The sequence below is a fragment of the Epinephelus fuscoguttatus genome, linkage group LG13 (genome assembly GCF_011397635.1).
Source record: "Epinephelus fuscoguttatus linkage group LG13, E.fuscoguttatus.final_Chr_v1".
In the NCBI taxonomy this organism is placed as follows: domain Eukaryota; kingdom Metazoa; phylum Chordata; class Actinopteri; order Perciformes; family Serranidae; genus Epinephelus; species Epinephelus fuscoguttatus.
In genome coordinates this window covers 22,503,138-22,791,495 of record NC_064764.1, presented here as the reverse complement: position 1 = coordinate 22,791,495, position 288,358 = coordinate 22,503,138, and the positions used below count along the sequence as shown (strand labels likewise).

Here is a 288,358-nt window from a genome sequence, read left to right as displayed (position 1 = left end):
GCTTCGCTTTCGCTGTTTCATTAGCTGATTAGTCGTAATAATGTATTCCTCTGTTTAACAGAACATGCTGTGTTAGCTAATAGCTAGAGATTATACAGCAGCACACAGTGTAAAGGTAACTGAAATATTTTGGATATTCATGATGGAAGTGCTGCTGCAGCTGTGCCCTCCAAAAATCTTCTGAGATCCAGATTTGAAATCCCCAAGCTCCACATCACCCAATGTTTTCTCCCCTTTTTATTTAATTAGTCAAATGAGATACAGAATTGCCTTTCTCATTGTGGTATGTAGCTTCTGTGCCAGCTCTGTACGAACACAGGCATGTTTAATATCAAGCGGAGGATCTGTCTTTGATTCTGGCTGATGGGAGGGCGAGCTTCACCTAAAGGTACTGAAGCAAAGAAATAATGGTATACTACACTGCTTGTGAAAAGCAATAGGAGAACGGAGGGGGGGCTCACATTAAAAGTGTCTCTCTAGGTAGCTGACATGACGCGACTAGTCAGACGTAAATAATGACAGACGGAAACTATCATGAGGTCTGTGAAGCATCCGTGTGCTGCCATCATTTTCTGTCTAACCTTGCATTGCCAGCAGCTCACCAGCTCTGGAGATCATTTAAAAAGCAGACTAACGATGCTGCCAGCCCTAACACCAGTCGCAAGGATTTGCATGAGTTTAGATCAGCTAAATACATTTTTATTTCAGCCATAGGTGATGATTCCCGCATAGTGGCTCCTGCATTGATTTGCCATCGTTTAAATTTGTGTATCATTTTCAATAATTCATGTAAAATCTAGTTTTTAATCACATAATTTTAAAAGGGTTTTCCTACACTGTTTTAAAGAGGAGTGTGTGTGCTGCTCTTCTATTACATGCATGTTTGCAGGACTACTGCTGATGAGGAAAATAGGGTTCATTTTTCTCTTTAAGTGGATATGTCACTTTTTGAGTGAGGGTAAAATGATGATACAAGAGGACTAAAAGTTAATATCAATTCATTGAATGACCCGGTGCTTCCATGGGTTGGCTTTTTAATTATATTCTGCTCATATGACATACAGTTGTGTTACTACCTGTAAATCAAATTTAAATCAGGTATCACGAAGGACACAATTGAGAAAGATGGGCCTAATTCTAAAATGTTTATTTTTGCATTGCATTGCAAGAGATGAGCAAAGTCATTTAGTCTGGGCAGAAGGCTCTTCTTCACACTGATGCGCCGACCCACGACATGTCTAAAATAACATTCCTATAATTGCTCTGTGGCTGTAATACCTTTATAGTGTTTTTATATTTCTGATTAGGTCGTTCATTTTTAGCTTCAAGCAGGAACAACATGACCGTATATCATGCAGAGAGTATGTAGGAGATATGTTGCATTTAAGTGATGTGAAAAATAATTTGAATATCTGCATAGACTCTCATTTATTGTCTCAGCTCACCGGTTCCTTACTAGAGGACAATAACAATGCAAAACAAGAGCCCATTCTGCTATATAATTAAAATCATCTTTGGGGACATGTTTTGCTCTGCACACAGAATTTGAAACTTAAAAAATGGCATGGCAATGCATTTGCATAATATAACAATGAGTCCCACTCAACAAATTTATTAGTCTAGATTCTGAAAAAGCCATGGCAAAGCAACTTGCATACTATAATTGGCATCTTGTGGTTTGCTTTCCTGAGGAGAAAGTGAATTTTATATGCTTTTATAATAAATAGCATATTTAAGCACCCAGGAAATCACTGCAAGACATCCATCCTACATCGTTTCATTTATTCTAGTGTGTTTAATTAAAGCTCGGAAACTACATGCAATTTGTGTCTGAACAGTGTCTAATGTCTGAGACTGGTTATTAGATATTAAATTGATGCATAATTCAGGCAATTAAGAAAGTAATCACACAAAGTAATGTAATGGAAGTTAATTATTACTGCATAAGCAAACAGTTCATCAATGCTAGTTAACGCTGTGACTGCATCCCTAATATGCTCACCAAGCACGGAAATTCCTCTCCCTCAATGTTTTGATGTGCTGATTAAACATTGTAGAGGCAGATTAGGGAAGAAAAGAAGCAGGGCCCTCTCACCTCTGCTGTTCCTGAGCGACAGGGTTCAGTGTGTTGTCGCAACAGGGGTAGGGGTAGGGGGGTGGGGGGGACTTCTTGCCCGGAGCCTCTCCATGTGCCAAAAATGACGAGGAAGGTTGTTTCAGTGCAGTCATGTCCATTTCACACTCATGTCACAGGTAGCGTGACGGACTGCCACGTCCCCTTTTTTGCCCCCACCTCCCATTTTCAACATTTTTACAGAGTTTTTATGTCTTTCTTTCTTTCTTTCTTTCTTTCTTTCTTTCTTACATTCTTATTTTGCACACTAAATATTATATGTATCTATAGGATCAGATGACATACCTTGCATAAGAACCAGATGAGCTCATGTTTTATTGGCTCTGGCTGATGCCTCATGTCCACTTCCTATTCAGAAAGATTTCCCAGCCTGGGCGGGCCAGTCACAACTCTTACTCTAACATAAGGCATGATTGACACGATGACTGACAACTTGCAAAATCTTTGCACTTTACGCAACATATGTGTTAGCCATGACTTAATATTTGGCTTGCATGTCAGAGTATAAACCTAGCTTAGTAAGGAGGAGCGCCATTGAGGCATTTTCGACAACCAAGATGGCTGCAGCTGATGTGAAACTTCCTGCTGAAGTTCTTTATTCAAACTTTGATAGCAAAAACGTCAACTCCCATTTTGAGATTTGCTGATACTTCACCATTAAGGGCGGGGCGATAAATGATAACTATCTAAATACAGTTTTTTTCGATAGATAGTATAATAAATCTTAAACAGATGTTAAATATAATTCAATAACTCGTACACTGGGGGGCGCTAATACACGTAAAATGGTAGGTTGCCACCCACCTTTAAACAAGAGAAGAACAGGATGACAAGACCAGCCACCAAGCTAATGCGCACAGTAACATTATAACATTACAACAACATTTAACGCGCTCATTTAACTATTTTTAGTATGATTTTTTTACCAAGGCTAACAGCGTCAGACTACCCCGTGACTGATTTGCCACATAATGTTAGCCACAGTAGCTAGCTGTATGGTTAGCCGGCTCATCTAAAGCTGACATGCTCCTGACCAGTATTAAGATTTTTGTCTATGTATTGTTTTATTTATTGACATTATCATTTTGGTTATAACTGTTTTGAATCTTGTGAATTGTTTCGCTGTTTGGCTAATATTTGTCATGTTCTGACAATAAATAATAGCCTAGATTAAACCACAGCTAACCATCTGGTTTATTCAACTTTCACTCAGAGGTAAACAACAGCCTTTAAATCTGACTGAAATAATGATTCAACATTTATTGTGATTAGTATAAATATCGACTGATATGAACATTATTGTGATATCGCAATAACACCATCTGAGCTCTACTCTGCACACAACAGTCTATTTACATTTGTCCAGCGCTCAGTGCTACATCACGCTTTGTTGCTCTGATTCATTGTTGGTCTATCTAATTGCATCCAGAGGCATTTTGGTCTATGGCTGCTGTTATTGCTCTTGGACATTTCAGACTACCTCACATTTACAATTTGGTCTGGCAATGTAAGGCTACAAAATAACAGCAACACTTTACAAAATAATGCTACACCAACACCTCAAACATTACAGGAGCATTAGATTAAGTGTCTTGTTTTATCTTAGAGAAATTTTGATTCATTACTGAAGACATTTTTCAATCAAAAATGCCAAACATTCCCAAGTTCCAGCTCCTTAAGGGTGAGGATTTTATGATTTTCTTTGTTTTATTCAGTAGTACACTGAATATTTACAGTGCTGATTGGAGGAAAGTTTGATGGGTGTTTTCTGATATTGACTAAACAATCAGGTTCTTGCGAAAATTATCTGTTGCCTACCTACCTTTCTATCTAAATACTTGTATACCTACCTGCCTACCTATTGTTCCTCGGCTTGAGAAATACACAGTGTAACCTTGTGTATTTGTCATTTTCCTTGTGCAGAAAAAAAGCTCAGTGACAACACAGAGCTTTCCTGTGCGGGTTCAAAGACCCAAAATCACGTAAAACCAACAACTGAGCAGCCAGACACTCTCTCTCTCTCTTTTGAAGACATCCGATAAAACAAGACCTTCCAGCCTCGGGTTGTTTTCCCGAGTAAACATGCGTGTCACAGTTGACCTTTCCCGGGGTCAGGCTGCTTTTATATTGGCTGACATGTTTCCAACTTAATAGAACTGTTTAGCAGAGATCCCCTGGGCCCCTATATTTATTAAGCTGCAATGAGTTGCATCTGTCTGGTTAAATCAAGAGGACCAATCAGCTGAGGTCAGACACATAGTAACAGAGAAATATAGACATGCAGTTACACACGAACACATGCCTAATATTGGCACGCGTACACACAGAGGCGCAGACTTGTGCAGGAAACTGTTGTGCCCAGATCCTCCAATTTGCAGCTAATTATATTAGCTAATTTTTCCTCTGAAATGATTATTATGTTCATTTCATTTCCTTGCAGTGTCAGTATGTGAAGCATCGAGAGGTTTATGTAGCAGTATACTCTGTGTGAGGGATTGCTCAGGGCAGAACAGCATGTGGTTTAGTGTGACACTCTTTTGTCTTGTTTTCTAAGCAGTTTTCTGAGGTGTATTGATTTATCTTTGTTCAGCCATTGTACAACATCCCATAATGCCGGTCATTTTCTTAGACTGATTTTAAGCCCCTGTCTGGTAATCAGGGATAATTGTCAATTATCACAAGGAACCATCAGATCAATTACTGCAAGATCAATGCAGCCACTTGGCTCGTACTGCCTCCTTTCTTCCAGCAGAACTACCACCTGGAATGGTTTAAAAAAAGCTTGTAAATCTAAAGATGCATATAAAACATCTAAAATATTAAGTTTTTAGGGCTGTTTTGTGTTGCCGGAGAATCATTGCAGGGTTGTGCTTTACAGCCATGTTTCTGAAATAGCGAGGCACCAGATGCACATCTCGTCGCTGTTGTTTTATAACACCTAATGGAGACAAAACTATTGTTACCTCTTAAACTGAAGGTTGTGTATCATATCTTTTCCTTTTTATGAGCGAGCTGGAGAGAGCCTCTATTCCTGGTGGGTGAGATGACTTTTGTGATGAAAGTTAATGTCAGGGAGTCCTGATGTCCTTATTTTCCTCTCAGAGGCAAGATTCCACTTTCACCTCATGAAGGAAAGACGCCATCCGCTGAATGGCTTCCTCCGTGTATGGAAACAAATGTGCTGCTGTAATGGAATAGCCCGGTCAGCAGCCTAATGTATTATCTCCTCCTCAACGTATTTATTTACACTCAACTACTCCACAAATTGTCTTGTCATCTTAATGGGTGAGGATTAATCTGTTGCCATGCAGCCTTAGGTGCATGAAAGAGATTGACTTTTTACAAACTTTGTTTGTGGCCCCAAAGGGCAAGCGAACACTTTAAAGTCCACGCTTTGAGATGCTGCACACTTGGATTTGTTCTGCTGTTTTTTGTCTGTCTCATTCAAATATAAAGTAAATCTCACTGAGACGATCATAAATATGCTATTTATGTATTCAGTTATAATTAACACATAATAACAAGTGGATGGCTTGCACCATATGGACTTTATAGTTTGCCTTTTTCATTATAACCAGAGAGTGTCTCGTTCAAGGACATACCTTACGTATCACCACCGCGGAAGGACAAGCTATATCAAGACAAATGGTAAGGTCATCATTAAATCTATCGCAGTATCTGTAATGTTTAATACACAGTATATTGTGTCTACATATTAGATATTGAATCCTTGTTTAAGACGGGCGGCAGAATCATGTTGTCCATTTCGATATATGTCAATTGTGCTATAATCATTTTCAGTGAATCTTGCAGAGATTGTCATTTACCCAGTGTCCAAACTGCTCATATTTCATCCCCACCTGAAAGAGACTGCCATTGAATATAATCACATACACACCTACTGCATCAGACCAAGAGAAAACAGAGTGTGCACTTTGTGCACAGCTATTTATATCAATAAGTCCCGTGCTGAGAGGCACAAAATGAGCGTTTAAGCTGCAGGGCCCAGAGAGCTCAGTAGCAGGTGGGCAGGCTGCTTTGAGGTGCCTGGGCTGAGGGGGTAGTCGCTCTTTTACAGGTGTTGCCCATCTCGCTGTGCATCCACGGCTCTGGGAAGGTTTAGGTTTGGGAGGGAGTGGGACAGCTGGAGCAGCAGGCATTGGGGAGACAGAGAAAGAGCCTCCTCTCACTGTCGGGGCCTCCGCAGGTCAGTGCCTCTACCCAAAGGGACGGCGGAGCGAAACGCCATCAATTCACAAACAAAGGAGCCACTTCACCCGCCACAAAGGAAACATATGTGATAGAGCTGACTCCCGAGCCGCAGCTCACTTTAACATGTCAGCCTCTCCTAATTAGCTTTGTTAACTCCCTCTGCTGTCTGCCCAACTGAGGCCTCTCCCAGTCACATGTGGGCTTTGTGTTTACAAGGGCAAATGTTTGGACTCGCTCCCAAAACAGACATTTTCCTTTAACTTGATACGCTGGCTTGTTTAATTGTTCCTAGAATGAGAATCATCTACACTTAAAGACCATCCCCCAAACAATTGCCATATTATAAATGGATTCCATTGACACAGTATTGACATATTGATTCTTGTAGTGCAAACAACCTAAACCATACAGCCCTTTTTAAGGTTTTGCTGCAGAGCTTTACACGGCCTGTTATCCATTTTGTCTACATGTGTGTGTCTGAGACAAGTTGTTTTAGATGAAAACAGCTGCCCTTCAATCTTTATCGGGATGTTTTGGAGTCATTACTGGCCAGCCTTCAGACTGTGGTCTGCCATGCGTTACATGTTGCAGTCCACACTGAGCCTCATGTGACCCCTGCTGCTTACCCACTGGCAGTGCAATTTAACCAGGCTGATGACATGCAGCATGACATCCCTCGGAGAAGCGTCCCGCTCGCAGCCTCATTGGGGAATTCAGTCAGGGGGGGATGTGTGAACTGCATGATCCTTCACTGACCTCTCTGGAGCACAAATCAAATTGGTCTTTGTGTAATTTTTCATAAAATTGAAGTCATGCGTGGCAGATTTTTCTTCTTTGAAGGTAGGAAGGAAGTAAATCAGAAACTTCCTCAACTTAGTCAAATGAAGGAGGTGTCCTGTATACATACAGTAGATCGTGCTGTGAGTGAATCTTATTATCATAAGTCAGCCACAGTTAGAAGCAGCCATTACTAGGCGGCTCTGGCCTGAACACTAGGTGGTTCTGACAACTGATATGGCTGAAATATTTATAGCATTCGTGTTGTTTACCATTTGCTCCACTCTGTTTACCTCCCAACAGCGGTGGTAGATTTTTTTCTTGTATTTGATGAAAAGTAGCATGCAGCGAGCCTGGACGTATTCATACATAGTTTCATGTACACCACCGTACAGTAAGTGGATTCCACTGGACTAATATATAACTAAGCTATGTGAAATTCAGCCTCTGGCCCTGCTGGCTGCCAGACAGTCCAGCACTTGAGAAGCGCCCGGCCCAGAGCTGTGTGACTGCTGCTGACTGAGTGTCATGATCCCAAGATCTCTGCTTTCTCTTTGACAGGAGGGTTTGAAATTCCTGGGTTAAAAGTTCTCTGAGATTATATCTCAGAAGGCTTCTGTGATGATGGTTCATGACAGGTATTGCTTTCAAGTGGGTGAAGGAATTCTGCTGAATGTCTTCACTGCAGAGAACGTCAAAGAATTGCGTCAATGAAACATACGAATGCGGAGAATTTATTTCTGGGTTCGCTGATTGATTCAAATTGAAGGTTTTTATTTTTGCTTAAACTGTTTCCAGAGTCTTTTGGGCAATAAAATCTACACTCACATTACAGTATCAATAAACGTCAGGATGCATTTCTCGTCTCTGAAATAATGATTGTCCTGCTCTTCAGGGATGAGTCACTAAATTATTATCACAGTGACCCTATTTACCATGATTATATTTATCTCACTCCATTTATATTAGCAGTTTCTTAATGTGGATGCAGGTGTATACGTACATAAATATGTATACATTATGAGCCATATTGTACATAGACAGCAGGCAGTGTCAGCGTAGAAAAAAAGAATTATTATTTGCATTTACTTTTGAATAACAGATGAGTTTAAGGTTATTTTAAGCTCAGTCTCTCTGCAGTCCACTCGTTTTCTAAAGAGTGAGAATATTTACCACGCAAATGTGTATCAAAATATGGCATTATTCCCTGATAGGTGAAGCATACATACTTTGACATGCCTCAGCAACTCAATGTATTCTACACACTCACTGCCAGCCATGACAGCAGACTCTTTTTTGTTCTTTTTCTCCTCTTTCCTGAACACTTAGAATAAAAATCACAAGTACTGTTGTGGAGGAATACCAAGGTAACAGTCTGGAGATGTCTGGCCAAAAGGGATTTGTCCCTCTAGGTACAAGGTAGGGAACGGTATGCCCTGCTATTTTGCATTTCTGAATTGCTTAGCTGCCCAAGCATGCTTTATGTGGGCCAGGCTCTTGAAGTGTGTCATAGCATCATATGACCGCTGTACGGGAGGCTTGCTGTTGGACTTTACCCAACAAATATGGATTATGTTAAAGTGGGCTGTGAATTGACGAGGATATGCTAATATGTCCCAGATGGGTATGTGAGAAGCGGACGGCGGGGACATGCAGACAGTATATGGCAGAGGCAGTGTTTGGCAGGTCCATCATTCCGTCATTAAAGGCCACATTATTACTTACAACAAGGCTTGCATGACAATTGCTGGAATAAATGCAGTCCCTCTGAGAGTAGCCTGTTGTGTCCTTCAGTTTCTCTTTGCTTTCCCTTTTTTTTTTTGTTTTCTTCTTCCTTGCAAATCTGTTCGCAGCTGCTGATACTGTAGATCTCGGTGCTGTGTAAGGGGGTTTGTGCTTACCTTGTTCAAACATCGATAAGACAGGCTATTACTAGCTGAGGCCATTCATTAATATAATGAGATGGTTTTGCTTTAATTGATAACCGATCGGTGTTGATGAGACATTATGCACTTGTGGATACCATATTTTGCTGCATTTTTCCTAAGTTGAACTGAAGCACCTGCATATTTGTTTTAGAGAGGCAGGACTCCTCTGGAGCTATTATTCTGTTGTACCACTGGGCTACCAATGAGCTGTCCCCTCTGCATTATTATTGAACTAAGGTATTAGGTTTTCAGCTGCACAAGCAGAAAGATAATGGTGGCTTATGTGTAAGTGTGCTTTTGGGACAGCCCTTGTCCTTTTGATATAAACAGCTATATAAATGACAGGATTAAAGAAAACAGCTAAATGATGCCCACTGTATTTCACCTTGAGTGATGAAAGTGTTGTTACTCATCTTTATAATATGCTTGAAAGGCAGACATTATTTAAAACCTTCTACATAGAGCTGACATGATAAGACAGGTAATTGATTAGAAAATTAATTGACAGCAATTTTTAGAGTTGATTATTTAAATATTTTAAAGCACAAATGCCCCAAATTTACCACTTACAGTTCCTTAAATGTGAATGTTAGCTATTTTTTCAGTCTTCTATGTCCCAAATACCATTTTTTGGGAGCTTCAGTAGATGTCAACAGCAAATGCTTAACATAATTGCTCATAATAATAAGCTCAGACTCATAGACAACACCTGACAAAGTGCAGAATCACAGCATACTAACTCCAGTACATTTAAGATCTGATATTTACATGTGCAAGATTCAGTGTTTGCGTTGAAGGACCGTCTCCAGAGCCAATATTCCTTGTGACAAACAGTGAACAGTTAGTTTACCATCCTTCCGATTAGCACAACATGAAGCGTATACCGTGCTAATCAGGTATAAATAGTATAAAGCACGGTATACCGTGCTAATCAGGTATAAATAGTATAAAGCAGGATTTATACTTCTGCACTGGATCGACGCCATACCTACAGTGAAGACTCTGCATCAACTATTTTTTTTACTACAATTTCCCTCAGTGAAAACAAAGGTTTTATTTACTTTTATTTCACAGATGAGAAAAAAATAATTGTGAAGACAATGAAACCTCCACAAAATAGCATTTGATGTCTTGTGTGTGATTTATCCTGGCTTCCTATGAGTAGAGGAAATCACCGCTAGTCGCTAGGCTAATTCATACAATGTAAAATGCCATAGGCTTGTGCTAATAAAGTTAGCATGTTGTGTATTTGTTTGGAAAACGTGTTTAGTATAAGACAGTTGTTTTGTCAGTGAACCTTGTGAGTTGTAATGAAACCAAATTTTGTAACGTGACCTTTGTTAGATGTTGCTGTTGTCCCTGGCTTCATATGAGTAGAGGAAAAGTCTGCTGGCCGCTAGGCTAATTTGTACAATGTAAAATGAGGCTTGTGCTAAAACCATTAGCATGTTGTATTTATGGGGAAAATGTTTCCAGCAAAAGACAAATGCTTTGTCTGTGAATGCAGCTGATTTGCATACTTGTGTTTGAAATTGTCTCTATTAAGCCGTGTTTAATGTGTGTTTTAGGTGTGTTTTTAATCAACTAAACTTTACAGCACTTCACAGAATCCCTGCTGCTGACTAGTGTTTTGGAGGTGTAACTGTAGAGTGACACAGACACACCACCACACAAGTATATATGCTCACAACAGCGTAGGGCCTCATGCGTAGGCTACAGAGTAGGCTCTGCACAGAGCTGATGCACAAGTATAAATCCAGCTTAACACAGCAGCAGCAACTAATATAAGACACCAAGCCATTAAACAGGTCCAACAAACCACACTGATACCAAAGACTGTTGTTAAACTGTTTAATAACTGTTAGGTGATGTTAGCTGTGTGATGCTAACAGTTAGCCTATCATTGTGCACGTGGGTGGACTCTCACTAACTGTTTCTTTAGTACAGTGGAGCTCTCATGATAAAGAGTGAGAGAGCTAGATAGCGAGGCAGGAGCTAAGCTACTCACTTTAAACAGTGCCACAAAATAATTTGTGCACGGGAAGCACTAAGATTTATGTGTATTTAACTCCCAAACTTGAAAACCGAATACTTACCCAATGAGCAGATATATGAAAAGTCAAATATGTGGGTTCATCACTATAGTACCATGTTTATTTTCATTTTGAACAGCTAGTCAGACTAAACAAGCAATTTTAGGACGTCACCTTGGGCTCTTGAAAAAATTTGTCTGGTGTTTTACCAACTAACTGATAAACTGAGAAAATAATCAACAGATTATTTGATACCGACAGCAATCTTTAGTTGTAACTCTACTTTCTAGTGTGTTCTACATGTTAGTATTTACCTATAAGATACACTGTAAGACTTGGTCATTGATCTAAGGATTTCTGTTAGCCACAAGCCTGTGTAGAGATGTACTTTGACGTGGAACAAATTACCACTGACACCACATCCAAGCACATCAAGGATTATCATCACAAAAATGACAGAATTAAAGATGTCAAGATTGGCTTTGAACCCCTCTCTGGAGACGTAGCTGGGTGGGTAGAGAATGAAAGGGTGGGGAGGGGTGTTAACATTTGTTATAGACTTCTACACTCTGTATTTGCTGGGGGCATTGTTAGCACACACCGCCTCCAGCCCAGGACTTAGGCAGGCCCCCAGCAGATGCAGGCAACCCTGTACAAACACACACTCACACACACACACACACACACACACACACACACACGCTCCCTTACTACCACCAACCCACCCCTGGAAGAGGAAGAATAGATGCCCTGGGGCAATTCAGCTAGTGTGGATCACTTCAGATGAGGCACATTAAGTGGCTAGTGATAAATTTGGCATGACAATTGCAAACACCATCGCTTTTGTCTGTAATTAATTCCAGTGGTGCCTGAGGCCTTCCCCGTGTTGCTACTGGTGTGGGCCAGCAGTGCTTTCCTAACGAGGGCACATTACAGCCAGGATTATAGCCCAGATAAAGGTGCTCTTAGAGGGAGGTTAGTGAGATGTATTTCTTTGGTGTTTAGGTGGTGAAGATCTGGAAGTAATTTTTAGAGCGCCTGATGCAGGAGCAGACACAATACGACTAAACTAGAATGAAACAAGGGTGGTGTATAATTTAACGGTTTAGATTATTAACCATGAAGTTCACACACAGACCGCGGCATCTTAAAAGCAGCCTGGCAGTAATTACGTTCACTGCTACCATACATAATAATAACAGGTAAACACATACAGTCATTTAAAACCTTGCTGAAGACAGAATGAGTCTAATAAGGAATAATGTGCGGTACAGTAATCAAAGTTTCACAATACTGGTTTAGAAATGTAGTAGCGGGATATATCTCAGTGGCTGAAATGATGAATTGGCACTGAGCAGTGGAAATTATGAGCCCACAGATTGCACCTTTAATATTTGGTCCAATGGGTCCTACAACTCAGTTATTCTCATTCACTGGTAATGTGGAGGCATTAATTAACGGCTTGTACTTCTGAGTAGTTTTATTACGGCTAATGTCCCTCATTAAGTGAAATATAGTTACTCAAGGACATAAAAGAATCCCTCAGCAGCACCATTAATCTTGATTTCACATGTGAGAGTACTTGGATATCTTCTGTAACTTGCTCTGTGATGTGGCATCTCTGGCTCTCGCTCTGGCTCGGGCAGTCTCGTGTGCTCACCACCTCCTCTGTAAGTCTCCAGCAGGGGGAAGCTGAACACACCACCAATCTGTGTCATTACTCTGTCATTGCATCAAATCACATGATTAGCTTCATGGGGCAGTGGAGGAGGCCTGCTTGGTGCGGCTGGCCGTTGCAGTCCCTGGGTAATGGTCCGGTGGCACTGTGATGGAGGGTTGTGTGCTGTCCTCCATGCAGGGCCAAGGATGCACCATCATTCAGCCTGCCGGAGATGGCCTTAGGGTGAATCGTGTTCTTTACTGCTCAGCCCTTTCACTTATGTTCCAGTGTAGCACTGCAGTTTCCCTCTAGAAAATATTGCTTATTGCTAACACTTCCTTTTTTGGACATGCTATCATAAACATGGGAAGTGAGTCATTTGGAAAAAGGCTATACTGCGAATCAATTGCCTCACACCAATTGTGGATCTGTCACATGTGTGTGTGGAGAGACAGGGGTCTTTACAGTGGGTGTTAAAAAAAATTACCAAACCATTAAATGGGATAAGGAGTAGCCTATGCAGGAGTACCTAACAGGGCCGGGTGCCTCTGTGGAAGGCCAATCCGACAGTTTGTCGATGCAGCCTTTTATAATGCAAAGGCTTATAATTATCTCACGCTCGCTCATTTCACACTGACATATCGCTTTCCTAAATGTCAGTAGGAACAGCCAGTGCACTTCTCTTCCCCCAGCTCAAGAGAGCCCTCTCTGCACCCTGCACACAGCTATGATGATGGCAGTGCTTTAGCCCTGAACGTGTAGCCCCCCGCCAGGGAATAGCGGTTCAGGCATCACCGATCGTTGACCTGGCTATTGTTGTTTGTGATACTTACTGGTAAACTTTTGCAATCAATACAACATCAGCCAGCAGAGCCCCTGGGAATGAAAACCTGAAACAGCGCACTTAATCTTGGAGCCGGCCCCTGCTCCCTGCTCTGCCGCTAAACTAGGTAGTTGGCCTACTTGATGCGGCATTATTGCCGCAGAGGTCAGATGTGAGCTGTCTTGCACGGCGCCTGATGAATGGCTGTTTTTGATAAAGCGCCTCTCCCATCCAACAAGAGACATTTAATAATGATGGACCATAACTGCACACAAAAAAATCCTTGTAGAAGAAAGGGAAAAAAAAAATCCCTCCTGCCTGCCTTTCCCCATCTTAGACAGTGAGCAGCTAGCTATACTCAGTGCACTTGTGGGCTTACATACAAAGGAACCATAGCACTGTGGAGTTTACAGTCACCGCTCAATTTCATTTGTGCAGACAGGTATGCACAGGTGGGCAACACACTTATATTTTATTTGCTTTTTAGTAATTCAGTAGTTCAGTCTACTAAGAAATAATTCGCATATAGAGTGAAATTCTGCATATAACAAAACAATAAATCATGAACCACACTAATACACATTAACTGAAGATTTATATCATCCAAATATTTCCTTTAGGCATGATATCCCTGACATATTTCCTAATGGAAACTGCAGATGTGCAGAGCCACAGAAAGCATTCACAAAGGTAACAATGTTAAATGGTAGTATTATGTCCGCAGTAATGCAATTTAGCATCCACTCAGACTGCAGCACCCTCCCCTCAGCACCCATCTCTGGAGGCATCCATAAGATAATTGAATGTCTTTTAAACTGTGGATGATCATTTAACTAGCTCAGTGGTCAAGGCAACAGCCAGCAATTTTGCAATCTGCCATTGTGATGAGCAATCAAATCAGCATGTGTTTAGTCTAAGTGGCTCTAAATAAAATGCACACCTTTTAAATGAGCATAGTTATGAAAGTATACAGTGAAATTAAATGCCATTCTCCAGAAAACAAAGCCCGAGGCGCGGTGACAGTTCTGACATAGACAATGGCTTTAGTGACAGGAATAACAAATTAATTGGAACCATAACACATTCTCTCTAAAGGTGAGGTAAACACACCTGACTGTATATTTTTCACCATCAGTTAAATCTCAATTGGATCTAAAAATAAACCCCAAGACATTGAACAGTTTAATGGATTTTGACGTCTCCGCATTATGCTGTCACTCCAGTATAAATGAATCATAACTTTGCTCTGCACCAAGGAATTACCATGCATTTTGAGAAAATGCATTGTGCGCCAAGCTGTGAATTATGATGCGAGATCAAAATAAATGTGTAATGACTTTGGAGATGCCCAGAATAATTTATTGGGTAGAGATAGTTCCATATTGAAAAGAGGAGCCTAAGTGGGATACAGAAGCTCGGTGCACTGACACTGCCCTGAATGTGTTTGAATTCTGAAATGTCAGCGTTAGATAGGCAAAGAATCCAGCCTGTTTACTGAAGCTTGGTAAATGAGGGCTTCATTTGGGATGCAGCAGTATTCAATTATATGGTTATTTATTGATCAGAAACAATATATGTCTGTCTGCAGCATGTAAAGATGAATTCAGAGGATAAAAAGAAAGTGTCAGGGAAATTGGCCGATGAAGGATTGCATTTGATCTGGGTGGGAATTCAAGAATGGAGACAGAATACCCCTGTGTTAAAAAATGGGCCAGAAGTGTATTTGCAATTAAAGTTTTCCACAAAGAACTGTCAAGTGGGATTTGAAATGAGAAGAACGCATAACAATACCGAAATAAACCAGCGGGGAAAAATAAATAAAATAAGTTAGAAAACAATCCTAAGTATTTACTGTAACCAATGTTTGTTTTGTTGAGACCAAAACTAATTATTAACAACACAAAAATGATAGTGTATCTGAAGCAAAATATTTTCAGAAATTGATTGGGTGTTATTTTTTTTTCCACTTTAATATGAAATCAGTTTTATTACTGACTACAGTAAGCGACAACAACTGCCAAATACTTTCTCTTATCAAGAGTGAGGGAAAAAAATCGTTACAGCATAGTATGGTGATATTTTTTGCACGACAATGTAACAATACATGAACGCCAAGTGTCATTTTATTTTAAAACTTATAAATTTTGCAAATACAAATAAACCTTTTGCCATTAGAATAATAAAACCAACTGCTTTTCAGTCTACCAAATACACTGTGATGCAAAAATGAATAAATGAATGATAATTAATGAAAATAAAATACTGAAAAAAAGATTGAAGTAAGATGGACAAACCAAAAACTCAGTCTTTTTAGATCAATCCCATATATCACATATGTTATTGTAATACTTACTAGCATATCACAAATCATTCACAATAATGTTTTATCGTGACTTAAATATCATGATAATATCATATTGTCGGGCCACTTTTGATTCCCACCCCTACCTGATATTACACTCAACAGGCACAAGTTAGCCAACAGTCGACAACTATTTTGATAATTAATTATTTGTTTAAGTCATTTTTTTCTTCCAGCTTAACAGTTGCGAACATTTTCTGCTTTTCTGTGTTTTACATCTTTGTATACTCAAATATTTGGGATTTTAGACTGTTGGTAAGACAAAAGAAGCAATCTTAAGACATCATCTTTGTGACATAAATGTTTTAGTCGTTGCCTTTTATAGACCAAACAATTCAGCCAGGGTACAAGTGGGCCTGTCATGATAACTACTTTTGTTGGATTATATATTGTTTAGAAATTATTGGCAATAAACAATATTATTGTCATTTTCAGACTATTCTATGATCCTGATATGACGGTAATACAATAGCATAATAAGCAAGTTCACTCTTTCAAACAGCAATGATTTTTTTAATTTTTAGTTTTTAGGCATTGGAATTGGAATATAAAATAACTAGTATTTAAAGTTTTTAAAAAAGTAATTAACATCTGTTAATATATTCAAATAAATATATATAAAATGGTGGTAGGATATAGGGGTATCCCAAAATTCCTCAGTTTGAGACTTATAAAATTGAAAATGTGACCACTGGTAACCTACACTTCACGTCTTTGAAGCGTAGTTTTACTTTTTCGGACTAGTGGAAGTAGGCGGGAGTGCCGAGAAAAAATGGGAAAATAGCTGCATCCAAATGTGACAATGGTCGCGAAAACCCTGCTGATGTTGGTGACGTATGTATGTAAACAAACATGAACACAACGAGTAATATCGAGGTCAGCAAAATGATCGACATCATGTCCATATATCGTACGATAAATCGATAACATTATTATCATGACAGGCCTTTGCACTAGCCAAATGCTGGTTAAAAAGCAAGTGGCTGATATTTTGCTTTACTCACTAGCCCAAAATAAATAAAATAGATCAAATAAACAAAAAAAAAACCAAAACAAAAAAAAAAAACAATGGTAATTTATTGAGTGGAAGGTAAAATTTGGACATTCACTAAACATTTAGCCACTGGAAAAAAAGGTAAATTTTGGACCCTAGTTGTAGCCCTACGTTTTAGCCATTAATGTCAGCATTAAGGAAATAATAATAATAATGATAATAATAATAATAATGATAATAGCTACATGTCTTGCTCCCTGTGATGGTCATCTGCGACTGTCTTTGCCACTGGGCTGTCCCAGAGCTTTTTGTAGACTAAAGTGTGAAACTTTACATCTCCTGCCCCTCTGTTAGCTCATTTACAGGGCTCAGCTGAAGTGTGCTGGGGTGTGTGATGCACCAGCGCACTCACTTTACATCCCCACTGTAAACACTGTCTATTATATTATTCACAACAGTGTCCTCCAGAGAGATGGATCCCGGTGAGGCCCCTCTGAATATGGAACACCAGCTATTGTGCTTACCTGCTGCCCCATATCAGCGTGGCCCACAGTGGCCCTTAGATGGTTCTCGTTCAGATCTCTTTAGCTGGGCTGGAGGGTAATCCCTGGGCAGCCAGGGCTTCTCTGTTGTCTCCTGGTTGTTTTCTGTGTAGTTCATAAATTATAGATGGGCCATGTCGAGGGCCATCATGCTGCCTGATCCCTGTCTGTGCTGACAGCTGTATGATGCGCACTGAGTGCAGCAGATTGGGAGCTCAGAGTTTCATCAATAAATATCACTCTGACCCTCACACTTGGCCTCGTGTCAGCGGTCAAGGTAATGGCTTTTTATTATCGTGAAGGGCAGCCCAGCGTGGGGTAGTCTTAAGGTTGCTCGTCCATCTCAGGTCTGGAGACGCAAAGACAGACAGAGAGGGAGAGAGGGAGAGAGAGAGAGGAGAAGAGTAGCTGGCCTAAAGTTTAAATGGACTGGGCTGTTATTATGTGAAGCCTGAGGATGAGTGTAGATGTGTTGTGTGTTTGACAGTGAACAGCAGGGAGCTTTTGTGTGGTGCTCCAGAGGAAGTAGTGATTTTCATGGACACATTATTGGATTAAATTAACCTTATTAACCAGCTGTGATGAATTCTATTGAGCTCACTGCTTCACAGAGATCTCCAAAGAAATTGTGTGAGTGTGCGAGAGTGGTGTTTCTATTTCCGTGCGCTTGTGTTTGATTGTGGAGCCTATCTGTCTGTGTGTGTATGTGTGTGTGTTTGCTGATGGTTAGCTCTAACTGCCTGGCTCATAGATGACAGGGCTTGAAATGCCATGATTGTGTACTGAAAGCTCAGGCAGCTGTACATGCTGCATGATGTCTTCAGAATACAGGTTTTTAGACAAAACAATATAGAACAGAACAGCATTTTGTCTAAAGTTCATTCATCAAAAAGCTGCATATTTTGAAAAGGGTAAAAGCCCCACACAACCCTGTCAGGGAAGCGCAAAGGCTAGATACTATAGATTACTTTAATCCCCTGCCAGATATAAAAAGGATAATTACATATTTGTGGTGGAGGCTGTGTGGTGAAAAAATCAATACAGCCTTTTTTTGTATGACACTTCATTAGTGTGAAAAAATCTTGCAGCTGAGAAGAACTGCACTGCAATTAAATGGTTCTGCTACCTTAGACTTTGTAATGGCTCTATATTATTATCCAGTTTATTTGAAATAGTGGTTGCACTTGTGGAGTAATTGGAAACCATTGATTATGTACTTTTATGTCTACACTCTTGCACATCATTATGGAGAGAAGCAATAGTTAGTTAGCCTCTCTAATGAAGCACTAATTGCACTAAGTAGGTTAAGATGTTAGTCAAACTGCACTCAACTGAAATGACAGCACAAAGACTTTCAATTAATCTGCATACACTGACTAGCAGATGTTGTTTTGGACTGCATATCTTGCAGATTTTATTTGCTTTCCCCTTGAATAGAAATTGTGTTTGTATCAGTCCATTGGCAGCAGATGAAATTGATTGGAAACAGGGGAAATAAGGGGCGTCGGGGCGGGGGGGAGGAAAAAAAAATCTAAGGTGATGGAATATAAAGTGGCCATTTTGCTGCTGTTTTCAAAAGGAGGACCATTTGTAATGTAGGTTTCCTCCTGATAATGTCAGCGATGTAACACTGGCTGGTAATTGTACAGGAGTGTCTGTTAACTCATACCACTGTGTTAACATTTATTTAAGGATGTGAGGACCTTGCGCTTATTTTTAGCCCCTGACACGACTCCAGCGTGTCCACTTGTAATGAATATAACACAGTATGGAAGCTGAGATAACATAATTTATGTCATTTTATCAGTGCAGAGCAAAGTGTCACAGGGTTGTGAGGTTAGAGGGAGATAGGAGGGATGACCTACAACGTAGGCCACAAGCCAGACCGGAAACCACAACATGGCAAAGCACATGGTACGTCCCCTAATAATCCACTGAGCCATGCAAATGTCTTTTATAATGATTTCACAGATAAAATCCATGACCTCTGGTATTTCTACCAACTTCTGTGGTGACTCTTTTTACAGAATATTGTAGCTTTAACCATTAACTAATTATGAATACAGTTATACATTTTTGTTAATTGCATGCTAATTTATGTACAATTGAATCTTGCCCATTTATAATAGTTTGTGTTAAATTTTGCACTTACCTTTAAATCCTCTCCAGGCTCAAATTAAACTATTACATCCAGGAAATGCATTAGCATGGCATCTCGCTAAATATCACTTATAGAAATTACAGTCTAATCCCATTGATTTCTTTTTGAAAATACCCAATTATTTCTCAGGAATGTATTGAAAACTAAATACGGCACCCGTTCGGCTCGGCACAGAATTCATTGTCTGCAAAAATGTGATGGATTGTCCATTTGTGCAAATGAATTGCCCTGTCCAGATATTAGTGTAACACATTACCCACTGAGGTCATTATGGGAGATGCAGGCTGCCACCGTCCTCCCTGCAGGGCTGACGGTATTGGTGTGAGGGTCCACGTGGACTGCCCGCACACTGTCCCCCCATCATGGTCCTCTGTGGAGAGAGTGATGCTGACAGTACACTCCTGGCAATCAGTCAGCTCGCCACCCACCACTATGCGCTATCTGAGATGTGGAGAGCAGGGTCTGTGCTGGTTACAGCTTAAACCCGGCAGCAGCAGGAGGACTTGCCGCCTTTGATCTTTTTCCTTTCAAAGGGCTCAAATGCTCACGCTATTGTACGCTTGAGAGACACTTCAGCCTTCACTACCCGGGAAGAAAAAAATGTAAAACTGCTGTCCTGTCCGCTTGTTACAGCCACAGGAAGATTCAAATTAAAAGTAAACGTCTAAATGGAATAACATTTGACAATATTGTTGATTGGTTAAATAAGAGCCATCTGTTGGGCGTGTTGAGCAGGGTGCATTGGTGTAAACTAGAGTATTAAATGTGAGGTGGAGACCTCTATCAGGACCTCTTATTAACAGAAGCTTGTTCTTGGTGGGATCTTAAGAAATCTCCGGGCTTTATATGGCTGTCTGGGGAAAGGGTCAGACCCTGTAAGCTGTCATTGCACATGAAAGGATTAATGTCATCTTATAAGAAGGGGGGAAAAGCCGTCTTATAGTTATTTATTCTGTTTCATTCACATTCTGCTGGCTCTGTAAAAGAAAAAGGCTAATGTCTGGTCTAATTTGTAGCCCTTTAAATTCCAGACAGAGATTCTTTACATATCTCTGGAGCTCATGGCTCCTCTCGGCGCAGCCCCTCTCCTCCTCTCCTTCTGGGATTCCCCTTAAACCCCACCAATTTACTATCTGAAGCAAAGTGAAGATTTACATGAGTTTGTACTTGAATGGCTCCAACTCTAGCTTCATGCACTAAACACTCCCACTGTAATTACCATTCGTGGATCCGGCTCTCTGATACCTCTCTCTCTCTCTCCTCTGCACCTAGGCCAATTGAAGGGGAGAGAAAAGGAAAATACTTATTCCCCAATGCTGATTCTTAGTGCTCCTTGTTCAGGATCTGTAATTGGATCTGTGTTTTCGACTCCCTGCTAATAAGCAGCTTACTTTGGCTCCCTCTAGACTTGACCCACCGCATTTTTGTTTTATGAATTTTACAAGGGGATTTTAATAGATGCTTTAGGCTATGCAAAACATAGGCTGAAGGGGAGGCATAATGTGGGAGCCTTGACACAGAGTACGCCTGAGTGGCTGCTTATCATTGCGGACAGGTCTCATAACTTTCATTAAGATTGATGTAGGACAAAAGAGAATGCGTGAGAAGAGGAACATGAGAGAATATTAACCTGTGCTCCTGTAACTAACTATAATTGTTTTGCATTCGGTCTCTCCTCAGGCAGCCGCCCTCATTATCTTTACCCGTACATGACGGTGCAGCTGATTTTAGTAGCCGGACTTGTTAGAGGAGATTGGAGGTCAGGGCAAACTGTAATCTGCCTTCGGTTATTTTTATGGTAGAATCCGACGGCCAGGGGCTGAAGTGGTGTATCGGTGTATTTTACAAACATAACATCTCATTTCCTTTCATTTTACATCCGTGTAATTGTTTCTGAAATTCACTGCCTGGGGCTGTTGAAAGTTTTTAATATCAAATTTCTATAGGTCTTGCCATGCAGTTTTTTATTTTGTAAATATTTAATCGTCTCAATCAAGTGAAAAGCTTTTTTAATATAAAAATAAATTTGCGTTCCATGCTATCTTTTAAAGCTGAGCAGACAATGGGATGTGGATTTTCATGTCCGCCGTCTTCATCTCTCTCTCTAATGTAGAGTCTGCTGTTAGTTCGGTGCTCATTTAAAAATGGCAGACTGCCAGTGTCATCCATACAGGGTCACGGAAATGAGAGAGATGAAAAATGTAAAGACAAGTGCTGACCCGTAGCCTACCCACAGTTTCTTCAATCATTAAAATACTCCCAGAAACCATGGATGATTCCATAATTCATTATAGGTTATAGTGTCTAAGTGATTTTTTATCATGCCTGTCTACATCTCTACATTAAGCCCGTTCATTTGTCTTAAAAAGGAAGAGAAATTAAAGAACATCTCCAACATTTCTCCAGATGAACGAGACAGGTACAGTCATAGAGGTGAATACTCAGCGAAGATGAAGCTTTACTCAAAGGTACTAACTAAGACACTCTGTTGGGTATAGGAACACTAATGACCAACACAATCACCTATCTTGACATGAATACCAAAGATAACAAGGAGAGGTGGGAATAGGTGTAATGCTCTCTCTTTCATCCTCTCTCTTCCGTCTCTCTCTATGGGAATCTACCCAAGCACGCTTTACTTCATCACAAAGCTAACGTGGCATACAACTTTTAAAACCCGCCTCAGCTTTTGTATCTTTTGCCCCCCCTCCTTCTCTCCATCTCTCTCCTCTCTCTCTCTCTCCTCTGGTTGGTAATTCTCCCATCTGGAGGATGTTTGAGAGAAACAAAGAAACAATAAGAGGAAGTTGGGAGAGGGGGTGTCAGGCTGTCAGTAATCTGACAGCTATGGTAACTACCCTCTAATCCAGACGGCTCCAGCCACGCTCCGGCCTGACACCCGCGCCTCTGACTGACAGCTGAAGACCGGGCACATTCCACAGGCAGAAGTGACATCCAGTCTATTAAGGCAGACAAGCACAAAGCAGAGATTTGCCCTGACTGCCTGGTACTGAAGCCTACTATGGGGGTGATTGGAGAGGTCCTGGAGAAGGTGTCAGACTCAAGCTCAGATGATAACCATATTGTAATGATGCTGCTGGACAATGAAGTGCCATGATTGCCCATGCTGACAGCGGAAGTTTATGTCTGGATATCCCCCCCACCCCCGTCTGCATTCGCAGGCAGCTCACAACACACACACAGTCTCCAGGTCCCAACTGCCAGTCAAAAGCCTGGCCGCAAACGGGTGCACTTCTTATTCCAGCACAAGAGTGCACCAAACAGTGATCTCTAATGGACTGACCCGAGGCATGCTGTGCTGACAGGGAGAGCAGTATAATTGTTGTTTATCTTCTTCCTCTTTAGATATCTCTCTGAGCATAAAGAGACTTCTCAGTGTTCATTTGTTGCTACAGAATAGCCCAGAATCCTCTACTTAGTTTCTTTATCAGCAAAACATTCCTGGAGAAAGCTATACATGATTGCTTTTGGAGGCTCTGGCGATGGCAGAAAAGTATGTAATTGGTTTCACTTAAGGTTAATTATTTGCGCTGGCAGGTCGCATTGTTGTAAGCCGTTCATTAGAATACACATCCAACACACAGAGCAAATGAGATGAGCTGGCTGTGCTTTATTGTAGGTTTGCTTTAAAAGAGTCCCAAAACCAAGCCAAACCTTAATGATACTCTCAGCAGCCTATATAATGGAACAAGTTTACATAAATTAGACCACAGAGCTGCAGTGGCATCAGACAGGCTAGACTGTTTGTATTTGAATACTTTGGCTAATTAGAAGTGCTAAAAAAGTGGACTCAAAATATATACTCTGCTTTGAATTCAGTCCTGAGTCTGTGCTGCATACATAAAACATTTTCCCCTCGCTTTCCCGTATCAAATGCCTTTGGTTCCAACTTTATTTTTGTATGAAGCCTGATGGTTTAAGACGTAGATGATTTGATTTCCTCCGCTTGCGGTGTCGTTTGCAATGCCAATGCATGGTGGGAGATTTAAAAAGGGAAAAGATGAGCTAGAATAGGGATTTTCCTGTGAATGCCTCAAGTATGAAGTAAATCCCTTAAAACAGCCATACCATAACATCTCTACAATAGAAAGTATATTTAGTGTGTAAAAGACACACACTCTGTGTCCGCTCACCCTTAGCACAACATTCAAATAAGTCAGAGAGATTTTGGTTCCAGGCGAGTTCACCAAAGGTGGCATTTCCCGTCTCCTTTCCAGCCAAAGCCTGCTCGTCTTCCATCTTACTTAGCTCGTCTTGATGGAGACTCAGGGTGCATGCCTCCCTAAGTGACAGGGAGTTAAGTATACATTCACACCATCCTGGGCTGCTAGTTAAGTTGACAGAGAGGTTCTGCAACCAGTCGGTCAACATGAAGCTCATTCACACTCCAATCAGACCAATGATAGAGAAAAGGGCTGTTTCAGGATTTCATTTGGAATTTTGTATTAAATAGTTCAATCTTCTACAACAAGCCTTCATATTTTCTCACACATCAAACAGCATGATAAATTACCTTGCCACATATTTATGTGTCTTGCCATAAATATAATGAATTAAACATTAATTTCTATCAGCTTTAAGCTCAAAAAATGTAAATACAAGAAGTCAACATGAGGAGAAAAAAATCAGTGTTGCTGCTCATCGTCTTTGCTCTTTGTACATGCAGGCCAACATAGCCATAATGAGACAGATAATTGAGGATATTTTTTATTCAATGGCTAGTTAATTGGTTGCCACCAGTGTCCCAGGAAAGGTTAAATTTATGGTTGCATGTCACCAATTACAATCCCAGCTGGCTTTGTTCATCTGGCAATATTTATGGCAAAAAGTCAATGTTTTGGCGACAAATGACAGGTTGGACGTGAACACATTGCAGCGCCTCAAGCCGCGTGTTGCATTCTCTCACAGCACCTCGTAGTCCGGGGCTGTGCATAATCTTTCATTTTTGAGCGCAGAATCAATGTGTGCATAATCAAATTCCTATTGACAGCACTCATATCCTTCTCCCTGTGGCAGAAAAGAAGATCTTGAAGTGGGGAAGGATGAATGCATTAACATCCTTTCAGTCAGTCTAGCAGATAACAAAGCTCCTTGCCTCAGTGTTAACACTGCAGATTAGGTCAAGTTTCTACCCCTCTGAGTTTCTCTCCTGTAAATGACGAGTTTTGATGTGAAACAAGCAACATGTCAAGGCGAGTTGAAAGATGTAGGCATTTTCTGCCATGTCACAATGACAGGCCGCTGAATATTTGGGCCATTAGGGGCTTATTAGTGAATAAATGACCAGATGGTTCAGTGATGCACAGAGATGGACAGAACTGGATGCTACTAATCAGCAGTGTCTGTAGCTCGGTGTCAAATCACACGACATGGTAACCCATGGCAACGGAATAAAAGTTAACATTAGCAAGTCAATTTGAGATCTGGGTGCTGTAAACAGGGTTTCAAATAGCCCTGCTTTGCTCGCATGAAAAAAGAGAGAATGTCTGTGTTTCCAGAGAGCAAATTCAATTTGAAACAAGAGATCTGGGCTTTTCTATTTGCGCTGTTTCCTCCATGTGCGTCTACATTTTTATGTTTCATCCTTTTCAGTGAGATTTTTGATGCTCTGTGGATAGAACTTACGTTAAATTACAAATACTTGTGTTAAGCATTGTAATGGTTTTCCACTAATCTTCAAAAGGTAGCAGTAAAGCAGTAGTACATTTTATGGAAAGCCTCAACGCTGAATGTTTAAATGGTTGAAGAAAGGACACCGTTTCTTAAAAATCCAATTTTACACACATTTAAAACACAAAGACAGTAGGATGTCTCACCAGAACGTCTCACACTTGTTTATTTCAGCAGCACCTCACTTTTGTCAATACATTCATTCAGATTCTACTTTTGAGGTGCTTTGATTAGTTTGATTCTGAGATGCCCCACCATCCTCTTTACAGGAGGTAACCAACAAATTTGAAAACGGCCGTGTTTGTGCTTCGGTATAATTGGTGATGGGTTGTTTTGTGACAGATGTGAAAAATAGAGAAAAAAAAACAAGTAGCGTGGGCTGCATTACACAAAACACAATACAAGATGCTCCATGTAGAAGCTGCATATGAATGTGCGTGCGCAAACATGCGGGGTCTCTTTAATTGTATGGTTTTCTTCCAGACCCACAGCTGACACAAACAGGCAGCCTGTTTAATGGATGAGAAGAGCCGTTTGAAGACGGTCTGTCACTTCTGATTGCTTTGCCTCTGTTCTACAGCATAATTGATCACTTGTCTACTTATACCCCTCCATTTAGCTTGAGCTCTCGCTGTCATTAACTTTAATAGATAATTTATAAATTAGGGATATAGGTAAGATGTGGAGAGAGCTTAAGAAGCCCCATTATTTGCCCATTTGGTTAATTGAGAGAGATTTCTGTGCATACCGTTGAACATAAAGGTTGAAACATAATAGTGGTAGTTCACAATGTTCTCATGTTTTTCACACAAAGCTCTTAGAAATATATAAAAATGTACTTCCATTGTCACTGAGTATGATAAAACTGCAGTCAGGCTTTGTGCAGATTAAGCACTTTGACTCATTGATGTATTGTAATTGTGATATTTCTGGATAAACATATTAATTTGAATAATTTATGCACACGTTCTACATCCCACTCCATTATACCTTTGAACAACAGAGTGGGCAATAAAACATAGATATTGTGAGCTTTATGTAGGGTTGAAACAGTGGGATTCCATGTTATTATCTTACCCCCCATTACATCGAATGGGAGTGCATTGTTATTATTTGTCATCATATGCTAATTACACATCATTAATGTTAGACCTTAATGGCCCCAAGAGTGGGTAATAGGCTGTAAGGCTGAGAAGGCTGCTTGCAGGGAATCTGAGTCTGGGGGGAGAGAACACATGCTAATGAAGCTGAGACCTTTTATCTTTGCAGATTAAAAGGGAAAAGATCACAACCCTCAAAATAAGCGTTTTGACATCTGTAATTGGAAGAGACAACAAGCTTTTGTTCTATTATAGGGAGCAGGAGGCATCAGGCTGGGTGTATAAATCTCTCCAGCGAGCTTTACTCCCTCAGTGCCTTCAGTCAGTTAGCCAAATGAAATCTCACTGCTGCTTTCATGCTTTTAGCTGCAGTTAGACAGAAGATGGAGTGCTGCTGCTTCCAAAGCAGTGCAGAGTCTGTGATCTGGGTGCGTACACGTGTGAGCGTGGTAGCTTAGCCTTTCCAAATTAATGGATGCCCTTGTATGCTGAATGGGAAGACAGAACAGTGACCCTGCCAATTATTGGGAGAATACTAAGGAACTGCTTGCACACTTTCTGTGCTGTTTTGCAGAGAAACAAAGTTGGATTATTTTTATCCATGATTACAACATGTTACATACTTCGCCACAATGATCTTGGCAGAAATAACGCCAAAGCACTGAGGTCAGATAGTGAGACCCATGTTGCTGTAAGCTGTAGAAGAGTGACTGAGTGTGCGCATCTGGCCCTTTCCAGCGAGCCTGGCTCAGAGCTGGGGTGAACAGCAAAGCGACAGCTGGTCCAGCATGGCTCCATGTTTGACCCCCAGCACCATGTGTAGTCCTGGGCGGCCAGCGGCACTCCATACCCTGAAGACATGTATGCCATCCCGAACACCTGGTGGGAGGGAGCCCACCTCAGAGCCTAGGGTCTAGTCGCACTTACACCGGGTTAGGGATAGTGTTGAGGTGTGCGAGGCTAGATTTCAGGGTCTACGACCCTCTCAGCCCCTGACACCTCAGCGACCCAAAAGGCTCAGAAAGCAGGGGGCCTGCTGACTGCCCATTTGCTCTGTCTCTGAGGTCCAAGCCCAGAGGTCCTGTCATCACAAAGCAGCTCAGCTGGAGGCCATAGGTGTAATGACCTACATCTATCCATATAGAACAATATGTATGGCATCATCAGTCTGTTTATGTGGCTCGACCTCTACCAACTGTACCGCACTCTGTTCACGTGAATATCCAAAAGCTTTAGTCTGTTTGAAAAAAGTCTGATGTACTTGAATAAACTTTGCCGGCTGCTGTGCGACACCACAGCTGGAAGAGACATTCTCGTGCTGTAATTTATGAAATCCTGACTTTGATAGTCTCCATGACTTCCCTCCTTGTATCTGTTTATGATGAATGTTTTATGCATGAAAGCAGAAAATGTTGATCAGGGAAATTGTATGGAATTTGTCTCCATTATGCATGCTTATCATAATCACAGCAAGATTATGCAGTAACAAAGCAGCAATGGTAATACAATAAGTCTCCTTGATAACGCAAGAGAACTAAGAGATGAAATGATGGTATACTTAGGCAGTGTGATAGTCACATCCTCCAGGTTTTTCACTGTTTATATCTCTTCCTCCAAAATAAACTGCCTCATACAAATATGTCTTTTATAATCATTGTGCTGTGCGATGCCAAAAGAAGAGGAAAAATAGGGAAAATGATGGTGCTAAAATGTCAGCTTGTTTAATTATTGCTAGTTATCACAATTACCTTCTCTTTGACTTAAGCATGTATGTAATAAGAATGTTCCTGAGTGCCTCGGAGAAATGTGAAAGGTCAGATGTCAGTTTTAATATGACTAGAGCACCTCTAATGAAACACTGTTGCAATATGTGTTGAATACGAATGCATTAATTTCTTAAATGTCTTTCATATTTGCAGGCGCCTCAGCCTTTTTAACTGGGATAATTTGACAGCAGCCCCCTGCCTTCCTCTGACAGCTCTGAGGAGCTGGGGCTCAGCACCTGCGTCCACCCAAGCATTAAACCTCAGATCCTGAACTCTCCTCACAAATGAACTGTCAGATCATTACTGCGCGTGATGCAATATAATCTGTCTCAGAATTAGCATTTGGCCAAGTCCACACAGGGTTTTTTCTCCCATCTCTCTCTTCCGTACATCTAGCCCCCTCAGAAGGCGCTGGTTTGAATATGCATCTCTTCACATTTCCATGAGGGACCCACGGGGAGTACAGGCAGAGAGCAGCTTTCAGCATTAGCATGTCAGGAGGGAAGGGTCCTTTTCGTTCAGGGTCCCACTGCAGATGCTATGCCTCACTTGTTCATTACAATTGCATTTCATCAGCTTGATGATGTCCACATGTCAATTGAGTGTGAGGATTTTGCACACAAAGGAGCCTCTGGGAAAAGGACTTCGCTGGCTAATCAGCTGATTATCATACCTCAAATGGGGCTGTAGTGCTCTGTTACAAACGCCAGCCAGAGAGAGCGAGGTGCAGGAGACAAGCATACGACGGGCGAGTCCAGATCGGAAGGCAGCGAGCAAAGCTGATTAAACAAGCTCTCACATGAATGTACATAGAGGAATGCAAAGTAAGCAAACAAAACGCAACCCAAGCAGGAGAAAGAAGAGGGCATTAGAATATTTATGGTAATCATAGTTTTTATACTTATATAGCCTTAAAGCTCCAACGTGTAAATCTGAGCGTTGTTACGTTATCCTCACATTCATTCTAAAGGTTAGAAAAATAAGCAGCTTGTGCAAAGGTTATTGGGGTGCCAGTTACAATATGCCCCTCCAGCTATGAAGAGCTTTTCTTGAGTCTTGATCTTGTTTTGTTTTTAGACTATCTGACTCAGTTTTTGTGAGCAAAAACTCAATTTGGGGGAAATCTGAATAAGCCATGGAAAAGGACTTCCCATTGGTTGTTGTAAACTGACACAGGAAAGGGTGGTGATGCTTTGCCCAGGCTGCTGCAAGAATTGCTGACCTCAACTGGGCATATTTTTGGGCAGTGGGTGAAATACTTTGAGGAGCTGTTGATCTCAACAGTCAGAAATGTGCAGTGGCAGGGCATCAGGTGGGGATGAGATCTAACCTAAGATGATGAATGATAGTGTTTGGTTATCTTGGTTGACAAGCCTCTTTAGGATGTCAGGGCAGTGCTTGTGAACTGGCAGGCTTGGGTGGCAGTTGCTGTTTATATAAAAAGGGAACCAGAAGGTGTGCGTCAGTCATGGTATCACGCTGCTCAATTGTAAAGGAAATTCTAAAGGAAAGTTTATGCCATACAAGGTACTACATGCCGTCTCCTTGTTTAACTGAAGTAGGAACTGTTAAGGAATTCTTGCAACAAGTCAGGAACTCACCTTCTTTGTGGGCATTAGGGTCGGCGAAGTTTGTGTCTTGTCACCGATTCTTTTTGTAATTTCCATGGACACAACTTCCTGGTGCACCCAAGGTGTAAAGAGTGTTCAGTAGATATTAGGATTAGGTCTGAGCTTTTTGCAGATGATGTTTGGTATTTTAGCACTCAGATTGGTTTAATTGATTTTCTCTTTATCCACTAACGCCCATTGGCACTCACCTGTAGTGATAAGGTGCTTTGAAAGGCTGGTCATCTGCTCCTCACTACCCAGCACAATGGACCCACCACAGTTTGCTTACCATCCCAACCGATCAATGGAGGGCACCATAACACACCTTCTCCACACCACCCTATCTTAGCTGGAAAAGAAAAGGAGTTATGTGAAATTGCTGTTTATTGACAATACTTGGTTCCCTCCAGGCTGGTCACAAAACTAAAGAACCAGGAATTAAAGACCTCACTGTGCATTCTGATCCTTGACTTCCTGACAGGGAGACCCCAGGTGGGTGAGAGTGGGTGGACACACTTCTTCCACCCACATCCTTATCACAGGAGAACCCCAAGGCTGTATTTTGAGTCCCCTGCAGTGTTCCCTGGACACACATGCTTGTGTAGCCAATTTTGACTCCAATACCATCATCAAGTTTGCTGATGACACAGCTGTGGTGGGCCTGATCACAGATAACAATGAAAAGGCCTACCTGAAGGAAGTAGAAGACCTGACCCACTGGTGTCAGGAAAAAACCTACTACCTGCAAAACTGAGGAGTGGACTTTGGGAAGAATCAGCATAGAGACAAGACCCCCTTAATATCAACAGGTCCTCAGTGGAGGGAGTGGATAGCTTTAAGTACCTTGGTGTCCACATCACAGAGGGCCTGACCTGGGTGAAGCATATTGGCTTGGTGGTGAGAAAAGCAAGGCAGACGAGGAAATTCTGGGTATCACCTCAAATACTGAGGAATTTTTTACTCCTACACCATCAAGAGCATCCTGATAGGGACCCTGCCTGGTATAGAACAGGTTTATACCAATTGGCGATCGTATCGTATCTGGACAGCTGAAGGGATGATTTGATTTTAAGGCACTTTTAGCTAACTTACTATCAGAACTAAGATGCTATACAATTTATCTCTAGAATCTGCCCTCTACTGGGCATTTAGATGTGGCATGTCCGCCCGCCCGAGGCCCGTTAATCACCACAAGGGAATTTTAAATCCATAATTAGAATCCAGTTTGTGGTCTCTTTTCCATGGATATGACACTCTCCATCTCCATTCTCCACACGACTGCTCACCAAAACTTTGCTTTGTGCTCCTTAAGTGTAGTTCAAGTTATTAATATGATTTGGAATGTGATATTAAAGATAGGGTGATAATGCTAAACTGAACAGGATGCTGTGATATTGTTGAACCATACACAGACACACAAACTTTTTAAGGAGACATTGCTGCTAAATAGATTCTGTTAGTTAAAATACTATTAAAAAAAAGTTACACACAGAAACGTTGTTCACTGACACCAATGCGTTTTATTGTTGTATTCATTGCAAAGATTCACAATATGAGACAAAATGTAAAGACATAATTGTTACCTTGCTTCTCCTCCCCACTTCTCTCTGCGGACGTGTTGCATTTAGCACCATGGCTGAAAGGGCTGAGCTGTGCTGCCTCTCTGTTTGTGTGACATCCACATCCTTTTTCTCATCATCATCATCCACCTGAATATTACTATCTGACCTGTTATAGGCGGGACGGTGGTGGAGTGGTTAGCATTGTAGCCTTAAAGCAAGAGGGTTCCTGGTCCCTGTTTCAAACCTAGGGTGGGGGATTTGAACCCCAGGATGGGGGAGCCCTTCTGTACAGAGTTTGTATATTCTCCCCGTGTCAGCGTGGGTTTTGTCTGGGTACACTGGCTTCCTTGTGCAAGTTAGGTTATTTGATGACTCTAAATTGCCTGTAGTTGTGAATGTGGGTGCCACATTTTCCTCACTGTTTCTTGGTCAAACAACTCCATAAATGTGGAAACACACAGAAAATCAAACTTGTTCCGAAAACTTTAATGACAGACGAAAGTTTTGTCAGTGTGTAAACAGGAGGGGGTATATATTTTAGATGTGCGACAATTTAAGATGAAAAATGCTCTCAGTGTGCAAAGACCATAAGTTGCTGGCATTTTACTGAGTGCTGTGACGCAACTCCCCCCAACTTCCTCCAACTCCTGCTGGCCCCTGCTGATTGGACCGCCTATTGGCGATCTCTGGTAAGCAAGATTGAACAATGTGAAAATAGAAAGTTTGCCCAACTCTAGAACAGAAAACAAAGACAAGAAAATACAGCATGGAACAGGACTGCAACGCCCCACAAAGAGTGGTTTGTGCAGCTGAACATACAATAGGCAGTGCCCTACCCTGCCTAAAGGATATTTACACCAGGCGCTGTAAAAATAAAACTAGAGGAATCATTAAGGATCCCAACCATCTGGATAACGGCCTTTTCTCCCTTTTGAGGTTGGGAAGAGGGTACCAGATACCAAAGGCCAACGCTGAGAGGCTCAGGAAGAGCTTCTACCCTCTGGCCACAAGGATCCCAAAAGAGGTCACTGCCTCGGACTCCCCCCAAATCATACACACATATTTATTACTATTTAAACTGTTTTTAATGCACAGATTGAAGGAACAGGGAGGGTTCCATTGCAGTGGAATACACCTTATATGATTACATGTGACAAATGAATTGATTCCTTGATTGATTAATGCACTAACTGTTGCAGGTCTAGTCCAGTGTCCTCAATGTCAACTGGTTGCATGAGCAGAGCTGCTCACCTGCAGCTTTTCTCTCTGCCATCTTTACACACTGCATCTATTTTTGCAGGCACAGCTTACGTCTCAGAAGTGTGACCTTACATGTGAATGTGCAGTGCGAATAATAGGTATTAGTATTATTGTAATCAAACGTGAAATGCATAAGAAGGAGTTTTGTTGACAGGTCTCATTGAGACCATTATTGATGTGATATTCATAAGAGATCCATTACTCTGAGATCCACTACGCTAAATTAAGTCAGTACTGCTCTTATTTATTAATTTGCAGAAGATCTGATTGGATCTAACACTGTATTGTTTTTTTCTGTTGAATACGTATGTAGTCCTACACTATGTATTGCTCACATGACTTTTATTTATCCATGTCTCATTGGTGCGTCTCATAATCCATGAACATCCTCTTTATTCCTTGAGCTCAGCGGGAATGTCTTTTTGTTATTGGCTTCTTTTGTTTGAATGGAGATCGCCAGCCACACATAGTGGAAGTGAAGTCACAAGTGACCTGAAAGCCCAATTATAAAGTCTGCAATCTGCATTGTTCTTGGAGCGAAAAAGAATCAATGTGCTGAAGGCATATCCCCATCAGAAGACCTAATGATGTCTTTCTGGACCACAGCCTTGCACACTGCATAGTAATCTTCTGCTAATTAGGTTTATAATGCCTAGGCAGGCCTCCGCATCAGCACAATTCCAGGGAGGACAGTGAAGTTATTTATTTATCTCACTGCGGCTCATTGTTATGGCGGTTATAATTAAAGCAAAATTATTTAGATTATTTAGGAAAAGGGTTTATTAGAATTAGTGTTGCGCATTGCAAGCGTGCACACTGCTACTGTGTTTTCAATCATGAGATCACATTAATTCAAATCGCTGGTTGTATTAGAAGGGGAAATGAAAAGAAAGACATCCTCTTACTGAAGCTGAAATGTGGAGTGTCAGCTGGAGTGATTTACAGATGGTGCTCATGTCCATGGATCAATAGCACTTGCGATATTCTATATGTAAAGCCTCTGAGATTTGCTCAGTCTTGTGGCCATATTAAAAATGTTCAATAAGTCAGATTTATTGCAGTAGTCAATGGAAACATACTGAAGTACACTCAAAGTATGGATGTTAATAAAGATTATTCCCATAATCAGTTTATCTATTAATTATTTTGTCTTTAAAATGCCAAAAAACACTGAGTAATCATAACAAGTTAATGGATCTATTAGTGACATTACTGGTTTTATCGAATAACTTGTCAAAAACGACAAAGCAAAGATCAATCAATGAGGATTTGATGTTGATGTTGAAGAACAAGCAATGCCACTCATTCCACAGCTTAAAACCATCTGATATTTTGTATTTTCAAATACCAATTTACTGATTATGAATACAGATATTTCTGATTAATCGTCTGATCATTTCAATGCTAGAAAAAAGGCAGGTCGGAGAGTTGAAGCTACCTGAGAGGAACTGATGATCATACTTCTCCCTAACAGATGAGGTCACCTTATAGAGCTCTTGGGACTACTTCAGTTGGATGTAAAAGAAAACTATACCTACCTGTACACTCCAAATAAAAAGTGCTGTTTAGCACCTTTAAGGGTTGTTGAGCTTGTCCCACGAGAACTTGTATACTGCAGGTGCAACGTAGAGCTTTTTTCAGTCAGTGCTTGGCTTTGTTTTCTGTTAGATGTGTGCATAGAGCAAAATTACACTGTTTACTAAGTCTGTTTGACAAGATGACTTGGGCAGTAATATTCTTTCTGATTTATTTTTTTGCACTCAGGGTACCTCTCACATTGTATCTGAATGTGGAAAGTACATGACCAAACGTCAGTATGTGAAGAGGTCAGAATTAGAATGTGTTGGACAAAATATCTTGACATGAATGTTAGCTAGGTAGCTAAAGCAGTGCAAAGTTACCAGAGGGTGCACTACACAGTTAACAACAAGCTTACAATGCGCACATTGATAAAAGCACAACACTCGGGCTTCTCTGCCTTTGCTGTGATCATGTTTGACTGATACATCATACAGCTCGGGATAGACAGTACCTAAAGGAGCGGCAGTAATGACACTGGTGCCTTTATGAAAAGTTCAGAAACCTTCAATTAAAGTGCTTGTAGCGGTTGCACAAAAGCCGGAGCGCTCTCAAAGAAGACACTGGGCATTGCCCTGTTTTTCTAGGTGGCCGCAAGTTGCTGCATACGCTCTCCCCTCATTGGGAGCAATTGAAAAAATACTCTGATGCTTTTAAAAAAATGCTATGTTGACACAGGTCCTTACAGTCTAATATACTGTACAAATGTGTTAACCATGATGAATCACATCAAGAGCCAGAAAATTTTGTTTTTAGCTAACGTATCAACCAGCTAACATATCAGCTATTCAGTGGTTCAGCTTTGAGTTTGTGAACATCCCCAACAGTGTCATGGGGCCCTGGAGTACACCTATACATCACTGCAGCAACGTGAGTTGGTTATACTTCTCAAATCCTGTAATCACTTCTAAATTTTCAATGCAGGATCTGGAGTAGATGTCATTTTAAGGATTTTTAGCACAAATTTTGTTTCAAAGCAGATTATTTCTGTACGTCTTAAAAATGTTGCAGGGGTCTTTAAAAGATCGTAAACATACTTCACTTTTGTCAACATTTACTGTGAAAGCTGCATCAAGCAACACTAGGGGATGGAAAGACTCCAAAACAGCAATCTGCCACCACACTGCATCAGCTTATCAAGTTTTTTTATGGCTAAATTGATTTAAACAATGCTTATTAAACAACACGCTGACCGAAACAATGACCTGAAAGTATCATAAAGCTCTACAGGTGTTGGTTCTCAGAGTGACCTGCCTTTTATTTTTCTAACCATATGACAAAATGAGATAAATTCATGCAATAATGCTTTGAATGGAAAATTAGATTTCTGTGTTTTTCATACAACCATTACAAACTGACAAGGACCAATACTGACCTGTTTTCTGTCAGTGTTTAAAATAACATAATTGAAAGTTTATCAGTCTTCTCGGCAGTGATAGCAAGTTTCCATCTTGTTTTCTGAATATTGGTGGTTGGGCTACACTTGTGTTTGTGTTTGGATTGTTGACTGTGCTTATAATACCAAATAGATGGCTATACACAAGTTTACAAACTAGACATGTTCTTGTTCAGACTGCCAAGTAGGATGACTGAGAGCTAACAAACTCTGTGTCGTTTACTGATACAGTGCAGAGTATTTATGGGTCCATGTCATTGGTTCGACAGCCCATTGATTCGACATCCCATTAGTCCGACTGACCACGGTGCTGAACGGCTCGCGGCGGGCGTATGGTGCGCCGCGACCAGCTTGAGGCGGAGCAGGCTCACGCCTTATGTGTTTGTCACTTTCTTTTTTATTTTAACCCACACCATGATCTTTTCCTGACCCTAACCAAGTGGTTTTTGTGCCTAAACCTAACCAGACCTTAACCACAGGGCATCATGATGATTTCGGAATGAACTTCGGAACAATGAGTTTAATATGGTCGGAACAATGGGATGTTGAACCGATGGGCTGTCGAACTAATGGGCAGTTCCCGTATTTATTAGGACAGCATGAGACAGAGAAAGAAGAGATGGAGGTAACTACAGAAATAAAAAGATTTCTTACTTTTTTAAATCTGTCTCCATTGGCCAGCAGAATTGGTAGTGATAATAATGAGCAAAATTTCTAAACTACCTACGCTTAGTGTTTTTTTTAATTATTCCAATTTACAGCATTTTAGTGTTTGGAATTATTGTTAATCATTTAAGTAGTTAGCAGAAAGCACAAATTTAGCCAAATAAAATGCAGCTTAAATGTCTTTGCAGACCTCCAGAAGTTGGTACTAGCTTATGACTTGGCAGACACACCCATATGTTTTTCAAGTCAACTTAGATACGTAGTTAGACTAAATGAAAACATCATAGTTTGTATCAGTTAAATAAGTCCTATGACCTTTGAAAACACTCATTAACATTCAGAGCATATATATTTAAAGTCCGAGACGGGATTGTCAGCACACAGCTCTCAATATGGAGGTGGCTGAGCCAGGTGGTAGCTGATTTGGAGAGCTAATGTTGGGTAGGTGCTGCGCTTCTATGCTTCCGTTGTCCTGTTATCGTGGAATGGGATGGCGTTATCAGCGGTAACCACAGTGAGTATAGTGCAGGGCAGCACAGGGACTCATGTGCACTAACGAGGTGAGGCAGCCTCACAGTATTACAGTATACCAGGATATTTAGAAATCCTGATGGTATGTTTTTTCAATACTGTCAAAAATACAGACGCTTGTCTTTCCATTAACCTCATACTAGAGAGGCTATGATGAGGATGTATTATATGTAGTGCACATCATACGCAGGCAGCTGAGCTGACAAACATGGCAACTGCCAATGGTGGGGATAACGTTAGAGGACTGTAAACAGCCAGCTAGCAACAGCAGCCTGACATCTAACACTGTGAATTACAGGTTTACTTTCACCAGACCAGAGGTGGTGATTGTTGGAACAGTGGACTAACCAACTAAATGACTACCGACACTAACTAAGCAGATTTTGAGGTTATTTTTTAAGCTGAATTTTAATTAAGTGTGTTTTATGATGAGTTAACAAGGCAAATAAGCTAACGTGAGTCTTAGTTCAGTGAAAGAAACAAAGTTGGATTGGTGCACAGTTATATTTCACTGTTAAATCATGAAAATAGGTGTTTCTTGACATTTTGTGAGTTTTTTTTTGTTCACTTTTTGGACTGAGAAAGCTAAGAGAGCGTGTGGAATGATTTGGGGTAGGGGGGTACAGCTACCACAGCAAAGAACAAAGAAGTTCGGATTAATACATTCACAGAGCCACACGTCATCACTCCACTATATCTTTACATAGGAAATGGTTGCCCCTTTATTAATGTTCTGAATTTTGGATACAGAACCTTGTTTTCCAAACACTGACTATGTAGCAACCAATTTGGCTCTCTAGTTTCATTCAAGCGTCCAACAGGAGACACATGAAGCATGCTCCTCTTTCATTATTTTTGTAAAATGCATTAAAAACATTGCATTTCCAAATGGCTTACCTCCATCCGTGTGACAGTACTGGCAATTGCACTCTGGAAACTCTAAACTTTTCTTTTCATGGCTTGGAACTCACTGTTGGTCTTTGTTTTTTCTCCGGGAGGTTAGTAGCTGTCCACCTTTTTCTGGAAGACTGTTAACTGACAAGCTTCGGGCATTTGGCAAGATGTTATCCAGCAGCAGAGCTCATCTACAGCTCTGACAGCCCGCAGCACCTGCCAAAGGATCTTCTTACCTTCACTATCTGCTGTGAGTGAACAATGCTCAACGCTGAGGGAACTGTTTCAATCTCCCTCATGCTGGAATTTTTCAGCTTGTTCCTGTGTTTCCCTTCTCTTTGATTAGACAGAGGAAGCCGAGGAGATACTTTCATGGATAATGAGACACTGGACAGAGGTTTTATTTGTTTCCAAAGCTAAGGTCTCCATCGGTCTGTTGGCAGATGTGCTGAGTCTAGAATGGCAAACACACTGTCATTATCTTGTTTTTCTAATAATTAAGAGCACATTATTGCAGGTAATGAAAACAGTGTCTTTTTATTGTGGAGAACAAGCAGAACATTAAGACTTACCTCTGCACTGCTAGGTGCTAGTATTATCCTCAAGAGTACAAGTTTTTTTTTTTTTTTGACTGATGCAATCTGGACACAGCTGAGGAGGTAGATGAGAAGAATTTAATTTGCTCTCCTTTCTACTTCAGTGCCTGCAAACTTAAGGTCTTATGTCTAATGCAGTCGTGACCATGATAGATAAGCCTGCATAAGTCTATAAAGCCAGCTTCAATGCATCTGAGATTAGCACATCTTCTCTATCTGGAACTTGGGCAGCAGCGGGGACGACCCTAGCCTTGGCGACAGGACAGCTGGACATAAAAGTCTTTGAGAACCCAGGCAGTTCCTCACAAGAGCATGTGCCATAATTAGAGCCATAATGGCATCTGAATGCAGTGCAGGTTAATGAAACTCTGTCTCTGCGAGGGAACCAGGAGCTTTTGGGTAAAGAAAACAGCAGGGTTCTGCCAGGAGCCCGATGATAGCAATTTGCAGAGTGAGTTATGTCCTATAACCTCGAAGCAGCAAGTACTTTGAGCATGTTTTGTTCTTAAATGGGGTATAGTTTTCCATTTCCCATCCATTAATATGCATAGAACAGCTAATGAGGCTGAACCAACTAAGATAATAAGATTCTGAGGCTGCAGCACCACTGACTGCATTAATGGTGTATGACTTTGTGGTGAGGCATTTGTCTCCGGATGCCTTTGGACATAAGCACGAAATGGAAACCTAAAGAAACTGTGCTCAGTGGCACATGGACACAATGAGGTTTTGATCTGCATTTTGCAGTTATTGCCCTGTTGAAATGCTCCAGAAGAGAGGGCCTTTATCCATTGAGATTACATTTTAACGAGTATTAAAGGACTCATTTAATTAGTTCATTTTTTACATTTTAATTTGTGCATTGCTCATGATCTGTACAAACTGTAATCATAAATTAACTCCATGTTCCCATGCAGTACATATTGTGAAACATGAAATCTGAAATCCTGTATGCATAATCTAGCTTCAACTTGTTGTAGCCTCCCTTTTGTAATTGGAATATACAACAATGTGTTATTGTTAGCATTGTGTAGCTTTTGTGTCAAACAGTGTTGTAACAATACTAACATTTTCAAGAGGCTTCTTTCATCTCATATAACATAAAATGACCTTATCAGCGTCAGTGCACTTACTGCAGAAAGTGGAAATAAAAACATTGATTTCCATCTCCCCAGTTTGCCACCTTGTAGTTGAACCTGCGGCGAGAGCGACTGTGGAGGTTGTCTGGAGGTGTATTGGCAGATTGTGGAATGTTATTAAACATAACTATAAATATAAAGAAGTGTAACGTCCTCCAGGAGGGAAAAACCTATGATTTTTGCCCTCTTCCCGTCAGCAGTTTTCTGCAGCGGTGTATTAGTGTTGTCTCCTCTCAGTAAATAATGTGTCCTCATTCAGTCACAGTGAAGAGAAAGAGCATATGACTACAATGGGCTATTATTGGCTATAATAGGGATGAAGCAGACTCTCAGGAGAGACTGGGAGACTTGTGAACTGGAAATGTCTGCTGTTCATCACAGCATTTTACAGCCAACGTTTTCTCTGCAAGAGCAGCATCACTGCCCCAGGATAACTTACACTGATGCCTCACTTCATTTACACAGGGCAGTTTTGCTTCTGCTTGAACAGAAACTGCTGTTAGGTGTTGGAAATACTAGACAACTAGACCTCTCGACCAGCCCCCTGTATGGATCCATATATACCACTGAACAGAAACCCTCCTCTCTCCTCCCCAAATATCAGCATCCATCTTTGTGAATGAGGATCCTCATCACTTTCTTGCGCTGACCGGACCTTCCCCTTCTCCCTCTTTTTGTATGACTTAACCCAGGAGCTATCTTCCTTATCCCTCATCTTTAGTATACCACCCAGTACGTAAGCATCAGTCACTTCGCCAATGCTGTTTCTTTTCTTGCATCCTTCTTTCATCATTGAGGCCTGTCGACATTTTCTGTCTCACTTAATGCAGCCGCGATCACAACACGGCTCACCATTGCGCCCTCTTTAGCCGTCTCTCATGTTTGAAGGCCCCCCTCCCTCCTTTCCAGAACCCTCTCCCTTTCTCTCCTCCCTGCCCACCCCCCCATACTGACCCTCCTCTCTCCACCCCCCTGGCTGGACCCCTCTCTCTGGTGCGGGGCCTGGCTGTCAGGCCCTCTCCTGTGAGTGCGGCTGCTGTGATTTCCTCTGGGCCATCAGGTGGGCTGCTGCTAACTAGCCAAGCCTGAGACAGGGTGACCTCAAGCCTCAACATGATGGGTCTGAATCAACAATGTGTTCGCCTAAACAGGGAGGGAGAGACCAAACAACTTAGAGGGCTGCCTGCCAGCAAGTAAACCAACAACGCTGCATCTCAAAGTTATCTACCTGCGGAAATTTTATTGTGCAAGTAAGCATTTAATTCCTTTCCCTAAAAGTGCCTATTGGGTCTAACTTATGGCTTTTTAGTCTTTACTAAACTGTTTTCGCTTGGGTGTGTTTGCTGCAGTGTTTGTCGCAGTGGTGCCTCACAGTAGGTGTATTGTAAATCAACTGGGTGCAGCGTGAACTGTCATTATAGTGATCATTAACACTCGTGATATCATCAGCGCATGGCAGACACTTAATTATCGGATCCCTTCTTCTGTTTCAGAGGCCCTGGTGTATTTTTCTTTTTCAGAACAATTTCTGATGTCTGCAAAATCCATATAAGCCTGTCTGATTAGAACAAGCTCAGTTTAATGAGTTTCTCCTGTGCCACCGTTTCAGATGGATCTCATTAAGGGTAATCATACTGTAGTATGAGTTCTAAGGAGGACTTTATACACAAGCCAAGGCTATCTAAATTGATTTCCCTTCTCAGTATTGAGTATTTAACAGGTGAGATTCTGTTGGTCAGATGAAAAATGTCACTCTGCTAATCAGATCTAAAGACTGATCAAGTAAATGTTTCTGTCAAACTCCGCTGTGCTGTGACTGTACCGAGCAATTGCTCTTAGGATTAGCATTTAGGTAATAATCAAATTTAATGATGGCATTACTGAATAGCTGAGGCTTGCTGCAATCGCTCTTTTTCTCTCCTGGGTCCTTCCTCTGCTCCTCAAAATGTTTCAAACTTTTTCTCTTCCACAATTCCCTTGAGCTAGCCTCCCATCATATCTGAAATGCGCTTACAGCAGTGGCCGTCTTTTGCTTGAGAGCTCTTTGCCTTATGCTTCCATCAGAGGAGACTGAGTCTCACAGATGCACTGCTTAACAATGCCATCCCCTGCTCCCATCAGAGGGGGGAAGGTTGCGGAGCTGCGCCCCGCAGAATAAGGGGGGCAGGTCCCCTGTGATTGGCGAGAGCTGAACATCGATGCCAGCTTCCATCTGTCATGATAGCCTATCTCTGAACCTTCAATCTGTCAAAAGCTTGCTGCCTAGCTGAAGGCTCCAGGAGATTTGGCGTGCTAAACAGATTTGACAACAGGCATTATCACTGTGAGGGGCCCGGCGAAAAACGCCATCAACGTGTTAATTGTGGCTGGAGATGTAAACTGTCACTTCCCATCTCATTTAACACTTGCTTTGCCAATTTTTTCCTCACCTCAGTTTCCTCACTTTAGAAAACATATGGAAATGTTTTGGCTGACACTCTAATCCTCAAATAACAGTATCAGCTTTAGAACGTTCACTTGTAGGTTTTTTTCCCTGGAGGTGATAAGGCCTTAAATCTGAGTATCATTTTGTCCTTGGGTTGGCTGAAAAGTCGAAACAGACATTTCTACGGTTTGTACAAAGACATGCAGTCTGAATGCAGCTGCGATAATGTGGAAAATTGCTGCAGTGTAACTGAGCAAAGTTAACAGCTAGTTGACAAGTTTTGCTACCTCAAGTTAAAACCCAGTCTTCAATTGATGACTAAATACACAATCATTATGTAAAGATCAGTAAATTTTTACAGATCATGACACACTCGCAAAAACTCAGTTTAATACGCACATTCAATATTTATTATAGCTCTAACACCACAATATGTCAATTTTAAAATGAGTAAAGGGGAAAATAAAATGTTTTCTTTATTTATTTAATGGCGCTCGCTTGAAAACAATGTTCTAAACTCTAATTTCTCTCAAACGTTTTGTTGTTGCCATTATGTTACTATTTTTTCCCTTTCACAGGCGTCTCCAGAATGTCAAGCCTCGTCCTATTATCACTAATTGATTATCCTCTATCAAAGCACCTTATTATTTGTGAGTTGTAGCGATCAGCCCTATTATTTGTGGGCTTTCCCCTGACAGGCCTTTAATGGTGATGGTTGGTTTAACCCCCAGGCCTTGCTAATAGGATTTAGCAGCAGGTGACTGGTAACACAGACACACACACCCCTCTAACCCCTTCACCCCCAGGAATAGCAGACCCTCCCACTGCCTGCTCGCTGAAAAGGCATACAAACACTGGGGCTAATACAGCCTCGTCATTCCCCCCTGAGCTGAATGTATCTGTATGTGCTGTAGCGAGGCAGGACTGTAGTGTCACTCCTGGCTCGTCCCCCCCTTTGTTTTGATTTCTGTGGAGTCAGGATGCGACGTATGCAAAAGCCAATGCAAATAAAGCCCAGGCAGACGCGGCGCCATCTTGGAGATGACAGACGAGGACCAGACGAAAAGGCCACGGCCCCTATACTCTGGTTGTCTCATGACAGCGATGTCATTACAAGCCACAAGGTTTGCAGTGTCTTCTGATGTACGTTTTAATGTTGACTGAATTTGCTAAATTTCTGATTTATAGATTAGTAAATTGATTTGAAGATAATGTAATGGTAAAGTGGATAATTAATTATTCTTCTTATTATTAGCTGGAGACCATCAGTGGTGGTGGGCTGGTCTAAAAGGTTTCCCCTGTGTATATGGCTAACAGGGCTGTCAGAACCGCTACTTTACTCAGGTGAGGCCTCCGTGTCATTATAGTGCCCCTGTCCATCAAGATCAGAGCTGCTAACCGAGGCAGGGGCCATTCTCTCAGCTTTTATCACTTTATTTGGTGTCCATCCTTCCACTGTCTGCAGACAGTAGCAGAGGCTATCCATTTCTACCTCGACACTGATGGGAAGGAGGAGCGCAGGAAGCCTGGGTGGTGCCGATGTGGGCTGAGGCGGGGGTGGGGGGAGTAACATGAGGAGAACAGCACCACGAGAAGCCAGGAGGGGATGGGATTGTTATCCTGGTAATTAAGGACAGAGTGGCTTCCATGCCGGGTGTACGGACAGGATGTGGCAAATTACTGGAGTCTTTGTGAAGAAAAGCTGCTCCCTCTCTGCTCTGTCCATTCTCAGGGGACCTCATCATCTTCTCTAACAGTCAGGATGGGATTTTGTACCCTCTATTCCCTCACCTTCTCCTTCCCTCTTTCTGTCTCTCTGTTCATTTCCTTTCACTTCCCTCTGTCACCTTCCTCCTGAAATGCATCTCAAAGTCTAAAGCAACATTGCAGATTTAGAATTGTAGATGAGTGTGCTTATTGTGGACCCTCTGACTGAAGTGTTAAACTTTTGGCAGCTATTTGTGTGGATTTTTTCCCCCAAAATGTGTTTTCATGACAAAACAGAAAAAGATTTCACTCAGCTAACATCATTAGATAGATTTTGATAATTGATTGTGTGTGTTTCACAAGGTGATTCCCCTGACATGCAGAGGCAGATAGAGAAACAGACAAAACCATAAATGGTAATTTATGTGCACATTTCACTGTCACAAGCGACAGCTCACCAAACACCGCTGAGACCACAACAAAAGTGTTTTGTTACTTTGGCATTGCTGTATAATTCCTGTAAAAGAGGATATTATGCCTTTGGTTTCCTCCTCCTCAGGCTGTGGTACTCAGGTGGGGCTTGAGAAAACGGTGGCCCTCACAGCGACACGCGGTAGCAGCAGCCGCCGCATGGCAAGACAGCAAGAGAACACTCTGGGGTTTAAAAGTACCCAAAGCATCCTGGGTAATTAGCCATTACGGCGCTGTCACAGAGGGTTCTGCAGTCAATACAGAGATAATTTGGGCAATGGTGAATGACAGTGCTGTCCAGGCTTTTGGGATGATCAAGGACAGATCCAGCTGCACCAGGCATCTGTCAGGCCCATGAATCACTCCTCCAGCCAGCAGCTGGGTGAGTGGAGCAGAGAGAATCGCTGGAGAGGCATGTGCAGACACACAAATAAACATGTTCCCCCGCTCTCCCCTCACCACACCGGGAAATGGCTATTAAAGGTCTGCCGTTACAGAGCACAGAGTGGAAAAGGCTTGTTACCTTCAGTGGCAAATGAATGACATTGGGAATAAGGTGAGGAATAAAAGTCAGACCAAGGGGACATTTCTCACAGTTATTTCGTCCGCGTAGCTAAAACAGAGGAATGCAGTTGGCATGCAAAATTGGATCGTGACGTTTTTAAAGGAAGGTGTTATAACTAATGAGTTTTATGCAAAAACAACAAGGCGTCCTATCTTAACGTGGAAGCTCCTCCTTTCTTTGACTCACTTATTGACAGTTGAAAACAGTGAAGTCTTACCCACCTGTGTGTCAGACTTGATCTCAATATCTCCTAATATTTCAGCTGGCATGTGTGTGTGTACATCATCACTGACATTTTAAATTTTTACCTGGAAATATATGAAAAAAAAAACCATCATCCCTGGTGATGATAACATCATTTGGTTGTGCACACACATACATACATACATAATCAAATAAATACATGCATGCATACATGCAAGAATTTTAAGTGTGATTTCGTACATTTAATTTTTGTGCACAGTATGGCACACACGGTAAAAGTCAATATGGCAGTTTTTACGCTGAATCTGACTGTTGTGAGCGTCACAAACATCCACTGATGTTTCTCTGCAGAATAATATTTTAGAATTGTTTGTGTTGGATTTCTCAGACCACTGTGAAGTTTGGTATTTCACCAAATGGGATAGAATTAAATGCTTTTGTAGGATGAAAATATAAATATTTTACTGCTTTTACAATGGTGTCATAAATTATATTATACAAGTGTTGATTTTTGGTCAATGAACCCACTTTTGTAGGGCTATCATAGATTTTGAGCAGCTAACATTTACTCAACGTTAACAAAACCATGATCTTGTAACTATTAATGTATCTATTGAAAACTATTTTAAGATTTTATTGTACAGAACATAGTTTTCAACCTCTAAAACCTTGTCAGTTCAGTGGATCTATATGTATAAAAACTTTGAAATGAAAGGTTGTGTTCATAAACAACTCCATGGAAATACTGTATAACACAATATTGTTTCTCGCCTTCTAAATTTGTTTACACAATAATTTAATGAACTCAAACTACATTCCATGCTAGAGCTGCAGTGATTAATAAGTGAATCAATTAGTTGTCAACTATTAAATTAATCGTCAGGTTATTTGATAATGGATTCATCAGTTTTAGTAATTTTTTAAAGAAAAAAAAAGTCTAAATTCTCTGATTTCAGTGTCTTAAATGTGGATAGTTTCTGTTTTCTTCCTCCCTTTATCACAGTTAACTGAATATCTTTGGGTTGTGGACAAAAGAGGAAATTTAAGGATGTTATCTTTGGCTTTTGCAAACACTGATCGGCATTTTTCATAATGTTCTGACATTTTATAGACCAAAAAAAATAATCGATTAACTGAGAAAGTAACTGCCACTTTAATTGCCAATGAAAATAATTGTTGGCAGAGCCTTATTTCATGCAAGGTTTAATACGAGTTCATGCCATATTTGTGTTTTGGTCAGTGATGGGCCAACTGCAAAACCTTACCTCCACTATTATTTAGAGAGTCAAATTTGTTTGTATTGGATTTTTTTATTTTATATTCCCGCTATTAGTTTCTAGAACCTAATTTAATTGTGGCATCTTTCTGTTGGGGAAGTTATTGGTCCCTTTGGTTGAGTACCGTCCATTGCTGCAATTACTAGCCCTGCTGAAATCACTGAGATTGTTGTCCATGACGACTCATTATGAAGAGTTTCCCCACTTGTAACATGGCACTGGTTCATTTTAAGTCACTTGTCATTCAACTGTGAATGACATCCAGGTCTTACCTACCTTATATCATCTACTGTATTTATAAGATGCATTTTTAGGTTTTGTCCGGGCGTCACCTTGTACCTTTGACGTGCATTGGCCAAATAATACCTGGACTACATCTGCTTTGATATCAAAAGAGCTATAATTAGGATTTTACACCTCTCATACTCTTTGATTCAATATTAGTGGTAAAGATAATTTGCTGTATATAGATGCACAAGCTTCTGTGTGAGATATAGGTCCTACCTCGGTGCAGCATATTTAATCATAGCTGTAAAGGCTCTGCCCTGGGACTGGAGCTTCTTCTTATCATACTTTAATCAATATCTCTCTCACTATGTTAACACAAAGCAGTCCTCTCAACACCGGAGAGGTGCAGTGTCCTTGTGCTGTGGATTATCAGCTCCCAAATGTGATTTTGTGACCTGTGCAAAAGCTGAATTATTTCTGTTGTGTGTATTTTTTAGATTAAGATGAGCTAGTTTTAAACACTCAGCTTCTCCATATCCATCTTGTTGATATACAGAATATCTTTAATTCCACTTCTGATGATTTCCTCAGTATAAAGTGTGCATACAAAAGCAGCAGCCTATTACAGAAAAGGGAAGCGGATTCAGAGTAAGTCACCTTCCTTCAACATAATCACTACCATTCATCTAAGAATGGAATTAACTTCATGATAGGCAGTGAAAGTACCAATCCATCTCTGATACAATGAATTCAGAGATGCACAACACTGACAGTCAATTAAAAATGAAAGATAATCCGCCCCTTCCTTTTAGTGAAATGCTTATATTCAATTTCACATATGTGCTATAAATACCTGCCATGATTTTACATCAGTTTTGCTATTTATCTGTCCTTTTTATTTTTTCCTACAGCGGAGAACCATAACATCTGAATATTTACCTGCGCTTCAGCAGGGCTGCTAGCTTCTTGGTGACTGTTGTATGACCATATTTTAGTATTCCTCTGGGATCCATTCCCGTATATGCGCCCATAAAGGGAATTTGCAGAGAGCAAAGTGAACATGTTATGTCGGTCATTTGCTGTGCAAGGATATTTTCCTCCAAACTGCGTTTTAAATGCTGTGTTTCTCCCCATTACTCTGCGCCGAGAAACATTTAAATGCCCTTTAATTAGTGTGTCCTTCCTCTCTATCGATAGGCCACTGGTAATCACTCAGAGGACTAATGACTCCTAATTGAATTGCTTTAAAGTGAAACACAATAGGTCCTGTCATCAGTACCCAAACAGCAACATTTGGGAGTGAATCCAAAACACAGGTCATTTTGTTCAGCATTTCACTAATCGAAGTTACATATTTTCACAGTAGCAGAGGAAAGCCTGATGTTACTGTGGTGATGTCAGATCATGCTCTCTCAATAGAGCCTGGGGAGGGGGAACTGGATGGGGGTGGCTTGTGGATCATCAAAATCTCAGTAGATATTGATTTGATCTTTTCATATTGTCAAGGAGAAATCTAATCATAATAGAGCAACATAGCATGATATCTCCCTCAAACGTCTTTTAACAGCTATTGCGGCTCATTATCCAGTCTGCCTGCACCAGACCCTCCGGTACAATGTGAAATACTCCTGAGCGCTGCAGACCTGTGAGGGCATCCTTTTCATTTACATGCTAACAATCAAAAACCACATCTGCCATGCCTACGTTTCAAAACAAGACTTCAGGATTTGCAGAATCGTATAAGTGGGCAGTCGTGTGAAAGGACAAGAAGTATCCGTGTATCCCTCCGGCAGGTAAAAGCAGTAGTTATGCTAAGTGTATTCACAGGTAGTTATAAAGATAGTTAAAGTGGCTACATTCTGACATGTCTCTAAAACAGAGGTAAGGGCTGCACCTTGAGTTAAACAGAGCTCGGTTGTAATGAAATGAAAAATTGTAATGGAGAGGATGAAGAGGACGAGCACTTTTATATAGATACAGTGTACATAGAGAGATTTTATATAGAACTTAATGATCCTATTTCCTGTAGAGTGTCATTGGCATCGCAGAAACTTTCTGTCCTAATTATCCATTTCAGCCTGTCTGTTTCACATCTCTGCAGTCCCTCATTATCCCCACAGCCACCTCACATTCTGCTCAGTGTTACATTAGTAAAATAGAGCCTTTGATTTGTCCTCAACAGCACAGACGTTTGAAAAACAGAGGAAGGAGCGAGAGCAAGAAAGTGAAACAAAGAAAGAGAGGAGAAGAGGGGAGAGAAGTCTTCTGCATTAGCCTGGACGTGGCCTCGTGTGTTGAATATATTGACTGTGTCACCCTCCAGTTTTGGGGGGAGAAACTAAATTCAAGGCCACACGAGGGATTTGATGCATCACAGACATAATAGGGGATATTTTGGTTTGCTCTCTGAAGTATGAGAAACATTTTTCCCCCCCTGTTGTAGGGAGTGTGAGCTGCCGGAGGGCATTTGTAAAACAAAATACTTTACTTGACTGTGGAAACAATGAGCGCCCACACCCCCCGCGGTTGTAATGATGCAGTGAAAACCAATTCAAGTGTTCTTAAAACAAAACCGCCCTGATTCAGAGAGCCTCACTCTGTGATGTTCTACATGTTAACCTGTGCTGCTGAAACCAAGACGTGCTGCACAGAAATATCTCTGGGCTGCATTTACAATGCGCTGGCTGCCTCGGGCTCGCCTGCTATGACATTACGTCGGTCTTATTAAAGCACTCTCGGTACCTTGCCGGCCATATTTCAGCACAAAAATGACAGCAATAAGAACCTGATCATGTTGGGTCACTCTGTTTGAAAGCAGCTCCTGCCTCTGCTTCCCTTAATTAAACCCACACAGCGCTCTTTCATCTTTGCATATTCCACGGCTGGGACATTGATACTCATTATTTCTTAAGTCTAAACACCAAGACTGTGTCAAGAATGCATCCATCACTGGCAGGCTGCTCAGAGTCAGCAGAAAATTTTCCACTCTGTCAGCAAATTTGGCAATTTGCAATTTTCTTACTGGGGTTCTGACATGTTTTTATCGGCGAAGATGACTTTCAAATGCAGAGATCATGAGGACGGTGGCTTGTTAGTCCTCTCTCCCAGCCCCGGCTCTAATGACAGTAATTAACAGGGCCACATTAGAGAGCCACCTCAGGAAGCATCTGACTGTTCATTTGCATGGCGTTAATACAGGAGGATGCCGTGCAGTGAAAGGCTTGCCATGAGTGCAGCAGTGCAGCTCTGCCTGTTTGGCAAGCCCTCCTGTTCTTAACAGCGCCAGGGCCTATTCTCCCATTCATTATGTGCCTAAAGCTTGAGTTATCCTCTCCTTGGTACGGGGATGAATGTTATTAAAGGCATAGCTGTCTGACACAACTCTAATGAAAAATAGGATGTTTCTGAAGGTTATGTTGCCAGCTAGCTCACAAATGCCTGCTTCATTTTTCCCACCCCCAGCACAGGGCAATGTAATTCCCACCTCTTGATAGATCTTTTTTCTTAAGTTTTTTTGTGGCTCTGTGTGCAGGAGCCTCATCATAAAGAGACCTTTATTATCCGTGTTTCTTCCTCTGTAGATGCTCAACAAAGGGCGAGTGTGGACTTTTTGGCATATCATACAATTGTGAAAAACTACATCTATGTGTCCTAAAGTGGTGGTTGCTGCTGTGTGGGTTTGATTGAGAAGCATCGCTGTATTATTTCATGCAGACAAGGGACTGACTTTTATTTTGCTGCATTTCATTATCATATCTTTCTCTGCATCAACTTTAATTTCATATAAACATTATTGAGATTATTGTATATGAATAGGCTGCATAAATACACTACAGTATGCAGTCTTCATTCAGATGACGCAGGCTCGTGACAGAGAGGGACGACTGCTCAGCATTTAGGGTCAGATTGCACTTTTCAGAGCTCCGTTAGAGGTGGCAGGTCATGCTAAAGACGACCCAACCCGCCCACACTGACGGATCCCGGCTCTGGCCTTAAGTATAAACCCTCCCCTCCCCCCTGCTGTAGCTCCCTGCCCCGGTTTGGCCTCGCCAGTCCCTAACAGCCTCAGCCACATGGGAGGCCTGTGACAGACACGGCTGCTCCAATTTACCCCTGTATTCAAATAAAAGACTTCTCTGCAAAGTCACCATGTACACATCTTTTGTAACTTCATGACTGTTGCCACTGTTGTGAAAAAACACTGGTGCAACTAAAGCTATTGTAAATTACATCCAAAGAAATGTATTGATTCTTTATCAAAAATCAATGTTGAAGATATTTCAGTGCAACAAATGATTTTTATGTCCACCCAAAATAACTAAAGCCCAAACAAAACCAGACGGACTCCCTTTTCTTAAAGGGTAAAGGCACCTTAAGGAAATCATGTATAGCTGTCTTTGGTCTTGCACTGGTTATCTTAGATGTCTGAACAAGAACAAATGTCACACCGAGTTAAAAGCATGAAAAATGGAAATAGAAAAAAAATACAAAGCTAACAGTTCTGTCATAATCTGTAGTTTTGTTTTAAAGACTCATATTTGCATTCAATTTTTCCACACTTTGACTACAAGACGTGTTTACCAGATACAGTAATCATAGTGGCAGCAATCAGCATTATTGAGAATAATAATAATATTTTATATAATATTTTTATTACTCTTTTAGGAAAAGAGGACGGTAATAACATGCTGTGTAAGGAAACACAGAAATAAGGGTTAATGGGGAAGCTGTATTACCTCAAATATATAAATAAAATCTATATAAACGATGAAAGTCTGAACTGTTAAATTCAGAAAACGGCATTATATATTTTCATTATAAAATAAGGCTTCATATTATTCTGAGAAAGAAATCAATAAGCCAGTTTTTCCAACATCATTAGGCTGATTTTGATTATTAATAATTGTGAGTTTTGCAAACAAACTCTGAGAAAAAAAAAAAGTTTTCCACTAAACGATCAGTGTAACAGTTGCTGTTTGCTTTATATTGATGTTTTTCTTTATCCATCACTTCAAACTTTTGAAAAATAGTCATCCATATGTAACCAAAAAAATAAAAAATGCTAAATACAATTATGTTTTAAGGTGAATTTTCCCCCTTAAGTGAGGAAACTAGCTGTGACAGTGTCAGCTGAGTGATTTGTACCTTTGCATTGGTACCAGAAAAACTGTCATAAGCTCACCTTAAAGCATGAAGATTTATAGATAATGATTAATTGTTAATAAACAGATCCAACATGAAATAGCAGAGTGCAACTCAACAAAGGCTTTTTGTATAATTCCTTTAATATTACAGGACCTCTGGGAATATTTGCCTGTTTTGCAGAAATCACATTATGTGCTGCTGCCATTTAAGTGCAGTATTTTCCACACAGGGTTATATTGTCCTCTTGGCTGCCTTGTCTGCTGCGTAATCAGCAGCAGACCCTAAACACAGATGTTTCAGGGTCAGCCAGCAAGACCTCTGACAATTGGTCACCACCTCTTACTGCGTGTAAATCACAGCCAATGTCAGCGTCCCCAAAAAACCATGGGTATGTGGGTGTTCCCCTTGCCAAAAAAAACCCCATAAGTTATGAGCCGATAGTGGTGCCACTTTAATGCTTAATCTTTGGAACCTGAAATTTCGAGGCTCTGACCCGTGTTAGTCTTTTGTGTTTTTGGTAAATACCCCCTCCACTGGAGTGTATGCACCGAAATCCGGCACTCATGAAATATACAGTGTTCTGTCTGTTTATTAGCACTTTTTTTTGTCAAACAAAAGTTATGATATTCTCGTGTGAAATACCTGCCTAATTTCATTTGTGGACTGGCTGATATGATAGCACGATCACCTGTGGAGCGTTTAAAAACATGCAACCGTCGTCGCTGTTGTCTGGCATCGTGGTTTGTTAGGGATGTTTTTGAAGCAGCGACTCGCCGTGTCAGATTATGCCACATATCCATTTGACTTTCATAAGCTGTTTACGCTTCAGAAATTGTGGCAATGGCTTCTCTCTTGTGCAAAGGCTTTTACATATGTTGTGTGTCTCAGAAATGCTGCCCCAGTTATAGCTATCATTCTAAAAAAAAAAAAAAAAAAAAAACAGAAAGAAACACAAGCCCACAAGGTTACATGAGGCTTGTCATTTTCAGTTTTCTTTTGTCATTTGCATCTTGTTTGGTGTTTGGATAAAGCACGCAGAGATCATTTTAGTGCAAAGGGAAGATAAAAGCAGAGTGAATTCATACATCTATCAAGCCGTGCCTTTGATTTGTTTTAACTTTCTCACAACATAACCTAATAGCAGCCTCATTATTCCAACATTCTCGTGGAAAAAAACTACCGTCCTCCATTTTTTTAAAGGGCAATTTCTGTGGATGTATTTATGGCTTATGTGTTACACAAAGCCTGGTAATAATGTGTTTAATGTGGACAATATTGCTTACACATGGGCTCTTATTAGTGAGTGGTAGTCTGGTCTCAGGATCAGTGGCAGTATCCTTAAGGGATGGCCTCTCTTAGGGAAGGATGAAACAAGTGCATGTGAAAAAAACCCAGCGTGAGTCCTGTTCAAAGGCACAGACGAGTTCTGACTGGATTAACATTTATTGACCGTTCAAGCTTTCCCTTTTTTTTTCTCCTCCACCCCCTTTTTTTATTTCCTTTTCTCTTTTTTTTTAGCTCCAGGACAAAGATTCAAACTTAATTGCAATGGCTGTTCCACCAACTGATCACCAATGTGCCAACAAAAGCCTCCCTAATAGGCGCTTCATTAAGGATTAGAAAGTCTCTATTACAAAACAAATTAAGCATGCTCTGATCTTAACCTATAGGTCGAACGGCATTACAGCAAAGTTTAAGCTGTTAGATGGCTGAAAAACTTATTACGGGTTAGCGCTGAGGTAGCAGTTTGGTATTGATTTTACGATAGCTAGGTATGATGATTTATGGAGTGCTTGTGTCAGTATAACAAGCTGAAGGACACACAATATCATCTCCAACATCATTAAAATTCAGAGGTCTCCAGAGCTAGCTCATCAAGTACTGTTCACCACCTTGGAATTTCGCACACACACACAAACACACACATAGTCAGAAATATCAGGATCAAGATAAGGTGTGTATTCACTCAGGCTTTCAGCTTTTTTTGCAGGGTTTTTTTTTTTTGGTAGCACTTTGATGCAGTGCTACCTCACATTGTGAGTGCACCTCTGCTTTTGTTTGGACTGTTTTTTACCCTGTTTTGTGTTTAATTTGCAGCATTTCAGCATGCTTATGGTCTGATTTGTGTATAAGCTTGGTTAATGTTTATATCAATCGTACAGCACAGCAGTTCAAAAGGTCTACCCCTCGACACAATCAGCGCCGTGGTCTCTGAGCAGCCGGCTATCAGAGTGTGGGCAGTAAAATGTGTGGTACACTAGAGCCCCCTGTGGGCACATGGAAGTAATGCTGGCTGGTTGTAATGAGCCCTACTTACTTATGTTTGGATGAGGATTTGTTGAGGAGAATTTGCCCCAATGTTCATGATGAACATGATCTGACTGCTGTGTTTTTATTGTTTCTGAGTCGTTTTGGTGATATTCTGCTGCAGTTTTTCAACAATCTGCATCTTTAACACAAGATTAATTGCTGCATTTAAATATAAAATGAGTCTTTTTTGTCTTTCTGTGCTTAAAGTAACTTAATCAGGTATCATTGTTACTATTATCCTGCAGATGTCAAACAAAAGTGATGCGTCTTAAAGTTTTTGCAATCACACATCATTTTAAAGGACAAAATACTTTCCTTATTTTGTAAATATGATTCATTAATTACTCGTAAAGTCAGTCGGGCTGCCAAATATATATTTGATAATGAATTGAAATGGCACATCAAAATCAACATGCTGAGAAAGCCGCCTGTAGAATGCGTCACACAGTAACAAGGGGAGGTGATAATACCAAAGCAAACAAATCATTTAGCTGTCACTCCACAGAAACACCCCTCCTGCTCCCCCCCTACCCAAAAGAACCCCAACAAGGAGACTTCTGACTACCATATCAGGTCGGGCTGTCCGAGGATCGGCCTGTGGGATGGAGGTAAGCTTCTGGGCTTCTGTCTGTCTCTCTCTGTCTCTCAGATTCCTCTGGATCCACCCCCCTCCTGGATCCCAGATTCTCTCCATCATCTCCTCCAACCGTGAGGTCTAACCGGCAGGGCAGGGGCGTGTGGGCGGACATGCTGGGCGCTGGCAGCGTGCTCCGTCTGCTAGTGAGTAATGCAAGTACAGAGACGACCCCCTCCACCCCTCCACCCTCCCCACCCAAACAGACACACACACACACACACACACACACACACATGCACACATCTCACACTCCTAGAAAGAGAAGGGCCGTAGATGGAGAGGCAGGCACTCCTGCTGTGACTTGGCGCACCCCACTGGACAGCTGGAGACTTAGGGAAAGGAGACGCTGCCAAACATGCCTGACAGAGCAGGGGAGTGCTGGAGGTGCAAGGCTGGGCGAGGCCTGAGGTGGCTCCCATACCTGCAGCTGATCACCGGCCCATCATCTGTAATTATCTACACTTATATACCAGTGAGATAAAAACAGGGCTGGTGAACACCCACATGCACACACACACGCGCGCACACACACACACACATTTATAATCCCATTAAAAGGCTATGAAAACAGACCAGTGACCAACTAGTGTAAACCAATGAGTTTGGAATGAATGCACCTAATTATGTGACTCTGATGAGGAAGCTGAATCTGCTGTAATTGTTTTGATTGATATTTGTGCCGCAGTAATAGGCTTAATGTGCTCCTGCATTGTTTAGCTAATGACAATTATATTGTATAACAACAACAATTTGCTCAAACTGTGAACAATAGTTATTACTGAACAATGAGATACTTACTGTTTTGTATCAGTCATATTTATGCTGGGCAAATGAAAGCAATGGTGATTTATGGCTGCAACCAATGATGATTTCATTATCAATTAATGCGCCGATTATTCTCTCAATTTTTTGTCTAATGGTGTGGTCACACTGAGCGTGAAGCGGATTGAGGGGAGCTAACGGCTAACTTGGTTCGAAGTAGGGGTGTAATCCAGTATTATCGATACAAAGTTAAATTGTGGATACATATTATCATCTTTAAGATAAAACTTTATTGTGAAGTTGTCACGGCAGCTCTGTGTAACCATTTCCATCCAATCACAACTCTTTATTATACATTTCAACAGTGCTAGCGGCTCAACTCCATGCAGATAATGGTTAGAAGCAAGGAAAAAGACAATAAGGATATTTACTGGTATCGTCTCATATCAGTCGCAGGCCTCTGAATTGAATTGAATTGAATTGAATTGAATTGAAATCGTAGTTATGGAACTTGTGATTTACACCCCTAATTTGTAATATAGTACAACCAATAGCTGTTATAAAGTTAAGTGAATACGGTAAAACATGGAGGCTCCATGCTCTGAGCCACCATGATCCAACACGGCAAAATAATTTATTATTTTTCATATTTTCCACAGCAGCGCATTCACTCCTTTTGTTGTTTCAATTCCACAACAAAAAACTTAAACTACTCAGAACATTTTGTGAAAAGACAACTCAAAAAAATTGCTTACACAAGTCACAAACACATATTTAGAGAATGGACCATGTGGTCCTATAGCTTTGCTCAATTTCCTTTCTGCTCTGTGTATTGACGTTGAGTTGTCGAGCTCTAGGTGTTGACAGACGACGACATAAGTCCTTGATTTTTTATTCTTAGTAGCATCAAGAGAATTCTCAACCAGATCTCAATGCTCATAGTTTTCATGACACCACATCATGCGAATTTCTGGTACACGAATAGTGTATAATAGGCGTGTTTGCATCATTCCCATTGCATCATTCGTGTTACCCAGTGGCAAATCTAGTCTGTTTGTATCTTTGCACTGACTTTGTATGAAATGGCACCACGCAAAATGCTCGCTTTGCATTCTGTTTAAACACACCAGAAAGGTTTTGTGTAAGAAATATCAGAGAATTTAGAAAAATGCTTGTTGTAATTTCCCAGAGCCCAAAGTGACACGTTGAAGTTTCTCGTTCTATCCGAATAATAGTCCAGAACCCCCAAATATTCAGTTTACTCTTATATATGTCAAAGAAATGCAGCATTTCCTCACAGCTGAAAAGCTACAATCAGAGAACATTCAGTGTTCATCGATTCAAATTTGTAGCTGATAAACTTTCCTGTGATTGACCATTGATTAATTGACTATGCTGATGTCTGCATACATTATCATATATTTAAAAAGCTCTGAAGATGGCTTACGAAATGTTCTACCAAGCCAACAATTCACAAATCCTCCCTCTCCAGGTCAAACAGCTTGCACGCAGCATATGCAGATTAGAGCAAAGTGTTGCAATCTACATTGAGACTCTTCATCATGACGCTGTCGGGCCGGTGCTATTTTACAACTACAGCCTCTAATGCAGGATAGATCCCTCCCTGTAAGGAATAATACCACTTTAATGTTATGAATATCAAGCTAAGCCCCCTGCAATGTGGCTGTGGCCCATTTTCTCCTCCTTCATTCTCAATCTATCTGCTTAATCTTGATTCATCAGTTACTGCGGCTTATTATGGGGCCCTGACAGCATGCTCGGGTTCTTGATAAATGACACTGCTCAGGCCAGATTCAAAATGTGAGGCTCAAGTGCCAATTATCTATGCAGACCTGGTTAATAAGGGGATCTCTTGTTAACTATCTGATCTCAGCATGTGCATCATTTGTCATGAAGGCCCGTGTTTACCTCAGAGACAGGAGTTCCCGAGACCTCCCCTGCCTAACATATGTAAAACCTGGATCTTTGTTCCTTTAATAACCTTTTATTAACAGCCTGACATCATGATTAAGTTTGGGTCCAAACACGCGCACAATGAGGTACACAATTACCCTCACCCACTCGCAGAACCGCAGCAGATCACAGTCAGAGAGAATAATGAATATTGAGCCGGCGTTTGATCCATCCCACATCGAAAGCCCAATTTGCTCGAGCACCTGGAGCTGTGCCACTGCATGCAGTTTTTTGAGGTGATGATGGATACTCATGGGAGCTTATTTCCATGAGCACATCTTCTCCTGATTTGTAAAGATGATAAGTGCTTTGACCTTAACTCATCATTACAGCTCATTAAAGCTTTTGTTTGTTCCACCTTGGAAGAAGAAGCCGGTTTTAAATCAGCTTGTAGCGAAGCATTATGGCTCTTGACTGTTAAGAAGTTGGAAATGCTGCGTGTCTGTGTTTTAGTTTTCATTCAGCAACTTCTCCGAGGTCTCAAGGTCTCAGATTAATAAACACTCGCTGTGGTCAGAAGTGCGGAGCAGCCGAGGGAGGTGAGATGCCCCCTGTCCTCTCTGAAACCCAGCATTGCCATCCTGTCAGCCACCTCTTGATGTCTGGCTCGCAGGCTCGCTGCTTGCTCTTAGTATGTATTCTCTTCCTGGGAAAGTAGCAAATAAAACATTTTGCAGGTCTGCGTAGCCGAGGGAACTTGTCTTCCATCAAGAAACACCTCTAGCTCGTAAGTGCAGAAGTTGTAAAATACTTCCAGACAGCACTTGGAACATTCCTTTTAACCTTAGTTGTCCAGCGTGAAATATATAGGAAAAAAAATGATTCTTTGAAATAAATAATTAATCAGTGTGTTTTCTATTATTGCTTGGATATGGAGTCAGTAGGAAGCCAGGTGGAGCGATCAGATCTTCACAGCATCCCCACTTCCTGTCCCCCACAGAACGCTAGACTGTCTAGGCAGCATCTGCTGAGGAAAATAAAGCCCCTTTTCCTTCTCATGTAGAGAGGATCATTTGCATAATATCCCCCTCTGTAAGGTGAAAACAGAATAATAATTGGTTTGCCCTTTTCTCTCTGTGTGTTGTAAAACAGTTAGGAATTAATTTGAGGATAACTGTGCAATTAATTCTAAATGCTAAAGATGGTGTGGGGGCTTTGATTCAAAGGAGGGGAAAGGATATACAGGCTGAGGTCATGAAACAAAGACTTTGTGTTTCTGCCGCTGCTCAAACTTCATGCGTTTAAAGATTGCACGCGGGGGTCTTGGAGTACTTGGTTGACAAACAGGGGAAACTTGCACGCTCATTTACCCCTCCACATCTATTATTACTCTGCCAGTTTAGTCCCATCTTGCTGTACGTATGTGTATAGACTCGGCTGTGTTTGGATATTCTTGTCTTAATGATGAATAATAGTGCTGCAGGAAAAAAGGGTGCGTGAATACTAGGATTCATGAGTCTCTTTTTAACCTCGTTACACATTGCTGTAAATTCCACATGCATCCCCATTATAGCTAATGAGCAGCACTGTAATCAGTGGCTGACTGGGTGTTATGTTTTTTTTTGCATAAGTGCTTTGTTTAGAGTGAAGGAACATGCTCCACCTTCCTCAGACAGATGTCAACAACATTCCTGAAGGTCAACATCAGAAAGGGTAGTTTGACATGACAATAGATTCGGTCTGACATTAGAGTTAAGGGGATTTGAAACAAGCACATATCTGTTGAGCTTCCATTTAGGCCAGTCGTGTGATACTGGGACATACTTTTAGTGTCGTAGCAGCGGCCCCTGGATGTGTCTCCCTTCTGTAGTTCGTCCTATTAGGAGTTGCGGGCTTCATTCCCCGATACTTCCACCGTGGAAAAAGGAACACGCCTCGCCATGAGTCCCAATTACACCTAATGATGGCGAAAGGATGGAGCACATGCAGATTGTGCCGCAGTTCCTTTGTCACGCCAGCCACAAGGCATGATCATTTATCACACCAGTCATATCCTGCACTCCTCCCTGAGCGCAGACAATGAATCCCAGCACATCATCCATGCTGTTATTTGTGTTTAACTGCCAGGAAAAGGAAAATAAAAGCCCAGTTACAAGGCGTTGCAAGAACACGGCTGTATCCTGTGAGCAAAACGTGAGAGTCTTCACCATCAGGGAGGAAATGCTGCCGTCTTCCAGACCTCAGAATAAATCTGTCCTGACAAAGTCCACACACACACACACACACACACACACACATACACACACAATCACACAGAGAAACACACAACCAGCTGCCTTCACCCCTTGTGTTCAGATAATTTTGTTTGTAATCAATTTTGGCTTTGAAATCTAAATGAGATGAGTGTAAGGTCTGTGTGTTACATGTTGAGAGGCGGGGGAGAGCTTAGTGTGAGATTTGGGAGGTGCTGTGTGAGTACGCGTGCTGCCGCAGCAGAGAGGCGGCTCGGCGCTTGTCAGTGGCTTTCTCCTAATCCGGGCCTGATCTTTGTGTTTGATCCGCAGCATGGTCCTGAGACAGCATGAGCAGCAGCTATTGCTGTAATTTAAAGTCAATATTGTACTCATGATCCCTCTCCCCGGGCTAACCGAACAGCTTCTCACCGTGATGGTGAAAGTCATCTCTGCTGCTTAGAGGGAATCCTCAGCTTGAGTAGTTCTCCTCTCTCTGATTCTCAAAAGAAACCTGTATGGTGGGTTGTGTTTGTCTCTGGAAAAAAGAAGATTTGGGATTATATGTTTCTCTTTGCTGACTGCTGACGTGCCATCTAAACCTTTTGCTATGATGTGCTCGACTCTACAACACTGTTTACTATCCTGCAAATGTTCCCTAATCTTTGAGAAGCAAAATGTAAATACAAATATGCTCACTGTATATATATTTTTCAATACACAATATGACAATTGCTCATGAAAAGTTACTGTTTGTGACCATTCCTACAAACCCCATCAGAAATTGTTATTGACTCCAGGATCCAGCTAACAAGCCCACAGTGACATCAATAGCTTTGATGATTCATTCAGAAGCGCCTTAATAGATCTAAGATTAGAAATGGGGGTCTCATCCACAAATCTCCTCCCGTGTTATTACACCGAGAGCTAAGATATTATCCTGTGTGAACGGCACGAGATATATAAGGGTGGCTCAAGGGCCCGTTAAATCCATACATGTCATGATCTGCAGTGTGTTACACTAAAACTTTGGACAAAATGCGTTGCTGACAAACACTTTGATTGAGGATGTACAGAGCAATAAATTTAACAGCCAGGGTCAGTGAACTCTCCATAGATAGAGGTGAAATGTCAAAAATTGATTCTTTTAGTAGCCACAATTTGTTTTGATATAGTGTGACCATTTATTGTGGTGTGATGTTTCTGAAGGTTTGGTTTCACCCAAAAGGCTACTGACTGCACCGATTACCATGTGCGATCAAAGGAGGAAGGGACCAATCATTTTGATTGTTGTGGCAGTCTACAATTCAGAGAGGTTAAAGGGCCTTGTCCTATAGGAATACGCCGAGCTGTTGAGAGACCAGTTGGTTGATGAAACCATCCGTGCATTCCTGTGCCCCGTGATAGCACTTAGCATTCACTGAGGTGGGCATAGTCGCAACTAACGAATATTTTCATTGTAGATTAATCTGTTGATCATTTTCTTGACTAATCGATAAGTTGTTTGGTCTATAAACATCAGAAAATGATTTAAAAAAATGTTGATCAGTGTTTCCCAAAGTCCAAATTAATGTCCTTAAATGTCTTGTTTTATCTACAACCCAAACACATTCAGTTTAGTGTCATGGAAGAAGCAAGAAAATAGTCACATTGTCAGATCTTGCATGAAATAAGGCTGCAACTAACGATTTTTTCATTCTCAATTAATCTGTTGATTATTTTCTTCATAGTTGTTTGGTCCATTAAAGTCTGAAAATGGTGATAAATGTTGATCACTGCTTCCCAAAGTCTAAGATGAAGTCCTTAAATGTCTTGTTTTGTCTACAACCCAAAGATAATCAGTTTACTGAATTGTCATTTTACTGTCATAAAAGAAACAAGAAAATACTCACATTTATGAACCTGGAATCGGAGAGTTTTGACTTTTTTCTTTAACCAAGTAATCAGCAATCAAATAAGTTGGTGATTAACTTAATAAGTGTTGCAGCTCTAGCATTACCTCAAAAGCGTTACCAAAGTTATAGGCTCGTCTAAGTATAATTGATAATTATACTCTATGTGATGAGTCTAGCAGACAGTCTCCATATTAATAAGTCATAGTTATGCCTCTGTGCCGGTGACAGCCGAGGCCGGACGCATTATGTTTTCAGGTTATTTTCCAGCCATCATGAACACAAAATTTTAGGAGAGAATTTCCTCAAATTTGGCACAAACATCCACTTGGCAGTCAAAGGTCATGACTACCTTACAAAACAGGGTTTGGGCCAAGAATTCATACGCTAATAATGACAAAATTTCATACAAATGTCTAATAGGATAAATTGATGAAGTGATGACATTTTATATCCAAAATGTCAAAGGTCAACTTCACTGTGACATCACAATGTTGTGCAGAAACACTTTTCTGGAACTCAGGAACAGAAGGGAAGATTGTGTTTTGCTCACACTGAGCTAGCTGCTGAGCTAACGTGACGAAGCTCTGTCCTCTGTAGAAATACTCTCTAAGTGAAGACAGCATGTTCATACATGTCAGTATAGTGATAACCTCCATTTTGCCAAACGTAATATCTTTCATTTAATTTCTCCAACAAACAACAGTGTGGGGGTATTTCTAGTTTCTATTAGTGTCATAACAACATTCATTTTCTTTTAAACAATCTGCGAGTGAGATGAGATTTTTTGCTTTTTTCCAATACAAATCAATTTGTTTCGTGAATTCAAAACAAAATGATACAGGGCTCCACAAGGAAAACAGGTTATATACAGGTGTACACAGACTAACTGACTTGTCAAGATAATGTTATTTTGGAATGGGGTGCGCAGCAAATCTATTTTTCTGAACTATAGGTCTGTTTGTTTTATTTTAACATGAATATGGTTAGCCACTTGTACATTAGATTCTGTGCTGCATACACTCGGGTATCATAGCTTTGTGATAATCACACCACACATGCTGTTGCAATAGCGCCATCTTTAAACCTTTCCTTGTGTTGTAATTCTTTTAAAGGTTGCAGCTTTGTAGACTTCAATAAGTACTTTTAAATTTAGGATAAGATAAGATACAATAAGATAGGCCTTTATTGATCCCCAGAGGGAAATTTGGGTGTTGCAGCAGCAGAAAGAAAGGAATAAGTACAGATAACCAGAGAGGTAAAAAGTAAAAATAAGAACAAATACAATAGGAGGCATATACAACTAGTATAAGAACAGAAGTAAAAAATATTAACTATGCAAAAGCAATTAATCACAAAGTTACAAGGCAAAGTCACAAGTAGGGTTAATAGCAGCAAGTCTAGTACCACGTTAAATTTATATGAAATTGCTGTACATCTCTGTCAGACACCACTGGTGTGAATTTTTTCTACTTGATGATTTATATCACTTACTGTTATAAACAATTTCAATTATTTTCTCTACCTTCTGGCACACCATTAACCTTTGGCTCTTTCTCAGTGGCAATTTACTTAATCCCCCATTTAGCCCTTGAGCAAATCTTACCCGTAACACCACATTATTTAAATCAACACTAGGCTGAATCTAGGGTCGTGTCTATAAAAACCAATTGGAGTTACTGCGGCATTAAACTTAATCCATATCCGTGTGCGCAGACGTACGCCAGTGGCCCACTTATAACTTAAATGACTAGTTTAGTTAACCTTCCTGTTTAAGTCTAACATATTGTTATGACAGCAATAGTGCACTGCATAATTTCCACAGCATTAGCATCAGTCATGAGCCCGCCTGCTATAAATACACCTGACAGCAGAACTGTTTCGGAAGTGTTCTTCGCAGGATAGTGCACAGGACTCCAGAGGTGAGGTACTTTGATAGTGCAGCTCATGAAATATTTGCTGACTTCTATCACCTATGGGACTACTGTTCTGATGGAGCCAATGATATGTGCCCCTATTAGTCTCTAAGGAGGTTTCCTAGCCCACTTTCACCCGATCCGTGCCAATTAAGTGGCAGAATTATGTATATTAGTTGGAGTCACTTGCACTTCCTCGCGAAGGAATGCATATAGGGAAGGATGACAGAGGGATAGCATTGAATAATTAGAGTGAATTTTCAGAGCCCTGGAAACTCAATCATATGCTGCCATATGCTAACTATTTTTAACCTATTCTTTCCTCCTCTTCTCCTCTTTCCTTTATATATTCCACTGCATAAGTGGAGAACAAACTCTCAGTCCGCACTGCTGTTACTTTTTCCCAAAGTAATTGCTGAAAGTCCACATGACATCTACGGAGGTTGGTAAAAAAAAAATTACAGCTATTTTGAAATTTTAAAAGTGCACTCTAGAGGACCTCTATATGATACTAAGGACATTAATATAGTAGCAAACAACTACTTTGCAATGTAAAGATGTTGTAGACTTGGTTCATTCTTTTTTCAGGAGTCACACTCCCTCTGTGTGTGTGTGTGTGTGTGTGTGTGTGTGTTGTAATCTAAGCTTCACTGTTTCTTTGTTGTGGTAGACGGTCTGGCCTCGTGAACATTCTAGTGCATGTTGGTCCCTGTATGTGTATCCTACTGGCTAGCTAATTGCTGCCCTCTGCACTGTGCTCATACGGCAGTTACCACTGATATTGGGACCAGTGTTGGGCTCATTACATTAATAATGTAATACATTATTAATTTCAAAAATAATATTACTTTACTTTTACTCCCTGCCAACAGTAATTCGTTACACTACTCACTATATTACTTTTCTGTTACACTCCATAAAAGTGGTAATTGCATATCTCCCCAAAATTCAGATGTGTGAACTGTGAATGTGCCTTGTGAATATCTGGGTAATCACCGCTAAGCGTAGCTAAGGCTAGATAGTGTGATAGTGTTTTTTTTGCAGTTGCTTGTGACCGGTATTTTCCCAAGGTTTTGCCTGAAAGAATCTTTCGTGGAGCAACATCTAATCCACAACATGTCCACCCACAAACTTCATTACTTCTTTGTAACGTGCTGTCCATGAGTTAAATCCAGCTTGGGTTATGTAGCTAGTGTAGGGCTACAGCTGACCTCCACAGGTGAGAAGGGCTTACCTTTGGTAGGGTGTATTTCCTGGAGCTTTGCATTGTTGTGCTGTCAGTTGTAGTCTGTGTTTCAAACCAGTGTTTTGGGGTTTTTTTTGCGGCGGAAAGAGTTTTAGTATGACTATCTGCACCAGTGGTGTTTTTGTCATCTTTCCACCAGACAAAATCAAGTAACGCGTTTATTTCCAGCCTAAGATAAGTATTTCCATCCTCCAAACTAGCTTGCTGCTTCGTGGCGTGCCTGTGCAGTGTGAGGATTACAAAAATGAGTCTGCTGATGTGGTGTTGCATTTCATGTCAGTAGTGACGTGATAACAAAAGTTATAACAAGTTCTTTGGTTTTGGGGTAACTGTAATCTTATTACTGAAATTTTATGAGTTATTAGTTACACTACTTGTTACTGGAAAAAATAACATTATTACTGTAACACTTTACAAGTAACACTGATTGGGGTGCTGTTGTCACGGAAGTGAATTGCCTACCCTCTGGTTCCCACCGTCAGCACCATTAGCTCTGTTAGTACTGTTGCCATTGTTCGCGCTGCTAGCACTGTTAGCTGCTAGCCGCTGGCTCAGCCACCATCATGTTGAAAGCTATGTGCAGACAATCTCTGAATCATAGGCAGCTCTGAACAAGTGCATCTGTATGAACATGAATAATACATTATGAGGCTTATCCTGGTTATGATCATATTCAGAATATAAAGCTTACATGAGCACAGAGAAATCTGGTTAATCATATACATGAAAAATCCTGCTAACCCTACTGTAGTTGATATGCGCAGGCGCTATGATATTTACAAAGACAAAACCATCCTGTACATTTACTATTAATGTTAAGTGGCCTTCACATAATAAGAACAACACGCTTCGCTCACCGCCAGGTGCCGCGCAAAGTTCAAAGTTCAAATAATTTCAACTCTGAGCGCAGTGCTCGGGCGGAAATCCGAGCGGTGCGCGACGCCAAGGGTAGTGGTGCCACTTTGTCAGGCGTTGCCGCCCTCTCCATAGAACAAACACTGGGACAGCCAGCATAAAGCAGTTTTACAGCTGATCATGTGTAGAAGCCATTAATGTCTTCATTGCTCTGATCGCCAACAACAGCCTGCTCTGAGTCCATCCACTGTCACCCTTTCTAACACACTACGTACTGAGCTAACATTATTCCTGAAAACAGATACACTTTTCTAAAAACACTGTCCTCCACTCCAGAGCCAGCCCGTTTCTGTCACTGCCACTACATAGGACAGGGGAGCAGTGCATGAATATACGCAGACTATCATTGCTCCAGAAGTGAGACGCTGGGTCTTGGCTGAAGCCATGCCTGCGCAGAAAGTTGGCGGCGTTAAATAACCAGGTTAAGGTGTATACATGTAATAGTATCTCAGTTTCTCTTGGAGTGCTTCACGTAGCACATTCAGAAACAGGATAGGGTCTTATCCAGGTTTCTAAAACAGGATATGGTGTTTACATGCTCAAGCACATAAACAGGATTCTTTAAAAATGCAATCATAAACAGGTCATTCATGTCCATGTGAACACACTCAGTATCGTATAGAGCTCCTTTAAAATAGACTTGATTTAATAATTTGTGTGTATGACAACAACTTTCATTCTCTTGTCTAATTATCATTTTCCCTCCATCAGTGATAAACAAGTAAATGGATCCCAAAAGCTACGCATGAAAAAGCATTAATTGAGCTCCTCAGACTTTCTGTAAACTCATTATGTCATGCTTGGTTTGTCATCCATACAATGCTCACAGGCAATGGCTCTTTAGTCTTCTTTATGGAGTCGGGCGGTTTGTGGAAATATGGAGTGTCACAGGCAGACCTCTAATCCTCACAGACACTTCCCACAGTCATCAGTATTCTAATGACTCACCACCGCCGTCCCAGGGTGTTTATTTTTAGAGATAGAGAGATTGATGAGATGCTCATATCATCCTTAACCACCAACTAATTAACTAATTAGGACATTCAAATGAAGACTTGCTCTGGATAATGCAGCGTGGCTTTGGCATGGGCAAACAGCTCTTGATTCTAACTGCTTGACTCAGCTTCAGGACGGTGGAGGGGGTGGGGGGGTTCAGCATCATGGTCTCTTGCTCATAGTTCATGTTGGCCTCATTGGTGCCAGATGGTTCTGTTGTATTATTGATGAGTGCGGGTATTGATCAGACAAAATGAAGCTGCATTGGATGACCACAGCAGCAACCATGACATCTTTTGTATTCAAGTATTTGTATTCTAATCTGTGTGCCTCCTACAGTTTCTCACACAGGTGTACATGACGAGGCCTTATGTAGATTATGATTATGTAGATCAGCGACTATGTGTGAATATGCAGGATTCATATTTGTGCAGCAGACCCTACGCCGTAGCCTACGCACGTCACCTTCGCCGTTGTGAGCATTATACCTGTGCAGTGTTGAGTCTGTCACTCTGCAGTTACACCTCCAAAACACTAGTTGTCGGCAGAGGTTTCTGTGAAGTGCTGTAAAGTTTAGTTGATTAACATTTTCCCCACAGATACAACATGCTAACGTTTTTAGCACAAGTCTATGGCATTTTACATTGTATAAATTAGCCTAGCAGCTATCTTTTCCTCCTCTCATATAAAACCAGGGACAAGAGCAACATTTAACATTCTAAACTAATATAGCATGCTAACGTTATTAGCACAAGCCTTGGGCATTTTATATTGTATAAATTACCCTAGCAGCCGGCGTTCTTTTCCTCTTCTCACATTAACAGCAACAGTTAACAAAGGTAATGTTACAAAATTCGCCTCTATTACAACACACAAGGTTCACTGACCAAACAACTGTCTTATATTAAACACGTTTTCTAAACTAATATAACTAGCAGCTGGCGTTCTTTTCCTCTTTTCACATGAAACCGGGGACAACAGCAACATTTAACAACCGCGGACTTAGTTGTATGTAGAGTCTACCTCTTGAAGCTCATGGAGAGAATGCCAAGAGTGTGCAAAGCAGTAATCAGAGCAAAGGGTGGCTATTTTGAAGAAACTAGAATATAAAACATGTTTTCAGTTATTTCACCTTTTTTTGTTAAGTACATAACTCCACATGTGTTCATTCATAGTTTTGATGCCTTCAGTGAGAATCTACAATGTAAATAGTCATGAAAATAAAGAAAACGCATTGAATGAGAAGGTGTGTCCAAACTTTTGGCCTGTACTATACATCTCTACCCCAGCTTTGCAAACTGTTGGCAAGTTAGTTTGTGCACTGCATGGCATGTCCCTCGTGTCTTTTTGAAATGCAACATTCAAAAAAGCCCTGATCCAAATAAAATAAGCTGTTTACATTACTTGTATCAAATTCAGAATATTGCCATTATCTGAATAATAGTGATATTAATGTGCATGTAAACATAGTCTGTAATGGTATCAACTAAACATCTTTTATATTCATGTATTTGTATACTAATCAGAGCCTGTCTGCCTCCTTACTGTTTCTCAGACACGTGTACAGAGGCCTTATGTAGATTGATGATTTGTCATCAAACCTCGACCACACCAATCCATTCCCTTCATTATCTGAAGATGCACTCCTGTTTTCCAAGAGCCCCAATGATTTCTAATCACGCTCCACTTAGGCTGACTTTGAACTCTGAACTCACCTGCCTTGGAGGTCACAGACCTTGAAGATCATGCTGTCTGTGTATTACATTTAGTCTTTTTTACCATTGACTCAATCACCCTTTCACCTTGTTCTCATCGTGTTTACACTCTCTCTCAGTCAGACCTGTATCATTATCCATCTATCTGCACTGATTGTTAGCCCAGCAGGAATAATGTGTCAGCATTCTGCAGGAGATGGAGATGATGGCTTATTGCTGTTGCAAGTCAGCTCCTTAAAAGGGCTAACGTGTCGAGACCAGCCCACAGTCTCCTGATTATGATTGAAATGATGTACCTCATTCTCAGCTTGTTTTGTAAAAGAAAGCTTTTGACACGAACACTGGAGGGTTTAATCCCACATGGCTCTACTTTAAAGGTTAATAATCCTTTTAATTAAAGGATAAGCCTGGTATTGAACACAAAATGTGATCACCAACGGATTACCAGTGGGATGAATATAGCCATAGCAATTAGTCCAATAATTAAGGTTTTAGTGCTGGACAGAGATGAGAGCGCTCTGGTGATGTGTCATAAAATTCATAGAGTTGTTAGGACGCTGTGAATATGTTGGTTGCAGCTTTACAGCAGCGCGCCTGCATGTGCGCTCGGGGTGGTGGTGAAACATGGCGTCCCAGCGGATGGAGCCGCAACAGCTGTTCTTGCCCGAGCCTGGTGTTTCGCACAATATGATCGCTCCATCAGCAAGCCCACTCTCCAAACAGCCGCATCTGCATTCATCAAACACACTTATCAATAAACAGGGCCGTGCAACAAATAAATGATCTCGGAGAGGGAACAAAACAGCAAGCCTGGAAAAAAATGTCAGCCGTACACTTTAATCACTGATGTTGTTAATCAATAAAACAGCTTCATATCTTTTAATTAAAGTTTTATTCGCAGCAAATGTTTGCTGAATCTGTCTGCATGTGTTTTGTTTTTTTCATTAATGGCACCAGTTGGGGCTGGGGAATGGAGGTGGCAGCTGCTGATGACCAGTCACGACGGGGCACTTGTGTTTGTAATTGCATTTTGTCACCTACAGAGGGTGTTAAGAATCCTTGTTAAAAGCTGGGGGAAAATCTCACAGTAACAATTATTGTAGAGCAAATTACCAGGTAGGCAATATCTAAGCTGTCAGGAAAGGTTAGGAGAAATGAGAGGAAGAGGATGGACTATTCAGACATTCATCATGGCCATAGTTGCCACTTCCAAATTGAAAATTGGAGGGAATGCATCCTTCATTTTCTCAAAATTTGAATGAGTTAGTTCTGATTATTGCTGTGATTGACAGAAAGGCTGGGATAAATAAATAGAATGGTAATTCATTTCTGTGCTTGTGTCTTAGATCCGTTTCCACATATCACTTCCTCGGTGTTAACAATAAATGATGAACGAGATGGCGGCACGTGTGCATCTGGATCACGCTGCCTAAACGAACATGTATGTGAACAGGCACATGATAGATGCACATGAACATGTATTAATAGATCTAATCTGGCCTTGGGTAGTTTTGGGAGGATTTCTTCATTGGCACTGGCTGCAGTGGTACCATTGCACAGCGTTGCCACATGAGACTTTCACTCCACCATCTGTCTCTTTTAACTCTGTATATTACATTTATACCGCACGCGCTTGGAAATGCAGCTTCCTCGTTTTAATGGGAATGTGAGGCAACCGTAAAATAAATATTCTCCCTTTCCTCTGGCAAGTGGGATGTTGCCGGAGCCAAAAGCAGTGTCCGTGTTCATTTGCAACAGCATTGTCCTTTGAATTCCATTTATGGCGAGCTATAAATTGAATTATTGAAAAGCTATTGTTTGTTGCATGAAATCAGTGAAGCAGTAAAGGGGTTAAAGTCAAAGAGTCATAAAAACAATAAGCAAGAGTGTGAAAAAAATCTACTCCAATCAGGATTGGGTCAATATTTAGCCCCTCACCATATCACAGGATTTAATAGGACATGCTCCATGTGTATTTATGGATTGCAGACATCTGCTGAAAATGGGAAAAGGTTTAGGCATTATTGATTGTGGATTTTAAAAGTTTTACCCGGTAACACTCAGGTAACTTTAAGTTTTGGGGCGAGAGATTTTGGGACATGATCTAGTTTGGTGGAGAAAGTAGGCCTGAGATAAACTTGTGCTCGTCCTGTGGGTGCAGTGGACAGGCTGGGTTTTACCTGCTGTGTGACAGCTTGAAGTTTGAGTAATTAAATGCTTTTCTCATTAATACTACTAGAACATATTTTAACTTATTGTTGTTTATGTACACTATAGAACAGCCAAGTCATTTTTAAGCAGAATTGCATAATTAGTAGGTTGTTAAATATGAATATTTGCAGGTTTTCTTTATCTTGTGTGATATATTTGGGAGTTTTAAACTGTTGGTCAGGAATAACAGGACATTTGAAGACGTCAGCTTGTGCTTTGGGACATTGTGATGGCCAGTTTTGACATTTTATGCACCAAATGATTAATCGATTGATTGAGAATGTAGCAAACTTGGTAATTAGCCTTTTTTGAACCTGTATTTAACCAGGAAGTCAGCCAGGTCTCTTCTACAAAAGAGACCTGGCTGAAGTAGCAGCCGATCAAAACACATTTAAGATGCAACAAATACAACATATAATACAAAAATCCACAATAAAACAACTATTCAAACATAGTGGCCTCTCAAGAAAAACAAGCACATGTCTCTGTCACCACATTCTTAATGATGCCCTTAAATTCATCAGTGGATTTAAGTGTTTCTAATTTTAGATCTTTTTGAGGATTGTTCAATGTTCAAGGTGCACAGTAGGAGAATGCAGTTTTCCCTAGATCTGTTATAACACATTAAAAACCAAGGTGGAGGAAGTACTCAGATCCTTTAGTTAAGGTAAAGTAAAATACCATAGCCTAAAAATACTCCATTACAAGTGAAAGCCCTGATTTCAAAATGTTACTGAGGTAAAAGTACATAAGAATTATCAGCAAAATGTACTTAAAATACCAAAAAGTAAAAGTACTTACTATGTAGAATTATTGTTCACAGACTAATATTATTAAAGTACATTATATTAATATATGTTTACACACCTGTTAGTTGTACTTATACATGTACGAGCATTTTAATGTTACAGTTAATCAACGTGTAGCCAATTTTAGATACTTTGTAGACTACTGGGTAGATTAGTATCTATAAGGGTATCCATTTTGAATATTAAAAGTAACTATAAGTGTCAAAGTAGCAAAATAAAAAGTCCAATATGTCCCTCTAAGATGTACAGCAGAAGTATAAACAAGCATAAAATGGAAATACTATTGTATATAGTTACATTCCACCCCTGGTCTTTATAGAGAAACTAATCAGAGTATGATTCAGTAATGAAAATAAGTGTCAGTTGCAGCTGTAGTACAGTCTATTCTTGTACTAAGCTGCTAAAAAATATCTCACACAGCCGCCCCCCCTCCCACCCCCAGCCTCCGCTCTTATCACAGTGTCTCTGTTTAGTCATTTGCAAGCTGTGACCATTGTTGATTCAAGGTGAGACCTGATATTATTGCCATATAGGCTTGTGTTTTTATTGTTGTTATTTTCAAGAATGGGCCCATTTTGTCATTTAATTGAGGCTCATGGGCTTGGCTGTGAAACAGCACACAGGGGAATAAGACGTCAAGTGGCTGAATTTCCACAGCCATTAACTGTTCCACACTCAATTAGAATGCATAGGATCCTGACATTTCATAACTTATGGGTCTCCAGGCTGATATAACCCCCCGCTATAAAAGAAGCCACATTCTGAAGACACAGAGCCAGATACTTACATCCTCTTTGAGATTTAAGCGATTGTGAATTTTTTCGCTGTGCAGAATCAAAGGCTGGTTAAAAGGCATGCATGATGTGATAAAAATCTTCCGGGGGGTTCTGTGTTAGTGTGGCGTAAACAGATCGGATGCCACAAATGACTCTTTAGAAGCTACGTCTTCTCTAACTATCAATTAAATCCAGCTTCATGGCAGCATGTTTCTATGTCGAATAAATCACGCTGCATACACCAGGAATAACAAGAATGCAGCATGCATGTGTGACACTGTTGTGATGCAACGTAAATATAAAATATGAACGGCGGCAAATTGAGCCACTTAATAAAAACTAGGATTTGTTGTGCTGCCGTGAGGCGTTTGGGGAAAAGGTGATCCTGACAATCAGAATTATGATGATAGAAATATACTTTGATTGCTGTTTAATTTTCTTTGGTGATCTCTCACCACCACTATAACTCAGTTTGGAAACAGACAGGTCCTATTTGCCAGGTAATTAATAACAGGCCGCTGAGGCAAGATTTAGCTATTATTTCTAATATGTTGTGTGATTGTAAAAAGCACCTTTTCCAACAGTACGATTGCATTCATTTATATCTTGTTATTTTGTAAATGCTTTTCCAGAGCTTTAATTTATACAAAGTGAAGGCAAATTTTCAGCACAACCATCAGTAATCTAATTTAAAAAGAATCTGCTGCTATCTGAAGGGTTACCAATTAATTCAAATTGATTGCCTGTATAATTTAGTATATTACAAAGCACAGTATTAAGCTTTCATTATGCCGGGCATGGCTGTTCGCTCCTTTGAGTTTTTCAACTTATTTTTCATCATAACACTTTAAAATAAGAAAGCTACTCTGATCCTTAATCACTCACATCATGAATAGCAGCATGTAATGTCGAGGTGATGAGTTTTAAGAGCGTCACCACTAATCATAAAGCACCTAACATGGATTAGAAGCAGAGCAAAGAAATTGAAGTCAGAGGTTGGGCTATAGATCACGCTTTCTTTGGGTTCTCTGTTGGTGGCAAACCAATAAACTTAAAATAGGTGAGGCCCTCTGCCATGAACAACAAAGCGCCATCAGCCGTGCCTCCAAGGTGGAGCCTCCTGTAGGTCACTGCTGCTGTGACTCTCGACAATATGACAGATTAACGACAACAGGTTGAGCCCTGCACTTTCGGCCGCCCACAATCTCAATTATGTCTGTCTTAATGTACACTGAACAGCCACAATCGCAGGGCCATGGACAGGGTAAACACACTTGCAGGAAGCAGACTAGTGACAGGATAATAAAGTGCCATGATTGATTCAGCTTGCTGTGTGCCAGATCGGTTTATTGTGTGGGAGGAGAGGTACCAGATTGTGTAAGTTTCTGTGCTGAGCTATCTGTTGTCTTGCTCAAGAGTGGAGCTGAGGCGGGCTGAGGGATTATATGTAAATGTTATGGTTTCATAGAACTGTTGGCATGTTCTTGTATTGTTTTTCTTCCTGGATCTACAAGGCTGCATGTTCATTTTGTATTTTACTTAACTTAAAGTTACAGTTACAACACTCCATTACAAGTAAAAGTACTGCATTGAAAATACTAGTTAAGTATTATCAGCAAATGTTACTGTACTTAGCAACAAAAATAGAAGTACTCAATGCAGGCAGCTGGTCACTGTGAGTGGTAAAATAGTCAACATCATGTTACTGGGTGATTATTACAGATGCATTCATGTTTAAGAAGCATTTTATCATTATAGTTTTAATTTGAACAATTTTATAAAAGTGGGTTAGGTAGTTTAATCTGTAATAGTGTATCAAATTTGGGCGTTGGGATATTGTGATGGATATTTTTGAACATTGTATGGACCAAATGATTGATCGATTGATTAAGAATGCACCAAACCTGGTAATCAGCCTTTACCAGTGGTGGAGGAAGTGCTTAAGTTGAAATACCATAGTCTGAAAATACACCAGTAGAAGAAGAAGTCCTAAATTTACAGTATTAGTACAAGTGTTATCAGCAAAATGCACTTTGAGTATCTAAAGTTAAAGTACTCAGTATGAAGAGTAGCTCCTTTCACTGTTATATTATTAAACTATATAATATTATTCTGTGTTTATCACCAAGGAATACATGAAAGAGCATTTTAATGTTATAGAAAATGTTACTTCAGTAAAAGTAATTAAGTATTAGTAGGCAAACTGCATAAAGTAACAAAAATAAAAGTACTCAGTGCAGAAAATCAGCCCCTGTGAGTGTTATAGTCTTAGATATCACGTTATTGGATAATTATTACTGATGCACTGATGCATAAGTCACATTTAACTGATGTAGTTTAAATTTGAACAACTGTATAAATGTAGATAGTAGTTTAATCTGTAACAATCTATCATATATGGTTTGTATCATATTTTATAAACTCATCATCTTGTTTTGTGTGTAAAACCTTAGTCTGCAAAATAAGTAGTTACTATAGCTGCCAAATTACTGTGCAGGAGTCTAAGGTACAGTATAAGTTGTGTTTTTTATCTCACCAAAAGGGCTAAACACCAAAATATTTAGTCTATTACTATATTTGGCATACAAAAGCATCAAATAGTCATTTTTTGGAAGCTGAATCCAGTAAAAGTTTGCCATTTTTGGTGAGAAAATGACTCACAGAATTGATTTATCATCAAAATAGTTGCCAATTAATTGTCTTGTGAAAGTACAATTGATTAATTGTCTCAGCTCTGCAATGTTTACCTCTGACATGCAGTGGAGTAGAAGTATAAAGAAGCATTAACAGCTTTGCTTTTATTGTAACAATCAGTTTTTATGATGCCAAAATTCACTGTTTCAGAAAGGGTTAAAAAAAAATAAATAAATAAAAAACTGTTACCTGGCTGATCTGTGGCCAGCAGCGACTGTTAGTCTGCGCGCGTCCGTTGGAAAGAGAGTTAATGCATATTAATGGGGCCTGTAAAAGCAACTAATTGAGCATTCCGGATCTTGCTGAGTTGGGGATCTGTGAGTGACATTGTGCAGCCCCAGGACCTCCACCAGACTGCCTTTATTAGCTCTCTGAACTGGGATGTAGGTCAGGCCATTAAAAACAGGAAGGGCTTTTCCACTAAATATTGCTGTGACAGCCTCATATTTGACACCCCAATCTGTGAGCAGTGCTTAGGAGACATTTGCAGCAGCCGCACGCCGGTGAACAGCTCTGAGTAAAGAGACGTTATAGAGCCGGGTTGCTGCTCCAAAAAGTTAATCCTGGTTTAAAGCGATTTAATTGAGCACAATAAAAAGCAGCCATATGCATCCCATAAAAATCAACAGCGTTCCATATGAGCGCAAAGTAAACATGCCTTGAAAATCACTTCATGTGTAACAAGTCTCATATTCAAGTGTTGCTAATGTAATTTAGTTAATGACTGAAACAAAGGCTGCATTTATTTTTTGCTTGTATGGTGGATTTTTTTTGGCTACATTTGACATGTTGATGGAAAATAAGCTCGGGTTGGATATTATGAACCCATCATTATTTTAAAATTGTTCTGCTTAACAAAGGAGCAACACTTTGGCAGCCTCCAACAAGTATTTAGCTGTATTTAAATCAAAAGCTCACACTTTATATTTCGGAGCTACGCCTGTATAAACCAGACTAGACAGAACACACTAAATCACCATCTAAAGCAGTAAGTAGTAGGGCGATAATATTTCAACAGGGGGCAGCACACTGCCATTACAGATTGGCCTTTAAATCATATTTAATTGCTCTTTTGTGTAGTAGTCTGTAACTGCAGCTTGACTGGAGCTCGAAACGCACCGTTCTTCTAATCTACTACACCGTGCACACCATATACTGTCTGTCTATCAAACCCACTCTCCATATGCCGTCCTTAACAACCTTCTGTCTGCTAAAACTAATGTGCACGTCTTAGTTAGGGTGTTACAATAAAAACAGACAACAGCACATCCTAGTAATGGATCACAGTATGAGGTCAAGCAGATTCCTCCGAAGGGGCCGCCTCATTTTCTTTTCCTGTCATCAGCTTTGGGGTGGCTTTTACTAAAGTGTCATAAGCCATTTCATTGTAAATCTCAGTGACCTTGAAGTCACTAGAAAAAGCACAGATCCGTAAACCAATCATCGCACGGCTGCCCCTGTCAGCCACGCTCCTGTTCACACAGTCACTGCCTGAATTTCCTGATGTTAAACAGAGGAAGGAAAGAGGAATAAAGCTCAGTTCACGCCAGTGTTTGTGAGAACACAGTGTCAGTTTTAAACTTTATTTAAAATCCAGTCAATATTGGCGTTACAGCACCGCTGTAAGGGAAATATTTAATAAAATCGCTCTTTTCAGTTGAACATCCCTAAGCACAGGGCATCCAGTGGATATAGAGGTGTTACAGACTTAGCTAAAAAGTCAGGATAAAGACTAATGATACTGCGAGCCTCAGCATTTCTTAGACCACTTCCAACTGCGCTGCTCACCAGCTGCACAAAGATCAGTGTTATTATGGATTTGCTGGAAAATCAATCCTGTGAATGCTAATGTCCTTTATATCTTTCAGAGATAAAGAATGCTCGGTGCATTTCTGTGGGATGATTTCCAGCGGTATCAGAGATCTGTCCGTCTACTCCTACTGTGGATTATTGGACCAGCTGTTTGAAGGCTGTCTACACTCTCAATGAAACGGGTTCTCAGGTTCTCTGCATGACCCACGCAGGTTAAAGAATTCACAAGCATAGCCTTTGCAGAGCTGTGTGCACATCTTTAAAAACAAGTGACCTGGATTCAGTTTCCACCTGATTTTACACCTGTTCTCCAGTTTGCTCGGGGAATAGAACTGCGAGTGTTATCAAGGTGTATGGTAATCACTGCTGTAATTATTAACTGTGCCACCCAGGAGAAATGGCACCATCATTTTTTTTGCTTCACTGGCTATTTAGAAATAGCTTGATCTCAACAAAGTATACTATCCCTGCTATGTTGCCTCTGAGGCTCAGAAAATATTGAACTGATCTAACAATACAGTCCATAAAGAAGAATAAATAACATTGAAATCATTAGAAAAAAAGATAACCCACCACCATGGAGACCCTTTGAAGGATGTAGCCTAGCCATATTAAACAGGAATGCAAATTACACCCACAAGCTTCTTAGCCTTAACCCTACTGTACATATTTGTAGACTTTATAATAAGGACACCATGTGTCTGAAACTACTACATGTATGTATTTCAAGTAAGGGAAAGTTGTGTGTTAACAATCATGAAGCAAAGCAAAATGTAGATGGAGACACTGGAAATACTGAGAACATAGTTTATAGCAACTTGAAGCCAATCGCTATATTTCTCTGAACAAGCCAAATCCTGGTTTTCTGTACTAAACATCATACTAGAGTTAAAGGTCCAGTGTGTATTTAGAGGGATAATTTGACAGAAATCGAATATAATACAATATTTTCTCTAGTGTATAATCACCTGAAAATCAGAATCCGTATGTTTTCGTTAGCTTAGGATGAGCCACCGTAGTTAGCAGCCTCTTTGTGATGAGCTGCACTGTGTCAAACAAAAAAAACCAAACTGATTTATAACGTGAAACTGTCTTATTCAGTGTTTTCACCGGTTTTAATTACTTGGTTCATTTGTTTTGGAAGAGAGGAGACCTCTGCAGATAATTTGCTCCAGCTAAAACTCTTCTAGCCAATGAACACTATAATGAAGCCTGTAGTTGTGTGTCAGCTCTATGCTGAGCCATTCCCTGCAAAAACAGCATGCTAATGTTTTTAGCACAAGCCTATGGCATTTAACATTGTATAAATTAGCCTAAATTAGTTTCTCCGCTCCATTACATACCACAAGGTTCACCGACAAAATAACTATCTTATATTAAACACGTTTTCCAAACAAATATAACATGCTAACGTTATTAGCACAAGCCTATGGCATTTTACATTGTATAAATTAGCCTAGCGACAAGTGGAGAATTCCTCTGCTCATATGAAGCCAGAATAAATCACACACAAGACTTAAAATGCTATTGTTGTGGAGGCTTTATTGTCTTTACATTTTTTTTTCTTATTGGTGAAATTAAAGTAAATAAAAGCTTTGTTTGTCTCCACTGAGGGAAATGGTTTCAGCTTGCAAAACTAGACAGAAGGCCTGCCGCACTGTGACGTGTAGTTACATTTCTGGGGAGGTGCACATCAAGCTATGGCGTAGGGTACAGTGCCAATGCAGAAGTATAAATCCTGCTCAACCCAAAGTTCATGCTTGGCACATGGGAGAAGTTTCAGCTGGTTGCAATCTGCAATCCTCACTGCCAGATGCCACGAAATCTGACACGCTGCACAATTAAAGTCAAATCAAACTTAAGTCATTTTAATCAGTATGTATGTGTGAGTTGGGCCTGCTTTTGTGTCTTGATGTGGTGTTACATATATGTCATTTGTGCTCAGGTCTCTTTTGCAAAAGAGATTTTGATCTTTGATATCTTGATTTTGATACTTGTATACTAAATTATCTTAAGTCTAGGCTGCAGCAGTGTTGGTGAGAAGTGAATGTGGGTGTCATCATTTCTTTTAGTTCAGTCCTTGTCATTTATATTACCAAACAGTTGACAAGTGTCATAGTTAAGACTTGAAGTTGTAGCTTGTAGTTTGATTTCTTTACCATATTTCTTTTTGACCCCACAACCAGATTTAAGAACAACTTGGAATGAAAGCCCAGCCAGATGTTTCCGTAAGAGAAAATCTGATTTATCTATTAGCTTTAGTTAATACTTTGAACAGAGGGAACTGCCTTAAGTGATGTACGTGTAAGTAAGAAATCAGAGGTGGAGCGTGGGCGAAGCGCAGCCCTACAGGCTGTGTATCCTTGGTCTTGACAAAGAAAGGAGCCTCAGTAGTTTCGTGCAGCATCCAGGAATGGAGATTAGCATGGAGCCATCAGCAGCGCTGCAGTCCCTCCCTACCCTGCTTCTCCTGTCAGACCGCCTCCTCCCTGCTTGTCAGGAGCTCCGACGAGGAGCTGTAAAAACCTTTTCCCCTCTCCTTAACAACTGCAAAACAACACGCACACACCCCGGCTGAGGTGCCTGCTTTTCTGAGGCCTCTGACAGGACGTGCTGCAGGCACAAATTGTAATTCATAAAGGTTAAGGGGGTCAATGCCTTTTATTACCAGTCTGAGTGCATCCAGCTTGATGGGGCGGGCATGCAAATGGAATGTCTCAGAGTGTTCTATGCAAGAACTCAGACAGCGAGTGCGTGCGTGCCTCTGAATGGGAGGAAGTAAAAGGTGGTGGGGGGTGCGTGAGATCGGCTGCTCTCTCCACCTTCCACAGCCATGTAGGACCACACAGCCGCTGCCCGGTTAATTAGACAGTATGACATTGACCCCAGGTAGTTAACGGCCACTTTGATATGTGCCGTCTTGCAATTAATATATTGTAAATCTTCATGTTTTATCATACGGCTAGCTCTGACCTATAAGTGTCTGCATTACACTTGGACCTACAATACATTCTTACATTTTACATTTGCATCAACAGAAATACAATATCACCACTGTGAGATTAAAGACCTGTCATGTGACTGTTTAGTTTTCACAGCTCACTCTTTCTGCTCGATGAAAAGGAATAAAGATTAAGAGGTTTAAACCAAACCAGATACAGTATCACACAAGTAGGATAAAAGTATTTGATCTATGGGATATTTATCAAGACTATGTCAAGAATATAAAATATTCTGTTTAGATGAAGCTGCCAGTGAATCTTAGGACAATGCTGTTGTGCAAAGTCTCTGTTTCTCATCTCTTTTGTGTAGTTACCATGACCCCGGCAACAAAGGCTATGATCACATTAGACCCTATTGCACCCTCTGCTGGGCCTTTGTGGAAATGACCTTGTTCTTGGTTGCTACAAGTAACGCACAAGCTCCTGTCAGTGTCACAAACTGGGCACAATGATGCAAGAACAGGTTTGTGACTTTATGATATAATAATTACTGGACATGAGACACAGTTTTACCAGGTTGTGTCACTTTTTCTGGTTTTATGATACAGGTTTGAGAATACATCAGAATACAGTAGAAAACAACAGAACAGATGTGATGGAGTACAATACATCTAAATAGAACAGAGTAAAATAGAACAGAATATGATAGAGTAGAACAGGATAGAATAGAATGCAACTGAATAGAACAGAAAAAATAAAATAGGGAGGAATAGAACAGACTATGATAGAACAGAACAGAATATGATGGAGTAGAATACATCAGACTATATAAAAACAGAATATAATAGAACATAAGAAAATATGGAAATATAGATAAGAACAATAAAATACGATAGAACCGAATATGATAAACCAGAAATTGGAATATAACGACATAGAATAGGGTAGAAAAGAAACAGAATAGGATAGAACAGACTATGATGAAATAGTATACATCAGAATAGAATAGACTATATAAAAATAGAATAGAACAGAGTATGATAGAATAGGATTCATCAGAGTAGAATGAAATACATCAGAATAGAACAGAACAAAACAGAATAGGTAGAATAGAAAAGAACAGAATATTATGTAGTAGAATACATCAAAGTAGAATGGAATACATCAGAACAGTATAGAACAGAACAGAGTACGATAGAACCCAATACATCAGAATAGATTAGAACAGGGCAGAATAGAATAGAACACAATATGATAGAACAGAACAGAATATGATGGAGTAGAATAGAATAGAATGGAATACATCAGAGTAAAATAGTAAACAATAGAGCAGATATAATGGAATGTGATACATCAGAATAGAATACGATAGAGCAGAATGCAACTGAAAAGAACAGAAAAAAAATAGGGCAGATGAGAACAGAACATAAAAGAACATAATAATAACAGAATATGGTAGGAAATAACAAAATAGAAAGTTGTAGGATAGAATAAAATACTATAGAGTTGAATAGAACAGAATAGGATAGAACAGACTTTGATAGAATAGAATACATCAGAACAGAATCGAAGAAAAAAGAATAGGGTGGAATAGATTAGAACAGAATATGATGGAAAAGAACAGAATATGATGAATATGAATAGTACACGTCAGAGTATAGAATGGAATTCACCAGAATAGAATAGACTATATAAAATAGAATAGAACAGAATTGGGTAGAATAGAGTACATCAGAGTTGAATGGAATACAACACAACAGATTAGAACAAAATAGTACAGGGTAGAATAGAATAGAATAGAATATCATGGAGTAGAATGCATCAGAATTAAATAGACCACATAAAAACAGAATAGAAGAGAAAATGATAAAACAGAATACATTACGGTAAAATGGAACACATCAGAACAGAATATAATAGAAGAAAACACAATACAATAGATTAAAACACAACAGAACATGATGAAATCAAATACAACAGAATAAATAGGACAGAGCCGAACAGTACTATGGGGCAGAATAGAGCTGATTTTTAATGCATGAGCTCGTTCCTTGTCTTCTTCTGCGTGTCTGGTACGTAGACTATGATCTACTGACTGTTTGAATGTGTGGCTTCATGTTGGCTGTGAAACTGCAAAGATCATACCTGAGGAGCCACTGAGACATTCCTCTCTTAAAGCCAGCATGCAGCAAAGGCAGACTCCCTGTGCTCATTACCTTTCCATCACAGACCAGCTGCTGTGGAGTCATTCATCACGATTACAAATCTGCCCTGGTGTTGGTAGCCTACAGCTCCACCATCAGCCTGCGAGATGCACAGACAGGGCCCTGAGCCATCAGTCCCTCTGGGCACGGTGTTAAATTCACACCACAACAGGTGATAGTGGCGGACAGCGGCGGGCAGCTTTTGTTATGAGGGGAAAAACTCATTTTGAAATACTGGTTGAAATTCTGCCTCCACTCCAACCGCAGTATGTAGACCATGTGACAAATATAGGGTCTTTTAGATGTTGCACTGGTGCCATGCTAATAACAGTATCATTTAGAACACCTGTAAAACAGGAATTTCTCTTTCTTAATTCACTGAAAAAGGTGTCATTGTGTGCTTTGCTGTCTCTGTGCACAAATATACAGGAAAGGGAAGCACATGGTTTTCATAAACTAGTTAGGATCACACTAACCTCATTTAAATTGACAGAATTTCCTGCTTTGACCTGCAGCCATGCTACAGCCAAGAATTCCCATCCCTGGAGCAAACCCTATTTCCCACAGTCGAGCTAAGGTCTACTAAAAATGGGCATCTGAATGTGAACGTTGACAGATAGATTTAACCCATATCTCTCAGAAATTCTTACAGTCACATTAATAATCAAACGTCTGTTACAAGCTGCCCTGGAAGTCTCTTGAACTTCAGTAAGATAAGTAATGTCACACACATTTAAGACATGTGACACTGCATTCACTCCAAACTTGGCACTTATTATGGTAAACACAACTTCAAAAAAATAAAATAACCCATTAAAATCCAAATTTTCCCTTTTTAATTTCCTCTTTATGTAGCTTTTAAGGTGGAAAAATAATTTTAGTTTATGTTTTCACATTAATATATTCTGTAGAAGCTTGTTCCAGGCTGTACATTGAAGCTATATTGTGTTTACACTGCCTGAGATATTCAAACTACCTGGACCATTTCCTCTGGTCTTGTGCATTATTTTATACATTTTTCCCCAAATTGAGCCTGTCATATATGGTATCTGTGGACACTGGGATCTCCACTAGAACTTAAAATGATTTGTTTTTATTTTTGTCTTATTTTTATTTGTTTATTTATTTTTTATTTTACTTTATTTTATTTATTTAATTGATTTAATTTAATTTTGGATTTTATTTTATTTTTATTTATTTATTTATTTATTTATTTATTCATCTATTTGTTTGTTTAATTAATTATTTTATTTCTATTTATTTAATTAATTTAATTATTTTTAAAATGTTATTTTATTTTCATTTATTTATTCAATTTTATGTATTTATTTATTTAGCTATTTATTTGTTTGTTTAATTAATCATTTTATTTTATTTATTTATTTATTTATTCATTTGAGAAAATATACATTAAGACATCTCTGTGGAGCTATTTTTGTTGCTAGTGCACAAAGGCTTAAAGATAAACATACCTAAGGCTAGACTGCCAACCTGCCCCAGGAACTCAAACACCCACAAGCCCCTGAGGCAGGAGATGTATTATGTGCCAGATGATTTGTGGTGGTTTGTTTAATTGCAGATTTTCCTGAAAATATGCACCTGTAAAACACATTATGAAATGAAACGATCATTGTCATAAAGTATAAGGCTAGTGATATTCCTTTATATTTTCGTTATTGTCAACATATCCCACAAAAAGTCCAAAACCAATAATGTGTCTTCTGTCTGCCAGTACTTTGCAACTCTCCCTCCCTGTCTGTGACACTCAGCAGCACTGCCATTAGTTCCTACTAACACTGGCAATCTTTAAAATGTGTCACAAATGTATGCTGTCATTTTTTAAAATGCCTGAGTTATTGACTGAAACTGTCAGACACAGTAGCTTTTAGATAATGTCACTCAAACAATATGCTTATGTGGCACACTCCTGTGTATTCAGCAGGACAGCAGCAGGACAGTGTATATGGGATTGACTTAGTACAACCTGCAGTGCTGATGGTCATTGATAAGTACTAAATTGTTTTTTGGACAACAAAGGTCTACAGCACAGAGGAATAATCTATATCACATTTTGGCCACAAGGCAATACTCGCTACTTGGATCAATTCATTATTAGTTTTGGTCTTTTCATGGGACTTGTTGGCGATAAGAAATATCACCAGACTTATCCCTCGAAGCAGTATCTGTAATATTAACTGTCTTGTCCACCTGTGTTAAACTTTACATGTTGCATATTCATAATAGATTATTATTTAACATAATCGAATCTTGTTTTCTGCACAATCACTTTACATTTGTTTAGATTCATTTACACTAGGCTACCTGTATTTATTTTTACAGCACAGTGAATTAAGGCTGACTGGGATAGTGTTTGGATTTCCTCCTTCTGTAAGCTCTCTTGCTATAAATTAAAAGAAGCCCAAGAAATTATGTTATATTATTTTTCTGTTACAGTTACAGTAAAGGTTATATCATATTCTAAGGAGGTGTGACATTCCCTTTTATGTAAACCGACCCTTTTTTGTAGTATGTGGGCGATTGGGACAACACATGTTATCAATGATTTAAGTTAATGTAAGTATATCAGTTGCACAGTTTATGCCATACTTTGATATAATCTCACATGCACATTTTTCTTGTCCTGTTCATCATTATGAATTAAGACTCCATGTACATTTTTGTTAAACATTATTGCTTAAGTCTGTCACAGTGACCCCCTCCCTACCACATCCTCCCTTATTCTCCTCCACCAAATTTCATTACACATTTAAATGAGGTAAAAACAGTTTATGGTCATTCTATTGTTTTGCATGAGGAGCAGGGAAACACATTATCATTCCTCTGTTGCCTGTACTGAAATGTTTACAGATGGATGATAGTCTCACTTACCTTATCTCTTGTGTCTTATTTTCCCCTCAGGCCCCTTGGTATGTTAATCTGTTTTATCCTTAACTCATTCATCCATTTTCTCTTTAAAGTATATGTTTGGCTCACTTTCAACATTGTAGTAGAGCCAGACCATCAGGATTTGTCAATATCCTTCAATATAACGATACATAAATAATATAATTAAGTGTAAAACAATAATTATCCTTCTTAACTGTATTCACACTATGAAGGTGCATCCGTCAATAGCCACTAACCGTGTGTAAACAACGATTAGTTTTGTGAATGAGCACTGCTCCTGTCACCGTGTTCAATAAAGTTTCTGTGAAATGACCTTCCTCTGTCATCATCCGGGCCTCTACATACATCACACCGCGCATGCGCACTCTTCCACTGTGGTTCGACCTCTGCAGTCGGTAAGTGAGCAATGGTAGTTTGAATGGGAAGCCTAGTGTTATAAATCCCTTTTCATCCTCTCTCGTAACTTCACATTGCAGCGCACAAGTGAGGATGGCATGCAGAATGGATGTGATTGTACATATGAGTGGCTTTATTTTCTCTGTGGAGCATTTTTACACCCGTTTGACCTTACTTCTCTCCGGTCTTTCCCTCCTCAGAGAGACCCGGGCTTCAACCAGATTCGACCGAACCGGTTAAAACTACCTAAAATAGAAAATGTACGCCTGTGCAAAGTTCGTCTCCACGCCGGCTCTGGTGAGTTTGCTTTTTTCGGTGTGTTTTCGTGCTGTGAATGTGAGTCCTGCTTTCTTAGTATCAGGAATAAATCCGATGGGCCTTTGGTTGAACTTGACTGTAGCTAGCTGGCAAGGGTATATGCAGTGTAGGCCAACCGGCTAGCTAGCTAATGCTAAAGCACTGAAATACTTTGTAAACCGTGGTAATGTAGTTCTTATTTTACGTGTAAGGTGCTTGTAAATCAGAAACTGTCCTTGCCTTTGCTTTACCTTGTAGCGGGCGTTTCTAGTGATAGCTGTTAGCTAAGGTCATTACAAGCCTCTGTTAGCCTAAATTAGTGCAGAGTTCACCTGCAAACTGGTGCACAGAGCTGTGCAGTAGATATAATAACTATCTCCTTGTGCATTTGGGCATTGTTTGCTTCCAAATAAATGTAGACTGTTTTATTGCTCAATATCCAAGGTCATGTTTCAGTTTCTAGTTACTTAACCTGGCTAATAAGTTTAAATCATAATTGGACAATTGGTTAATAAGGTTGCTAACAATGTTTATTGTAGCTTGCCAGTGGCACACATGAGCAAAAAAAAAATTCAAACTACCCACCACAAGTGACTGACAGCACACACTGTACTCATAAATCATTAAAGGCCACAGGTCATAAAGTGTGTGCACTGCTGTGAATGACACTGGGATTGACAAAGGGACATTCAAGGTGCCTTCCACCTGCTTAGACTGGGGATAGCTACCATCAATATGTTTCTTGTGTTACTGAGCTTGTGTGTGTGTGTTGTTGTTGCTAAATTTGTACCGTGTTTGTATCTGTGCTGCTGCTGCTGCAGGTCCGTGCTGGTTCCCGGGCTCTTTACAGACCCCTCTCTGCCTCTGTGCTGTCCAGGCCTGAGCTCAAAACAGAGGTAAGAAGAAACACAGGCTTCCCACTTGGGCTGCAGCCTTCATTCTACCTAGGCACTTAAAACCAGTGTGGACTGATTGCATCAAGTCATTTACTCTATAAGATGTCAGATTAATGTCAAATGTCAACCACAAAGGTTTAGACCTGTGTAACAGTTTAAAATTGGTCTGACAAATAGCCAAAAAAATTGAAGACCCAGCTCGTTCTTTAGTTTCAAGCTCAGTGTATTGAATTAGTTTTTAATGTGACATGAAGAAAAGTATGAAACTCTTTTTCTTTGCATTGTCAAGATTAATATGGAAAATGATTGGGTTTTGGTGCTTGGCAGAATTATTAAATGATAAAAGCTATTTAGCTTTTATCATATCAGTGTTTTCGAATCAGCTACACTTATCACAGGTGTTTTGAGTGCTAACGAACTGCACTGTCATATCTGATGGCACCGGTTTTTAAGGTGAAAGTTTATGGTTTTTGTGTTTTCTTGCTCCAGAGCACTGTTGCTGTGATGCCACAGAGCCCCCTCACCCAGGTCACACTGAGGGGCTTCCAGACCAGCGCTATCAGCAGGGACGTTGACACCGCTGCCAAGTTCATTGGAGCTGGAGCTGCCACAGTCGGAGTAGCTGGATCTGGAGCTGGAATTGGGACTGTGTTCGGCAGTCTCATTATTGGCTATGCTAGGTTTGTTCTCACTGACATATCTTTTGAAAATCTAGTTTAAATTACATGGATTAATTGATTTCTGCTGCATGCTGTTCTTTTCATAGATGCATTGACATTGTTGTTGTTGCAGGAACCCATCTCTGAAGCAGCAGCTGTTCTCATATGCCATCCTGGGATTTGCCCTGTCTGAAGCCATGGGACTGTTCTGTTTGATGGTTGCTTTCCTTATCCTGTTTGCTATGTAAAACTCTGCTGTCATACAACACTTTCAGATGTGACTACATATTTTATTGTGGCTACCAAAATTGTTCCGTGTTGGTGTCATGGAAATGTACATTTTCAAGTCTTTCAGACACTGTCGAAATACGCAAAACATGTATTGTACAAATGTAAGAAATTACGTGATTAAAATACATGTATTTGACTATTTAACAATGGCGGTAACTTTTATGTCTGGAATATCATGCTAGCACAACAGAAAGCCAAACAGCTTTCTTGAATGTCATCTTTTCTGTGAAGCAGCTGCTTAGACTTGCCATGAGTCAGCCTTGTTTTCTCAGCACATCACATGCAAGCTTTTTGGGGTCCACCTTAATGAATTTTTGGTTCAGATGCAGTTAAATAGTACTGTAATTAGGCAGCAAGTGAATGTGCTTGCTTTTGTAAATGGCGTTAAATAAATCTAGATGATTTAATTGAGTTATATAATGGCTTTGACTTTTTTGACTCATGAATGAAAGTCGCTGCTGAGTTGTCTAAAAAAAAAAAAGACTGGTTGTAGTCACTGGACCTTTCTGTAATATAAGCTGCTTGGATTGGACTGAATTTGGTTACAACTGAAACAGTGAAGTCAGTTGATTTAAAAATAACACAACATTTAGTAAATTGTTCTTGATTAGCGTATGAAGCAAAAATGGCCACATTTTGCTGGTTCCAGCTTCTCCAAAGTGAGGATGTACTGATTTACTGTCACTAATTCAAGATCTTAAGGTTTCAGTCTACTGTTGGAAAAAAATCCATTTGAACTTGTCATCTTGGCCTTTTGGAATTGGTGATGGGCAAATTAAATAATTGGTATATACCAAATAGAAGAAACCTGTGTAGCGGACAGTTTAGAGTGTCAACTTAAGCAACCATGTGTGTACTCGTACATTTTTAACAGCCCCAAATTGTAGCCCTCGGAAAATACATATGATAAAACCTGTAAGACTTCGACTAACACTTGATAAACCGATAACCCTGGACCAGGTATGTTAACATTAAAGATAACATGGGTGACTGCAATGCAATTATTTGAAATGAAATAGATCCACAGGTATGCAGAAGCCTCCAGGCGTGCTGAAACCAGATATGTTGAATTATGCAACTTGCATAAATGTTATGTGGTGTGCAACTTGAAGCCTCCAGAACATGTGAGCATAGAAAATACTTATGTAAGGTGAAATATGATACACTGTATTCAGTTATTAAACTTTTAAAAGAAAAAAAAAAAGATTTGTTCTGGATATTTCAGTAAGGGAATAGGAGTGGATATGCTTTTTAATGACATTTTTTAAAGAAAAAACTGGATCAGAAAATTAATATTCAAAACAGTATTTGTTCATGTATAAAACGTGTCTGGAGAGGCTTTTTTAATCTTAATTCCTTTATATATGTTTAAAAACTACTTGATGAGGATCCAGCAAGTGCATAACAGCACAAAAAAATCAAATACTATTCACACAGAACACACAAAATACAACTATAGCAATATAAAGCTGAGGGGTACAGGCCGAGGTGGAGGAAAACAACCAAGGTAAAGTAGCCTAAATCATAGCTCTAACTTCAATCAAAGATGCTCCAACATCAATCCTGCAAGGTCGCACAGGTTGCATGTAACAGCACAGTCCTCACAGCTTTAGAGTCCTTTGAATATTTAATGGCATCCATATATTCTTCGGGTTCATTAAGATAGGACAGAATGGTTGAGAACCACAGAATTTGCATTTGTGGATGCGGTATGTAACAAGTAATAATAAAAGATATATTATAAAACATTTTTCTACATTTTAAATCTTAAAATCAAACATGCCAAAGGAAATATCCTTAAAACAAACAGAAAAATCTGCAGTGAAAAATGTTTGGATGAACATTAGAATATCTGACGAGAATACCTCTGTATGAGGACAATTCCTAAAAAAAAAATGAGCAGCAGTCAGACTCAGTATCGTATCATGTTTATTTAAAACTATGTAAAGAATTGTGACGATGTCTTTTTCTAATTAAGCTCTAATTGCTTGATTATTAGCCTGATACTGTGTGGAAAAGCAGTCCTGGCTCTGTTCGGTTTGTGTGTGTGACGTATACGGAAGTCCCCAACATGCTCTCGCGATATTTTGGTACAGCCGTGGGATTTTGTAAACCAAGGGTTGTGGCTGAGGGGTAAGTGCTCACTTAAACTGGTAGCGTATGGGTACAAAGCTGTAATAAAAAGCATAATTTCTGGCACCGTTAGGGACATGTGCTCCGGTACAATGAAACGACCTCGAAACAAACGCTGACACATCCTCTGTTTACAGAGATATTTAGGTCCAAATATGGCGACGGTTGATGTTAACGCAGGGCTCGGGCTATTCCATGGAAGCGACTGGAGCAGCTAATCGCACTCTGTAATATCGTTATTGTTTTTGTGTTGCGCCTTTTCATAATAAGCAGTTATATTTCCAGCATAATACGGTAAAGTATCAGTGGAGGACAGCTCGGGATGTTAGTCTTAGCCGCATATTTGGGGCAAAATAAACGGACCGTGTTTTATGATGACTCTGAGGTGTAAACAAGCAAAGCAGCCGCCCATCATCGATATGCTTTGTCCAGATTTCTAGCTTCCCTCTATCACTACTTTCACCTGTACACTGCCACTCTAACCGTCAAATATATCCTATATTAAATCTATATAATTGCTGAAATTATTTTTTGCTATAGCCACAATTTTTATGCCTACATCGAAGTACCACTAGTCTTATTTACAATCAGATAACTAATGTTATATTAATGCAAATCTTCAGGTCTGATATTTAATCCCTGCTTGTGGTTTTTCCTGTTTCGTTTCAGGGAGGCTTAACAGGAATCCCTTAATATGAGTGATGATAAACCTTTCCAATGTACTGCTCCAGGGTGTGGACAGGTAAGGCATCTCTGTTTTCACAAATGTCACTTTTTACCACTGTTGTAAATTAACCTGTATTTACACAAGACTTTGGCTGGATCAGCCTCTTTGGGAAAATATAATACTTAAATAAATCTGCCAGAGCTGGATTTTAACACCAGGCCCCTCCAAAAAATAGGACCAGAAGATTATGTAATAATGTTAGACCCGGCTAATTTTGTACTTTCGTGGTGCAGATTCCCAAAAGAATTTGCAAGTAATCAAATGACCAAAACGCAACTGATATGCACTGAATTTGACGACTTCTTGGGGTGAGGTAGAGCCCCAGGGAAGTTGCACACTATGCTTGGTTGGTCATCCAACTAAGTCATATCCACAGCTAGGATTTTCAGTATACTGGGGACTTAAGTCCAGTCAGCCAATCCCTCAACCCCCAAAGATAATTTTGAAGAGGCATGAATAAATTGTGGAAAATAATTTCTGTTATTTAGCAAATTTTACTATGTTAAACTAATTCAACTGCTCCTATAGGTTTGTGTTTTATTCATTTTAAGACAGTTGCATATCCCTGATGGTATAAAGAAAGGAGTTTTCTCCACACTGTCAGAAATTCCATTCTGGATGTAACTTGTGTGTATTTTCTTGGCCTGAAAGGCAACATATTCAAGGATAGTGAGCAGTAAAGGTGCTGGTCTGATTCTTTGAAAAACTCACCATATTCAATCCCTATATATAAATTTGAATTCTAAAGTATAAGGTGAACTTCAGACCCCCAAAATGCAAGAAGAAAGTACACGACCAAAAGGTGTATTTAAACTGTGTTTATTAGTTTTGGCTGCACATGTTCTTTTGGTCACAATCACCTCCAGTAGTTGTAATTGACTCAGGGGGGTGTGTGTGGTTTCACATTATTTTACCTGTTCATTTGCTGGCGTGGTAGGTTTTTTAGACAGTCTGTTGCCTATATGCACACACTCACATAATCAATTTTCTTGTTTCATCTCATTTTGCTTTACTTATCCAGTTGTTGGTTTAATGAATCGTAATAAAACACATCGCTGGACTTCAGCATGGATTCCTTTTAACGAGTCACAAAGCCTCTAAGCAGCTTTTTTCATTGATCGTAGTCACTACACTCAGGATCATCAATGTTAACAACAGACCTGCAACTACATTCATGAAGATTACAATGCTTGTTTTTGTTGAAATGGTTTAGAGTGGTGTTTATAGCATCAGGTGTACCCTCACTGATATGTAAATATGGACAAAATACTAGAAACAACCTGGAACACACACTTATGATTTGTCTTAAAGGTCGAGTGTGTGGGATTTAGTGGCATCCAGCACTGAGGTTGCACAACTGAAACTTCTCTCATGTGTGGGAGTAATACAGTGGTTGACGCAAAAAATGCCCTATCTAGAGCCACTGTTTGGTTTGTCCGTTCTGGACTACTGTAGAAACAACATGGCATACTCTGTGGTTGAGGACCTGCTCTGTATGTAGATTGACAGCTCATTCTAAGGTAACAGAAACACAACAATTCTTTTTTCAGGTGACTATATGCTAATGAAAACTTAGTTATAAATATTTAATACCATTTCTGCCAGTATAGAATCCTACACACTGCACCTTTTAATCTGAGTCATGACAGCAAAGATGTTTAAATTGGCCACATGCAACTAATAGGAGACATGATGTTTGTTGATTGCTGGGCGTAAACAGTAAATAGGTGTTTCAGACCTTATCCATGCAGATCCTGTTACACTGTCCTCTCAATTTTCTTTTTCCTTGCACAGAGATTTACAAATGAGGATCACTTGGCTGTCCACAAACACAAACATGAGATGACCCTGAAGTTTGGCCCAGCAAGGAATGACAGTGTCATCATTGCTGGTAGGTGCTCTTGAAGTTAAGATATTTTGATGTAATTGATCCTTTACATTACGGTCTTGGTACTGAAGGTTTTCCTCCATTCCAGACCAAACACCTACACCCACACGCTTTTTGAAGAACTGTGAGGAGGTTGGACTCTTCAATGAGCTTGCAAGTCCATTCGACCATGACTTCAAAAAAGCGACTGAAGATGACATTAAAAAGGTTGTTTGTGTTGTCCTTGTCAGAAGATCATCTGTCTGTTTGTCCCATGTTTAGCATTTATGTCACTGATCTGTTTTATTGAGATTATTTATTCTTACTTTCCTGTAGTTACCATTGGATTTGTCACCGCTTGCAACGCCTATCATACGCAACAAAACTGAGGAGCCCACATCTCTGGAGGCACATCGAGATAGCCCTCTGCCTCACCCTGAATCCACTACAAATGATGACAAGGTAAAGCCTTTGAATTCACTATTAATAGGCCAAGTATAGAGTTTACATGGCTGTCATGAAGAGTGAGTAACAGGTGTTCTCCTGCTTGTGTCTTCTTGGTAATTTACTCTAGAATGACAGATCCACTGGTATGAATATTAATTTAGTAAAAGATAAATATTAATTTAATTACGGATCAATGTATTTGCTTCTTTCAATTTGACGGTGTCTCAACTGCCAAAGATAATACTTCCATTAAAAAATGCTAACAGTACTGCACAAAAATATTATATCTAGAGGAATTCATTAGAGATATTAGATGACTTAAACTAAAACTTTTTTTTTTTAAATCTTATTTTTTTTAATGTACGTAGCTGGTGCTCATTAAACACTTCCTGCAGCTAAGGTCTTGTATGATCTTTTCAGGATTTATCTTTGCAGCCAGCCTCACTGCCAACATCCACTATAGTCCATCCTGCATCCCTCCAAGTTCCCAATGTACTTCTAGCAACCTCAGAGGCTAATGTTGTAATACAGCAAGCGCTCCCATCACCAACATCTAGCTCTGTTATTACGCAAGTCCCATCCACTAATAGGCCTATAGTGTAAGTAACTCCAAACGTCCATTTTTTAAAATCATAGTTTTATTAAGTCATCTTCTTTTTTTTTTTTCAAGTGTATTTATATTTGTGCAGTTTTGTCTTGGTGAGCTCATATTTCATGAGGCATGTGCTTGTTTGTTTTTGATATGTTTGCACTCTGCAGGGGTTTTTTTGGGCTGTAGATTTCATAAGTTTCATATTCAAGAACAACATCAGTATTGCTCGAATATGGACTCATAGTTTCAGTTCAATTTCTGAGTGTTGAAACAATGAAAGGGGTTTCCACTTAATAATCAGGGTTTGTATGGTCATGAAAAACCTGGAGAAGTCATGGAATTTGAAAATAGCAGTTTCTAGGCCTGGAAATTTTAAAAAAAAGCTTCACAAATACCTGTATGATAGAGTATAGTATATATGGTGTTTATGTTCGGGCTGATCAGTCTTGTCACTTAATGTTCTGTTATTCTCCGGTTGGTGTTGTCAGACTTCTTAGTTGCTGCTTAGATCAGATGTAAATTCCCCTCCAAAAAAAGATGTAAATTTGTGTAATGTCAGGAAAATGCAGATTTATTAACGCTTGGCTTCACTTGGACAAGTATAAGGCATGGCTTGAGGAATGACCAGGACCCAGGCAAAATTTGGACTGTGTATTTAAACATTCAACATTTGAAAATGGGAGAGGCAGTGCTAGCTAGCCATGCTAAAGGAGCTAACATTAAGCACCAGGCTGCTGCAGCATAAATACAGCAAGCCAGCTTTATACCTGCAGCCAGCTGCAGTGATTCTCTCTCATTCACCATCAAATCAGGGACCATTTCAGGTGCTTTGTCCAGAAATTTTCAACAGCAGAGGTACTGTGGGAGCTAAAGGTAGCTAATTCTCACACACCATATTCCCACAAGTCATGTGAAAACACAAACCAGCTTTTCTAGGTCATGGTTTCCCCAACAACCAGATAGCTCCCAGATTTGCATGCGGTGGAGACAAGTGCTCATTCACATTGTATGTACTCTGTGACATGGATTTTTATTCTTATTTTTTATGTAACATTACACTCATGGAAAGTCATGGAAATTTATGGGTAAAAAATGTGTGGGGACCCTTAATAATCTAAGTCACTTTGATAGGCCCTTATACAGGATTGTCTACTGTATTGAGGCTTTTTTATTTTGACAAGGATACAGTAACATAGGATTATTGTTGTAGAACACAAATAGTGTTCGGTAAAGCACAAGTTAACCAGAGTTAACCAGATGAATGTGTGTACATGTGAAATAAAGTTGGGATATATTGGATGTTAAAAGTCTGTCTGAACAATATAACTACGGTGATACACTGACACAGATGATGATGTTTTCATTCTAAATCTGTGATTAGCGGAGTCTTCTTGGGCCCACACCTCAGCAATGAAAGGGATACTTGGGTAAACTTCCCCTCATTTTACCAGCAGCCAGATCTCGTGAGAAGCACTTTGGTAGTTGTAGGTTTTCTGCCTCTTGAGCAAAAGCAAATTAGACAGCCTTTTTCCCTGCTTCATCATGGTCATGTTGCATCAATTTCAAAAGTATTTGCATCTTTTTACAGCATAGACAGCCCAGTTTTATGAGACCTTCAATCCTCTTTCCTCAAAAAGCCAGACCAATGATTTGGTGGAAACCCTGTGTGTTACCAAACCAGAAGTCCATGTCCGAGCAACGCTGATGTCACTTGTAGGGTCTGGTGTGATAAAAAATATGTGTCTAATAACATTGCTTAAGCCTGTTATGCAACAGGTGTATTTTTGAGTTGTATTTTGTTTTGGTTTGACTTTATTTCCATAAGTTGTTGCTTGATTTGTGACATAATGTTGGTGTATTAGTAGCCATCCTTGTCTTTAATGTGTGACAGATTCTGTTTTGTGTGTCAATCACAAAGTTGTTAGTTATTGTCCTCACTGGGATTTCTTCTTTCTCCCTCTCTGCAGCCCAGTGTCTGGCACCTTCCCGGTGCTCTTACAGCTGCCTAACGGTCAGACCATGCCAGTTGCTATACCCGCGTCTATTACAAGCTCAAGTGTACATATCCCAACTACAATCCCTGTGAGTGTGCTGGTTGTATTTTGTTAATGTGGTCTTTCTGTGTGTTTGAGTTACATAAGTTTTTTTTAATGAGAATTTTGATAATTTGGTGACTATCTGATTAAAACTATTAGAGAATAAGGAATTCAAAGAGTTACTTTAACTCACTGAACAAATAAGGATGTCACAAGTAAGTGTTGACAAATTAAATCATTCAGCTCACTGTATGAGTACAGATTTCAACCAGCAGCAGAAAAGAAAATCAAATCCTGCCGGTTGTGGGTTGAACGGGGGTCACAGACAGGATACGGCGGTCAAATACGGCAGAGGCTCATAGTGCTCCGTGCCGCAACATAACGGCTTACCGGCGAGTCCGACTCCAGGTCCAGTAATTTCCTCTTCTTGGTGTCATGACTGCCCAGTAGTACCTGAACAGCCGAGCCAGCCTAACACAGGTATGTGGCGTGTCAGAGGAGAAACGAGCCTTTCACATTTCTCTCTTTCTGGCAGTAACGGCCCACAAACCTCACCGCACTTTAGGGACTGTTCATTACTTATGAAGGGACTGTCAGGGGAGGAGGGTGGCTGGTTGATTTTTATTTTATTTATTTATTTTATTTTGATCCCCCCATGTTCATCACTTATTGATGCTGTTTTTGAAGTATGAATAAGTCAATAAGTAATTTATTCCATTGAAATATCATTGATGTATTATAGAAAAGTGATTTATCTTTTTATAAATGACAGAAGGCACATCTGCCTCATTTTTGCCGTGGTATCCTGATACTACTCAGAACCGTGATACTTTCACTGGTATCGTACTGTGGGTCCCAATTTTGGTACCGTGACAACACTAGATGTCACAACCATTCCATTCGGAGTCGCGCAGTGAGGCGGCTTGGGTGCCCACTTTTGGGAGTGGGGGAACACTGCTCTCTCAGAGGCCCAAAGTGTTCCCCTACTTCTAATTTTACAAATTTAGCACTGCTTAGAACCCGTACATAACCTGTATGGATGTGTACCTAAACTCTAGATCTGTTTTGCATTCCCACCGCAGACAGTACTCTTAAATGTAGGCCAGGTTGTTATTGGATGTTAATAACTTTTTTAATGCTCCATCCAGCTCTCGCTATATTTTGCTATATTTCCTCTTCACCAACAATTAAGAGGAACATGTGCACCTCATTGACCATGGTACAGGGTTACGCAACGTTTTCATAACAAAAAAGAAAAGGCTGGAGTGTTTCCAGTCTCTCGCAATTGATGGGATATTTAAAAATAGCAGTTTTGTGATTTGAGCACTGAATCCTTGTGAAGCAACAGTGACAGTTCTCTTGTGACCAGTCAACAGGCTGCAGTGTTTCTAGTTCCTCCTTTTAGTGTCAGATCAGTGTGCTACGTACCTCAGCAGAGAGGTAATGAAAAAACAGGATGGTATGGAACGGATCTACAACTTTTGACAGTGGAAATTAAAAAATAGCTGTTCTAAGGCCCTGATCACACAGTAAGCATTGCAGATTGCAAAACGCGAGGTGCACCGCACTGCCTTTTTTTAAATGCACATAAACGCTTGCTGCACTTTTGTATTGTGGCCAGGCAACCACACCAACACGTCCTTACACTAAACTTCCCTTATTACCGTTTTTTCCCCCAGTGATTAGTATCTAGTTCCTAAAATGTTCAGGCAGAGGGTACTTGCAGTAGCGCTGGTTAAGGGTGAGAGGCTATCAGTGAAGTTTTTTGCATAGGGAAACGGAGATCTGTGTGGGTACATGAGACCCTAAAAAAGAGGGTGGATCACGGGGAGTTCCACCAGTTGGTCCAGGAGCTTCGCCTTGATGATGGCTGTTTCCAGGCATATTTTAGGAGGACTCAGGGGCAGTTTGACAACCTACTGTACTGTCCATTGTTGGGCTGTGTAGCTCTGGGTATCCAGCAGTTTCTCCTCCATCATTTACCAACTGTTAACTTGTTGTGACTGTGACGAAAAAAGAGATGATGTGGGGCGCTTTTCCGCTACAAGTCAAAGTTTTTCAACTCGAGGACTTCAGAGCGCTCTGGTAAAAACTCCAGATGCCTAGAGTGCAGAAACACAAGGCGCGTCACAACGCCAAACAAGGCTTTTGTAGCTCTTCCAGAGCTTTCATTCATGACACATGATCTTCATCCAGATGCAGCTTGCCCAGTTCTCATGGTACTGTAAATGTTTAAAAAGATTTTCCCTTGAGCACTTACAGGACTTATTTCTTCTTTATTTATATTGGCTGAAAAGTAAAGCTTCAGAGTTCATTCTTGACCCTGAAAACAGCCAACCCACAAAACCATCTCTCCTCATGGTCCATTTAGTAACTGTTGTGGAACTTTCTATCCCATCTCACAGCTCCATAACAACCACTAAGTAAACCTTGAGGTGTCGTCGACTGCTGTTTCCATGGACAAGAATAAACTAACTAATGAACCAAAGCATTTGTTTTCTCAAACAGGATAATTTTAGATGATTATATTTAAGCCCAGTGTGTAGAATAACAAACTCACTGGACTGTGTTAGATTACTTGATGCTGTCGGCCACAAGTTCATCGTTTATTACTCACATTTTAAAGTTGAAGCAATGTTGAGACGATTGTTCACATCAGTGAAATCAAAGTCCTTCCAAAAGTGATATTCAGACGACTATGCTGTGGCGATACATTAATACTGCATAGTTTCTTTGCTCTACTTGGACAGAGGGAGTGTTTACAACTTTGGCATGGCAGATCTGGCAGTGAACTGAGAGCTGTAGCAGTTGAGTGAAATAATGGACTTTAGAGTACAACCGTGTGTCACTGTGGCAAAGACACGGGATTTGGCTGAGGCGCAGCAGGCTCCGGTCCAGGATACTTTGCTGCTATTTGTCCTTGTACAATTAGAATCAACGCTCTTGATTTCTGGCAGAGCAGATAGATGATTCTACTAATGTGTTTTGCAAACCAATTATAACTGCAACCCATGACGGTGTCTCATATATGAAATATGTTGTAAGTGAAGGTCTTGTTGGTGCTTTTTTTTTTTTTTTTTTTTTTAACTCCCCCATGTGGAAGCTTGTCTTGTTGCTCACTGTAGCCCTGATTGTCTGTGTGGAACACTGAGCAGCAGATGATTATCTCCTGATAGCAGCACAGCAGGGAAAAAACCTCTATCTTCCCAGTCTGTGGGGATTGGGAAAGCCGTTGACAAGTAAAGGAGGGCAAAAGTAGATGGAGAACATGAGCCACCAGTGGGCCTCCCTTTCACTCGATCACCCCCTTCTTCCCTCCCTCTCCATCTCTCCCCATCTCCCTCCATCTCCATCTCATTGTCAGTGGCTGCGAGAGGAGGCCTGGCTCTGGCCTTCCGACTCGTGTCTCTCCATCCTCTCCTCAGCTTCCCTGCCCATATGCTCTCACGCAGGCAGGCAGAGGTTCATTAGCGTGCACACTGCATCTCCATGTGGCGCTGCCTCCACAAAATAACAGGCCATCCAACCTAATGAGGCTGAGATATGAGGAAACTCTGAGAGCCTGCCGCGGCTGTGTGTGTGTGTGTGTGTGTGTGTGTGTGTGTGTTTTTGTGTTGTGTGGGAGCGCCGCCTGCCTTTTTACTGCCGAAGACTAATTTTCCCTGTGCTGATCTGTCTCTGTGTCTCTGCCGTCAGCTTGTCAGACCTGTCACCGTAGTGCCTAACGTCCCCGGGATCCCAGGACCTCCCTCGCCACAGCCACAGCCCGCCCAATCAGAAGCAAAGCTGGTATTAATTATCTCTTCTTTTACATCAGATTTTGTTTCCACGTTGAGTCTGTTATTTCCCGTCTGAGCGAGGTAATAACAACCAAAGTAATGAGGGAGGTGGACAATAAGTGACCTTTCTCTGACCAGATGAGGGCGCTAGTGACAGATTGGGTCCGAGGTATTCCAAAAACTGTATTGTTAGATTTTTATTAGTGTAGTTTTTTTATGAATGGAATATCATATAGATTTTACCATCAAGTATGTCTTTAAAAATTAATTACTTTTTAGTGATTTATTCAGCTGCAATGATTAGTTAATTAATTGATCAACAACAACAAAAAATGTAAATAATTGTTTTACTTGTCTTTTATGCAATGTGTATATATATATATATATATATATATATATATATATATATATATGTATATATTAAATTTTTTTTGCTCATTCTAGATTTTGTAATAAAAAATAATAAAAGCAAAGATGTTGCATTAAAATCAGTGTTGTTCCAAAAAATTAAAATTAAAATAAACCTTTACAATAAATAAAACAGTTGATGACAATACCAATAAAAACAAACGTAAGGATTTGCTGCCATTTTTTGTCATACATGATAACAGAATATGTTTTTGGTTTTACACTGTTGGAGTTTCAGACAAAATAGACATCAAAAGAAGTCACCTCACACTCTCAAAAATTATCATGGTCAGTTTTTACTATTTTCCATTTTATGACTTAAGTCATAAAATAATCAGAATATTTCATATTGAAAAAAAATTAAATCAGAAATTAAAACAGAAATATAACAGATATATCTGCAGGGAAGAGATGGTCATAGCAGTCTTGCAGCCAGGTCCTCTCGTATGGGAAGTGATAGTTGAAGGGCAGGGATATGAAGTGTTGTGAGCGAGATCAGTGGCAATGTGATGAAGCACGGATCACAGAACCTGTAAGTGTTCGCAGCATGCTCCGCCTGTGGAAATTAACAGATAAACTGCGGAGAGGAGGTGTGTGTGTGTATGTTGGGAGGGAAGGATTGATCCTGACTGGCGAGGAGGAGTGAAGGGAGGGAGAGGGGGGGTTGTCGAGGATCATGGGGTACGGAGATGACAAACGCGGAGACAGCGTTGCGCTCAGCACGCCGTCACCGGGGCCAACCGGAGGGGGGCTACCAGCAAAAGCCAGCTGGGGGCATCCTGGCACACGCTCAGCGAGGCACATTAAGTCAGCCTCACCCTGCATGGAACCTTTTGTTCAGCAGAATCCTGCCTGACCTGCACCCCCCCTCCCGCTCACTCCCGGCGCCTCCCACCGCACTCGGCTCATCAGCAAACACCTAATGAGCCCACGTCAAGAAAACAGACCCCCGCTCAACCTGCTTGCTCCCCGCCCCCACCCGGCTCTCAGGGGGCGCAGAGACGGCACTTTACAAGGACTGATGATGCTGCAAAGACCACAATAATGATAATTAACTTGCTGAATTTAGAAGATTATGCTGTTAATTAGTTGCAAAATAAAGATAAGTAATATAGTAGCAGATGGTTGAATAACACCCATGAGATGGAGGGTTATTACACTGATGAGGTTTCCATGGCAGAGATGAAATATGAATCTGACTGGCTTTTCCCTCTTTCTATGGGCCATTCCAAGAGAATAATATCTTGTTTCTGCCAGAAGAGCTTCTGGAAGGGTATTACACGATAAACTAATTTGGTAGATAGATTGGTCTGGCAAAGGTAGTTGTTAGAATAATGTGGTCCTCTGTTTTCTCATGTAAATGTATTCCCTCTCACTTTGTTATTGCTTCGAAAGGCTCATTCACTTTCACCTTGTTTGCTCAGTGTTTGATATGAGAGGAATTGGCCTGTGAGTCATGGACACCAATCGGTGGAGAAATGGTTTCTGTGAATGGGCCGTGTTTGTGAATGTTACGTGCGGTCCCGGTAAATGTTCAAAAAGTACATTTTTTTGATAGTTTGGGTCCCGTCATGTGCTGTAGATGTCCAGTTAAGAGGACCTAAACATATGGAAAATAAAATGAGGATGCCTCGCCAGACAGATCAGTCTTGCAAGGTTATTTAATACCTGCCTCTTAAAATTATTTTGTTTCTTTATTATTCCAGGATTTGTTTTTAGTTTCAGTTTCCTATTTTATAACCTTAATTTCGGGGGGAATATAAAAGTAGTCATAGAAGGAGGATATTTCACACAATCTAGTAACCATCTTCAATGTCAGCAGTGATACTTCTCTTGTTCTCTGCTGACTGCTGTAAACTCAGTAGCGTCATTGAAGCAAGATGTTACAGTCTGTTCACTAACTGTTAGTGCTATAATAGGTCTGGCGTTGTTAGCCATCTTTAAGTACCGCTTTTCTAAACTTCACTCATTTTTTTTTTCACACAAAAGACTTGTGTTAGTTCATGGTTTGTGTTCCGGATGATCCCTCATACTTCTTACTCATTTGCAGCGTATTACCTTTATATGGTCTTCCATTCTTTAATGTTTATTTAATGATACAGATTAATGTAGCAAAAATGATCTACTGTTAGCATAGGGCTGAGCGATATGGAGAAAATCAGTATCACAATACTTTAAAACCAAATACCTTGACATAAATATTGCAACGTCATTGTCAAGTTGACTCTTGGTGCTTTTACAAAATTTTCACACAGTGAGATTTTTGATTAACTATCATCAGTGATGTGGATATAATGACTAAGCGGATAAAGGCAAGTGGTAGAAAAGCTAGAATAGACATCACTTTACTGTAAAGCAGTCTTTAAAACCAGGAAAGGGCAACACTTACATACAATATCCAAAATCTATGACGATATTTAACTATGGTATTGATTATAATACCAATATATTGCCCAGCCCTGTGACATCATGATGTCCTTGTTACCGTGTTTACGTACCAACCATTTCTTTGCATGGACATTTCATAATTGTTTTCTTTATGCTGAATTCTCTTTCCAGAAACTGAAAGCCACGTTAAGCCAGCAGCTTCCTCAGGTAACCAACGGAGATGGTGGTGAAGTCCAGAGCAGCGCCGTAACCCACACTGCTGCTCCTACTTCTCCTGCTCCCACCCCAGCCCCAGCTCCAGCCCCAGCCCCAGCTCCAGCCCCGATTGCGGTCCTAACTCCCACTCCGGCTCCTCACCTGCCCACAACTGAGGAACCTTCTCCCCATTCCCTTCAGCAGCCGGCTACATCTACCACAGAGACACCTGTAAGTGTCCACAGCGGACAAACTTTGTGTTTCAACAGAGCTCTATAGAAGAGACCTCTTTGTTTGTATCTGTAGTCAACTGGTATGCATACATGTATAACAATAATCCTTTAAATTTGGTCAGACTTAATAGCCCATGTCATCAAGGTTAATCTTTTTTTTTTGGTTCCAAATAAAATGTACCTGTAAAATCAAAAACTATCAAGTTCCGATGGCATTAAATGTCTAATCAGATTTATAATCTTACATACATTTTTTTAAACAGATAGTTTCTGATGTAATTTTTTTAGTCTTGTTTATTTAGACAAAGTTCTTGTACAGCAGCTTGTGTTTAAGCAGCATTTTGAGACCTTTGGGTACTTTTGTTACATGGAAAAAAAAGTGGCCCTACTTCCTTGTTTGGTAGCGTTCTCCAGTCCTTTTGGCTTGTGTAATAGGCAGGCTACAATTTCTCTTGTTTTATCTTCCCTCTTAACTCAACTGCAGCACATGTTAACCTATCCTTGTTACTCTAACACCTGCCTATAGCTACTGTTGCTGTTACTTGAGGCAAAGGGGACATGAAATAGCAGCTTAAAGGTACACATGAAATTATATGAATAAAAGAATTATTCAAGTGCTATGAACGATAATCGAAAAACCTCTGTATGTAATAATACACCTAAATCATGTAAGTCCAAAATAACAAGGTGGAGTCATTCCTGTTAAAATATACATCTTTCCAGAGTAGTCTGTTACAACATCAAAAAGTATGGTGACCTATAATAATAAAAAAAATATATATAATCTGTGCAGTAACTATGGTTACAGTAGTATCAAAAATGTTTAAACCATATCCAGCATGAATGTAATGTACAATAGATAGATCTGTGTGCTAGTTAGCTTTCTCTAGAGTTATCACAGTTCTGGGATTTCTAACTTAGATTCAACCGCTATCAAAATATTGATATTTACCACCATTTCTGATACTACAGGGAAAATTGACAGATATTGTTGTTAATTAAAAGATAAAAGTAACAAGGCTATAACATGACAGCAACTTCTCTTTTCTTGGTTTGTAGCAGAGAACAACAGAAAGACTGTAGTAACATTAACTATAACAGCTGCTACAGGTGTATTGATACAGTAGAATATGAATATTGAAACAGTTTCAAATATTCAGAGTCACTGTATCTATAAATTGATATTTGAACACTATTTTTTTTGCTGTTAGCTTACAACAAACTCTGAAAATCATTCCTGCTGACAAATGAAGCCTTTAATAAACAGCAGCATATCATGGCAGTTGTTTAAACATGATGTAAAGATGACCTGAAACTGGATTATGCTGTATGTTTACGTGTGCAGACTGACATGTCAGGTGTGTTTTTAGGTGAAATTACTGTCCTGATCATGGTGTAAAGGCATCTAACCTGAGCACATAATGGGATTAGTCACAGTAACTTCAGTGTTTTATCAGTTCAGTCCCAGTTCAGTGACTCAGTGTGCAATATTCAGTGCTGCACAATGACGTCAGCGGCACATTACAGACATGGTGGCGGTTTTGTTCTGCCACTTATTGTTTTGTGTTATTATTATTGTTCAGGCTTCCCCAGCGGCCCCTGCGCCAAACCCTCCAAGCACAGGGGGTCGGCGGCGCAGAACCACAAGTGAAGACCCCGACGAGAAGCGGCGCAAGTTCCTGGAGCGTAACAGGGCCGCAGCTTCTCGCTGTAGGCAGAAGAGGAAAGTGTGGGTCCAGTCTCTGGAGAAGAAGGCTGAGGATCTGAACTCTGTGAACGGACAACTACAGGTGCTCTTTACCTTCTCCAATCATGTAGCAGCAGCTCCTTCATCTGTCTTTGTTTTCGTGCTCTTGCGCATCAGCGTGTCAGTTTGTGTATGTTTGCATGCATGCGTATGTCTGTTCATCACCGTGTGCTGTTGGTGTAAGCGTGTGTACACAGACTTTTCCCTTCTGTGGTGATGAAGTCATTAAAGCCGATTAAGAAGAGCTGCCGTGTGACAGCAGCGGTGTGTGAGCCCTTTACATCGATATGTCCCTGTCAATAAAGATGTATCCTCCAGATGTCAGCCGCGCACAAGCGTGTCTTCGCTTCTGTCTCAGCAGTTTACTGAATGGCCTCAAAAATCTCCTAGGGAAAGGTGTCTTTTTGAACCTTCATTTTGCTGGAAGCAATTAGGATCTGATGCTGACAAGTTCGAAACAGTTCATGTATCTGCTGTCTCTGTTGATAAGTGTGAGCCGGGGGTGCGGCACATCGGTGTTCCAGACAATTAAATGAGATGTGGTGTTTATTTGCTCACTGTCTTATTTTTCTATGAAAGCGGAGTAAGATGTGGTGAAGGTGGAGGAGGGGATAGATGGCGATATAAAGAAATAGGTTCATGTCGTTAATATGCGGTTCAAAAACAAGTTATCACCACTTGTCATGAGTGTGCTTTTTGAGTTTGTATTTGAATATAGGCAGATGAAAAGAGAAGGATAGGTGAGTGGATGGGGTTATAAACGGAGCGTTTCTGTTAACTACAAAGACGGGAACAACATGTGGCAGAGAATAAAAGGGCGCTTTATATGAAGGCATTAATCAGCAGTGCAGTTTTTGTAAAAAACCCCCATGCTGACATGGCCCAGCTGATCAGTGAAACTGCCTCTAATGATGCACAATTATTTTAACATCATCCTTAACTGGCTTTTTAATGAGGTGTCAGACCAGGCAGCTCACAGGGCTCCCAGCATCACCCAAGGCCCATTTGCTCAATTTCGATTAAATCACAAAGTTAGAAACAAGTTTAACTCTCAAAATTCCAGTTTAGTTTGATTTCAAATTCCAGGTATGATGCAGTTTGACGTTACTGTAGGTGGAGCGTGAATGGCAGCATGGCATCTTCTAGGTAAATGTTGTAAAGGCAAATTAACCAAACACTTTGTATTATTTAATTTATTTTAATTTCCTGCTGAACAAACAGCATTTTATAATGGATGGTAACATTTCTGACTTTTGCTTTCAAGCCTTTCCCGTATGCTTCCCCGTAGCCGTGTGGAGGGAGAGTTTTAAAGGATCATGTTTATATAGGCTGTAAATGGCAGCAGCCATGGTGGAAGCGCAGTGAATATGGCTTTGGCTACATGTGATACATACGCTCCTTCCAGCTGTGTTTAAATCTGTCTTACAATAGCTCAGCTCTGCCAACACCAGCAAGACTAAACAGATGGAATCAAATAAATTGGCTGCTTTTAGACTAAATAGATTAAGCCGCCCGTAGTCCTTTAAAGGAGAAGAGAAGGAGTTTAAATCTGCCATTGGGTGTTCCGCGGGCCCCTGGCCGCTCTAAATCCAGTTAAAGTCACCTTCAGCGTAATGTGGCCCTCTTTTACGACATGCAGAAATCCTCAGCTCCCCTGGGAGCCGTAACGACACGAGAGTGTAAATCTCGGCAGCATCTACAAAGTTGCACTGACAATCCGAACAGCTCACCTCTGACAAATGTGCTGGTTGGTAGCCAGTGAAGGCCCATAATTATTGTGCAGGAAAAACATAAATGAAGAAGTGCATCATACTTTATTCTGAATTCATTCATTACGGTGTTACCTTTCCCTGCGTTCACTGTGTCTCGTCGAGGAAAGTATGAGTTTGTCTGCAGTGATGTAGTGGTCATGTAGCCTTACTGTACAAAGGAGGTCTTGAGAATTTAACCCTGTGATCCCATTAATAACTGGGATTAAAATTATTCATGGTGGATAAGAGGTATGGGTATTCATGTACAGAGGACACAAAGTCACGTTGCACTTTGGTGTATATACTCATTCATTCATTTTCTGTAACCATTTATCCTGTTAGGGGTCGCGGGGGGGAGGGGGGCTGGAGCCTATCCCAGGTGACGGGCAAAAAGGCAGGGTACTCCCTGGACAGGTCACCAGACTATCACAGGGCTGACACATAGAGACAGACAACCATTCACACTCACATTCACACTTATTGAGCACTTACTGTACATATGCAGGTTTTGGTTTGGGACCCTTTTAAGACCTGAGTTTAGCTGCAGTTTTTGGGTTCAAACTAGAGGTAAACTAAAGATATGTTTTAGATAATGCTGAAAGAGTGATATCATTGTGTAGTTTTTCCACCAGAGAGCACCAACACGTTTATTTTTAATTTAAAAATGCATCGCTCAGTATATATCTTGGTCACAATTCTAAAAAAAAAAAAACTAACTAACTAAAAATTGAAGTGATCCTGATAAAAAATGTTTGTTACATATGCTATGTATCCATGCGCTGACCCCTATTTGCCATGTGGAGTAAAAAGTTAATCAGCTGCCTTTTAGCTCACGACCCAACGACTCTGTAAGGGTTCACAACCATACCGAGTTTAAAGACAAGCACATGCACAGGCTTGACCTCCATGCCAAATCTCATCCTCCTATAGGGCCACCATAGGGTGGCTCTATAGAGCTGCTGGTCACAGCTAAGAAATACTAATGGGTGATACATTGTTATCAAACTTCTGTAACGTTCAAAATTTAGTGACAGCCTAAAAAATGAAGAACATACAGTTACAACTTTGTAAATAAATGAAGAAAGGATCTCAGTCATACTTTAATGAACTGAAGTTTGATCTTTATCTGTTTTTTGGGAAGTCATTTTTACACGTTTGAACCACACACACGTGGTCTGTTTGTCTTCATGTAATCTGACATACTGTATGCTCCAGAGTGACCGTTTTATTGAGTGCTGTTGTGTGTCTCCTCTCTCTCTCTCAAAGAGTGAAGTCACCCTGCTGAGAAACGAAGTGGCTCAGCTGAAGCAGCTTCTTCTGGCTCATAAAGATTGCCCTGTAACCGCCATGCAGAAGAAATCTGGCTATCACAGTGAGTAATGCTCCATTATTCTCAGCCCGAGGCTTCCAGTGAAACGCCTCTAAAAATGAGCTCCGGCTAACCACTGGAAGGACATGTCTTACTTATGGCCAAACACAAAGAGCTATTGACATATTAGATCCTCTTTTAAAAAAAAAAACTTTCCTGAAGTTAAGATATTTATGGGCAGTGTGGTTTCAGACACATTTTCGCTGCCGGCTTTGTCCGAGTCTTTTCAAGAGGCCACAGGTGGTATCCACCAATTGTTTCCTCCTCATTTGACACCTAAATAAACATTTGTCAGATGAAGCTTAATGTCTGCAGGAGGGATGTTCAGGAACCAAATGCTTGGGTTGTCAAGAAATGGATAGCTAAATCTCTTTTTTTGTAACACATGCATGTTAATTAAATGTACCTTTACATTCAACAATCATCTTTATGAATATACAAGAAGATTCTGTGTTTGCAGCCTCTTAATTTAAATGTCCTGGTGTCATCCTTTACGGTGTCGCCACCATGTCAGTTCCTGTTCATCACATGGTCTCATTTAGAATCATATCACCAATATTTCTTCGTTTCCCGAGACCGCGGCTCTGTCATTCTGATTTTTCAGCTATAACTCACCTTCCCTCACAGATGAGCCAGTATGCAACGAGAACAAGTGGCGCTCCAAGCCACTTCTCCACTGTGCTCTAAACGCCTCCGCTGACTTGTATTGACAATGATTGCCTCTGAAATGAGTCCATTAAAGCAGCAAGCTTGACAAGACTGCAGAGCATTCTCATTGCGGGGTGTCCACCAAGCTAGGCTGTTCATTATGCATCCTTTATTGCTAACCATCCCACTGACACACGTCATGTGCATTATGGGACTGATGGTTTCCAGGCTAGAGTGGGCTGTCAGAGCCAGGTCTCATTTGGTATCGCCTGGATTGTTTTTTTAGAAAGATCCGCAGATGAATTGGGTCATCTTTCTCATGTGTTTGCTGAGGACGTCACTCCTGTGTTTCTGGACCTTTGTGAAGGATGACATTTGGAGCACTTTTTACCCTGTTTGGGAAGATATAACCTCATCCAAATACCCCAGTTCATCAGTTTGGCACATGATGACAGGTGAGATAGATTTAAGACAAGCCAACAAGGAAAGCCAACTAATGTGAGAGTGAAAATAAATGTGTGGTAGGATGGCAGGATGAAATAATCCAGTGGTTCCCAACCTTCTTTGTCTGATTTACAGACCTATGTCCAACGTTTCAGCTAACTATTTGAACTTTTTATCCTTTGATTTTAGCTGCATATTTAAAGGAACAGTTCACCAAAAAACAAAAATGCATATTTTTTTTCCTTTTACTTGTAGTGCTGAGATGATTGGCAGTGATGTCTGCCTTCTGGCCAATATGTTGGAAGCAGATGGCCAAAAAAATACATTTAAAAAACTCAGCAGCAGTGTCTCTTTCCAGAAATTATGACCTGTTTACTCAAGATTATCCACAGACCCTGTTGTGAGCAGTAGTAGGAAGCATTCATCTACTTATGGACAAGAGGCTCATGACAGCATGAGATGTAAACATAGATGGCTGTAACTTCAGTGAGTAGATGCACGCTTCCTTCTGTGTAGTGATTCGGTTGACAGGTGCAGTTCAGAAAAATACATTTGAAAAACTCAACAGCAATATGTCTTTCCGTAAATCATGACCTGGTTACTCAAGATAATCCACAGACCTTGTTGTGAGCAGTTTCATGTAGGAACTATTTCTTTCTACAAAACTACACCCGCCAACTGTATCACTGCGAAGAAGGAAGTGTGCATCTACTCATGGACGAGAGGTGTGTGTGCTCATGACAGTGTGAGACGTAAACATTAATGGTGTCCTGATCAACTGAGCTGTAACATTAGCTAGTTCAGTGGTGCTAGGTGAGCTAGCAGTAGATGCACACTTCCTCCTGTGCAGTGATCCGGTTGGTAAGTGTGGTCTGAGAGAAGGAAAATAGTTCCTATAGGCTCACAGAAAACAATCTACACTGACACACAGCACCACAGGTAAGAGGAAAAGTATGTGTTTTTGATTTTGTGAGCTGTCCCTTTAAGTTGTATCCACTGCTGCTAGTAATAATTCACCAAAACTATCCAAAAGTTTTAGTGATTTTAACCACTTATTCATTACATTCACCTATTTGAACTGTTCAGTACTCTCTATGTAGCTATTTATCTCAGCCATTCACCCATTACTTTTCCATTACTAGTGTTCATGCACTGTCAATAGCCAAATGTAATTTACAGGTGTTACAGCTGATTAACTATTTTCAAATGAAATTGTAATTTCTGTTTTTTCAAATTAAATGAGCTGCTCCACAATCTTTCCACGTGTACCCCCTGGCAACTGCCTAAGTACCCCCCGAGGCACGAGTACCCCTGGTTGGGAATCACTGAAGTAATCGATCTTGCTAATTAGTGAAGCACATTATTTGATTCTGACTGATCGTGGCCCTCGCTCATGTAAAGGCCTCATCAAACCCTCCATTTTCTCTGTGTAACACATCCCGTAAGGCTACACTGCCCCTCCAGACCTGGTTATACCCTTCATCGTCCTGCCCAGGCGTAGCCATGGCAGGTGGGAGGAAATTACCCAGACTGCCCCACAAACAAGCCAGGACATGCTTTCGCTTGGCACACAGAGCTGTCCATCTGCTTACAGCGAACCCCACTTCAGAAACCAAGAGAGCAGAAAGAAGCTCCGGCTGCCCAGGGAACCCGAATTTCTGAGTATTATGATATATCCGACAGCCACCCCTTAATGTCGTTAGGAGTGATAATGCTCACTTGAACATGGAACAAAACCACCAAGCTGATTTATTCTGAGGTTGACCTTCTGCATAGTAAAACAGCGAGGGAGTTTATAGCGCTTTGACATTCACTTGCACTAAATCACGCGGTCAAAGTCCAGTCCAGGAAGGCAGATGAAGCCTCTAATGTGGAGACATTTGTATTGGACTTTAATTGCTCCTTCTTGCTATGGAATCTGTATTTTACGTGCTCAAATGCAAAACCCAGCCATTAATTACAAAGTGCCATAACAAGTGACTTCATATCATTAACAATATTAATTATCACTGTGCTCCTTATTCCTTTACGAAACAGAGCATGAGAGTAGAGTCTCTTTTTTTCCATCAGGATCCAATTAATTCAATGCAACTGCCTAACAGCTGGTGGCATTTCGACTCCAAGTCTTCCCTACTCTCCAGTGTGAGCATCATTAAAATCAGGTGCTGTAATCATCTGTCGCTGCAGTAGTTGGCAAGGTAACAAAAAACAAATGAGGATGCAGTTAGGGATGGGAAACACTGCCACATGCCCCAGAATGTAATGTACCCTTATGATGTGGGTTTAAATTGACATTGGAGCTTTAATTAAAGGAAGGGCTGCAGAAGTAGCATTATGGGGATTAATGAAACGGTTTGCATACACCACATGCAAATAGCTGTTTTACATCTGATTAGGTCTACATGACAAAGCTTTCCCGAGCTCTTGTGGATTGTAGCGGGTAAATGCTGCCAGTAAACAGCAATGTGAGTAAATCTAAACAATATAAACAAGGCTTCTGCGGATTCTTAAAGTCTTAAAAGCCATTGATCTAAAAACAAGGCCTTAATTGGTGTGAAATTGTCTTCAATCAGTCGGATTTCGTAGCAGTATGAAATCTCAAAATAAGTGGTAACATCTACTTTTTAGAAATAATTGTCAGAGTGCTTCTTGCATTAATATCACACAGATCAGAACAGTGGAACCAACATCACTCATATGCTGCTCCTGGCTGGGATGCTGAGAGCAGAGGATCCACTGTCTGCTAGCTAGCTGTCGCTGTATCCTGGACGACATAAGGAAGTGCAAATTCAATTAAAAATTGACTGTTCAACCAAGAGTTTGCGGCGTGGCTGAAACCAGTACAAAGCAATGCACGAGGCTCTGTGTTTTATGTGAAAAGCTTTTCAAAGATGGAAATAGGATCACAGCAATATACTGTGAAGCTGTATACCGTGATATGAAAATTGACGGTTATCGCATTGTGGACATTTGCTTATCTACGGTACTGAAAACAAATGCAACAGGACAGAGAATCTCACCTGGGCACACAGTCCTTCTCGACTGCCTGTCATTGGTTTCAAGTTTCAATTGTATCAAGTGTTTGCGAAGTCAAAAATCTAATGTTGTCATTCCTTTAATGCCATTGTAATAATATTTGTGTAATATTTTATACTGTAAAATCGTTTAATAATTTCCTGAGACTGTTACCACATCATGAACATCTCATACTGTTGTAACCCTAGGCAGTAGAAATCCCACATGCAGAGGGAAAAACACAAAGTCGCTGAGAAAAGAAATGGCTAAATGTCAGATATTTCCCAGTTCTGATCTACACTCGTCTCCACCATGCCTAAAAAGTGTTAATCTTTTAAGTCGGTCATCTAACCTTTTCACTGGAACAAAATAAATCATGTTTTACATTACAATAAACATTTGGGCTAAAATCTCTCTAACCCCCCAACATTGATGTCACTTCATGATTTTTTTTATTTTATTTTTATTTTTTAATTGAATTTTAGTTCAGTTTAGTTTATTTCGTTTCATTTAATTTCATTTTATTTTAATTTTTCCCAGTTTAGATTTTTGAAAAAGTTCTTTTTAAAGTTTCATTCTGAGTGGCATAAAAAAAAATCTTAAAAGTCTTAAATCTAACTCGCCTTCAGCTGTAGGATTCTTCTAAACAAGTACAACCTTCTTCAGCAATTATTGTCTCATCTTTCCCAACACAGTCTCTGACAAAGATGAGAGCTGCGAGGAAATGTCCGTCCCCGGCAGCCCCCAGAACGAGGCCATCCAGCACAGCTCCGTCAGCACCTCCAACGGGGTCAGCTCCTCCTCCATGACCCCGGCCGTCTCCGCCCCATCCAACGCCGCCACCACCACCACGTCAAACCAGAGCACAGAGGAGAGCCAGTCTCGGCCTTCAGGGAGTTGATCGTCCCAAACTGTGCCCCGAGCGTCAACACTGGAGCGCTGTTGCCTCTTCGATCTCTGACAAACAGAGCAAAGGGATTCTCTCTCAGCTTCAGTTTGGACCGTGTCGTCGTTTATTTATTTCTTGATTGCTTTTTTGTATGTTTGTTTTGTCTTCCGTTGGTGATGCTTTTTTTTGAGAATGCAAATGTTTTCTCTGGAATTGGTGAAGACAAAAGAACAGGCACTTTAGGTGTAAAATGTAAAACACGTGGTTCAGAAATGTTTTTGTATCTGTGTTAATTATTTATTAATCTTTATATATTTTTTTATTTAAAAAGTGATCTTCCTGAAGGTTTGATCAGTGAGTTGTTAGAGACCTTACCAAAGTGTGTTGTGCTTCATTTGTAACTAGTCTTTTTAATTTCTTTTATAAGCACTATCTTTATGACGAAGTTACATAAAGAGCGGTCACTTTTGTTGTCATGATTTTCCATTTTGCACATTTTTGAGAGATGACGGGTTTTTTAGAGTTTCAACAGTCCACATGTTAAGTACCGGCAGCTTTTTAGAAGTAGATTTGAATACTGTCACACAACACACGTGTAAATGGCTGAATCAGATTTAAAGTCATCTTTTCTGTGAGCGAGATCAGCTGTAGTTGCATCGTGCAGTTTGAATGTTCGAGCTCGCCTCTGCTTTGTAAAAATAGTCTTAAGGAGGTGAGCTGGTTAGAAATGTGTGTTGTTTCATTAACATTCCACCTGTAGTCTGATTGTTCCTGAAGCAGTGATTGTAGGATTGCAGTACCTTTTCCATTACTCAATCTTGGTGACTTCATTCAGTGCCATTAATGTTTTTGTATAAATGACTTCGGTACATTTTTAATAGCTTGAGTTAATAGCTGTTCTCTCAGATTAAGGGTCTCATGAACATAGGAAATATCTTGCTCCGCATACTGTCTTTGCTTTATAAGTGACTGTTTATGGCTTTAACGCAGAACACTTAAGGACATTTAGTTGTTTTCATGGCTGCATTTCTCGAAGACATTTTTAGAAAACATTGTAAATAACATCAATGATGCATTGTATGTGATCTTTCTTGGTGTTATGTACTTAGTTTTTTTTTATAGCGTAGTCTGGTTTCAGTAGCTGAGCCCTGTTGATCACGTTAGCAGTGGATCTTAACGATGTTTCAATCATTAGGATAGGCCTCTCTCTGACTCCTGTCATGTAAAATTTAAAGCATCCAGATGTGACCTGGAATCGCATCATGTATATTAGAGTAACACTACTACCGCCTGTAAGAATTGTGAGCATTTCATCATTGAAATAATAGTAGGAAGCAAATCACACCATGAAGTCAATTTGCCTTTTCTCTTAGTCTGTACTGGCTTACTACTGTGTAGTTTTACGAGAAGCTAACACGTTGTTTTCTTAAATTCTTTTATAAAAATTTTACTGTTATGTGCTATCTGCATGAGATAATAATTCTCTGCGAGAATTTTAACTGTTTATTCAATAATGTCTCAGTCAGATAAATATCATTAAACAAGTTGTTTCAACTTGAGTCGTGGCTCTAAGTCTATGAAAGCTTTGGTTTCTTTGTTTTACCTTGGCTTAACTGCTAAAAAAAGGAGTGTGATACTGTGTTGAAAGTGTACTTGTAACTTGTGAAAGTTCTGTATAAAAATTTGAATTGATAAGTTGTTGTAATAAACCTTTTAATATCTCTTTAAAGATCTAGCTTTGCTTCCATTTAATTCTCCAGATGGAAATAAACTAAGAAATACGTGAATCATCTCATAACAAATAAACGCCTGTACATTATGTTTCTATCAATAAGTTGACAATGTCAGTAGTAAGCAAGCCAAGTCCTCTCCACATATTATAGCAGCTGTTACAATATCACAGTGTGTCATTCCCCCAATGCTTTCACACAAAACCTCTGCACATTGATTTGAACTGAGGTGTCGCTGAGGTGCCTCTGGTGCTCAGAAACATTTCTCATGGTGTATTCTGCCACCTTGTGGAAGATGAGAGTTCACCATATTGTTGATTAAATATCAAACTGCGCTATGAGTCAAGTCAGGGTACTGACTGTTTGTGTATTTCATAATAATTCTCTAGCTACAATAGCCGACTTACAAATACCACAACCATGGTGAACTTTCCCTTCATGGAGTTTGCTTGGGGATGTTGGTATTGGCAGTGGAAGAAGAAATAGATCTTTTACTCAAGTAAAACTACCACAGTGTAAAAATAGCAGTCCTGCATTCAAAATATTACTACAGAAATATTATCAGCACAATCTACTTAAATTCATATTACAAATTTGTTCATGGTGAAGCTATTTTTATTCTTTACATACTGCCTGATAGTTTAAAGGTCCCATATCGTCAAAAGTCAGATTCCGATGCTGTTTTTAAATTATAAAGCCAGTGTAGTTGTGATATGAATACTGTACAGGTATCAAAATGCTCACCTCACACAGAGATGCACACAGCCCTTATTCAGAAACTGTCCCTTTAAATGAGCCATCAGGACTTCTGTGAAGTTGTGATGTCACAGCTATACTATATAATGATAGAAAGTGCTCCTACAGTCATTCCCTCTGCTGCAGTGAATGTGCAGAGATGCCAAGAGTGCAGATGTGGTAGACCGAGAGACACTGACTAAAATGTGTTCAAACTGCATCTCTAAACATTTCAGGAGCTATAAGTGACCTGGGGTGAAAGTAGTAGATGTGTTTTTTAATACCATATTTTCATGGAATGAAATGTGTGAAAGCACAGGGTGGATAATATATAATTTAAGGTCAGTCAGATAGTGATCTATGTTTAGTATAAATTACTATGTATTTGGATGAAGATCAAAGTCAAGTCTGCTGTGAATTTTTAGGAACTGTAGCTGAATTTCTATTCTGTGTTTGGCTTAATTTTTGTTAAATTGTCAATAATTTTGTCTCTTTTCTTTACTCAGTGTTAAACCAACATGATGAGCTGTTTTGTTTGTTGTGTTTATCCGTGGTATTGTTGTAAGCGTGTATGAATGTATGTGTGTGGGCCCCGGGAAGAAATGTCAATGCTTATGCTGGAACCAATGGGGATCAAAAGCAGACCAGCAGACTGGGGCTTTTTCGTGACAGCGGCTTAAAGAAACAGATGAAGAAGAAGCATCTCAGACAGAGGGAGAATACAGGTATATTCAGGCAGAGAGTATGAGAAGGATAAAGTGTTTTTTGAACATTAAAGCATGTAAACATGTTCTAGTAGAAACAAAATACAAACAAAGTGCAAGTTTGTCACAAAGGTACAATACTTGAGCAAATGTACTTAGCTACTTTCCTCTGCTGATATTAAGAAGATTGCTGATTGCCACTGATGCAAGTATTTGCATCAGCCAATTAACTTTTACTTCACTTGAGTATTTTCATTTAACAATACTTTACATCTCTTCCCCACTATATTAGCAGATTAAGATTTTACATTCAAAATATGATCAACTGAAGTCTGTGCCAACAACAAGTTCTTTTAAATCAAGGCATAAGACATTAATGTTTATTTTTACAAAACTAGGATTATCTAGTCATTATTTGCAGTGCTCTATAATGGCAATGTATTCTTGTCTTCTTTTGGTTCTTCAAGTTTTACTAAATTTTAGCACATTTTTCTATCTTCTTCTTTATTGTATTCTATTTAATTCATATATACAGTGTGCGTGTCTTTTTAATATTGCCTTGTGTCTTGTGTCTTCAAGCCTTTCTATGTAAAGCACTTTGAAATGTCTTGTTGTTGAAAGGCACTACACAAACAAACTTGCCCTACCAAGCCGACACTGGGCTACCTTTTGTCTTCCAGTACACTGGACACAGAAAACACAGCTGAGATGGAGAAGCCCTTGAGATGCTGACGTAGCCAGAATATAAACATGTTCCTTGTAACTGCAGCTGTAAACAGGTAGACAACACATGTACTGCTACACTGACAAAAACCTCTCGCCTGTCTACTATAACTAGTGTGGACTATTGGCTGAGTGCAACATGGGATGAGAGCTAAATGAACATTGTCAGCTAATGTGTTGCCATTAGTTACCTGTTAGAGCCACTGAAATGTGCATTGACTTGTTGACTTCACCTGCATGCGTCACTCTCAGGTTACGTAGGTATGATCTTCAGTTCCTCCATTTTAATGTTACAGTATTTTTTTTTCATAGATCAAATTAAATGTGGTTTTATTGTATGTTGCAGAGGTGTCTAACTCATTTTCGTTCATGGGCAACGCACAGACCAATTTGATCTCAAGTAGGCCAGACCAGTTGCATAATAATAATAATAACAACATAACGTATAATATTGTTCCCTTTCTCTTAGTCTTTTAGTTTTCATGAACATTATGAAAATGTTCATCCATTTAAAACAGATAATGAGCAGCCTGAGATGTCTTCTGATAAATAAGTGCAGTTTCAACAATATTCAGTTTTTCTATTCTACTACTCACTGTCATTACATGTACATTTTCCATACATTTCCACTCCTGTGTAATAATGCAGGCATCACCACTTCAGACTAAAGTGAAAGCTATTGAGGAACTAGTTGAAGTTATCCCCTATCTTACAAACCATTTACAAATCTAAAGTTTTTGCAGTGCCTTAACAGCAGGGCTCCACCAGTTTTGTTGCAAGATAAACGACAGATAAAGATGCTTTTGTACTGAAGCTGCTGATTGACAATATTTTAAACAATGTTCAGTATCTTTAAATATGACCACAATAAGTATTTGTTGTTTCTTCAGAGAACTGTAAGTAAGTAAAGTAGGCTACTAACTGTTTAACTTCCTTGTCATATAAGTGAAGGGATTGTGTTTACCTGGATAAAAAAAGCTACAAAAATAAAAAATGAATCTTTCCGTCAGAAGGGTAAACTGCTCCAGGTTTTTTATATGATAAAATACCTGCAGCTCAAACATGATTTGAACAGATTTTTGTACACACGGCATCATTGTGTGCCATATTTGCTCACATATTGGACAAACATGAAACCTGAGCAAAGAATAATTTGCAAAATGTAACCCATCTCTGATGAATCCACCAGCACCAGCTCGGAGTGTCCAGCAGGTGGCGATACATCCAAACCAATGCCTCAAATGGCGGTGACTGACTTAATGTATGTATCTGCTTTTTATGGAAACAGTATTCAGATTATTGTCAGGAGAATCCACAGAGACGTAGCACTCTTTAACTGAGGAAAACAAACCAGCTCTTGGAAATTTTATTCGACAAATAATGACAAACTGAATCCAGCTTTTTTTGTGATTTTTTTTTAAATTTAATTTCAGATTGTATGTTTTCTATAAAATATCACAATGACAATAAGAACATTAAGTCTTTTCTTTAATTCAGTTTTGTGTTATTAATGTTTTACAGAGGCTGAATTTTGCCTACCAACACTGACACTCACTAGCAGTGTTTAAGTGGGGCAGCCTTGATTAGCTGCTGATCACAGAGGGGAGAATTGTAAATGTTACTATGTAGGTCACAGCATTCACGAATAACAGCACTTTTGGCTCGATGCTGCGTATTTACAGATCTGGAAGTGAATGAGGCTACAGTACAGCTCTGCATCTTTGAAGTCAAATCAAAGGGGAGAGAAAGAGCAGAGCATCACAGTGATATTTTCCTATTCTTTCTCACCTCCACATGCAGACTATTAATTTTGATTGTTTGATTAATTAAATTCCCCCTGGCAAACAGCCCTGCCTTATTCATTATTCATCTCGTAATGATTTTAATGTTAATTTGATGAGGGTTTCAGTAATGAATGCACGTTTAGAGGTATCACCAATACTGCAGCAGGAAGAGAAGCTTTCAGACGGACAGCGGTGTCCTGAACACGAGTCTACATGGTGAAGAATAAGAAGCATCATCGAGGAGCAGCACGCAACAGTCTCCATATTTCACAAGATTATGAGCCACACATGGATGTGGAGCCATCACATACGGCGGAGCCTAATTGGGAAAGAGTGGCAACAGGAATAAAGATGGCTAACATACTAGCTGGGAGTCTCTGTGTTTTACCCTCTCGATAAATGAGCAGGATAATAATGTGGAGCTGATCTGCTGACAGGCAGGCTGCTCCAGCTGTTACCATAATTCGACAGGTATTACGCTTTGGCCCTTAGCAGTCTGCCTCAGCAGACTGGCACTTAATTAGGCAAGGATTAAGGCCAAACAGCCTCATTTACGTGAATTGTATCATAAATACAAACTGGCTACCCTCTCTCCTTCAGGGGGCATCGGGGGTAAATTTTAAAAACGCAGAGGTTTGCTGAAAAGACGATGCTCCGGGCCTTAAACTCCAGATTTCTCAACAATGAAGACTCTTTCCCCCTGCTGAGAGGTGCTGTTTCTGAGCACACATTTTAACCCCCCAAATCCGGGGAGACAGAGATGAAACAGCTTGATTTACATTTAATTCAGATTATGTAAATACACTGGTCGTGTCCCAAACCAAACATGGGACACAATGCAAGCTGCCTGCAGCACCCAGCAAAGATGGCCTCCATTGTTATTCAAATGTAGGAATAAAGTATTTCTTTCATACATGGCCTGGGTGTTTAATTGAACTCTTGATGATATATAATATGTCCCCTCTACTAATACTGATAACCACTCATTATTTTCACTTGGCAACCTCCACATACTATCATACTGAGTCTGTTTGCTCCTGGTCTTGATTGGAGGACGACTGGACAACAGGGATGTGCATCGATTTAATAGTATTATAGGGGTGTATCAGCTCAGCTATCACTGAGTGCACCGCACGGGTGGAGGCAAATCCCTAGTGGGCATGTGCACGTGCATCGAGTGAGCTTGACTCTGCCAATCCCTCCCCTGGGCGCTCCCTGGTGCGTCTGGAGGAACCAGGACGTCTCCTCCATCAGACTGCTGACATTAGCATGCATGAGGTCTATTCATGGCAGTGGGTCTATGACTGTATGTGCATGCATACTGTATGTGCAGGTCCTCTCTGTTACTCAGCTCTGTTTCCCATGTGAATCTGCTTATACTGCTATCAATATTTTATAGTGGTCTGCTCCACTCTTATGAAGCAAGACACCCAGTCTAAAACAGACACATAGTATTGTTTCCTTCATTTTTAAATCATTTCATCTTGTTTTCCATCTCTTTGTCTTCATTTTACACCTCACTGTGGTGGTTTTGAGCCTCTTTGTGGTTGTTTTGTGGTTATTTTGCATCTCTGTGAGGACTTTTGTATCTTTTTGGCCATTTTTGTTTGCATCGCTCTTTGGTTTTGCGTCTCTTTCAGTGACATTTTGCAGGTACAGCACCAGGGCCTTTGGAACCCTTAAGACAAACAAACACAGGACTTTCACCCAAGTGATCGCTGTTCAAGGGAATCCAATCATTTTAATCCAAACTGTGATCTTTTCTAAACCTTACCAAGTTTTGTTGCCTAAACAGACATTTCAAATGAAAAACGGAATTTTATTTTGAAAAGAAACCGTATGCCTTTAACACGCTTAGACTGACACATCCAAAATGCTAGAGAGGTACCCAGAGCATCATAGTTTGAGGCGTTGAGCCACTGACTAAACCACCATGGTTACGATATGATATGATATGGTATGATGTAATACGATACAATATGATACAACGTACTTTATTGACGCCATAGGAAAATTTGTCTTGGACTTAAGAGCTGCACAAGTATTGCTGCCTTACAATAATAGTCCAGAAAAAAATGAAAAGCATACACCATAAATAAAACATAAAAACTTAAAATACACATAACAGTATTTCACATCTGCCACTCATGTGTTGCACCTAACACCAGCACACATTTGAGAGGTTGGTAGTGACAACGTGTTGTTCCAGAGGGAACTGTTCTGTAATCTATCTATGTATGCTGATGATGCAATGCTGTACTTTTGGGGAAAACCAAGGAGAAGAACTCGGACCAGTTGTGTCTGGCCAGTTCTTTGTGGTGGTGTAAGATGTTTTTAGATCCTTGACAGAAGTAAAGATTCTGAATACTTGTGTAGAAGTTGCAGTTCTACAGTACAGAAATATTCCTTTACACCTCCTTTAGTTTGGTGCCTTCAGCTACATCTCATCTTTTACAATAGATATTCAACAGTTTTACGCAAGTGCTTGAGTACATGTACCTCATTACTTTCCAACACTAATTGGTAAAAGTCTCAATGAAGGTTTGCAAGTGAACCTCAGTAAATCTGAAGTTGTTATTTTCATTGTTTCTAACACAAATCCCCAGTAATTCAAAATACCATAATACTAAAACCACCTCTAGATCCTGTTTTTTACCTTTGCCCCAAAGAAAATAATATTAAAAATATTATATAAGATAATATTCAGTCATTCAGTGTCATTCTCTTTGCCTCAGTTGGCCACCCTGAGCATACTGCAGGCTGTCTGCACCATTTTAAGAAAGATGCTGTCTGTTTTTTTTTTTTTCCATTAAAACCACCATCCTCACAGTGGCCTCTGGATAAGTGACTCTAAAACTGATTGATAACTTCCAGAGCTGCACATGTCCTGACCCCAGCAGCCATTTCAGAGGTGTTATCTTCTTCCTGTATGTGCTGTATGTCTCATATCTGATCCATGTCTGTTCTATCCCCTAATGAGCTGTTTGGTGGGAACTTCTCACAATATTTATAAAGAATGGTTAAAGGATGTTATTTTGGTGAGTAAGTGAGTTGTTGAACTGAGGATTGATTCCCCATTTTAAAAATGTTTCATCTGAATCATTTTTAGGTACTCGAAGAGGTAAAATTACAGTATTCTGCCATTTTAATTCATCTTGTGATCCCTTGTTGAGGTCTTTATCCCCAGGCTGGCGACCACTTCACTAGTGCAACAAATGTGTATTGATGCGCAGCTGAAAATAGTCCCCAACAAATTCACTGTTTAATCCCATTTGTGTAACATTTGCTACGCACCCAGCTGTTGTGGATATTGCTAAACCTTTTTTTAGAAATTCGGTTTTGTGTTTGTGACCTGTTTTAAAGATTTCCATCTTTAGGAGGTGCAAATGTCCTTGGGCCTGAGAGCCAAAGACGGACTAATGCATTGTTGATTCGGGTGTTTTCCATAGACTGTAAAAATAAGGACGTAGCTACTGTGACGTCACCCACTGAAGAAGGACTTTGTTTGCCATTATATGAGCAACCAGAGAATGAAATTGCGAACTCCCTGTGATGCACAATATACATCAATAGATAAATGAATAATTTAAAAATGAGTCACTGATTAAAAACAGGGCTCTACAATAATAGAATCATGCAACATGAAGGAGGACGGTGTGGTAAGGTGATGTGGCTCTGAATCAATCACACGTGATTGTGTAGCGATTGATTCAACTGCACAACAGCACATCGACAAAAGGTGTTTCTTAGTGTAGTCGTGGGGGGTTTTATTGTTCTGCGGAGCCTCCCAGAGGGGAGAGGTGCAAACAGATGATGTCCAGGGTGAGAAGCTGTGTGTTGACGAAAAAAAAACAAATTCTGCAGTTTTGATGAGGTTTTGTAAGGACTGTTTGTCATGAGCCCCACAGCTGCCATATTAGACAGTGATGGCCCAGGTGAGCACACTCTCTACTGCACATCTGTAAAAATACACCAATAACTCCTTTGTTATGTTTATCTTTTTCAAGGTCGCAGAAAGTACAGTCATGTCTGTGCTTTTGTTACTGCTGGTATGTGTCTTCCATGTTGTACCCTTAGAGAAGTGAACTGGAGTGTAGACTGCTGCTTTGAAGCCTTGGGTTCGGTATTTCTGCTGTCGCCATCTTGTTTTCTTGGAGCCAGAAATGACCACATTTGGGTGAGAGGCTGTTGGTGTGAAAGAGTGACAGATGGATCTGACTGGGAAGCCGAGGACACTATCCTGTCACTCAAAGTAGCCTGCCCTTGATTATGTGTAAGTTGAAGCCTTAATAAAACGTTATTGGTTGAGTTATATAAAAAATCACCCGTGTACAGTTGTCATTAATGTTGAAATTAGCTATAGAGACCAAAATCCTTTTGTGTACCAGTCTATAAACATGTTTATTTCCGCTGTAAAGTGGGGCATTTTAACATGGGGATTAACTGGCTTCTGGAGCCAGCCTCAAGTGCTCGTTTAAAGAACTGCAGTTTTTGGCACTTATGTGTTGACTTCATTTTTCACCCCTAAATGTTGTTGCTTGGTGTTATCATGGAAATCGTTGATGATGAGAAAAATATCACCAGCCTCGTCTTTTTACCTTAACTCTTCACACGTTTTCTGCTTTAGCTTCTGTTCCTTTACTGAAGACAAAGCTGTTGTCCTCTCCACTGACATTTCAGTTCCTTTGTTCATGGTTGTATTTGGAGACTAAAGTGTCTGTTTCATAATTCATACAAAATTGATTTACTGATGACAACAGCGGTGGAATTGTCTTCTGATCTCAGCGTGAGGACAATTTATTTTTAAATGATTTCAAAATGTGCTGTCGAGGTGCCTCCTAAGATGTCTCTTAACCGGAGCACTGACTGACCTTTCGCTTCAACATGCTTACACGAGGGAATCTTCTTCACTAACTGCTGATCAGTGCAAAGTCTTATTGATTGTCAGACAGTTCTGCAAGGATCTGAGGATTGATTTCTTCTACAGAGGTGTCAACAGGAATTCTTATTAATTGCAATAATTACCATATTTATGTGGGTTAATTCTAAAGTTTTTTATAGGATTATTTTATGATCATGTTTAAGTCACATTCTGCATGTAAAACTGAAGCTCTGCTCTCTCTGAAGCTATAAAACATCATCAGTGCGCTCCTGACATTGACTTGCCGTCGACCCCCTATGTCCGCCCCCCTCCCCCCTTCGGTCCTTCCCCACACCAGCCCTCCCCCCTCTGCTCCCTGACCACTGTTACTTATTGCTCCTGTATCATTGTAGGCACAGTTGTGTTGATTTATTGGCTCTGCAGCGATCTTGATCCCCCTCATTAGCTCCTTCATTACACCGTCGATCATTTCACGGTGGGCCATATTGTACACCGAGTTTTATTGAGCCGGCTCTGAGAACATTCTTGTGCTCGCTCGGTGGTTATCATGATAGATTTTCTCACATTTGAGCTTCAGCTTTTATTCACTTTGTTGTCAGAAATAGGTAAAAACAGGACAAACACCAGAAGACTTTCCTCACTTTACAGTGCTAGATATTTATTTCTCTAATAATGGATGAATTGAACTAAGATGAAGACTGGACTATAAGTTACTGACACTAATAAACTGTCTGAGACTCACATTTTGATTCTGTTGATGCAAGTGCAATAAATGCAGCTGCTATTTGCCGACACAATACACTTTACACACTGTCAATTTCATTACCTCCCAGTTTCATTGCATTCGGGCCTCAGTCCAAACCTAGTGGGGCCTGGGGGGATGCTCCCCCGGGGAGAGATTTTACCATTTAAGGCAGCTATAGGCTCTATTTTTCAAGCCATTTGAGATCAAAGAACGCCTAAATCTGTACCTCATAGGGAAAAACATGATATTTGACAAGGGTGAAAAATCATCCCGAAGAGCCTGCATCTTATTTCTGTATCTAATTATTCTCCAACTGTCTTCGTCATTCTGACACCACAACACAACAAATGTTGCAGATGACTAATTTTGACTCTGACACAAAATTAGGCAAAAATTGTCTCAATTTTAAGTTACATAACAGAGGTAGGCTAGGAATTTAGCATAAACAGCATCACTAATCTTAAAACATATTTCTGTTATACTCTGTTGTAGAGTAGTAGAGATCATAGAATAAATGTTAAGATCACAAATCTGCTACCTTTTAATCCATGCCATAAGGGCTGCTCTAACTGCAAGGATCCCCAACAGTTTCAAGTAAATGTGACGTTGTGGTACTCTGATTAGGCCAGCATAGGAACATTTATTCAGTTATATTGACCATCTTTACAGCATAGCAGGATAAACAACATGAGCGTGTATTATTATCTGAATAACAAACAAGTTTTCACTCCCAACTCATCAACTACTGACGCTTGGTCTGTGACCCTCAGCATCAGACAAGGACACACCAGGCAGAAGCATTTTTTTGACTCTGGGCAACAGCCATGAAGAGCAAGAATGGCTGGAGGGTGGGAGGGGAAGTGGACCCTGCTGTTCTTATCCCATGTAACACCAAAAGTCAGTCAAGTTATTTTAATAACGTGTGCTAATATGTGTAGTATGCTATGCTAGTGACATATATTATGTATGCCATATGATGGTGTATTTCTGTTAGCAACAAAAGTACTTTTTTTTAAAAAAAAAAACGAAACCATGATGTTTTTTTCTAAACCTAACCACATGCTCTTGTTGCATAAACTTAAGGTAGTAAACCTAAAATTGAAGTTTTTTTTATCCTTATTCTAAGTATATTTTGAAAGAGACTGTGTCAAATCGTTTCAGGGGAGGACCCAAATGCAGCGTAACAGGCAGGTTGAAGTTTTTACAAAAAGCTAGCTACAATGCAGCTGATAAAAAAAAAAAAAATCCAGAACAGACATGTAACTAAAAGTCCAAATGAAAGAAGAACCAAAACTAAACTGAAAACCAACCAGGGAAGCATAATGGACACAAGGAAGAACTTGGGGAAGAAATCCAAAATGGAACACGAGTGACCAGGAAGAAACAACACCATGAACACAGGGATGAACACAGGACGAAACGATAAGAAACAAAGGGAAATATGCAGGTATGTAGACACAGAAAACTAATCACAAGAACAAGACACAGCTGGAGTAGATGGACACGGGCAAAAGGAGGGAAATGGGGATTGGCTAACAACAAAGGTGTGGTGGGGATCACTAGGGTGGAGCAAACTAGACTAATACAGAACAGGTGTGAAGGGAAGACTCTGGCAGCAGGGAAGGACTAATGAGACAGGTATGACAGAGAACAGGCAGGAAAACACACAAAGACAGGAAGTAAAACCAGATACGAGACAAGAGGAGAAAATCTACAAAGTAAAATAGGAAGCAGATGAAATAAGAATGAATAACATGAAACAAGGAACACAAACCGAAAACTCCAAAACTAAACCCAGAGGATAACAGAATATAAACAAAAACCGAGGACCATGACAGAAACTGTACATTTCCTGTGAAAAGGGTTTTTTTTTTCTTTAAAAGACACAATGCATGTAACGAGCATAAATTGACACGCTGTCCCGAAACATCCAAACTGACACTGGCATGTAGGGCCACTGACCAAGCATCAGCATTTGACAGACTGGGATGAGAATATGTTGAATGACACAAAGTTGAAGGTATTTTAAAAGCCTAAAAGATTACAGGCTTTTGAGGAAACGTTCAGGCTACAGTCACTATGTTCTGGGTGTACAAAGCATCTATTCTTTGATTTGTTTTTAGGCATGTTGTAGGCCTATAGCAGTTGTTTATAATGAATATATTTCATTTTTTAAGGTCACTTATCTACACAGTGCATCTGTTCTTGTACTTATTCTCCTGTGCTGCTTCAATTTCCCGACATCCATTCATTCATTTTCCGTAACCGCTTATCCTGTTAGGGGTCACGGACTGCTGGAGCCTATCCCAGCCGACATTGGGCGAGAGGCAGGGTACACCCTGGACAGGTCGCCACACTATCACAGGGCATTTCCCCTACGATTTCTTTCAATAAAAGGTTTTCTTCTTGTCTTACCTCTACTAACAAACCCAATATACTCAGTAAGTGTTTAATAAATCCTACTCAACTAATCGTTTAGCCATCATATGGTGTGGGGGAAGGTTTTATTTTCTAATTTGATGTGTTGTACAAAGTAAGCAGCTTTAAAAACATCTGCAAACAACCCTGAGCCTGCTGCTGCTTCATTTGTTCATTCATTATCACAGCAACAACACACTGTACACTGAATTCAAGGTTGAATACAGGATCTCACATTGCAGCCTGGACAATCAGGTTTTCTCTCTGCTTTAAAAAAAAAATCTGGATTTATTGCAGGTATCTAAAAGAAACTCACTGGCTTCTACATGATGCTCCATTGTCTCAGGTTTGACTCAGCGTCGCGCTCGAAGACAGCAGCTCCACTGAAATGACCTTGCACTGTAGGTGAGAATTTCACACGTGACTCAAAGAAATACAATATGCAAAGCACCTATTTTCTGCTGTCACTCTGAATTATATCAATCAAGAAACTCTCTGCTGTTTTATTTCCCACCAAATTGTATTTCATGAACTTAATAGGTCTTTTTCTTTTCATCAATAACCCTAACAAGTCAGGCATCTATCTACACAGTCTCCCTCCACAATACATAATTGTGCAACTGCATCTTTATATTCATCATGAGCCGTAAAAATGAGCCAAGTCCATTTTTGTCACAACAGCTGTATCTTCCAATTTCTTCAGCACTAACTCAAGTCAGTCACCCTTTAATGGGATTTCCATAAATCTACTAAATGGGTTTAAAAACAGCCTCGCCCTGATGTGGGTTTTTAAAAATCCTCATGTGGACTTAGAAAATGTGTTCAAGATGTATACAATTTGAGAGAATCTGCTCTGTCTCAGCATCTCAGCGAGCTCCTCATGGTCTCGCACCCATTTTCTCCAGTGGTTAAGTCGTGTCTGAGCCTGATGAAGTTAATGGGATTACAGAAGAGGCTGCTAACCCAGGATTTAACTATCAAATGTTTAAGAGCAGCGCCGAGCTAATGAGGGCACTTCTCATCACACATGAAGGAGAGTGGGATTACTGTGGTTTATCAGATGACACCAGGGACTGTGAGGTCACAGCTTTTATTGGCGGTATTAAAGCCTGTCTTGTGCTCCTCGTGCTCATAAAGTGTATTATGGCGAGGTGAAACGGGGATCGTCTCTGCCTGACAGGCTGACAGAGACAACGTAAACTCGTCAGCTCTGCTGTGGCAGCTGTTGACAAACCTGTGAATCCAAACACTGAGCTGGGAGAGGGGCCCGTCATGATTTCAGCAGATATATTGTCTCCATTGTCATACAGGGAGCATCCGCTGTTTACATCATCAGTCATTTTAAAAGCTAAGTTGATATCCTATTAAGTATTCAGTGTAGCCAGGGGCCAATATATTTTATTTCTCTGTGCCATAGAGCTCCATTGTTGTCCATATAAATAAAGAACGCTGCTCCTTTATTGAACACACATACAGTTGGTTTTTTTTTTTAGTCTAATCCCATCCTGCTGCTGTAAATACTCAGTAGAGCAATGTGTATTAATCCCCTGTCAAAAATAGTCCCCAGCAATGGCTAAAACATGACAGTACCCAGGTGTTGTAGAAAATAACTGAGTCTTTTTTTATGCAAGAATCGTGTTTTCCTGCCCTCGAACGCAGACTGGCCAATCATAACGTAGCATCAGGCCGGCTCAGACTAGGGGCCGACAACAACGCTGCTGTGCTCCATTGACTCTAATGCAGTCATTTCAGATTTCCTTCATTTTCAGGCTGGTTTTGTGGATTTGGAGCTAAGTGTTGTGCCTGGGGCATGTCCTGCATTAATACTAATACAGACTCATTTACTTAACCCAGTCCAGCACTCCCTATTTTTTAATTTAAGACCTTGCTGATCAGTCTTAAAGTTAAACCAGTCTTAACAGTCAGGCACTGTGTTACATCACAAACAATATTCACTGGCCCTCTGCCTCTAGATCTCTTAGATCTGATGACAAATCTCTCATGCGTGTCCCACAGTCTCAGCTAAATCTAAACAGTGACAGAGCCTTTGCTGCTGCACAACTGTGGAACCAGTTGCTGCTAGTTATCGGATGTGCTTCCTTCATCTCTTTTTAAATCTAGGCATTTTTGGCCCAATAAACCTTCAGTCTGTTACCATGTCTGCAATTTTGTACATTGCTGTTTTTGTGGTTTTGTTTTCTTTATATTTTGATGATCTATATACAGCACCTTGATGCTGTCTCTTATTTTTGTACAGCACTTTGGTCACCTTAAACCATTTTTAAATGTGCTCTAGAACAAAGGGATACTTTGTTCTAGAGCACAGATGAATCAGACAGGGACGAGCAGAGCACAACGTCTCCCGCACACTGTCTAACTTGCAAAAATAATGATTTTAATGCTGCAAACTTTCAGCGACTAGACCTTCATCAGGCAGTTTTGTAACAAAGAGAAGCTGTCTGAGTGGCTGTGAGTTTGTGTGAATCATTATACACAGAGATAAAGGAATAAATAAGTAAAGAATAAAAGTGACAATCATAAACATACCCCAGAAAGTTTGCATTTCATAAGTGCTTCCTTTAGAATAAATGCTTAAGTCCTTATTGTTAAATTGCATACTCTAAAAAATTACAGACATATCCAAATCTTGCAGGAACATCAGAAAATGAACCTCTAGGGGTATCTTTATATGGTGAGTAAGAATCAATACAAAATAGGAAACGTCACAGGGTAAAAAAACACATCAAATATACACGACAATAGTCAAATTACCCTCTGTCCTATCAAGACTGCATCCAATGAACTAAGTGGGCTCTTATCAAAACTTCTTCTTAAGTTAAATATGCCTTAGAAATAAACTTTATTTGCTTTACTTACTCCATTTCATTGAGGTGCCACTGTGTCAGCATGCACAATAGCAGGGCTCTGAAACTGGTACACCTGAGCGGAATGAAGTCGTCATCAGTGTTATTAGCTGCACCTGTGCTTTTCCTTCACTGATGTGTCAAAATGTCTGCTCTCACAGGAAAAGACTGAAAAGCAGAGAACATGACATACTTTTTAAAATCAATATTTATAGTCTCAAATGAATCTTGTACGGATCTCCTTTGGACACAGTGAATGTGGAGATTTACCTTTATTAATCCACCATCACCATATTGTCATGGTGATGAGAGCAACTGTGTCTATTGTCTCGGATTTGTTAATGAGATCAGCCAGTATAAAGAGGAAAAAGACCTTGTTATCCACAGACATAAATTGATGATCATGCACCATTTATAAAAATAACATCTCGCTGCAAAATAACCTTCAAGAAGCCACATTTTATGAATAATGATTGAAAGTCTCTTTTTAGACGCTGGCAGTCAGAGACACCAACATGTTGTTCCCAAACCTGTGACACAAATGGGTCCTTTGTTTTAAATGACATCAAAAGATGACATCTCTTTAAACCGTAACAAAGAAATCTCTCATCTAATCCTTTAAAGTGTTTCAAGTGATGTGGAGGAGTAGGCGTGTACGGGTTTGATTTTCAGAAAAATATCCAAACAGCAAAACAAATCGGTTTATTAGATGCAGCATGAGTCATCTTCACATCTTCCATTTTCAGTCTCCTTCTTTCATGTTAAGCGCTGAACTGGATGTACATTTCAAATCTTCGATCGAGTACCCATCTGCGTGGGACATGCAATGTATGTAAAGCACAGAACAGTTCTTGGCATAAAGCACAAGATTAAAATGTCAAAGCAACGAAAACACGATATCTAAACTGGCATATGGAAAAATATAGTCGATCACAGTTTTTCCTCTAATAAACCCTTTTAAATTTCCAATTTCTTGTCCTGAAATCATGACCGATAGTTTTGTGCTCTGCAATATCTTTCCTTTGCACCAGACAGTCGTGAAGATTGCCGTGTAGTGATGATTGTTGCCACTGATTAGCAGACTTGCAGCTGCTTGCTTTCACGCCTGCGAATGAATTAATCAAGACAACAAAGACGAGCTAATCACTGTTTTAACATTCCCCCATTAAATGAAGTGATGGCTAATTACTGTTTGTGCTTTAAGACAGGCTTTCAGGAAATTTCAAATTGCTTTGGAGTCAGATATCATCTCTGATTGATTTCTAAAAGATCTCTTATTGTAACCTCACACTGATGCTGGCATCCCTGTTTATGTGCACAGAGATATATAAACTTTGTTCAAAATATGGATATGAGATGTACGTTGATCACATTGTGTTCAAATCATTCCATAAATATACACATACTGCATGTTCAAGGGTTAATTAAACCCAATTTACAATTAAACATGTTGTTTCACTTCTGCTCTAGTTGTGGCCTTCCAAATAGTTTTTCTTTAGTTTGTACATGTTATACAGCGAATACAATGGAGGTGAATAGAATCTTGTTTGTGGCATTTCCTGGCCTGTAAATCGATCTTTAAAAAATGTAATTGCAGTCTCTCTGAGCAGATAAAATGAAACAGTGACTCCATATAATCTACAGAACATGTGGGAACAGTTTTCAAAGGAACTATTTGTTCTGTGGCAAATCAACACATTGTCACTCAGACCACTTCACATATCGATGTTTGGTCATGGACTTTCTATGTCCAGATACGAAGTGAAAGGTAACCTGGGTGCGTTGGTTGTTGACGTTCTGGGATGCTGCGTTAAGTTCTGCCTGTTACATGCATTGTCTTCTTTCAAAATGGCCGTGTATCATGCTAACGTTAAAAGACAGCTTTTTTCGTCTGAAGCCACAAGTCACTGCCAAAGCGGCAGATTTCGACGACTACAGAGTTGGGCAAATCAGTCTGTTGAAAACTCCCATGATGAACATGATATTGATGAACTTTAATCTCAGCTCTTCAGCCAATATGGACAAGAAGTCCAGGAAAAATGAAAACCTTTGAATCCACGACAACTGGGCAACTTCATATGCTGGAGAAGAACATATGATCAAATAGAAAGCCCCAGGAAAGTGACTGTAATGCTAAAGTTCCTGCATAGTTCAGCTCAACTCAACTCACTGTTGCTGCCAGGTGTTTTTCTCTATTTTGTTTTCCACTGCGGATAGTTCCTTCTAAGTGTAGGCTGATTGTCATAGCAATACCACATGAAATTACCATGAAATCATCTTCACAGTGAGACTTCTTGTACAACAAAGTGTACAAGGGCTGCTATTTTTTTATATCTGGGTCAAGGTTATACGTTTATTTACATTTACGACAGTGGTGTTGATACAATTAAAAAGATTGCTATTGACGGTATCTTGGCTATTTAAAAATGGCAGGTTTGTGCAGGATTGAATTTCCTGTGTTGCACAAGTGAGGATTCTATTTGACCAATCAGTGTTTTGACTCTACCTTCTACTATCAACTCAGCTCACTTGAACCCTGACTGAGGTGGTACAAAAAAGGAACTGGGTATTATCCACATTTTTTTTAATGTAAAACCCCCCCAAAAAGCGAGTTGAACTGAGCAGAGCTGTACTGTACTATGCAGTGAAAATGCAGCACAGTGGACCATGAAGTACGATTGTTTTGTGAGCTACTGTTTCAAGAGTCAAGTGGCAAGTGAGAAAATGTCTGTCTTTCTTTCTTTTATTGATACATTTGGGTGAACTCATAATGTGGTAGGCCTATAAGAAAGAAAGGAGAGGTGTAAAGGCTTGTCTCACCCAAAGTACAAAAAATCCAATCTTATTTTATCAATGAACAACTTTCATTGGAATCACTTTCTAACAAATAAATGATAACCATGAAAACTGTGTATGATATACAATTTGATATTCATGAAATGTACCATGTAGAATATATATCATGCATGTATTTTTGTGTATATACACGTATCCACATATTTATGCATACAATGCTCTATCTCAGTTGTTCTCCCTCTGTTCTTGTTCCCTTTGTCTTGTCTTGTTGTAGTTTGCTGTAATTTTTCGACTTTATTTATCCGTTGTATATTTTTTTACTATTGTTGTTTGTTGTTGGGTTGTTTATTGGGTTGAAAATTTCAAAAAACATAAAAACTGTGTATATTGCAGATTATCCAGACAAAGCAACTTGGAACAACACACCTTTTTTTGTTTGTTTAAATATAATTTCTCAAAACTGTGAAAAACATAAAACATAAGCCATATCCACCTCCACTGTCTCCAAATCAGCACAGGTATATGCCACCAGGGGTTATAGAAAAACAATGACCTTTAAACAAATTGCTAAACACTTAAAGGGAAATTTCAGATTATTTCAACCTGTCTCCTATCGTCCTAAATTTGTTTCAAGTGACTAATGACATAAAAATAATAGTTAGCATGTTAGCCGTTAGCCTAGATAGCCGGGGCGCATAGTAGCGTCAGACCTGTTAAAACATAAGTGAACGGGCAATCTTCAAGCAAAGTTAGTCCACTAAACAAGTTTTTTTTCCACAAAGACCGCCTCATATCGTTAGGATAAAAGTCAGAGAACATATAGAAAACAACATGTAAACGTGTTGTCTTACCTTATCAGTGTGGTGCCATGTTTGTTTACCATTCAGCTCTGCTTTCCAAAGCGTGGCCGAAATCTCACGAGAACAAGCAGCAACAGCTGGAAGGCAGAATCGGACAGAAGCCTGAAAAGTTCATTCATTTATTTTATGAAAGATGAAGACAGCTAACATGCTAACTATTATTTTTATGTCACTAGTCACTTGAAACAAATTTAGGACGATAGGAGACAGGTTGAAATAAACCGAAATTTCCCTTTAAAGCTTAATGATTTAATGGCAAACAATCAACTTATAATTTTAACAGCCAGCAACAAAAAAAAAAAAACCTTGCGATGTTATGAACAATGTTATTCCATTTACATTATGTCAAGTTCCTGTGAGCAGCTGTTCTTGTTATCCCAGCACACTGTGGACCCTCCCTGTGTAAACATGCAGCTGTGGTTCATGTCATCCATGACAGATATTGATCTGTCCAGACATGTGGTGATATTTTCACCCTTTTATTACATTTATGTCTCTGTGCAAACAAACCTAACACCTTCCCACTGTGTGTCAAATCTAAAATTGCAGCTCTGCACTATTCCCCAGTCAGGGAGGCAATAATGGGGGAATTAGGGCGACTTTGTCCACAATCTTTCTATAAGCCAGGTCTTGTAAAGACATTGTGTACCAGAGTGTGGTCTGAACAGTACACATACCAGAGAAATGTTTCAAGAAAAGGCAAGTACTGTATTCTTATTTTGCTTGCATAACAACTGTTTTTAATTCACTGCATTCCTGTATGATGCATTCGATCCATAAATAATCAATTCAGTCGGTCCGCTCTGTTCATAGCGAGGAGAGGCTTGCCTGAGCAATCAGAAAGAAAAAGCCCCGATAATCAAAATGAAAAATGGTTTCCGGATCACTGCTTCCAAGTCAGTGGCTTCCCATGAGAGTGAGCAAGGCCATTTATACGTCGGTTCACATGATACAAAAGTATAGAAACAAGTGCTGTTATTTGTGGTTTGCTGTACAATATGTACATGTATTGTATCCTCACACAGGATGTTGTCATCACCTGTAAATTGTGACTGTATATGGAAGGTAAAAGGGGTCATGAAGAAGAAGTACAGAAGGTATTTTTGGAGATTATGTAACAATAGCAGCATGGTATCTATTCATCCATGTGAAAGAGATATTGGACAGAGTTATGATGTTACAGATAGCTGTAGACAAGTAAAACCTTTGCTTATTTACACTGAACTTTAACACTGATCCATCATGAGTTGGAGCGCAAGTTGTTTCCTTATCTAATGGATACAAAGGATGGTTAAAGTAGCTCTGACTTTCACAGAGACAGGCCTCTGGCGGAAAATGCAGCCCTCTGAAAACAGACAACCAGCCAGAGGCAAGCAAGGCAGCACATCCACAATACACAGAATTGTCCTAGCTTAATGGCGCAGGAAGAGATTACATGGAAACTGACAATTTCACATTGCTTTGAAATAAATTCAGTGAATGGAGAGTGGTTCAGGGCCATCTTTGGAAATGAATTACCTTTGCAGCAAACTTTCCCTTTCTTTTGCAATGTGTTATGTATTCTCACGGTGCAGGGAGCGCATAAATGAGGTTGGATAATAGTGGTGGTTGCGGTGGAGGGGAGTTCAGAACAAAGAGCAACTCTGTTTGAAAGTCTTGGCAGATTACATTCATTAGTCCACCGCTTGTGTAATGTCTTATTGTGGGTATTACGTAAAGTGAAGGTGTTTTTGTGCGGACTAAAATATCCAGAAAGAAAACAACATTGTTGCAGCTCCAATGATTATTTCTGTTTTTCCACCCCACTCTCTCTGTCTGACATACATTTCTGTCTTTGATATGCTAACAAGCAGACTGCACAGGGAGAGTATCATCCGCAGACACCGGTTGACCAGATGTCCACCAGTCGCTCTGCTCTGGGTAATTTTGAGTGATTTGATATTCATGGCCTGCTGATTTGAAAACTGCCTCGAGCCAAATGCCTCGGATTGGACAGACAGAAATACATATACATTCATTGCTAACTGCTGGTTTGTTGTTTATGCAACAATAAATGTCAATCATTTTGCCTTTGCCAGCTGTCCTGATACCAGAATACTGCAATACTGTTGACTTTGGTACCACTGCTAACAATATGTTTTTAATAAACAGCTAAATTGGGGTCTTAGTTTCATGATGGGGCATTAATTTACATTTAATTTAATGGTTATGATGACAATATACTCTGAAAGCCACAACAGCAACATTGATAAAATGCCAACAGCCAGATTATTAAACCACTTCATTGGGAGGTGAAACTAACATTGAACACATCCATAATAGCAATAACAATCCTTTACTGTGCAGAAAACTGTACACACAAAACTAAAGGCAGGCATTCTGCGTCAAAGTTTGACTCGAGAGGTAGAATATAAACTTTGATGGAGTTACAAATGAGACGAATTTTGATAAAGTTGTGAAGAAACGTGGTATCGTGGGAGTTTACGACTTTATTGTTAAACAACCACTGTTGACAATGAAAATCTATTTGATGTGTCTCAGGCAGAAATCATGTTAACTGACGAGGAGACATTTCAACATTTTTTTCTTTACATTTATAGTTTTATGTGTGTTATGAAAAGGTCTGGTGTGATTTTGACATCTAGTGGTGAGGCAGATCTGAAACATCTCCTATGTGCCATGAGAACTGTGGTGGTAAATGTGAAAACACCAAGCTGTCAAAATGCCAAAAAGGTGAATAGCCCTGTCCAGAGCCAGTTTTTTTATTTTTTATTTTTTTTTCACAATTTTTTATTTGCAAATATGAGGTTTAACAAACACATGGCAGAAAATCATAACACTGAACAGACCAGGGGTACTAGAGTTCATTGCCAGACCTTTCAAAACTCAAATTAAATGCACAGTCTTTAACAGGTTGAGAGTCTTTCCAGAGCCAGTGTTTGATTCATCGGTTCTGGGTTACTGTTGAAACAACATGGCAGACTCCGCAGTAGAGGACCCACTCCATATGTAGATATAAACAGCTCATTCTAAGGTAACAAAAACACAACAATTCTTATTTTCAGTTGATTATAAAAATATATAAAAACACAGTTATGAATATTATACATTATAACTGCCAATAGATGCCCCTAAATCCTACACACTTAACCTATAAGTCACATTTATTCATATTGTGTCATCGCATTCTAATGAAATGGCAGCAAGTCACGTTAGCTAATATGACACTTAGTTGCTAACTTACCGTTAGCATTAAATGAATCAGCTACTCATACAGCTACTGTAGCTAACGCTGTGTGGTGAATTTAGTCATAGGATAGCCCAGTGCTGTTATCTGTGGTCAAAACAATCATACGAAAATAACTTTATGATCTGTTTAACAGTGTTGTAATGTTATAATAACATTACCCGACACGTTAGCTTGGTGGCTGGCATCAGCCACAAAGTAGCACATCTTAGTAAGATGGATTGATACTGAAATATCATTACAACAAATTAGGTCTCTACTGGTCTTCCATTATTGAAAAAATGATGCTGTGTGCAAAGAACATTAGGTTATCGTGTTAAAATGTTTGACGTATAATTTTCAATTACATATCTGGTGTTTCTTTTGTTTCCCGAGAGGTTGAAACAACTAGGGGGTAAGGTTACTGACAGGCAACCAAATGAAATGCTTACCTTGAATTGCAGATTTCTCTTGGACTGAACATTGTTTGAAACATTTGGGATAAAGTACACACCTCAACAAAATCTATAGATAGGTCAAGTTGTTTTTAGACATTTGAATGCAGAAATGTTAGGTTTTATAGAGTTAACTCTGATGACGTTTATTGAAGGCTGAACTCAAATTGAGGTAAAGGAACAATATGATTTTACTTTGTTTTACAAGTCACAGCATCCAGTGCACAGTCACACTCTCAGACTCTCTGTATGTGAAAAAGACACATGCTGGTTGAGAAGGGATTTGCTATAAAAAAAAATCTTTCAATTAAATGATTTTCACAACTTTTCAAGTCTGCACTTCTTCCAAAGGTGTGAAAACCAGAAACTGACAAACGATAATAAGAATCACAGGTTTAATTTTACAGCTGACTAAATGGAAGAAAGGTGACTATTGTCAGCTCGATGTGATGTGTGAACATGTCGTGATGTAGCTGTCTGCATTTCAAGTATGAAAGTAGTCATCAGTACAGAGTTGACAGTGCGGTGGAGCTGTCACGTTTTATGATGACAGGACAGACATTTGTGGTTCTTCGATGATTTATCCTAATAACTTTTCTGCTGATGTCACAAATAGATTAACTTTTTTAGGTTTCTCAACTATTGTAAGGATGACCATGAAATTTTGTGCAGACATTCGTGTTCCCCTTAGCTGTTCTTGGTGTTTTCTCCTCTTTAGCAACCCAGTTTCACATAATTTTGAGATGTCTTTGTTTTTTGCTTTATTCTTTTCTGTTGGCTTGTGTCCATATTACATGATTGCCAAGTGTTATAATTTTGGCATTAGTATGTTTGATAACATTTCTAATCAGAAATGTGCATTTTATTTTCATTATAGTTAGCATACTAACACACATCAGCGTGTTAGCACTGGCACTCCGACACAATGATATACACAAAGCAGTTTTTATTCTCGACCAGTTGACTCATTGGCTCATGTTAAACCAATCTGCCAATCTAACAGCAATTTTTGCAGTTCATATACATTTGGGAAAGATGGTCCAAGCTTTGTGAAACTGGAGGGCAACAGAGCAACAAAGCAAAACAAATCAAACATATCAAAAATAACAAAGACTGGACTGTTGAAAAAATGGTTTGAAAAGTTTCTATGTAGGCTACACTACTTTTCAGCAAATGCAGGAAAACCTGCTAAAAATAGGCAATAGACACCTGTCCCATTGCCACCCAGTCAACATTTGTATGTGGGCTTCATGTGGGTAGTAAAAGGGCTAAAAAATGGGCCTATGGGATTGTCCATTGATTCCATAATGGCCCCATGCCAGTTGCACACATGATTGGGTTTAATCAAGTGGGCCCCACACAGGTTATGCTAGGGTTACCTGGGTAAGAAGTGGGTATGGGCCCAAAATGGACATCTTACCTGGGGCCCATTTGGGTAAACCCACCCATGTGGGCAATTGGCATAGGGCCAATGTGGGACCCTTGAACAATCCCATATAGGGCCCATTTTTCCATCCATTTATGACCCATTTGGCCCCACATACAAATATTGGCTGGGCAGTAGACATGTACAGTACAGGCCAAAAGTTTGGACACACCTTCTCATTCAATGCATTTTCTTTATTTTCATGACTATTTACATTGTAGATTCTCACTGAAGGCATCAAAACTATGAATGAACACATGTGGAGTTATGTACTTAACAAAAAAAGGTGAAATAACTGAAAACATGTTTTATATTCTAGTTTCTTCAAAATAGCCACCCTTTGCTCTGATTACTGCTTTGCACACTCTTGGCATTCTCTCCATGAGCTTCAAGAGGTAGTCACCTGAAATGGTTTTCCAACAGTCTTGAAGGAGTTCCCAGAGGTGTTTAGCACTTGTTGGCCCCCTTGCCTTCACTCTGCGGTCCAGCTCACCCCAAACCATCTCGATTGGGTTCAGGTCCGGTGACTGTGGAGGCCAGGTCATCTGCCGCAGCACTCCATCACTCTCCTTCTTGGTCAAATAGCCCTTACACAGCCTGGAGGTGTGTTTGGGGTCATTGTCCTGTTGAAAAATAAATGATCGCCCAACTAAATGCAAACCGGATGGGATGGCATGTCGCTGCAGGATGCTGTGGTAGCCATGCTGGTTCAGTGTGCCTTCAATTTTGAATAAATCCCCAACAGTGTCACCAGCAAAACACCCCCACACCATCACACCTCCTCCTCCATGCTTCACAGTGGGAACCAGGCATGTGGAATCCATCCGTTCACCTTTTCTGCGGCTCACAAAGACACGGTGGTTGGAACCAAAGATCTCAAATTTGGACTCATCAGACCAAAGCACAGATTTCCACTGGTCTAATGTCCATTCCTTGTGTTTCTTGGCCCAAACAAATCTCTTCTGCTTGTTGCCTCTCCTTAGCAGTGGTTTCCTAGCAGCTATTTGACCATGAAGGCCTGATTCGCGCAGTCTCCTCTTAACAGTTGTTCTAGAGATGGGTCTGCTGCTAGAACTCTGTGTGGCATTCATCTGGTCTCTGATCTGAGCTGCTGTTAACTTGCAATTTCTGAGGCTGGTGACTCGGATGAACTTATCCTCAGAAGCAGAGGTGACTCTTGGTCTTCCTTTCCTGGGTCGGTCCTCATGTGTGCCAGTTTTGCTGTAGCGTTTGATGGTTTTTGCGACTCCACTTGGGGACACATTTAAAGTTTTTGCAATTTTCCGGACTGACTGACCTTCATTTCTTAAAGTAATGATGGCCACTCGTTTTTCTTTAGTTAGCTGATTGGTTCTTGCCATAATATGAATTTTAACAGTTGTCCAATAGGGCTGTCGGCTGTGTATTAACCTGACTTCTGCACAACACAACTGATAGTCCCAACCCCATTGATAAAGCAAGAAATTCCACTAATTAACCCTGATAAGGCACACCTGTGAAGTGGAAACCATTTCAGGTGACTACCTCTTGAAGCTCATGGAGAGAATGCCAAGAGTGTGCAAAGCAGTAATCAGAGCAAAGGGTGGCTATTTTGAAGAAACTAGAATATAAAACATGTTTTCAGTTATTTCACCTTTTTTTGTTAAGTACATAACTCCACATGTGTTCATTCATAGTTTTGATGCCTTCAGTGAGAATCTACAATGTAAATAGTCATGAAAATAAAGAAAACACATTGAATGAGAAGGTGTGTCCAAACTTTTGGCCTGTTTCTGTTTTCTTTTTATTTTCTGGTGTGTCACATTCAACATCATCAACACGTCAGAAAACAGGTTAGGAAACAATATAAAGCAGCATGAAGGCCAGTGAAAATGTTTCGGTGGTTACTTCTTTTTTTGTAGCAGTTCCTTATTCAGTCTTCCTTTCAAACTCGTTGCAGACTAATGTGGAAAGATGTTTGAGTGCTGCTTGGACAGAGATGGACAGAATTTGTGGCTAAGATGACAGAGTCACAGAAGTTACAGAAGGAGGCGACTTGCGTCATAACATCATGCCAGAAAAGGGGCAAAAATTAGGGCCATGGCTAGATGGTAACCGAAGAGTTGCGCAAGTTTAGGGTTACCCTCTAGCCACAATGGAAGATAGCATGTCCACCCAGGTGTCATGTTTACACTGCTGCCCACTGGAGCTGGAGCTTATACATACACGTAACTGCAGTCATTTGTCCAGAGAATGAGTGCCAAATGTAACCTTTCCCACTAAAAACAAAAGCCAGATGTTAGTGGTTATAAGTGTTTTTTTTGTCCAGTGGGAAAGGGGCTGAACTCTTAACCACTGACACCCACAGTAATACATTCAAGCTGGCCACAGCCGCAAGTGATGTAGGATAAAACTACCAAATGTTAGCTCTCTTTAGGCAGGATGGGAATGAGTCATTAGAAAGGGGAGTTATTTTTACTCATCTGTCTGCCTCCTTCCTTAACATCCTCTGTCATTCACTGCAGAGGTGTTCACGCTGCTGTTTCTGAAACTGTCAGGCATTTTCATGAGCTGAGCTCAGAATATTTTTAGGGATGATTTCGACAGTAGGCCACAGTTTTGGAAAGCTCTGCACCAGCAGAGTGTAGCTCTTGTGAAATTATTAAGTCTCATTGTGCTCTCTCAGTGATGACTTTTACTCTTTCTTCCTGGTGTTATTTTTAAATGTGAGCTGCACTTTCTTATAACACGAAGCTCTCACACTGTTGCTCTGAATGCAATATGTTTGCAGAGCAGCGTAGTATAAAGCGCACTAATCAAATTATTCATACATCAGCACCTCTAAAATATCTATTAACATCACCTCCTCATGGGACCAGTCAGCTAATTTCAGCTGGTGGGATAACCAGCAGTGTATAAAAGAAGTCCACCGGCTCAGAAACATTGTTCTCATGGGAACCTGGCACTCTAAACAGATGCTGTTCGTCTACGGCAAGTGAAACATAATAAGATACAATATGGTCAGTACTCCACAGGTTTGTGTCCTCTTCAGCCGGAGCAGACAGCGAGCAGATTACTGATCAGAAAGTCGGGCCCTGCTGCCAAAATGTGACTGCGGGCCACCTGTCCCCAAACACTGAAGAATAAAGAAACAGAGGAGTTCAGTTTTCTACTGAAACACGTTCTTTCATTTTCTACATACTGTAGCAAGCACATAACTGGGCTCACGTGCATGCTGTTTGATTTTCTGAACACAACTGGCTGCACGCGAGCGGCAAACAGGAGGGGGATCATGTTCTTGCTGCAGAACTAGTGAGATTAGCGAGACTTTATTGTCATCCATCTATATACGGTGCAGTATATTACATGGAGGAGTGAAATTGTGTTCCTCCTGGTGCCTGGTGCAAAACAAAAAGAGCGACTGATGCAACATCCAGTGGGAGTGCAGCAACATTCAAGACTACACATAAGATGTGAGATACAAAACAAGGTAAACATGGAGTGCAACACACAGGACGTCTATACAAGACTGTGTTATAAAGGGAAAAGAAAAGCATACATTTAAATGAGAGTATGTGACACCAGGCCAGCAAAGCTCTTCCACACCAAACCCAGAAAACCATGTTTTTTTAATGGACCTTGCTTTGTGTATGGAGGCATTGTCATGTTAATGCAACTATTATACATGTTTGTATAAAAATAGCATTTTATTCCGCAGTATTTAGATTTCCCTTAATTGGAACTTGGCCCAGGCCAAACCTTGAAAAGAAGGTTAATGTTTAATTTACGTGTCAGTTATTTACTTATAATGTCCTAATAATTTCTTGGTAGCCTCCTGGAAAGACCTACTGTACGTAATTTGGTGCAAAAGGGCAGATAGAGACAAAGGTCTGAGACAGTAATTTTAGTTGAGCTGAGTTTAAAGACAGTTGATGATTTCCAAACTGAGCCGTATTATTTAAACCTAAGAAAATAATTATTTACCTTTGATTTATTATCAAGGTTTCATTCTCGGCTTTTACAGTTACTCTAGCTTTGCCATTAAACGCACAGTATATAATTTCTGCCGCTAGGGTATTTTAATAAAAACAATAACAAAAGGCGGACTTTGATGACATTAATTTGCATGGCATCATGGGAGTTTTATTTATGGTTTAACAACCACCAGAGAGTACTACAGGAGTGAGTCCTAAAACCTAGAAATGAGTTAGCATTTTAGCACCTTTTTTGTTTAGATGCCTGAAATAAGGACTGTATTTAACACAAGCTTAAATGACTTTCATGTTTTGTTCTACAACATAAAATACATCAGTAAAAACCACACTCATGAAATTTTAAGCTTTTATGTGTCTTAAAAAAAGGCTGTTGCTAACAAATGAGACTACAGAACGTCATCACACTGAGCACAGCTTTACAGACCCGTTTAGTTGGCAATGTTGATGCAATGCAACTGTGGTGTAGTTGGTTTATAGCCTATAATGTTAGCGTTTTATTTCTAGTGAAATTCTGCTTCTGCATTTATGCTTCAGAAATCATATAAGTGGTGTTCATTTGTGAAGATTATCTTACTGAACAAAACGTCTAAGTATCATAAACTTTTGTTTGCTACAGAGCTTATTTTCAGCAATAATCCAAAATCCAATGGGAAAAGAATCCCATCGGGGAGGGAACCAGGGTGACGCTAACTTCCATGTCGGCCTGCACTCTATTGCATTTGAAAGTCTATGTGACATGACTCACGCAGCGATCATCTTCACAGACGAGTTAATGTATTAACGTTTCATTAAAGTGGAGTTAAGTCATGTTCATTCACTTAACGTTATTTCATTCTAATGAATTAATCATCATTAACGTTAGCTAACGTAATGTTAACTTTCTAACTTACTATTAACATTAGATGAGTTCACTCGCCATTCAGCTACTATGGCTAACAGTAGGTCGTAAGTCAGTTGTGGGGTAACCCAGCACTGTTATCCATGGTCAAAACAGTCACACTAAAAGGTACTTTATGAGCATGTTTAAAATTGTTCTAACTTTACCGTAGGCATTAGCTTGGTGGTTGGCATGACCCACATTGTAGTAAGCCAGTTTTATATTGAAATATAACAACAATAAATAAGGTCTTTACTAGACTGACATTTTATGATTTATAATGATTTATTGACTGCGGTTTCCCATTTTTAGAACAACTACAGAGGGGTGGTATGATGCAACTGACAGGAGGCTAGATGAAATACACCCTTACCTTGAATCAAATTACAGATTTCCCAGGGTTTCATTATTGTTGGAAACATTTGGGATAATTAGAATACACAACTCAATAAAATATATAACACAGGTCAAGCATCACCAAAACAAAAGTAGACAAAATGTATGTGTCCACATACTTTTGACCATATGTGAATGTACTTCTGTTCTATAAATCTTGACTACATGTTTAAAATGTTAATCTGAATGTTTATAGAAAGTGTAAATGTTCCTTTGTGCATGTTTTTTCCCCTTAAGGAACAGCGAAGACCTCTGACCTGGTGTCTGTTATTGATGCAACTGAGACTGATTGTGTAAGAGCTGATCATGACGCCTCGCTGTCCTTCAGGAAGCTGCAGCGACTCCTGGCCTCATTCCCTCCAGGGATGCAGAGGAGTAAGGTACACTTACATAAGAGTGAAAAAATTACATAGCTCATATAGTCTGTCCATGATTATGAGACCAGTGTGTGATGTTCTGCACTCAGATACTCACACAGGAAGCTTTTCAAGCATTTATAAAGCACTAATACACTCACAGCCATATTTGCAGATATCTTGATTTTTATTTGTATTTTTTGTGACAACAGCACATGAAGCAGTGTGGGTATTTATTGACAATATTTAGGGAACATCACAGTTGATGACACTGGTCCAGAAAGTCTCAGGAACATGGTAGGGAGACTTAGCTAAATTAGTGTTTTTTATGACTCCCTAAAATCTTTACATTGAAGCGACAGTTCAACATTTTGAGAAATGCTCTTTTTTACTTTGCTTCTGAGAGCGAGACTAGCATATTGATACCAATTTCACGTCTGTGTCTTAAAGGGACAGTTCACCCCAAAATCAAAAATATATATTTTTCCTCTTTGCTATTTATGAGTCAAGATTGTTTTGGTGCGAGTTGCTGAGTGTTGGAGATATTGGCCATAGAGATGTCTGACTCCCTGAGTATAATAGAACTGGATGGCAATCGGCTTGTGGTGCTCAAAGTGCTGAAGAAATACATCTGAAAAACTCAACAGCAATGTCTCTTTTCAGACATCATGATGCGATTACTCAAAGTAATCCACAGATGTTGTTGAAGCATGTACCTACTCATTGACGAGTGGCTCGTGCTCATGATAGCGCAAGATGTAATCATTAATAGAGTCCTCCTCAGCTGAGCTGTAACATTAGCTAGCTCAGTGGTGCTAGGTGAGCTAGCAGTAGATGCACTCTTCCTTCTGCACGTTGATACTGTTGGGGGTGTAGTTTGGTAGAGAGAAAATAGTTCCTACTTGAAATTGTTCACAACAAGGTCTGTGGATTATCTTGAGTAACCAGGTCATTATTTCTGGAAAGAGACACTGCTATTGAGTTTTTTAAGAGAGTTTTTGGCGCTTTGAGCACCACAAGCTGAGTTCCATCTAGTTCCATTATATTCGAGAGAAGGCAGACATCTCTACGGCCAATATCTTTAACACTTGGCAACTCACACCAAATCAGTCTAGATTGATAAATAGCACTACAGGTAAGAGGAAGAATATGTGTTTTTGATTTTGAGTGAGCTGTCCCTTTAAGTAATGAGCTGGTGCCAGGCAGCAATAGAGGAAGTACTCAGATGTAAAAGTACAACCCAAGAACACAGCGTAGCACACAGAGACATGAGATTGATATATTCACTCTAGGAAAGAAACAGAATTCCCCAAAATGTTGAACTATTCCTTTAAGAATATCCATGAAAAGATTTGCTGCTGGAAAAGTAAATGAACCCGATCCCTTTATACTCCACAGATTTAGCATTCCTTTGCTTTTCCGTTAAAACACCCGAACTAAACAAAATATTTCAGGCTTTAACTAAATCATCTCATCCTGCTATCATCACCCTGTTGCCAAAATAGCCCATGCACAATGAGCCATTCATCATGCTCTAAGCACTGGTATTCAGACTGTTGTTGGAGGGAACCACTCTCTGCAGAGCCACACAGAGATAAAAGACCACTCAAGCCTTTTAATTATTCCTCACAACCATTTGTCATTCCATATAATACAGTCGTTCTTTATAAAGGTAGGTGATTCCCAAAGTAGATGGCTTTGTGGTAACCAAATTGTTTCTCAAGACAGGATTAATGGCAGCATTTGTACATGGCTGCCTGTGGTTAGTTTTGATTGTGGGACCTCCACTGATATACAATAGAAGTATTGTATATAAAGTGATACCAGTATTTAAGAGTACTGTTCATAGGCCTACTGTGTCTCAATCTAACTTTATTTTTTTTCAACCAGTAGAAAAGCACACAAGTTTAAACAGAGAGTACACATATTAAATGCTTTCTGTCAAGGCTGTGAAGCATGACAACAGTATTGTGATTGTGTTGATTTGCTTTACCAAGTCACTGTTGTGTTCAGTACTGTGAAACATTTGGACACACTGTTACTGTGCAGAATCACAATCAAAATCAGAATCAGGTAGGTTTTCACATGCAAGAAATTAGCTTCAGTATTTTGGTGCATCAAAATAAACAGTGAAAGAACAGATAAAGAATTTAAAAAAAAAAAAAAAAAAAAAAGCCTTGACACACTGGGGACATTTTCTTTGTGCAGTTAATTCACAACAATATGTTTTTTCGAACTGGTGTTTTTGTCACGAGTACTTTCACACAGACCACAAATATTACGTGGTAAAAAATGATGGATTAGTTTTTGTGAGCTTTTGTCCCACGAATAAAGACAACAACCAACCATATTGTGCAGAACATACGCCACGTCACAACATCAGAGCTATTACAACTCATCCAAACTGAATGCAATGCGAACATCAGATTGTTTTAGTATTTTCCAATGAGGATGTCCTAACTTGCTCCATGCAGGTCAGCAATCAGGCGAAGCAATGTGTCTCTTGTTTTTGCAAAGGTTAGTGCACTTGCTCCACTTCCTACCTGTCTTCATTGGGTTTCCGTTTCCAATTTCTCTCTATTCAGCTGTCAACATGCATGAAGAGACAACCCGGTCTCACTCCAAAGTCACTGAAATCCGGTGCTTGGGCAGTGACTTGCAGCGTCAGACACTGACAAAAAAAAGCCGTCCTTTAACATCAGCATGATGCGCGGCCGATCACCATTATAGTTTAATGGCAACCGCCTGCGTCAGGGGGAAATGCAGCGGGACAAGAACAGTGGCAGGCGGGACTTTCACCCAGGAGAGCAGTGCTTGCGTCCCCAAAGATTCTAAACCAAACCCTGTTCTTTTTTACAAAACCCAACGACGTGCTTTTGTTGTTAGAGGAAAAAAACGTCAATTCATATTGTTGTACTGACGAAGTGTGTGTTTATTTTGAAAGAGATTATGTGAATGTTAAATTTCCATGGAAATGTGTATTTTGAAAGAAGACAATGCATGCAACAGGCTGAACTTGACACAGCGTCTCAGAATGTCAACAACCAATGCACCCACGGTACCTTGTATGTGGACGTGGAAAGTCCATGACCAAACATCGCTATGTGACAAGTCGGAGTGAGAATGTGTTGGAAGAAAGAATCATTTACGAGGTTGTATACAAATCACAAAAATCAATAATTCGAGCTGAGGAAATGATTGCAACTTAAGAAAATTATGTTAGTTCTGAATGAATATGCTCATTTGCAGAGGGAGAAATCACACCGGTGTCAAAAAGAAATCTCATCCCTTGCTTGTGTTGCTTGCTGCTTGTAGCATATCTAGATAATGTTTTCCAGTCCATCTGCCAGGGTTTGCTTGCTCACTGTATGTTAAGAAGAGGTGTAAATAGTTTTGATGTGGAATATTTGCAGGTGAGTATTTCACATTTTTGTGTTGTTTATTTGTCGCACCCCTGATGTGTAAAAGCCAGCCAAATGCATGCATCCATAAGGACTCATTCAAGAATTCCTAAAGATCTAAATTGATCTTTTTGAAACACACGAGTGGCACAAACTAAATCATCACAATATATCTACACAGGTTTTGATTCCTCAAGAGTAAAATCACACACTGGGATAAATCCGCAGTTTAAAATGCAGCTGCGACTATAACCTCACACTATATTGTGCCTGTGCATTGTAAAGAGTGTGTCCCACGCATGTTCTGACCTTGCTGTGTGAATAGCAAACCATGATAGCAGCCTCCCATACATCACTGTCAAGCCACAGACCGTTCCAGCCACATCCAGGTAATCTATTTGTCCCGGTAAAATATGGTGTAATTTGTTCCAGGTTTCTTGCAAGCCCAGCAGAAATAAAAAGAAAAACCAATTGAGCCGCATCTTATGCATATGTGGTATTTCCTGGTGGTGGTGGCTGGAAATATTTACCCTTTTTGTGTCTCTTATTCACACTGTACTCTTCCCTCACAGTCCAACATGAGCAACTGTGTAATGAATGTTGTATTTGCTCCATTTTAAATGGCTACGTAATGTTTAAACCTTCCCTGCCACAGTGTTTAGAGCTACAATGCTTGACAAGATTCAAATTTGCTGTCCTCATTTCACAAGTTTAATGGCATGTAGCTCTCCGGAAAGCTTTCAGCGTGCAGGCACCCTCGTTCTAACATCAATCCTCTATGTTCTTGGACGTCTTGGCTCTCACTCTCGTCATCAGGCTGTTGTTTCTGGTTATATAACATTATGTAACGTCATGATTTGCAGCTTTATTCAAGGATGAGGCTGGTGGATCAGCAGCCTTTTAGATTAATTCCAACCCTTTAAGAGTTGTATATCAATGACACTCCATGTGTTATTTGTTTTGGCTATAAATTATGATCTGTTTAGATTCAAAGTGTTATATCTATATCTCAAACAAAGAGTGCTATGTGAGAGATAGAAATCATGTCTCTGAGAGTTCACATGAGAGCAACTATCGCTGTCCTCTTAATGGGTCTTTATGTCGGTGCTGGGTCAGCAGTGCATTAGAGGAACATTTCCTTATGTAACAACCTTATAACCCACAAAAATAGTCACATCAACAGCTTAGGGCTTACAAGAGAGTGGGAAGGAGTGAAGAAATAAAGTTTTAACAAAGAATGTTTTCAGCATTTACTGGTTTCTGGGTTAAAGTGTTGAATCACAGAACTAACTTGTTGTTAAAATCCGAAATGTGGCTGGATCCAAACACTCAGAGAGGCTCACATGTCCAGACTGGACACAGATGGACACCACAGAGATGTAACAGATACTGTACTGTATACATCCGTCCTCAAGAGTCCCCTCTCTGGACATGTTTAGGAAACAAGCAAATCAATCGGTGTCAATTAGAGCTGCGTTCAAAGTAAACCACATCCTGGGAGTCAGACTCTGGCCCTGCACTTAACAGCAGGCAACGCAATTACGCTGCAAAACCCTCCAAAGTGCTCAGGGTCTGAGAGGATGAACGGGTGCATATAAAAGGCTCTTACTGTCTTTTATCTATACCACTCTCAGGTACCCTCCCGAGCAGAGACTTTTTCCCCGAGCACGAGAGAGGGAGAGCGTCATGTCTTTCATGTTGTGATCCATACCCAGTCAGACACCACAGTTTGGGATGCCATTCTACATAAGTACACTGATCTTCAAAGCCTCCTTTTTCTGCTCCCCTCCACTGTTCATGCTCTCATTTTGATACCTCTCTGCTGAGGTGGGGGGGCAGCCAGAGCTATAACAATCCTCATTGATTTCTGAAGGAGAGTCTGTACAGTCACTTCCTCCCCAGCCGACCTCTGTTGGAAAAAAAAAAAGTGAGAGCGTTGCACTTTAAAAGCTGAGTCTGAATTAGACTCTGAAACACAGGAGCATAATCACATTTGACTTGTGGTGTGAATTACGGGAGCGGGTTGCGGATCCTTTCTCCCACGTCGCTATCATGATGCTATATTTGATGCTTCATTTGCATGCACACAACACAACGCTTGGATCAGTGTAAACCTCAAGGAAATGAACATTCACACAAAGGCTGCACATAAAGAAAAAGGCTCCCAGCTTCCAGAGATATGTGGTTAAATTCTTTATTGTATATTTTATCATAATGAGGGAAGATGAGGTAGGTTGCTAGTAACAGTGAATATTGATTTACAATCCAAATTATTAAACTGGGTAATATTTTAAACAGTTTGAAATGTATTTTACAGTGCCTTTGTTTGTTTGTAAGGCAAGGCATGTTTATTTGTACAGCATATTTCAGGAGCAAAGGCAATTCAGTGCTTCATGTGATGCATATGAATATTAAAAGACATGAAAAAGACAAAACAGGGGAGTCTTGTCAAACAGAGCACCAGCATGTGATCCAAGCTGTTTCATGGCTGTGTGGATGAATTAGAAACACTGCTTTCACAGAAACTGTTTTCTTTTCATGAGCTGCTTCATATTTGTGTTTATTCTTCATCACTTTATGTTTATGTTTTGATTTTCTCTTAAATTTCACCCCAAATTCCAAATTTTGAATATAAAATTTCTTGTGTTTGTTTGAAAGCTGGGGCATCACTTTGAATCAAAGCCTGCGTCCATCAATGATCTCATATTTTTGCTTGCGTGCTTGCTGCTTTTGTGTCGTCGTCGTGCTCCCAGTCATGACCAGTTTCTGTGGCAACATGATTTTGAAAATAGCTCCTCTCCAACGGCCCACTGCTGTCGCAAGTTCTGCCGGCAGCAGCAGCCCACTCTTGATGCATGACTCATTCATTGCTCATTATCATCCCACTCTCATTTTCATCCTACCCAGGGTCCCCTGCTTGGATATCTGATGGGGATGGTTGTGTTGGGGGCGGGGTAGTGGCTACTATAAAGCCTGTGTGTCCATGCTGCGATTGGCTGGTGGGATCCATTTAATCTGCTGTGACTACTACAGGGTCCGCCCCTGTACTCCTCCCCCTCGCTCTGCCCGCCCTGACGGCATCCATACACAATAGTGTGCTGTCTCTGTTCCAGGGAGAATATCAGCTCTGCACAGGGAGGAGAGGATTAGCGCAACCACTCAGCTCATCTGCATACACGTTCCCAGAGAACCACATGAGCACCCAGGGCTGCACCTCTTTTGTATAAAACCTGGCACTGCTATCACAGAGGCTCCACTTCATCTACTGTCACTGCTGTGAGAGGATTTAATAAGGACCAGAGTTCTGTTCCCCCTATTGGACTCTTTTAAATTATTTCCAGACTCTTTTTTTTTTTATAATTCAAATTTGCAATTTGCTGTCTGTGATGTCTCTATTCAATTGGGACAATGCAAGTAATATCATTTGATATCTTGCACTGAGCATCAAACAGTTTTCCCCTCCTTTTTTGGGACTTTTCCACCGGGCTTGTTCCTTCATCTGGTTTGGGAGACTGCAGCACCAGAATGCCATCTAGAGAGTCCTACGAGGTTCACAAGGAAGAGAAGTCCCTGGTGCAAAAGGCCAAGCGGGAGGCCAATCAGGAGGATATTCTGGCGGCAGCTCTGGGGATGAGGATGGGGCCACAGAAACCTCCAGCCACTTTCTGGCAGCCACTTAAACTATTCGCCTATTCACAGCTCACCTCACTGGTTCGCAGAGCCACGCTGAAGGAGAGTGAGCGGACATCCAAATCAGAGAAAGTCCACAACTTCAAGGTGAGAACTCTTGTCAGCTGTTGCATCTCCAAAAAAGCGTTGCTTTAATTTCATCATGTGTGGCCAGGGGGCTGCTTCTCATGCTTCCCTAGTGGGAGACAGGGAAGAGGAGGAGGAGGGGTGGAGTGCTACAGAGTGGGAGAGAAGGGATGAAAAACAGAGTTGTTTTGGTCTGTCCAGTGAGCCTTTATCAAAAGAAAATCTGTCGGGTGGTCTGTGGACCACTGCTGTTAGTTTGAGCACCAGATGGAGAGATTAGGCCGATGGAGAGGGGAAACAGTGGAGGAGTGTATCCCTATTTGGCTCACTCTCCTAGTTTGGCTGGTTAATGGGATGGAGAGCTGCAGGTGAAATATTACCTTCAAGGCTTTCAAACTGCTGATGCTTACCGATCTCTTTCTGCTGCTTTGTGCACAAGGATCGCTGAATACTGCATTTCAGTGTTTTGGGAGTGCATAGTCCCTGTGTTCAAGCTCCCACAACTAAAGGATGGTGTTTCACTGGAGTGAATTTACATGTGGGTGCTACAGGAAGACTTTTGATTCCAAACTCTCTAAATGAAGCCGTCCTCTGACAGTTTAATGCAGCATTTATCAAATTAAACTACAGTTTTACAGCTATTTCCATACCCCAGCCTCTTACTCCAAGTAAATGCTTTCACCACCTGCATTTACAACTTTGTCTTGCTTGTAAACAGAAAAGAAAGTCATAATGTGCATTGTGTTGCAGACTGAAAACTGCACACATTGAGTAGATACATGCAAAATGGTGATCCTAAGATTCTGTAGACATGAGAGAAATGTCAGATGACATCTCTCTGAGTGATTGGGATAACAGTCAATGATGGCTGACTGTCTGAAAACTTCTTGGATGACTAAACAAAATGATGAAGCTGCACATTGTTTTTAACCAGAAACTTGCAGTTCTTGTTTGTCTGCTGTGTCTGCTGCTGACTTAGGAAAACAGAGAGAGTTGCAGCTCCCAGAGGCCTCTCTGATTGGCTGTGTTGTTGTCACCTGGTGGGCTCCCACTCCGTACACCCGCAAGGTGGCCTCCCACGGTTTCCATAGCAAGTTTCCCTGACAACTTGCACCCTTACTCTGGTGAAGTGTCAAATCCTACTGCGCCGTGATGGCAAAGCCTCCCCCTGCTCTGAGTCACAGCTCACCTCTCTATTGTCAGTCTGACGCTCTGTTTGAACAACAGTCCTCCTCCTCTGCCTCATTTATGGTGGCAGCACCTACAGGTCTCCTGGGCCAGCTAGAGAAGGAGATCTGGTGCCTGTGGGGGCTGCGACTCCCCCGCTGTCTCCTCATTGCACTTCATCACTAATACCTGTCACTGTCCTCCTCTCTGTTGTAGGTCCATACCTTCCGAGGGCCGCACTGGTGCGAACACTGCGCCAGCTTCATGTGGGGACTGATGGCTCAGGGGGTCAAATGTGCAGGTACATCTTGTTCTCAAGATACATCAACACTGACTTATATAAACTGCTTAAATGGTACATTCATGACGTACAGAGTGGGCATAACTGTATATGGGTTACTTGGTTTTTAGTGCATCTGGAGCTGGATTAGTGAGTTCTAATCGAAAATCCCAACAGTAGTTTATGGATTAGGGGTTGTATAATAGAGTGAAACGAGTGCACTCTATAGCTGTGATGTAACATGTACTTTACACTGTGTTAAAACCTCATTTTGACCTATTTTTTTCCTTCACTGGGTTTGTGAATGGAGTAATCAGTTCAAACAAGCTCTGCCAGTCAGAGCTGACAGATTACTATATATAAAATCTAAAAGTCGCTCTTTACTCTTATTAGAAATAATGACTACATTTTTTTTAAGCTCAGGGCGTGGGTTGTTCTTCACGTCTTGTTGACATTATCAAAATAACAAAGGCTATCTGTGTTTCCACTTCTATGGTTTTGATGGATAAACAGTTGCTGAATTACATTCCAGTAAACACGCAACAGTAGGATCACAACAGCGGCAGACAAAGCTCGGAGCTTTGTTATTGTCTAAATGCATTTCGTCATTTTGTGCTGCACAGTATGAGCATAAACATATTCACGTTCAGTTAGGGGTGGACCTTCCTTTAGTTGATGAAGGTGACCACCTAGGGTGCAATCTAGCACTAAAATTGTCTCCCCCAGTTTTTGATTTTGCAATTTTGCTCTTTCCATATTGCTTTTTTTCCCTACATTATTGTTTGTTAGCAAAGTCGTTTTTGCATTGACACCTCATTAGCTCTTTCTCTTGTTCATAATAAATACAAAAATATAAAATATATTAATAATAAAAATACAATGGAGGAGGGGGGCTTGCCGATGGCGCCTAATGTACTATGTCTGGCACTGTGTTCAATCTGTAATTATTTTGAGTCCTTCATAAAACAGTCTTTTAATTTTTTAGTGTGAGTGATGGATGGAACATACACACATTGTTACTGTGAGGTAAATGCTCCTGTTATGCCCGTTTGCTTGTCAAATACTCAACTGCGATTTTTGTTGCACTGTAGCTGTTGTTGGAATCCGCTTCACATCCCAGAATAGCTCTATAATATAGTCTGAAGTGTGCCTTTGATGTTTTATTGATGAAACAAAGTATGTCACACAAATCTGTGGGAGTGCTGGCGTGAATTATTAATGTCTTGATTTTGAACGTTGACAACAATCCAAAAAAAAAAAAAAAAAAAAAAAACAGAAAAAAGGCACATATGTTTGGAGCCAATCTTTATAAACTCTTCTGTTGCCATTCCTTCAGTCTCGACCACAGCTACCAGAATCTAGGGCAGCGAAGTCTCACATGATGCTCAAATTTGCATACCAAAAAAAAATGTTCTCCCACCCCCTTTTCTTTTTGTATGTGTGAACTGTTTTTGGCCGCGTGCCAGGGAGCCAGCCTCTGCTTGTGCTTGTTGTGCCACATTTCCTCATCAGAGTACGCCCCCCAGCCTCATCCCATCATGCCCATGAAGGAAAACAAAGCTGGCATGTCTCTTTAATGAGGAGCAGAGCTCGGAGCGTGGGGAAGGAGCTCTGTTTCCACACACATTAAAATTCAGCGGCTTCAACCAAAGAGCTAGGTCAAGCGGCTCAACCCCTATTTAACTTAAATACTTGGTAAAAAAAAAAAAAAAAAAAAAAATCTAACAACTACAAGTGGAGCGTTTTGTTCTCAGTTCCAGTCAGAGAGGGACTGGTTTTAACTGGTTACTGCTGGTGATAATGTGCTGATTAGAAATTAGCAACCAGCCACCGTTAAACCACATCTCAGAGCCCTTTAGCCAAAACTGAGCTGCAGCCTCCTCGCCATAGCAACCGAGACAGAGCTGACGGTGCAGTAAAGCAGCATCCTCCGTCTCCTGGCTCCCAGTGTCCCTGGGGCCCCTTTCTCACCCTCACCCGCCCCACCTGGGACCCAGCAGGGCCGTCAGTGTGCTCACATGGACAACAGGAGCTCAGCAGACTTGTGTCTGATGACAGGCCGTCCTCTATTATACTGCCTGTCTCATATCCTTAAGAGAATCATCTCTTAAAGTAATTACATTTCTGCATCAATGCATATAAATTCAGGCTGCGTGAATTTCTCCAGGGACCCATATTAATCTCAATATTGTCTGAGGTCCTATAGAAGCATAGATACTCGGCTCTTAGAGGTAGGTTTTATATTTAAAATTGAAAAGTAGTGATTCTTCTGAGGGATAAAAATGTTTTTTTTGTGTGTTTCGGAATCAAAAACAGACAGACATTATTTGTCAAAAACAACAATTCAGAACTTGGAGACGGTTCAAAAGATCTAAAGAGCTTGAAGAGCTGCCCCATTTTAGTCTGGGAAACTAGGTCTAGTGTAGCCCGCAGCGCCTCAATTGCTGCTTCCACAGCCATTGTGTGTGAGCTCGGATTTGGAAAAGAATAGAGCACACAGCAGCAGCGCTGACTACTATCCCTCCTCCGGGCCACAGCGTTTTCAGTGTTCCTCTAATTCCCTCCATGCATCTCTGTTACAAAGCCGAGCTGCAGTCTCTCTCTCTCTCTGCATCTGCTCTCCACGGGCTCCTCTGTTCCCGACAAGGTGAATCCTGCCCTGAAACAGCTGTGCCTCAGGCCCCATCCGCTGTGACTGAAGACAAAACGCAATGTGGGATACTTAAACTGACATCATGACTAATATGCCATTTGAACACCCAGTGTGGTGCATTCTGCGTCTGAAAATATCATACAGGAAGGAAAAAAAGGCATCAAAAAGAGAATTTCCTCACATCTAATAATTATCAAATATGTCTCCCTGTTGTTCCAATGACTATTAAATGCTCTCATACAAATTGAAAAAAGATACACAAATATTTCATAGATTAATGTCCTGTCTCGTGGCTAATCATTGCTTTATTTTACTGTTTTTAATAAACAAATGGGCCTTTTAGAGGTGACTCCAGATCTATCCAGTGCTGAAGGTGACTCCAATGCCATGTGTGGTGCAGGGAGAGAAGCTCTCCAGTGGTCTTGTGACATTTAGAGGGGCAAACACAGAGCAAGGGAATTAGCACTCTTCTGCCAGCCAAAACACACATAAAACCAGCCAACCAAATCCAAATGAACCTGATGTTGAATGTGAATTTGCATAATGGTCCTCAGTTTAGAGAGAAAATGGCTGACCTACAAGGAGTCATTCAGCTGACTCTGTGTTCGGGTTTTATAGTAAATAAGAACTCTACATTGCGCCATTGCTCCATTTTCACTGTTTTAAAGCTGCAGATATTTATGAACTAAACCTGTGTCTCTCTGTCTGTAGACTGTGGTTTGAATGTCCACAAACAGTGTTCATCTCTGGTCCCCAACGACTGCAAGCCAGACCTGAGACACATCCGTAAAGTCTTCAGCTGTGACCTCACGACCTTGGTGCAAGCTTATAACACAGCGCGACCCATGGTGGTGGACATGTGCATACGGGAGATCGAGTCAAGAGGTCAGCTCCGTGTGTGTGTGTTTATCTATGTGTGTTTCATATGTATAGCTCAAGATGTAAATGTTATAAATGCAGTTTAGGTTGAATATTCATCAGATTAATTTTAAACCCTAAAAGCTGCGAAAGTAAACTCTGATTTGCTGTAACTAAGTGGAGGCTTTCCATTGAAAGATTATAGCTGACATGCTACAAACAAACAAAGAAACGCCATATTAATTAAAAATTTAAAAGCAACCGAATACCTTATTGTAAAATTTTGTCACTACTGAATATTTAATATTCAAATGATTGTCAATTGTGGTCTGAAATTTAAATTTTTTCATCTTGAATTGGGTGTCGGAATTTAACCAATTCAATATAAGAGATTTAAATTTTACACTTTTGATACGGTGAGATGATATTGATACGTCAGGTATCAGAAGAAAGGGCTTTAAAATGAAATATCGGCCCAAAATGGACATTTCTGCTGACATCACAGGCCCATAAGATGAAACTTTAATTATATACATTTCAAATTTGCCCTGGTTGTTGCCAGGATTGTCTCAGGGAGAGCATCATCTTAGCTTGTAAGAAGAAATTTGCAATTTTTTAAAAAAAAATTCTGTATAAAAATAAATCTAGCATAGTTTACACGTAACCTAAGTTTCACTCGTTTTCTAATTTTGCCCAATGCATGTGTACATTTTGAAAAGCATTGCATTTTATGTCTGCATCTGCCAGTGGGCAATCATGATAAGAGTATAATAATAGGCTATGATTATCCCACTGCAATGGAGACTTGATTGTCCTTATATCAGTATTGGCAATCAACCAAAGATGTTGGAGAATACAGACATATCAGATATCAGCAAAAAATATGTATTGTGCCTCGGTAATTTTTAAGAAGTGGGCAATTGAATCTGAGCGGCTTGGATATTGGATACTCAAAAATTCAGTCTATGAAATGTAAAGAATAATGATTAATATGAAGTTTGGGAATCTAATTAAATGATCCTCTGGAAATGTCCACATTCAGCTCAATGGTTTTTCAAGTACCTATTTCAATTACATAAATAAAGTGAGACCTATATTTCAATATCAAGTATTCAGTAGTGATTAAATTTCATAAATAGATATTCCATTTCCATTAAGATCCAAATCTCTTCTACCTTTCGTTGCTTACATAGAGACATTTATTAATTATTGTAGGACCACCAATCAAGCTCATGTCCAGTCAGGTCAGGAACTCTGAAGTTATTGTGAAGACACCCCCTCCTGTTCACTGTATTCATCAAAGCGTTCCAGGAATCTACATTACATACTACTCAGTTTGGGGTGTTAAAAGTCTGCTTACATTACTAACTGAGTTAATGGGGTTTTTTTTGGGGGGGGGGGGGGATGATGACTGAAAGGAGTGATGAGTGGGCTGGTAATTGTGAACGTGTAATGAGGAATACATTACTCTGTTTCCTGCTGCCTTATTTGATTGCTTTTCAGTTAAATCATTCAACTATGTAGGAAACTCATTGCTCCCTCATTGTCTGCCCTCTAATACATGTCTGTAGCTAAGTTTGATTTATGTCTTTATTATTTTGCCCGCTGATGTGGAAAACTATTTGCATCTGCCCATGTTGTTCCTTTGTGTGACATTGTGGACATTTTATCCTTAATTTCTTATGCATATTTAAGGGTGTTTAATGGCATTTCCCTAAATCACCCGAGGCGATTTATGCTGGTGAATTTTTCTACATTACTCACGACAGCCATGACGACGTCTGAAAGGTTGTTTTTTTACGTTTTTACTGTTTGTTCCTCAAGGACTGAAGTCTGAAGGCCTGTACAGAATATCTGGATTCAGTGATTCGTTGGAGGAAGTCAAGATGGCGTTTGATAAAGGTACATCTTCCTTTGACATGACGATTGGCATCATGTGCTGTTATATGTTTACACAGGACACACATAGAACATTTCAGATTAATGCGAAAGTGACACATTTGTGGAGGATTAATGCCCATCTGGGAGTGCAGATCCCATCCTGACATGTCCCTCTCACGCAGGGTTTCACAGTGTGGACAGAAGGGGGGGGACCTCAGGGGATACAAACCACGGATGTACTCTCACTGCCTTAAACATAGCTGGAGAAAAAAAAACTCTTCCGCTGTGTTGGGATTCAGTAGTAGACTTAGTGGGAATGAGCCTGTCTTGGCCCAGTGCAGTGTGAATTTTAACTGTAAGAAAAACCCTGCAGCAGTGGGCTAAACTCTTCGCCAGATCCGCATGTGGGAGATCATCCATGACAGAGTGTCATTCCAGCTCACAGCGCTGTGATGTTCAGTCTGCCAGCACAAGTAGGCCATGGCCTGCTCTGGAAAGCATGCATAACTGAGGGGAAGTCAGAATAAAACAGGCCAGGCGGATGATAGCAGCTACTTTTTTCTTACCCACAGTAACATAATCTCTTTATTCCTCGATTCACACGGTGATGTGAAAGTGTTGACGTCAACCACTTTCACAGTGTCGAAACTCTCTTCTTCTCATCTCCCTTATTTCATTACACATCCAAATCTAGCACTAGAAGTAGCATATTTGATGAAGCTGATGTGATTCTTGCACTTTTGGGGTTGTATCTACTTGGCTGAATGCAAAATCATCATCTAAATGAATATAATATAATGTAATGTAACATCTTCACAGATGGCGACAAGACAGACATCTCAGTGAACGCCTATGAAGACATCAATATCATCACCGGTGCACTGAAACTTTACCTCAGGGATTTGCCTGTTCCCATCATCTCTTATGACGCTTACCCCAGGTTCATCGAGGCTGCAAGTAAGTCACAAGACAGATTATTTAGAGACAGCCTGTTTTATTGTGTTGTTGCTGCACTTAAAGATATTCTATGCAGGATTTTCAATATATAGTCTCATACAAAAGTAATCCCTCTCATCATCACTTATGACCCATTAGAAGTGAGTGTGGTGTATTTATCTGTAGAGATTCTGGCAACCAGGTGCCAGACTGTAAGCAGCAGGCATCCAAGAGACACAGTGCAGAAAAACGGAAATATAATGAGGTGAAACGCCAAATGAGAGTGAATCTGGGGTTGGCTTTTACTCTCACTTTCTCTAGCAAGTGTGTTCAGAAAGAGTAACCAACAACCCGGCATGGTATACCTTTAAGGATGCCAAACAGTCCCGATTAAACTTCATGTTGTTTCATGTGGTCACACAGTGAGTCACATTACAGCCATTAATCCTCAAACATGTTTTATTGCAGAAAATGCTTTGATTCATTCTCGAGGCTGTAGTTTGCAGGACTGCTGTGTTCCACTGAACTTTGCTGCCTGTTATTTGACTATATGTGGCCACTGCCAGCTCGACCACACTCCTTTGATGTTGTTTGATACTTCGCTTGCACAGATTTTATGGCTGTTACTGGGAATAAAGGGAAACATTCATTCAGAATTTTCCTCAGTTGCAGCTCAAAGACAGCTGTGAAAATGCAGCTTGTTCAGCTGACTTCTCAGAATCAGCCAGCGGCTCTCTAAACACCGACCCCAAGTACTGAATGAGTATTCAGCTCTAACTGTGGCGCTAATTTGCAAAACACAAGTCAAGAGCACATTCACAATGTTTTTTAGCCATCTCAAGCAGCCTCAGCCTTCCTCTCAGAAGCTAATGGCTTTTATTGCCCCACCGGAAACAATTACATCAATTCCTGCTCCTCTGAGGTCAGAGAGTGTATTCTGGCACTTTTAACCCTTTGCTCCCTTCTGTTTCTGCTCAGAGCTCACAGACCCAGAGAAGAAGCTGGAAGCTTTCCGAGAGGCTCTTGCTTTGCTGCCGCCATCACACAATGAAACTTTGAAGTACCTCATGGCACATTTAAAAAGGTGAGTAATGCAGTGAAACTCTGCAGGAGGTTAGGGACTGTGTGTGTAGCAGGCTAACTTCTGAATAAACAAACCAACCTGATGCAAGTCAACCTAGTCTCACTCCAAACTCGTCAAAATCCAGTGCTTGGGCAGTGACTTGCGGTGTCAGACACTGACGAAAAAAGCAGTCCTTTAACGTCGGCATGATATGGGGTGGGACAAGAACAAGAGTCAAAAGGCAGTGAAAGTCCAACTTTCACCCGGGAGAGCGGTGTTCGCATCCTGTATGATTACAATGCCATACCTTGTTATTTTTTCCTAAACCTAACCATCTGCATAGCACCCACATAGTACTTTTATTTTGAAAGAGTCTGAATGTGAATGTTAAATTTCCTGTGAAAACGGAAGTGTATCTTGAAAGAAGACAATGCGTGTAGCAGGCAGAACTTGACACGGCATCCCAGAATGTCAACAACCAGCGCACCCAGGGTACCTTTCAGGTTGTATCTGGACGTAGAAAGTCCATGACCAAACATCAATATGTGACAAGGTGGAAGTAAGAATGTGTTGGGCAAGTCGCAAACTCACCGAGATGAGGTGTTCAGAAACAACCAAACAAGCAGTGGAGTTCAAATAAGCAAACTGTGACATTAAAAATATCCCCATAACTGTGATTTCCCAGTCTCATTGGCCTTCAGTGCATGTTTGTTAAAAACATGAAGTTCTGTGGCTGCTTTTGAAGAGCCTTAAAGCCGCTGCTCAGCCTGCAGCTGAGAGGAGAAAGGGGATCATCATGGGGATACACAGCATGTAGAGCCAAGGGTTAAGGGTTTATTTTTACCAAACCAGAGTTGGTGATTGTTAGAACAGTGCAGTGATTAACAAGATGTCGAGCTTGAGTCAAGTGTTTTAGGACAAGTTAATATGGCAATTAAGCTAAAATTAGTCTCAGTTAAAGAGAGAAACTTGGATTGGGGCATCGTTGTTTTTTTTTCTTTGTCTGTAGAGGAAAATAGGTGTAAGAATATGAAAAAAAACCCCAGAGTTTTCAAACTAGTGAGGGTGACACACTGTACGGCCCTACTGATGTGTGTTGTCACCATAACGACTAACAAAAATTGCCTTCTTTTTTTGGTACCAGTCAAATGACCATGACAAACACCTCGATGTTCGTTCTACTCTCAGTCTGTTTCTATGAGTAGTGTATTATGGTTCAATCGGAGTACACTATCTTAAAATCTTTGTGCATTTTTTTGTTATTGATGGCTAAATTTAACACATTCTCTGTCCGACCTCATCACATATCAGTGTTTAGTCATAGACTTTCCACATCCAGATATAACATGAAAAGTACCCTGCGTTGGTTGTTAACTTTTTGGGATGCCGTGTCAAGTTCTGCCTGTTACATGCATTGTCTTCTTTCAAAATACACTTTCATTTTCACAGGAAATGTAACGTTTACATACAGTCTCTTTCAAAATAAACACACTACATCAGTACATCAACGTGAATTGACGTTTTTTTCTTCCAACAACTAACGCACATGGTTGGGTTTAGGAAAAAAAAACAGGGTTTACTTTAGAATCTTAGGGGATGCAAACACTGCTCTGAAAGTTGATGTTTGTTGGACCCATTCACCACCCCTCACATCCACCCAACTTGGACTTTTGCCACCTTAACTTTCATTCTTGTCTCGCGGCATTTCCCCCTGATGCAATTGAGCGCCGTTATATAACAGCAACCACATGCATATCATGCCAACATCATTCTCGAAACCCATCGGCTGTATTTGGCGTGTGACTTCCAGTAGGCGGCGATACAGCCTCTGGGGGCAGACCCCCAATTTTTTGGCATTCCGGTTTGATTTGGCCAGAGGAGGCGAATTTCCATTTCCAACTTCCGTTTATATATAAGTAAATATGCTGAACCATTGTGATGGATTCAGAGTTTGCAGTGACGCCAATTATATTCCACCTCGTTAGTTCACCGCACGGACCGTTTAACCTGGCAACAACTGCAGCCAGCTCAAACGTGATTGGTCAATATCACGCGGACTACAAACAGCCTACAACCGGAAACCAGGGCTCTTCCGCTCTTCTTCCGGAGGCAAGATCTCCGGGGTTTTGCACACCAGTGTGTGTCTAACTTTTCAATAGACTCTACATTCACTGAATGTAGAGTCTGTGTATAGAGACTATGCCAACATTAAAGGATGGCTTATCTCGTCAGTGTCTGACGCCACAAGTGATTTCGGAGTGAGACTGGGTTGCTAAATTTAGTGCATCAATCAATATTGTTACATCATTTTGAGAAATTGTGGAGTTGGTGTTGCAAAAAGAGGAAAGTCCCCTCCCAAAAAATGTTGGTATCAGGTAACACACGGGAGGGCCTTGGGTTTTTTTTTTTTTGGTTTTGTTTTAAGTAATATAATGTGCAGTCCTCCTCCCCACGAAAGTAATTTTCATACAGTCCCTAAAACTCAGTTTATTTCCAGAATCTATCTATCTGTCTAACTTTTCAACTAACTTTTTTTCCTTTTAATCTATATTTGCAGGGTGACACAGAATGAGAAGTTCAACCTAATGAATGCAGAGAACCTCGCCATCGTCTTTGGACCCACCCTCATGCGTGTGCCAGACGCGGACGCCATGACAGCACTCAACGACATCCGCTACCAGAGACAAGTGGTGGAGATGCTCATTAAACATGAAGACGCGCTCTTCTAAACACAGATCAGGACTTTTATAGAACAGCTATCTAATCATTCTTTTGTGTAAAGACTTGAATGACAGTTTGTATTACACTGATTGATACATTTTTTTTTAAATGCCCTGCGTATGGACTAGTGCTGACCTAACATCTGTCCTCTCCTGTATCGGGTGTGGACGATGAACTTTACACTTGTACGTACTCTACATCTCCCCATTTTTGTCGGGGGATTTTCAGAAGCTGACAGGCCAGCATGCATGGTGCGAGGTCTTTGTTGCTTTGTAGTCGTAACCCAGCATGTGTTCACATCGTGTAGTGCTGTGATTTTGCTTTTGTCTGCTCTGTAGTAGTTCGATAGTCCACATTCCCAGCTGCCTGCTGCACAGTTTCTTTCTGTTCAACATTGTATAGCTGGATGTAAAAATAAGCTACTGATGTTTCTGGGTAATTTTTATGATGCTGTATTTTTTTATCTCCTCAACTGTTTTTATGTAACCTGATGTAGTTGAATGAGCCTTTCCTCTTAATGTGTACACACTGGTGTGTTTGCCTGACCTTAACATTTTTACTGTTATAAACAGCATTATTTGTGAATTTAATTTTTTATTGTAATGTTTTTGTACACACCTTGTGCATGATCACTTTAATTTATTAAACCTTACTCTGAGAAATTAAGTGCTTAATGAGTCGTCTGATTTACCATAATAAAGCTCAAACTGTGCGTTAAAGCTGCATTTAAACTATTTTTTTATTGTCAACTGGGCGCAGCAGAAACAAGCTGTACAGACTTATAAGTTGACATGGCAAACATGTTAGCAAACAGCTACTTATTTATTGATTCAGTTAAGGTAGTAATATTCAAATGTGCTCAATATGCTCAACCGATGTATTGATAAAGAAAAATATATAAAATTTACTGCGCTACGATTGGCAACCATGCACTGCTGTCTGAAATAATAATCTATTGCATATCCATATAGTATACTGTATAGCTTAACTTGCTTTGATAAATAAGATAATATAATCGAATGTGAGTTTTCGAATTTTTTATTTTTTTTCTTGGGGTGGGGGGACCCCAGACGTCCTGGCAGGCTTGGTCCCCACCAATGTTGAGTCCATGGCTACAAACTTGTATTTAGCAGATATCGTGCAATATTATTCATTTGTATTGGAGTTGTGTTTCTGGCCACCTGGCAATATTGCCCATAACAGCAATGAATAGGCAATAAACAATGCAGAACAAAAATGTCTAAAGAGTGGGTTTTACTTAACATAAATGCATAAGTGGATGAAGATTCATCATACAGCATGAGAAGACACACAGCTACCCAAGTGTATACCCTCCATGGACATAATTATACGCATCCATCCATACATATACACATGCATCCATATACATGCATAAACATTACTCACATGCATCCATACATACATATTACACATATCTATATATATATATATATATATAGATATGTGTACTGTCCACAAAATACTGCTAATAATGATAATAATAAAAAGGTTTTCCAACCAAGGTAAACAATAACTGGTGCCCATGTCCTTTTGAAAATGGTGAATTTTAGCTGAGCTGTCACGCACTCCGTCATGTAAGCTTGTTCACCTTTTTGCAACCATCGAACAGTCGTAGGAGGGTTAAGCTTCATCCAATTAATAGTTATTGTTTTTCTTGCAGTCATCAGGAAAATATGCAGTGTATAACCCTCATTTTCAATAAAACGGTGATCAGGCAGTGCATCCAATAAAAATGGTCCAAGGTAATGTCCAGTTTCAGGATTCTCCCCGTTTCACCTTTAACGTTTTTTCAGAATGCCTGTATTTTTGGGCAGTCCCAAATTTGCTTTCATTTTCATTTCATTTTTGAGGAAAATATCTTCTTGTCTTGTCTTAGAGCTTTTCTCCTGTAAACACCTACCTGCTGCATCTGGAAGCAACACTATGAGCAACTCAATCGCCAGAATAAATGTTTGCATTGTAGGCGTCTTCAGTTAAATTTGTATGTTTAGTATGCAGTGGATATGTTGAAACTTAATATTTCTTTACATGTCAGTGATGTGATAATGCTGTTAGGCACAAAAACCACTTGGTTAGGGTCAATAAAACAACACGTTTTGGCTTAATATACCTGGTTTGGTTGCTATAAACATGGCTTATAAAAAAACCTATTTTGTAAACATAATCACAACTGGAAATGTCACTGGTGTCAAACAGTTGTCTACTGCTTTAGTCTCACAGTGTCACACCATCCACCATCCTGTCCTCCTACTAATGAGAAACTCAGCTCATATACATTTAATATGAACTGCGTCACTTTAGAAATGTTGATATGATATGTATGAGACATACAAATATAACATATCCACTGTTTGCAGAGACATACAATGCCAACATTTTATTCTGGCAACTGGGCTGCTATGGGAGCAGTGGTGTAGTGATAGTGAATATGGTGAGTATACTACTAGGTAGATGAGTAGGTTATCAAGGACAAAGTAAGTGTACTCTCCTATTCATTTCAGTGGCTTTTTGACTGATAAGTAGGTATACTGTAAATGGCCAGAAAAAGAGGTGAGTATACCCTGTATACCTGTATGTTCCCTCCAGTACAACACTGAGTGAGAGTGATCTAAAACAGTAAAGTTGTGCCCTGCTAAGAGATGGTGACGTCTGAAATGATGCAAATGGAATGCTGCTTCTGAAATCACATGTGATCTTCCACCTCCCACACGTCTCTCTACACCTCCTCACTCTTCTTTTTTTTTGTCTCTTCCCTAGAGGATAAGGCTGGCAATATTTTATATTCGTCATATTGGCAAAAAATCATATGAAAAGAACAAAACCAACCATTTATTTATGTTGACTGTTCATACGAAGATAATTACTCAGTGCCATTGGTCACCATTGTTTTCCAGAACACCTCAGTGAACTTGGTGACATTTTCCATCAATACCATATACGTGGGCAATGTATTTATTTTAGGTTAATCTCATATGCCATAAATACTCACCGGAACACCAACTGCGTAGTAATCCACCGCTGAAAATAGTCCCCGACAACTGCACCATTTGTTCCTGTTTGAGTAACATCATATAGAAACTACAGTGACCAGCTGTTTTAAGAAATTATTTTGACTCTTTTTAAAAATAAAACTACATATCTGTGACCCTTTTTTTAAAAGATTTCTGTGTAGAACTGATGTACTTGAGGCCGAGTGCCACAGACAGGAGAGGAAAGTCAGACAGACAAACACATTTTAGTCTTTTCATGGCATTTGATAATAAGAAAAAAATACAATAACAGCATCTGCATCCTTGAAAAGACTAAAGAATATGTAAATATATAATGCTGCTTTTGGCAGCAACACGACCCTGACAGATCGGACTGATAGTCGTCCATCCTGCATATCCAGAATGACAGGTTGTGCCTGAAAGCCACATGTCATGTGACTCTCTAAAAACCCCTCTCACAACACATCCGTCACACTGATTCACCGTGAGATTAAAACCAAACACACAACACCTAAGGCAACACCACTCCTGCACTCGGGAGACTGTTAATTACTGGATGTATGTGCAAACAATGTCACATTAAATTTATGCATTTTTAGTTTTATTACCCACAGGTTATGTCTTTCCAAGCAATTTCTACAAACCAGCCATGCACAGCCATCAGGGGCTCATCACATGACCACTGTCTCAGATTGTATAAGCTCCAGGAGTTATTTGAGTATTTGGATGGTGTCTTCAATCCACATTTTGTGTTAAAGTATATTTTTTGGGACATGAGAGCTTTCAGGTGTGATTGTGGGCACCTCATGTTGTTGTAGTTTCATACGTGTTCCCTGTGTTTAGGTTTTTGAGCTTTAAATCTCTCCACAAAGCGTCTGAGCAGCAATCACTGCTTGACATTTAATCACTTGGGTTTTGTGACCACATCACGTTGAGTTAATGCAAGCCAAATTCAGACTTGTCTCATGTGATTGTGTGGCAAAATTGGATTTTCATCCAACCGTTTAGCCTCCCCCGCCATTATCAGCCATTTTAAATATATCATACCTCCATCTACATCAGGTGTTGACTGTGAGAGGAGGTAAACCACACCAATAAAGCTATCGAGCTTTCTATCCCCTCAGTCAGACGCTGTGATAACACCGTGCTGGAGTAATGTCTGCCAAATGCATTGTGGGGTGGGTGTGCCTCATTCACAGTAATGAGACTAAATTTGAAAGGCTGTGATCCATGAGATAACTGACCTTTCTCTGTTGACTGGATGGTAATGCTCTCCTCTCTGCAAACAGCTGACCTGAATACATTTTCAAATGTTGAAATATAAAAGGAAAAATCAGTTCAACCATGTGAAGGATCTGAAATGGAAACCTTTATTTTTTGTATTTTACATGGACTAGCAAAGGTGTAACCATGGATGTTGTTGTACTTAAGTTTTACTGACAGTGTGCATTTACTAAAACAGTGATAAAACATCTTAACACACCAGCAGAAATACTTCTAAAATATCACATACATACTTGGCAACAGTAAAAACATGCAAATAATGGTTTAAGATAATGAAAATATAAGATTGCCTTTTTCGACATCGTTAATGCTGTCCAGTGTTAGTTGTTGCTATATTTATATTGCAGTATACCACTCGACACACATCATAATCTCTCCTTTGAAAACTCTAATCCCCTTAATCTTCATCGAGGCATAAACACCCAGTATGTTGTCCAGTTTTCAGCCACCCCCCTGCAGATATTACATGGACGCTTTCATTCAGATTCAATGAACATTTAATCACTTTACAGAGCAGATATAAACACACAGCTCATCATCCTCTAGAGGCTGGAAGCACGGTGTGAGCCTTCAAAGTGTTTTAATTAACACTGGACAGAGCAGGGAGACGCCTGGGACCACAGGTCGGCTGAGCAGATACAATGCCGGCTTGTCCCCGTGTTACATGACAGACTGGAAGAGAGGCAAAGCGGTGCTTACATGGTGTAAATTCAGGTGGCCTGAGTGATTGGAGATAGAGAGGGGGGTGGGTAGAGACAAATCTCTCTTAATTCAGACATTGCCAAAATGGTCATTTGTCCCTAAGTGAGATGAATGAGGCGGGCGGTTGAGTGACTGGCTGATTGAACGGATTCGGGATGTGAGGAAATTGAGTTGCCTGACCCATCACGGGCCCGACAGGGTGGGGTGGTGCAGAGCCAAACAGGGAGACATGGGTGTAACACCTGGACCCCATGAAACACAAAAGTCTGTTTTAAACATCTGAATTGCCTATTGTTATTTTATTCTATTTTATTTTACCTTTGTTTTACCAGGAAGTTCGAAAATCTCTTTTACAAGTGGGACCTCTCAGAGGTAGCAGCAATAACAAGATCACAACATATTAAAATACAACATATACAACATGCACTGTGTGAAAAATTCATAATAAAACAAAACAACAGGTATTTAACAACCATATGCCCTTATCACCACATTTTTTGATTGTCCTTATATTCATTAATGAATTTAAAGTTTCTAATTTTAGATCTTTTTGCAGATTATTCAGTACCCAAGATTCATCATAGGAAAATGCAGTTTTCCCCAGATCTGCCAAAGCGGGATCTTTATTAAAGATGAATAATTAGCCAGCTTATTATTACATTATTTATTAATAATGATAAATAAAACAAAGCTTCATCATCCACATTGGCAGTATTTTAAGATATAAAAATGGGTTATAATAAATGGACATAGGTTAGTCAGTTATATATATATATATATATATAAGTATAAGTAAGTCAGTCTGACCATTTATTACATAGCATCACTCAAAAAGAAACTAAAAAGAAAAAACAATTAAAACACATAAAAAAAACACTTTTCCTTATCTTACTCTATCTTACCCCACTTAGACTCTTATTAACATAAAGTGGAAATAGAAAAGTTTTTTGTAAATGTTGACTGGATAATGCAACAGCTATACATGAATGACACCACTGGTGTTTAGACTGGTTCCCAATAAGCCCCGCATTCCCTCTGCAGTTCTGTGTGCCACTGGGTGTGATCTCCCGGGGAAACCAAGGTTCAATTTACAGCACAAAGGAAGTGCTTCAACAATTGCTTGACCAAAAGAGGAAGAGGATAACACTTTTGTTTTCCTCAGTAGTTATCCCTAGTTATCAAAGAGTATCAATGTAAGCTGATGGCAGTTACAATCCCCAGTAGTGGAAATGGCGGACAATGGAACAATCGAAGTAACTGTGGGAAACAAAATGCAGCATGTCCCAGATTGCTGGCAGTTGCTAGGCCCTGAGGAAAACGGAAAGTGATCAAGTTGTCTTTGCACAACATATCCTCATACAAAGGTTCATATGATATTCTGCATTTAGTGCCATTATATCTTATTGTGACATGACGTGACATGACGTGACATGACGTGACATGACATGACATGATGTGACATGACGTTAAATACCAACACATTCTCACTCCAACTTCGTCACATACCAACGTTTAGTCATGGACTTTCCACGTCCAGTAACAATGTGCAAGGGACCCTGGGTGCATTGATTGCTGAAGTTCTAGGACACCATGTCAAGTTCTGACTGTTACATGCATTGTCTTCTTTCAAAATACACTTCTGTTTTCACAGGAAATTTAATGTATACATACAGCCTCTTTCAAAATAAATGCACTACGTCAGTACAACACACCTGAATTTACGTTTTTTTCTTTCAACAACAAATGCACATGGTTAGGTTTAGGAAAAAAAGAAAAGGGTTTGGCTTTATAATCTTACGGGACATCAGCAAGTTGGTGTTTGTTGGATTCAACCACCACCACTCCAGCCTGCCCCACTTGGACTTTCGTTCTTGTCCCCCCATATACTACGTCGATGTTAAAGGATGGCTTTTATCATCTGTGTCTAAAGCTGCAAGTCACTGCCCAAGCGCCAGATTTTGACGACTTCGGAGTGAGACCAGGTTGTAAATACATAATGTTACATTAAGTACGTAATCAAAATAACTCAACGCTGACAACTTTTTGTACACAGGACACAAACCCCGGTCTGCCCGATTAAAGTCCTGTGTTTGTTTGACCAACCATCCACTCTGACCTACTTCCTTACATGAACTTTATGGCTTTATGTATTATACATGACCCGACTTCCTCCTTTGATTGCCTCATATGAGGGAGGACAGTCTGCAGCACATATGTCACATGATCACAGCCTCCTGACTCATGCTCATGCTTTGCAACAAATATCAGTTGGATATATATATATATATATATATATATATATATATATATATATGTGTGTAACAGATATGCTTATAAATGCACATGTATCTAATAATGTCAGGATTCAAAATCAAGTACCAAACAGTTAATATTTTCCTTTTAAAATAAATTCTTACACGGTGAAGAATATTACCACATCTGAGTTGTGGTAATCTCTTGTAAATGGTTTCTGGAGCTTTTGATTGCATCACATGATCTTCCTCAGCAAATGCATATTGATCAGGTGACACAATTAAAAGCCCTAACAGCTATTAAATGGTGTACAGACCTTTTTTTTGGATACTGTTTCCAAGGTCAAACATGAACTTGACTTATTTCATTCTAGTTAGAATCCAAAGCTTTAACATGACACCAAATATGTCACCCAAACTAAAATGATGCATCACACATTGACAGCTTTTACTTTAAACTGAAACTATATCCATGTAAAATCATTACTCAGTGTGTGTCTTCAAGGAGCTAAACATTATATGGAGCTGTGTGTACGGATTTAAAGACAGCGCGGATAGTTTATCACTGACACAAGTAAAAAAAGGCGGCAAGCATGTACTGCTGCGTCGCCGCTCACCTCGAGGTTGTGTGTGGCCAAGTTCACGATGGGATATTTCAGTGGTGGATTACTCCGGCATGTTGATCTTATAACACTTGACAAAGAATGTGGCCCTCTCAAATGACAAGCATTGGCAGCCGGTCACTCACATCCGCTGTCAGACAATAACAACAAGGCTGCCAGTGGACAGCTTGGAGCTCGTACACTAAGTCATTTGCCAGTGCTGAAAGAATGTTTTAGGTGGGTCAAATCTTTTCAATTCTCAAGTGGTCAACGTGGGCAGCGTGTCGAGGTTGGATCTTGCTTTTGGATGCCTGGGTTTATTGGCAAGAATGAATACTGTACTTCTCGGTTTCCATCTAGTCATTCTAGCAGGTAAGAACTTATTTAAAACTGAAGAAAAAGGACGTGTGTTGCTTACCTGTAGGAATACGTGTCTGTCTGCTTTGCTTGACTTTGAAACATAATGAAGCTAGAGAAAGTTGGAGCCTGAAAAAACAGATGCTAAACCCTGTATTAAATGCGTGTGTTGAAACTGCTGTCAGGTCAGTGAAAGTTGATCCAATTCAAACAACAAAACTAATGAGCAAATTTTAATTCTGCGCGAACCGGCTCTTTGATTGACAAGGGCATGTGTGCTGTTTTCATTTTGCTTTTCAACCTTTTGTCTGTCTGTCACCACATGAAGTCACCTGCGTAATTATGTTCAGGCGATTCCTTAGTTTACTCAGTTGAATGTCTGGAGAATCATTCAACCATTCAAACAACATGTTGCTGTGAAATGACCTTCGTTTCAAGGTCAGCTGAAAAATGAAAGGGGATCTCGCTCTGGCTTGTGACAGACATGTAGTGGAAAGTGCTGAAGAACATCTCTATTAACAACCTTACAGGGGTGCCATTGCATGTTTGAATTTCCAAATTTAGACCCCAAATCCAACCATATATATGCAAATGTATACATCTACACTATAAAGGTTTGAGAACATGTGCTTGAGTGCAATTCCCTTGTGGTTATCTCTGCTATATGACCTGGAAAGTACATTCAAAACATTTAAAATGAATATATATATATATATATATATATACATATATATATATATATATATATATATAATGAATATATATGTATTTAATCAGCATTATTTTCAAAGCTTTGCTCCACACACACTGTGCACACACCAAGTAAAAGTGGGTCACTTTCAGTCTACTTAAAAAAACAACATGTATACACATGTTATATTCACATGTGCCTTACATCTATAGTATGACACTAGTCTCTATAAACAGGCAAACCCTGGAGATCTTGCCTCTGGAAGAAGAGCGGAAGAGCCCTAGTTTCTGGTTGTAGGCTGTTTGTAGTCCGCGTGATATTGACCAATCACGTTTGAGCCGGCTGCAGTTGTTGCCAGGTTAAACGGTCCGTGCGGTGAACTAACAAGGCAGAACATAATTGGCGCCACTGCAAACTCTGAATCCATCGCAATGTTTCAGCATATTTACTTATATATAAATGGAAGTCGGAAACGGAAATTCGCCTCCTCCACCCTAATCAAACTACCCTGGAAATCCAGAGTTCTCGCGAGAGCACAATTTGAATTTGCTCAGCGAGTCACTCTGGCAATCAGTAATGATACTCATTACCTATGCCCTTGGAGCCAAGCTGCACCAATCACATCGGTGTATCTGATATAGGTGGGCCAGAGGCGAGCTAAACAGATGACGACAGCGCTGCGAGGACGAAGTCCGGAATCAGTCAGTAAACATTGCAAGATGGCTACAGATGAACACCAGTTGTTTGAAATGGCTTTGGCCGCTACGGTGAACGAGTTAGACTTGGCTTTTTCTCTAAAAGAGGAACAGAAGACGGCGCTCGAGTCTTTCCTTTGCAAGAAGGACGTTTTTGCTGTTTAGTCTGATCTACCAGTTAGCTCCACTTGTAGCTAAGTGTATACATCACCCCGTGTATTGTTCTGATTGGTCGTAGTGTTTTCCAGTTGCGTGCAGTGATATTTACAAATGCATGCTTAGTGCTGCCCCTCGAGTTGGGCCATTTTCATTACTCATGACCAGACCCTAAATCTTTCTAGATTTGGGTCTGGATTTCCAGGCTATAATGAAACCGGAAAGCCAAAATCGGGGGTCTGCCCCCAGAGGCTGTATTTGCCGTCTGCCGGAAGTCAGACGCTGAATACAGCCGATGGGTTCCCAAAATGGTATGACACCTAATGTCACATCTATTTTCAGCTCATATTAAATGAACTCATCTCAAGTGTCAGATGTTCTTAAAGGAGTATTCTACTCTGGCACGACATGGTAATTTGAAGCACACTCAAGAGGCAGCTTGAGGAGTGAAGAAACACACATTTCACTGTCGCAGTACCTTCAGTGTAATTAACTGTAAACAACAGTAAATAAAGATAAGATAAGATAAGATAAGATAAGATAAGATAAGCAGCTGAAGAGTCAGAAACAAGAGAAAAAGGGGGGAAGTAACTGAGTAATACATACAGATAAAAATACGAAAAAAATTCAAACTAGATAGAATAAAAATAATAGCAAATTATGTACATTATATTGTAAATGGACCTGCACTTGTATATCTCCTTTCTAGTCTTCCAACCACTCAAAGCGCTTTTTGACATTACAAGTAACATTCACCCATTCACACACACATTTATACACTGGTACCGCCTGCTACTCAGTTTTTAACGCACTCACACACCAATGTAACAGTAAAATGGGGTTCAGAATCTTGCTCAAGGATACTTCGACATGCAGACTAGAGGAGCCAGGGATCTAACCGTCGATCTCCTGATTAGTGGACGACCTGCTCTACCTTCTGAGCCACAGCCGCCCCAACTTTTCGCTTATACAGACACTGTATATCCATGATTGATAGCTGCACAGGCTAACTGTAATACACGTATGCTTTCTGGCATTTTTACTGGAAAGATATTTAAATATATAAATATCATTGCACAGTAGGGAGAACAGTGTTCCTCATTAGGAAAATGCACAATAACTTTATACCGTATTAATACAAAGCAGGGGAGATGGAACGTTTTTCTGGTCAAGAGACGGAGCAGGGAACCCCCACTACATACACTGTATAACATTAAGTTGGACCTGAGATAATTATCTGAATATTATGGGGTCTTGAGCAGTCATTTAGCAGCTAATTGGCAAATATGGGAAAAAATGTAAGGTGGAGAAGGCTTTCTGTGCAGAGTTTGCGTGTTCTCCCAGTGTCAATGTGGGTTTTGTCCAAGTACTCTGGCTTCCTCCCACAGTCCAAAGACATGCAGGTTAACTGGTGACTCTAAATTGTCCGTAGGTGTGAATGTGAGTGTGAATGGTTGTCTGTTTCTGTGTGTCAGCCCTGTGATAGTCTGGTGAGCTGTCCACGGTGTACCCTGCCTCTCGCCCAATGTCAGCTGGGATAGGCTCCAGCCCCCCCGCGACCCCTAATAGGATAGGTGGTTACAGAAAATGAATGAATGAATGAATGAATGAACTCATATGCTTACACAAGGATTCATAGTTAGCTTATCATTAATGTTGTGTAGTGAAAACTAAATAGGTTTTATTAATAGGCCAATTTATCTTTGCTAATAATATTTTGGATTCACGTTATTGAGTTTTTAGAGATACACTTTACTTTTTGAAAACACAAAAAATCAAAGACTGCATTTAATTTATGAAGAAGTGATTTGGTGACCACCCTAAAGTAACACAGAGGACCCTCTAGGGGTCATGGACCCCCTATTGAAGACCCAGGATATAAAGGATATGTACATGTAAATGTATCCAGGTATAAGTATATTTATATATACTGAATACATGACATAGTGTAATTATATGATTAATCACACAGTATAAGTATGGGTACGTAGTATAATATAAAATAAATCAGGTCTATTGAGCCTGTATGGTGTGCTTCTTTTTGATTTCATTTAAGGCGCTGCCTGGGCATCCACTGATGAAACCCGTTTGGTCAAAACCCTCTTCACTGGCTACAATAAGGTCGTCCGTCCTGTCAGTCACTTCAAGGACCCGGTGGTTGTTACCGTGGGCCTTCAGCTCATCCAGCTCATCAGTGTGGTGAGGTCTCGCGTCACACGGCATATCACCATCATCTGTTTAACATTCACTGTCATCAACTGTCTAAACACATTTATCTGTTTTCACAGGATGAGGTCAACCAGATTGTCAGCAGCAACGTGCGACTGAAGCAGGTTTGATACATGTTGTGCACTATTTTTATTATTATTATTCTCATTTATTTTTATTTGTTCTATATATATATAAAGAACACCTCTTCAAACAAATTTACACACACCTTGTTTAGTTAAGATACTGTGTACCATTCTCTCTTGAAAACATTGGATGAAATTCAGGAAACCGTCATGTGGCAGTCAGTGGCAGATCTTCCTTTCAGCAACGTAGGCAGGCGCCCAGGGTGCCCCCTGGGAGGGAAGGCAAAATGGGGGGATGGGGCAGGAGAAGTTTGCCCAGGCTGTGCTAGATCCAGAACTGGTCACAATTGGAAATGAAATCCACAGAAACAGAAACAGATATGTGCCTAAGACTATGTAAATTTCCTACAACATGTTTATTAGTACTGTGAAAATGTAGTCTCACAGTCTGCATGATGTTTTCTGTCATAACTTTTCTTTCACAAATATAGAACATATGTCACTGAAGTACTGTCCATTGGTTTAGGTGTCCTTATCTGCTTTTTTTTTTCAGCAATGGAAAGATGTGAACTTGCACTGGAACCCAGAGGATTACGGTGGCATCAAAAAGATCAGAGTTCCCTCCACTGACATTTGGCGCCCTGATCTGGTTCTGTACAACAAGTATGTTATCAGGCTATATTTGCTCCATGCCATGTCCCTCCTTTATTTTTCATTAAAACTTTTTTGTCCATTACAATAAGCGTTACATGACAAAGAGCTACCAGACCTCTAAAAACAATTAACACACCTATCACTGATGTTTTGAATCACACTTTCCAATACTCCAGTATGCAGCGTGTGAAAGCTCAGATTTCATTAGGCTAAATCTGGACCCTGTATTGCAGGTCCCCCACCTCACCCTCCTCCCACCATATGCTGCGTCTGACACGCTGCTTTTTTTCCCTGACAACCAGCTCCGCTGCCACAACAACTTTAGCCAAGCTGAGCGCTGGTTGGCTGGGGTGTGACAGCAGCACTGACCCATCCTCAGGCACTGATGTCCCCATGCGTTAACATTTAGCTTATTATCTCTCATGTTGATGCTGCCTGTGTTTTCTCTGTGCCCGCAGTGCTGACGGAGACTTTGCCATCGTTCACGAGACCAAAGTGCTACTGGAGCACACGGGAAAGATCACGTGGAACCCACCTGCCATCTTCAAGAGCTACTGTGAAATCATTGTGCTGCATTTCCCCTTTGACCTCCAGAACTGCAGTATGAAGCTGGGCACCTGGACCTACGATGGAAACTTGGTCGTCGTCAACCCTGTAAATCTGTTCAGGCCATTTCAAAAGCCCTTCCTTACAAAGCTAAAAGAGAAGATTGATACCACTTTCATATCTCTCTATATAACATAAGGCTATAGCCAGCAGCCAGTTATCGTGGCTCAACATAAGTATGACTAAAAACGAGTCAATGAGTATTATTGGAAGAACGTTACTGGAAAAGTACGCTACCTGGCAACAGTAGTTAATGCCGTCATTGCTTTTGTATACTGTAATTATTATTGTCACCACCTGTTACCTCCAGAACTATGACCACTTTGTTTGCCCCAGGGTCGCCACTCTTTTCATGAGACCGTTTTTTTTAGCTTTTTACAGTGATTGCTCACATTCCTTCACACCCTTCAGCAAACACCCTCTTCTTTCCCAGTGTGGAGGCTATTTCTTTCCGAGAATTTAACGCCATTTGACTGTCCCTGTGGTTTCCCAGTGACAAAGAGTCATAGTGACGTCTTTGCAGGCGAACCTGCTTGGCCAGTCCTCCCTTATAGACAATAATTCATGTATTAACAAGCGCCGCAACAACTTTTGAAGCCTTAGTGCTCAACACAAACAATTTGACATGATGACGTAATTTCCTGGCGTACAAAGCTCACACCAGCAACTTTACAACAAGCACAAACCCAGAGAGCAAATAGATGTATTTCCCAAAATGTGAAATTATGCCTTTAACAATGCAAATGGTGTAAATCACCACATATTACAAATATTATTGCCCATAGGTGTGAATGTGAGCATGAATGGTTGTCTGTCTCTATGTGTCAGCCCTGTGATAGTCTGGCGATCTGTCCAGGTTGTACCCCGCCTCAGCTGTCAGCTGGGATAGGCTTCAGACCCCCCGTGACCCCTAACAGGATGAGCGGTTACGGAAAATGAATGAATGAATCCGAACACATATTGCACCATAACATCACAACCCACTCTGAAACCACAGCATCTTAAATGTATGAACATAACCTAAACCCAGTTTAGTGCCCTATTTAACAATCACTTGTGAGTGCAGTATATAATAGAAATATATAAGAAATTTAAATGACAACTCATCCTTTAATCACCCTGTTTATTTCCTCTCTTCACCAGGACAGTGACCGCCCTGATCTGAGTAACTTCATGGAAAGTGGAGAGTGGGTGATGAAGGATTTCCGTGGCTGGAAGCACTGGGTTTACTATGCTTGCTGCCCAGAAACCCCATACCTGGACATCACCTACCACTTCCTCATGCTGCGGCTCCCTCTGTACTTCATTGTCAACGTCATCATCCCCTGCATGCTCTTCTCCTTCCTGACTGGCCTTGTCTTCTATCTTCCTACAGACTCTGGTATGTTGGCACTAAATTCACATTGCTTTTTGTCACTGAGATATAACAGTAAGCAGTAGTTAATAACATATTTACATTATGACATGAAGGAAACATCAGTGCACAGGTGTTGTTTTCTGATTTTCAAAAACCAATAAAACATGAAATGTACCAGAGAGCTCAATATATATTTAAACGTTCATCACACGCAATATATATGCAGTAACTCTCATAATAAATAATATATTCCCCATGCTCAGATGCTTTATCTCATTGTACGTCTCTATATGTGGCCACCATTCATTTTGTACATTTTATTTAGCTGGAGGGCGACAGCTGCATGCTACATTGCTGGTACATTCATGCACAGTCCTCTATGACACAGTTATCCCCACTTTAACAGTGTTAAGATTGTGCATCATACTGAAATGTAGATGTAGCAGCTGTTGTGTTTGGCTTTGTTGTTACTGGACTGAAGGGAATCTGTACATTTAGTTCAACATTTTGGGAAATGCTTTTATTTGCTTTCTTGCAGAGAGTTAGATGACAAGATTTACACCTCTCTCATATTTGTCCGTTAAAGGAGCTATATATAAGAAATCTAAAGCAAATAGTTGTAAAATCCTCCTAATATGTCACAGAGACTAAGGAATAATGTTCATATAACATACTGATCTCACCGACAACAATAGTACAGCCAGAATATTTGCATTTAAAAAAAATTTTACGGTCCGCAAATCATGTTTATGTTTTGAATTTGTGTTTTGGCCTGTTGCGCCACCCACCGCCGTCTACCTGTCACGCAGTCAGTAGAGTCTCAGCATCAGTTACAGTTACGACTGAGCTACAGCAACACGGCAAGCAGCATTAGCGGTGTCCCGGTACATAGCATTAGCAGCTGGCTCCTCAGCTGTATCCTGGCAGCAGCGTTAGCAGCAGAGAAGCCGGACTTGCTCGAACGGTCCGCTGGAAAACCGAAGATCAAGGAAGCCCTGCCACGGCAGCCGCCCATGGGCAAACAAATCAGTCTCCAGTGTGCCGCTGTCCAGCAACCTCGAATCTGTAGGGGAGAAGGGGCGGACACGACTCGCAGCAGTATTTTGAATTTGAGTGCAGTCACCGTTGTGGCCACATTCTTACATACAGCGCCTTTAAATATGAAGCTTCAGCCAAGAGACAAGTAGCTTAACTTTGCACAGAAACTGGTAACAAGGAAACAGCTGCCTACCAGCACCATTAAAGCTGACTAATTGGCTCACTGTCTGGCACCCTCATGGTGACAACAATACTCCCAGAAATCACTGTGCCTGGCCCAGGCCCTCAGGAAGTGCATTGCACTTTGAATCCAATCTGACATAGTGGCCAAATCGTGTAACTACAACTTCCGTGTCCATCACATGATGCCATTGGACCTAAAAAGACTTTTTGCATAGACTTACACTGGGAAAGAAACATTTGTAAGTCACTGAATACATTTTGTTGAGCATCGCAAATGCATCGCAAAATGACTCCTTTCACTACAGGGGTTTAATCCATTCGATCAGATAACATTTTGAGGGTCTAGAAGAGCCGCACAATTAAATTACTTTATCCTCATTCAAATGAGCAGAGCGCTTAACTAGAAGTTAGCAGGCTCAGCCAATGCCTTCTCATCCCAACTCGTCAAACATTACAGTTTTATCAGTGGACTGTCGTGTCGAAAAAATGATGAGCAAGGTACCCTCCTGCGTCTGTTGTTGACGTTCCAGTATGGCATGTCAATTTACACTTGTTACACACATTATGTCTTTTGAAAATACACTTTTTACATTTTATCTTGAACTCGTTAGATGCATATAGCCTTTTTCAAAATACACTCACAATGTAAGTTTAAAAAAAAAAATCATTTTTATGTTTATTTCCTTGTGCAAGAAAAGCACATGGTTAGCCTTAGGGAAAAAATCATGTTTTGGCTCAACATTCAAACAGGAAGTGAACAGCAGGCTCCTGGGTGAAAGTCCGGGGTTTGTTGGACCCATACACCTCCATACATCATTCTGTTGTTGTTGGGGGGTGTTACAAACTAATGCTGCCTGGCTGCATGTCATAATGCTACAAAAGATCCTTTCTGTATTGGCGTCTGATGCAGAAATCACTGACAAATTTAGCGGTATTTGACAAGTTGGGAATGAGAACAGGCTGGATCAGCTGGTGGAAGTCTCAAGTGTGCTTGCTCCATGGGCCCAGTGATGCTGAAGATCATATTTTTACACCCTGGAAATCAAACCTTTTTGGCTCCATGCGCCACTGAGCACCTTTCATAGGAATGACTTTGACCCTGCCTCCAACATCCATTTCTCTTTATTCATCCACAGCCCTGCGAAGAAATAGTCCACACAGAGCAACCCATGAAACCGTAAATGGTTGATTTCACTTTGCATTCTTTGTGCTAAGCTAAGCTAACCATTTCCATATTGTAGTTTCATGTTTAATCTACATGGAAGAGGTCTTGATCTTCTCTCAACAAGAAAGCAAGTATATTTGTTTCCCAAATTTCAAACTATGTCTTTAACATGTGTGACAGTAAGTGTCAGTCACTCATGAAATTTTTGCTCAAGAGAACTAGAAGATATAGATGCACACTTCATGTGAATTATTAGGGATATGCCAAAACAAGGTAGTTATATGCAAATTATCAAAAAGCACTCATGTCTGCTGTAATCCAGCTCCATTTTCTTTATTATCTGCATTTTCATGATATGATATGAAAACTGAAATATGATATTACACCTTACATCATGTTGAACAAATCCTTGTCCCTAATTCTGAGGTGTCCCCACATCAGCTGCTGCAGAAACTGCACTGCTTGTGTGCACATCTGGCCGCGTTCCCAGTGTGTAGGTCTGCCTCATTACCCAGGGTCCCTCTGTGCTGTCATGTCTGAAAGCAGGCCTTTGCTTTAATGTATAATACATCACTTGATCCCAGTTTCTGATATGACTGCTGACAGGGAAGTGTGGAGGAGATTGCTGGTGCCAAAAGATGCTCTCTCTGGGATAACTGCTCTTACTGAGCAACAAAAACAACACGTCTTGCATTTTATTTGCGAAACGGTGTCAGAATCTGTTGACTTGTGCTATTGTTAGGTTTAGAAACAACAAAAAATGCCTCTCATTCTTTACGTGTGATTTGCTGGTGTCAGTGAACAGTGCAGTTACTGCGTTGTGTAAATTCTGAAAGGAGGAGTCCTGATTGGAAGGGAAGCATTTACTCATAGAAACAGCTCTCCCTTGTGGCAATATATTAAGATTGCATGTTGTTGGTGAGCTACACATATTGTTTATTAAAGTGTCAGCTCCACATTTTCCACTCGGGTTTTAGGGTTCTTTCAGTTTGTTTAAATAAAACAGAAGGTGTAATTGATGATGGACATTTCTTAATTATATTACTGAAAACAGAACATGTCCTCTTTAACTACATCTATGTTCAATTATACATATTTTTGACAGACGATATGACCTAAATGTCATATGTACATTTTTGCTTTGTGACCCCTCAAAAATAAGAAATGTTGACCTGTGACCTTGTCGTCTCTTGGTTGTGAACTACTTATTTTTGAATGTTTTTTAGAGTCATCAAGAGGTAATTGTATCCAGTGATTAACAAGAAAAAAGCAAACATGAGAGGAAGGTCTGAGAAATTAAGTAAATAAGATACTGAATTTATTTAAGTTTATTTAATCTGTGACTTTGGAAGCAGCACATGAAAAACACTCACAAGGTCAGTGCCCTTCGAGTAGCTGCTTTAAAGCTTTTGATCATATAAAATAAGCAAAATCAATCTGATGATGAAGATTATGTGTTACTAAATGGACCTTGAGTTGAGATTGGTTTGTCAAATGTTTTTTTCCGGCTTTCCCATCCTGTTAGTTACATCTCACACAACCCCTGAGATTTATCCTTCCCTTCTAATCGTGCCCTGACCTAGTTCTAAATTCCCAGGCTATGAAATTTAATGATCTGTTGCATTATAAAACAATGCAAATATTGGTCAAAAATAAAGTCACTGTCACACTGTGTACATTTTTTTTAGTACAAGACAGCAAATATGATATGAGAGGCATTTCTACATTTCTAAGTTTACCACTCAAAAAGCTGAAATAAAATAAAATAAAATAAATAATCAAAAATAATAAAAGACTAAAAGGACACATATTTCTGTTGCTAGGGATAAATTATGGACGACAATGCCAATATTTATTTATTTATTTTATAGTATAGCTTATACTGAAAAGTATGTGGGACAGGCATACATAAGCTTTTTGCAGTGACTGCTTAATACACAGACTGTTGATATTGTTTATTATTTATATTCTTATTGTATAATTTGTGATGACTGTATAAAGCTCTACTGCTACTACTGCTGACCTCCACACTGGGAAACACCTGTCTAAATATTGACTGACCACTAATAGTTCTTGCACAGCATCTGTATATTGCACGATGTTCTGTCAGTATTCTCTAGCAGGAGCAGTGAAGATGTTTCTGTGTCTCCCAGGTGAGAAGATGACTCTCAGCATCTCTGTCTTGCTGTCTCTCACTGTGTTCCTGCTGGTCATTGTGGAGCTGATCCCCTCTACCTCCAGTGCTGTACCACTCATTGGGAAGTACATGCTTTTCACCATGGTTTTTGTCATTGCCTCCATCATCATCACTGTCATCGTCATCAACACCCACCACCGCTCCCCGAGCACCCACACAATGCCAGACTGGGTCCGCAAGGTGAGCACAGAAGAATAAAGGAGCTGAATGACCAAATATTTTTCAGTCCTCCTACTCCCAAGCTTGGACAGCTTTGAAGAGCAATCCTTCATCTTTTACTCTGTGTTATGTTGCCATCTAGTGGTAGCAGGCAGAACATCTTCATTTTTTATTTTCCAATGTTGTATTTTCCTTGACATTTGTGCCTTTCTTCTGTCTTTCTCTGACAGGTTTTTATTGAAACCATTCCCAACATCATGTTCTTCTCAACAATGAAACGCCCAGGAAAGGAAAAGCCAGCTAAATCCAACATCTACGGTGGTGATTTTGACATCTCAGACATCTCTGGCAACCAGGCCACTTCTGTCCCCTACCAGTCACCCATTATCAAGAACCCTGATGTCCGCAGTGCCATTGAAGGAATCAAGTACATCGCAGAAACCATGAAATCAGATGAGGAATCCAACAATGTAATCTTCCTCACACATAGAGTGTCTCTAACGTGGTCCTTTAACAAGTCTTTTTGCTTTCATGTGACACTATTGTCCCTCTTCTCTTTCCAGGCTGCTGAGGAGTGGAAGTTTGTGGCCATGGTGTTGGATCATATTCTGCTGTGTGTGTTCATGGCTGTGTGTCTCATCGGCACATTAGGCGTGTTCGCAGGCCGTCTCATTGAGCTGAGCATGCTCTAAAGGCCTAAGCCTCATGTTAGACCGGTTTAACCTCTCTATTGACCAGTTTGTTACTCAATGTGAAGCGTATGACCTTTGTTTTTGAAGCTACTGTATTCAGCACTCACAGTATAAACAGCCTGTTGAAGTCTCTGTTTGCTTTTTGGTGTTTGAAGAATTATATTTGTGCATGGAAACAATCGTGCTGTATACAGTATCTTCAGCACGTTTTATGATAGAGCAGCGTTGATTTTCTTTTTTAAAAGGATATATGTGTGAAATTGAACTGTTGAATTGAACTGTTGAATTGATTCAAAAGAAATATCTGAGATTTTTTCCTTGACATGTTTATAGGGAACAACTGAATAAAGGGGGTTTTGTCAGATCTGTAAGTGCAGTCTTGCTCAGTGTCCTTACTGTGAATCCTCATGACCTGTAACTGACCGGTATGTTGCACATTTTTAAGTGTTCTACGTATCTAAAGGTGGGAAACGTAAAAGTAGAGACTGGAATAGGTCCAATACTATCACACATACACTCTGATGGAATGTAGACCACTGTTTGCCACTGCACTAGTTGTGTTTATTTTTCTGTCATCCCTCTATTTGACATTCAAATATAAATGCAGATTTTCTTCCCACGCAGGATTAGCTCAACAGTGTTTAGAGGTGCCTCTTCACACATCCAGCAGACATAAAGCAAAGATACTGATCAGTGCAGTGAGACAGAACCAAAATATAAATTGCTGGCCATAGCACAAAAACAAAAAAGCTGAGGGACAGTGTAGAGCTGAGAAAGATAAGATAATTGATGACTGCAGCTTGAACTGAATAAATAAAATACGAAAACTCCAAATCATCACAATAACTTTAGTGGGTGTAGGTTGGGGTGTATGGGGGGTGAGATGGACTCATGACCTGTGTCCAACAGACCATTTGTTTGTTGTTTTTACGTGTGTCTCATGATCAGTGGTGGATTTTCCTATAGACGACATTTTAAATGGCCGAGCACTGGACTGCAAAAATCAGATTTTTAGAAAATATTTGATTACATTTTTACTGTGTCAGTTTTATTTGAATATACAGCAGGGACAGAGAGGGTAATTTGTTGTTTTATTTTAGCGATGACATTACTGTTTCCTGTAGTGTTTAACAGACAATTAAAAATGTTTGATGCAAAGTGCTGCACAAAGGAGACAAAGACTTTTTTTAGGGCAAAGATGTTAAAACATTGTATGTGGAGAGCATTAGAGTAAGAGAAAATGAAAAAGCAAAAGCCATTCATGGCTTAACAGAGACAATTAATTTCAAACACAAGTACACAAATCGGCTTCACTATAACACACAGCATTCACAGAGAAAGCACTTGCTTTTTGCTGGACACATTTAACCCACAAATACCACATGCTAATGATTTTAGCACAAGCCTGTGGTATTTTACATTTACAAATTAATCTGGCAGCTAGCAAACTTTTCCTCTTCTCATATGAAGTCAGGAAAAATCCCTGAGTATAAATCCCCGCATGATAAATCACACAAAAGATTCAAAATGTTATTTTTGTGGAGGCTTTACTGTCTTTACAATTTATTGTTTATCTGTGAAATTAAAGTAAATAAAAGCTTTGGTCTGCGTCACTGCAAGGTGTAGTTACATTTCTGGGGAGGTGCATGCCAGGCTACAGCGTAGGGTACAGCGTCAATTCAACGCAGAAGTATAAATTCCACTTTAGCCTCCTCAAGTGCATCACTATTAGGTGTGTAAAGTCACCCAGTGGGCAGGCTGGTTTTGGCCGCCGGGCTTTATGCTTGACACCCCTGAAATAAGCAATAAATAAAATAGGCTACTTTTGCACCAATTTACCAAGCAACTCTCCACAGTGCAATGTGCAAGCAAGTTTTTGTGGTGAAGCCTCATGAGTCCATATATAAATTTAAAAGCCATTTAAATACAGGGGAGACTTGGAAATTCAGTATGTGTCCAAATCAGCTTGCTTTAGGGGCAATCAAGAACAAGGGTGTGACTTCTTCTGGCTCATTAAGACGCATGTTCAGCATGTTAGCATGTTGAACACTGAAAACAAGTTTTCTGCCTGATGTCAGGTGAAATAAGCCCCGCCCCTTTGCCCCTCCGGATAATGTGATTGGTTGAATCGTTGTTGACAAATCAGGGATTATGAAAGTTGCTGGGTTGGGACTAAAGTAAGCTACCACCTGTGTTACAACACGCGTTTACAGTCAGGTTTCCCAGAGTTATGTGAGTTTTCTTTTACAACAGTGGACTTTGAAGTTTTGTAATGAAGTTAAGTAAGTCGTAGTATTGTCGGCGACGCCGTGGGTCTCGGTTGACAGGCTAGCTAACGGCTAACGGCTGCTACTCCTGAGATTTGTCTGACACATGGTACATGAAGGGTCACAGCTGCACTCGGGTGAGCAACTTTAATAATTGTATTGACACTCAAGTGTTTGTTGGCTGTTTGGTTACAGATTTACTATCGTTATCTGTCGTAAAAGAGTTGTGTCGGTTAACTAACGCAGTTACCTGATAACGTTACATCGCACCAGCCCGTTTAACGGCTGTGACGGCTAACGTTAACGCAGCTACTTTAACTCCTCCTTTGATTGTAGCTTATTTCCCTCTTCAGTGTCTGGCAGTGCCGAGCAGGGCATTAACATGACTGCAACCCAGGCGTGACAGGTGACAGTGGAGGGAGGATAAACACGATGGACGCACCAGACACCAACTTTTCACGTAAGGAGGAAAACCCATGGGAAGACCTGGACCCCCCTGCTCTCTCAGGCAGCATGTCCATAGACAAGCTCCTACCGGCTCTCCTGGAGTGCTTTGGGATCATACTATGTGGATACATCGCAGGGAGGGCAAACATCATCACGTCCACCCAGGCCAAAGGCTTGGGCAATTTTGTGTCCAAGTTTGCCCTCCCAGCGCTGCTGTTCAAGAACATGGTGCAGCTGGACTTTGGTAATGTCATCTGGCCTTTCCTGTGGAGCATCCTCATCGCCAAAGTGTCTGTGTTTTTCATTGTCTGCGTCCTCACGCTGATAGTTGCCAGCCCCGAGAGCCGCTACAGCAAAGCTGGGCTCTTCTCAATATTTGCCACCCAAAGCAATGACTTTGCCCTGGGATATCCCATTGGTGAGTATAATGCATGTAAGCCTGCCACCCACAGTGCTTTTCATTCACTGCTGCAACTGTAATCATGCTGTCCCAATGTTTGCCCATCCACCAGACCTAAAGTATAATTATGTGTATGCACTGTAAACTACTTTAGCAAACTGAACTGGATACCACTGCTTTCAGGGCTCTCCCTCATGCAAAAAAATATACCAAGAGTGGGATCATTTCTGAGCAAAGTAGGATTCGTTATTTTGCACTCGTATGCATTTGCAGAAATTTAAACACACCTCTGATCATGCTTATGCTCAGCTACCTGTAGTTGAAGTGAACAGTTGACACAAAGTAATGTTATTGTGTGTTAATGGTGTGTGTACATGTTTCCTTCTCACGATGTCATAGGCAAATGAGTAAACCCACTTAAGCTTGACTGACTGCCTGACAAATATGCAAATCTCAAATAGAGTGGACATTAATTTCAGCAGTTGTTCTTCATTCAAGTGAGGCAGAATTCATAGCAACATCAACTTCCTCCTTAACCATTCTTTTTACATTCGATAATCTAGTGGTGACATTTCTTTCAAGTACCTTTTGTTTAGCTCTTACTGCAGTGACTCAAACCTCAGTTCCAGTATTCCCCTCCATTTTCAGGAACTTCCAGATTTGAAGTGTTGTTCTGCTTCATGTTGAGAGTGAGAGGAGACTCCCGCTCTCACAGAGAAGTTTTGAAATATAACTTTTTATAGAGGCCATTTGCTCCAGCATTTTACTTTTTAGAGTGGGGTTTATTAAGGCAGATATGAACAGTTGTGCCTCATGTGAAGGTGCCCAAATTAACAGATTTTTCTTTGAAGGAAGGGTTTTAAAACCTGTTTGACCCAGGCATGTGCTGCCACAGCCACGCCTGCTTTCAAACATAACAACACAGAGGCATCCTGCATAACACTCGCTACCTCCATTATTTGTACAGTCTATGGTAGCACTTCAACCCAGGGACCTTATGTGTAAATGCGTCTTTCACATGAAAAAGTGTGTAAACCAAAGTATTTATGAGCAGCTTTGTGTGTATGCAGCCTTGTAGTGTGAAATCCAGGTGAAGTTTCATACATGACTTTCTTAACTGCTTTTGTGCTGCAAGCTCCAACAAGTCAAACATGCCAAACAGGCTTTGTAATATTGAGAAATCTGTCTTCATCTTTATCCACAGTTGAGGCCCTGTACAAGAGCACATACCCAGAGTACCTCCAGTACATCTACCTGGTTGCACCTGTGTCCCTGATGTTTCTAAATCCCATTGGCTTCGCCTTCTGCGAGATCCAGAAGTGGAAGAACCAAGGGAACCACCAGCAGAGCAAACTTGTCATTGTGGGACTTGTAGTTTTACAGGTCCTGAAGAACCCTATAGTGTTCATGGTCGTCATCGGCATCATCGCCCATTTTGCCCTGCACCAGACAATTCCTCCCTTCATGGCTGAGTTTGTGGACGGCTTGGCCAACTCTTTTGGGGGAGCAGCTCTGTTCTACTTGGGTCTCTCCATGGTGGGACAGTTGGGGAAATTAACCAGATCCACAGTGGTGACACTGATATTACTCATTACAGCAAAACTGTGAGTGAAAAAAAACCTGACGATGATGATTTAGTGCTATCAGCTGACTTCTTTATAATAAGACACACTTTGGGAGTGTAGAGAGTCAGCAGGTTACAGCTTTCTAAAGTGCTCCCAACGTGTTGTTTTGAGCTTGTGGTTTGGGTGACTCAGACCTTTCTTAGAGCAAAAGCCATTTACCACACAGATGACATGTTAAGAGGTCTCAGGGGTGGAAGTGATAATAGCTAGTGTATATAAATATTTCAGTAGCACTGCATTGTTCAGGGTAGTGTTAACTAACCCCTCAAACAATGGTTCATGACACCAGTCTTTTGATTTGACTTTCAGGTTGTTGATGCCCCTGATTTGTAAGGACATGGTGGATCTGCTGGACAATAGCAACAGCACTGCCATGAACCACTCAAGCCTCTCCAATTATGCCTTTCTTTATGGAGTGTTTCCCACTGCGCCAAGTGTGGCCATCTATGCTGTCTATTACAACACAGAGCTAGAAGTTGTGAGTTGCTTCAATCTACCTACCAACCTCATACCTACCAGATACTGAACCACTTTTTGTAGTTGTAACTCACCATACATGATTTTGTGTTTCCCAACAGGTAACCTCTGGAATGGTGATCAGCACTTTTCTCTCAGCTCCAATAATGTATGTTTCTGCCTGGTTACTGACGATACGTTGGATGGATCCTCAGCTTCTGATGAATTCACTGCAGAATGTCACCTTTAACATAAGCATAGTGAGCTTGGTTGCACTGGTGAGTCGCGATGAGACACACGTGTCACTTAAGTGTGATATGTGTACACTTGTTGGCTAAATGTTTTCTAAATGACCTTTCATCAGTTGGTTCTTTTGTTACCTCCGCCAAGGAGGTTATGTTTTTGCCGCCGAAATTTTCAGGAAAGGTTGATAATGGGACAGGGAACAGATGAAAAAATTTTGGTGGTGATCGGTTGAAGCGAAGTGGATAAAATAATAAAATGGTGGGAAATCCGAGCTGCTTGGCGGAGGTCTGCGCTCTCTGAGTGCTCTAGTTTATTTTTGGTTTATCTCAGTATGTGGAAACTAAGGTCAAAGTGAAGTCATGCTTTTATAATGCATTTGTTACAGCATGCTCCACTTCAAAACTGAAACCAGTTTGGCCTGCCATGATTATAGTTAGTTATTCCTATAACATGGCACAGTTCACTATTGCTAATTACACATTTCCTGTTCATTCAGTGCCAAATGAAATGACAGTATTAAAATCTAACTTCTTGTTAGACATTAAAAGGCTCAGTCATGTAGAGAATGTGTGGGCAAACAGATGCTTAACTGACTGATAGACCTACTTCCTCATTTCATTTATTATCCATTTTAAGGGTATCTTTTAAGGAACATGCAACTCTTTACTATAAACATTGAATAATCTTTGCAGTGATGAAACATGTTCACACGTTTTTGTATTCTGCATTATCTCGTACTTTAATTGTTCATCTTTAGTGTTGCTTTAATATGTCACTCTGTTGAATAATTTCCACTTTCTTACGCTTTGAAACTGAATAATTTGCCAACAATGATTACTATTAGCTGTGTTTAGCATCTGTGCAAAAGAGTTTTGCAGGTAAATGTGAATAATAAGAAAAATGTGTTTTCTCTGGCAGGTGTGGACGATTACTGTCATGTTTTTAAGTAAGAAATTCAAGAGGCTACCTCACATGTTTACAGTCAACCTTTTCTTGGCACAGGTGAGCACTTGCACATAATCTCTAAATTGATCTGAAAGAAAAAGAAATCCTACCAGTAGGTGTAACTTCACATGAGTAAATGCTTGTATTTGTTATGCCGCGGTCTCTAGATTCTAACTTGTGTCGGGATGATCTTGTGGAACTTTGTGGTGAAAGAAGACAACTTTGTCGGGCAGGTCCTGACGTTCACATTAGTGTGTACCTCACTCTACAGTACCTATGTTTGGCCAGGTATGATATGCATGCACACAACCATCCACCTACATTAAGCTCACATTACACTGCATTAATTCATCTTGGTGAGCTCTGAGATCTACAGTTTGACTGCTAATTTTGTAATACTCTTTTTTTTGTCATTTTAGGTTTAATAGCACTCTCTCTTGTGCTCCTGAGAGGATTTGAGGATGTGAAAGTTTCGCCAGGCCTGTTTGTCATTGCAGGCTGGGGGTGAGTCACTGAAAAGAAGACTGAACACAGAAATGAAACTAAGCTTGTTTGTCTGTTCCACTGAGAGGTGGAGCCCCAACCAGAATACCTGCCCCACAGTAGAATTAACATATTGAACAGATTTTGCATACATTACCATGTACCACATAAAACTATGATCAGGAGTACCAAGGGTGATTGTACAGGGGTAATGATGCCTCACTTGAATATAAATGATCGAACAAACTTTTTAAATTCCTGCAAATTTAATCTGCAATTCAGTGTGTTTGAGCTGGTTTATGTTTTTGCATTTTGATACTGTCAGTGATTTTGCTGTATTTTTTTTTCTTTATTAAAACAGGGTTCCAGCCTCAATAAGTGCTGTGTTGCTCATTTCTGGGCAAAGAATGTCTGACACAATTGACTCTGCTTTCTTTTATGGCACCCCACAGGTAACACCATAAATCATTCTTGTTTTCTGCCATTAAAAGGTCCCTTACTATAAAAAGTCAGATTTGCAATTTTTTTTTATAAAGCAAGTATAGATGCTTTGTAAGAATTGTAAAAGTACCAGAACACTCAATCCGCAGAGAAATGCACACAGTCCGTATTCAGAAACTGTGCCTTGAAACGAGCTGTCAGGACTTCCATGCAGTTGTGATGTCACAAGTATACTATATAAAGGCAGAAAGTGCCGTGACAGTGCTGTTACAGTCATTCCCTGGCTGCAGTAACAGTACAGAGAGCGCAGATGTGAAAGACCCGGAAACTCTAACCAATCAGAGCAAACTGAGCTTCAAGAAACAGGTGGTAAAATGGAGTGTTTAAAACAGAGGATGAATACAGGTATATTCATGCAGCCATTAACATCAAAGCATGTAAACACATTCTAGTAGAAACCCAAAATACAAGTATGAACCTTAAAATGAGAATAATGTGGTACCTTTTAAGAACTGTTTTTGAACCCGAGAGAATGTCTTAAAAGCCTAAAAGTCTGTATTTGTGCATCCTTTGACAGATAATCTGCACCACAGTTGTAGTTGCCCTCAGCATACTGCTGGGAGGAAGCTCTCTAGTTTGTCTCAGCAGAGGAAGCTGGGCCCAGAACGACCAAATCCAAGAGGGAAACTCCGCTGAGGATCTTGTGACTGAGGTTGAACCTGATAACCAGACTCTTTTTGAGCCAGTCACCACATCAGGCGATCCCAACAGAGGTACTTTGCTTTGTGGAGACCATTTCAGTATTTGTTTGAATATGTCACCTTGATGACACTGAATAAATACCAGGTTGCCAAGTCTAATAGTGTAGTGACAATATCAGAGCACATGATAATCACTAGAACATACAGAGGCAGTTGTAACATCTAAAATGGTTTGTCAGTCATCAAAGACTTAAGTTGAAAGGACAAGTACAATCAAGAATCCAAAGTCAGGACTAACCCTCCTTATCTAGAAGTCGTCTACAGCAAACTGCTACGTAGGCAATACAGCTTCTGTCACATGTTCTTCCTCCTGCAGATAATTTTCAGTTACATGAGTAGAAAAAGCCTAAGTCACTAAGTATACACTAAACTAAAAAGCAGGAACAAACTTTTTGGATGTCATTATCTGGAGGAAACATGATAACTGAAGTTCCTGATAAGTTTAGTTAGTTACATAAGTAAAGGCTGAATACATCATCTCTCACAATGCAGCCATAGAAACAGATCTTTGAGTTGTAATTGAGCCACCTGGAGTAAAGTTTGTTACTTTAAAGGAGAGGGAGTGGCTAGATTCATTGGTCTTACACTACAAAACATGCAAACCAGTTCTGCAAGTGTTGAAGGGAAACACTTATTTGTTATGCAAGTGTGATGTGTAGGATACTAGGTCATCACAGTATATCATGACTCTAAACACTCCTGTTAACTCAAGATATTGAAGATATATTTATATCATTTGATAAAATGTGAAACTGCATGCACTAATATTACCTCTCTGCTTCATTATGGTATTATTTTTGTATTACTTATATTTCTCATATATTGTTGTATGTACATTGTGCCTCCAGTGTGAGCTGGGAGGACACTGTAGCAGCATGGCAAAGTATCACTCTCACTTTTATCTTCTTGTTATCAGCGTGCCTCATATGTGAGTGTGCGCCACCCCAGCCCATGCCTGACATGATCATCAGCACAAATATGAACGGCACACCAACCACACTCTCAGGTACTGTTCTGATAAGCAGCAGATGTGCGTTTTAATTATGCAAGAATTTAAAATGCATTAGAGCTAAAATTGGTAACTTTTATTAAAGTGTCATATTTGCTGAAACTGTCACTTTATTCTGTCTGTGAAGAGAGTAATTTCCCTTTTCTTTCTAGTGCTTCTAATGGCATTTGCAGGAATCTACACTGGCACACCAAAAACAATCAAGCAGAGCCAAGAAGTCTCAAACTCAGCTGTCAGTCATGTCAATCCCTGTCAAACTAGGCAGCGCTGATCAAACATGAATCAAGATTCTGTTACTGCATTGCCTATTTTTCACCTCAGATGGTTTCAGAAACACATTTTAGGGTACTGTTTAGCTGTAAAATGAGATCAGTACCAAGCACTGCCCACTGGCCAGAATAAACGTTCTTATTTTACAGCTAAACAGTACACTAAAATATGTTTCTGAAGACATTTGAGGTGAGAAATAGGCAATGCAGAAACAGAAATTTGTCAGTTTGACCACAGTTAAAGAGCAGGAATTGACAGCTGCGTTTAGACACTCTGCTCTGTTATGTTGTTTTCATTTATGTGCCTAAAGGCTATTAGAAATGTGACAAGGAAATAGAGTAGGCAGATGAGAATTTTTTTTTTTTTCCTCAGGTTATTTGTCTCAGTTAGTGCTGTATGGATATAGTGACAGTTTCAGCTACCAACTACAGTTTTAAACCTCAATCTGTAAAACCTAAACATCACACAAGAATTATAATCATTGAAGAATGTACAGGGTTTTTTTTTTTTGTTTTTTGTTTTAAGATATTTTTTGGGGGGCATTTTTAAGCCTTTAATCGATAGGACAGATGAGTGTGAGAGGGGGAGAGAGAGGGAGTGACATGCAGCAGGGGGCCACAGGCTGGAGTCGAACCTGGGCCGCTGCGGCAACGGCCTTGTACATGGGGCGCCTGCTCTACCACTAAGCCACCGACGCCCCAAAGAATGTACAGCTTTTAATTAAAATGAAGTATTTCTGTGTTCTGCTGCCACCCTCAGGTCATTGTGAGAACAGCTGTGTATCTACTGACTGCCTGCTCGTCCAAGTGGAGGAGCTGCAACAGGTCGCAGACAGACAAGTGGCCCGTCATGTGCTCTTATGTCTGCTCCTGACTGTCAGCTTGCTCGCTGTGAGTAAACCACCACCTTTCACTTCTACAGTGACATGAAGTCAGCCTTACTGCCTGCATCATTATATTTAGTGCATCACAAACCAAATCAGACACAAATGGCCGGGCTGTGTAATTTCCAGCTCACTCACTCAGTGTCAGAGGAAGCCTTCGCCAAAGAAACACAGTAGAAAATTATTATGTTTAGATTATTATTATAAAAAACATATTAAATAAGCCTAGTAAATACCAATAAATCGTGTGGCATGTGGTTAAATGTTTCTGTGAATGTAAAGATGTTTATATTTTAAGGCAGCTCAGCTCACATATTTTTCTGTCACTGACACTTGATGTAGTGAGTTGTTTCACTTAGCTGGTTCTACAAGTTGTTGTTTTTTTTCTAGTTTTACATCTAATACATAAAATCCCTCTATATTCCTGGTACGGCAGAATCTGTCCAGCTGCTTGTGGGTGCTCTTCAACCCTGTTCCTGGTCGACTCTACTTGGAGCTGCAGTTCTTCTGTGCTGTGGCCAACTATGGACAGGTTGGTCTTCCAGATACTGTGGTACCAAGATTGTGAACATTAATCATCACAGCAGCACCAGTTTCATCACATGTTCTCTATCACCAGGGTTTTCTCTCCTTTGCTCTGTTTGGGCTGGACAAGCATTTAATTATAGTGCCATTTAAGAAGAGGTAAAGAAGATTTATGTTACAAAACAACGCCACACTCTGACATTTTAAAGTTTTTTATACGCACAAAATACTGTATGTACTGTGTAAATATACGATGTGTTTATTTTGTCTTTGTGAATGGTGTTCAGGTTATACAGTCTGTGGTATGGGAGGAAGCAAGAGGAGCAGCCGCAGACCGATTTACCTGAGGAAATCAGGATGACTTGCACTCAGTTCACCAAATACCACAAGGACCAGTGTTTTCATGACATTGTCAAAAAAAGAAGGTGAGTGCATATCGTCTTACTCACCGCAGCTCTGGTCAGAGGTTGATGAGAAATGTCTTGAATAAACACGTTGTCTAAATGTGTGGAGAAACAAGTCCTGGGGTCAGATGCATAAACAGTGTGTAAGCACAAAAACCGTGCGTGCGCCTTTTCCCACACATTAAGTGATATTTATAAAGTAAGAGTGTGCAGTGAGAATGTGCACAGTCATTGTTCAAACCAGGCATACACATGGTTTTAGCTGAGATAGCTGCAGGTGATGTAAGGTTAAGGGATGGATAATATTGGTTCAGGATGTTTGCCAATTTCACTGATTGTGTTATTTTTGAGGCCACACAATCATCTCCATGTAAATGACTGTTACATGTTATGACTTGTAGCACTACTTAAAGGCAGTTTTAACATGAGCACCATGGTTACATTATTGATTATCCCCCTGACGTTTATTAACAGTGATGATTGAGATATTACTGCGATAATGGTTTGCAGAAATGTAATGAATTACTGGTATGTATGACGCAAGTTGCCACAGCTTACAGGATGACAGCTGAACTTAGTCGATGCTACACAAGTCGGTGAAATTGCACTTTCTTTACCAAATGTCTCATTGACAAATTTAATGAGTAGTGGAGGGACACGAATATTGACGTACACACTGATGTTTGAGGGCGTTTCTACATCCATTTATGGCTAACTGTAGGTGTGAAAATTGTGTGCATGCCATGCACCCTTTGCCACAATTATCAAAATTCAAAAAACAGACGGCTTTCTAAATGTTATGAAAAGATTGTGTATGCATATTTCTGTTTGTGTGCGAAACAGTTTGTCATAACTCTGCATCTCTCCCCTTGTCATCATTCACAAAGACTATACTTAAAAAAAACCTGTTACTTCTTATAGTTTTGTTGCATGTGGGCTCTGTTTGCTTCTTCTCTCTTCCTTCTAAAAAGTCAACAAACCTTTGGGTGAATGCTTCTTTTGACTTTCAGGTGTGGGAAGAGGACTATGGTGGAGTGTTTTCTTGGCTGTGAACTTGTAGAGTGGCTCCAGCAGGTGGGCTTGGCTCAGGACCAGGGTGAGGCGGTACTCTACGGGACGCGGTTACAGCAGGGCGGTGTGCTCCAGCACATCAGTAAGGAGCACGATTTCCAGGACAGTCGCCTTTACTACCGCTTCATGACATAAGTTACAAAGTATAGATTTAATGGCATTTCAGTTGAGAAAAAATGACAATGCAAATACATCTTGTGCTCGGGCAGCAGGAAGAACAATGCTGACATTTCAAACTGTATTTGCACTGCCTTGCTCTGTGCACATCCTGTACAGTACAGCGTTTCACAGTACAGTTTTGTGCAGTGCAACATCCCGGTCGAGTGTTGGAACAGACCGTACTTGACTGTGATGTTGGGTGTGTTCAGATGAGCTTGAACCTTAAAAACCAAACAGGTCAGGGAGTAATCCATCATGTGGAGTTGATCTTAAAGGGAATTTTTTTTTTTTCTGTGACAACCTGTCTTATTTTTGCAGTTTTACTTTTAACATTTCACTCAGCAGGATAACTGCTAAGATTTTGTGCTGCGGCAACATTGCTACAGAAGCCAGTCAGGACAGGAACATGAGCTGTCAGATGATCATACATATTCAGTAAACGCCCAATTTGCCAAATTATCAAAACCATTTATTTTGAGGTAAAACCTAAAGTGGGAGGACTTGAAAAGGCCATTATAATCCCTATAATCAATGTGTGGATGTGTAGCTAGTACTTAATTCTGTAGATTAGAATTTAATCAACACTTACTTAATCTTCAAATTGTAACTGACATCAACAGTAGGCAGTAATAATTCAAAGATGTGCCTGTTTTCCTTTCAAGTTAATATTTAAGTTGTCTGTTTTCCTCGTGCTGTTTGACTCTGCTGTAGTGATGTTGCTGCTTCCTTTAATCTGCAATAAAGCTAATGAGTTCATTATGAACCAAAAAGGGACTGACAGCCCAAACTGCAAAAATAAGAGCCATGATGCTTTCTATTAATATGCCTTTTCAAGAATAACACAACAGGTAGTGTAAATCTCAAAAGGGTAAAATAAGACTTTGCTGCTTTTTAAAGACTTTTTAAAGTATTTTATGCAATCAGCACATCAACCTGGACTTTCAGTTTTTATTTTATGTTGTGTCGCTGTGTGAGCAATAATGCACAAAGAGCTGTCCTCGTAAAACTTCTTATAGGTGCAGTCAAAAAATGCCTGCCTTCTGCTGAATGTATTATTTTGCTTTACAGGGACACTTTCATCACTCTTCTACCAAAGCCACTTGCCTAAAGAAAAAAAGGGACAATGTGGTTAAATCTGCATCCATTTTTTAGCGCCTTTTTGTTGCCAGTAAAGTTTGTGAATAAGTTAGTTTCACCAGTTAGTGAACTGGTGATGGGGCATACAGCATGCTGTGATAACATGCAGTTTAATTGCACTGAAGTAGAAAGGTGATTTATATGGTCTATGTTTGTGGTATCTCTGGTGGTTTGAAAAAGAAAAACAAGCATTTGCCATGTTTCATTGATATATTTTATTACTTTTTAAAAGCAAACTGAAAATTTAGTTTAAACAAACTAAAAAGCCATCATTACTAATAAATAACCAAATGAAAGAGTGTCAGAACTCAGCCAGGGCTAAATGAGCTGCTGTAATTGTTTTTTTCCTCTCAGGTATATAGTAATATTTTGGAAACTAATTCTGCTAAATTATATTTTTTCTGGCTTTTTTTTAAGTGCAATGGTTTGTGTTTATTAATGACTAAAACATGCATAAAAAATGGTGTAAAAATGTCTTTTTAATAAAATACAATTTTAATACAGTGTGTAGCACTGAGATATTGTCAAAGGCATTTGTTTTTATTTATTTATTATTACATTGTTTTGTTTGTTTAACAAATTTTATTGCAGAACCCTCAAAACATGAACCACATAATGAATTTGTTCCTTACTGTATTTCTGGTCAATGCTTCAATACTGTCAACATTTAAGTTCAGATTGTACAACATGGGATATGTATATTTTACTGCCTCAGCATCCTTAACTGCTTCATTTTTAAGCAAAAATGTTAATTATTATTCAGTGTGTTCTGATTTATGATACAAGCATGATTGTACTTGCACCTAAATAAAAGGTAAAGCTAGTGCTACTGTCGCTTTTGTTTGAAGACGTGTTTTGTGGTTTCAGCTCTTGCCGTACACAGCCATCTCTTCCTTAACAGACCTCGGGAACAGATCCGCCAGTAAATCCGGTTCCTCAATACCATGTGAGAGAAACTCCTCCATCTGTGTCATCTTCTCCTTCTCCAGCTGCCTCATACTTTCAGTGATCTTCCTTCCTCTGTCCTACAGACAAAAAAAAAATATCTAAGTACATTTATGAGTAGACGACTGCCACACTAAGCCAAGTGACAAATTTAGGTAAATTGCTTGGTTGAATTAAATTGTGAAACCTTGTAGGACTCAATGATGGCAGCCACCAGTTCATGTTTGACAAACAACTCATGTTTGCGGTCAGGTTTGCTCTGGAAGCGGGGTTTCTTCTTTACGGGGTCATCTGGACCGTAACTGGGAGATGTCGTCTCCTTCAGCTCGATGGCGTTCTTCACAAAGATGAAAGGTTTGAATACAGACCTGTTGTGCAAAAGAATGACTCATTAAATAACCATTAACTGCTGTCAAAATAAATTAAAAATATGCCCAATCAGCTGGAGAGAGATCAAGCGCTTTACCTTTCAGGGTCTGGAGTCGCTGTAAAGTAGTGGACCCCTGGCAGAGCAGGATTCGTGGGTATCACAGACACCATACTTCCTGTCGACATGAACATGCCCTCCATGTTGATGCCACTGTCTTTATCCCTCAGGATATCCATCATCGTCTCAGCAGTGATGTGACCTTCAGGAAATATAATCAACACATGCATAAACAGTATTAAACATTGTGACTTTTTGCTCCTGCGTGCCAGTTCTCCACAGTGAAGTGTGTGTTACTAACCGTCACTCTTCTGCAGCAGCTTCTTCCCCTCACAGTACCGGCCCCCAGAGGCTTCTATCCTGCCTGTAGTCATGAAGGAGTAGACCGTGGCAAAGTTGAACTGACTCTTTCCGTCCCACCAGCCCTTGCTCCGCGCATATTCCCTCATCTCTGGGTGTTCCTTGTCTATTTTAGTGGTTATGCCATACTGGTTCGAGATGTTGCGATATCCACCTAGACAAGATTAAAACAACATGATTAGCCACTACTATTAAAACTAACCATTATTCAGTGGCACCCTGAGTCAGGGTATGAAATTAACAAAATATTTTGGGGGCAATTTTGGCCCCCACGGTCTAAAAATGGGGGCATTTTCAAAATGTTTGGGGGCCATCAAAAAATTGTAATTATGTTCTAACAATAAGCACATGAAAAGCAAAACCAACTAAGATAGTGTCTTCACTCTTCAGTAGAAACCACTATAAATGAAACAAATAATGGGTTACATAAAGTTATGGTTGCAAAATATCACTCAGATTTCCTATAATTCAACCAGTTTAAATGTGATGATTTAACCATTAACCTACTGATAGCAGTACTAATGTTTCACCACATTACAGTTACTGTTACTGTTAAAAAGGCCAAATTACTATAAATTCCTTAGATGCAATCCTGGAAGTAAGTTAATTTAAAATTTAACATTCATTGTACCTTAATTTTTCATTAATTTGTCATTGTGTAGACACAGATCACCCAAGAAATGGTTAATTTATACTTATGGTACAGCAAAGCCCCCTCCCCTTCTCTGCCAGATTACTCTCACGTAATCAGTGCAATCTCGTTGATTATGTCTGGAAAATGAGTTGTAGACGTGACGGTAAATTAATTTAATGAAAATAAAATTATACTTTAATGTCAGATTGTAATACTGTTAAAAATATAAATACATATAGTTGTTTCGAAAACTTGGGGGCAATTTTGGCCCCCAGAACATGGCTTCTGGGGGCATTCTGAACACTGCAACATGTTGCAGTGCTCAGGGCAAAAGGAAGGCAGCTCTTAAGCGTAGAAAACTGAAATAATTTAAAGGCATTATGATCACAATGAAGGTTTGGACTGGCAGCTACAAGGAGAAGGACTACAGACTGTATATAAATAATGCATATAGACACTGTGACGTCACCCATTGGTTTATTGAGTCCCATTTTGAAGCCTAACGTTTGGTATTATGGCTAAAGCCATCTTGGATTTTTGGGGCCAAAAGTGTCCCGAGGTGACCATATTTGGACAAGAGGATGGATCTGACTCACAGACTGTGGTGATGCCTTGCAGACATCCTGTCACTCAAGCAGCTATGCCCTTTATGTAACTTATGTTCATGTATTTGTTTATGTCTTTATGTAACTTTAAGCCTTAATAAAATGTTAACAGTAGAGTTGTATGAAAATTCACCCACCGTGCAGTTGTAATAAAGCAGGAAATTAGCTATAGAGACCAAAACTGTTTCTTGTACCAGACTGCAAACATGGTGATTTCTGCTTTAAAGTTGGACATTTTAACATGGGTGTTAATGGGGACTGAAGTCACCATTAGAGGACCTAAAGTTAGTGTTGGGCACTTCCATGTTGGCTTCATTTTTCAGCCTTGGAGGATGCTGCTTAAGAAAGACCTGACTGCAGACAAGATGGCGGATGTCAACTTTTTTCACAATTAATTTGATTTGCCCGTTTTAGCCAACAAACACCTAGAAAGGCTATGTAACACAGAATATGTTAAAATATTTTTCTCATAATCTATGAATTTGTTTATTGTTGAGAGCTCTACTGTGAAAACAGAGAATCTTGTGCAGAGATTTATTATTACTGGGGTAAATGTGACAATTAATCATGATGCTGATATACCGGTAATATCCACTGGCACTTATTTAATGAATAGTATGACCTAATGATAGATGTAAAAGTAATTGTTCAAAGTATTTGACTTTATGTTAAAAAATGTTTTGTGTTTTCCAAGTGACAGTGAGAGTCCTGGAGAGCTGCGAGGGTTTTATCCAGTTTCATGCTGAATAAGCTGCACTGATGGGAGACTGCTTAAAGGTTAAAAATAATGTGTTGAAATCATATGGGGCCTTGAGGGATTTTTGTGACCCCACATAGACTGAACAGATACTTGTAAGGTAAAACTTGCCACTGAAATTTTTACACAGTTCACCTGGGATAAGCTTTACAATGTCACATTATTGTATCAGGAAATTTTGATGTATTTGATAATTTAAATGATTGCTTATTTAAGTATAATGTCATAAATTAAGGTCTTAAATTATGGTGCGTTTGCAGTATATTGCCAAAAATAAGTGGACTCTGCTGTTCACATATGTTGTTTGCTTTTGGTAAGGCCCATTGTTTTTTATTTACATGTTCAGCTAGGGTCCATACTTTTAGTCATGCAGTGTACTTGAGCTTCAGTCTGGTAAACAATATATTTCTACTGTACGATGTGGATTTCAAGTGATAAAGCTTAAAAGTAAAAATTAGTAACTAGCCATTATACATTTGGAGAGTTACACATTGTACCATCTTGTATGGTTGTTGAAACATTACAAACTGGACAAAGTCAAATATTAATTTAAGCCATAACATGTAAATTGACAATTGATGTCTCACATACTTCCAAAAAACAAACTAGTTAGTAAAAAGGCTGCAGTTATACAAGCTTTTTTTCTGTTATAAATTGGGACAAAATCAAGACGTAGATGTTCAAATGTCTTTTAAATGAATCTAAAAATTTACTTATATTGTTTCAAATAACGATTAAAAATGAACCAGAGATTATATGAAAGGCAGAAAAAAAACTGGCTTCAGTAGTTGTAACTTATTTAAATAACATTTGCAAGGAAATGGAAGACATGGGCCTAAATCTGCTATTGACAGCTTTCAAAAAGCAACAAAAGCTACAACTTCCAGCCGCTGATGTAATGTGACCTTGGCTGTGGGTGCATCTAGAGCGTGACAGGTACTGTTTCTTTTTTGTTTGTTTTTTTAAGGCCAATACCATTATTGATATTTGAAAGCTTCAAAATCAGTAAAATTTGGTTATTAAAGAACTGAAATCACAATATTGTACTGAGAGGAACATTCTACAGCTGGAAAATGAACCAGCCAGTGCTCTCTGGTGGACAAACTATGTAATGGTGACTGATGCAAAACAACCCCAACATATCTGCGGCACTCTCTTTAGTGACGTGTTTCTCAGATGACATTTACACAGATACCAATATATATGATATATTTTCTGATAAAAGATACTGTCCAATGTAATTAACATCCTCAGGGGCTTTTTGTTATGAAGCTCCAAGCTTAATTTACCAAAAATGTAAGTATCCCACTATTGCTTGACGGTTAAGATTTTTGGCTGACATAATTATTATGTCAGATGTAATGTCCACCTTTTTCTGCACTGCATTGGCCCCTTTCTCTTTGTGTTAACGACCACTGACCGTATATAAAGCTGCTGACCGGTTTAGGACGCCTACTTTTCAATGGTCTCTTTGTTGTTTTCGAATTACAGCCCATAATACTGCAAGCTAAACAATAAAATACCTTTTGAACATATTCCATTGTCTTGTATTTCAATCGGTCACCTATTCTTTGTATTCTTTTTCCATTACCTTCCACTCTCTCTGCTGCCCAGTGCTTCCCAGATGTTTCCAGCAGCCATGCCTCCTTCCTGTCTGAGATGAGGAAGCTGTTGTGGTAGGTGAAGCTGCTCTCATCCTCCATGCAAGTTCCTCCCTGGCCATATTTCCCCAGCAGCTCAGTAATAACATCCACAGCTTTTTCAGCTGTATTGGCTCTCTCCAGTCCGAGCCTGGAAAATTGTAGAGTCCCAGATTTATGTTTTTCTTCGGCTATGAGTGTCTCTCACAAATGTATTCTGAACTGACAACTAGAAGAAAAAAACACCCCAAACTGTTTCTGGTTGGTACCGTGCCATTAAATTTCCCTTTGCACCTCTAGTTGAGGGTAGTGTGACAAGAAACAGAGGCTTGGTAATACAAACAATTGCTTTTACCTGACAAGATCCATGCCGAGAAGAGCTTCGTCATCATCTGCACTCTCTTTGCCCCACACTGCTTCATTTCCAATACACACTTGATGCTCATTTGCGCCCATTTCTGCACCCCACAGCCAGGCTGGTTTGCTCAACACAACTGCATAAGTGTGGGCCACCTGCTCAATCTCTATGTATGTACACTGTTCAGGAGAGGAACAAGACACAGGGGCAAAACTGTTAATGGTTATCTATAAAGGCACTTCAACCAAGGTGCAGTCGCAATGTGGGAAATTGAAGGTTGGAGGGCAATAACAAGCTGTCTTTGTCACCTACCTCAACTTTCTCCCCTGCATCATAGTTGTTGGCAGGAAAATACACCACCTCCTGGACTTCATCACAAGGCCTGTCAGAGTTTTTCCCAAAGATGATGCGTTGTCCCTCAGTGGAGGGGGGCAGAGCCACGAAGGTGTCACAGGAGGATGGGAGCATTTTGAATCACGCACTTGCACAGAGTTAGCAGAAAAAACAATTAATTTCATTACGCATATCTGATGAACAGCAGCCAATGCACTTTGCAACACCTTGAATACACCTTAGTGATATGAAATCAGATTTAGAGCTAAAAGTTAGCATCAAGTGTGCCGTTTAAAGTCAGGTTGACAGACGAAACAATGTGCACTGCCATGTAAGGCTGTGAATATACTCATTATTAAAACAAGGTAACCTTACCTATGTTTACCAGTCTTACCGTGAGCTGTCACAGTAAGTTTCTATTCCCATGTCTGTTTCCATATGATCACATGGGTCAAAGTACACATACCCGGAAACAGTGCAGTCACGTGACCGAGCGGAAGTTAGTTTTATATTCGTAGTTATTAGTGTGATCATATAATGCAGAAAATCACGCCGGTTCTCACTTTTTATTTTTTACTATTTTTTTTTTTTTTTTTTTTACATTAGATTTGTTTGTTTGATTTGTATGTCTCATCCTTGATTATTTCGATAGCAGTTGTTGTTCCAAGAGCTTTACTACGTCCTTAAAAAATTACAGAAACTCAATATTAATTGTTTTATTTATGTATTGCTGACAGATTTATCCTGAGACAGAAAATCCTTTTACAGAAATAATTATTTGCAATTTAATCTGCCATTTTTATCATCGAAATATATCAAGTATGACTGTAAAGCAGGTGGCCATTCAACTACAAAGCGTAAAAAACGATGAAGCTTTTAATTTATATTTTTATTTAAATAACTTAGCTATATTTTAATCTACACACTTGTGTAACGTGGTAGTTTTAGCATAAAAATTTCACCATGCGTATTTTTATTATAAAGCGCAACTGACTTCAACACCGTAACACCAACCTGGAACTATCTTCACGCACTGAGATTTGTTTACATGCGGAGGAATCTCCGCTAGCGACCCTGTTAAGCCTGATTTAGCCACAATAAACGCTAGGTTTTCCACTTAGTTGACCTAATAGGTGTCAGCCATGGGGAAGTCGTTTGCGAATTTCATGTGTAAGAAGGATTTCCATCCTGCCTCGAAGTCAAATATCAAAAAGGTGAGTGGAAGCTACAGTTAGCGGTACCGTTTGAAGCTAACCTAGATTAGCCTGCTAGCTTGCTACTTAGCAGGAGCTAACATTAGCCTGTTGGATAATTACCTGAAAGAAAATGTTTACCGCAGAGTCGTTTTTCTGTTTGTATCCACGACCAACCGTTCAAGATGGCTACTGTACTTTGGTCGCTCGCGCTGTTAAGATTATAAACGTTATTTTGACGTTGTAACTTCAGTTAAGCTAACGGACACGGCTAACCTTAAGTTATAACGTTAACTTGGGATGGCTTTAGCTCACTGTGCTGTTATGGTCTGTGGAAGGAGAGTTAAAGTTATTATTATGAGCAAGTTGTTTCATTTAAATTTCAGTATTTCAAAACTAAAGCTGTCCAGATAAGGCCATATGTTGTATCAACGTCACACATTTAAAATGTAAATGAGAAATCGTCCTCCGTGAGTTTGGTTGTAAAACATTAAAGCAGTATTAATACAAATGACTCTGTGACTTAATATGTTTGTAATGCATTTAATAAACAATACGTATAGTTATGGTTTTATGTCTGTATGTAGCCTAACTAGTAGTCTCTGCCCTGTGTATTGGTATTGAGCCCCCTCTGGTGCATATCCAAGTTGACATTATTTATACACCTTTCAACCTACACCTAATAAATTTAATATGTATTGTGTGCCTTACTCATAAATTTGAAAAATACAGAAAATGGTGTAAAATGCCTTACACAATTGCTATGAGCCCAAGTTAATGTCTTTGGATTGACTAAGAGTGGAACACCACCTGAAGTGTAAGGTCTGGAGCTGTTCCCTAGACAATGAATAGGAGACTAATTTCTGTGGACCCACAGAATGTTTGTTTCTTTTTTATACCCAAATGAGCTTTATTGTATTGAAGTGTGTTAAGGTCTGACGCAAAATGTACCCATATACTCGGAGCCTTCCCCTGGATGCTTTCAGTGTCATCTATGATATCTTTTCCAATCATTGTCTACGGAACAGGTCTAGACCTTTCTCAATGACATCACAAATTTAGCACTCTAGTTTTTGAATTTGAGAGAAAGTTGACTTTCTTCATATGAATAACATGGATACATTTTGAAAATGAACCAGAATGCCATTACTACTTTAGCAGTAAATATTTAAAAGAGTAAAACATTTATTGATTCTCAAAAGTGTGTGCAATTTTCAGCCAATCAACTCGTAAATTATTCAGTTAATTGACTAATTTTCTCCCTTCTAATGCTCTGTCAGGGGCCAGTAATTACATAAAGTGCATAAAAATTGAACTTCTATTTAGTGAAATTACTTATTTAAGTGTTTGTGTGTCAGGCAATTGAACTGACACAAATACGTTTTTGAAAATGTATTAAGAACTAGAGAGAATTTGTTCAGTAATCCTCCTTTTCCCTTTATTTTACAGGTATGGATAGCAGAACAGAAACTGACCTTCGAGAAGAAGAAGCAAGAAGAACTTATGCAGGCGTACATGAAAGAGCAGGATTCTTACAACAACAGGTTAGATACATTTAGAAGTGATATTTTGTACTTCCTTGAAAGCTGCTCTTTTAATATCAGGTTTATTTTACACATACAGAGGTTTAGTTTCTTGATAAATAAATAGTATGCAGATTTTTCAGGCTCAGAAAACTGAACTTTAGTTACGTTTTCTAAATACCTACTCCAGATTCACATCGTGTACGTGTTTATAATCACCACGTCAAAGAAACAAACATGTTGTTTTCTCGCCTCTAGGTTGTTGATGGGGGATGATCGCGTTAAAAATGGCCTAAATTTCATGTACGAGGCCCCACCTGGAGCATCCAAAGGTAAATGATCACTTGAGCAGCTCTGATCTGTACTAAATATTATGCTTAGTTTTGAACACCTGATTCTTAATAAAATTATACTTAACATTTTAATACTTGTTTTTTTCCCAACATAATTGTCATCTGTCCTGAAGAGGAAACAAAAGAGGTAATGTAAAGAAAATTATGAACCTATACGATTGTATAATATGTGTGTGTGTTCTGCATGTCGACTGCATTTATTACTAGAAAAGTTAACATACTAAAATCCATAACAAAAATGTATCTGTTTTTTCAGGAGGGGGAAGACGAGTACAAATTTGAGTGGCAGAAGGTGGCTCCTCGAGAGAAGTAAGTAGCTGAATTTTATATGCAATAAAATTTACTCTGCATATTGTCCAGCTCTCCTTCAGGATTTGCACTCTTTTTAACCCTTCATTTTCTCATGTAGGTATGCCAAGGATGACATGAACATTAGAGATCAGCCATTTGGAATCCAGGTGTGTGATGATTTTTATTTATTTGAATCATACAGACTGCACCAGTGATCCCCCAACAGGAGATTAAATCTAAGGGGGTCACAAGTTGATTAAAAGATTAAGAAACAATATGAGACATATGTCTGTTTTTGCTTTTTTTATTGGGAAATAGTGACTACTTATATCTCCTTGGGAAGATGCAAATTCTATAATGAAACAGTCTGAAAAGGAAAAGTCACACTCTGTCGACAATAAAGTCACAGCCTTTGACAAAGGGGCTGCATGTAGACCTTGATTTGTTTTTAGGGGTCAGATGCTAAACATGGTTGGATACTAGAGTCTAATGCCATTACAGCTCTGTTCTGCATCCCTCAGTTGCCTTTGGCAACACTCTTAGCAGATCTGGTAGGTTTTGTAAAGAACTAGACATCTAATACTAATGAGATGGAAGTTACTAACACCGCCTTCCCACACTTTGTGGATAAAAGAAATTCTCAGTCATCAACAGCTTAAAAAAAAGTGATATACACTGAAAGGCTTTTCCAGGAAGTTAAAAAAGATGTGGAAGCCGTTGTTGCCTATTCAGGACAAATGATATTCCCATTTATCTCTGAAAGAAGATCCCATTTAATCTGTCTGCTAATTATCTATAGTATCTTTTATTTTTACCTTAAAGGTGAGGTTGTTATGTTTACTTTAATATGTGAAATATGACCAAGCTGGCTGTTGTTGTGTTTGCTGTGTAGTATTGTATCCTGTGGTTCTTTCTATTGCACTACTATAACATGATGCTGTCACTCACAAGGGCTTGATATTTTGTAAAAAATCAATGAACAGAGTTCAAAAAGCTAAAAAGATTGGGAACTACTATATTATTAAATATGCCATGTATGCTTTAATGTACATTACAAAGTTTCAAAAAGTAAATCAGAGTTTGCGTTGTTTTGAGTTGTTTAAATAATTATGCATACATCTCCACAATTTGCACTAATGCCTGTTGTTGTTAACTTCCCAGGTGCGCAACGTGCGATGCATCAAATGTCACAAATGGGGCCATGTGAACACAGACCGAGAGTGTCCTCTCTATGGGCTGTCGGGTATCAATGCCAGCTCTGTGGCATCAGAGGAGGCAGCAGGTAGAGTACATAGCATACAATAATTATCTAAAACAGACATTTTAAACACCTTTCCCTGCAGCTTCTTTGTTTATCGATGTAATTAGATTTTAATTTGATATTTGTGTAAACAAAGCACCATTTTGACTTACAGATTTTATTTTGTTGCTGTTGAATTAAACAGGAGTAATTAATTAATTGAAATAAGCATACAAGCAAGCATTATGAAAACAAGATAGAAATAAGTTATTCTCCATTATCAGTGCATGACTTAAAATAAGTAAGTATGTTTTACCCGTTGAAATCTATATTTATGTTAAACATGATTGTTGTTCGTTATGCGATGGAGCAAAAAACAGTAGAGTAATTGTACAAAAGAACAAGGAGCCAGAATATCCGTGCCGCTGGATATTTGTGGCGAGTGTGTTTGCCTCAGTCAGACTTTGCAGCAGGTACACCTACAGTATCTTTCCTCTCGGGTTTCAGCTGGAGCTCCCAGTCTTGAGCTGATTCTGACTTCTGCAATCAGCGAGTTGAGTAGTAAAGTAATAATGTTTACCCTGGGAGAGTCCAGTCTGCGCATGGTGTTGATGGTGGAGTGCTGTAATGGTCCCCCTCCTGTGCCGGGAGGAAAAAAATGTAATTATTGTGTATTCTGATTCCCCTAACTGCTGCTTTGGCAGAGAATGATATTGTATGATTTGCTCAGCCGGAAGTGGAGTGAGTTGATTTGATGTCCCATTCTGTTAACAAAGCCGCCCCTGAAATTCCCACTGTGGAGATAGTGGTTGGCATGGGTTTGACATCAATGGGACTCTGAGGCTGTGATTTGTGCTAACAGGTCCGTCGATGCACCCCTCGGAGTTAATGGCGGAGATGCGAAACAGTGGGTTTGCCCTGAAAAAATGTGTCCTTGGTAGGAATGCTACTGTTTGTGATCCATCGCAGGTAATTGTCTGTCTCGCACTCCCGTCTTTGCACACATAGGACGATATACGAACACACACACACACACACACACACACACACATATACCCTTCAGCGAGAAAAGTCTAAGTATATCTTTGTATAGCATATATAAATGATGCACAGGGGCACGTTTTTGTGGCAGCTCAAGTCAAGTGAACAGATTTGATAAAATAAATAATATCATTGCTTTACGGTGTTCACCTATTCAAATATAGATTTCCTTAAATTTGCCTTTTGAGAGTCGTATTTATCTGCACGTTATCGTTCTGATTTAAATGCCAGTTTCAGCGTGCTGTGTGCTTTTACAGGAATTTGTTGCCAGTGATAAAGAGGAAGATCCCGAGGTGGAATTTCTTAAGTCATTAACGACTAAGCAGAAACAGAAGCTCCTCAGGTACAAAATGTTGCAAAAATGAATAAATGAAAGCTTTAAGGAGCAGACCAACATTTGTATTGTTGTTGTAACACTGAATATTTTAAACCTCGTATTGATACAGTAACATGAGGGAAGTCTGGATAAATTATCTGATGAATTTCGAGGTTATTGTGATGTTTTCTTACACATGTATTTCAAATTTAAAAACAAAAACTTGTGCATTTTAGTTTAGTTTTTAAATCCAATCATTCCAATGCTTTCCTTTTTGATGGTGTTTTGCATGTACCTTAAACATCAGCTAAAGGCACTCTCCTTAAACTTTAATGTGATTTATAGACTTTATTATGTATTAAGTTTATCTGCTTCTGTGTTTGAGAATTTTAATTGAATGTTTGTGTTCCTGTTTTACAGAAAGCTTGATCGGCTGGAAAAGCAGAAGGCCAAGAAAAAGAAGAGCAAAAAGCAGAAGAAGAAGAGCAAAAGAAAGCACAAGAAAAAGCATGAAAGTAGTGACAGCTCGAGTGACTCCTCCAGCAGTAGCAGCAGCAGCAGTAGCAGTAGCGATAGTGGCTCCGATTCAGACAGCCGTGGCAAGTTCAAGAGCCAGAAGAACAAGAAAAAAGATTCCTGTCGGGATAACAGCTCTAAGAGCGAGCGCAGAGTCAAGAGTCAGAAAAAGGCCTCCTCTCACAGAAGCAGGTCACCGAGCCCTCACACTGGACAGAAGCGGCCTGAAGAGGAGTCCGGAGATTATAGACAAACAAGGACAGAGAGGGGAAGGAGCAGGAGTCGAAATCACAGCCCAGCGAACAAGATCAAGCCGGAGGGAGGTCAAGAGAGAAAGAGACACAACAGCAGGGACAGACAGAGACCTAGCAGCTCCAAGTCTGCCTTGGACAGAAGTAGGAGCCGCGAGAGAGGCAGGGAGGACAGAGGTAAAGACGGGCGTCACAGTAGAGATGGTGAGAGGAACAGAAGTAGCACAGATGGAAGGAGAGGCAGAACAGCAGATGGGAGGAGCAGAAGCAGGGAAAGGAAGAAAGAAAGGGAGGGCAGGGGAAGAAGTAGGAGTAGAGAAAGAAGAGAGAGGAGCCATGACAGAGCCAAAAGAAAGCACTGACTGTTTTCTGTTGTCTCTTACAATATTGGGCAAAACGTGTTGAATGTTTTCATCTTTTTTTTTCCCCAATGACTGTTAAATAGTATTCGTAATTGTCACACTGTCCTTCTATTTAACATCGCAGATATGTCCAGTAGTAGCCCTTTTTCTCCAGTAGAGGGAAGCAGTGCACAGATAATGTGGAGCCGCAGCTCATTGCACCCTTGTGTTGTCTTCTGTATAAAAGGCTCTAAATTAATTGATTACCATTGGAGGCAATTTGTAGCTATGATCCGCTGATGAGAAAATATTGGAGTCATTTTAATGGTCAGTTGGCCGCTAGAAAGATTATTCCTGTTGCTGCAGGGTTTTTTTTTCTTTTTTGCTTTCATTAATGTGTCGACATTGTAAGATGTGATGATGAGACGGCTGTTGATACTCACAAAAAAATGAGTATTTAATTTCTGATTAAATTTTTAATCATCATCGATTTCACGCGTTTGTTTTGCGATGGATGGCGTCAAAACTTGGATAAAAGTGCTTTGTCTGTTGATTGATTACCGCTTGTATATTTCCCATTGACTACTAAATCATCTTAAAGCGCGGAGCACCTGACAACAAATTATTACTGTTACCTTTTTAAAATAATAATGATTTTAAATATTTCAGGCCGGTTTCGCACAATGTGTGTTATCTCAAAAGCTGTGAAATGCCTCCTGCTGGGATATTGCGGGCGTCAAACAAAACAAATATGATTTCTGTCCAAATATGCAGCGTGTAAATACAGCCATACTGGAAACGCAACAAAATCTGCTATGGTTTTTATTAATGCATGCCAATATTTTATATTTTAATATGTAGAAAAATTGTGTGGAATTTAAATAATTGTTTTATTATCTAATTTGGACATGTCTTTTTTTCCTGTTTTAACATTAAATTTTAGACGTAAAATTATTTTAAAAATGTATTTGACAGTCTTCAAAATGTGGGAAAAACAATTTTGATGTAATTTAAATATAAATAAATAAATGTAACTCAAAAACAAATTTAATTAGACTCCAAAATGTGGCGTCTAAATGCCTAATTTTCCACATTTTTTTACTTCACTGTTGCTTCCAGTTTTTTATATTTGATGAAATTCAAATTGGCTGTCTAATTTGGTAGTTTTCACTATCTGGCCGTTTCCTCGAAGCCGCTGTTGCACAAAAGGAAATGAAAATAATTTCCCTCTATTGCCTTCTGGTCAATTTAACATCCTCTTCAAAAAAAAAAAAAAAAAAAAAAAAAAAAGAGGGTGTCTGGATGAGATGCTTTTCCCTGACGTATTTCCAGTCCTGGACTCACGCTGTAATTATTCCCCGGCTTTTTCTTTGAGAGTCGGACGCTGCACTGGGTAAGCACAAAGAAGTCAGAGAGCATCCTTGAACCCTTTCAATACGGGGCCACTGATATTCAAATAACATGCAGACACCATTTGACTGCGCTGAGCAAAGAGCATTTCAAATTCAAACATTTGCATGTGACTCTTTGCCCCTTTTCTTTTTCTAAAGTTTAAAAAACTGTTCCCATAACATCTCTGTGGCTTCTGGCAAAGAGAAAGACGCCACATCCTTATTCTCGGGCCATCGATTGGTATGCAAATGAAAGCAGTTAATTTGGACAATTAGAATAAATATTCAGGGACCTTTGTCGTCAAACCCCCTTGGAAACCCCCCGATAAAGTGAAACTGAACAAAAGATGTCTCGGAGATTAATTAGATATTTGATAAGACACGAATCCCTAATCGCAAATACAAGACACATGGGGCTGCGATGTGCTCCAAGTCATAATTAATACCATTTAACAAGATTTTCATTTGGGCATGAAATGTTTTTTTCCGGGGCATTAAACATTGATTTATTCCATAGGGGGAAATAGTGAAAGTCGAGGTATTATAGGTGAGTTTAAGAAAAAATAGCCTCATGCTCTCAAATAAACTCCTAAATTAATTTAACAAATAAAATTAGACAGAAAAAAATATAAAATCTGCATCACACAATTACAGCCTTTTTTAAAGATGTTTTAATTACGATAAAATGAAAGTCTTATACGTGTGACTTTATACAGGTAAACATTTATATATAGATATTTTTTTAGCAAAGAAATAAAATGGTTAACCAAAGTTGGAAAAAGCTGTGTACATACATATCCACAAAGTGCGTCGAAAGTAAACTCCCTGATTTCCAGGATACCAACACGAATAAAACAATCATAGCCTAAACATTTACATGAAAATAACACATAGTTTAGTCGTCAATATACAAGATGTCACTCACATTGTCCAACCAAAGTTCAACAGGTTTCGCGCACCCTTAGCAAACATCCATTTCATTTTCAAGTTGCCCCTAAAAATCCCCCAAAGGCCTACAGTATAAATCACTGTTTTTCTTTAGATGGGTTTTACGCATGGAATACTCGTTACGCCTGTGGAGAATATATTTTTTAGACTTTGCAATCGCTTCTTGAAATATTTTCTCCTTTTTATTGTCCGTCAAATAAGACCCGTTTTCAATGCTGTGCAGTTTTGAATCTGGTTTGATTTTTTTTTTTTTATTGGAGGGGTGAAGCCTCATTAGGGCTCGTCGTGAGGAGACGGATCCTTAACAGTGATTCTGGGATTTACCCCCTCCAAAATAAGTTCTGGGGACTCGGACCTCGGGGTCTCCAGGTTACTGGTGTCGGTGTCACTGTCGCTCCCCTTTTTGCCTCCTCCACCGGCCGTGTGCGTTTTGATGTGCTTGCTCAAATGGTCACTCCGCATAAAGCGCTTGTTACACACCGGGCAAGCAAACCGTTTCTCGCCGGTGTGGGTGCGAAGGTGTCTCTGGAGCTCATCGGACCGAGTGAACCTTTTGCCACAGAAAAGCCAGTTGCAGACAAAAGGCCGCTCGCCGGTGTGCCATCTCAAATGCGCTTTGAGGTGAGATGTCTTTCCATACACTTTACCGCAGCCGGGAATGTGGCAGCTGTGAAGTCCCTTTCTGCGCAGGCTGGCCCCGGCGGGTCCCAGCCGCTCAGCCTCCTGGCAGTTCGGACAGTCACATGTTGCTCTGCCGGAGTACCGCCGGGACGACCTTGAGGAGCTACTTATTCCTGAACTGCCCCCAGAAATCATGGCGTTGGCGGCGGAAGTGTCTGTGTAAGTGGGGATGACTGTTTTGAAACCGTCCTGCGTTAACAGGTGCTGGCTGGTAGACAGTAGATGAGACGCGGTGGGGCTGATTCCAGTGGAGCTGAACGCCGAGTGCGTCAGCGAGGAGAAGTCCGGGTTGTAGCCACTCAGCTGGGAGTGGATGGCTTGAGGCGTCCCGGAGTGCAGTGAGGTCTGGAGGGTGCTTGCAGGGTTCTGGACATCGAGCCACGACCCGGGGTTAGTGTGGACATCCCACCACGAGGACGCACCGTTGGCAACATCGCCAGAGATGGTCGAGTGGAAACCGGACTTGTACCACGACTCGTACGGGTGCGCCATCCCCACCCGCGGGTATAGAGTCTCTGCTGATGTGTGGACTTTGGAGATAAACGCTGACTGCCCGGACTCTTGGGACGTGACGCTGGCAGTGTTGGAAAACAGACCGCTGTACTCTGTGGAAAATGCAGACGAGGTCGGGGAGGTGGAGGCTAAGCAAAAGGCGCTGTTGCCTGTGCCACTGGTCGGCGTTAGTCCTGTCGACGCGCGGCTTGTTGCAACTGTGAAACCGGGCAGACTGGATCCCAAGTTGCAGCTGGACGAGGATCTTTTCCACGGGTGAAATCCACCTTTTGAGAAAGCGCTCGAGTCAGGTAAAGTTGTAAGAGGACTGGTGTTACCAATTTTGTTGCAAGTTGCAGCCAGCATAGCTAGAGGTGTAGTTCCAAACCGTGGCTCTTCCTGAAAACACACACACAGAAGTTGGACTTAAAACGGGCACCAACAAATATGTCTCAGATACTTTAGTTTTATTTAGATATCTGGGAAGCTGATGACTGATCTGAAATAAAGCAGGACTTTGGCAAATGAATTATAACTACTGCACGTATTTAAAGTATAATTTGAGCTCAGATAAATGTGTTTGGAGAGAGTGGAGGTGCGCGTTTTAATAAGCGTATAATATAGATAAAATGCAACGTGCAAGTAATAATTATTAACATTTTTACAAACTTTTTCACAAAATTAACTGCGTCAGATGTCTGCTGGGAATATGCGACGAGTACAAAATATTAAAAACACTGCAAAGTTTGATCTGGATGTCTTAATGCTATTTAACTGTGTAATTTAATAATAAATAACGAGTAAAGTAATCGTAATAAGCATAGTGGGAAATCATAACTGCAAATGCATGTTTATGAAAGCAGCAAACACTTTAAGTTGCAGCGCAGCACAACTTTACGCACAACTTTTACGCATAAATAAAAAAAAGTCGGACTCACCCCAAGTATAGACGTGGCCATATCCAGGGTCTGTGCTGTGTTGAGGGTGTTCGCGATTTCAATGCTGTTACGGCTCCAATTTGATTCAGACTCACCGTGTTTGACTCAGGTCACACGGTTTCTCTCTTGGCTCGCAGCTCCCAACACTACCTAGTTGTAGAGAGCGTGTTCTTTGAAGTACAGCTGGCTAGGACGCGCAGCCAATCTAATGGCAGCATTCGTGGCTGGGGATGAAGTCAGCCAATGAGAGACCCGACCGCAGACAGAAACACCAAAAACCCCGCCGTCAATCATCTGTTGTGCAGCCTCTGCTCAGACTGTCATACAAGACACGATTTGGTATTTTTTTTTTAATGCATACAGTTATTTTTATGTATTCTCACACGAAGGCTCAATGTCTCCTTTTCATTGCAGAATTGAGTTCACACGTCAGTTCTCCAGGAGGTAAGCGTTTCACTCATTTTAAAGCGTTTGTGGATTGTGGTGACACTGTGTGTAGCTCCAGGTTTCCCTTCTGATTTTCAATGTTCAGATCATGCGCAACACGTCATTGAGAAATTGTTGCGATTTAAGCACATAGTATCCTGAACAATGTGAGGGACGCTGTTGTTGCTGATGACTTTATCACATCAGTGTGTGCCCTGCGCATGCTGCTGCTGCTGTCAGGCACAGTGTAGTTAATGCTTCAGGGGAAACAACTGGTGGTATAAGCTTTATCTTAAAATCTTATTTATCTTAAAGCGCTGCGTTTCATATTGGAAAATCACACATGGATTAAGTTTGGTGAAGAAGTCCAGAAACAGGCCTGACAGCGCGGACCTCAAATCTCCAGCCGCGGTTAGATCATTTATGAGCTGGCTGAATAAAACCACTTGAATGCATGACGGCAAAAACACATAATGACTCGCAATGCATCAACTAACCTACACTTTGTTTACTTCCAGCCAAAATTTTACGCGCGTCTGCGCTCGTGCGTGTGCTACGCGCCCCCTCCTTGCTTACTTGTTAGGGGGAGTGCAGGTGAGAGGTTAATTAAAAATGACAGCTTGCTTTATCAGCGCGCGGAGATGTGTTTTTTAAAGTATTTTATTAGCGGAAAAAAGTTTCAGCTTCCAGAGGATGCCTGCTGTAAGGCCGCCAGTCATCTCCATTAAAGCTGCTTTAACAGGAGGCACCGTGCCTGTGATGTAGCCGGGAAATAAAACCTAATGCCACTCTAATCACTCATTTATTAAATTGTGGACAATTAAGAGCATGTTTCGACAGTTTTCTCCAACTCGCGACTCTCATGTATGTATTTTTTTCCTTTTAATATCACAATTCAATAAGCCCGCATATCCCATAGCTTGTTAAAACGCCCGGGGATAATGGCATAATGTAAAATTGACCTGCTCTGACGTGAACCATCATCCCTTTAAAAGTTAAAGCAATTTTCCAGAGAAAGGCTTGACCGAAAGATGTGCATTACAGTATTCAAAACGGGCAAATAATGCTCCATTATAGAGTGTGAATGCTGCCAGTCAACACAGGCGCAATTTGTTCAAATACTCATTTTTTTTCTTCTTCTTTAAAACCACCACCTTTGGATGGGTGAATAAAAATCAGTCTCATCAAATACTGAGCGCTGCCAAGAAAATGATTTATTTTTTTTTTTTTGCAATCATCACAATTTGGCAGAGTGCTGTTAACAGTATTAAATGTCTATTCTACATAAACTAAGTTGCGAAAGAAATCATATTAAGTCGAGCGTGAAATGGGGATGAACGCAGGATGTAAGGGCATTTCTTTTCATTATGCTTTAATATTAAAAAAATAGGACAATATTTTTACCCTTAATTAAGTTAACAATTTTTTTTAGATTAAAAAAAAAACCACAATGACACTTGTTTAAGTCACCATTGATTATATTAATATTTGCTCCTTTGTTTCAATAATATTCTTGTACACATGATTATTTGTGTTATATTATATCCTAATAAGGAGCAGTGTGGTGTTCAGATTGCAATAATCATCCTAACAAAGGAACACTGCACAGGAATTATGCACCAATATTTTCTTTCTATATGCTGTATCTTTAAGTTATATGCTAAGAAACTGTTGGTCACATTAACCGAGAATAATAAAATAATAGTGATTTTTCAGACGGTGTTTACTTGGGACAAAAGGGAAGAACATGACCTGGCCTTGTCATTCAAGTGAGAATTTTGAGTTGAATCTGTAATTCTGGACTCCATTCGTGAGCACTTCTCTGTGGCAATTAGGAGCCTATTACAAGCCATTAGATTGATCAATGTACCTTAAACAATGGGAATGATTTATTTGGTCGAACAAAACGCTCTGCATCTATTGTGATGAGTCTAAGTGGGGGTGCATCCATCAACAAAAGATAAATGATTAATTCAGACCTATTCATTTGAATTCTTTCTACAAAGCCAGCCTCACTTGCCTCAAATCCAGATTATTAGAGCCTCATTTTCTGCATGTTAAACCAGACAGGCTGCTGGATTGGGCGATGGTTTTTGGTTGTGCCCCTGTGTGCTTTAATTTGTATTTCTGCCGAGGGAAGTTTATTTGAGGACATTTAACTAATTGTTGTAATTTCGTGTGCTCATGTGGCTACACCTGTTCCTCTCAAAGGGGGGCTGGAGGAAACTATGAGTGCAAGGATGTTTTACTTTATTTCTGTGGTGATGGAGCTGCACAGTGTTGTCTGACGACTGCTCTTGTATCATGAGAGGAAGCTCATTGAACAGAAAAAGTGGGCACAAGTATGAAGATTTTGTCAAGATGCTTTTACTTAGGATGTCTTCCTTTTCTTACGGATATCTTTTGGTTGTCTGTTCTCTTGTAAAATGCAAAAATGATGGTAAAAACAACAATTTTTATTTTATTTGTGGCTTTAAATGATAATGTGTGTGTATCATCTGCTGCGTCCCATGAGTTTATTCTTGCACTTTGAGGTTGCCAGGTCATTGTTTATTTCAGTGGCAGGTAAACAGAGACAACAGCAAGGAAATAGAAATGATATACATTAAAGTGCACTGCAAAATATACTGCTTGACAAAAGGATTTATTGCTGTAGGAAGTCGGTAAGCTATAAAAGAAGGGGAAGTGGCAAAATTGCTCGGACCCGTCAGTATAGAGACGCAACTCGTGGATGTCTTCAGTTAGACGACTGTCAAGACGGATGATTCGAATGTTAATGGAAAGCAGGCAGCTGTTGACAACACAGTCAAGCCTTCTGATAAAGATTAACCACGCTTTCAATACACACATTTCACCCAACAGTTCTGTGTAAGATTGATGTCACAGCAGCTCATCAACCTGCATCGATACTATTGACAGCTAAATTTGGAAGCATAGGTCAGCTTGCCAGCTTACAGTGTCAACTTTCATTTCCAGAGGCTGCATGTTCTATTTCGAGCGCGGGGGAGCGAGCCAGTTGAAGTGCAGTCGGCTGGTTACATTTTCAGGACTTAGCTTAGCACATTTTCTGTCAATGAATGTGGTGTTTTCTCTGAGTTGGTGAGCTGTTGTGGAAGTCAGCGAGGAAATTAACTGTGGGAAATGGCTCCAAAGAAGGTGCAGGTTACGAGGAATGGCTCCACTGAAAAAAATGAGCGTGCTTTGTTGATTATGTAATGGTATTTGGCTTGTTCTGACTGCAGACATTTCCACATTGTCTTTATTAGGGAAAGGGAGGTGATGCACCAAAGCCGCCACCACTGATTGGAAGGTTTGGCACTTCATTGAAAATAGGAATTGTTGGCCTGCCCAATGTTGGGTAAGTAAAGGGTTTTTATTTACATAGACGGTATCGCCTTCTCTCCATTCACACTGCATGCACCAGCATGTGCTCTGTCCACATCTGAGCTAAGTCTTCCTCCCATGATACCAAAAATATAAATGCATGGAAGGCAGGGTGACAGCCGAGTACAGTAGAATACACTACAGACTTTGGGCTGTTCAAGTTTCTCTTAAAGAAGCTTCCACGCAAAATGACATGTAGCACAATGTAACACAATTTTAGATGGGACCCCCCCCCCAAAAAAAAAATCAAGCTACTTAAACTGTCCGTGGAAAAAATTTCAGTGTTCCCGAGTGTCTGGAGCCACGTGTTCCCTGCTAGCCAAGGACCAAATCCCACAGGATCTTTGTCTTTCCTTCCCTGTGTCTTAACTTTCTCTCTGACTAAATGAAAGTGCTCAATCTTTCACACAGTGCTTCCAACATTACTGTTTTTAGAGTGATAGCAGATAAGTGTCACGATCAAGGGTGAACCTATGACTCCAAAGAGCTGTAGTCTGTCAAAAATCATAGTTTTGATAAAATAGTTAACTCATTTAAGTGTGTGTTCTGTATTGAATTTATGAATGTTGGTTTTATTATCACAGCAGTTTGATTTCAGTTCGAGAAACTAGCCAAATTCTGTGTGAAATCTTGATAAGAATGTGTCATGATGCATCTACTTTAGTATAAAACTGTATGAGAGCAAACAAGAATGATCCTATTATGCTACTATGAATGTAGAGAAGAACGTTAAATGAATGAAATGCATTAACAGACCCTGCTGCCCATTGGTTTTAAATATCCTCTTATTTATCTTGTGCCCCGGTCAAAGGTCAGGACACATCTTACACAGCTCTCCAGTCAGTCACAGGGAAGACACCTACTGTAGACAGTCAAGCACAGTCACTATCACATTCATACATCTGGTAATTTTGAGTTTTTAGTTCACCTAACCTGCATGTCTTTGAAGTGTGGGAGAAAATCAGAGGAATCACAGCACCACTGAGCCACCAGGCAGGCCAGTCTCTCCTGTAGATGCAACAGATCGTACGTCTCTAATATCGACACTGACAGCACATTACATGCTGGAAACTGTATGAAACTTGCTTTGGTCTCAAGTTTCAAGTTTATTCATTTGTCTCTAGGGAATTAAATTAATCTTGGACATAAAGGCTGCCACATGAAAATACGTACACACCTGTCAGCTGTCTTATTTGCACTGTATCTGTCCGACACTATTACACACCAGCATGAAATAGCACCGTATTTAGGAATCGACATGGCTGTTTGTCTATAGTTAAATGAATCAGCTCCCAGTCTTACACGTATACAAGTCGAGCAACTTTTCTTCTACATTTTAGGATTAATCTAATTATAATTTTCAGTAAAAACACACACTGAACAGAAGTCCAGCATGTGCAGCATCATAAAAACACTCCCTTGTAATGTTCTGTTTCCTTTTTCATTGATCTCATCTCCTTTTTAAATTATTTATTTATTTATTTACTACAACTACGAGAATATTTCTTGTGCAAGATATGATTTGGTGTCTCCCACTTATAAGGTAACCTTTTGTAGCTAGCCTAAAACTCTAAAGCACAATGAAGGCTAGGATACAAGCTGAAAAACCGATGTGAATAAGTTGCAGGATGTAAAACGGAGTCCCGGATCTCGACTCTGTCTTCTACATCAAATTATGTTATTACATAATGAGGGGAAGGAGGGTGTATATATGATGTGAGCGGTTAGGGTGTGTGTTAGGTGTACATGTAAATAAAGTTCACAATGAGCACAGTCAACTTAAAGAGACAATACTTTAAAGAAAAACAACTGAAGGCAAAGATGCAGCTAATTGAGGTGTCACTGTTTTCAAAGTCTTGTTGGTTATAGAAGGTAAAAACGTGCGGTAGTTGAGGAATATTTCAATTCTCTGAAATATGAGCAAGGGAGTCAAAGAGTAACTCAGTCTGCAGGTGATTTATATCGCTAAGGTCGACAACTTGACAAGAATCTGCACGACATTGCCACAGTTCGTGTTAGTAGGCTGACACACTGTCTGCATGTCAGACCTGGTCAGACAAATCCACCTTGTCAGCATCTACCGAGACCCTGAGCAACATCAGTGACAGAGCTTAATCACAGGGCAGACCCAACATGACTTTCCTCTGAGCTGCAGGAAAAGGCCACAGTGATAGGTTATCTTCTGCTCAGCTGACAGGTCCTCATCTGTTAGGAGCTCCTTAAGACATTTTTTCGAGTTATTTTCGGCAGAACTGTTGTTTTTGAGTAAACTGGGAAGTTTTGAAAGAGATGAAAACGGCAGGTTTTGAAGGGACAGAAAGGCCCAAGGTGTTGAGATGTTGTCCAGTTACTGTGCTGAATAGTGTAGTAAGGACTTGTTTCATTATATATTCAGATACTTAACAGAGAGTAAACACTCAGAGGGTTGTGCCTCTTCACGTCGTGTGTCTTAGCTATTTTGTCAGATTTCTGAGCCTATTGCACAAAGAGCCAACTCCCCAGAGTCCAGTGTTTTCATTTCTTACCCCAGCAAAAACCACAATTTCTTCCCGGTATAAGAAGTAGAACTCATTGAGGTTGTGGCCTGCCATACCACATTTGTGTCAAAGTACAACTTGTCAACCCTCCCATGGTTTCATCATGAATGAACCACGTTCAGATGCCAGCCTGCTGTTAGTTGGGCGTAACTGACCATTCTTCACACACACACACAGGAAACTTGAGAGTGTGATTCAGCCAATCTCGCAGCTATTTCTACACCAAGACCGGCACATGTTCCCTTTTGCTCAAAGGCACAAAAAAGTTTCGTCGTGTCCATTTAACCCCTTACTGGGACGCACTGTAAAGTACGCACAGTATATGGCCCAACTTATTCATGTTGAGTCATTCTTAAATCTCCTCCAGGTCACCTAGACATGAAGTTATTTTTTTGGGTACCTTCCTTTTGCCTATTGTGTCAGCTCAGACTGTGTTGTGTAATGGACAAACCCTTTAGTCTGCCTACATTACATCTCACCTCTTAAAGAGGTTTTAATCTCAGTGCAACTTCCTAGTTAAATAAAGGTTTTATATATTTAAACAATAGAGGCCAGTACGTTTTATGTTCTTCAGAGCGGATAGATTGTGAAACTACCTAACAATGTCATCATGACACTGAATTAGGCAGCTTGCATGAGGATAACCAACTTGATTGAGATTAACGAGGCATTCAACCTGAAAAACAAAGAATCTAGAATCTTCTCGTATTAACTGTTAATACAAACATCAACCATAGCATGGGTCATGTAATTTATTAGGGACATAGAAACACAGATATATGGAAATTGTGACGCTAATACGTTTTGTTGTTTGCTGTAGGTGGCCAAGCATGCACTGTGACCCCTATGAAGAAATAAATATATGCAGGGAAATGTGTGTGTGATCTGGGAATGGTTTGCAAAATCACAAATTTAAATTGTGTGTGCATGGACTGCACAGTTCTCCAGCATCTTAACTTTGTATTTTGCTCTTAATCTGCATTTTCTAAAGGAAAAAAACCTTCCCTTAGCCCCTTTCTCTTTGGTAGATGGACAAATTTTGATTTCAGGCCACAATTAATTATTATTGACTACCATTTATAACTGCAGTTAAAGAACTGTAGTGGGAAAAAGATGGTAAATAATTAAGTGTCCCATTTTTTCCCACTTAATAATCATTTAAAGTATGTTTGTAACTTTTGAGAAGACATTGATCACCTGGATTTTTAAAATTAATAAATTGTAATTGTGAATTGACAAAATTATATTAACTCAAGAGCCACTCACAAGCTCTTTTTGGAGATTTCATCTGCTTCTCAGTCTTTATTAGCAGCTGGTGTTGCCTCAATCCTCATGTATTCACTGTATTCTACATTACATGTTGTTGTCTGTGACATTCATGATCTTCATAGTAAATCCAGTCCAGGTTATAGATTAATATTTTTGCCTGAGTTATGTGTATGTCTCACCTCCCTATAAAAAAACACTAAAGTCTGGCTGCAAATGTGCATCACTTTCCCCAGTGACCACAGTAAACTCTTATTTGCATTTTAGTAATTTGCTGTGTAATTATTTATATCATCAAGAACACCTGACGATATTCGTTGATATTCGTCCCTGTGGACCATCTTTCTTTTTTCCCCCAAGGTGACCCTAGGAAAGCCTTCAAGTATGTTAGAGAAACAATTTAGCTTTATATAAGGAATTAATGCATGCACTTTAGCAATCTTGAGCAATTTCATGCCTATAGGACTTTGCAAACAATCATTTCAATGTGAAGCACCAAGTGAGGGGATAAAAATGGAAAGTCCTGGATTATAGTTAACTGCCATGTCATTATTACTCTTAGACACTTGCCATTGTCTGTAGATTCTGAAGTACACTTGAGCTGCTTGTGCCATACAAAATAAATCTCTCCGTGATCACAACATGGGGCGGCATTTGGCTGATCCCGTTCAACAGCTGAGATCTATCAGGAATGTAATTTGCCCCTTGATTCCATGTACAATTGATCTATTATGGGATTATTTGATCTTGTAATCAGGCAGAGTATTTCATGGAGTATTTTTGGTTGAAGCGCTCAAATAGTCAGTCCATTAGAATAACCTTTTCCTTCCTGTGCCGAATATAAAAAAACAGACGATCTTGCATAATTTGCTGAAGTGTTTCAGGATCATACTATCGAACCATCAGGTTCTGCACACCAGCACTTTTAGATGGATTGACCTCACCGCTGTTTTTATTTTCAGGAAGTCAACCTTTTTCAACGTGTTGACAAAGAGTCAGGCTGCAGCTGAAAATTTCCCCTTCTGCACCATTGACCCAAATGAAAGCAGAGTGCCCATTCCAGATGAACGCTATGATTTCCTCTGCCAATTCCACAAACCTCCCAGGTATGGGGTCTCATCGTTCAACTATTATTCACACTTCAGATCTGTAGTCACTGACGGTCTTCTCGCAATAGATATGAGAAAACATATAACAATGTTGTTGACGTGTAGCTGCCAGTTCTGTATGATGTATGATTGCTGTTCTACTGTAAGGTTTTCTGTTAAGGAGAACGCTGAAGTGTCTGAACCTCCAACACCTGGTTATCATACACATTTATAGAAGCTGTTAAAGCAGGCTGAATTCAGATTTGCTGGGCTATACTGACAAAGCACTAGCGAGATATCCCTTTTTGACTGACAAGAATTGGTATGTTGAATAGCACAGAGCATTTAAGTGCATGAATTTTAGTCACAAGAAATAAACTCCTGCTACGAGCAGTATGAATCTCTGCGCTCTATACTTTAACTTAAATACATGCAGAATAGATTCCACTGCTATTAATAAATAAATACACCAGTCACCATAAAACCAGCTCTACAGTTCCTACCTGTTTACCCACCTACCTATCCAATGTATACTCATACAGCAGTTCATATGATATCCTACAAGTTAGTGCCCCATGTTTGACTTTATATATTTAACACAGAGTTACTCAGTTATGGAGGTTAGGTTTAGGCAAGTGAAGTTACTGTGGTTAGGTTTAGGAAAAGAAACATGGAGACAACGTACCTGAGATGACTCACTCAAATTCCAGTTCCAAACACTGGCTTCCTGGGGAAAGTCCCAGGGGAAAGTCCTGTGTTTTGTGACCCATCCACCGCCCCAGCCAGCTTCTTATCCAGACTGCTTCCCACTTTGTTCTTTACTCCTGTCAGTGCATTGGTCACCTGATCACAGCCTTCCAAATTACAAGGGTTATGCACAAATTTTGATGCATTACTTTTTCGTAGGGAAATGTATGAACAGTGCATGAGTACAGCCTGACCTCTCTCAGGATAAGGCTGGTGATATTCTACATAATTCTCATTATATATTGTTTTAACATATTTTTTAAAAATTCCCATGATTTGTATTGAAGTATTGACAGACGTATATCTTTGTTTTCTTTTGTGGGATTTACAATAATAAAAGTCTACAAGTAGGTGTAGCTGGAGCTGGAGCAGCTTCAGGACACACCCACCACCTACATGACTCACCCACTATATCCACACGTCAGTCCCCTCGCACCTTGGCCAGGAAGCGGAAACAATGAAGAAAGCAATGAAGTGTTAGGTTAAAAGAAAGGCTGTTAAGGGTAGGGGTTACATCTTGTTACATATAAGGTGAATAACGTCTTCATGTATCATGATTAAACTAAATTAATTAAGTGGAGGTACTGCAATGTTTGGCCTCATAATTAATTGCTACAACCTCATGTTGCAGCAGGGGTTAAAAAAAACCATTGTGTTGGTGGGTTTGTCCTGTTTTATTAGTGGGTGCGGTTCGTAGGGATGCATTGTGTGGCTGCAGCTATTTATGTCTCATAATGTAGAATAATACTAGCATTAACTTTTACGTGTCCACTTTGTGGTCAAACCTCTTCAGTTTTTTTGTGTTGACTAAATATATCAGAAAGAATGTCTAGTTTTCTGTTCACCTCTTTTACAGAAATCTCTTCAAAACACCTTGCAGTCTGATGCAATCCAATGCAACAACATCACAAACTACGATCTCAAATGAATCACAGCTTAAACTGGCAAAATTAAAATTAAAAGTTTCACAAACATTAAACTTTTTACAGGGCTGTTGAATTGGACTGCAGCACAACTGTTTTTGTTTTTGTTGAAATTATATTTTTAAGAAAGTCTTAAATGCCTGACTTTTTTCCTTTTACTTCCTGGTTTGCAGCAAAATCCCAGCATTCCTTAATGTTGTCGACATTGCTGGCCTGGTGAAAGGTGCTCATGCTGGCCAAGGCCTGGGAAATGCCTTCCTGTCCCATATCAGCGCCTGTGATGGCATCTTCCACATGACACGTGAGTCACAGGTCGAGGGTTGCTCTCCTAGATATGATTTTATATCATCAACAAATCACAGTATCTTATACTTTAGCTGAAGCAGCTGCATTGGCAACATTTGGTCACACAAAATAGGCCCAGTACCATCTTTCTGAAAGCAAAGGCCTTAGCTGTGCTATAGTTTCCTAGTAGAGCATCTTATGTGGTGCGTGCCAGCATCAACATAACAGTCAGTGTTAATGAAGTCAGATCAAACCTCACATTCCTACAGGGAGGCTCCTTGAATGAGAATCCCAGAAGGGAAAGGATCTGCGTCTAGTTTAGGCTTCACACAATCAGTAGCATATTCTGAGGTCTGGAAACATAACAAGACAAATCAGAAGGAGCCTCACATAATATTGTAATATGATTCCTAATGCCACTTTTGATTAATTTTGGGCACAGTGGAGGTAAGTAAGTTATTAATAGACATAATGTGAAGATGGAGGTTTCTTTTTTGCACCCTGCATTCATTTAGAATACTGTTGACAATTATAAGGATAATAGAAATCATGTATATTTGGAGTGATTCAAAACACTGCCTTCTATGTACAGAAGTGATTCTCTCAGCAAATTATTCCCAGTCTGGCTTCAAATCACTTTCCAGGTCTCCCTCAACTTCCTCCGTGTCTCTGACATGGTCTATGTCTAACACAATTAAAGTGTTACACGCTAGAATAATTCAAATTACAGCAATTGAAATGAATGCAGAGGCTCTTTTAAAAATAGCTGAATTTGGTTACTGATTGTGTGCTGTTATTGACTTCCCCCACTGTGTGAAAGGAGCTCTGATTAGAGAGTTGGTGGTGGCAGGCGCAGAACGTCCGGATATAAAGGGTTAAGATTGAGGCCATTTTGCTATATTGTCCCTAACTTGTGTCTCTGACAAGTGTATTACATTTGTTCCAACACAGTTTTCAAATAGCCTTTGACTCTGTAGTTTGTGAGAAGTGGAACTGGAACACCACCCACTGTAAGACTGAGTAATGATTTACAGAGTGGACAAGACATGTGAGGGGAGATAAACGGGTCCGTTGTCATTTCAGTTTTTAATGATTTTTGGTACAATTTAAGTTAAAGGATGAGGCTGGTGTTATTCTATATCTTTCTAATTGTCAACAAAACCCTTGAAAAGATCAAAACCAACAATGTGTTCGCCTGTCTCTCAATACTTTCAGATTTCCTCAGCCTGTTTGTGGCTCTTTTAAACAGGTCACAAATTTATAATTGATGTTTTTTTGAGAATAAACAACAGGGATTTGTAACTTCCCAAAAGAGCTGGGCACAGAAGTTTTAACAAACTTTACACAAACAGGAGTAAATAGTGTATTTGTTAAGGACTATTTTAGGTGTACGCTTCACTATTGAGTATTTGCACCCGCAGCACCAACCCAATCACCAGGAAAAAAATGGCATTCTACGTTTCCGCATACCATAGATATGTTACATTTGCATGTTATTTTGTAGAAGGTATGCTAATACTGTACATCTCAACAATGCCATGGTTAACATTTAGTTAGGTTTCCATAACCACTTGGTTTAGGTTTGAAAAAGATCATGTTTGGGCTTAAAATGCCTGGTTTTGGGGGCACAGTCTGGGCAGGAAAAGCAGTGATGTTTCAGTATATAACAGTCATATTCATGCCATATTCCTGACAGGAAACTGTCAGGAATATGTCTCTCTTTAAGAGACAGCTGCTTTTCTTGGCACTATCCCCACTGAAAAAAACAGTGATATGCAACAGAAACCTATGTCTTGAGCTGATAAGCTGCCAGAAACGCAGCAATGATGCACAAATACAGGCCATTTTGTTGTTTGTTGGTCTCGAACAGTGATCTGCAGGGTCTGCAGCTTGGCAGGTGTCTCACTTGGGTTGTGCTGTCCACCATCCAGCCACCTCCTAATGACAAAGTCAGCTCATGTTACATCACTTTAGAAACATTGATATGATACATATGAAACATGTAGATAGAACATATCTGTGGTTTACAGAGCAATGCCAACATTGTCTTCTGGTGACTGGGATGGTAGGAAAGTGATGTGGGATTTACTCATGACACCACGTTCATGGTTATAAAGGAACTTCTTAGCCAGTGTAACACAAGCCAAGGCCCCCGGAACAACGCTAAGCTTTAAAGCCCAGTTATCATAGTGGCCAAAAATGGGAATTACAACTTCCAGGTCCATCATGTGATGCCACGGGGCCTAAAATGACTTTTTCCAATACACATACATTGTGAATAAGATGCATGTAAATTAGCAGATACATCAGTCACAATCAGTGGTGTAGTGGAGGGTATATGCAGGTATAGAGTATATCCACCTCTTTTTCTGGACATTTATAGTATATCCACCTATTAGCCAAAAAGCCATTGGAATATATAAGAGAGTATACCCACTTCCTACTCCTTTGATAACCTACACATCTACTCAGTAGTACACCCACCTCATCAACTACCACTACACCACTGGTTACAACCCCCGCAGATATTAAGCTATTCAGTTCGATAACATTTCAAAAACCTAGAAGAGCTGTACGATTAAATAATGTTCTTCCCCATTCGTGTTAATGGAGGGCTAAACCACAAGTTAGCCACTCATCTGGTGGAAGTCTCTGGTGTGTTTATTCTATGAGCCCATAGATCATAGATGGAGGATCCAGGTTATTTTATACCCAGGAAGTCAAACTTTTTTGGCTTCATGTGCCATTGAGCAACATTCACAGGAATAAAATGGGCTGTGCCTCCAATGCTTTATCAAGTTCTCATAATATATCCATGGTGTATAGCTAACTCATGTTTTTTATAGTTTTGGGCAACAATAGAGATATGTCACAGGGGAATAAGCTATATCACACATAAGCAATTAAAAGACTCAAGGTTTTGTTGGTTTTGGTCTTTTTATGAGACTTGAGAGTAATAAAAACATGAAATATTGTTCTTTAAAAGTTGCTCATTTTTTTAAACATTACAGTCAGTGGTATCAGAATGTCCAGAATTAATGTGTTCATCTTCTTGTGGTTTGCTCACATTTAGTGATGCTAATTTACATCATTGGATATATACATTATTGTCACTTATGTGTGTCATATGTATGTTTAGAATCATTATGTGATGGTTAAAAACACCCACAGTTCCTTTGATATGTGCCAAATGTATAGGCCAGATCCTCTCTCAAAACCAACCCTATTGTTTCTGCTCACACAAAGAAGACAAACATCCATGAGAGTCATAAATAGGAAGATCGAAAGCTTCTTCTGTGTGTGTGTGTGTGTGTGTGTGTGTGTGTGTGTGTGTGTGTGTGTGTGTGTGTGTGTTTACATCTGTCCGCTTTGGCATGCCATTGTTTCCACTCTCATGAAGTCCTTGGAAACAATGTGGTATGTTTCACAAGTTAACCATTAGACATAGCTGGTTTTGTTTAGTAATTATATCTATCTGGTGTGAGGCTGACTGCAATGTTGAGGCCGCTGCTTTTATATGGCGTGATTATATGGTTGTGGGGGATCACACTTTTTCATGTCTGGAGTGGTATGTTTTGTTTTGTTTGGGTTTTTTTGTCTGGGAATTAGCAGAAGGCTTTATAAAGATACTTTGGACGCTCAGCATTAGTAACAAGAAACAGTTATTGTTAGTACAAACTGAGGACACAAGCAACTGTCCAGAGCCTGATGAAACTAAGTCTGGAGGTCATGTTAAGGCAAAACTAACCCAGAATTATCATTGTTTATGAATTGTTCATCCTGTGTTATGTTAAGTTTCTGAAGAAAACTTTGTTTGGTTCATGTGCCTCTTGGGAAGTTTCAAAAATGGAGAAATTCTTGATGAACTGAAGTCATAGGGGTCTGCGTTTAACAACAACAAAACTACATCAAAATGTTCATTTATAAACTGTCACACAGCTCTTGCAGTATAATCCAAGTCTCATTTATCCAGTCGTATGCTCAGTGTTTCCCAAACAGACAGCCCCTTCTGACAGGGAACTGAACAGAAAGTGAAACTTATCTCTGCTCTCTTCAGTGCCAGACTCCATTGACAAAAACATTAAGTTTACCTCACTGCACATGGGAGCTGCTGGTCTGCCTCTGCCTCGATTGGTGGTTTGTTTTAGTTATTGTGTGACTTTAGTGTTAACACACACAAACCACCAATTGAGGCAGAGGCAGACCAGCAGCTCCCATGTTCAGCGAGGTAAAATTACTGTTGGTGTCAATGGAGTCTGGCTTTAAGGAGAGCATAGATAAGTTTCACTTTTAGTATTGTCACTTTTAGTACCGTCCTGTCAAAAAGGGCCGTTTGTTTAGAAAGTACTCAAGGTGCATCCATTTACCTCAGAAGTCAGAGCTCGAAGCTGGGAATGATGTTACTCCCAAGCTGATCACATTCAAGTAAGGCAAGTCGGAAAACCAAGATATTCTTAGCAATACCAGTTCAAGCCATGTTAGCAATACTAGTTGATAACAAGGCATTATGCTGTATTCTCTGTATACAAACACAGAAGCAACATGTCCACAGATAAAAATTGGACAGGACTATATGTATGACTGTTTTAATGGACACAAATGAGACAGAAGTGCTAATAAACTGTACATTACTACAGCTTTGACTACCGTAAATGTGTGGAGCAGCCATATTGGATTTTGAGGTCAGGGTTGGTGAGGTTCCTCCAACTTTCCAAGTTGGAAATCTGACTTCAGGGGTCATTCCAGTTGAAATTTACAACTTGGTACACAGAAATTTTGGCTTCCCAATGCAAATGGAACTTACCATTAGTATACCACCGGTAAATGGGACTTGGATTGTACCAGACAATCTGTGTGAGAGTTTGTAAGCAGATGTTTTGATGAAGTATGACTGTAATTCATTAAGAATTTTCTATGTTTTTTGATTCTTTTTTCATGAATTCAATGTAACCGGGGTTGAGGTACTGATATACAAATGATCATTTGGTGGTTGAAGTGTTCCTTTAAACTTTAGAGATCAGGCTTGATTTTCTGTTATGTCCATCATGTTATTGTGGTCATTTATTCCCTTTATAGGTTTGCATTACTTTGTATAGAAGCTGTGAAATTTGCGATTTTGAAACAGGCTACGAAGACATTAAGGTGAAACAGGTTACCACGTAGTGTATATTCGTCTTGTGAAAATATTCAACTTTTTCCAGGGAGTAGTCTGACTGGATTTTCCTCTTGGTGTCTCAAAATTCCCCCATAGTATGCATGATATGAATATTTTTCAACCTCTAATGACTTTGAAAAGCCTGTGTAAACAGTGGATTTGCTTTCAACAATACCTTCCAACAACTATTAAGGCGCATGATGACATCCTGAAAACTGATTCTGTTGAATGGCTGGTGTTCCCTGGTCTCATAACAAAATGGTTTGCAGGCTAAGTGTTCCCAGTGCTTCTGCAGTGACTGGAACATGGCTGAATCCTCGCTGTCTGAGACAAGATACAGACATGTTCTACTTCATCTGCTCTTCTGTTCCCCGTTAGCAACTCTGCCAGCTCACCTGGCCTTATTCCCAGATGTTTGGTTTCCAGCAATTAGATGTTTGAATGCTCACACAGTGTCCCCCTCATCACTGCAGGAATGCTCTGGTTCACTTCTAATGAAGACTTATTTACGGTTGCACGACACTCAGTAAGAATCTCGCCTTAAGATACTGCGGTATAGCACATTTAATCTTTAGGGACTGGCTGTGGTTGTAGGCAGCCGAGTGGAAAGTGGCTGTTATTTTTGGCGTAGACTCTTCTCTTGCTGTGATATTCATGCTTTCAGCACCTGAACTCCTGGTTAACTTCTTCCCTCCCCTTGTCTACTGCCTGCAGCAGACACAAGAAAGTTTGCCCATTTTATAAAATAATGGTAGAAGTTTTAAGGGAAGTAAACCTGATCATTTATATGAGATCTTAGCCACAGAGCAGTAGAGATGCTACATTGCTCTATCCTTAAGCTGAAACATTTGGCCTATTAATTAAATAGTCAAAAGCAACAATTAATAAGCAACTAATTCATTAAGCAAAGTAATAATCTTGAAGATTTTCACATAATTAAATGTCTGTTAAGTCACTATTTATCACCACAACATGACAGCTCCCCAGAAGTGAAGCCAAAATGTCTCAATGGCTCCCTGGTGGCTGGCTGTGGTATAAGTGTGTGGGCAAGAACTTGATATTCCTCACATCAGTGCTGCGCAGTCTCTGGCTCCAAATTACGTTACCAGCGAAAGATGGCAGCGGCCATATGCAGGATATTTTGGCTTCATTTTTGTGCAGTGGGAGGAAGTGGAGACGCGTTGTCCATCTTTACATGCTTTCTAAAAAACACAACTGCAGTTGCTGCCTATCGTCATGGGTGTCGCCAAAGAAAACAAAAAAAAAAAATCTTTGAGATTATAACTTTCAGGCATTTTTCAGGCAAAAGCCAAACATTTGATGGTTTCAGCTTCTCAAATTTAATGATTTGCTTTTCTCTCCTAGTCACAGTGTGGTAAACTATTTATCTTTTAGTTTTAGAGTTTGTCAGTAAAAACAAGACATTTGAAGATGTCACCTTGAGCTCTAGGAAATTGTAATGAACATTTTTCTCAATGTTCTGATGTTTTCTTAACCAGACAGTTAATTAATTAACTGAAGGGAAACTTTGCAGATCAACTGACAGTGAAAGTAACTGTCAGTTGCAGCTCTAAACATTTAAATTATTTGCCTTATGTTGTGCCTTGATTGCCACCATTGGTCAAGTACAGAATACTAACACAATGCCAGACATGTTGGTATCCTATTGTTGGTAGTGTTCTGCTTAATACAGTGCCATAAACAAGTACCTTTGTTTTTTGTTATGTTTTTTATGTGAGTACTCAAACTAATGACTTCCTTTAAGGGTAAAATATGACAGAAGTATCAAATCTTCATAGATCACTAATACAAACAGGGAATACTTTTAATAGTCACGAATCTCAGTGTAAATGTAAACCTAGACATGTGCATACAGCAACTGTGGTAACAGCAGCATGCACAGCAGCTAACAGACCAATAGCCAATAAGCTATACTTAAGTTCTTTAGTTTGTTTGCTGTCTTGGATACCTGGAAAACACCATCATAAAATTCTATGCTATGGTTGACAGACTGTTGACAGATTTATGGAAATATGTTTGAAGACATTAAGTTGACAAACGTAAGTAATGATTGTTAACTGTGTCTGAAAATGTTAACAACTTTATTTACTTTGATTTTGCACTGTGGTAGTTTGTGTATCAAATTTGTCAAACACTTTGAAAGTGTTGCTAGGTGCTAACTGTTTTGTTGTTGTTGATTTTATTTTATATATTTATTTATTTTATTTTTTTTGAGTTTTTGTTGGCGGTGTTATTATGATCAAGTCGAAGTCAGTCACCAACAAACTGACAACATTTAGGCCTCTCCTATTCACTCACCTCTAAAAAGCGTCACTATTTAAAGAGCTCTAATATCCTCCGCAACTTCCACATGAATCATCACTACCTGATAAATGTCCAAATCTGATGATTCAGAGTGAGTGATTAAATTTGTTGGCTACACTGGTAGGACATTGTATTTATGTTTAGGTATTGCATCATTCAGACGTTAGCCCACACTACACTAATCGCTTATAGTGAACAAATCAAACTGATTGTTTAGCTCCAGGCGTAGTGAACAAACTGGATTGACTATTCAGACAGAGATGATTTATGGCCAACCTGCCTCCTCACTGACGCCAGTAATGGCTGGTCTCCAGGAATTCTGCCTTATCACTCACCAACTCACAAATTCCCAAACTTGACAAACATCCAAAACACCTCACCAGCCCAGTGACTTCCATGTGTGTGACTATCTAAACAGATCAGGCAGTGAGTGAATCTCTCAGCAGTTCAGCCACTGAATAAGTTGTTGCACTGATGTATTAATTTATACACCCAATGGTTACTATTAGAAATGTCTTTTTTATGTTGCTGAAAGTTTTTTACAGAGAGATTGTATGAAAGTATCCTACAGCTAATGGTGCTAAATACAGAGCAAAGCCAGAAAACATAAAACAACTAGTGATAACATGTACCCATAATTTTTACACATTTAAAATTACTATTATATCTTTAATCTCTTGTAGCTTGATGTTATATGTCCAGAAAATAATTAAATATTAAATATTTCACATTAAATCCTTTTCTTCTGGCAATTGCAAATTTGTGAAAAATTCCAGAAATTGCCTCAGCTATACTCGCCTGCAAATATTTCACATTAAAACATTACACAGCAGCAGTGATGCAAATTTTCGACAGTTGCGACATTTGTTCAATAAAAGGTTTTCATGCAAATATGCATCAACTACCTACTTGACCCAGAGCGGTGTCTGGCTGTCTGTCTGAGGTCAGTTGATGTTTAGCTTTAACTACTGTAAGCGAAATGCTTTTGAGTGAATTTGAGCTCCCTCTGGTAAACAGTTACACAGTGTGCAGTATGTGTCTAGGGCTTTTATTGTGAAAGGTACACATGGAAAGAGGATGTCTGGTATGCGCTGTCTTTGTCAAGGCTAAAAGGAGTGATAAATTTTGCCGTCTTGGCTCCATAGGCAGACAGCCTGTCGCTCAGAGCCGCCCCAGCCCTTGATTATGTAACTTTCTATACAGTTGTCTTGAAGGGGGGAATAAGCAGTAGAAACCAAAACAGTTTTTGGACCAGGCTGTAAACATGTTTATTTATTCTGCACAGTTAGGCATTTTAACATGGGCATTTTAGCATGGGCATCTATGGGGATTGACTCGCTCTTGGAGCCAGCCTCAAGTGGCCATTCAAAGAACTGCAGTTTTTGGCACTTCTGTTTTGACTTCATTTTTCAGCCCCCGCGATTGCTGCTTGTGTTGAGGCTCCGTATTGATGTTTTATAATCCTCAAAGTTTGCGCAACATGATTGGTTGATGTGTTTATTCACTGTGTAAAAGCTCAGAAAAACCCATGTTGTTCCAAAAAAGAATAAAACAACAAAGCTTTAGTCATCTTAATATTTTATTACTGAATACGTTCAGACTGTAAATCTTTAAAAATTATGCAATTATAGTTTCATTTTAAGTAAAAAAAAGTTTGAGTAACTTGCTTAAAGGCTTGGGCACTGTAGTTTTTAGCATATGTTTCTCAAACAGGAAAATCTTGCATTTGTTGGGGACTATTTTCAGCAGCAGATTATTAGACACTTGGTACATGGGTGAATATTTTTGGCTCCGGGATGGTCTATGTGGGATTGACTCACAATAAACAACAGTGGCCATGATTTGACTCAGTGCAACAATGTAGCTCAGGGATCTGTTTTTAATAATATTTTGGACAACAATGGAGATCTATGACACAGGGACATTCTGTTTTATGTCTTAGTGTCTTTTGGTACAAAGGCAATAATTATCAGAAGGACTGATTCATTGTTATTTTAGTCTTTCATGAGATTTGTTGACAATAAGAAAATATAGAATACAAACAAATGCATACTTCAGTGTATACTGAACAGTGAGAAGAGTCTAGCGTAGCACATTTCACAGGGACAGGGCACAATTAAGTCCCCCGCCACACCCGAGGGGAAAATAGTTCATTACTCTCCTTTGTATTGCGTAAAGGTTCCTCCTTGTCACTTCTGTCTGCTAGCAAACAACAGAAAAATGCTTAGAAGCTGTTGTGTTGTGGCATGTACTACCAACAGGGAACCCAGAGCTAAGTTTTTATAAGTTTCTGAACTTAAAGACTGAGCCTTAAGAAAACAAAAATTGATACAGAGATAAAGAAAATTGGAAAACTGTTGACTCTCAGTTTGCCTTTGTGTTCAACAAGCATTTTGCTGCTTGACCAGACAAATTGTAGAGGTTGAAGCTGACTAAGCTTTGTAAGGTCTTATTTTTCTAAGGTTAAATGATGATCTTACTGGGTAATCCAGTCAAATAGTTGTAAATATTAGAGTATTTCACTTCTGTCCATGCAGAGAGATTATTTCTCTAAGATAAGCATGGTGAAGAGAAGGGACACTGAAATAGACCAACAATGTTAAAGTCCCTAATTCCTTCCTGGTAGACAAAGACTATTTTAGCTGTCTACAGGCATCTTGAAAGCATTAAGCTGTTTGTTTTGCTCTCAGTGGGAGTGGTTTTCAGAGCGTGATACCTTGCACTCAAGCAGCAACCTCTGTCGCTAAAAAACAATTATGCTAATACGGAAGTGCAAAAACTACAGTTCCTCCAATGGCCACTTGAGGCTGGCTCCAAAAGTGAGTCAATCCCCATACACTCCCATGTTAAAATGCCCAAATTTATAGCTGAAATAAACATGTTTACAGCCTGGTACAAAGAACATTTTGGTCTCTGTAGATAATTTCTACCTTCATGGATTTTTATTTTACTCAACCATATAAACGTTGTTGCATAATTGAGGGCGCGGCGCTTTAAGTGACAGGCTGTCTACAAGGTGTCATTAAAGTCTATGAGTCAGAGCCACCCCTTACTCCTCCACAGCTCCACCCTGGTGTCCAAAAATGTTCACCTCATATCACTGCCACAGAAGTCCAAGATGGCGACGGTCAACATGCAAAACTCTATAGTCCGCAAACCAATAGGTGACATCACAGTGGCTACGTCTGTTATTTTTCTGCAGTGGTTGCGTTCTGTGTCTCTGCACGGCTTGGAGATCAAGTAGCATATCTTTAAAATAAGGGAAGCAAATAATACGTTTCCAGCGAGGGTAGTTTAAAACGCTGTTCGCCTAGCATTCTCTACCGACCAAACATTTTTGTTTAGCCCACAAACATAATGCTCATATTATAGCTGGAACATTTTTCTCATGTAATCCATCATCAGTCATTGTGCGTCTTTGAATAGTAATCGTGGTAATATCAGTGTTTGATATATAGTACATAATTGTATACTACTGTAAGACAATGGGCCTTCAAAGCTGTTTGAAGCCTGTATGAAATATTGATTTCTGCTATAGCCTACAACTGTCAATTTGGTAAAATGAGTACTTCTAATGAAAATTAATTTACGTGTTAAAAGAGAGGACAGATGCCATGGTATGAGTCACTTGTCAGTTTTGTCAGTTTGTGGTTTATGTAAGTGTGGTACACTCAAGACTTTAGTCAGAAACTTGTTGTACTTTGGCATGTATCAGTTTCATCATATTGTTTATTTTTTCAATGTTCAGCCATAATCCACTCGGCAAAGTTAACTGGTTTAGAAGAAGCAAGCGACTCACTTCCCACACCACACTTGGACAAAAATAAACTGTTGTACAACAGTCTCAGCTGGGTCCTAGCACCTGCCTTACTGTTGTGTCTTGTTATGCTTGAGGGAAAAATGGAAATGGAAGATTAGTCCGACAAAAAAAAAAGAAAGCTTCCCCGCGCTGTATGTAGTTCTTTGTTTATGTTAGCTTTTGTTTCAACCAATACTGCAATTCTAAATCTAGATCATTTAGCCGTGGGCATCATCCTCCCTTTGTGTGTTTTCAGGGCTGTGTTGAGGTGCTGTCACAGCATTTAAATGAGCATTTTGCTTCAGCGAGAATGAAGAGTTTTTGTCAGCCTCCACTCATCGTGGATGATTAGAGCAAAATGTCTACCCATCTTGACTGGAGATCGCCACAGCTCCAGATAACATGCCCGGTGATTGAAGGTCGCAATATTTTGAATTCTAATGGGGCTGCAAGATGAATTGCCTGAAATAGACTGTAGAATCTTCCTGCTTCCTCCTCATGCCCCCCTTGCCTGTCCGCTGTGAAAAGAACCACTGGGAATGGCAAGGCCCGATGATCATAGAATTATTGGATGGTGATTCTAAACCCTTCAAAGAGGAGTTGCTATGGAGATCTCGCTCCAAACTGTGAAATGATTCACCTTTGAAAGGCTGGAGGGCCTGAAAGCTGAACACATCATTGTTCAGGTGGCGGTTGGTTAGGAAATTGCTGGTGCCTGTGCAATCAGCAGCACTATAGTAGTTAAGGATCTAAAAAGGTTTGTTCTTTGAATGATGTGGGACAACAGTGGTGTGCATATGACGGTTCCTTTCAATCAAGGCACTCTTATGCTCTGTGGTTTAACAAAATAAATGGAATGACAGAGGTTAAGATAATGATAAGGGGAATTAGCACCGTTGTTTTCTGTCAGAGTTCATGAAAACTGGAGCCTCCCCAGTGCATTCACTTTTCAACCGCTCACAGATCACACCTGTCTTAACGGCTTTCCCCTACATGTTTTTTTTTTCCAGTCAGTGATATCAAACATTCTGCAAAGATGCACCTTTAATACTCAGTTTGGTATGAGACACAGCAATTGACAATAGATCACATAGGAATTGGAGACGCCTCGCAAGGTACAGATATTCATACTATCGAGCACTGTGATTTCACTGTGATCTATTTTGAAAGATGGGATCATGTAGAAAACATGAGTGTTTCTCTAAAGGGCTCAAACCCTCCATTTTCTGGTGTCAAACTGCTTTTTAGCAGCCAATGTATTTGCCATAATTGACATATGCAAAGAAACAAGGCTGAATATGCCACAAACTCTGTTACAGAAGCAGCATACTACAAATTGCCGTCAATTTCATGTATCCTAAAATGAATGTCAAGAAGATATTTCCTGAATGAACATAAATACCCTTGTGTGCATTGCCAGTGTTTCTATGCTGGGAAGACATCCATAATGTGCCTTTCCTGACAGACTCATAAAATAGCTTTTACTGCTCTGAATACCAGGAGAATTGCGGCACTGAGTTTGCATGAACATTTTAAAAGCAGCGCGAGGAATGCAAGTTCTTTAGATGTGCTCTTACCCATCTTGCATGTGAAAACATGCACAGGAAGTTAGAAGTCAATGAATACTGTAATTTAACTGAATTATGTTGACCACATATCCTCCCAGGTAGCAACATCAGAGGAAGCAGCTCAATCAGTATTGATCTAGACTTGACTCAGATGACTGCCTTGTCTGTGTACCTGACAGAAAAGTAATGATATAAACTCGAGCTCGCTTGCTGGTTTTAGGTGTTAAACTTGTTCAAACTGGGAATAGGTTGTTTGTTTTAGAGAAACTTTTCTTATATTAAAAAGTTATGCTGCTAAATGTGTTGCAGTTAAATTTTGCACACTGAAGTTAATGTAAAAACATGAGCAAAGACACTAACATGTATTTTTTTTCCCTTGTTTTCATTTGCTGTCTGTTTTTTAATTTGTAAATGTCAGTTCATGGAGTTATATCTTCTCAGGCTGCACCAGCCTACAGTGCTGCTGTAAGTCCATAATTTCCAGAGCTTATCCTGATCCCTAATCAAGCCGTTAAACACCACTCACCCTCGAGAGACTAATCCTTTTGTTCTGTCAATAAAGGTGCACCTGTTAATGGTGTCTTCAAAACATACACTATTTGAAATGAAGCCGTAAAATAAAAATTGTGAGACAGTCCTGACTCCTGAAACTGGGCCTTCCTAACCTCTTTCTTCTTTTTTTGTGTTTTAACTGTCTTGCATGTGGCTTTGTGTGGCGCCGCGGCCTCATAAGAGCTGTCTTCACAGAGCCCTACCCAGACCCAGTTGTTAAAGGACTAATTGTGGAGATTGCCCCCTCAGATTTCTCTTCTCTCTTTCACCTCGTGCATTTGTTCTCCAGCTCTAAGCCTTGAATGGGACAGCGGTAAAGTAGATGTGAATGTTAAATTAGGCGAAATTAATTAAAGCAAATTACTTTGGAATATGTGGCAGTCAGGGGAAAGTGTCAGCTGATGACTAAATAGTGAGTGATCAGCTGCTCCTGCTTGCTGAAAGCCTCTTTGAAATTTTGATTTATCAGCTTTTTATTAGGGATGTATAACAATAGTTAGAAACCGTCCATTTCTTGTTTTAAAAAGTGAGAAATGTGATGCGAAATGATCCTGTTTGCTTTAGGTGTTTAAACATTTTAATAAATGGTCTGGTGTACAGTCATTTCTCCTACTTTCATTAACTGATTTATACAATCATGAGTGGTTTATTAACCATGTGAACCTGTTTGAAACCTCTTCGCTCCTCATTTATGTGCACTAAATTGAACAACAGACTTGTGCCGATTTTCCATTTGAAACACAGTGTATCAAAACTGTACATCATAATTGTTTATAATATATGTATATTCTTGCAGCTAACAAAATGATTACATTGCATTATATTTTCTGAGTTCATGCAGACACAATAGCAAATTTTCGTTCCAATCAGTGCTGAACAGGGAGCTGGTAAATTGGAGCAGCAAAACAATAATTCCACTGATTAGCCCCTTTCTGTGCGGCGTAAGTGAACTGTTTATACTGTGGAGTACCTCTGCAAGAGGAGAGGAACCAAAACAGCCTGATTAGGCAAAGAGTAATTGGATAAGTTCATTTCACCATGAGGACAACGCACAGGATGACAGCTTGCACAAAAGTCTACAGCTTCTGTTGACTCGCATGAGTAATAAGGCCACTGGCGCAGGATTTTTTGGTTGTCTGTCATTTTTGTTGTTGAGCTTTGATGTTTGGATGTGACTGATGAGTGATGCTAGATTGTAAAAGCCCTGTAGTTGAGTCTCATGGGGAATCAACGTGTCCCTCCTTGTTCCCGTAGAGGAACAAGATATGATATTCTGTGCAAGTGGAAGATGACTGGAGAGCTCCATGTCTGTTCAGTTTACAATTAAGTGTCCTTTACAGTTTAAAAACATTAAGAGCTGATGTCAGAGGCACTGGCTCTGATTATTGATCAAGACTACTAGTCTACTGTGGGGCTGTACTTTGAGCTAAATGCTAACGTCCTCATGCTAACATGCTGATGTTTACCATAGTCTTGTGTAGCCAGAGAAAGGTCTGGCTGAACCTATCGTAATTATGGACTAAGAGGTTGTTTGTATCTCTTTAAATCAATCACAATCGCCTTGGGTAGTGCTAACCCCATGATGCCTTGAGAGTGCGAAATAGTGTTGGGAGGGAACACCATTTTGATGGAGAGGTGAACACTGACCTTAAAATGGCTAAATCCTCACAAAAGAAAATGCCACATAAAACATCAGGAGATGTTTAAGTGTGTAGTTTGCTTGCTCTGGAGTTGTTGTTTGGCTATGCAAGCCTAGTTTCACATAGCGACAGGGATTTTGGAAACTCCCTGCGATAGCTGGCTAATGACAGGCTTTATGAGCCAGTGTTTACCCTGTTTACTATAGACTGTATCAAATAATGGATGTAGCTAGTGTGACATCACCCGTTGGTTTGTGGACTTCAAAGCCTTGACTTCGGCGTTTCAGCTGTTGCCATCTTGGTTTTTTAGAGCCAGAAGTGACTATATTTGGACGAGAGGATGGAGCTGTGGAGGAGTGAGGGGTGGATCTGACTGAGAAGTCGAGGACGCTAAGGGCACACGGCCTGTCACTTTAATAGGCTGTTAATTATGCACAATTTTAAGCCTTAATAAAATGTAAATGGGTGATTCATATAAAAATTCCCCCTCCTTGCAGTTGTCACGAATGTTGAAATTAGCTATACAGACCAAAACAGTTTTCTCTGCCAGGCTGTAAACATGTTTATTTCTGCTGTAAATTTTAACATGGTGGTCTATGGGGATTGACTCGCTTTTGGAGCCAGCCTCAAGTGGCCATTTGAGGAACTACAGATTTTGAAACTTCCGTGTAGGCTTCATCTTTCAGACTAAGATGTTTACCATCGTAGTTTAGCATGTTAACATGCTAGTGACAGGTCATCCTATGGGGAACAGGAATGTCTTCAAAATTTTGTGGCAATCTATCCAACAGCTGTTGAAGTACATCTGTCTGGACCAAAGTGGTGGACTGACATTGCCATGACTTGAGCCAGGCAGCTAAAAAACACTCAAAGGTAGTCTCAGGGGCTTCAACTGTAGACAACCAGGACATTAGTCTGGTTAGTGGAGAGGCAGGGGATAACTTTACTGTCCAGACAATATATCTGATAATGAAACTCTGTCAAGATTTGCCTGAATCTCAGGCATGTTGTTGCCGATCATGACGACTGTGCACAGCATGAATCACTGATACTTCCTATATGTATCACTGTTAGAACTTGTTGAGAGACGATGTGACAGCCTCATGATGAATAGTGCTGATCACTTGGGTGACGCTATTATCTCGCAGGGCCTCACCTGTCAGCACACCTTCACTGCTCAGATGTCAACACATGAATATGGATTGTTGATAACGTTAAGTGACTCTACCATGAGCATTCCAAACACAGAGTCCCTCAGCACAGCAATACTTCAAGTCAAGTAATCATTCACCTGACATCCACTTCCGTGTTGAATGAGATGGCATTCCCATTATGCCTCAGTGTGAGACTTCACAAGTCACTGCTGACTGATTTAGAAAACATGTGTAGCCATAATCAAAATCCAGATATACTGTACTTATATAAATCTGGCAAGAAGGCGTACATTTTAGGCACTTTGCTTTAGTATTTACATTCCATGCTACTTTACACTTCTATTCCCCTACAATGTAGAGGTAAATATCTGACAAAACATAATGAACCCATAAAAAGTTACCAGTTCCTTTAAACTGGAGGAAGGTGAACTACAGCAAAGCTACGCGAGGGAGAAATTTAGTTTGGTTTACTAAAGCTATTAGCTAAAAATAGCCCAATAAAATAATACAAATCATTAAAATAAAAACATTTTAAAAGAGATATAAAATACAAAAAATCACATGCCAACAAAAAATGTCACTTATGTGAGTTTTTTTGCATAAAGTGCCCACTTGCTCACAGGTTATACATGAATTAAAAAAAACAAAAAACAAAACACTATTATGGGAAAGTGCAAGAATGTCAGCTTTGTTTTTGTGTATGATGTCCATCAGTCAGACACCTGTCTTCAGTAATTAGTGTCCAGGTGGGCGTGTTGCACCAAGCAGGATTAATCAGTTAGCCAGGTAACGTCTAAAATAGCATGCAGTGTCTCTGGACATTTGTCAATAACTAAAAATATTCAATACTTCTGATTAATTGATACCTGATATATTCAAGTTTAGTACAAATTCTGTGTAACCAATGCATCGCCTGGGTGCCTTCACAGCGGTCAGGGTAAGGGAAAAAAGTGGTGGGGGTGTTCAAAGGGGGGTAATAAAAATGTTTTTAAAAATTATTCATTTCCTTTTATGGCCTGAAATTGTTTGTAGTTTCAGTAGTAAACAAAACAAAAAATGGCTGAATGAATGCAGTTCAACGACTAGCAAGCTACTGAAAAATGTAGTTTATATATGTATAGTATAGTATAGTATAGTATGATATGGTATAGTATTATTTATTTATTCATAAATATATAATATTTCTGTATTTATTTATTTATACAATCTGACCTATTTTTATTTACATCTGTGATCATTTTCCAGTTATGTAATCATAGATAGCAATAATATGACAATAATATTTGCAAACCTTAACTCAAGAGTTTTCAGTGCAGAACTTTTACCTCTAAGGTGTATTTTTATATTGCAGTATTGCCACTTTTCCTTAAGTAAAGGCTCTGTGCACTCCCTTCACCAGTAAGGTGCTTTAACCCCCCATTTATTTGCAAATGTAGTGATAATACAAAACAAACCATGCGCTAACTGTACAGGTTGTAAATTAAAGAGCATATTTCAGTCCACTACAGTGGCCACTGATAATGTTAAAGGCTGTCACTCTAATGTGACAGATGTACGCCCATGCACCCCTCCCTTCCTCCCTCCCTCCCTCCCGCCCTCACCCCTGAGCTCTGCTGGAGAATCAGAAGGAGTCCTGAGAGCTGCTGCTGCTAAATGGCCTGCTTCAGAGCCTCATTACCTAATCACCAGCACAGCCAAGACTGCTAAGGCGCAAATGATTAGGGGAAGACTGTCGTCTATGAATGTTGACATTTTTCTCTTAAATCGTGCTCACTTCTCTTCATTTCTGGTATGTTTTAGCTGAATGGCTAATAGTTTTAAGACAGAGGGGTGAGAAATGCGTGACCAGACACTCCACACTTCATGTAGATTGACACACAAGCCTGTTTTGTTGCACTTAAAGTCAATTTTAGTGGAACTTACTTTGACACTGTAAGCTGGTTTCATACAGTTCTGACACTTGCACACTGAAAGAAAATTAAATATGTTCCTGAGTATTTTATTGTATTTGTTATGACTTTCCTGAGACTCCCACTGTGCTTTTTCATGTGCATGTTTATTTTTCCATATTCTCTGCTAAAAGCTAATGATTTTTTTGGGCCAGATCTAATCACCATTTCACATTCGATCTCAGGAAGTCAATGTCATTGATTCCGCAGCTCTGATCCTGTTGCTTGTACTGTCTATGTTGATGTAAGGCAGTGGTGTTGTCGTTGCTGCTGAAAAAAAATTCCATACTGATGCTCTCTCCCTTTCTCTGTGTTTGTGTCCTGTCGCTGCAGGTGCTTTTGAGGATGAGGATATCATCCATGTTGAGGGGACAGTGGACCCAGTGAGGGATATGGAGATCATCCACGAGGAGCTGAGGCTGAAGGATGAGGAGATGATCGGGCCTATTATTGACAAGCTGGAGAAGACGGCCATTAGAGGCGGTGACAAGAAACTCAAACCAGAATACGTGAGTCAATGTCCCAGCAGGCCCTTTGCTCCCCCTCACAGCAAGGCACAAATAATAACCCTCCCACACACATGGCCAAGGAGAAAAAAAAAGTATGTTTTTTTTAATCTCCCTCCAATAGGTCTCACCCCTCCCCCTGCCCCATTTTTCCCTTTCTGAGATTGAAAGTGATCAGGGGTCAGGGGTTTTCTGCTGTAGAAATCATTAATAGAGAGTTACTTATTCAGCTGCTGACCCTGGGTCACAGCACTGGGCTAATGAAAGTGTTTCCACACAGCTCTTTTCATCTAAAGTAATACTCAAATCATGGCACAGCTCTTGCTCATGCTTATACACCTACAGCAGCTGGGGAAATTGTATAAGGCCATACAGTGGGTGACACATATGCCAATACCTCGCTATGAATACCGTAAATGTTTAGAATATTCTTTGACAGAGGATCCCTCGGTTGTATGCAGAGAGGTGCAGGGCCATATGCAGAGTAAGATCAGAAAAAAAAAAATCCACATCCTGGTTGGCAGATCAAAATGTATGTGGATGCATTCAGATGGTTATATTGTTAAGGTAACGAGGCCGAGCAGACAACATTAGCAATGATTTGGTTGTAAATGTCTCACGATGCCCTTCCATCATCGGAGCAGGATAGGATGGGCTAGCACACGAGGGGATCTGGCCTTTCACTTGGAGCGGCATGCCCAATTTCAGGCCCCGACACACCGAGGCTCTGACCACTCATTACACTAACGAGAGGGGCTTTTTCACCTGCTGCAGAGGCCCCGTGTTTGGTTGGTTCCCCTCAGACGAACCCCCCCCCCGTACAGCCAACAGCACTTCCCCACACCCCTGTAGCCCCACAGACAGGAGCCATTCAGGCTAGGCAGGTGGCCGCTTACGCACATAATTGCTAACAATTTTAGGCAATGAATAAAAATGATACATTACTTGTCAAAGGTTGTGCACACGTCGGCAAGTGAAATCTATAGAAGACCTCTTTAGATGGCAAAGAATGGTGGTTATCAAAGGCTGCAGCAAGCTTTTAGATGGGAGGGATTGTGTGATTGTCTCACAGGCTGCGCCTGGCGTTTGACACGCTCAGCTGTGCACAGACACATATACATGTTTATGTAAGCATCTATATGCAGAGCATGTGCATCACGACTACGTCTTAAAAATGCGCAGCTTAAAAGAAACAATAGTGCTTGTACTTTCTCCTGGAGAGTCACAGGATGCTATGAAATCAAAGGGACATTCTGTGTAGATGGTGATTACTTCCTTAGATTTCCCTCTAAGTAATTTGCAAGACCTTTGAAATAACATCTAATTTCCATTGTTGCACTCACTTTCCTATAAGCTCTACAGGTCCTTATGTAGCCTGAAATTTCATGAGCAAAAACTGCTTTTATCCTGCCTCAAGTGGAGTTACACAATTATTTTACCATTGAGATATTTGCTTATTGTCACATTAGTGTTCCTGGTATGATTCAAGATGACTCACTTACAGAGCTGGTTAAGTGGACACAATAGTTTGCATTAAATGTATCCTAAAAATCCTCAATCTGATTTTTTTTAGCATGTGTTCTCACATTTTTATATTGTCTGTCACTGGAAATAAAATAAAACTACGAAAAAAAGGAAAATAATAATAATAAAATAATGTGAAATTTTGGAGTAATTACGATATATCCACACAAATCTCTATGTTGCAAAGCATAAAAATTAAAGTAGTTACTTTAAGATTAATGTAGGCAGTGTGGGAAATTCCCTGTACATTGTTCCTACTACAGACACTATACCTTATCATATCACTCAGAGAACTGCTGTGCATGCGCTCCTAAAAGAATAATGTTGAATTTTTGTGGTATATAACACAACACGAGGAGTTTCGAGGGCATCTTTCTCCTTTTTTAATGTACTTCTGCTGAAACAGGACGTTGGAGAAAGAAAAAACACATAAGGTGATTATTAATATCCTAAAGTAAAAAGGATACTAGTTAGCGAGAGGAATGTTGTTTTATCTGATAGGTAGGGGAGGCAAAATTAATGGAAAACAAAAAAACCTGTGAAGGTTTTGTTGGTGTGCGTTTTTATATGCTTACTGCTGCAGCTCACAGTTGAAGATATGCTGTTTAAGAAAATAGGATTTTGTAAGAGAAAAAAAAAAACAAATCAGAAATTTGGAATTTATTGTAAAATAGTATATTATGGTTAAAATTTGCTGTCTGGGTGAAATGGTCACTGAATATTTCATTGTCAGTTCCAGCTAAATTTATGTGCATGCAGCAGCAGCCCAGGGCTCATATGTATGCATTGTTATAAAGATTTAAATCCATTTTGTCGGTGCTGTGTTTACAAGAACAATGTTTCATTGCTTTTGTCCGTGTGAATCCTCAAAATCCCTATCCTTACAAAACAATAATAAGAAGCCGGCCCACCAGCGGCGCTTCATGGTGGCAGGCATATGTGTTTGACCCCTGTGGGACCTATATGCCTTTTATTAACACCTGCCTGTTAGAGGAGCGCTGCACGGCGGCTGCGAGCTGATGAGGGAAACCTGGAGCGGGTTCAGCCTGTGTCACTGGCCGTTTGCTGTTTCCATTTCACAGATGATTAATCTCTCTGTGAAGACTTGGGACGGCGCGGGCGGAGTGTATGCAGCTCTTCCTGCGCTCTCTCCCGCTGGCTGCACTCTGGCTGCCTGACTAAAAGGCCTTTAGAATTCCTGTGGAGAGAGATGTGCAGAGAGTGAATGCAGCTGGCTGGGGGTCAGTGTGTGGAGCTTTTTCTGCCATTGTGTAATTGAGGCTCTGGCAGGATTTTTTCCTCAGTTCTTTCAAAAGGGAGTATGATTGTGAAGTGCTGCAAGGGTTTGGGGAGGGAAAAGGAGGTAGGGGGAGTGTTGCAGGGGGTGGGGGAGTTTTTATATGAAGGGGGAGGTCAAGTTGACAGGAACAAAAAGAATGTGTTCCGCTAATTTCTGTGGGGCTGGATCAACAATAATAGGCTCAATTTCTTTATTACAAATTTTATAACTACCTCCCTCCCATTTTCCCACCCTTTTCCGCTTCCAGATCCTGTCAAGACCCAGTCTTGCCTGTGGTCTCAACCCACAAGTACCTCAGTAATGAATGTGGCATACATAGCTGGAAATGCTCAATATTTTCTCCAGAAGAAACAGTGAATAATTAGTTCTGTACCTCACTAGTGCTTATTCAGTATGACTACATTCTGCAAAGTGCCTGAGGAAGGACCAATAATTTACACCTAACTAACCAAGTTCCAATTAGTTCCCCGCTCTTTCCAATTTAGTCTCCTCTCTCTATCCTTTTCATTAAACAGTCCCGATGGAATATTGATGTTCAAAACTGTGACTCTAAGCGAGACACCCCAGAAGGCATTTTGTCATGATTTAAAGGAGGGAAGGGGGTCTTGTGCATGCCATCCCTGTCAAAGCCAGGCCACTCCTGCTTGAATGCGAGCACAGCCATTGTTCATTTTGGCATCAGGATGCCATGCATTTAGGAAATAATTACCCCATACCCTGCTGGGTTTATATTCTTTTTCATCTCCTTTAATGGCTTCTTGTTCATTCTCTTTTAACCCCAAACAGGACGTTATGTGCAAAATCAAGAGCTGGGTAATGGATGAAAAGAAACACATCCGCTACTATCAGGATTGGAACGACAAGGAGGTAAGCCTTTGATGTTACAGTCAGATTTATTAATGCCATTTATCTCGCTAATCTTTTCATCTGACCTAAAAGTACAACTGCTGTTTCCTCCTTTCTTTTTTTCTGTCTTTTGTGCAAATCACAAGTTAATATTATGCACAGCCTTTTGTTGGTTTTATTTTGACATTACTTTTGTACAAGCTAATGACATCTGGCCGTGCTGATCTTAATTTAGAGGCTTTATAGTCGCTCCCCACAGTGCCTATACACCAGACTCTAATTTAATTTGGCTTCACTTATCTCTGCCTGTGCCGCACTCAAAGGCTACTTTGGAAAGTTTGGATTCTCACTGCTCGCTCTGTCTGTCTTCGCCACAGATCGAAGTATTGAACAAATACTTGTTTTTGACATCCAAACCAATGATTTACCTCGTTAACCTCTCTGAGAAAGACTACATCAGGAGAAAGAACAAATGGTAAGTGCTTGGAATAAAGGCGGGAGACGACTCATTGCACTCATTAATCATCACCAAAGAGCTTTCCTTCTACTTATGTACGGAGTTACATTGATTTCTACTAACTTTGATTGAATCTGCATTTCAGCTGGGAAAAAAAAGTGTGTGTGCATGCATCTGCTGGGATGTGAGGAGTATGTGTGTGCGACTTAGCCTGGCTGATCAACTGACTGTGGTCTCCTGCTGACAGAAACGGTCATATCTTTGTGAGAGGATCTGCCTGGAGGTGGCACTAAGTAAGCTCTAACACAACATCCAGCTCTGCAGACCTCAGCCAGCCTCCAGACTCTGCACTTCATTAAGCACATACTCGCATATGGTCCCCATTTTCCATCAAAATTTGTCATATCATATGGAAGGCTTTAAATGACAAAAAAAACAAACGTGTACATTCAAAGCCAAACAAGTAATTAAAATCATCTGGAGAGAGCCAATAAATCATAAGGATTACACTCTTTGAATATCATACTATCTGAAAATGTTTTGCTCCAAATATTTGGTTTTGTCTTCACATGTTGTTGCTCAAGTAGTTTTACAAGCATCACTTTACAGCCATGAAATTCCCACAGATTACAAACGACATCTGAGGCTTTCTTCGTACACAGTGACTGCATTTACAAGCACACTAATATTCCACAGTTATTCCAAATAAGACAACATTCTGAATTCGATACGGGTCATATAAACAGCTTATTCCATTTGGATTATACGATTAGGCCTTTTTTCAAATGGAGCATTTTTCAATTAAGACATGTGAGGTATGCTTCTATTATTCAGGTTTTAGGTGCATTATTTGGACATGTATACGACACATTGTGTGCAGCTCTGTGCATTGTCATGGATGCATTGTACTGAACCAATTTGCCAAGTTTGCAAGGCTGGGATTGAGATGCATGCCCAAAAGAAAAGCGTGCAAGAGGGTAGTTATACGCACATCACGTAAGTGCAAAGCCGGCACAAAAACATGAATGAAAAAGAGGTAGAGCCTGCATACTTACTCCATGCCACAAACTTTAATAAGCAAACAACGATTCAATCCCAGAGGGATCTTCGTCAGGTCTGAATGACCTGTCCAAAAGAAAAGCCCACATTTCTGGGCAGAAGGAGAAACACACCTGCTTTTAAACATTATAAAAGACTTGGATATCAACAGGTTTTTGAGTATGTGTAAAGTCTGCAACCAAAAACCTTTGAAAAATATATATTTTGGTGCAAAGAAGTCAAATTGCACAAGTGGCTCCAGCCATTCAAACTACATGTCAGGGCAGATTAACCAGAGTATGTATGGCTAGATATAAAGGGAAATACAAGTGGAATATTTATTTTATTTTTGCCATGTAAGCAGCTTAGTGAAAGCATGCTCTTTTTTGGAATAAGTGCAAAAATGAAGTCACCAATTTCAAGAAAAAATGCATCTGCTTTAAATGCTTATATGCAGAGATTTGAACTTTTTATGTTGCAGGTGCAGCATTATTTATAATTTGAATTGACCTTTAATGTGCTAAATAAACTTTGCTGTGTTTCCAGCTCCATTCTGTCAAAACACTTTTTATAGTAATGTTGTCATGTGGCCACAGTGAGAGCAGATCTCGAGGGCTGGTGTTAGACATCCATTATATCTGAAAGGGCTACTTTTCCACACTACAGCCGTTATGTCAATAACACCAACTTGTGGATTGTTATCGCACTTTTCCAATTGCCCTCTAGGCTTGTGGTGTCAGTCCTTACAAAATTTGTTTTTGCTTGGCAGCGTTGTATTACAAGGGGAAGTTGTTTACCTATGACTGTTTGTTAAAATGTTCCTGACACGAAAGTATGAGTGTGTGACGGAGGGAGGGGGAAGAGAACTCATAAATCAAATGATTCATGGCATGTGGAACATCCGTCATCGGTAGGAAGAGTTTTTTTTTTCTTGTTGCGTGTGTGCGCGTATTTTTACTGTGTGAAACGCAATAAATCTTAAAGTGTTTTAAAGAGCCAAACAGTAGTGCTCAGGTGTCCTGAGGGCGCCACGATGAACAATGCCGACATCAAAGTGTTGATGTTTGACAAGTGATGAGTCACTTCCCTTGTCCAGAGAGGAGCTCACACCTGTATGGAGATGATTACAGGTAGATCTAGCTGGCCCTAATTGTACAATAAATGCTGCTCTCAGCCCTAATGGCAGCTAGTCTGCTGCAGAGACGCCAGACTGCCATTTGGCTGTCGCCATGCTCCCGTGTTTTTCCACCAGCACAGTTGAGATGATGATACGGTTAAGGACTATTCAAAGCAAACAGCAAGACAAATTGCAATCTCAGCTTTAATGTGTGGGGAAAAAGAGGGCGAATCCTAGAATGAGGCAAATAAGCCAATCTCATCTATGTCTCTCAGGACATCCACTCAGGCCATTTCACAGGTTGAGTTTTTTCTCGTACTGTTTTATATTCTAGGTGTTTTGTGGCGTACATGCTGCCACTCAGACTTTAGGTTAATGTCATTAATTTGAGCAGCATGCGCCACCGAACATTATTTTATGAGTTTAATGTATGTAAGTTAATTGATTTCATTATTACAGACACTCAGTTTTAAGTTGTAGAGACAGACAGTTGATTATTGCTGCAGCTTTTGTCTCACATGGGAGATTACAGCCATTTTATCAAACTTTTTGAGCCTCCAAAAACAGTCCATTGTTAACTGAGATCATCCTGTTTGGAGTATGGGAACCACATACCAAGCTGCCCTTGTTTAGACAAGAATACACAGTATTAGCTTTAGCAAGCCATCATTAATGGAGGGATCAGACGAGGAGCAAGGCCTCCTTTCATCCCCAGGTTCTCTGCTGGAGACAGTACATCATTTACTGTTGAGAGGAGCACATGGCTCCAATCCTATACAGTGTATGTGTATGTGTATGAGAATGCGTACATGTGCATGTTTGAAGTCTGTTTCAGAGGCGACTCCATGCTCATTTGGATGCTGGCGTAATTGCGGTGTGGAGATCAAAGGATTGCTGGCCGAGTGATGTTCCAGAGGAGACTTTACCACACAGCCCTCTCCTCTGTGCAGAGGGGGCCGCCTGCTGCTCACCGCTCCCCTCTCCCCTCTAACCATGCACTGCCCCCTGCACATCCCCGCTCGTAAAAAATGATTAAGGCCGCATTTGTCATGTGTTTATGACTGAGAGGCATTGCGTGATAGGGAATGGCATCTACAAGAGTCTATCAAGAGGCTTTCTCCTCTTTGCTCGGCGTCAGTGAGCTGCCTGGAAGACTTTTTCTCTGTGCCACATACCGTAGTTTGTGTGTTAGAGAGGGTCATTAGAGCACTGTTGATGATGTGGTGGCTGCAGCCTGCCCAGTGTTAGTGTGTTTTCACTTGTCAGTGAAGTTATTGTTTATTTTACAAGCTTGTGGCCTCGCCATCTTTATCAGTCTTTATTTTCTTTTAATAGGTTTGATATCTATTTATTCAGTCCTCCTCGGAGAACTAAGAGCAGTCACATTTTGTAATGGCAAAAAAGCACAGCTGAGAATACTCCAGATATGCTGTGATGTTTTTCTACCTTGTCATTTCTTTTTCTATTTTTTTCCCCCGTCTTCTTCTTTTGGACAATGTGCATTAAAGTAAATTGGTACCTCTTAAGTAGATGAGTTGACCTTTAAGGAAACCAGCAAGCGTGACCTGTCTGTGAGTGCCTCTGCCATGTGGGTTCTCCTGGTGAGTGTAAGAACTGCAGGGTACCATTGCTTGGAGCTTTTATTAACTGTGTATGTATGAGTGTGTGTCTGGTTGTCTGTATGCAAATGTGTGTGTGTGTGTGTGTGTGTGTGTGTGTGTGTGTGTGTGTGTGTGTATACATATGAGCACGTGTACTCCCCTCTTTAGTCTGCGTAAACGTTCCTCGAGCCTTGTTATTCAAACGTATTGAAAACTTTGTCTCTTTGAATGTTATTTGCTTCGAAATGTGTGTTACATTAGGTACGTCTGTCTTTATGTTCATAAAACCACATCTAAAATAGTTACATGCCGCAGCTGCTCTTCCAGTCATCCTTTTTAATCATCTTTATTTTCCTGCCACAGAGGCATAAATTGATCTTTTATAATTAATTCCCCACATATTTGTCTGGCATGGTGTAATTCAGAAAATCGTATGCCATGCATGTTCTTCTCATCAGCCATTTCTGTTGACTGTGATGCTGAAAAAACAGCTTGTGTCTGGACAACAATCAGTGTGTCTCAGCACTTCAGGAGACTTGTGATTAACAAGTCCTTGTCCGGTTTGATCTCAGCGAAAGGCCTCGTTTCATGTTAAGGTGTTGTTAAGCAAGACGCTGACTCAACCCCTGTTTATTTTACTCATTATGAGTGAGAGGATACGGTTAGAGATGCTCTGTTTTTATTATTATGAACAAATCTCATGAGAAGACCCAAACCAACAACGAATTGATCCTGTTACAAAGGTTTGCGCGTGTACCCAAAGCCTGATTTTATCCCTCTGTGCCATAGAGCTCCATTGTTGTCCAAAATCTATAAAAAAAAAAAACACATCAGTGAGACACACTGTTTCATGAAGTGACATGTTCCTTTATTACAACAAATATGGGCACTATAGTTTTTTAAGTCAATCACACATACGCTGTCCTGCTGCCAGCAGAAAATAGTCCCTAACAAATGCACTGTTTTCTTCTGCTTTAGTGATGTTTGCTAAAAACTATGATGCCCAGCTGTTTCAGGAAACCACTTACCCACTTAAACTCTATGTTTTGTCCTGTTTTCATAGGGATTTTCTGACAATAATAAAACAGCCTAATCCTAAATCTCTGTCTCACTGTTGGAGGCAATGCACCGATCTTTGGTGCTACGTTAAAAGAAATCCACCTACAGTTAAAAAATAGGGTGTCTGCAGGTCCTTAAAAAGTCTTAAATGCCTTAAATTCAGTCTTATAAAGCCTTAAAGGGCATTATGAATAAATTAAAACAAACATATTATCTATATTCAAAATTTAATTTATTCTTGTCAGAATGAGCCAAGCTCTTCTGGGTGAAAATCCACATTTCTGATGTCACAAATCTTTAAATCTACCACTGAGCCTTATAATGTATTTTTCTTTATATTTGCACTTACCTGCTGACAAAATGTAAATTAACCTAACTCTCTCTAATAACCATATTCCTACATAAAACCTACCTCTGCCACATATATACTACTAACCTCTGTACTTACTTGCAATGCTTGAATGAGAAAACAAAATTTGTCCAAAATCAGTTTAATATTTGGTTAAAAAATATACTTGGAAAAGTTCTTAAAAAGCCTTAAATTTAAGTGTCTGCTGCCTGTGGACACCTTGAAGAGGGAGGAGAAAATGTCTTTGCCGAGTCTGATACTCTAGTTGGCCTGCAGGAGGAGCTTTGACAATTAAAGTAAAGGAAGCCCTGACAGGAGTTGCAGCATGTCAGTTGTCTCGAGAGCTCACACCTATCTCCCCCGAGCTGTCTCCGAACAGATCATATGGTAAACAGATCCTTCGTCTGCTCAGCTTTAATATTGACTTGTGTTCTGTTATATGCATTTTTTGTTTTTTGAAGAAGCCCAGTAATAAGTTAAACATGCATTTTTGTGTGTGTGTGAAGATTTTGACAAACAGCCAGCCGTTTCTGAGTACCCGTCAAGATTCAGAGACAGAAGAAAAACTGAGATGGGGACTATTATGATTCACTGAAAGCCACTCCATGAAAGCAGTCACTGCAGCCCACTTCAGCTACTCCAAACCATAATTCCCATAAACACAACTGAAACTTTATTGAGTGCAAAACCACTGGCTCCATCCAAGTTTTTAGGAACTACTATCTGGGGAGTTAGAGTTCCGTTTTCAAAGCCTTGAGGGAGATATACGATCGCTTGCTCCTTTTTTATTTTGTGCACAGTCGTCCACTCTCTCCTCGTGCACTGTGGAATCCTGAGAAACACTTTCCCATGGTAACATGTGTACCCTACTGCCCACAGTCGGTCCTAATGGATGCCTTTAGCTAGCTTTCAATGAGAGAAAACAACAGGAGAGGCTGTATAGTAAAACCGAAACAGATGGTGCTAATAAAGTCCTCTTGGTCCAGTTAGAGTGGTTATTGACTGTCCCCAGTCCAGGTAATGAAAGGACAGTGTTGACATGTCACATGTCACCCCGTTTTCTTTGTTGTGTCCTGGTGGTGAAGACACAGCGCTGCTGTTGCTGTAACTAATGAGACAGACCCTAAACTTGAGACTAAAAGAAACATTGTCTGTTCTTGTTTGTTCTTTAATGACCCCGCAGGAAATATCTCCATATTCCTATACAGATTATCACTTCTCCCTCATTTTTGGCCCAAGCTTAAGAACGTTAATGCTGGGTGAGTTTCCTGCAGTCCATAATGTATGTAGACACCTCTAGCAGCACACAACATGCTCGCTTCCTTCTTAAGGCGCCCTGGGAATTGTTCCCCTGCAAAGCCTGTAGTTTGGCATTGCAGACATAAAAAGAAATGTGCGCGAGTTTCAAGTCTGTCTAATGATACATTTTGATAGCTTTGGCTTTGTTGAGCTGTGCTTTTTATTATCTTTGCGATAAGGTTAAGCCCGAGCACACATGCCACAGTGAGTTGCCCGCGGCCCCGGCAGCTCTAATGAGACAAATGAATTTAGTGTAGCCACATACAGCTCCTGAACGCTTATTATCAGGATTATTGTTGAACTGTTATGAATGGGAGGTAAAAGAAAAAAAAAAGATGCGGGATTGGAAGGGGGCATGATTGGCTGATGTTACATATGTCCTTGATTACCTTCCTTCTGCTTTTATTCTAATAAGTGGCATTCTTTGTACTCCCTAGGACAGCTAGACAGTCTGACACACGATGAGAATAAATATTGCATGTGGTAGACATTAAGCTGTCATCCTGGAAAAAAAGAAGAGATGGAGAAATCCGTGTGGTGTTCTTCGGCGCTACACTTTGCCTGCTCTTGTCACAATTGTCACATCTTGATGACTCCCCCCACTCTACCCCAGCCCCCTTATTTTCTCTCGCCCAGTCAACTGCTATGAATGACAGCATGGATACCCCATATAGAGAATTATTTTGGGTGATGTAGAATGTACTCCTCTGGGTTACTGTTTGAATTTCAGATGTTTGCCTTTTTGCCGCCCCCCTCCCCCCTCTCACAAATACCCTTAAACAAGGCCGCAGCTTTGATAATGTGCTCTCGACAACCATCGTAAAGACGAAACTGGGGGGGAGATGTTTTTTTAGGGTTTCATCTATCATGTGCAAACATTTTAAGTCACAAGATTTGTCTTTAAAAAATTTAATGGGTGTAGTTATCAAAGAAAAAGTTGTTCAAAAAAAAAAAGCTTGTTACCAGCACACCCTCGAGGTTTGTTTGAGATATGATGTGAGATGATGCTCTTAATTAAAGCTGCTCCCATTGTGCCTGCGCTGGGTTCTGTTTCCTCCAGCCTGTGATTGCTTTGAAGGCTGAAAGAAGTTCACAATATTGGAGATAGTGGGTGCATGCGTGTGTGTGTATGTGTCAGATCTCCTTCCTTCTCCGAGACTGATGTGTAATGCCTTTCCATCCGGCCATGGCCACAGGGAGCAGAGAGCGTCTGCACTCTTGTTGCTCAGGAGCTCACCACTGGGAGGATGAAAAGCTTCCCACAGAGCCCCCGACTTCCCAGCCTCAAAAGCCACCATGAGCTCATACCTCTCATATCTGTCTCCCTTCACAGAGGAAGCAAAGAGGAGGGGGTTAGAGTGCGCTGTGTGCCGCAGCATCCCAACCCTCTAGGATTCTCGTCCCTGCAACCGGGGACTGACAAAACAGAGGGGACCCTGGGTTTATTACTTGATGAGTCTGTGCCTGGCATGCAAGCCAGCAGCTGCCAAGATTTGTGAAACCGCTCAGTAACACATACGGCTGGTTGGGGCGGCCCCAGCGTCCTTTGCCTCTGTGGAGCTGAGGTGCCATTGCTGTAACTGGGAACACCTGGCCAGTGTTCCTAAATTATTTAAGCGCACCTGCCCAGACGCCTGTTGTCACTCCCCTCCACCACTCACCAGTTTGGGTGTGTCAGTGATGAAGCTGTGGTGGATGCAGGTAGTGGATTACTCTTCGGGTCTGACAGCATTCAATTGCATCTGAAAGGAGCACTCAAACTGGAGGTGATGGCCCACCTTTTACAGGCTTAACTGGCTAAGCACTCCTAATAAGGCCAACCTGTATGAATGTGTGTCAGACGCAGGCCCAGGTCATTGTCTCAGGTAGCTGCCCCTGTACTTTAGAAACTCCCATTGTTATCCCCTCCTGAGCCATTTAAGCAGATCAAAGCCCTGACAAAGCCCAGGGAAGCCCCAGGCATGCGGAAACACAGGAATTATCCCCCCCTCAGGATTCCCACACAAAAAGACAAATAGACTGGCCCCAGAGGGTGGCCCCCTGTGGGACATCTCCATTCAGAGCCAGCCTGTTGTGGAAGCTCCAATTGTTGTTTTTCCTCATTTCACAATATATTGTGTTTTAAATTGGATGTATTGTAAATACAACAGGCGTCAAATTTAAAGCTTAGAACAAATAACATATTTTTCTAGCTGTAAGACAAACAGATGTTGATTCACACTGCCTTGTTTTTATCAGCTAACATAGATACATGCATATCATGTTTTATATTTGTAAAAGTTTCATTAGAGAACTATTTTCCCCCTCGAATCGAGAGCAGTGGAGAAAAGCACAAACATGGCTTGTTCCTTAGCTTTGTTTGAGCCTTCAAGCTGGTGAATGATTAGCAGAAATAATGTCCCTGTCACCCTTAATCACATTAAAACGTGGTTAACATTTAATTTTTCCCACTTGATATGCAAAAATTTCCACTTGATTTGCAGCAAAGGCCATTGGAATTCCATTATAAAAAGAATAAAAATTTCAGGCATCATTTGTTCAGAGAGGGATATCGAGACCAGAAAGTGCTGAATCTTCCTATTAGCCGAGCAGTGAGAGATGGCACTCAGTGCTGGGACATAATGGGAGACTGACAAGACACACACACACACACACACACACACACATACGCAGTCTCACTCACTGGATATGTTTTCCTTTTTTTGTGGCGCTTAGACTTGTTAAACCCTTTTAAATGTTTTACATGAACAAATATTTTATCTATTATTTCTGTTATGGAAGTTCACATATCCACATTTCCAGTTTTCTCCTCAAAGATGTGGATGTAGAAAAGAAATAAACCCTGCATTTAAACAAAACAAAATAAGGAGGGAAGAAGGTAATGATGCTACGCCACTGAGCAGACTTTATCGTAAACAGTCCTTGATGTATAGAAAACATGATTCTTGTCAACACCTTGATTTTCTTTGAAATACAGATTTACATGAAGACCTTTACGATTTCATGAATGACTGAAAGATAAAAGGAAACCGCAGCACGTTCTGCATAAACATTTCCCCAATTTACACATCCACATAAAATTTCACATAAATAATTGGAAAGGACATAAATACAAATTGCAAAGTGGCATGGGTGGACAGCGGTGAAGTTGACAGAATCGGTTTTGGGAGCCATGCTGACGGAGCATCAAAGCTCTTAATTGACAGTGCTTTGTTTCTGGAGTTGAGGGAAGGGGGTGTTTCCGTGTTCCTGTGGCAAGGTGTTTGTCTGGTCCCGTGTCACTCAGTGCAAGGACCCAGAGACCCCCGTGCTCATTTGCAGCTCACGTTCTCCGTCTCGGCTTCACATTATTAAAATCATCCCTCAGCCTTCTACCAAGAGCCTCTTTGTTACTTGGCTGGCTTGGCTCAGCTCTGTCAAGTCTTCACCAATTACAGTCTCAGGTACAATGGTCTATTCAAAGGATCACAGCCCTTGACTGGTGTGGAGAGAGTGATTTGTGAATCATTATTCAGCCGCCTGTAGAGTACGCAATACCTGAGGAATGCAAATAACGTGCCACCAAATAGACAGCTGTGCTGCTAAAAGTGACAAACTACAGCTGTTATTATCTCAGATTGGATTTTTTCCCCTCTTGGAGCGCCCGCCATCTCCTCTGTTTTCAGCTTCTTTTTTGGGGGCTTTGACTAAATGTGTTTTATTTTTCTGTCCTTTATTGGTGAGACATTGGCAACTACCTTATTGCGGTGGCAGTCAAACGTCAGCTCCACATCGAACAGAAAAGGGAAATATTAGGTTACGGCTCCTAATAGATGTGCATCCGAACAGACAGACAAAGTAGCATATGAGGCATTTCAAATTTACCCTGTAGTGTTATTCTGGCTTGTTGAGAAAAACATCCAATCAAAGCAAAACTGTGCTCTCCCTGCGCCCATTCCCCTGTCATATATTGTATATTGATAATCATTAGGTAGGAGCAGTGATATGGTGCTGTAGGTGATAAAGCGGTGACATTGTTATTGGAATAGATGTGGTATTGAGGTGGCCGGGTCCCTCCCAGTCTTTGATTCTTATGGGCTTTAAACAGGAAACTAGGATTACAGATAATGACAGGGACCCCTTAGAATCAATCCAGTCTAGGAGCGCTGTCAGGGCCGCCGTGTGAAAATGGATTTGTGTGATGCTGTTCTTTGAGACCTGTCCAATCCCAGCCTGAGAGCTTGTGGGGCTAATCTCATAATTGCCCTAACCCCCTTGTATTGTTCTGACTGAGAGTTACCATTAAGTGCGAGGATATCTTTGTCCTGCAATGTCAGGTGTCCTGCTGGACTGGAAGACAAAAAGAGAAAAAACTTAGCTGGTAAAGAGAATGACAGAGACACTTGTGAGTAAGGAGACACTTAGTTGTTCTATTTCTTCCTGGCTTTTTTGGTCCGTGTTTAGTTGAGATGAATTAAATCTATTTGTCTGTTATCAAAGGTCAAATGTGAAGGATTTAACAGGATATATGAGCAGAAATAGTAGATAATATTCATATATATGTTTTCAATCATTTATAATAACCAAAAAATAAGAATCCTTGTATTTTAGAATGGACCATTTAAACCTACATACAGAGTGGTCCTCTTCCACGGAGTCCGCCATGTTGTTTCTACAGCAGCCCAGCAGAAACAAACCAAATACTGGCTCTAGATAGGACCATTTGCGTAGTTGTTGTACACGGTTGGCACACAAGTTTCAGTTGGTTGCAGTCTGCAACTTCACCCCTAGATGCCACTAAATCCTACAGATTAGACCTTTAAGGCCCACACACACCAAAATGACATCAAAGACCTAGCAGCGACGAGGGCCGACTGTTGTGTCGCCTCACATTGTCTGTGTTTCGGTCAGAAAGTTGCACTTGAACACACTGCAAAGATTACAGCCACAAGCCAACCAGCATGTACATTTTGCACCTGCCTGAGAGGGAAAATACTCCACACCAGCAGGCAGCCGAAGTCTGTTCTCGTCATTTAAAAAAAGGGAAGTAGGAGAACCGACAGGACAGATTCAAGAGGCTAATTAGCCATTTAGCACGTTAACAACACAACCTGTTGTTGAAAGAACAAAGGATATTTACCGTGCACTAGCAAACTATAACACAAATGATTACGAACCTTTCCTGCGAGATAGCTCAATGGCAAATAAAAAAATCCTGCTTCATATCACAAGTTTGTTTTAATCTCATGCCCTCCTGATTTTTTTCTTTGTTTACTTTCCTCACTTGCATGTCTCTTCTTGTACATTGCGCTGAACGGCCAATCAGAGGAATTTAATTCATTGATGGACCCCATCGTTTCCAATGCCAATTTAACATGTTGGTTCGGCTAATAAATAGGGAACAAGGGCTGACTAGTGCCACCAGTGTGGGGCTCACTGTAAAAACAAAGGTGACGAGGTAACTAAAGGTCGGCTGGGTGTGTTAGGGCCAATATAAAAAAAAACAAGCATGAGTACTTTCACTTAAGTATCACAGTAGTACATATTGTAATGTATTAGGCATAATTTGCTGATGATACTTCAGTACTTAAAATACAATTGAATTTTGAATGCAGGATTTTTACATGTAAAGTTGTGTTTTTACTGTGTGAAATTGCTACAGTTACTTTTTAAATCTTTGTGAATCTGTGCTCTTTCATATGAGCACTTGTCAAGTGAAAAAACTTTTACTGAAAGAGAGTCAAACTCCCTGAAAGAAATGCCACCTTTGGAGTGCAGTCTCCTGCAAACACTCGTATGTTCAGCTGCTCTCATGAATATGCATACACCAGTGGATAACAAATACTTCCATGTTAATCAAGTCCTCCGCCTGGCTGCTGATTTTTACCAGGTTGGTGAAAATCAAGGAGTGGGTGGACAGTCATGACCCTGGAGCCTTGGTCATCCCCTTCAGCGGCGGCCTGGAGAGCCTGCTACAGGACAAGAGCGAAGAGGAGAGGCAGCAGCACTGCACAGAGCACAAGACGCAGAGGTTAATTAGCATTCAGTCTCCCCACACTTTATTATCAGCTGTGTCCTCCATGCACTCCTTTAATTGCATGTGCTGATAGAATAATAAATGGCAGAGTAATTACCATTATAAAGCAAAGGATCCCTCTTCTTACTGAACAACTCAGTCAAAGGGTTTTCCTCTAAATTAAGTTTTTAACTGTCATCTGTCATCTGTAGGTATAATTATAACTTGGGCATTTTGGGTTTATTGTTCTCGTGTGAAAACCTCTATGGAGAGAAAAATTGTGACAGCAGATGTTTTTTTTTCCCTCTCGGTGCAGAACGAGGCATCGGGTTGAATTCTTAAAAATGCTAAATGAGTCTACGAGCTTTCTAATTAATCAAAGAAACCATTGGAGAGTTGAATGTCTTGTGTGAAACGAAGTGACCCATCTTATTCACTTAATGAGTTTATATTGGAATGAATGGGGCCTTGCCACCGAAGTGAACTTTGTCTTGGCATCAGTGGCAATAAATAATACTTAAACAGTTCAGACCCCTCGATTTAAACTGAAATTTCTCTCCACCAGTGCCCTGAGCAAGATCATCAAGGCAGGCTACGCAGCCCTGCAACTGGAGTACTTCTTCACTGCTGGACCAGACGAGGTCCGTGCATGGACCATTCGGGTAAGAGCCAGCTGCCTGCTGTGCACAGACATATGAGTGTGAGGGTGTGTACCAGACGCACACACACACATACACACAAACGAATTCACACAGTGTCCCACGTTCCACCCTGCTGGCACCCTCACTGATATCACACACTTTCAACTTTGTCATGGTTGTGCTTTAGCTAGTCATTACAGGCCAAGGATAACTTCAATTACTGGTGAGCTGCTGAACAGTGAAAGTGGGGGCTACATTGATTGAGGAGGGCAACAATTGATTTTGCCCATTACGTCCATGAGAATGTTTCCATCCTGTGCAGATCTGCCTGCCCTCCTCCTGCCGCTGGAGATAAGGAGCCTGTGCATTGTGCCTGCCTAATCTGTGTGACGGAGGTTGTCTGTGCCAAAATTGATGTCGCTTTTCATTCGACTGTTTGTGGGCCTTGCAGGGGGCTCCTCCTCCCTGTGTGTCTCAGTTTACTGAGCCTGGCCCGCCAAGAGCTTTGTGCAACGGGATCGCAGGATTTACATCAATACAGATGTTGGCTTTGCGTGCTGGTATTGTGTAGAAAAATCTTTTTTTTCCTGAGCAAATAGAAGAATTGAGTGCGGATATAACAAGCCATTTGACTGGTCAGGAGCTACGTATTATAAATTCATGTAGGTGGTTTTAAAAACACAGCAAAGTAACTTCTGAGAAAACTTTCTGAAGACTAAAGATTTGGGTTGTATCCTGTCAAACTTAATCATATCCATTCTTCCATCCCATCAGATATTTCAAGGGATTGCAATTTTAAATCAGACCTTTTACAATGCAGAATGCTTTCAGTCCCATAAACATAATTTGGACAACCACTTTCAAAAAAGCATTTCAATTTTCTACAATGACATCTATTCAAAGAACCTGTCGCCAAGCAGATCATTAAGGCTTTGTTCCCTCAATGTGAGCTACTCCAGTTTTCACATTCTAATGGCAAATAAAATCCCCAGGTTGTGTCTGTCCACTATCTTTGTTGAATAGGCTGCTGCGAATAATGACAGAAAAATTTGATTATTGCAGAGTTTAAAATGCTCTTAAATTGACATTACTTATTAACAGCACTCACAGCACATACATGAGTTGTGGTATCACAGATCTTTAACAGGACACAGTATTTTTTTGAGATGTTTAAAAACAGCATATAGATCTTTTTAAGGTCTCATTCTGTTTTCATGTTGTTCTCTGCAAAAGGTAAACTTTTTAGAAGAAGCATCCAGGTGTGAAATATCTACAGGTGTATGAATCATAGTGTTCTAGTCCATGTGACAAAATGAGAATGTGCATATGATTTATATTTAATACCAAATAATTAACACTCAATAATAAATGTCCACTAAACAAGTTTTAAACGTATAAAATAGGTAAAAGATACACCTATAATTATCTAAAAATGTTAAGCACATCTACAAACATGATGTTCTTTTCATGGCCTTTCTCTACTCTAGTTTAGCTTGTGATTATTCACTATGATAAATAGCATTAGGAGTGACAGTGTGTCCAGGAAATGATCTTGTCCGCAGCCAAAAACTGTTAACAATTCACCTCTAAAACAAACATGCCAGATAATTTCATTTCATTTTCCTGAAGCCCAATATATATTGATGGATAAAGGAGCTCCACCTCTGAGGTGAACGCAGCAGGTCGACACGAGCTGCAGAACCTTGAGTCTCAACACCATCTATAGTTTCATTGATTTACCACAAAAAAAAGAAGCACAAGTCAAAATGTTTTTCCCATAAATCCCATTGACATGTTGTAAACTACAAAGACAGCTTAACCAGCAACCAGTCTTGTTTTGTTAGAAGGTGAAGATGTGAATTACAGATTCTCTATGTCGCCAGATGTGCCCTTAAATGATCCCTAACTGTTTGAAGTTTAGGGTCACAATATGCTCTGATGATACAAGAACTCATCACAGCATTTGGTGTTTTGGTTTTATGTTGCAAAATGTAAGAAAATACAAACCCAGTAACCCATACTGTGTTTTCTTTTTTTAAGGATTATTTCAGGGTGTTGCTTTTATTACTTTGTTCACAAGAAGAGAAACAGGAAGTTTAGAAAGCGACAGAGAGGCGGGGGATACATGCAACAAACCCCCCTGGTCAGATATGAACACAGGACATCGCTGTTATACAGTATGAGCCTCAGATCGCCTGCCAACAGGACGCCCCATGCTGCTACTTTAGACAAATATTCACATTTTGATCAGAAATGCAGATTTTATTTCAATGCAGCAAATGAACAACTACAATAATTGTTCGTATTCTTTTGCCACCAACTGGATCAGACGATTATTTTAGTGCTGGACTTCACGTGAATATAAAACCTGTATGTAAGGAACAGCCACCTTCAAATAGGCTCATTTGTATTGTTGTAAATGATGTGAAACATGTCAACACCAGTGGCGCCACAAGGGGTGGTCAGGGGGGGCCACAGCCATACTGACACAATCGCTGCTCCTCCACCTCCTGCAAAAATAATGAAAAATCATTGGAGGCCTCTGTGTGGTGTTTTTAAACTTGAGGCTTGTTCTCAGTGAATGTTTTGTCCCTAACAATCAATTCACTCCTTCAAATTAAAGCTGTATCTTTATCTTTTCAGGAAAAGGACAGTGAGCTTATTGGACAAACAATAAAGCGTTTCACGTGTACACACATATAACACATTAAAACAGGATTGTTGTGGAACTCATAACGTTAACTGTACTGGTATTAGTCTACGCACATCATATTAGTAACATTAACTGTAAAATAAGAAATAAGACACCGAAGTATATCAGTATGCGATTTCGTAACATTTTTAACTAGCCTAGTGCTAGCACAGTGTTTTTGTTGTAAGATTATCCGACACATTCTCACTCCAACCTCGTCGCATATCAACGGATACAACGTGAAAGGTACCCTGGGTGCGTTGGTTATTGGCGTTCTGGGATGCGGAGTCAAGTTCTGCCTGTTACATGTATTGTCTTCGTTCTCGTTACGCTTCATTTTTTTACAGGAAATGTAACATTTACATAGAGTCTCTTTCAAAATAAATGCAACAACTTTTCCTCCAACAACTAACGGACATGGTTGGGTTTAGGCAACAAAAGCACATGATTAGGTTTAGGTAAAAAGAACAGGGTTTAGCTCTCGCTCCACCACCCTTCCCAACCCTCCTACTCAGACTTTTGCTGCCTTACCTTTCTTCTAGTCTCTGTTAGACTATAATGGCGCCCGGCCGCGTATCATGCCGACATTAAAGGACGGCTTTTTCCGTCCAAGTCTGACGCCACAAGTCAATGTCCAAGCACTGGATTTCAACGACTTCGGAGTGAGAACAGGTCAGAATATTGTGGCCAAAAGAGTTGACAATAATGGTATTATCACCATATCTTTAAAGAATTTTAGAAATGCTATCAGTCAAATTTGTCTTTAACTTCTTTGGTGTTTATCTCCTTTTGGGCAAATGAATTACACATATCATACAAGTGTAGAGAGGTGGAGACAATGTCTGTAATCATTATTGTACAAACCCTTGTCGGAGCTGGCTGACTCACGCTATGATTGGCCAGTCTGCGTTTGAGAGGAGGGACTTAGTGAAGGGTCAGTTACACTTCAGGGATGTTTATGGGGAGCCAGATGGTGTTGGGGGAGGGAGACAAAACAAGAACTTAAAGAAACGCAAATGATTTAAGAGATGCTGGATTATTTACATGATAGTGTCATCATTATGTGTATTATTAACATAAAATCAATATTTCATTTTTAAATACCATAGTTATTGTCAATACTGGTGTATTCTGACACCCCTAAACTAGTCTATAAACCTCAACAGCATAATAGAATTCCTGAAATTCATTTACAGTTTTTGGTTTTGATGTACCACCCCAAGATTTTCAGCAGCCCATCTGGCCATACTTATGAAAACATTCTGCCACTGGTCCGCACAAGTCTGTAAACAGGAACTGTGAGTAAATATTTTCATGATGGCCTCTCAGACTGTGTGCAGGCCAGAGGGAGAGGTGAGCTCACTTCCATTTTGTTTTGTTTTTTTAGACAGGACACATTACATTTTAGTCAGATGACATCATCAGGTTCAGGCGCATACTCGTCTTAGCATGACTGATGTCCTCGCTATTTACAAAAAAAGTCCTGAAACACTTCAAAGGCATCCTCGAAAACACGCTTGTCCTCGTCGACATAACTGATTACAGGCAGCCTTGATTGTGTGTGAGGGGCATTTAGTCAGGTAAGCATCAGTGAGTAACTATATTAAGCCAATACATCTTGCATTGTAAAAACTACACTCAGTAATGTCGTGTTCCTAAGTCCTTTAACATGCTTTATTAGGCAGCCTCGAGGTGACCATTATCTATCAGCCTGCTCTGCATAGCTCTTAACTAGGACAATGTGGATCTCTTGTAATGCTCCGTATGAAAAAAATCCCTCCCTTAATCTATTTTTCTCCAGATAGACAAACCTTGATGCTGATTAATGGTAGTTAAACTCACAAGCACTCCGTCAATGAGATTGCAAAGAGATGGTAATGTATTAGAGTCATTAAATACGCATCATTCTTTTGGCATGAAATATGTTGACCCCAACCTGATTATATACATAATTAAAACTGCTCAACAGTTCCTGAGCACAGAGCTGCAGAGCAGAGAGAGAGCGAGCAGGTCGACAGGCAGGAGTCATAATGATACACAGCAGCCACGTCACTTATTTGGGTCATTTGTCATTTACGCCCTGCATTATTTCAGCGCATATAAATTGCACATTTTATCAGTCACCAGTTGTGTCTTGGAGTTTTAAAGAGGATTCAAAGTACAACGAATTTAGAAAGCTATTAAATTGTTATTTTGTGTTTTGTAAATTGCTATCTGGAATAACATTAGGGGACATTTTAAATGTGGCATTGTTCTGAAGGTAAAATATTCAAAGTCAATTTAAAGCAACCCTGTTCCTAGAGATTAGCATTGTATGTTACTAAACTGCTTTTTTAATTATATTGTTGTGACAACGAAATCACTGCCTGGATTATGTTCACAGACAACATGTTTATCAGGTAAGAAAATACAGGATCTTGACACCACAACTTTAGGCAGCAAAAGCACTTTAGTTTAAGTAAGGTAAGAAGTGTGATGTCAGTTAATATATCATTTTAAAAAATGTAATAACATAGACTCTTGTCTTAGTTGTTAAATGTTAATGTGTAATATAAAAATGAATGCTGTCTGGGGGGGAAACAGCTGAAATATGTTGTCCCTGCACATTTGCTGATAACAGACACGTGTTGTTAGCTAACATTTTGCTCATATGTTCAGTATCAACATTTTTGAGACTTTTGAGATACATGAATTTGCAGCATATTCTTATTATGTTATACAAAACTTAAATTGCTTGGCATTACATTTCGCCCATGGATGGATTATTGAAGAGGCCTGTGCCCGGTAAGCCTGGAGCAAAATGTCACTCAAATTAACAAATGCTGACCAGGGTGAGACTCAAAATTCCTATAAAGAGGCATGAAAAAAACACAAAGAGTTGCAAAGAAACTGCAAAAAGACACAACATAACTACAAAAACGGGCAAAATGAAGAGACACAAAACGACTATATAAGTAAAAAATATACCTTAGGAGGATGCAAAATTATAGCAATAAGATGCAAAAATACCTCAAAAAGACAGAATTACCCCAGGGTGATGCAAAGTTATCTTAGAGAACAAAAACTACAAAAAGACATAAAACAACCACAGAGTCACAAAATACACACAAGGAGACAATAAATGACCAAAAAAGACAAAATAACCTCAATAAGATACAAACCTACCTCAATGAGACACAAGAACTACCTCAAAGATACCCAAAATTACCTCAGTGAGACACAAGAGCTACCTCAAGGATACCCAAAGTTACCTCAATAAGACACAAAATTATCTCAAAGAGACAAAATTAACTCAGTAAGACGCAAAATTACCTCAAGGAGACATAAATAACTTCAAAAAGACACAAAACAACCTCTAAGAGATGTGAAATAACCACGAGGAGACAGAAAATTACCAAAAAAGACAAAATACCCTCAATAAGATACAAACACACCTCAAAGAGACACAAAACTCCCTCAAGGACACAAAATTATCTCAAAAAGACACAAAATTACAACCAAAAGACACAAAACTAACAAAAAGTATGAAAATGACCTTAGAGAGACACACAACTACCTCCATAAGACACAAAATTACTACAAAAAGACACAAAACTAACATAAATCTACAAAAAAATAACCCAGAAAGACACCAAACTACCTCAAAGAGACACAGAACAACCTCTAAGAGACAAGGAATAACCACAAGTAGACAGAAAATTACCAAAAAAGACAAAATATCCTCAATAAGATATAAACACACATCAAAGAGACACAAAACTCCCTCAAGGAGACAAAAAAATACCTCAAAGAGACACAAAACTACCTCAATAAGACACAAAATTACTACAAAAAGCCACAGACCTAACAAAAACCTACAAAAAATACCCCAGAAAGACACCAAGCTACCTCAAAGAGACACAAAACTACCTCGATAAGACACCAAACAACTACAAAGAGACACAAAACCACAAAAAAATGCATAACGACTACAATTAGATGCAAAACCAGCACAACGTCTTCGTGTCTTGCTCCTGTGTTGTAGAGGTGGTGGGGCCCTTCGCATATTGTGCCCAGGGGCCCCTTTTTTCACAATCCACCCATGTGTTTTTTAAAAATGTATTTTCTGTTTCAGATTAGTTGTCTTGAAACATAATTTCTATGAGACAGGGCTGAGTTACATACATTAAAACAGCCTCACATACTCCAGCAGCCCTGCACCCACCACGGTATGATATAACTGAAGGTTTGAAATGAATTATAAACTCTGGTGTGTCAGAATAGTAAGGGCCAATGCAGTGAGGCCTATACCACCCTGGCCTCTCACTGCAACACTGGGTCTTCTTGCTGTCATGACCAGAGAGCTGAGCAGCGACCCACAATGAGGCGAGATTGCTTGGACAGAAATCAATACCACCACGGAATGGGAATCAGAAGGCATTGATAGCAGTGCTGGGTCCTTATCGGTGTACAGGCTGCCCTAGCAGGGCACAGCCGAGTGGAAAGCTATCCAGAAATCAGGACTGAGGCAAGAATACCCCCGACTGAAAACACCCCCGAGTGATGCTCACAACGCTATCACCCTATCAAACACCATGTCGCTCGCATGCTGTAATCCATCTTCTCCAAAACAATTCATTTGTCCTCTCTTTTCCTTCCTCGTGACAGAAAGGAACTAAGGCTCCACAGGCTGCGGGGAAGATCCACACAGACTTTGAGAAGGGCTTCATTATGGCGGAAGTAATGAAATTCCAGGATTTTAAAGAGGAAGGCAGTGAGAGCGCTGTCAAGGTGAGCAGTCAGGGTGCCAGAGGAGATGAGGGGAAGTCTCCTGTGATCAGTGGAGCTGACAGTCACCACACAGCTACCTACTGCAAACTGCTCTTCACCTTTACTCAGGGGAAGAAATTACTGCACACACTCCAGCACCACTCCTGACAAGCCAACTGATTCTGGCTCTAAACACTGCCATTCTGCTCCAGCTGTGCATATCTTTATCACAATGTGTCTTAACTGGCTGATGGCAGCTCTCGCTCGCGGCTCAGCACAGTCGCTCGGAGGTAGCACTCCGTCACCTCACCAGGCATTTATCAGATCTATAGAGTGCGCTGTTAGCTTAGAGCTCTCTGTTGCCAAATCCCCAAGCCACTGTAGGCATGTGACAGTGATATAAAGCGGCAAGTTAAATAAAGTGTGAAATTCCTCAAATAAGGACTGTTTCATGGCTGGGTAGTGCAGAAATGTGACTTGCATGTCTTATTTTTATGATGGCCAGTGTTTGTTTTTGACCTTTTAACTGGGGTGGGGGTTGTTCGTGTGTGTGTCGGATGTAATAACTGATTTCATGGTGAATTTGTGAAGACAATAAGCAGGCACCAACTACAGCAGGTACTTACAAAATTTTGTAAAATGCTTTTGTTCCCTGTTGCCAGTGTATGGGAAGCTATTTTGAAAGCATAGGTGGAAGACAGCAAAGCTACCCCGGGGTTAGGTGTGGGAGATTGGTTAACTAAAGCTGCTTAAAAAAAACAAATTAGTGTCAGGTAATAACATGAGGAGGTTCTTGTTATAACAAGATGTTTTTCATGTTTTAACCGGATACTTTCATTTTATAATAATACTTTTGTTGTTATAACAATATGCTATTTATCTTGTTATAAAGTGAAATAATCTATGTATGACTTGGGGACAACTTTTTGCAATGAACTCAATTAAGTGTAATTTTTTTGCTGGCATGTGACTTTTTTGTATTATATTTTGTCATACATTTCACATTTAACATTAAATAATTTGTTGTTATGACAGTGTGCAATTATTATAACAATAAATTATTTCACATAATAATGTGAAACATTTCCTAACAATATTGTAATAAGAAATTATTTCACCTTACAACAAGATAAACAGTATATTGTTATTACAATAAAAGTTCTTGTTATAACATAAGAATTTTATTTTATTTTATTTTTTGGTATGGCAGCAATACACTTCCATAATATGTGATATGAAATTATAATAAATATAAAAATATAATACAAAAAAAATGCCACTTAAATTCATTTATTGCAAAAAAGTACCCACTTGTTCACAAGTTATATATAAATCATCTAAATAAATAAATAATTAAATATTTATTTACTTATTTATTTTATTCTTTATTTATTTGTATGCAACGTCCATCAGTCAGACTCCTGCATTCAGACACGATAGTCCAGGTGGGGGTGTTGCACCATGCAGGATTACTCAGTCAGCCGGGTAACTTCTAAAACAGCATGCAAAAACCTTTCTGATATTTGTTAATAAATAGCAATAATTAATACCACAGATTGTGGTCAAATTGTGGTCAAAGGGCTTCGATTATAGTAGAGAAGCAGCAAAAAAATCGTCCCTTTTTATGGCCTAAAATTGTTTGTGGTTTCAGAGGTTACCTGTACAAAAAAAATGAGGAAAAAGTAATGTAAGTACTTGAATTACTGTGCAAATGAATTTAGTTGAACTACCAGCAAACTACCACAAAATGTAGTTAAATTACAAGTTTAATTACATGTAGTTCACTCCTCCCAAACACTGCCTACTGCAGATGTTTTTTTTTTAAGTTTGGAATTAATTTAGTTTCATATTGGCAAACTGTAATTTAGTAATTGAAGGTATAGAGTTAATAATCTGTTAATCAACGCTGTAGGATGCCTTTCATATCAAAGATGCTCTTTTTTATTGTTTAATTTCTGCACATTTTAAAAAAAATTGAATTCCAAGTTAATTAAATCAGAAGTGACTTAAACCTTGCTATGTGTGACATTTGTGAGCAGCAGCTGTAAGCCATGCTGTTACAATCTCACTATCACCACCATCAACTCCATGTGCCCACTTACACACTCAGCTAATGTAATTATGGTGACACACAGGGACCTGCGGGGACCAGTGTGGAAATGAAGCACTATGAAAACATTTAAATCTCTTTACTATTCAAGCCCCCTTTTTTTAATAAGTATTTAGAATTTAATGCAGCGGCAGTGTATTGTCCACACCCATCATAAGCTGCAAACAGAGGGTGAAACGCGTGGGTCTCTGGGGAGCCCCGCCATTATTATCCGGGGTTGAGATCTGAGTGTCAGGTCCTTACTGCATGCTCTCTTACTAATCCCTTTTTGGGCCTCATAAGAACATGGAGCGTTTCTGACTGTGGCATTAAAGTCTGCACTATTTAATGCCAGTTGTGGGAATAGGCTGTCTGAATAGGGCCAGTGTACGGGGATATCACATTATTAGTAATCATATCTGCTTAAGCCAAGCTTGCTGCTCCAGATGGCTGCTTTCAAGTGCAAATGAACCAGTTAGACGTGTCTGGTTTAATACATACTCAGGAATCACAAATAGCCATTGATTTTTTTTTCCTGTCTCCCTCTCCATCCAGTGTTTCTGGTGGTATTGAGCTTGGATTAAATGGTCTCCTGAGCCTTTAAAGGGACATTGATTCTTCTAATTAATTGTTCGCTGTGCAGAACCAGAATGCATAAACCTGTCCGTATTAGCACTTCAAGTCAATTATTTTTGAGTTTGCCGGGAAGGAGAACAAACACTTACTGTATACAAAAGAAATGTTAGAACTTATTTTGTTTCCTTGAGAAGTTTGATAGGGCTGTAATCAAAGACTTATTAACATTTTGCGCTTGTGCACATGAAACTGAAATGGGCAGAAGAGAGGATTATTCACTCAGTGGGAATTCAGGCACCCCTTGAACAAAACATGGATGCAAGTGTGTGTATGTGTGTGAGCTTGTGTGTGTGTGTGTGTGTGTGTGTGTGTGTGTGTGAGCAAGAGAGGGAAAGAGAGAGAACATGACATTTGCAATTGGAGTTAAGTTATTGTAGGCGATAAAATAGATTGGATACTAATCCCGAACTATTATTTTCTATTATTATTAACAGTGTACCATAGCTGTAGATTTCGCTCTCAACATTTAGAACATGTGCACCCCCCACCCCCTAATTAAAACATGAAAGTAGCAGCAGACTTTTATTTTGACAAAATTAAAGACATTCACACCATAAATTGATTCATAAAGGCACAAATTGATGCATGAAATTAAGGAGAATGCAGGAATTTAAGTGTTTGATGCTCAAAATTTTCTGGTGAAGGACAGCCCAACCCTCTTGTTTCAAATGTGTCCACCCCAATGTTGAAACGAAACCTAAGCCCTTGCAAAGTAAAGCATTAATATGTGCTCTATATAGGCCATTTGACTAAGTATCATACAATTTACTTTTAAATGTTAATTCATATTTTCTCCATCATCCTACAGGCTGCAGGAAAATACAGACAGCAAGGAAGAAACTATGTCGTTGAAGATGGAGACATCATCTTTTTCAAGTTTAATGCACCAAACGCACCAAAGAAAAAGTGACACAAGAACAATCTGTTTGTTTACATAACTGACTGTGCTTGTTAGTGCCCCCCCCCCCCCCCTTTTTTTTTTTTTTTTTTTTTTTTTTTGTTGGCCTGATACCCACTGCCACACTCTCACTTTCTGTAGGATCAAATCCTCCCTCTGATCCAAAGCACAGGTTCAGTAAACTCTGACAGCTTTGCTATTTAAGATCAGGATCGGCCCCCACTCCAAATTGTAGCAGCATTTGAAGGAGCATATTACTCTCCAGATACCTCATTAATCTCCATCACGGGTGCCAGCACTGACACAGCTGACAGCGGGGACAATGCCACCTGCTCTTCTCCCCCTTCTGCAGATAATGCATGTTTTACAGTAGCCCAGATGTCTACACTCAATAAAACATTTGACAAAACCAGTCTGTGTGTGTTTTGGGATGTCTGTATTGAGTGGGAAGCTGCATGGGGATGGTGATAGCGGTCCTGCCGACCACTGATTAGAGAATTAAAAGACACAGCTGACATTGACTGTAGCAGAGAGGGGACAATTATAATTAAATCTGTTAAGTGATGCTGATTTTAGAAGGGCACATGCAGGATGCAGGTGTTTCGGCCAAAAGAGCTGGTCAGTTTAAATGATTATTTGTAAAGTGATTGAGTTAACCTTTCATTTATAATTTCATTTGTGACTGATGAATAAGTGTTGTCTCTTTCAACGTCCCTACAGTGGCCTGCTACAATCCTCAAATATTGACAAAAATAGCGTCTTTGTTATGTTTACAGTTTCTCTCTCCTGTCTGAACAATAAAGGCAAATACACACCTACCAATAAATAAAAGAAATATTCATTCAAACCATATTTTCACAAAAAAAGTCCATTTTTTTATGATATTCTGTGTAGTATGAAAATAGAGGTTGACACAATCCACAGCCAGAAAATGATTCCTGTTGTCTGAAGTAGTGTTTTTCTCGCCCCTATACTTTGTGTGTAAGTGTTTGTGAAGCGTTTATGCTGATGGAATTGTATGGCTGCAGCCGCAGCGCTCCAGAGTAAGATTGTATTCTCCGTGGGAGTCCGAACAAAGAGCTGTAGATCAGCAGTGCTTTGGTGAATATCTTGTAACCATTAAGACTGCAGAGAACAAAATGGCCTTTTGATGGGAACAAAAAGATTGAATAAAAATGGTCATTTTACAGAGATAGTATTGCATATCCAAGTTTTGGAAAGGAGCCGAGCCTGTGCTAGCACTACAAAGCACAGTGTTTGTCATGGAAATAAGGTGGATTATAGTCTTTAAGGTTTGAGATCAGTGGCAAAATATAGGATAGTGTTTATTGTGGTTAGATGGAACGAAAGACGGATGACAACATGTGTATAAAATGACATTAAGCTCAGTGGCTTTAGCATTAACCACTGATTTTAATCACTTAGAGATATTTCATGCAGCAGACCAACAAAGTTGCTGCTACCAACACTTACAGCTCTCATATACTGTCTTCTGTACAACAACAGGCTGGTTTTGGCTCACTGTTTTCTAAGTGAAACCATACAGATCCTCTGGAGAGCACAATAGGGGCTTGAGACAAAACTGTTTTTGCATTCCTCTCGGGGTGGTGGTGGTGTTGGCCAACCTAAACCTCACATAGAAGATTATTCATCTGCTGTAGTTTTGAGACTTGGGATTGACGAGTTGTTCCCAGTGGTCTGGGTCGTGGAGTATTTTGTTTTTCATAAAGCGACAATAAATCTCAGAGCGAGTAATAAAGCTATTTAGAATCATGCAGATGTTGTATAGGAACAAAACACCAGTGTAAAGTTGTTCTGTAAGAAGGTCCCCAACGGGATGATTCTGGGTTGGATACTAAGAATTTAGCTGTCCCAGGAGAGACAATAATTATAAACTCATTGGGTGTCTTTTATGTCCCATGAAGCACATCTTAAAGCATTAATGCAAACATAAGCACCAGGTAATCTGTATGCAAGTATTCATGAGGTGACGTAGACAGACTGTTAAAGCAGTCTACTTGGTACAGCCTCAAAAAAAACCAAGTCCAGAAATGTGACAAATTCTCTGTTGGTACAAATGTTCTGTCAGCACCATCAATCAGGCGGTGCCACTCTGCCCCGAGGCAAACCACAGTGGCATCAAACCAAGAAGGACACAGAGTGGAAAGCTCGCTTTCAAACACACACACACACACCCAAGAAGACAGACCGCGGCCTGCTGTTGTAAATCACATGCACACTAAAGACCTTTGAAGAATTTTATAAAAGGAATGTGTGAGTTATAACAAATAAACATATAAATAACTGTGCCATTTTTCAGGGCAGTTACAATGCACAAGGGACTGTGTTGGGAAACTCAATGGTTATTGTAAAGGCATTGTATCATATCATTACAGAGAGGAAATTATCTCTATTTTGGACGACAATAAAAGTGTTGCCATGTTGTAATTATTGCTATTGTGCGACTCCTCTGTCTGACACATGGACTACATACTGTACACAGGCATGAAATCACTATGAAATCAGGATTTGAATAAAGTAGCACTTCATGTTTAGTTATGAGAGTTGATGCAACAATTTCCTGTCTTCTGTGTTTTGTGATACATCCTGGAGCTTTGACTTATTGCTCTCTGCCAGAGTGAGTAAACATAGTCAGTATGATGTTGAGGGAAAAGATCAGCACAAACAGCTCAGTGGAGTCTCAGGAAGAAGTGTTTAAATCATATACTTAGACTGACAAATATAGTTTTGGGTTGCATCTACATTATTGAAAATTACTTTTAATGTTTATCTGTGCTATTATAGCAATTTGCAGCAAGTTAAGTCTTTAATTTTGCACACAAAATCGGGGCGGAATATTAGAAACACATTTGAATATAATGCAGTCTGGTACAATAACATCCCCAATTAAGACCTTAATGCTAAGACACAGAGCTAATTTTTTTTTTGCTTTGCTTTTTTAATATCCAAATGTTATTACAGACAGACTTACATAAACATAAACCAACACAACTTAGGTACCACACTCCCCACCCCCATTTGTTCCCTCTCCAAAATCAGTGTACAACACATGACATATATAAAAGTGTAGATCACTGGTACCTCTTACAAAGAAAGAATAAAAAAATCATAGTCAAAGTTTTCCTCCTCTGGGATTTACCACTACTTTATTTTCTTATAAATATCCTGCTCTTAGTTCTTCTCCTGTAGAAGATCGCCTTTATCTCTGTATTTTATAAAGTAATTAAATTGTTGAACATTATAGGTATGACTTTCTGCAGTGGTATAAGATCGTTGCGACGGGCCCCAGTGCACACAATTTTAATACTTTATATATAAATAATTTGTTTACATATGCTACTGACTATTTTACAAAAAAGAACGCATGATGAAGATGAGTTTACCTTTTTCAAGGGCATACAGACTTCTTTGAACACAGGCAAATTTCAAAGTTGGCAATCACCCATAATGGCCCATGCACTCAACGCATTGTTGGAGGGCCCATTCTTTCTATGGGCCCCCCCATCTCACAGGCCCCAGTGCAACTGCACTGTCTGGACTGTCTATTTTTACGCCCCTGACTTTCTGGCAAAACGGTTGCATTAGATTGCATTGGATTGTACATGTGTACCTAATAAAGTGGCAACTGAGTGTAAATCAGCCTCTCAGCAGACACACAAAATCCTCATCTGTACATAAAGCAATGTGTATCATGCTTCTTTGTGCTGCCATAAAACTTGCATCACCGGTAATACACACTATTAACCAGACCTCAACCCCTGTTTATACATTTATCAGCCTTCTACATTTCCATAGTGTAGGTTTGTGGCCTAATTGTTGTTTATGCAAATATATGTACATCAAAACAATAAAAAATAAGTGTCAGAAAACATTTCATGCAACCCTATAACGGTTAAATTCTCAGCTCCTCAGACAAAGAACAGTCGGATTGTTTCAGTCTCAGGTGCTTCAGAGTTACAGTCTATAACACACATTTGATATTCTGTCCACACTCCTCCGTGCTGCACCAGTTTCAATTCTCTCTCACGGGTCCCATTTACAGTGTCCCACGAGGTGCCTCCAGCAGGGCAGTTTCTCTCCGTGGGGTCACTCTCTCATGGACTGGCCTTCATGAAAACAACTGTCAATATGTTAATACGAAATACCCAGAGCCATTGTGGACTCTGTTACTCCTCTTATCCTTCACTTTGCTGCATGGTGCCACAACAACAACAACGTCTGCTCCCGGAAGAGGAGGCGTCAGGAAAATAAAGTTTTGATTACTGTTTCTGATCAATTTATGCTGAGAAGATTTGTTAAAAATAATATATTATTGCATTTTCCCACAACGGTACTTAAGGAAAGCTGGGTCTGTGCAGTGAGGTCATTGATGCTGCTATTTAGAGTTATATCTATCACACTGATTCCTTATAGATGTGCAGAAACTCCCACTGGGTAATTGCTCCAGACTTCACAGATTCCTCTCATGAGGTGAACACGAGGTCTGTCAATACAGCCTCATTTCCTTTGTTTGCAGCTGGAGCTGAAGACAACACTCACAGATCTGAAGACAAACACCATGGCAGTTACATGTCTCGCGTAGGCCACTGCGTCCACCGGGGTGTTGCATCTGAGCTGCTTTTAGGATATTTGACTTTTCCCTTTAACTTGGAGGTCTTTGTAGAAATTGTTGATACGTTTCCAAGGACTCCTGGAGTAAGACAGACACAGCTGCAAGGTTTTTCTAAAGCTGTTTCCATTGGCCTGTGTTTACCTGACACTTGGATTGACAGCAGAGTGATTGGAAATATCCACCATTCACTGCCGTGAGCTCCTGAGTGCACGGAAAGTGCTTTTGTAGTCTGGCTGTAATGGGCCAAGTTTGAATTGAAGGTTGAGAGAAATAGCCTCACTGCGGTCGCGCACTGTGAGGAACTGACACACCACAAATAATACTCAGAAGTGGGGTCCTGATAGCATCGCAGGCGCAGAGCAGGTACAATAGCATGCAGGCTCTCATTTCAATGCACTTTCACAATGTTGTACTGAGCACAATCAGATGGAGGGGAAGAAACCTGGTCAAATACAAACTCGGATTGTGTCTCGATTGTGTTCCTTTCTGTCCTATAATAAACATGCATCTTAAAACTCAATTGCTGATCACCTTCTTATTCACAGGTAAGAAAGTGGCACTATTAGTTTTCAGAGAGAGAGCAAAGCTGCCATGATAAATGACATCATTCTGATTCATTGTAGAGTCTGAATTTTGTGTAGCAGTGCCTTAAATAGAGTAAATCTGTTGTGTTTACTTAAAAATATGGATACACTGATCTAATCTGCCATCTATGACTTGATGTAACATAATTACATACTGTTTCTTTGTCAGTGTCATTGTAAATTTCAGTGTTTTCTCCATGAGTTACATTCATTCAGACACAGCAGGCCACAACCCAGTTTTTAAAGCCACAGCGATCCAATGCTTTATGATACACTACATATTTTCAAATCATTATAATAAGCACTATGTAGTGAGGTATACAGATTTTTAAGTTGTGGAAAAAGAGAGCACTAGTCTTGGATCCCTGACCATCGGAATCAACATGGGGAGTCATGTCTTTTTATTTATACATCCCAGTATCACAAATCACAATTTGCCTCAGGGGGCTTTACAATCTGTACAGCATACGACACCCACTTCCCGAAAAAACCCTTTAATGTGGAGAAAAATGGAAGAAACCTCAGGAAGAGCAACTGAAGAAGGATCTGTCTCCCAGGATGGATGTGTAAAAGGTGCTGTGTGTATGTAATAGACCAATATAATAAGATTACAACATAGACAATCCATATGACAAAATGAGGTGGAGGATGATGTCAGGTGTCGCCAAGCAGCTGAAACAATTTATCAGCTATCTTGTGTTGCGTTTTAATGCTCAGTCACAGCACCTGACACACACATAAAAAAGGAAATACTTCAATCCATCATTAGGGGACCTGGGACCTGGGACCGTTTGAAGCAATATTGCAATACTTTCAAACATGTCTTTAAAAGATGTATATGAGTTGCAATATGTTGCATAAATGACTGCGATGCATAAAGAAATGGGCTCAGGTTTTCTTTTAATTGATGATGCCAGAGGTGGGTTGACCTCCTGGCAAAAGGACATTTGCTTGACCAGTAATTACGCCTTAGAATGAGTTAAATACAGAAGATGAATCCCATGTATTGTTCCAAGCAGTGTAATTGCACAACTGTCTATATTCTCAGCTTATAGCCTATTACAGTACATATGTATAATAACAAGTCTGTATAATATCAGCATATTATTGTTCAAAAAGCAAAGTGCATACCTTTACCTTTACTGTATATATTCTGTTTATGTTTATTATCTTTTTTTGCCACTGTATCTGTGTATATTTGATAGGTTACTATAGTATAGGTTATATTTTTTGCACTATACGATATATCTTTCTACTCTTGGAAGGAACACCTGTAATGCCAACAATTTCCCCCCAGGGATCAATAAAGTATCTCTCATTCTGATTCTGATTCTGATATCTTATATCTATGTAGCCTCTGATTGCTATTTTGCATTATGTTACGAGGGTTAAACATACGGCCTGTGGGCAAGAACTGGCCCACTACAGGGTCCAATCTGGCCCAGTGAATGACTATGTACATTGAAGCACCTGTGAATCCTAAGAGTCGCCAGGTTTCAGTAGCAAGTTAAAGAGCAAGTAGCTAGTGAATGTAAAATGCTGCTTCAAAGGCTTTTGCCCCCTGACCACAATATGGCTCTGTGACAAAATAATGAATAGACTCATTGTGATCATATTTAAAGATACTGAACACTGTGCAAAAAATGAGGAGTCAGCAGATGTGTCCGACCTCTATCTCAAAACAAGGCAACAAGGTTGCGAAGGCACTGCCAAAACGTTTCATTTTTAGACTAAGCGGTGGGTAAGGCAGTGGACAGCTTCACCTCCTTCTTCAATAGCTTTCTCTTTAGTTTAGTGTGGTGATGCATGCATTACTACACAGGACTGGAAGTGTATGCATGTGACTACATGACGTGCTGAATGTGGAAAAACAGACATATTGTTTAAATTAAAGAAATCTCAGCCTGGTCATCTGTTTTGTAAAAGCATGACTGCTTTCAGGCTGTAGGTCTTTACACTAAAAGAAAGGTAAACATTGGGAGTTGTTATTAATAGGTTATTCTACAATGGTTTAACTGGTCCAGCACAGTTGAGATCAAGTTCCTGTTGCTCATGAACTAAAATGAGTTTGACACCCCTGGCCTACATTACACAAGCAGCTATCTATCTGAAGAGATTTAATTCACTGATAACAGCAATGTAACTGACAGTAAACAATGTTACTACAGTCCTCACTGCCATTAACACTAGTACTGTAAAACTGAACATGCATTAAAAAAAAAACAGGAAAAGACTCCAACAAAGGATGATTGACGTGTCGCCTGACAAATGATAACGCCGCGTGCAAAACGAACAACCAATCACCTTTATGAAGGACGGCGGGATTTCCTGTCTGTGACGCAAATACTCCCAGTCAACACTGGAGGCCCCACCCTTTGTGTTACCTACCGCCCGTCAATCAAAATAGAAAAAAATTCTGACAGTTATCACCTATTTCTACGCGTATACAATCAATTTAATTTGCTGATCATGTCCGGTGGCTTGTGACTATCGCGACTCTCCGTTTCACGACAAGTCACGTAATGACTGGTATGTAATATCTACCTTATTCTTCACCCACGTAAGCTAACAGCCATCCTCTGGCTAAATTAGCTCGCTAGCAGGCTAGCAGGGATGCTTGTTGGTGATATTGCTAATCAGCGCCGGCTAAGCTAGCATCAGGAGCTAACGCTGCGCTCGTTAGCTTAGCTAGCTGTGTTAGCTTGTTTAGGACACATTACTACTGAGCTCTCCTCTAATTAACCATTGTTACGTCGCCGTTTTCTTCGTGGTGTTTGGTGTAGTTGGTAGCCGTGGTTGTGGTTTTATTGCTAACCAGTATTCTGCCGTTAGAAATATAAGCTAGTCCTCTAGTTGTGTGGGCACCAGGCTTGTTTAGCTAACGTTAGCATCGGCTGTTTCACACTCTTAGCTATTTGCTTTTTGCTACACAGCACCAGAACAGCCGTTGAAACCAGAAGATATGGCTGCCTTGGAAGTGGACAGCAGTCAGAGCGACTTTCTGCAGCAGGAGCAAGACAGGAGCAATCAGGTAAGGTTTCCCTCTCGGGATTATGATTCTCATTATATGTCGATGCTGCGTTCCCAGAAACTGAGTGGTGCTCACCGAAGTTCTCACATCTCAAACTTGGAGGGGGGTAATGTACCCTCATTGAACCTCTCAGGCAACACTTCCTCTGAGGCAGCTTACAGATCCCGCCTCTTTAGCCAGGAGTGAAGTGACAGGCTTGGAAACTCCAGTGGAACCTACACATTACCTGGGTGCTATCATAGGTGCTGCCTGGGGGGCTCAACACAGGACATGACAGTCCTTTAACCTTCTCACGTCAGACTTTGCTCTTTGGCAATACGTCATACTCTCTAAGGCCCAGACTAATGGCCACCCACTCTCTCCCTTTTAAATTTGCCCGTTGTGGGAAGGACACTCAGCCGTCACCCCTCGACCTGCTAGCAACCACCTGCACTAAGGTTGGGTCACCGTTGGCAGAGGTGGACAGAGGTGCTGCTGCTGCTGGTGTGGTAAGTCAGCACCTCTGCTAGATCCGACAGAGCTGCAGCAGATGTGAAGCCTTCAGTCACAGCTGAGCAAAATTGGTGGTGGGAGTGTAGCTAAGCTTGCACTTGCTTTCATAGAATTATAGCTGCTGCTTTTTGGCATAGAAACAGGAGGGTATCTCATTGCTATAGCTGTTGCAGTTCAGATACTGAAACTGTCTCAGGAAGGGCATCCAAATCCCTCTGACTAATGTGACTACATTCACTGGAGCTCAACCCTGTCGCCCCTATATGTAACGTATGTAATGCAAATACAGTCATCACCAGAAGTACAGTGGAAATAGACCTTATAGATTTCATGTAGTTTATGCAGCTGGCAGCTGATTCTTATGCTTGAAGCCTAATCTGCAGTATGCTCTGATAAAACAGCAGCATCAACCACAAGTGCATCAGGGAAAATTAAGCTCTTAAGTGACTTGCTGTAGCTCAAGATATAGTGTGACTGTTTATATAGTTACATTTGGTTTTACATTTGCGCTTACTGATGAGATTGTTTATCAGTAACTGCGCTGCTATATGTTTTAGTTGGTGCACAAAGAGCCAGCTGAATCATGATTTTTAAAGGTCTTGTTATCCCATGATGTTCCTCAGACCATTATTGGGATGCTTATTTTAACATGTACTTTATGATATACAACAGTTTTACCAATAAACTGTAGTTGCTAAATTTGTAATCCATGAAACAGTATTTCACTGGTAATAAGTTTTAGTCATCATGAAAAAATGTGAATGAAATGACGCATATAGTTGTTCTTGTTGCGTAATTGTATTTTACTCTGGAAGAGTAAGATTGCAGTGTGAGCTTGGATGACATTCAGGCTCTGGTGGAAGAAAGAAAGTGCGCTTTCATATATTCTTCTGGCATTTTTTAAGAGAAATTGTGCTGTATTGTAGTTCAATTTATTTAATCTACCAATCCAATGCAGTGTTTTCACTTTAAATCAGCTGCGCAAGCACTTAAGTTTAGATTACAATAACATTTAAATACAGCTGTGATAGCAACCCAAAGCAGAACACTGTGAGGTTTCTGTCTGGCTGTGTTGGCACAGCAAAGTTTGATACAGTCGACATGGACTCTGGCGTATTTGCTCAGGTTAATTTTGTCTGACAAGAATGCTGTGGACAACTGCATCAAGACAGCCTGAACATGGAGCACTATAAATAAATCTTAAAGCACAGTTAGGTATAGCAGGAATTAAATGAATTCCTTTATGGGTCAGTGTAGCACTGATGATGCAGGATGGCAGGTTACTGACATTGTCATAGACAGCTTCAGATTTGTCGTGATTCATAATATTTCAGCTAAGGTGGGAACAGATCCATTGATTATGTGTTACTAAGAACAGGAATGTACACATGAAACAAAACTTACATTTCTTGCCCACTCAACTTTGATCAACTCAAAGAATTTTGCTCATTTTGCCCTCTGCCCACTCATGTTCCTGTCGCTGATTGTGTGAACTGCTATGACAGTTTTTTTTTTCTTGGAAATATTGGGCTGTGTACAAAGTCTAGAACATCATTTTCCTGTACATTTGAAAGAGCAAGTTATAAGTAGACTTTTGTGCTTTGCAAGCTTAAGATAATTAAGTACAGGTGCCTATAATTTTTCTAAAGTCAGACATTTCTTTTCTCAGACTTCAGATCCATCCGTGCAGCTTACTGGGACTGATAAATGGGAGGTGTTAACCCCCACAACAGCAGCAAAGGATGAATCTGGAATGATACAGATCCAAAGTCAAGGAATATTAACATCCAACGGGCAGTATGTTCTTCCTATCCAGAACTTACAGAGTCAGCCAATCTTTGTGACGTCGGGAACGGACGCCTCCTCTGCCAATTCAGTGCCTAACATTCAGTACCAAGTAATTCCTCAGATTCAGACAGCAGATGGACAGCTGAGCTTCTCCACTTCCGGCGTGGAAGGAGCGACTCTGACTCAGGATGCCACAGGGCAGATTCAAATCTTGCCTGACGGTAGCCAGAGTCTCAGTGTAACATCAGCTGCAAACATCCTTAATAACAACCAGAACCTCATATCACAGACTGGTAATGTCCAGCAGCTCCAGGGGGTTTCTCTTGGCAGCTCCACCTTCAACAACCAGGGTCAGGTTGTTACTAATGTGCCTGTGGGTTTGCCTGGGAACATTACTTTTGTTCCTATTAACAGTGTGGACTTGGACTCCCTTGGCCTCTCTGGTGCTCAGACTATAGCAACAGGGGTCACTGCTGATGGCCAGCTAATTATGACGAGTCAGCCCGTAGATGGCTCAGAGAGTCTGGCGAAGACAGATAATCACCTCTCACAGACACTACCCATAAATGACTCAAATGCAAATCATGAGATATATGTGCCAACGTCTTCCTCTCAGCTACACATTCCAGTGAGCGAATCAGGTCTGCTGACACAAGACACTTCATTGTCATCAGTGGCTACAGAGCAAGCCGACTCAAGTTCTGGTCTCCAGGAGGGCTTCATCCAGCAGAATCAGGAGCAGAGCGTCCAGGTGTCCTCAGCTCAGCCCATCATACAGCTGCAGCAGGTACCCATTCAGACCACAAACGGTCAGGTGGTGCAGTCCGTGGCGACAGGTGGGCAGAACCTGCAGAACGTGCAGCTGATCAATCCGGGAACCTTCATCATCCAAGCCCAGACGGTCACGCCGTCGGGTCAGATACAGTGGCAGACCTTTCAGGTACAGGGGGTGCAGAACCTGCAGAACCTCCAACTGCCCACAACACCACCCCAGCAGATAACCCTGGCTCCAGTCCAGACCCTGTCACTGGGTTCCAGTCCGGTCAGCATCAGCACAGGACAGATCCCCAACCTGCAGACAGTGACGGTGAACACAATGGCCCAACATGAAGGAGACACAGACAACCCTGGAGGTACTGTTCCCTCGTTTTATTAATAATGTACGCATATACTTCATCTTTATTTTGTTGTTTTTATTTTTAAATCCTCTTTGACATTTTTAAAAGGGTCCATCTTCAGCAAATTACTTTAAAATGCCATTTTGTACTTAATAACTGCATTGTTACACTAATAGAGTAAAGGTGATACACGTTTGTTTGTGGTGCTCAGAGCAGACAATCCAAAGTGCTGTCTGTGTAAAGTCATCTGTACTGATGTAGTAAGGCGGGGCAGTGTATCGATATTATATTGATATCATGATATGAGACTAGATTTTGGATATCGTAAGTGTTGGCTTTTCCTGGCATTACAGTAAACTGATGTAATTTTCTTAACTTACCAGACTGTTCAAACTGTTTTGTCATTTGCCTTTGTCATTATATTCATATTACTGATAATTATTTATCAAAAATCTCATTGTGAAAACACCGATAGTCAACCCCACAATATTGTTTGGTCGAAAATGTTGTGGTCATTGATTTTCTCCATATCGCCTGGCCTTATGTTGTACTAACTCATGATATTTTTTATTGTTAACTAATCTTTTTTTTTTTTTTTTTTTTTTTTTTACCCACTAAATTAGTCAATAGGCTATTTTTCACTGAAGGCATTTTGCAGTGTCATGACAAGGAAAGCAGAGGTGTAATTCACAAAATAAATGATGGTTGCATTCCATTTTGCTGCTTTAGTTTTACAGTCCTGGTAATGTGCATGCTGGGTAGCTGTCACACTGTCATGGCTTATTGGGACACTTAAAGCTATACTGTGCAGGGGACACCCCAAAAAAAAAAAAAAACATTCCTCTCAATTATCACATATGACCCTCTAGAAGTGTGTGGTGGTGTATTTATTTGCAGAGACTCTGCCCTTTGCCTGGATTTGCTTATTTGATTTTCTGTGTGCGGGATTTTCCTGGGCACTGCGCGCGAAAACAAAGCAGGCAGGTGTTAGACCAAAAGCTGCGGGCATTCAAGAGGAAAATCATCAGCATAGCGCTAAAAAAATGCAAATATCGTGAGATGAGACACCAAGTACAAAAAACAGTAGCTAGCAACTTCTGCGTAGTATACCTTTTAAGAGAAAAGTAACACCAGTGCTTTTCCCTCTATGACAAGTCAAAATGTCTGCTGTGAAATGGTCTCTATTTTAGTCTATGAATTATACTATTACATGAAACTGAGAAAATCCAAAGAAACCTCACATTTTAAAAGCTTTGTGTAGGAAAGGTTTGGCATTTTTTGGTTAATAATGTATCTATACAGTTGGAGTTTTCATTTACATTCAGTGTCTCACCAAGATACATTGTGTGTGTTCTTAAAGCCCCTTTGTGTTGAATTTCTATGTAATTATAGCGATCAAAACATTGTGATGAAGTCTCTGACTGTTGCAAAGTCCCTCCATCCATTTTCTGACACTCATTTGAGCTAAAAAGTCCACAGGGTATGTTTAATTAATTATCAAAATTGTCATTGATACATTTTCTGTCAATCAACTAATTATTTTATCACTGTGCTTAAAATGGAGTTTTACTTGTGAAATTCGCTGCCACGTTGTCAGTCACACACGCTAATAAAGCAGCTCTCACTGTGCAGGCTTTTTGATAAGTTTACACAGCTTGATGTTAATGTACACATTAATTCCAGACATTCGGATAAAAGAAGAGCCAGACTCCGGGGACTGGCAGCTGAGCACCGACTCCACCCTGAACACAAGCGATCTGTCCCACCTCCGTGTCAGGCTGGTGGATGAGGAGGATCAGCTGGGTCAAGAGGGCAAGAGGCTGCGCAGAGTGGCGTGTACTTGCCCCAACTGTAAAGAGTCAGGTGGGAGGTGAGTAAGCCTGACTTCATACTCTGCACAGCTCTGCATAGGAAATGAACGAGTCAGGACTCTGACTGCTCATACCTGTGTTTCTCAGAGGATCCAGCACGGGGAAGAAGAAGCAGCACATCTGCCACATTGCCGGCTGTGGGAAAGTATATGGAAAGACATCGCACCTGCGAGCACACCTGCGCTGGCATTCAGGGGAGCGACCTTTTGTTTGCAGCTGGATGTTCTGTGGGAAGAGGTTCACACGCAGCGACGAGCTGCAGAGACACAGGAGAACACACACAGGTGCCCTTTTTTTTGCTCCCTCGGTGTTTGCACATCAGGAAAACATCAGTAAAATGTGTTAATTTGTGCCCTGTAAAGTGTGAGTCATGTAAAAAATAACAGCGTTTGTCCCCCTTTGGATTTACATGTAAAATGTCAGGTTAGGATTGAAGGCCATTGTGAAAAACATACCCAGATTTCACAGACTTGGTGGTAATTTTCCAGTTCAGAATGGGGTTTAAACGGTTTGTTCTGCAGTCTAATTTGCAGGATCCGTTGACATCGGATTATGTAACAAAAATGTTACAAGAGATCCCAGTAGAGAGCTGTAGATTTTGGTTTTATTTTCATCCTATGATTCTCCTTTCAATCTGAACACTTGTATCAGCTCACCTAATCTCTTTCATGTCATAGATTATGTCCCTGCAGTTGCCATCTGTTGTCATGGGGTGAAACACAGGAAGTAGTATCCTGTGAGCAATCCAGTCAAATATACAAGCACAGCATAATGACACACAGCATGTGATGACATTAACTGCCAGGATAGACTTTTGAAGGAGATAAATGAGTAGTAAAGTCAGTAGTAAATGAGACAGATATTTGTGAAAGAAACATGTTGCTCCTCCTCCTCCTCGCAGCGCTTCTAATGGCATTAGAATCCACCGCATGTAAATGAAAACAACCAGTCAGAGCCGGGGAGCCTCCCACGCAGCTGTCAATTATGTCAGTTACTGTTGGGGAACTATGGTCAGACTGTCAAACTAGGCAGCGCTGATCAAATGTGAATCAAGATTCTGCTACTGCATTGCCTATTTCTTGCCTCAAATGTTTTCAGAAACATATTTAGTGTACAGTTTAGCTGTAAAATGAGAACGTTAGTGACCCAGCTGCCATGTTGGAAACAGTTGAGTCTCATTTTACAGTTACATTTAACAGTACACTAAAATATGTTTCTGAAAACATTTGAGATGAGAAATAGACAATGCAGTAACAGAATCCTGATTCATATTTGATCAGCGCTGTCTAGTTTTATAGTTTGACCACAGTTCACGATCAGTGATTTGACACGATTGATGGCTGCGTTAGAGACTCCTCAGTTCTCATTGGTTGTTTTCGTTTAGCTGCAGTAGATTCTAGTAAATGCCATTAGAAGCAGTATGAGGAGGAGAAAGGACATGATTTGTTTCACAGATCCTTCGTCTCATGCAGCACTGTGTGGATGTAGTAAACGTTACCGGAAATACGACACAAAAAATATTTTTTAAAACTGTAGCTTTAAGAGTCAGTGTTCACACAGTTAACTTTGCAATTAGATATTCAATAATTATAGATTTATAATTGTGATAATTGTCGTCAGTCATTTAGTATAAATTTGTCTTTAATTTATATGTCAGTTTAATCAGTGACAGGTTGGAGTGGAGCAACTTGAAACACAATAAATATGTATTTAAAAAGAATTTAGACGCTGGTGACATGTCTGCCGTTCATTTTATTCATGAAACAAGCAAATTGAACTTGGTTTGCCACTTTCTAAAAACTTACAACTTATCCCCTCACCTATGATATATACCCTCCAGATAGATGCCACGTTTGACCAAATGTATTCAGCATCCAACTCTTTATCTTTCAAACTATATTTTCTGTCTGGCAGGAGAGAAGAAGTTTGTCTGCCCCGAATGTTCCAAGCGCTTCATGCGGAGCGACCACCTGGCGAAGCACATTAAAACTCATCAGAACAAAAAAGGCGTGAACTCTGGCAGCGCTGTGGTGGCCTCGATGGAATCCGCGGGGTCCTCAGACAGTATCATCACCACGGCAGGCGGGACCACCCTCATCCTCACCAACATCCAGCAGGGTTCCAGCAACGCCCAGGACATCCTGGCCAACGCAGAGATCCCTCTCCAGCTCGTCACCACGGTCGCGGCCAGCGAAGTCATGGAGTGATTTACACTCCACTTATGAACTTCTGCAACCTCTCTCATACTGTATACTCCTACCTGCATTTTTATCCGAGTTTTGAAGAAAAACTAAAATTATAAATATATATATATATATTTTAACACAGAAATAGTCAGTCCATGTCCATGCTCGGTTTTTACTGAGGGGAAGCTAGTAGTGGAGACTAAAAGAAGATAAAGTGGAAAAAGACGTTGCAGTAAACACACAAGGAAATGCCTTATTTTGTACAATACTGTGTTGTTGGAAATGTAGAATGCCATTTTGTTTTTAATCTTCTTCTTTTTTTTTTTTTTTGGTTAATGTGTTTTTCACAAACAATATTGGTAAGTTGAGCAATTTTCTCCTCGCCTTTTTTTTTGTTTTGTTTTGTTTTTTTGGATGGTATATTCTTCTGATGTCCTTGGTAAACAAAGTTTGTTCCATCCTTTGAGCAAAGACTAAATCAAACAGAGCTAATTTTATCCAGCTGAAGTAATGTTACTGCTTACGTCCATGCAAATTTACTCATATTATGTTTCTTTTATTTTTTAATAACATGCGTCTGTTTGCCCTCCTTCCTTCAGTTTTTGCTCACCCCTGCTACATTCTGCAGGCGAAAATCAAAACAATCAGAATTTTGTAATGTAATTCCTCTTGAACGTATACTGTTGATATGATACACATTATTTGCTTATTAAATATTTTGACTGAACAGCTATTTATATTTGGGCTTTACATAGACAATGCATTTGTGATATTAAAAGTCCAAAATATTTCAAATGGCTCCATTGTATGTACTTTAAATGTGTTTTTGTAAAAAGAAAAAAAACCTTTTTGGAGGACTTCAAAAACCATGCATTGTAATATGAAGAAGAAAAAGCCATTTCTTTTTGGAGGTAATTGCCAAATTTGACTTCAAACTCAGGGTGACTTGTGACTGTGTGATATAATTAGAGTAAATCACCCCTGTAGCTTCCCAGGCCATGGTGGGGATGTTGTGAAGAAATGTTATTTGATGATGGACCAAAAGCTGAGGTGAATTAAGCTGTCACCATGTTACCAATGCTTTTTGAATTCTACCGTTCTTTCGGGAAGGACGACCCCCCCGTTCATGTTATAGAAACAGCTTTGCAGAATTCTCGCCAGTATCTTGCTCCATCATGCAGTTGGAAACATTACTGAAAGCGGTACTCTTTTTAACAGCACTATCCTCATCACTTTCATGTTGTTGTTAATCCTTTTGTATAAAAAAATGTTTTGTATACTTCCCAAGAAGCTGTTCTTTATATTCATTGTCAGTAAATGTACAATGTTTCTGTCTTTGTGTTGATACTTTTTCTTTTGCTGTACGTTGCATTTCCCCGTTCCATGTTGAATTTTTTATTTTGTCTCTGAACCCACTTCCTCCCCTAACTGTTGTTAAATTGTTAAATTGAATACACACCGATCAGTGATTTATGGTGGCATATTTGATTGGATTTGTTTTTGTGACACATAATGAAAATTATGTGATGTGATCATTTTTGCCCACATGGACGCGTTGTCGTCTTCAGGAGATTATACTTTACCCCCGTTCGAACAGCATCTTTATATTATGTACTAAACACTGAAGGTTTGTCATCACTCATAAATCTTCTGTATAAATATGTCAATATAACATCAATATAAACTTTTCTGTTACACTTGAATTTCATTTTTGCTTTATTTTTTTCTGTTTTCATGTACAAAGGTTGTACAGTAATATCTCATACTAGAGCAACTAAATTAAGACAAGTTTTTTTCTGTACACTTGAAACCTTTTGTTTTGTGTTTTTCTGAAGACTTGTCACCCAGCCAGGAGGTTCATCCTCCCCCCACGGCTCACCCTCTGGGTTAGTAGTCCAGTAGATGTCACTACAGCCAAGGGAGCAGGACGAGAGGTATGTTTGACCCCCTGACCTTCCCCATGTAGCGCTGCTAAGATAAAGACAGAAGTCACCGAGGCCAACAGGAGGTGTGAACCTTCAATTAACCACAAGCTAATGTCACACAGAAATGTCAGGATCATATTCTGCTGCTGGGGAACAAAGTACTGTCTCATGACTTTGAGCGCAGACGCCTGAGAGGTAACTGCTTCGGGTTTTATGACCTAGATTCATGTGTATTTGAGTGAATTATCAGGAATTCCATTTAAATAACCTGCTCTGTTTTGTTTCCAACTTTAAAGTGTGCACACAGTTTCCCGTAACTATTATTTGCCAGAGCTGTTCCTTAATATTTTGATATATAACCTGATATTACCTTGCCACAGCAGCACACACATGCTGCATCACTATCTGTGCCTCTTACACTAAATGGGACATTTTACTAATTAGGTACTGTTGCTATTTTTTCTTTAATATTAAGCTCAAGACGGCGGCATAAGGGAGTTAAAAATGTATTATAGCGTACCTGGTTTTTAGTGCCTGTGAACATAATTGAAATGGTACTCTATGAAAAGCTTTATCTGGTAAATCAGAGTGGAAAGCACATGCTTTCTGAGTCTTAGTCAATTTGCTGAAAACGAGTCAGAAAATATGGTCTATAGCGTTAAAAAGGACTCGTCCGTTTTGTCGTTCCTTTCATTTGCATAATTTAATGAATCCAATTCATTGTAATGCAATACCAAG

General features: G+C 40.1%; 10 protein-coding genes across 17 annotated transcripts; 8 read left to right on the top strand and 2 right to left on the bottom strand.

Annotated features, from left to right (window-relative positions):
* The first annotated feature begins 84,654 nt into the window (after positions 1 to 84,654).
* Positions 84,655 to 87,012, top strand: atp5mc3a (ATP synthase membrane subunit c locus 3a). Of its 2 annotated transcripts, none has more exons than XM_049594630.1 (5): positions 84,655 to 84,721; positions 84,923 to 85,019; positions 85,841 to 85,915; positions 86,405 to 86,595; positions 86,708 to 87,012. In XM_049594630.1, the coding sequence occupies exons 2-5, from the start codon at positions 84,981 to 84,983 to the stop codon at positions 86,820 to 86,822; spliced, it is 420 nt and encodes a 139-aa protein (XP_049450587.1). In that variant the 5' UTR covers positions 84,655 to 84,721; positions 84,923 to 84,980; the 3' UTR covers positions 86,823 to 87,012. The 2 variants fall into 2 exon arrangements, with proteins under 2 accessions (XP_049450587.1, XP_049450589.1); XM_049594632.1 differs by having other exon boundaries at positions 84,719 to 84,809.
* A 1,933-nt stretch (positions 87,013 to 88,945) lies between these two features.
* Positions 88,946 to 113,092, top strand: atf2 (activating transcription factor 2). Of its 3 annotated transcripts, none has more exons than XM_049594394.1 (12): positions 88,946 to 88,998; positions 89,668 to 89,740; positions 91,520 to 91,616; positions 91,702 to 91,820; positions 91,929 to 92,054; positions 92,460 to 92,638; positions 94,599 to 94,713; positions 98,364 to 98,456; positions 101,414 to 101,668; positions 103,254 to 103,460; positions 106,435 to 106,540; positions 111,340 to 113,092. In XM_049594394.1, exons 2-12 carry the CDS (start codon positions 89,693 to 89,695, stop codon positions 111,543 to 111,545), a joined length of 1,551 nt encoding a protein of 516 aa, XP_049450351.1. In that variant the 5' UTR covers positions 88,946 to 88,998; positions 89,668 to 89,692; the 3' UTR covers positions 111,546 to 113,092. The 3 variants fall into 3 exon arrangements, with proteins under 3 accessions (XP_049450351.1, XP_049450350.1, XP_049450352.1); XM_049594393.1 differs by lacking the exon at positions 88,946 to 88,998 and adding an exon at positions 89,009 to 89,225; XM_049594395.1 differs by lacking the exons at positions 88,946 to 88,998; positions 98,364 to 98,456 and adding an exon at positions 89,009 to 89,225.
* A 35,805-nt stretch (positions 113,093 to 148,897) lies between these two features.
* chn1 (chimerin 1) lies at positions 148,898 to 162,419 on the top strand. Its single transcript, XM_049594952.1, has 7 exons — positions 148,898 to 149,662; positions 151,025 to 151,109; positions 154,453 to 154,626; positions 156,424 to 156,501; positions 157,300 to 157,437; positions 158,395 to 158,500; positions 161,037 to 162,419. Exons 1-7 carry the CDS (start codon positions 149,411 to 149,413, stop codon positions 161,206 to 161,208), a joined length of 1,005 nt encoding a protein of 334 aa, XP_049450909.1. The 5' UTR covers positions 148,898 to 149,410; the 3' UTR covers positions 161,209 to 162,419.
* Positions 162,420 to 169,121: 6,702 nt separating this feature from the next.
* LOC125900063 (acetylcholine receptor subunit alpha-like) lies at positions 169,122 to 181,666 on the top strand. Its single transcript, XM_049594827.1, has 9 exons — positions 169,122 to 169,423; positions 173,007 to 173,149; positions 173,239 to 173,283; positions 173,798 to 173,907; positions 174,357 to 174,552; positions 175,648 to 175,885; positions 180,401 to 180,624; positions 180,834 to 181,073; positions 181,167 to 181,666. Exons 1-9 carry the CDS (start codon positions 169,381 to 169,383, stop codon positions 181,293 to 181,295), a joined length of 1,368 nt encoding a protein of 455 aa, XP_049450784.1. The 5' UTR covers positions 169,122 to 169,380; the 3' UTR covers positions 181,296 to 181,666.
* A 1,768-nt stretch (positions 181,667 to 183,434) lies between these two features.
* gpr155a (G protein-coupled receptor 155a) lies at positions 183,435 to 195,181 on the top strand. 2 transcript variants are annotated; one of them, XM_049594085.1, is made up of 16 exons: positions 183,435 to 183,699; positions 183,916 to 184,427; positions 185,614 to 186,013; positions 186,344 to 186,512; positions 186,613 to 186,768; positions 187,655 to 187,738; positions 187,849 to 187,969; positions 188,101 to 188,185; positions 188,526 to 188,616; positions 189,183 to 189,378; positions 190,283 to 190,372; positions 191,405 to 191,535; positions 191,965 to 192,060; positions 192,148 to 192,212; positions 192,341 to 192,478; positions 193,468 to 195,181. In XM_049594085.1, the coding sequence occupies exons 2-16, from the start codon at positions 183,995 to 183,997 to the stop codon at positions 193,661 to 193,663; spliced, it is 2,451 nt and encodes an 816-aa protein (XP_049450042.1). In that variant the 5' UTR covers positions 183,435 to 183,699; positions 183,916 to 183,994; the 3' UTR covers positions 193,664 to 195,181. The 2 variants fall into 2 exon arrangements, with proteins under 2 accessions (XP_049450042.1, XP_049450044.1); XM_049594087.1 differs by having other exon boundaries at positions 183,899 to 184,427.
* A 102-nt stretch (positions 195,182 to 195,283) lies between these two features.
* scrn3 (secernin 3) lies at positions 195,284 to 201,353 on the bottom strand. Of its 2 annotated transcripts, none has more exons than XM_049594088.1 (8): positions 201,259 to 201,353; positions 200,863 to 201,031; positions 200,548 to 200,729; positions 200,144 to 200,343; positions 196,498 to 196,710; positions 196,236 to 196,398; positions 195,957 to 196,137; positions 195,284 to 195,849 (listed from the first exon to the last, which is right to left on the bottom strand). In XM_049594088.1, exons 2-8 carry the CDS (start codon positions 201,016 to 201,018, stop codon positions 195,688 to 195,690), a joined length of 1,257 nt encoding a protein of 418 aa, XP_049450045.1. In that variant the 5' UTR covers positions 201,019 to 201,031; positions 201,259 to 201,353; the 3' UTR covers positions 195,284 to 195,687. The 2 variants fall into 2 exon arrangements, with proteins under 2 accessions (XP_049450045.1, XP_049450046.1); XM_049594089.1 differs by having other exon boundaries at positions 201,278 to 201,329.
* Positions 201,354 to 201,902: 549 nt separating this feature from the next.
* On the top strand, positions 201,903 to 208,434 carry cir1 (corepressor interacting with RBPJ, CIR1). Its single transcript, XM_049594748.1, has 10 exons — positions 201,903 to 202,097; positions 203,526 to 203,620; positions 203,858 to 203,931; positions 204,066 to 204,079; positions 204,209 to 204,261; positions 204,362 to 204,410; positions 205,405 to 205,525; positions 206,346 to 206,452; positions 206,782 to 206,867; positions 207,261 to 208,434. Exons 1-10 carry the CDS (start codon positions 202,026 to 202,028, stop codon positions 207,967 to 207,969), a joined length of 1,380 nt encoding a protein of 459 aa, XP_049450705.1. The 5' UTR covers positions 201,903 to 202,025; the 3' UTR covers positions 207,970 to 208,434.
* Positions 208,435 to 210,522: 2,088 nt separating this feature from the next.
* sp9 (sp9 transcription factor) lies at positions 210,523 to 212,823 on the bottom strand. Its single transcript, XM_049593252.1, has 2 exons — positions 212,399 to 212,823; positions 210,523 to 211,859 (listed from the first exon to the last, which is right to left on the bottom strand). The coding sequence occupies exons 1-2, from the start codon at positions 212,417 to 212,419 to the stop codon at positions 210,561 to 210,563; spliced, it is 1,320 nt and encodes a 439-aa protein (XP_049449209.1). The 5' UTR covers positions 212,420 to 212,823; the 3' UTR covers positions 210,523 to 210,560.
* A 3,000-nt stretch (positions 212,824 to 215,823) lies between these two features.
* LOC125899180 (obg-like ATPase 1) lies at positions 215,824 to 270,806 on the top strand. The gene is made up of 11 exons (XM_049593254.1): positions 215,824 to 215,980; positions 216,091 to 216,182; positions 220,974 to 221,117; positions 222,943 to 223,070; positions 241,530 to 241,705; positions 245,313 to 245,393; positions 245,750 to 245,847; positions 258,162 to 258,302; positions 258,853 to 258,949; positions 266,268 to 266,390; positions 269,903 to 270,806. Exons 1-11 carry the CDS (start codon positions 215,966 to 215,968, stop codon positions 270,002 to 270,004), a joined length of 1,197 nt encoding a protein of 398 aa, XP_049449211.1. The 5' UTR covers positions 215,824 to 215,965; the 3' UTR covers positions 270,005 to 270,806.
* Positions 270,807 to 277,569: 6,763 nt separating this feature from the next.
* sp3a (sp3a transcription factor) lies at positions 277,570 to 286,062 on the top strand. 3 transcript variants are annotated; one of them, XM_049593250.1, is made up of 7 exons: positions 277,570 to 277,738; positions 278,143 to 278,240; positions 278,639 to 278,728; positions 280,402 to 281,653; positions 283,322 to 283,508; positions 283,597 to 283,793; positions 285,424 to 286,062. In XM_049593250.1, the coding sequence occupies exons 1-7, from the start codon at positions 277,732 to 277,734 to the stop codon at positions 285,714 to 285,716; spliced, it is 2,124 nt and encodes a 707-aa protein (XP_049449207.1). In that variant the 5' UTR covers positions 277,570 to 277,731; the 3' UTR covers positions 285,717 to 286,062. The 3 variants fall into 3 exon arrangements, with proteins under 3 accessions (XP_049449207.1, XP_049449206.1, XP_049449208.1); XM_049593249.1 differs by having other exon boundaries at positions 278,630 to 278,728; XM_049593251.1 differs by lacking the exon at positions 278,639 to 278,728.
* The last annotated feature ends 2,296 nt before the right edge of the window (positions 286,063 to 288,358 follow it).

Excerpts from the sequence above, each read along its gene's own strand:
- atp5mc3a (XM_049594630.1), top strand. The coding sequence starts at position 84,981 with ATGTACGCCTGTGCAAAGTTCGTCTCCACGCCGGCTCTG. Across the intron at positions 85,916-86,404 it reads GGCCTGAGCTCAAAACAGAG|AGCACTGTTGCTGTGATGCC; the intron begins GTAAGAAGAAAC and ends TTCTTGCTCCAG. Across the intron at positions 86,596-86,707 it reads CTCATTATTGGCTATGCTAG|GAACCCATCTCTGAAGCAGC; the intron begins GTTTGTTCTCAC and ends TTGTTGTTGCAG.
- atf2 (XM_049594394.1), top strand. The coding sequence starts at position 89,693 with ATGAGTGATGATAAACCTTTCCAATGTACTGCTCCAGGGTGTGGACAG. Across the intron at positions 89,741-91,519 it reads CTGCTCCAGGGTGTGGACAG|AGATTTACAAATGAGGATCA; the intron begins GTAAGGCATCTC and ends TTCCTTGCACAG. Across the intron at positions 92,055-92,459 it reads CCACTACAAATGATGACAAG|GATTTATCTTTGCAGCCAGC; the intron begins GTAAAGCCTTTG and ends TGATCTTTTCAG.
- chn1 (XM_049594952.1), top strand. The coding sequence starts at position 149,411 with ATGCCATCTAGAGAGTCCTACGAGGTTCACAAGGAAGAGAAGTCCCTG. Across the intron at positions 157,438-158,394 it reads CAGGTTCATCGAGGCTGCAA|AGCTCACAGACCCAGAGAAG; the intron begins GTAAGTCACAAG and ends GTTTCTGCTCAG. Across the intron at positions 158,501-161,036 it reads CTCATGGCACATTTAAAAAG|GGTGACACAGAATGAGAAGT; the intron begins GTGAGTAATGCA and ends CTATATTTGCAG.
- LOC125900063 (XM_049594827.1), top strand. The coding sequence starts at position 169,381 with ATGAATACTGTACTTCTCGGTTTCCATCTAGTCATTCTAGCAG. Across the intron at positions 180,625-180,833 it reads TGCCAGACTGGGTCCGCAAG|GTTTTTATTGAAACCATTCC; the intron begins GTGAGCACAGAA and ends TTTCTCTGACAG. Across the intron at positions 181,074-181,166 it reads CAGATGAGGAATCCAACAAT|GCTGCTGAGGAGTGGAAGTT; the intron begins GTAATCTTCCTC and ends TTCTCTTTCCAG.
- gpr155a (XM_049594085.1), top strand. The coding sequence starts at position 183,995 with ATGGACGCACCAGACACCAACTTTTCACGTAAGGAGGAAAACCCATGG. Across the intron at positions 187,739-187,848 it reads TCAACCTTTTCTTGGCACAG|ATTCTAACTTGTGTCGGGAT; the intron begins GTGAGCACTTGC and ends CGCGGTCTCTAG. Across the intron at positions 189,379-190,282 it reads ATCAGGCGATCCCAACAGAG|CGTGCCTCATATGTGAGTGT; the intron begins GTACTTTGCTTT and ends TCTTGTTATCAG.
- scrn3 (XM_049594088.1), bottom strand. The coding sequence starts at position 201,018 with ATGCTCCCATCCTCCTGTGACACCTTCGTGGCTCTGCCCCCCTCCACT. Across the intron at positions 200,730-200,862 it reads ATGCAGGGGAGAAAGTTGAG|TGTACATACATAGAGATTGA; the intron begins GTAGGTGACAAA and ends TCTCCTGAACAG. Across the intron at positions 200,344-200,547 it reads CTCGGCATGGATCTTGTCAG|GCTCGGACTGGAGAGAGCCA; the intron begins GTAAAAGCAATT and ends ACAATTTTCCAG.
- cir1 (XM_049594748.1), top strand. The coding sequence starts at position 202,026 with ATGGGGAAGTCGTTTGCGAATTTCATGTGTAAGAAGGATTTCCATCCT. Across the intron at positions 203,621-203,857 it reads CAGGATTCTTACAACAACAG|GTTGTTGATGGGGGATGATC; the intron begins GTTAGATACATT and ends TCTCGCCTCTAG. Across the intron at positions 206,868-207,260 it reads CAGAAACAGAAGCTCCTCAG|AAAGCTTGATCGGCTGGAAA; the intron begins GTACAAAATGTT and ends CCTGTTTTACAG.
- sp9 (XM_049593252.1), bottom strand. The coding sequence starts at position 212,419 with ATGGCCACGTCTATACTTGGG. Across the intron at positions 211,860-212,398 it reads TGGCCACGTCTATACTTGGG|GAAGAGCCACGGTTTGGAAC; the intron begins GTGAGTCCGACT and ends GTGTGTTTTCAG.
- LOC125899180 (XM_049593254.1), top strand. Across the intron at positions 221,118-222,942 it reads CAATTCCACAAACCTCCCAG|CAAAATCCCAGCATTCCTTA; the intron begins GTATGGGGTCTC and ends CCTGGTTTGCAG. Across the intron at positions 223,071-241,529 it reads TGGCATCTTCCACATGACAC|GTGCTTTTGAGGATGAGGAT; the intron begins GTGAGTCACAGG and ends CTGTCGCTGCAG.
- sp3a (XM_049593249.1), top strand. Across the intron at positions 278,241-278,629 it reads AGCAAGACAGGAGCAATCAG|GACACTCAGCCGTCACCCCT; the intron begins GTAAGGTTTCCC and ends CGTTGTGGGAAG. Across the intron at positions 283,794-285,423 it reads ACACAGGAGAACACACACAG|GAGAGAAGAAGTTTGTCTGC; the intron begins GTGCCCTTTTTT and ends TCTGTCTGGCAG.